The following is a 282,280-nucleotide window of genomic DNA, read 5'->3' on the forward strand; positions in this document are numbered from 1 at the left end:
GGGCCCCGCGCGGCTCCTCCCGCCCGCCCCAGCTTCCTGCGCGCGGCCCCGCCGCTCGCGTGCCCGCCCGGCCGCGCGCCCGGCCGCGCGCCGCCCCCCGCCGAGCCCCGCGCGCCGGCCGGCCGGGCGGGGGAGGGGAGGCGGCAGGGAGCGGGAGGGGAGTGTGTGTGTAAAGAGGGGGGTGTGTGTGTGGGAGGGGGGGCGCCGCACACCGGCCGAGTCCCCCGCCCCTCATGATTCTCTCTCTCCGTTCTTCGATCCGTGCCCACCCACACGACCACCCGCCCCAGTCCGGTGGCGGCGGTGGCGGTGAGGCGCGGGCGCCCAGGGTCCCCCGCCGCCGCGGCCGGCGGCGCCGCTCCGGCAGAGTTTGGTGCCCTACTTCACTCTACTTTAGTTTCACTCACTTTACATCCGGGCTTTTTCCCTAGGCAATGGGGGCCGCAGCACAGCCCGTTCCTTAGGCAAAGGGAAATAAATTCGCCGCACCGACACGTCAAGTAGTCCCCCTCAGGAGAAGCCGCCGAGCCCGCCCTCCTGGCTCCCCCCGCCTCTCTCTTCCCTGGCCCCGGCCTGGCTGGCGGTGCCCCTCTGCCGTCCCCCGTTGGAGGAGGGGCGTGGGTCCCTCGGTCCGGGTTCCCGCCCTTCCCCCGCGGGTCTCCGGCGGCGGGCCGGGCCGGGCCGGGGCGGACGGGGGCGCGCGCGGCGGCGTGTCGGGAGCGCGCCGCAGGCAGGCAGGCAGGGAGGCCGGCGGCGGAGGGATCCCGGCGAGCGGTGCTGCGGCCGGGCCGGGTGAATGGGATTGAAGAAGAGTTCAGCTTCTCGGCTTGTTTTTGTGTCACAGTTTCTCTCCTCCTGCGCCTCTCCGGCTTCGTGCCTCCCTCCCCGCCCGCCCCCTCCTCCCAGCCGCAGGAGGAGCCCCCCGCGGAGAGGGGGAAGGAAAAGGACCCCACAGAGGCGAGAGCGAGCGAAGAGGAGGAGGAGAAGGGAGCAACCTACCATCTTCCACTCCCCGCTTAGCTTAAAGAAAGTGAGAGGAGGAGAGAGAGAGAGGCGCCCAGAAGAGGGGGACAGGGAGGCCCGGAGAAGCGGCGGCGCCGGCACCCTCCCCCTATGAAGAAGAGTCCTCCCCCTCACAGAGAGGTCCTGCCAGGGGGACCCCGGCCGGCCCGCAGCACCACCGCCGCCGCCAGCAGGGTGTAGTATCCCACCTTTCGGATTCGCCTCCTCCTCCTCCTCCTCCCTGCCCCCCCACCCCCCCCTGCCCCCCCGGGCGCCGTCCCCCCTCCTCTCCTCTCGCGCCTCCCGCCGCCGCGGGGCTGGGGGCGGCCAGGATGGCGGCGGTTCGCTCCGCACTCTCCGGCCAACTTGGCGATGAGGAGCAGCAACTTCGCCGCGGCCCCCGGCCCCTCCCTCGGGGGGTGGGGGGGTGGGGGGGAAGAAGAGTGGAGCGTCCCGGGGCGCCGCCACGGCCCCCCCGGTCCTCCCCGGCGGGCGCCGGCAGAAGTTTGCGAGCGGGAGCGGGAGAGGTGGAGGAGGGTGACACTTGGGGTAAAAGGAGGAGGTGACACATTGGGGTTGGGGGGAGGAGCAGGGGAAGGAGATGACACATTGCACTGGGGATGGGGTGGGGGAGGGAGGCTTATCCCCTCCCCTCCGGTTTCCTTCAGGATGATTATTTCCAGGCCCTTTTCTCTCGGTCGGGTCCTTCGCCGCGATGCTGTCGGGGAAGTTTTGTTATTATCTGGGAAATGATGCTGCTTTCGGTGATGGATAATTCGTAGTAAAGCCGCTGCTGCGGTTTTGTTTTTTGTTTTGTTTTGGGGTTTTTTCCCCCCCTTTTTCCCTCCCTCTCTTTTTTTTTTTCTTTCTTTCTTTTTTTTTTTTTTTTTTTTTTCTCTTTCTCCCCTCCTTCCTTTCATTCGTCTTTGTGGCCCGAGCAGCGCCGGGAAAATTCCGTTTTTTCTGCAACTTGTTATTCTGGAGCCGGGCCTGCCCCCCCTCGCCCTGGGGCTGCCCTTCCCGCACAGGTACGGAGCTCGGGGCCGGGGCACCGCCGGGGGTTCCCCCTCCTGCTCCAATACGGTGCCGGGCATCGGGGACGGATACTTATTTTTGTTTTTTCCCTCCCTCCTGCGTCTTTGTAGGTGGAGTGGGGCTCTATGTGGGACTCTGCCATTTGGTCTAGTCCTCTTGTGTATGCTCCTTTCTTCACTTGCTTTCCTGCGGATTATATTTTTTTTTTCTGGTGTGAGGTGGTGGTGTGTTGTGGTTTTTTTTTTTTTTCCTTCTTTCTATTTTTTTTTCTTTCTTTATTATTTCGAGACTCGTTGTGGGTAGAGCTTTTCACCCAGCCACCTCTGCAGTTTGGATGCTGGCAGGATTGAACGCCGAGGTTTTTTAGGTGAATGCTAACTGGATTGATGCATGGAGCTCTTCATTCAACTTCTTCTCAAGTGTCAAAAAATAAGGCTATGAACAGATGTGTTTCAATATGGAGAGATTTCCAAGTTCCTAATTCTTGGGGGTGGAGGAAAGAGTGCCATTGGAGAGTGGCTTTTGTTTTCGATTGGTGAACAAATGTCATCACATTTCAGTCACGTGCTGTAATATTCTTTGTTCAGCTATCAAAGTATGGTATCTGCTACACCTGTTCCCACTTTTTAATTGTAAGTAACGGTGATTGCCTGCAAATCTTGTATTTGTGGATAGGAGAGCTTCCCCTCTTTTTTATCCCTTCCTACCCCTCTGGCTGTTTGTTTGGGCCCAAGTGCTAAGCTTGACAATGAACTTTTGTTCACTGTGGAGACTGCATGTGAAAAGGTCCCACTGGGGGGAATAACTTGCGTGTCACGAGAGAAAGTTGTGTGCTGTGGTGCATGGTGGGTCTGAGCGGGGAGAAATCGGGTGGGAACGTGCGCTCAGGAATGGCATGGCTCTAGTAAGGGGTGGGCTCCTTTGGGCCAGTGAAGTTTCCTTAACTAGGCGTGCCATTGCTTGTTATCAGGTTAAAGGACAGATGCTCCTGTGCACCCAGAGGGATAGATCTTTTTTGCTTAGCTGTGATTTTTTTTTTTTCTGGTATCAGAAGTGAAAAGGATTTGAGCTGTTCTACCTTTTTTTTTTTCCCCCCCTCCTTCTTTTTTTCCCCCATTGTGCTCACTTCTAACAATGAAGACACCTGCTTAGTTTCAGTTTTGTAAGGCAGCTTCCTTTAGGGTTTGTTTTTTTTTTTTGTGCTTGCCCGGAGTTAGCTGGTGAGGCTGGATATGCTCCCTAGCAGGGGAGTGTTTAACTTGGATGGAAAGAGGCTTATTTGGGGGGCTGAATTGGTGAAGAAAATAAAGTGCTTTTCAGAGCCTCAGGGAAAAGACAACCCAAATCAACCTCCTCAAAAAAAAAACCCCAAAATTCATGACTTCTACCCAGTTAATGGGGAATGCTGAAACTTATATATTGAGCTTACTAGTGATTATGTGTAATATAACTTTATAGTTTAAATAGTGGCATTAGATTACTAGTAAGAATGGGATCTTAAAAGGGAGGAAGAAGCATAAAAATGTGCAAAACGATCCATGATAGTTGGAGAAGTTAATTACCACACTTCAGTAGAAAGATCAGAGGCTTTGGGAATTTTATTTATATCTAGGCATGTTTCATGACAGCTGAGTGAAGCTGTTTCTTTGGGGGGATTTTTTGTGATTGTTTTCTATAAGGGAATTCTGTAGCCCAGTAAGTAAAACTTTAAAACTGTATTTAAAAGAAAGGGATGATGCTGTTCTTGCGTGTTTTTAAACCCTTCAACCTTCCTGTGGTAGAGAAATTGGATCATTTGGGGATAGTTACATCAGAAGTTTGAGCTGATAGAGAGGGAAGATGAAGCAACATCTTTATCCATTGATTTCATGTAGTGTAGTAGCATATCTAGACTGTCACTTGAAGGTCTTAAGAGACCCTGTTGACCAGCAGAAGGTAGGTGCATGCTCACCAAGTACTTGCCACCAGCTGGATGTCAGCTGTGTCACCCTCCCCATCCCAAGTCTTTAGCCATACTGAACCTTGGAAAGGATCCTGTTAACTTTTCAGTTAACCTACCATGCTAACATGATGTAGATTTCAAAATGCTGCATTAAGGAATATTTCGTTATTAATAATAAAAACTTTACTATTAGTCATTGTAGTATTTCTACCTGAAAGCTTTTCATCTTTGCTCCTCCGTGTGCATCCTCAACTGGATTTGTTGTGAGGCAGAAGAAGGCATTTGAAAGTGGTTTTCTTCCTTTAGGGGGAATGAAAATACAAAACTTTCCTTCAAAGAGTAGAGCAAAAGCAGGAAACTGAAACTGATGCTGCTCAGAGAAAAATGCTGTTGTGTTTTGCAGCTTCATCACTAAGATCACTGCTTTCAGTTTAGGTTTTGCAAAGATCTCTCATCACCTTAGGCTATTCTGCCACAGCTCCGTTTCAACTATTTGGCCTAAGTGGTTCCTACTCCAACTTTACTTCTCTTGTTTGGAGATGAGGTTTTGTGTGTCTCTGTTCAACTTCACTGTAGAAATTCTAATTGAAAAGAAATAAAAATCACTGGATTGGATCTGTATTAAAGGAGACCACTTTCATGCCTTTTTTTTTTTCCTTTAGGAAAAGTAAAATGTGTTTCAGTGACTGTGTAGAAAGTTGTGGGATTCTACGTGCAGTTGGAAAGCTTTTACATTGAGCCTGGTTAGCAGTTGGGTTGTTCATGCAGTTTGTTTGTATTTGGTCATGGCTGCACATGAGCACACAGTGGTTGTTCTGTTGCTTTATACTTGTTCTTGGAGCCACGATGAACTTTATTCAGTCAGATTGGTACTACTGGAATTAGTTTACAGCAGGTATTTCTCTTTCATTTCAACACCAGTTTGTCGGAACCTTGATGGGACTGTCTCATGGTCGTTTTACTTGGGTACCAAAAACTCAAGATGAATGTCATGTGAGAAGCATGTGTTGGTGATTTAACCTTTGGACTATTGTTTTGGGCTTGTTGTTTTGGTTTTGCTTGTTTAAAATATTGCAGAGAGAACTTTGTAGTGCGATAGGGCTTTGCTTTTCGGAGGGCCGTTGCATGATGATGTGAGCTGTAAAGCAGACCAGCCTTCCAGAGAGGCTCCTTGTGTAGAAGGGACAGTGCTAAAAACCTATTATTAAGCTTCTAATAGTATTTCTTCACTGTCCCCTTCACCCTTTATGCTTACAACTGTGCAGTCACATGCGTAGCTATATACTAGAAGTGTAAGACTTCACAAAAGGCCTGGCTCCTCCACGTTCATGAATTGCCCTTGTTCAATTACTCTGTGCCAGAAAGCAGCTCACATCCTGTTTCTGATGTATTTTAACTGCACAAAGGTTATTTAGGAACAAACCATGTACTGGAAAGGTGGGGCAGTGTGCAGAAAGGTTTTGATATGTCTGCAGGATGCAGGGGGCAAGATATTTACTTCTGTACCCTGTAAATAGAGGGTGAACTGAAGGATAGTTTTTATAGGTTTCTTACATTAATATTTCATGTTCAGTATAGCACAGAGCTAGTGTCTGGCTTGTGTTGATGGTAGAGATATGCATTATGCAGGCAAAAAAAGAAGTTTATTTACATTTGGCAGGGGGGAACTTAATATTTTCTTATTTTCTGTTCTTTTTTTTTTTTCATATTGCAAATACAGGTGGTGTTTTGTTGTTGTTTTTTTTAAAAGGCCCTTACATTTATTTTATAAATTTTAAATAATTTATGACTCCTGCACCTTACAAAGTTCCTCACTGGATTAAAAAAGGTAAAGTATGATTTTAAGTTTGTTTGACTCTGCTTTTGCTAAGTCAAAACCTCACGAAAGCACAGTGGCGAGTGGAGCTATAGAATGGCTATAAAATGTGCAAGATTCAGGAGTTTTTAAAAGGCTCACTGGTGACAATGGGACTTCACAATTGGAGTCACCCTTCCTGAAGATAATTTTTAAAGCTGTGGGAAGTTCTGAAAGGTCCCTTCCTGTAGCCTGAGAGGTTTGCCATGCCTGTTACCCTAACAAAGCCCCAACTTTATCACAGAATCTTTTGTTTTAATACTTGTAACATCTCAGGCATTTGAGGAAAGAATGCACTTCTCTGCAGCATTTATTTTCTGTTTTGCTGCTGACATCATTTTAATATCTCTGTTGGAACTGTCAAGTACCCTCTGCCCTGAAAGCCTTTGCCTAGATAGTTTGACCTATTATTTGTACCCTCTTACCTGAGATTTCTTGTTCACTGTCATTGCAAACACTCGCTCTTTGATGAGAGTTTGTATGCTCAAAGCAAGCTTTAAAAAACCCATACCAAAACCCAAACACCCCCCTGCCCTGCCATCCCCATACTGCTGCCTCCCCAGCCCTAAACTAATGTTTGTTGTTACTGGTGGGAAGGCATTTACAGGCAGCACATAAGGATTGAGGCTCTGCTTAATGTGAGCTCTGTTGTAGGCCATGTTCACACAGCTGCTATGCTGCCTTTTTTTTTTTTTTTTTTATGTTGGGTATCTTAAAATGTGTGTTTTCCAGGTTCTGCCCTTCTACCCGAGGGTACCATGCTTATAGGACAAGAGGGAATGTTTCCAAGTGTGCTTGCTAGGGCAGCTGTGTTGGGTACCTCTGAAGAGAGGAACTTAACCATTGCACGTGCAATTAGAAGTGTGTTTTGAACATGTAGTCGGTGTGTGTCTAGAGTGTGGGAGCACAGATACATGAATGGTTAGCATGAAGGAGGGCAGATTTGAGTCTGTGGCTCTAACATGGCCTGTGCTTGGACTTAGTCTCCAGGCCTGTGAGAGGAGAACTCGAGCAGAGCAGCTGAGCTTATGGGCGGTTTGGTGTCGTTGTTTCTGCCTGTGAAATACAAGCTGTCAGTACGAACAGGAGAAGGAACATTGATTCCTTCCCTTGTTCCCCTCCAACCCTGCAGACCCAAGCGTTGTTAACTGTGTGGATCCCAAAGGCAGCATACTTGCAGTTAATTGAAGAGATCAAGTGGTATCCTATTGAAGCTTTAAATTGTTTTAACAAAACTTCTGAGTAATCACAATAATTATTTTCTGATAAGCTGGCTGATAGTAACTATGGCAACAGCTGTCTTTGGCCTATGGACAGTATTGCTGTATTGACAGAACCTTTAGATGCTCCTGAGGCCTCTTGCCTCTATAGGGAACTGCATCAGGATGACTTTCAGGTGACTGAAAAGCACCACTGTTTGTCTTTCTGCTGCAGCGGGACGCTGTTTTTCTCTTGGGTCCTTTCTCTTTCACGTGTTTTTGCGGGTGCTGTTTGCTAGCCTGGAAATGCTGCAAAGACTGTCTTGCTCTAAAAGGGCTAGTGGAACGTATAAGTACTTAGATGGAATTACATATGCATATTGGTTTTGTTAATAATAATCCAGAGCTTGGGGAAAAGGGAGGGAAAAGAAGGGAGGACTTACTCATTTTGATCCCTGGTTGTTTCCTTCCTCGATGAAAACCTTCCTAGAACAGACTGGTAGGGGGAGCTGCCCTTCCCTTTACTGAAGTACAGCATATTCTTCTCTGAGGCCTACGCTGAGATACAGCTATTTGATTTCCAGCTAAGCTCTGCTTCTTTTTGGAAGTGAAGCAAGCTCCTGCTTCAGTTCATTGTAGATATGGAGGAAGAGAGTAATTTGTTTCCAGATTACTAAATTCTGGACAGGGAAACTATGTGCCTCACCGAACATGACTTTCCCTATTGATCTTCTGAAGAGCACACTTTAATAAATGTAGCAGTCTCGAAGCCGGGGGGGAAGTAAATTCTTCCTTGCACTTCAGTATAAAGGTGATCAAAAGCTATGGCCCATTCTGCATGTTTGAAAGTAGTTAAGCTGCTGATTGTTCTTGGAGCATTATTGGTTAGCTGATGTTTCTGTTTACTGAAATTTTTGTCCTCTTATCTTCGACGTATGAGAAATGGATATTGACTCAGCTTACTTGATGACTACTAGCAGCGGTCTCCCCATCCAGCCTGTGTGTGGTGTTGTCTGCCCTGTGGAAGTGTACAATATGGCCTACATCTGGTCTCTTCTTCACTAGGAATGTAGCTCGTGGAAACTGCAGGCCCCAGTGTGCAGTGCTGTGCGTCTAGCTGAATAGTCTGCCAGGACTGCAGCCTGCTAATGCATCCTGGGACCTGTAGTTTTCACGAGCAAAAGCTGGAGATTTGGGATTATGAGTGAAAGACGCTGTAGTGTTCTGGTAACAGCGTTGCTGATACCTTACGCAGTTCTTAGCTGCTTGGCCTACACCTGTGCAGCAGATTTCTTTCGCTAGTCAAAGACAGTTTATAGTTGGGTAGGATGTTTAGGGAAAAGCAGGGCCTAAGAGAAGTCTTCCAACTGCCTGTGTGTTTTCATACAAAGGATATATCAATAATTGCATTAACACCTTGTTTTATCTGTGATTGGAAGTATCCTACTTGAAATTCTGGAAGTTTTTAGCCTCTCAAGACTGTGCTACGGATGGAAGCCTTTGGCAGAAGGAGGCTTCCATGGGTGGCAATATGGTGGCCATGTTCTCCTTTCAAACTGCAACCCAGCTGTCACTGTGGGTTTCTGTCAAAGCCAAAGGGCGCTTGAGCAGCGTTTTACCTGCCTAGATCTCACTTCTCTGCTATTTCTTGGGGTCAGGCTATGATGTAGGCACCTTATGCAACAGATCAGGGGTGTTCCTGCTGGGGGTTAGCGGCAGTTGCTGGTTGCCAAGGAGATGCAGGGTCTCAAACACAGGTACTGGCAGGTGCAGCCAGAAGCAGAGTACGTGGGGCAGTTTCTGTCCAGTGTGTTTGAGCCCTGAACGCTACTCTTGGACTCACATCCAACTCACAGAGAAGGAGGTGAGGTGAAGCTTTTCTGGAGTTAGTGGTACAGAAATGGTAACTTTCAGAATGCCCTATATTTTTTTAATATATATGTCCATAAGAACTGTGTGTTTTCATGCAAGTTCAGTGGGATTTGCTGAAGTTAATATGAATGTTAATTTCATGTCAGTTGTTAGGCCAGAAGCAAATTGAGTGTTCATTGTAGCCTCATGTGCCATGTTTTGGATGCTGCACTTGTCTTAATTTTTACATGAGCAAAAACTTAACTTTCATCCTAGTCAATTTCTTTGCTCTTCAGTTTGTGAGATAATGAAAAAGGTTTATATCCAAGTGCCAAACAATAAGAAATAAACATTTGTGATGTTTTTTTGAGAGATGAATGAGAGCTGTGGTCTTGCAAAAAGTGGCGTGTATTATACTTAGTTCCACAGAGGTAAGAGAGAGTATCTGACTGCCTGAAATTGGAACCCTTGTAAATAGTAGTAGGATCAAGACCTCCAGAGTTCTAATATTGGAAAGTAGCTTCATGCTATTCACCATAATTAGCTTATGTCTGTGTGGCAAAACTATTTTAGTAAGTGTCTGAAAATTCCACTCAATGTAAATTTAGAGTTCATATTTGCTTCATAGTCATGCAGAAAAAAACACAACCCAGCCCAAACAAAAAGTTACTCTCTCCTTCACCTGTACAGATTTCAAATATGACAGATAGTTAGGTGGTAATAGCTTCTTTGAGGCAGGGAATGAATTTTGTCATACTGATGCATTGTATACACTGTACATTGATGACACTTCTATTTAAAACTGATACAAAAAAGTAAATCTATACGGAGATTCATCTAAAATCTTACATATACTGTGACTGTAATAGAGTTTGTAAACAGTTAGTAATAGAGTTTTCTTTAAGTGTTCCCAGCCCCTTCAGAGCTGATATGGAACAAACAGCTGACAGGACACAGGGCTGGCTGAAATAGTTGCTATTAGTATATTGACATGATTAGAAAGGCTGTCCTTGTTGCTGTGAAGGGATGAAATTCCCTTTCATTGGCTGATTGGGCCTACACAACAGGCAGGAGAAGAAACCAAGATAAATCTCTATGTAGTGGAATGATGATGTATCTTGTCCTTCAAGGACGCTTTACCCTCTGTAGAGAGCCTGTGACAGTGCCCTTTGTGACGCTGCTGTAGCAGGGTATTCTAGATAAGGAGCATGGGTAATAGGGATGTACAAAAGGGTTTGATGCATAGTTGTAAAGAAAAACTCCTCTATAAGTACTTCTTATCTCCTAAGAGCAAACGTGTCCTGATCTGGGAGGAAATCCTGGCTCTGCTTAAATCGATGGGAAGCTTCCCAGCTGAATTAAGAGTGCAAGGATTTCATACTTTTGCCCCCCAAAAAGGTGAATTTAAGTGAATTTTGCAGGGCTGAGGCGCTTGACAAAGTTTGAAGAATCTGGCATCTGTTTAAGATGCTGCTGGTGGCCCTTGGGAGATCTCGCACCACGTACTTCGTCTCCTAGTGTCTTTGCTGTTCCTTTAAAAGTGGATAATACTGAGCTCCTGTAATGCTTCGTAAGAACTTGGAATCTATTTATTCAGGGCTTTTGCCCGACTTGCTAACACGACAAAATTTCACCTGAAAGCCAGAAATTAGTCCTTGATGTACCCAAGGAATACTTTTTGTTTCTCCCCTCTTAACCGTGTGACAAACCTGCTGTGCTCGAGAGGTTCAGTCTGAAATTTGAATAACCTGGCTTGTGATGGATTTAAAAAAATCCACAACAACAAAACCCCAACCAAAACCCAGCCCTGCCTCTGCAACTAACAAACCTCCTTCAGAACTTTATCAAAGGACTACAGTGGCCTATATTACTAACAACGAAGCTTGCTGCTAATTTGCATCGAGCTGGAGCTCCAGATTCCATACTTGCACTGCTGCTTAGCTTGCAGTAATTGTCCCTGATAAGCATCTTTATCATGTAAATCTATTGTTGTGTGTAGTATGAATTTGCTGTTTTAAGGATGCTCTTGTCAGTGACCCCCAAATGGAAAGGATGTGGCTACCTGAGCTTCCCTTATTACCCTTTCAGAGAGTACATTCTGGTCAGGAATAAATTGGGAAGCACTAGCAAGGTTTATGCTGTTTCTGAGCGCCTGGTCGCTGTCCTTGAGTCAACTGCAGTTCTCCTCCCAAGGAGGAATCCCACCATACCATGCTCCTTATTTTGTGTTCTCAGAGAATCCTGCTGAAATCAGTGGACTTGTCACCAAGAAACCTGTTTCAGAATAAGGGACAATTTTCATTTACCACCTGCATTTTGCCATATTTCACCAGCTTTACTTTACCCTTGAATTTCATACTGTAAAGTAAACACAAAAGTCTCCCCCCTTCACATGATTCTCATCCCTCTATGGCAATTTCTTATTGCCTTAAAACTCAGTGTCTTCTCCCACCTTACTTTCTTGCAGGAATTATATTTGGCTGCCTGGATGTTGATGTAGAACTCTTAATAGATTGTGCAGTGTTTAATTTAAATCAGACCATTTTTTTTTCTGTGATGATGAGCTGCAGTTTTTGCAGCTCATCATAACCCCATGGTTTTGGCCTATTAAGTGTATGCTCCAGGTTAGTTCCTCACTGTAGTAACAGCATCTTCCTAACTGCAGAGTTGGTTAGTTCAGCCCAGGTCTGTGGCTATGTGAATGCCAGTACCTGGAGCTGTTTTGCGCAGACACGCTGCTACAAAATGCTGGTCTTTAGGGTTGAGCCTTCCTGATGTAAGATGAACATCTGTGATTCCTCAAAACGTGTGACCTTTCTTATTCTTTAAGCAACATGATTAGTTTTGTCCAAAATGCCGATTTGCCATGCATGGCAATGTAGTAGGTGATTTCCTCATCATGTATATAAGGCTTTGGAAAACAGAAACTATGGAATGTCACAAGCTCATGTTAAATCCCTGTTTGTTTGTGTGTAGGAAGCACTACATATCAGACTTGCTTATATTTTTCTCTTGGGTATGTCAGAAACTCCTGCAGCCTCTTCAGAAACTGTTGCATAGTGCAACAAAGGTGGTAAATACTCCCTGTGTATTTGTTCCATATATTTTTCCACTTCCCCACAAATGCAGAATGTGTTTTAAGTCTTCAGCTATGAAACCTCCATTGTGTTATGATTAGATTTAGTTTTCTCTACGTAGGTTTCCATGCTGTGGTCTTTAATAGTCCAGTAGGTAGTAAGACTCCTATGGGCATCTTGAGAATCAGAAGTTGTGTTAGAAGGGACTTAAAAAATCATGCAGTAAACTTTCATATACGTCGGTGGTCCTCATATGGCATTCCGCCCCCCCCCCCCACACCTTTACTGTGTAATAAGCAGAGCCTAAATCAAGAGGAGCTGAGATTTCTCTCAAAGGCATTTTAAAAGAAAAAGAAAAGCCATATTTGAAACACCTAGGAGAGGAATATGTGAAGACAATGCAATGAGAGGAGTGCATGAGAATTTCTCTGTGTGTGTGGAGAGAGATATGTTGAAATATCCTTTCTAACACAGCAATAGAACCATTAAAAATCTGGGCATTAACTTTTAGATACTAGAATTTGTTTGAAGAGTACCTTTGCAAGGAAGTTAGCAGAATGATGGCTGCTACACTGATACCACAGTAGTAAACAAGTTAATGCAAGTGTTGGTCTTGATATTTCAGTGGCATGTGCAGTACTAATTTGTTGCCCTGTACTGTTCTGTCTCATCTCTGTCACTGTTGTTATGGTGGGTCTTCTTGCCACACAGTGGCTGTCTCCATCTCCTAGGATGATGTTGGTGGGGGCTGTTGCTTGCATAGGATTAGTAGGTCCCAAGCAGTCACCTGAAGGTTGTGGTGGTTGATGTGAGGGTATGTGAAAGAGACATGTCTCTCAGCAGCATTGTACTGCCTTCTCTGGGGAAGGAATCGTGGGGATACATCCTGGCTGCTCGGGAATAAAAATAATTTGAGGCAGAGGGAAAATAGTCTGCCACAAGCAGCCTCCTTCAAACTGCTGACCCTTTTGTTTAGACAGTAAGTGTAATCATACCATGCTCCACGATACCCTTTCACTGTCAGCATTGTGAGAGCTGAAAATGATATTGCCTTCAGTTGGTTGTAGTAGCCACAAAACCTGAATATATCTACAGCTTGGCCTTCGTAGTTGAAGTAAACAACCAGTTAAAAATCCACGGCAGTCAGTGGAAGTAAAAATGTTTTGGACACTTTGTTTTTCTTGTAGCTGAAATCTCCTTTCATTTTACAGCAGTCTTGCACTCAGCTTTTCTTCCTTTAAACACAAATTGTATAGTTAATGTGATTCCATGTTAGATTGGCACAGTGATTCAGTGTTATGTTTATGTGATAACAGCGTGTAAATCTTTTTACTTATATTGAATAATCATGGCTTTGAGAAGAAAGGAACTTCTATTAAGTGTGTGGTTACTTGAATTCTTCCTTTCAGATTAGTGACTACCATCAGTACTCCCACACTGAGTGTGACTACCCCAGCTACAAATACCATTCTCCAGATGCTACAGTTCCCATTTGTGTGCTTTTGAAGAGAAGGAAGGGGGGAAAAAAAAAAAGCTTTTAAGGGGTAAGGAGGGAGAATATAATAAAAGGGGAAGGGAAGGCAGAATCTGAGGTTGATAACTGTGCCTATATATTTACAGGGAGCAGCGAGAGTGCCAGCTGACTGGAATGTAGGGGAAGGAAGATCAGAGCACAGCAGTGTAATAATTTTGGAGTGCTTCCTGTTGACTTGTTAATACTGCAAGGAATTTGGCCCAGGCGATCTGCTGTTGTGAATCAGCATAGTTTATTCACTTGAGTATAGGTGTGCCTGTTATTATTTGAGAATCTGCTCCACTTGAAAGATAACAGGTCAGTCTGGTAAGTAGTATTATTCCCATGTTTCAGATTAGAAACTGAGGCAGAGAGAAATTGATTTATTCTGCATTGTGGTACATTTGTTGAAACCTTAAGCTAGGAGTGGAGGCCCTCACTTGTGTGTTTAATCCAGTAAATTGCCTGCATCCTTCAGGTCCTGAGTGTTGATACGTTGTAAACAAAACAAAAAGCCTGAAAGTGATTCACTGATTAAGTTTGTGTGATGCACAAGTAAGTAGTGCTTGCTCCAGAGGAGGTGAGATTCTTATAAAACAGGAAATAAACAGAGTACTTTGGTTTTGAAGTTTTGGATCTGTATTATTTTCCTTTCTTTTTAATTAGGTTATCTTGGGTTGAAGGAAAAGTAGAGGTTTAAATGGGGATGGGGGAGAGAGTGATTAAGAAGTGTGAATCTGAAATCAGTGAAATCTGAGTTATGTGGGTAAGCACTGGTGCCCAGAAACAGTCCTGAGTTATATTCTGCAGAACCTTAAAGAAAAGATAGAAGGAAGATGGTGGTTGTTGTTACTGCTGTTGAATGTTTTTGCTCACCTTTTTATCTCCTGTGCATTATCCTGCAACTAAAACTCTGTGGGCATGATTATGTTTTTAGAGATACTGTTAGGTGAGCACATACTCTAAATGTACCCAGAGGGTGAGATTTAAGGTTAGTGCTTTTATTTACCAAATTGAAATATCTCCAGAATGCACTTTGTCTACGACCAGGGTGTGAATGAGGTTCCAGTAACTTCACTGCACAACACCACTCTTTTTTGTATCATACTTTCTGAGCCTGGTACAAAGGACCTGACAGACCCAGTTGCATGGGATAGTTCAGTGCACAGCAGAAGTAGTGCTGAGAGGTTAGTGTCATCAGTGATGAGGCTTTAACCACTTGTTAAAACTAGTTTGTGTACAGCTTATGTGAGCATAATTCTCCAGTCCTCTGAAGTGAGGACCAATACCTTCTGTCAACCTGGACAAATGCCTTTTCTAAGTGGAGAATCGGCAATACCCCAGTTTCAGCATCTGTCCCAGCTGGCTGCGTCAATCCTTGCTTCCACTAACTCTTGTAGTGGTTTTGATTGAGGGTGCTATACCCCAGTGCAAGCATTGAAAGTGTGGCTCCCCTTTTGTTACATGCCTTGTTGTCTGCTCCGAATAGCTCACTTAAAGGTCTGACCCATGCTTGGAACTCCGTGTGATCGATTCTGAGCATTAGGCTCTTGGGCTCTGGTGAACTATGGAATCATGGTCTCTTGGCCTGCAGTATCTCCAGTTACAACCCTTAGAGGCACTGTTTGTGATGTATGCTGGGGTCCTGGAGCATTTGCAGAGCTCAGAAACTTTGGTGTGTGCCCCCCTAAGGTTTCATTAGAGTTGTTCATGTTTTGAGACTCTGGTTCTGCATAAAGCTGGGGTTGACTTTCAGCAGTAAGCTGGTTTAGTACAGTCTTTACTGAAGTGTTTTTATGTTGTGACATCTCAGCTCCGTAACTGTGGTGACAGCTTCAAGGCCATATACAAGGCAACTTCGGTAACTACCGCCTCTCTGCTCTGCGATGTGACTTCTGTGAAGTAGGATTCTGGGTTTGGTAATCTCTCGATTCATAGATGGGTGTAATGAAACTTCCTGGAATATCATCTTGTGTTAATTTGGTGCTTGGCATGCTTCTACTGTTCCTGTGTGGTTAGTCCTGCTTACAACACCCCTGCTTAATGGAGTGATGGTACTAAAATAATTCTCAGGTATTCCTTGGCATTAAAGACCAGAGGTCCAAAGAGATAGCGTTGGCTGGTGCTGTGTTTTTCAGAGAGAAGACCTTAAATTCTTGTTCTCCACATGGTCAAAGGAAGCAGCACTGCTTTGACAGGTTGGACTTCATGATCTTTGAGGTCTCTTCCAACCTTGGTGATACTGTATGCAGGTATCATGGAAATGTGAAGTAAACCAGGAGGAGAACTGTATTGCGCCATCAAGGTCAGCTTGCATTGTCACTTAACACCAGTGGCTTGAAATTGCAGGCAAATGGGCATAAATCTGGAGACATCCCTACAGTTGTCCTGTTCTTCTTCCATCACCACTCAGCCTACTGTGTGATAAGGGAAGATAATGCATTGAAATTGTCTGTAACTGAGTTTTCCTGTGTAATAGTTGAAGTATCACTAGATATGGGGGAGCACAGAAACTCCTCTTGAATTTATAAGGGGAGCAAGAGGATGAGTCCTTGGTTTTTTGTTGTAAGCAAAAGATATGAATGAGATTTAAGAGTTTCTTGGTAGTGCTTGGAGCTCTTTCACTCCTTGCTTAGTACTAGAATTTGCTCTTTGTGAGAGATGGGCCACTTCAGAAGAAAACTTTTCAAGTTATCTATCTAGAAAACAAATTATGCATCTATGATGGGCTTTTCTAGTGGGATGGAGAAGAGAGAACTGTTGCCCCATGGATGATCATCAGAAGCACTGAAGCATGAATAAACTTAGTACACACACTTATGTTATGATTAAATCTTCTTGAGATTCTCCTGAGGATACCAACAAATTCCATCTGAAACCTATGGCAGCACGGAGTGAGGAAAAACATCTAGTAAATCTGAAGTTCCCAACTACAAATAAGAGTTCCAATTTCTTTGAATTGTTAGTTTCTAGGGCTATTCATTGCCAGTGTAGTTTGCACAAATGATCTTTAGGATGACATGGGTGTTATGTTGCTACTTTCTTTCAGCAGAAGCGATTTCCATGCCTAGATAACACACATCACTCCCTCCAAAACAAAACAAAAAAAGGAAAACCAACCCACACCAACTTGTGTGATGCCATAAGCAGGAGGTTATTTAAATAACAAAATGATATTACCCCGCCCCCTGTGAAATGAAAACAAAATGTAGTACAGCCTGGAATTCTTTTGTTGTCTCTCGTGTGACTTAAGAGATGTCTCATGTGGTCAGCTTTCTCACCGGTGTATCTGAGCAATAATTCTATTAAGGCAATGTCTGTGTCTTGGTGAAACTGATCACAAAGCTTCTGCTCTTTTTTATTTTTTTTTTTAATTGTTTTTATCCTTGATACTAGTTGGTTCCTGATAAGGGTGATAAGCTTATTGTGCACATCCATCTTCATCTTACTACCTACAGCGGTAGTGAAAGGTGGTGTATACTGGACAATTGCTTTGTTTTCCAGACCCATTGTAATTTGGGCTCTAGAAAATGAAACTTGTGTGTTTGTCACAGATTGAGACCTGCTTGTTTATCCTACATGGCTTTCAGCTTGGCTATCTTCAAAAGCTCATCTGTCAGAAGAGAAAGAAGCTGACAGTGATGAGAAAACAGACATTCACCAAATTGTTTAGGCAATGCTTTCTAGCAAGCTTAGTGCTTCCTAGCGGAATTCTGTTCGATGTTTGCCCTGGGCCTTAGCTTGAGGTTGTGTGTCTTTGGCCACAGTAGTACTTCCTCAGCAAGACTGCCTTTTTAAAAGGAGAGCATCCAGTACCACTTCAGGGTGAGACGGGATCTGATGACTTCGGCTAGTTCAGTTTTCTTGGAGAGGAATCAGGCATTCATCTGTGCACTCCTGTTGAATCCATTGCTTCAGGAGATCTTTCCTCTGGTCAGCTGGAAGGAAGCCAAATTGTTGCCAGTCTTAAATGGGTCTTGGCAATTTTTCCAGCAAACAGCCATGGCTTGTGTTTAGTGCTGCTTTCCAGTTTTTGGGGCCTTTCCTGGTTAGGAGGGACTAACTGCCCAAGTCTCCTTGGCTTAACAGCCTGAGTAGTGAGGGGCTTATAGGAGTGTTTTCCAGCAGTCTGATGGGTTATGTAAAAACAAAAAACCCCCAAACCCTTTAATATTTGATCATGCCTTTCAGTGTTGCATTGTGTTGCACAATAAGCATAAACCAATTTGATTTCTGCTTGAGAAGTTACAATTTTTGCTTTTACCGTTACATGCATGAATTATAGTCTAGTTTATTTACCAGAAGAACCAGCCTTCAAAACAACCCAAGACATACTCTGGTATGGCTGCTCAATGTGATTAAATGTAAGAACTAACATAGTGTGCTGGACCAAATGTCCATCTAATCCAGCATCTTGCCTTTATCAGTGGCCAGCAGCAGCAGCTGACTGAACAGCATAGGAAATGGGTGAATTCTGTCAGCTGCTGAAATATTAACAGTAAATTTCTGACAGACACTTCTTTAGCTGCTGCCCGAGATGGAAGCTACATTTGGGCTATTGCACTGCGAATAGCAACATCAACCTATTTATAGGTGAATTTGTTTGCTGCTTTTTTGGACTCATCGTTATCCGTGGCTTGCGTTGTGCTTCCTCGGCAGCAGGTTCCATGCAGTTTAACTGCATTTTCTGTGCATGTAATGGGTTAATGCCAGCGAAAGAGTTTTGCTTGTCTCAAACCTGCTCCCTACTTGTCTTTCCCCTCTGTACCATTTCTAGCTCTCCCCTTCCTGAGGTGGAGCAGCCAGGATTACATGCAGTGCGCAGCACAGCCAAACATTCTCTGATGGTTCTCCCTTCAGTTTCTGATACCTTCCAAGATTTTCTCTGACTTTGTTGCTGGGAGTTGAGCTGTTTGCTTGCAGTAATCTCAACCTTTTTAGTAAGTAGCATGCCTAGTATAGACTCATCCTCGTGTATTTATAGCTGGGGTTATTTTTTTCCTCTGTTACTTTGCACTGGTCGACACAGGACAATATAATGACAAAATCAATCACTCAGTGTTATCAGATCCCCTGTAACTCTTTGAAGTTTGCTTTAATTCTAACTATCTGGAATAAAGGAAAGCATCATAATGTCTGCAAACTCCCTTTTGCCAGATCTGTTAAAAGTACTTTCACAGACTCAACCCTGATTGTTGTTAGGGTAAGTTTCCTGCTTTTTGACTGTAGGGTGTTTCTTTTCAGTCTTTTAATACATTGTTAAGAAGAAGATCCACTCATGGAATTTTGTCTGAGGTGATCTGAGGTATACAAATGAGTCCACCTTCCTTTTGGTTTTGATGCAACACAGTGTATGAACCTTCTGTTGTTCAAAATGTGTATATTCCAGTGTCCCTTTGCTTTTACTTTGAAGTTTGATGTCCAAAAGCTTCACTTCATTAAGATTGCAATCTTCCATGTGAATGCTTAGAAAAGAATGGTCCTGAGAGATGTGATTTGTTGTTTTTCTTTTCCTTTAAATTTTTTTAATGGCCAGTGCTTTGTAAGCTTAGTACCATGAATTCTATCACCTCAGGTAAGCAGTGACATTTCCCTGCCTCTTTTTTTCAGTTCTTTCCCTTTCTAATTTGTGGAAGTCCCTGTCTTGCCTTTTAACCAAGTTTGTCATTATTTTGTTATGACAAGCTGCAAGTTAAATTTTCAATAAATATCAAGGACCCCCTGCTTATCACTTTTTGTCATCTCTGGTAGGATTTTCATCGTTTTTGTTTGAAACTAGTTCCAAAGCCAAACTTCTCACTCAACCAGCATTAATCTCAATGAGGGTTGTTATGATTTGGTTTAAGGCAGTTTGGCTGTCAGGCAAAGGGCAGACGTTAACTCTCAGAGGTTTAATCCTTGTTCAACTAGAACATTGGGGGTTTTTAATTTGATTTTTGAGGGAGTTTGTATTAACCAGTTGAATTTTTAGGAAAGTAGGAATGGGCACTTTTTTTTTCAGGGAGGAAATATTGCTAGAAAATAATGCTGCTTTTGATTATTATGCTGCTACATGTGAAATTACCTTTCCCTTGCTGCTCTAAGTATTGATTTGGGATTAAATAATTATACTGACAGAGCAGTACATGTGTTCTTTCTTATCATATCTGAGGGGTAGGAAGAAGGGCTGTGACAGACACTTCTGTCCAGCAGACTTGTAGCCTGGAGGACAAGAAGACTTAATGCTTCATGTATGAACATACAGATGTGACATCCAGACTGTAACAATTTACCCACTGTAGGAATTTTATCCCAGCTTTGCTCAGTGTGTACAGATTGTACAAATGTTCAGCTATCTAGGTGGTTTAGATTGTTAGGGGGAATCAACCCCCCTTCCACTTCCTTGCTATTTGTGCAGTTGGTAATTTGAATTACAATTTTATGTTATTATATTCAGAAGCTCTTAGCAGCTTGTGCTCCTGTGTGGGTGCATACTTGTGATGCTTCACAAGTTGTGGAAAAAGCTTTTTTTTTTTTTTTTGTAGGTTAGTATTAATCTGTTGTGAAGTTTGAACAAGTCTCTAGTGTACTGTGTGACTGCTGCAGGAACCTAATAACAGCAAAAAGTTTAATTCATAAAAGTTCCTGTTCCTTTGACTGCTTGTGTATGAGCTTTTGAGCAAGTAAGACTGACACCTCTGCACGTTCATGAATGAGAAGTCTGAATGATGAGTTTTAGGTTTGTAGCACATGTGCCCTAAGCTGAAGCTTGCTTTGATTCTCTGTCTCTACCTGGACAGACAAGCGTTTTGTGTATTAGTTACCTTTATTCAGAGATGTCTAAACCCATGCAAAGTCAAGAAATCAATAACTTGCATTGTTACAAACCAAGTACCAATATTGTCTTTGTATTTGGAAGATCAAATACTTTAAGTGACTTCACAGATGCTGTGAAAATGAACTGGTTCTGAAATTGGTGACAGATCTACTGCTGATCCCAAGGTCTTGTGTCCTGTCCATTAAACAACCACCCTGCACTCCTTAGCCTTCTGCCTTCTTCCAGGATCGGAGCCTGTAGTGTGTATGAAAGGATGATATACAAGCCACTTCCCCCACAGAACCTCTGCCAGATATTATGTGCTTGTTAATGCAACTTGAGAAAATAGAAAGGGCTGAAATAATTGAAATTCTTAATGTTTCTCCAATAGTTGATTTGAAAATATGCCATTTAGCACAGGTTAAAATGACAATGGGGACTATTATTCACTGGGAGTGATTTCCAAGGCATTAAATGCCTCATTTTAGAATTCTTCAAGTGTTTGTGTTTGTTTTGGGAACTTGAATCTCTCCTGCCTGCTACAAGGGTATAGGTTTTCCTGCAGCAGAGGGGGCTGAAAAACGTGTGGAGAGTACTGTTCTGCTTTTCCTTCTAGGGCAGATGTTTCTTGGAAGACAAGGGACTGAAATAAACCTTGTAATTTAGTTCAGGTACATTGTGCAGAACAGAGAGGGGGAAATACCTGCTCAGATACTGAGATCACAAAGCAAATTTGTAGAGGGGAAGAGAAAACAAGGCTTTCCAAGGTGCATATATAAACTTGTTCTCACTTGTCCATCCTTTTTGTGTTAGTTGATGTTGAACAGTGAGCTCTCTAGAACCCTGTCATAAATGTTTTACGTACCAAGTGTCAAAGTTTCCATTGCAATGAGCTAGTTAAATCACTGTTGAAATAATTATTTATATTGGGGGGGGAAAAAAGGAAAAAGTTGCATGAAGTCTTTAATTGTTTAATTGCTGTGGCTTATTCTAAGGGATAAAATGTAGTAACTTTATTTTTTTCTTCCACAAGCATTTTTGCTTCTAGTATTCCAGTAAGGGCTGTATTTGTGGCCTTTAAGTCTTAGTGTTCTTGAAAACTTGTTTGGGTTGGTTTTGTTTTGGTTGGGTTTTGTTATTTATAATGCAGTACTCTGATATGTTTGACCCCCAGCATGTTACACCTTTTTGTTTCGGCCTGGTGAAGATGAGGTTGGAGACTTCACCTGTACCTTAGTTACACTATTGTGTCTCCCCAGCAGCTTTTTGTTGGTTTCATAAGACCGTGTTGCATCAAGTAATTCACCCAAAATGTCATTCAGGGTAAAGCTATTAGAAAATGTGGAGTTTCTCAGTGTTGTTCCATCTTGCCTAGATGAGAAAATTCATGCTATACAGAGACAAAACTTTGGGGTGTGCGGTTGGTTGGTTGTTTTGTTCCTCCTTCCTGAACCTCAATGTTGCAAAGCTGCAAGGTAGATTAGGAACCCTAAGAGCAGAAAAATGCTGAATTAGATAAAATAAAAGGCTTAAAGTAGTTGTCAGAATGGGATTAACCTGGCAGAGGAATCAAGAGAACACTTGCAGTGCTTGGGCCACCACTTAATTGCACTTTTAATAAATAGTTTTCTGTGAAAATAAACAGAGGGGTAAGGAATGGGTGTTGAAAGAGGGAGAAATGTGTGAATATTGAGCCAGAGTTGGACTTGTTTATCTGTTGAGAGAATGGGGAAATCTAAATGTTCACAGAGCCCAGCAGGAAGCATGATAGAAGACAGGAATCTTTTTTTACTTTATTTTTTTTTTTTTCCCCTTAGAGGTATGCTGTGAGAACAGTGATGCAGCCTGGCAGACTAAGTCCTGTTGCATTCAAGGAACAAAAAAAAACACCCAACAGCCAGCGATGGCTGAGAAGCTGCAGGGTAGCTGGTGTAGTAAAGAAGAGAATAATCAGGGCCAAATCTTGCACGGTACATTGTAATTCCCTCGTCTTTTAAAATACAAACACTACAGCTAAAAGAGGCAGAGCAAAAAAAGGAGGAGAGGGGGGGAAAAAAAAAAAAAGCCAAACCCAAAGCTGATGATGGAATGATCTGTTAGTTGAAATCTGAAGGGAAACGGGGAAGCAGGGGTGGACTCCTGCTAGGCCTAAATCAGGTAGGCTCTGTGTGCATCGCTGCTGCAGCCGAACGGCAGTTGCGTTGGAGGCCTTGGGAAAGCAGATAGCTCAGCAAGTGTGTTTTCTCGGTGTGACGTACTTGGGAGTGTGTACAGCCTGCATGCTAAGTGCGAGGGGCTGGCTTTGACTTCACTTATAACAGTTCTAAGAATGTCATGAAATCCCTTCTCACTCACGCTTTTATTTTGGGATGGAGAGGGAGAGAAAGGAGCTTTCAATATTCTGTTTAGCTCAGAGTTCGAAACAAGCTTTTTTTTTTTATTTTACCTAATTCTGTTTGCTGCCTTTTTATTTAGACTACTTCTGAAGCATGTGATGCCTTTAAGTGTGCTCTCATAATTTATTAGTACACAAAACTAGAAACTTAGGAACACCCTCATGCTGTTTATTTTCTTTATTTAAGCTATACACGAACCACACTGTACTTAGTGTGTCTTAAGCTGGTCTTCCCCCCCCCCCCTCCCCTCTTGTTTTTTAAAGAGGTCTCTGTGCTGAGGAGATGAGGAATGTGAAAGTGATGACATAGTGTAATGAAATAATAACTGGTGAAATATTGTATTTCACCAGTTATTATTTCATTACACTAAGTTTGACTAAAAAAAGCAAATAGATTTAAATGTGGAAGGAGAATGTGGTTTTGTGAATGTTAGCAGGGCTGTCCTTGAACAGGTGTTACATTTGTTCAAGAGGAGAGGAAAAATGTGATACCTTCCCGGTAGCAGCAGAAGGGTCCCAGCCGCCTGTTACAGGGTTCAGAGCACCCAACAGAAGTCTGAGACTTCTTTTTTTTTGCACAGAACTGTGTGCAATTAAGTTGCCAGTGTTCTTTTTCTAGGGGGGAAAAAAAAACCACCACAACCAACACAACACCAAAAAAAAAATCACATCTAACAAGTGAGAAGCATTAGCTTTTTCATCATCTTCTTAAATCCAAAGACAAATTAAGAAACAAACGGTTGTTCTTTGATACTTTTGTCATGTGAACATCTGTTCACTAGCAAATAGTTTTCGTATTGTCTTCTGACAATTACTCAGAAGCCTGTGACATATTAGAGCTAGTGATCTGTAGTGCTGTAGGGTTTATGTATAGTTCCTCATTTCGAGCCCTCCTGCTTTGTGTTAAAACAGAAAGTTCTACAGAAGATTAAAGGAGCTCCTCCATTCTTTTTAAGTATTTTTCACTGTTGTAAAATTCAGAACAGAGGAGTGTACCTTAGCAGCTAATTATCAGGTTTATGCTGCTGTACTTTATATACATGAAATGGCTTCTTCTTAATGCATGTGCTAAAATAAAGTGCAGGGGCCAGTTTTCTTGCAAGAACTGTTCCAGACAGGAAGTGTGGACCGGTATTTGTTCCCAGTATATTGACATGAAAGTTGACCCATAGCAAAACCAGCACAGGTTGGTTTAATTTTAGTGTTTAAAGTACATCTTTAATGACAGTATTTCTTCTTGACCTTTTTTAACAGTCTTTTACTGGATGATAGGGTAAACAAGTAAAGAACTGTTACCCTGTGCCATAATGAGGACAAGCAGAAAATGATAGTGATTTCTATTCTGCCTGAGTAGCAAGCAGAATGTACAGAATTCAGATGCCTAGCAAACTCAGACACTTCTTTATTCCCAGTCACCCTCTAGGTCTTCCACTCTCAAAAGGAGAAGGCTACAGTCCATGTGACTGTATCATACATAACTAACAAGCCAAACTTCTGACCAGGTGGGGAAAAGTGAAAGATGACTCCTTGGTGGTTGCTTTAGTTAAAAAGAAAACCAGTGAGGTACTCAGTCTCTTGCCTGCTATAGTGCCCTGGAACTTGATGACTGCTCAAAGAAGGAAGGAAGTCTTCCTTCTGCTGCTTGCCCAGTGCTCCTGCTGCTTAAGCAGTGCTCCCCAGACCTATTTGTGAATCACTTCAGCTTTCTGCAATGCTCCCTCACCTCCCACACCCACCAGAAAAAGAGAGGACTGCTGGTGGCCGGACTTAACAGCTGGAAAAGAGCGTAAAGGAGACAACCTTGGTTAGATAGATTAGCTGCCTGTGGGCATGTTCTGAATGCAGGATAAATTTAAGTGCAGAAACTAGAGGCAGAGCTATATAAACTCTGAGCAGAACTGGGGTTTACTTAAATGTCTTGATGTCCTGTTAGTGTGGTCTTGCCATGTGCATGCTTGAAGAATTATTGTTAGGAGGTTTCATGGACACACTGAGAAGAGCTTTACAGCCTCTGATTTTGAAAGAGCTTTATAAATACAGAAGTATAAAAGATTACCTGTTGTTATAAGGTGCCCTGCCATATAATCACTAATCACAGTTCATCTGCATGTATTAACATTTGCTTCTTATTACACATGTCCCCTAGCTTCTGTCTGATACTTGTGGGAAGATAACATCAGTAGAAGCTTCTGTAGCTCATCTCCACAAGTCTGTCACTGAAAATCTGCCTTGTGGTTCTGAGCCTGCGATACTTTCAGCTAACAGTCTTGTGATTGCAGGGCTTTTCTTTTTGGCTTTGTAAATGCATGTTCTATTTATTTATTTCCCCCCCTGACCCCCCAAAAAAGTTCTCACATTTTGGTTTCCTATTTCTTAGTTTTTAAAAATGCATTGTGTAATTGTGGCTGTTTCCTCTCTGTTGCCACACAAGTTAGCCTTCACCAAAATGTCTTTTAACAGGGATTTATTCCTTTAACTGATAGTCCCTTTAAGTAGTTTTCACTATACTTTGTAACCATGGAAATGGTGTACAGATAATATTTATAAGGTAGAAGGAAAAACAGGGTGTCTAATGGGACCCCTGCTGTTCTGAAATCACTTCAGAAGGGGAGAAAAAAAGGCCAGACTCTTGGGATTCTGTATAAATGTAATAGGAAGTCTTCTGTAATGCACAGTGATTTTCTAAAATACATATCTTCACTTTAAATAAATTAGTCCAACCATTCGCCCTGGATAGTCCTTTGAAAAATTCATGTGCCTTCACCTCGCTTCTCCCCGTTGTGTAATCACAAAACTTTGCTGTTCATTGAGATGCTGGGGTTTGAAAAAAAAAACACGTTAATTGATTTGCAGTCCCTCTGCGCTAACTGTGCAGAAACTGAAAGCTTGCTTTTGCTCGCTGGTGCCGTTCTTGAATGCTTGTGTTTTGGACTAGCACTTTCACTCTTTCCTCTCTAAAGCCTGGAAGAATGAGCAGAATACTTGGAGGAGTACTATGCGTTTCCTTTATCCTGCCTCCCCTTTCCAGGAGCAGAACCTTTCCGTTCCTTAACTGCTGAGGCTATGTGCGCGTGTGATTGGTTTGTTTCGTTTCATTTTAGTCCTCATTTTACTGTTTTGCTCTTTTAACTTTTTTTTTTTTTCCCCCCTCACTTGTTTGGCATTTCCCCCTGCTGGCAGCTCGAGTTAATCGCACTTCTTTCTGCTGTGGAAATGGAGGGCCGTGCTTGTCCTTGAATGTCACTGTTTCGTGGTTGAGGCATCGGCTGGTTTTCTGCCTCTTATTTTCACCCCCCACCTTCCAACGCCTCTGCCAGATAGATAAAAATTGAAGAGTGGCTTGTACAAGCAGGGGATCGACGCATACCTGGAGCTCTCTCCATCGGAAGTGCAGTGGCACTTGCAGCAATAGGCAGAGATGCCTCTAGTATTGCATTTCATGCAGCACTCCCCAGATCATCTCCTTTTGTACCCTGGACCTTTTCCCAAAACTCCTAAGGCACTTCTGCCTCGCTAACGCATCGTTCCCGCAAGCCAGGTTTTTTTCCAAGATGGAAGTGGATTGCTAGAAGGGGAAAAATAGTTTGGCACTCAATATGAGATTTCTCCTCGTGTTTAAAAGACTAAACCAGGAAATCAGAGATCCCTCTGTTGTAATGGAGTTTGAGGAGGAAAAAATACTACTTCTTTAATCAGTGTACTGGAGTAGAGCTTTCTTTAATGTGCAAAATGGTGTTTTGTGTTGTTCCTTGTGCTTTTTAGTTGCTAAATGAATTGCTAGGATTATACTCAGTGTTATTCTAGAAAGCTGTCTTCTGTCTTTCTCTCAACTTCTCTATTTACTTTTCCCCAAATACTCCTCTGTCTCCAAAGTAGGAAAGGAAGGCAGAAACTTTTCAGTGATTGGAATGAGAAACTTACACCTTAAGAACAGTGGAAGTCAATGAAGTGATTTTTCTAGGCATGTTACTAAAAAGGGACCCAGCCTTACCCCCCCACACCCCCCAAACGAACACCACAACATAAAAAGGCCCCCCAAATCCCTCAAACAATCCCAAAACAAAAACAAACAAAACTCCCAGCCCTTCCCCCTCACCCCCAAATAACCAAAAACCCCAATAGCCCCAACCCACCGAACTCCACATAACTTCCTTTTGGATGTGTTAGAGAACTGGAGACAAAACAGAAGGCTAGTACAGCTAGAAAGGCACAACTCCTTCCGTTCTCTACTGACCTTTCATCTTCTTTTCCCTTCCAGCTCTGTGTACACTTTGTGAGTAAGTTGAAAAGGATTTAAAAAAGAAAAATGCCAATTTTAAGACTTAAGAGATTAGCCAACATTTTGCTTTGATGTCTAATTGATAAACTTTTATTTTCTATTACAAAATAAATAACAGCAGCTTTATGGAATGAGGCAGAATGCAGCAAAAATGTTTGGGGGAAAAAATGTCCAACTCTGTCTTCCACTGATGTACATCATGTAAATCTTGTTAAAGAAATTCTTAGCTCTCTGCTTCAAGTGAAACTTTGCTGTTTGCACTGGTAGTAAAGTATAAACTTAGGCTTAATTAGAACTGGGGGCTCCTCTTATATGTGCCTTCTTAATAACCAAGCAGTACACAGAAATAAGTTCAGGTCATCCAGTTATTTCAGTTTAGCCATGCTGCTCAGGGGGTGGTTTTGTGTTTTCTGTGTTTCTCAAAAAAACTGGAAGGCAATAAAGCAGGGAATTGAACTTGCTTGAATTAGTTGTGTGGTTGGTTTGTTGTTATTGTTGTTGTTTTGTTTGTTCATTTGACCTTTTTTGTTGTTTATTTTTTTGTTAGTTTGTTTTTAATAGCTCTGTATTTGTCTTCTTTTTTTTTTTCCCTTTACAAAGAGGAAAGGTCTGTGTTATGTGAGAAGTAGAAGGATAAGTGCTCTGTTTTAAAGCTAGCTTAAATGGTTAATCTTTGGTGAGTGAAATTATGCAAACTTTTTCCCTTTCAAGTGTAAGTGGCTTTAGGATGTGCTTCTCTGAGTCAAGAAATGCGCTAAGACTGTTCAAAAAGAGGCATTTGTGCATGGGTAAAAAGGGTAAAGCCGCACACCTTAAACCTGCTCAGGGTAGACAGGCAGTCCTGAGATATTTAAAACATACTTGCGCTAACTTTCCTCTAGGCCAAGTGCGGTTTTTCAGTTTGCTAGAATGTGATCTCACTGCCTTCCCCCAGCTCCCCTGAGGATGCCAGGAAAGACTTTGCTCAGGAAGAGTTACTAATTCTTGTCAGAGCTGTAGTCATTTTGTAGTCACAGGCAGAACTAAGAGGGTCAGCTTCAGCTTCTTCCATGTGTTTGCCTGCCATGGCAAGCGACTGTCTTGCACCATGGTATTTTAAAAATCAGTTTGTAAAGTGCTTTTGCCTTTCCAACAGGGACAGCCTTTTTAGCTGCAATTACTCTCTTAGCTCATTTTCTATATGTTAAATATAGTCCTGCTTCTACAAGGATGCATGATGGTGTCATGCTTCCATTTAAACTTAGTTTGACGTTTGTATAAACTGCTTTTAAGAAGGTGATGCGATCTCTCCCTAAATGTAATCATCTTCTGGTGACTTGAACTCCAGATTGCATCTGTTCCATGGCTAATCATAGCCTCAGAAGGAACTCCAAGCTCTGACCATTTTAGTGGGAGTTGCCCACCTGCATTGTGTGGACGTAGGGAGGAAGAAGAGAAAGAAGTTTTAAGATTGTGCAGATGGACAAACTGGAAAGCATGGCTGAGTACACATCAGTGCAACCTTGGTTATCATGGGCAATCCTGTTTGTCCCTTTGCCACCTGCCTGGCACATGTTTCTGGGACTGGCTGGGAGTTCTCTCAGCTGCAGTACCACAGCAAGATCAGATTCCCTGCACTGGCACACAGGAGGCTTGTTTTTAATCACAGAAGCAACAGCACTGGCACTATTAATGATGCTCCCTGAAATGTGAGCCTTAATGTAATTTGAAATAGTTTGGATAGCTCCTGTCTGGGCTGTTTTGGTCTCTTCTGAGACTGCAGAAATCCTGTCCTGTGAAGGAATACGAGTTGATGCATTTCTCACTTGAAAATCACAGTAACAGAACTGTTACCATTTGTTTTCCTAGAACATGCTGATAGAGTGGTCTGTACATTCCGGATGCCTTTCAAATATGGGAAGGAGAGTTGTTCCTTTGAGGAGTTTACATCTAAAGACACAAGTCCAGAAAAAACTCTTAATCCCTTCTGTGTGCAGTATATTTTGCACCCAAAAATTTAATTACTTTTCCAATTTTTTTAATTAATGCTTTATCCTTGATACTGTCAAGCAGTGCTCTGCACTGTGACAGTGTCAGGCTCACAGTAGTCAGTCCTTTTTCATCTGACTCCATCCTGTGCACTGAACAAGGCAGAGGTCCTATTGACAGAAAGTTAAAATGATATAATTGAATATTGCAATGTGATATGTGCATAGAAAGCTCCTAATCAAAGTTAGATGGTCTAAGAGGAAACATCTGCCGGCTTCTAGAGTTAGGAAAAGTGCTAACAAAAAGGAGCTAAAAGTGGCTTTCTTTCAGTGTTTTCTGAATGGATCTGGTTACAGCAGCCTGAGCTTTATTGTATAACTTAAAGGTGATAGTAAGTACCTGACTGATGTAACCAAACATCTTTATATACAGATACTTAGAATTTAATTAGCCCACAGCACCTGAAGGTTTAGGACTAAGAAGTGTGACATCCATGTGTACTTCCGATGTCTTCAGGGGGATATGAAGGTTTTAAACATATCAGGGTTTTTTCTTTTTGAGATGTTAGTTTTTGTAACAGGCTCATGACTTGATTAACTCTTCTTCTGACTGACAAGCTTCACCAAAAAAGTTTGAGGTTGACCTGCAGAACATGAATTTTTTGGTAATGGGGTGTCTGTTTTCTTACAGGTGTTGTGTAGTATTGTGGAAAAGGTTAAGAGCCTTCTTTTGGTGGGGGGAGGAGTATAATTTTTTTAAGTTTATGCATGTGTAAAGCTCTACCCCTCCTGTTTCTAACACTGAGATTCTCAACAGTCAATCTTGCTAAGAAAAACACTTCTACACCATCAGTGTTTTATTTGGTTAATGCTACTTTTAATTACTTTGTCTTTTACTAAGTCTTTTAATTGCTTTGTCTTTAAGTAAGCATTGCTCAGTCTTTTCTGCTGATCATATGTATGTTTTGGGAAGAAGACAGTGTTCTTAATAGAAAGCAGAGGTGGTTATAGAAATAATGACTTCCACAGCTGGGGTTTTAAAACTCCCCAAATACTGCGGAGTATATTGTAATAATCCAAGAGCTGGCCGTGCAGACTCGTACCTCAGTTTGCAGCACATGTTTCTAGAGCCTTCAATAGGCAACCTCACTAAAATAAATACTTGAGATTTCATGATACATTTTTACTTGTTGAAGTTCTTGTTAAGGAACTCTGCAAAATGCTAAACTCTTCAGACTTCTCTATTGATACGAGTGATTGTGAGCTGTCTAGTCGTAGCTTTGTGTTTTGTAGCAGGAGAGAGAGGCATCGTGAGATTGTGAATGTACTCTTACAGGAAGCAAGAAATAATCTAATTTCTTCTATAGAGCAGATTTTATCTGGTACCTATTTCATAAATACCGTTCCAAGTTGGTTCCCAGTAGCCACAAATGCAGAGAATTCTCAAGAACCAAAGCCAGAGTTTTAGTTTTCTACTACAAAAATATAAGAGCAATGGAAATTAAGTCTGCTTAAGGTGCTTGAAGTTACCAGTCTTGGATGTTTGTTCTTCATTACTCTGTCTCAATTATCTGTCTAAGAAAATTTGCTTGTGCCTGGCACAAGGTTTTCTGTGGCTCTTGTTAATGTGCTGCTTATGAGGATACCACTTCTTATTTGTTACAGAGCTTAGATGGCGAGTTAAAAAGGAAAACATTTGAACTGCAAACTCAGAATGAAAAGAAATGATTCAACTGATACTTGATTTTTTAAGCTTGTCCTCTCTGCTAAATGAGGCAGAGGTGCCAGTGAAAGTACTGTAATTGCATGAGGGCAGAGTGAAAGTATTTTGTATTTCCAAAGGCTTGACTTTCAAACATTGACTTGTTCTAAACAGTTAAGAAAGTCTGTAGTAAATTACGTACAGAGGAGGATGCAAATGTATTTCCATTCCCTGTCTAGGTCTTCTCTAAGTGACTTCTCCAAGGCAACACAGCAAATCACTTGGAGGGTCACAATTAAACTCCTGGCTTTCCTAACTTTGTCCTCGGGAGCCCTTGGGTTCTCAGCCTGGGGTTGTCCTTCAGGGTGGTTAAATGAAGTCTGAGGGTTTGTAGCGGTGTAGCGCTTTTTTTCCTCACAGTTCAGTGCTGACGAGTTTAGGGTCCTGCTATGGAGGTGAGCCTTCGTGTAGGGGAGGGGATAAAAAAGGAAGGCACAACTAAACATGCTGTTATTTTTAAGAGAATTTTCAGTTTGTGTGCACTTTTGCTACAAGGAAATGGATTTTTTGGTGGGGTTTTAGTTTAATAAAAATGATGCTCTCTTACTCTGTGTGCAGATCTATAGCAGTGACTGCTTTGTTTAGCTTTCCAGAGTCAGTCATCTACAGCAGCAAGACTTTAATTTAATTTTATTTTTTTTAATTAATAGCATGGTGATATAATTGTATTTCTTCATTGAAGAGGGGTGGTTAGTGCTTGTATGATGAAAAAGCTTCCTTTTTGGACCACTTAAATAACTGATTTATAATGGGAGGTGGAGGTGACAACTAAGACTTCTAATATCAAAGCAGCAGCAGCAACTAGAGTTTGAGAATCACACCTGTGTCTTCAGCACCCTCAACCATGAGGGCTTTTCACATTCTGTATCATCCACAGCAGATGCACTTAATTGGAATACAGCCTTAAAACAGTCTGTACACTCCAGTTCATAAACTGCCATGATTGCAGTTGGATGTTATTAAAACTAACCTGAAATTGCTCTGAAATTAATTTGACAACTTCTGTAATATTTTGCTGTTCAAAATGCACAGTAAAACTGGGGACTTGTAGTGTGACAATACTTGCAGGCACTGCCAGCAGTAGGCTTCCTGTTTTCTGCTCTTGGTGTTCATCTGCACTCTGGTTCTGCTGGTTAGCTCATGTCAGCTTCTCCACTGGTGCTGGTCTCCACTGAGGAAGAGATGATTTTGTGGCTTGCTTCTCCTCCATCTGTTCATAAGGTTGGGGCTTAAACTTCAGCTCATTGTCAATGACTTGTGTGTGGATAGAAACATAGATCTTCTTAGCTGTGGAGCTTAAAATATGCTAGTATTTTACTAGAAAATTGGAGTATTTTGGAGGCTTTTTTTAGCATCAGGCAAAGTAATTGAGCAAATGAGTTATCATTTATACTTCAGCTATCTTTTTAGGACTCTGACTCAACGAGGTTTTTTTATGATTCATATGAGGATGATTTAAGAGGTACTACCTTGCTCCACTGCTAAATGTCCTTCCCATGACAGAGGCAGTCTAATGGGCAGTGTGTCTTCTTGGCCTCCACAGTTCATGACCTAGCACATTAGCTTAAACTGCCATTGATTGCAGTTTGCATGAGTACTCTGGGATTTGAACTCTAGTGACTGTGCTGACACACCACCTGCTCTACCATCTTTGTTGTATTGGTGTAACCTCTGGTAGAGGTGGTGGGCAAAGGTCTGGGGTGGGTAACCTTGTCATTTTTAGCTGTGCCGACTGACAGGGCTTGTGATTTAGGCGTTAATAAACGTGATGGAGAGGAGGTATTTCCCCCAGGGAGTGGGACATAGGCTTTGCACAGAACTAGGAAAGCTTGTACCTGTAATCTCTTCTTCCCCTAGTGACAGTAATAGTCTGTGTTTTAATCCAGATTACAATTGTAAGGTCTCTTTGGCTGCCATGTGAAACAGATTTTCTTTCCAAGTGGTATTTCATAGTTAGCTTGAGCATTTAAAACCGAAGTCAAAACTCAGATGTCCAAAAACTGGGGGGAAAAGACCCCAAACACGACCTCCCTCCTTAAAACCTAAACACCTTCCCCCCACCAACTTTCCAATTTTTTTTTTTTTCTTTCTTTTTCTGTTTTAAACTGTAGTTAAGCTGCTTGTTTGTAATTAGCTTTCTTTGTTGTTGTTTTTCTTTTGTAGGAGGGGGTAGAGAGCTGAAGGGGAGAACTTTTCTCGAAACCGGTAAGTGCATCTTTCCAGGTCTAAGATGGTTTACCTAAGAATGGATGATACAAAGAGCTGGCATCCATTCCTGGAAAAGTTTGATGTTTACTGAAACTGAAATCCTATCTATTCTTATATTCAGAAATTAAATCTCAAAAAGTAAACGTTACTGATGGAAGCCATAGTGCTATAAATAAAACCACTGCAGGGCAGAGATTTGGGCCGAAGAGCCTGTAACAGCAGTGGACACGTAAAATTCATCTGCTCAAAACAAAAAACAGTTAGGTTTTTGTTTGTTTGTTTTCTTTTCTGTGTCATGTGAACCCCAAATTTCTCTGAAGGGATTTTTGGTGCAGAAAAACTTCTGTCTAAGCTCCTAAGTCACTTCGAGTCTTTCCGTACACAGAGGCTTTTGTGTGGGTTGTACCTTTTATATAGATCTACTTTGTCAGTTGTGTTTCTGGTGTAGCTTCCAAAATAGCTGCAGTTTAAATAGCTTTGTGATATTTTAGAGGTTCTGATGTGGATTATATTTAATGGAGGTAATAATAAAGAAGTGCTAATGACTTGCATGTTTATCATAGAGTTTAAGGTTTCATTCAGGCTCTGGGGTATTTATACAGCATATAAACATCTACTGCCTTAGCTGCGGTGCTTTGGGGTATTTATCCGAGGATAAGACTTTAAGTCTTGAAGCAACCACCTAAGAAATAAGGAATTATTTACAATAAATGTGTGCCAGCAAGAAACTGAATGAAGATCTGCTGCTTCTAGTAGCTGAAATCTGTCCAAGGAATGGCAAATTTTTCTCTTGTTCTCAGTGTTCTTTCTGGCTGAGGCTTGGAAGTATATCTGGATGTACGAGAAAAGCATTTACTCCCCAACCCTCTGTTTTCCTTTTAGAAATCACTGATTCTAGCACTGAACAAGGCATTTGCATGTTTTTCCTTAAAAACCAATGGGATGAAGGATGTTTGCAGACCAATTCATCCATGCAGTTTCAATCATCTACAGTATTTTTAATTAAAATGATTCCACTGTCGTAAAAGTGAAGTGGAAAATGGAATGTGTTTTATGAGTAATCCAGAGATGGTTTTATAGATCTTTGGATGTGTTACTCGAGGTATTTTGCAATGCCACTGGGCTTAAGTTTTTGTCTTTTTGTTTGTTGGTTGTTTTTCTTTTTTGGTCTAAAAGAATAAAAATTAAAGAAATATTAAGGGTGTTTGCACTCACAAAATGTGTGACCACTTGATGATGGCAGTTCCATACCTGTTTTCAAAGGAAATCCTAGCAATATTTAACCAGCTGCCCTTGTAGGTATTCCTAGGCTTGATTCTACATAAACTAGAACAATACTGGTTAGGCCACACCTTGAGTACTGTGTCCAGTTCTGGGCCCCTCAGTTTAGGAAGGAGGTTGACTTGCTGGAGCGTGTCCAAAGAAGGGCAACGAAGTTGGTGAGGGGTTTGGAGCACAGCCCTGTGAGGAGAGGCTGAGGGAGCTGGGGGTTGCTTAGCCTGGAGAAGAGGAGACTCAGGGGTGACCTTTTTGCTCTCTACAACTACCTTAAGGGAGGTTGTAGCCAGGTGAGGGTTGGTCTCTTCTCCCAGGCAACCAGCACCAGAACAAGAGGACACAGTCTCAAGCTGTGCCAGGGGAGGTTTATGCTGCATGTTAGGAAGAAGTTCTATACAGAGGGAGTGATTGCCCATTGGAATGTGCTGCCCAGGGAGGTGGTGGAGTCCCCATCATTGGAGGTGTTCAGGAGGAGACTTGATGGGGTGCTTGGTGCCATGGTTTTGTTGATTAGGTAGGTTGGATTGGTTGATAGATTGGACTCGCTGATCTTGAAGGTCTCTTCCAACCTGGTTTATTCTATGAGAATTCTATGAGAAATACACTCAAGGATTTGCTGGATGTAAGGAATGTTCACTGTTTCTTGGGGGGGGGGGGGGGGAGGGTGGTTAATAAGTGTTGAAGAGTACTTCAGGGATAACTTTGGGCAGCTTGGGAGGAAGTCACAAGTCCATCTTTTATAGTGTTTTGGTTCTAGAGGGGTACAACAAAATGACAGCTAGATATATTTCATATGCAGAAATTAGCAACTTGACCACAAGTTAAAAAAAGAGCCCTATTTAGGGTTAAATAGGGTTTACCCTATTTGATGGGGTAGCTTCTCCCCTTCTTCTCCAGTTACCTGGATGCTTAGAACATTTCAGAACAGGGTAATAGTCTTCACTGTCCTTTTCCTGCTTCCCTGTCTTTAAAGTGGTGGTAATGTATGCCACAGCTGGGATGGTGTGCCAAATATGTGGCATCTTATTTGTAATTTAACAAAGTTCTCAGAATTCCTTATCCTGATCCTTTGAGTCTTTTTTTTCTTCTTTTCCCTAAGGAGAACACTGGTGCTGTTAGCTGACAAATTCAGCAGCTAAGCAGAGGTGATTGCGAAGGATCTTTCTTTGTGTGTGGCCTTTGCTGATGAAGCAGTGTTAGTTTGCCTCTCCTCACATAACAGGTCCTAGTTTTTGGAGAGGAGAGTGTTTCCTATCTTTAAAGTGTGCTTCAGTGTAACTTTGCTGGCAGAAGGCAACTGGAAGTAGATGGTGCTTGCAAATTGAGTTGCTCTGAGGCTATTATGGGAATGCTGGAGGAGGGGAAGTAGGAAGAAGTCGTCAAAAGTTGGAAAACACACCAAATAAAACACAGAAATAATCAAAAGCTTTTTCTTGGGAAGCTTCAGTCTTGTAAATTGAAATTAATTCTTCAGGATGTTAGGGCATGGCCCCTCTTTCAAATTTATATGTATACTGAGAAAATAAATATTAAGGGATGTTAAAATCTGCTACCTTTTTAAATTACAAAGAAAGAAAAGTCTGAAGCTGTCACAAATATTTTGGGATGGAATGACTGGTTTGTTACTAGAATTGTTTTGGTTTTTTTTCCCTTACTTGTCACAATATGTTCTTCAATATGACATTGAGTTGCATTTGCTCATGTCTACACCCCTGTAAACATGGCCAGGCTGAGCAGCCTCTGTGTTCTGCATAGCACTTTTTTTTCCTGAAACATCTTAGACATTTGTTTTGAAAAACCTTTCTAGCTGTTTAAGGAGTCTATGAAATTGGGTTGGGTTAGGGTTTTTGTGAACCACCAATACTACAATTTCTGTCTGTCAAATTAAGTTGTGTTTTAATAGTAGTTAGTCAGTCTTTGGTGGTTTTTTTTTCCTCCACAGAGGTACTGTGTCATGTGTTTAAAATTATGGGCATTGTTTACATTCTCAGTTGTCTCTTCTGCTGTTTTGCACTTAGCTTTAAAGTTAGTATGGAGCTGTAGAGTGATACTAGCTGTTCATCATGACTGCCTTCTGATTCACTGAAGACATACTGAGGGGAGCTATGCCTGTATTTGCCTGTACCTTAACCCCATAATCAAGGCTTGTGACAGGCAGTGGGCTCCAATTTGCCTTAGCTACTCTCCCACGTGGTGTTCTGAAGCATGGTTTCTTTTGAAGCTGCACTGGTAGGGCCTTAATGCAGGCTATAGTTGTGCTTGTCAGTGAGTGGAACTAATAATGCAGGATACTGTTTTCTCATTACTGTTTGTGGCAATAGAACAGGGAACTGTATGTAATTTCCATGTATCCCTTGATACAAATTAGAATTTTATAGAGAGGAGTGCTGCAAAGGCAGCTGTTTTCACTGGTTTGTGTCACATGTGAGAAGAGGCCTTTGCAGAAGGTCATTTCATGTGTTTGCTGGAAAGTCTGATCAGGCTTTTTGTTATTTAAATAAGTAACTTTAACTGCAGACAGTGCTGACAAAGAATGAGTTTCAATAGAAGGCTTTTAAAACCCCCTTTATAGTCTATTCTTTGCAACATATTTCTGTTTGGAAAGAGAAACAATTAATTTACATAAAACACATGCATCCCCCTCCCACCTTTTAGTTTCAGGAGTTCACCAACTTGTCCAGCGCTTGAGTTTACTGTAGTGAGGCAATGTTAAAATAAGACTCTCTAACTTAAGGGAATTACTCTCTTTTTTACAGACTGCATGTCTCATCTAAGATGTCAATATCATTTTAAAAACCATGAAGTCCTGTTATGAAGGCCTCTGAGTTGGCTACACTACCTGTGCAGTAACTGTGAGCAATTTAAAACCCATAAAACCAAAGAAGCAACAAAAACAAACAGCAACAAACAAAACCCAAACCACCACCACCAAACAACAAACGAGAACCTCCCCCCCCCCACCAAAGAACCAAAAAGGAACTCTTTTAACACTTCAGTAATTCTTTAATGTGTCTGTGTCTAGATGGAAAAGTGACTGGAAAAATTGCTGTATGATGTTTTCTGATGGCTTTTATCTGTGTGTATTTATAGATGTTTTTACACAGGTCCCTTTGTGATTTGAGGGTATGGGACAGGGACAGGAATCTCGATCTTCTTTCAGAAGCTGATACTTGTAACTTATTTCTGAACAAAAATTCTTTGTTCAACATTCAAAGCTTGTGGAAGCGTGGCTGATAATGCTCTTCTGTGTCAGAGGTTGGGGGGGGGATTAATTTATTTGCAGTCCAAGTGAAGATGGTATACTCATTCTACAAGCAGAATTTCAGGATTAAAAAGGATTTGGAAATTAATGGTTTTGCAAAAGTCTTCTGCTGCTTTGTGTCAGCCCTGTGTTCCTTCAAAACAGGTCTCAGCTGGAATGACTAACTCAGCACAAACTTCAGGCTGGGGGCTAATCATGTATTAATGTTGTTCTGTCAAACTGCATGCAGGCCATCCCATCTAAGAATAGCTCTATAGTATCATGGAAGTATGTTAATGCACACCATTCTGTTTAACAACTTATTGCTGTTTGGGTTGCAGAATTTGAGTCTTCAGAATATATTTCTCATCCACACAGATTTTTTTATTTAGTAGTTACATTTTCTAATTTAATATGCAACAGCAATAGGATGTTGGTGGGAAATAGCTGCCTGCAAACTAAGATAAGGGACGAGTGTGTCAACTTTGGGGTATGTGGGAAGTAACAAATTCGTCTCAACGACTCCGAGGCAGGCATTTTGTGCAGCCTGTGGATTTCTTGTGTTGGGAAGATTGTTTGTGTTTGGTCTAGAAAGCTGCACTTGACTAACTATAGTTCAGGTCTGCATTCCTGCTCTGTTATATTCTGCTTTTTTTCAAATTGATTTTTGTTGGTTTTTTTAACCTCCTTCACTAACCAAAACAAAACCTTGATTTGTTTTCTGTAGCGCTGTCCTTAAAGAGGAAACCAGAGACTAAAGGCACTAGAATCAGCAAAGACACTTTTAGAGAAAGTGGAGAAGGTAGAGGATGGAGCTGCAGACTCTACAGGAGGCTCTGAAAGTGGAAATTCAGGTTCACCAGGTAATTTGTATTCACTCTCGCTCTGACTCTGCAAGCAGCAGGAGCATTAGTATTGCTGATGACGTTACAACCAATGGTAGCAGTAAGTAATAGCACTACAACTAGAGTAACAATTGTTGTGTAAGCTTGGAACTACTTTAGAATTTCAGACTCTGCATTTTGACCCCACCACCTGTTGTTTTTCAGCAAATGTGAAAAATCCACATAATCAGGCCGTGGGTGGGGATTTATTTATTTTATTTTTAATTTTTTCCTTTTTTTTTTTAAATATTTTGTAGCAGTGATAAAAACATTCTGAAAACTCTGCATTCAGCAACTTGTCTGGAAGGCTTTTCTAACGTTCTGTAGCCAAATTCAGTATTCAGTTGGCGTTGGAAGAAGATGGCAGAGAGGAAGCTTTCAGGCTAAATGTGCATTGCACTGCGTAGTCTCATCTGGTGCTTCTCTTCTGGGGTCTCTTGTACCTTCTAGTCTTGTAGTTGGGTGTCTCAGTTTTAAGAGTGGAGAGAAATTATATTTTTACCCCCCCTAGGAAGTAAAATAAAAATGCTCTCACATGGGATTGGAAAGAGTTAGTAAGTTTAAGTGGAAGTGCTATTCACACCTATATACAGAAATTACAAACTGCCCAAATTCACATTCAGTCTCAGCCCAGTCTTTCCACCTGGGCTAACAACAAGCTTCTTAAGCCAAAAAAACCTTTTCTAAACCTCCCATAGTTTGGCCAAAACCTCTGTTTCCCCCCACACAGCTCTCTACCCCTGCCATGCCTGTGCTGGACCCAAATGGCATCGAAGAAATTAGCTTTGCCCAGGCAAACCGGGGCACTCAAGGCTGAAACCCTTCCCTGAAATAGCAAACAAGAGAGATGATCTGTCTGGGAGAAGAGAGAGTTAAATGCTCAGAAGACAGTAATGTCCATTTATATAGAGGAATAGATGCAGGCATGATGGGGTGAAATAACAAAAGATTACAATTTCCTGAATCCCCTCTGGAACTCCTGGAAGACCTCTCTGTGGTAGGACAGCTAGGCTAGTCCTTAACCCACAACAAATAGAATAGGATAGGATAGAACAAACCAGGTTGGAAAAGACCTCTGAGATCATCGAGTCCAACCTATCGCCCACCATCTTTCCAACTAAACCATGGCACCAAGCACCCCATCCAGTCTCTTCTTAAAGACCTCCAGTGATGGTGACTCCACCACCTCCCTGGGCAGTCCATTCCAATGGCTAATGCTGTGTAATTTTGTGAACTGAAAGGTTGTAGTGCTTGGACTACAGTTTTACATGTTGGGTCATTTTTGCTGGTAGCCTGTCCAGTACTCTGGCAGTAGAGTTGCAGGTTGTCATTCCATTAGACTATAAATGAGAAATATTAAAAATAATGGTATAAACCTAATTTAGCAAATGTAAGAGTACATATGCATATTAATTCTTGGAACAAAATTGTTACAGCCATGAACACAGAGTAGCTGCCAACTTGAAATGTTAAATTTATCAATGAGACCTTTTCTGAAGACAGTTCTCCAAGTATTTCCTTTGGGTGTCTGCAACTTGCAACTGTTACACAGTGGATAAAAGAAATGCATGGTAGGGCACACTGATCTCTCTATCCCATCATACACAACTTGTTCAGACAACCCACCAGGTAAGCTGGAAATATTTTACAAGTGTTCTAGGTGACTTGCTCAGGAGTTGCCACAGTGATGAGCACAGTGCAAGAACTTAATGGGTGGATTAGTGAAAAGAAGCTTTAGCAAAAGACAACTTTCAGCTGGGAAGGAAAACTTGAAAAAGGTGAAGATGGGTTTCCAGCACCTGCAAATATATATTTTGCTCTCCTCAGAAATTCCCTTGCATGCAGAACTTCAGTGAAGTTTTGGCAGGGCAATAAGGAAATTCAGAAATTACCCATGGTGTTTTGCCACAGGTGTTAAAAAGGTTTAAGGCCAGTAAGTATTTTTTTTTCCCCCTGAAGTATTAACCTGCTGTGTGGTGATCAGAACACACCAGTCATACTTGTGTTTGTGTAACAGCATTTACTTTGTGTGTGTATCCACCTTCCCCTGTATGCCTAAGCTGATCAAAACCAACCTGGTTTTTATTACTAAAAATTGTGAGACTGAATTTTGAATGATCTTTAGAATAGAATAGAATAAACCAGGTTGGAAGAGACCTTCAAGATCATCATGTCCAACCTATCAACCAATCCAACCCACCTAATCAACTAAACCATGGCACCAAGCACCCCATCAAGTCTCCTCCTAAATACCTCCAATGATGGCGACTCCACCACCTCCCCAGGCAGCACATTCCAATGGGCAATCACTCTCTCGGTATAAAACTTCGTCCTAACATCCAGCCTAAACCTCTCCTGGCACAGCCTGAGACTGTGTCCTCTTGTTCTGGTGCTGGTTGCCTGGGAGAAGAGAGCAACATCTTCCTGTCTGCAACCTCTCTTCAGGTAGTTGTAGAGAGCAATAAGGTCACCCCTGAGTCTCCTCCAGGCTAAGCAACCCCAGCTCCCTCAGCCTCTCCTCATAGGGCTTGTGTTCCAAACCCCTCATCACCTTCGTTGCCCTTCTCTGGACATGTTCCTTTAGCCTCTCTTCATAACAGTGATGATAACAGGGATAAAGACTGCAAAATGTCCAGAAATATACTGTTTTTTAACAACTTTTCTTGACCCTGTTCACCTTAGCTTTGCCCAATCCTCATTTAAAACTGAGCTCTGCACTGAAATCAACTTTAATTAAATTTGGGTTTAGTTGGGGAAACTAGACAAGCCCTTAGATCAGAAGAATGTGGGGTTTTTCTTTCAATATACTCTATATTCCCATAATTCAGGCTAAGAACAGCCCTGAATCTTTACCATGGAAAAATAAGTCTTGCAACAACATATTGAGCACTTCAGTAAACTTTTCTTTAACTGTGCCTGAGTGGTTACTGTTGTGATCGTCAGGTGGCTGCTAATAGAAATGAAACTGGTTTTGACATGCACATAAAAAAGATCTTCAGATGAAATGTTTGAAATGTATTGTGTATCTTTGAATTTTATGTCTTAAGAGATAGAATATGTCCCTTCTTATGACAGGGCTGAGGATTTGTGCAGAAGTGGCTCACCTGTCGTCATCTCCTTATCTAACACTTCTTTATCTGAGGGCTCTCTGAAAAAGCTTGCCATAGACATAGTTTGTTGTCCCTTTGTTAAGTGGTGTACAGATGTCTGATGAGCATGCAGAGCTCAGCTCTGTGCTGAGCAAAGCCTTCTGGCTTTCTGATGCAGTGTGTTAACCTGTGACTGCTTCCAGAGCTGCAGAACCGATGAAGTGATGCTCAGTGTCACTGTATTTTTGTTTGTAGAATGGCTTCTTGTGTCCTGCCTATTCCAGTTCACCTCCACAACTTTGTCTGAAGCTTTGATGCTGCTGCTTTGCAAAGTGTGTCTTAGGCTATGGGTGAGGGCCTAAAGAAGGTGTTCAGTTGTTTAGGAAAAGCTGCTTTGTTTTGTTTTGTTTCATTTTGATGATTGAAGAGTTCTCCATAATGATGTCTGACCAGGTCACCTGCTGTGTCAGAGTACAACTTGAACATTCAGGTATCTTCCATGTCAAAGCTGTATTGCTTGTCCTGAGAAAAGATGCATCACATCTAAGTGTTTCATTCTGCTACTGTGTTGACTTAATTAAGTTTATTTTGAAACAGTCTGCTCTTCATAGTTTTGATCACAAGAGGTGTTAAAGGAGTTATATTTAGCTATTCTCACAGAAGGGTTGGGTTTTGTGGATGACTCCTTAAGCTGATGTGTGGAAAGAACCTAAAACATCCTTTCCCTTCTCGCATTTCATGGCAAAAATATCAATAGGTTTTAAAACAGCTTGAATAGAGCCTGCACTTGGGGTCAGTGCAGAAGTGGGTTTGTGTTTTGTTTTGGTTTTTCTTATGATTGGATGATGCAGTATTGTGATCCATAAATCTAGCAGTTCCTTAGGAGCACTTCACAGTCAGTGTATTGTCTTATGACTGGGTCTGTACAAGCACTTTGTATAAAAACTAGCAGAGCTGTTGCTTGTCAAACTGATGTGGCAGGAAGCATGGAGGAAATAAGCTAAGCATCTAAGCACAAGGGTCAGATAGCAGCATAGCTCCTGTGACACTGAGTGGCAGCATGATGACACAGTGACAGTCAGCCCAGGTAAATGCCAAGTGATGCACTCTGGAAAAAGTCCCAGGTTTACATCTGCAGTACCAGACTGCGAAGGAGTTCTTGCAGCAGAGAGTTCTTGAACCTTGCATGCAGTTTTAAACTTTGCCTCCAGATGATAGAGACAAACTACAAGAGTACAGGAAGAGTGCTAAGAGTGAGCAAAACAACAGAATGATTTGTGCACAAGGATGCTTTCAGTCTCAAGAAGCAGTGACTGATGGAAGAATGTGTGTAGAAAAAAATGTAGGAAGAAGTCAAATAGAGAAAATCATAAAATTATAGAGTATATCTGAAGTTGGAAGGGACTTCTAAGGATCACTGAGTCCAATTTCCAACTCCTTCTGGCTCAGGTCAAGACTGGTTTTCCATAACCTTATGTGCCTCTCATGCTTGCATTATCAAAAGAAAAAGGAGCTCTTTTTACGTAAGAGCCCTGTGGTTATACTTTGGAACTTACTGCCACAATCTTGAGTGTTTTCCTTAGCTGAAAAAGTAATTAAGGCAGATTAATGGAAGACAAGTGTATTACCAGCTATTAAACCTAAGACATAATCTTGGAAGACAGCAGAGATGTAAACTGCTGAAAGGTGGGAGATAACAGACTATGCTTGTCCGGCACAGACATCATGCTGATGCCTCTGTTTGCTGTTATCTAGTACTGGAATGAAAACGAAGCAGGTGAACGTGGGGTCTGCCACAGAATTACCTGTGTTGTGCCTTTTGCTTGGTTGTTTGCTAATAACAGTTTTTAGCATCTGAAATTAAATGAACAGAACTAGTTGACAAAGTCTGAGCTATGTGGGCAATATCAATGCAGGCAAAATGAAATGTATTTTTTTTTCCCTTCTTGTTTGCTTTGTCCTTCTGTTTCTCACTCCTTTTCCTGATTCTGATGAGCAAATGGGGAGGAAAGTACAGACTTCACACTGATCTTATCATATGTGAAAGGGACGTGGCAAAGCGATGAATAAATGTGGCTGTAACCAAAAAAGAAATTGATAATTTGTGGTTTACATTTTCTCTCCATCCTGAGCTCTGCTTTGGTGGCAGCCTGGTCACTTTTTGCTTGCTTAGCAGTAGCATTCTCCTGCAGCTGCCTGAGGGAAGTGAAGGAGGAAGAATAGTGAATGGTAACCATCTGTCTGCTTTCCCTTGGATGTGGAGGGCATCTCTTCTACAATGATCTCAATCTCTCTCTGAGGGAGGAAAGTGGCAAAGATACTTCTGAACATGGGTCTTCCATGTGGTACCAGCCAAGCCAACACACAGGCAGACCCTTAGCACTTGAAACATTCTGCTCTTGAATACACAAACAGCTTTTGTGCCCGCAGCAGTTATCTGTGATTTGTGTTTCTTGTGACTGCAAGCAAAGAAAGCAGCAGTTCTAGAGGAGACACAGCTATTAGATTATCTTACCCAGCTGGCTGAAACTGTTCTTAAAAGGCATCACTTGTTCAAGAGCTGCTTAGGAGAAGGAGCAAAAGTGGTTGCTTAGTGTGGCAGCTTTGCTGTATTAATAGGAGTAGGTTTGGAAGTTGCATAATGCTGGATTGCAGGCCTTGCTATTGAAATGCTGTAAGCTGCATCATTTTGCTTTTACAAAGGGTCTTTGAAAATGTTGAGTTCTAAACTGTTTAACAATATCTGTAATGAAAATCTTCATTGTATCGCATCTCTTTCTTCTTTTTTTTTTTTCTCTTTCTAGAAATTGGTTGCCCAAATGAAGCAAGATCCACAGGTAAATATCTATTTTTATATGGCATTGTTTACCCTTAAAAGTACAGGAAATGAGAGTGTATGAAGCTTGAGAATTTTAGACATTTCTTGATCACATTTTTTTCCTTGCTAGCACAGTGTTTAGAAGAAAACTGTTATGAACAAGTCTTTTAAACAATGACTGGAAGATAGTTGAAAACAAAACCTTTTTTCTTCTTCCCCCCCCCTTTATGGAACCTTTTGCCTCCTATTCTCAATAGTTTAAATCATGTTGATGGTTGGACTCAATGCTCTTAGAGGCCTTGTCCAACCAAAACAATTCTAAGTGATGCTTGCATGCTGTGGTGCACTTCCAACATCCACTAAGTTTCTGATTGTATTGGAATCTCTCTTTATCAAATGTGCCAATACTAGAATTTGATTATTTATTTTTTTTTAAATTCTCTGAGTATCAAAAGGTTTAGAGTTGTACAAGAAAAGATAGGATATTCTGTCCACAAAATTGTGTCCAGTTAAAGAATGCACCTTAAGTTGAGGCCCCGTCCCTGGAGGTGTTTAAGACCAGGCTGGATGAGGCTCTGGCCAGCCTGATCTAGTGTGGGGTGTCCCTGCCCATGGCAGGGGGGTTGGAACTAGATGATCCTTGTGGTCCCTTCCAACCCTGACTGATACTATGATACTAAGGCTGTGTTCAGGGTGCCTGTCTTGGCTATCTAACCTCAGCACTGTAGTATCCAGAGAGGGCACTTAGCCTTGGGATGCTTTAACTGCTGAAGTTAGGTACCTGCAGACTCCTTGCATAGACAGCAGAAGTCTTCACTTTCCTAAGGACTGTGTAAGGAGGCTGGGCTGTCTTGTACAGCAATTAAACTCTCCAGTGTGCTGAATGAGGAGTTCTGTGGAGGTCTCTAACCAGCCTCAAATGTTGAGTACAGGGATAAAGGCAGCTCACTTGAGGCTCGCCTTAAGTGCTCCATTCCCATACTATACTAAATGCCCTGTAATTTTCTGAGCATATATTTTTCTGAGCTCAGTGGAGTAGGAAGGCAGCTTTTTGTAACAGACAGATAGCTAGACTCCTGACAGAAAGGGATGAACAGAGAGTAGGATGCTGCTGGAAAAATGTTTGTTCTAGAACTTCTTTATTCTGATGGGATTTGGGTAAGGTCTGCTGCACTTAACTTGCTGGGCAAGTCTGCTAACAATTAGCCTGTGGAGCAGCTTGCTCTGAGTTCTTATCTGCTGAAAGCCAGGTCATGCTGAAAGCAGCCATGCAAAGTTCTTGGAGCCAGGAAGAATAAATCTGGTCCCTGCTTCCTGTGCTCTTAATACATTTTTATCCCAGATTATTAAGTGGAATCTACAAGGGAGGATGACTGCTCAATATCGGGTTTTGCTAGAGTTGTGTGTACATTGGAGAAGTCTTATCTACAAGCTGAGCTTGTAATCCATTTCAAAATTGTGTGGAGGAATAGAAAAAGTTCCTCTAAGGATCTCAGTCCTGTGTTTTAATATTTCTGTGTAGTATAGGAAACCTACATAACCTAGTGGAAGGAGTTGACGACATAAATGAGAACTGAAAACAAAAAAAATGGGGGGAAGAAAAATGGAGGGAAGCTTACTTCCCTGTCACTTTTCTGCAGAGCTTCACAGACTTTAAGGAAATAATGCTTTTAATTTCTTTACTTTGAGTAGGAAAGAAATAGTCCTGGTAAAATACAGTTTTCTGGCTGTATCTTTATAGGGATACTTAGAGCTTTCAAATCTTAAAACATTGTAAGTGAAGTACTGATATGAATGATGTGCTAAGGCAAGTGTAATTCTCTTAGATGCTGTCTAGGGCATAAATGCACTTGGAAATGAAGACATAGATACACTTGTCAAATGAAGGCAAACATATGAATTAAGCTTTAATAGATATGCTTGCTACATCACCCTACACAGAGATACATATGACACTGTTGCCTAAGTAGCATAGGTGAGAATGCTTTAGGTGACATACCCTAGCGTGCTCTTGTATACCATATGATACTGTTGTGCTGCATATTAACAGGCATTTCTTGTTTAACTTGTAAGCTTGATGAAATGTACAAACGTGCTTTTTAATGCAGTAGGCACTAATGGATGTTTTAATGAAACCTTCATTCCAAACTGGATTGTCTTTCTGAGTGCAACAAAGGTCCTCTGATTATCGTTGCGCTCAGTGACTTAAAGCGAGGCTTTGTTGAGCCTCTTAAATTTGTTGTCTGTACATCCTGAGGTGCTGTATTTGTACTACACTATTTAAAAACAAAAAAGGGGGTGGGGGTGGGGGTGGGGAAGAGAAAAACACACCCTTAAAAAAAAAAAAAAGTATCAACAAACAACAACAAAAAAGAAACACCTTCCTGCTACTACTCCATGTTAACAAATGGAATATCTTTCTCACAGATATTTTTTCTTTCTAATCAGAACGCTGATTTGAAGAAACAGCTTCATGAACTTCAAGCTAAAATCACAGCTCTGAGTGAGAAACAGGTAGGGAAACAGAGATTTATTTTTAACACCTTCTTCTAAAGATGTCTGTTTTCCCAGCTTTCAAGAGAGCTGCCAAATTTTTTAAGTTCAAAAAATAAGTGTGGGCAAGCAGACGTTTTGAATTTTTATTTATGGATTTTTCTTTCCACAAAGGAGAAGATGAGTTATTGCAAGCCTATCAAACAAACAACTGGTATAATCAGTGGAAGCTACAGCAATTTTTCTTGTGCTGAAACTAGTGCTTTATATTAAGGGAGCTGGGAAAATGAATGAATTTTGTCATTTCCTTTATTATTACCTTGAAACTTGTTCTGTACCAGACCGGTCTGGTTTGGGCAGATCTTGAGATTTTGTGTTAGTTGATCCACACTGTGCATCTGGGATGAGTATGCTGGAATTTTTCTTTGTGTCTGGACCAACTAATTTCGTGACAGTTATGAATACCCATGGACAATTTGGGAATTAGTTGTGGTGTAATTTATCATGTACTTCAGTACACAATTGTCTAATGTTTGCCATTTGGTAGGAATTCTCTTTGACAGGTCTAAAGTTCTGAGTAATAATCACGTGTGAATGCTTAATAGAAAGATAGTGGAACTCGAAGATGCATCTTGTGGGTGACTAGGAGAAAAATAAATAGCATTGTGAGATCTACAAAACCTGTTATCATGTGGTGGTGAATGGTGCCACATCCAGCTGGCGGCCAGTCACCAGTGGCATCCCCCAGGGATCAATGCTGGGCCCCATCGTCTTTAATATCTTCATTGATGATCTGGATGAGGGGATTGAGTCAGTCAGCAGCAAATTTGCAGATGACACCAAGTTTAGGAGCAGGTGTTGGTCAGTTAGAGGGTAGAAGGGCTCTGCAGAGGGACCTCAACTGACTGGACAGGTGGGCGGAGTCCAATGGGATGGCATTCAACAAATCCAAGTGCCAGGTGCTGCACTTTGGCTACAGCAACCCCGGGCAGAGCTATAGGCTGGGGTCAGAGTGGCTGGAGAGCTCCCAGGCAGAGAAGGACCTGGGGGTGCTGATTGACAGCTGCCTAAACATGAGCCAGCAGTGTGCCCAGGTGGCCAAGAGGGCCAAGGCATCCTGGCCTGCATTAGGAATAGTGTAGCCAGCAGGAGCAGGGAAGTCATTGTGCCCCTGTACTCTGCATTGGTTAGGCTGCACCTTGAGTACTGTGTCCAGTTCTGGGACCCTCAGTTTAAGGAGGCCATCGAGACACTTGAACGTGTCCAGAAAGGGCAACGAGGCTGGGGAGAGGCCTTGAGCACAGCCCTATGAGGAGAGGCTGAGGGAGCTGGGATTGTTTAGCCTGGAGAGGAGGAGGCTCAGGGGTGACCTCATTGCTCTCTACAACTACCTGAAAGGTGGTTGTAGCCAGGAAGGGGTTGGTCTCTTCTCCCAGGCAACCAGCACCAGAAGAAGAAGACACAGTCTCAAGCTGTGGCAGGGGAGGTTTAGGCTTGAGGTGAGGAGAAAGTTCTTCACTGAGAGTGTGATTCATCATTGGAATGTGCTGCTCAGGGATGTGGTGGAGTCCCCATCCCTGGAGGTGTTCGAGAGGGGACTGGATGTGGCACTTGGTGCCATGGTGTAGTCATGAGGTTGGTGGTGACAGGTTGGACTCGATGATCTTTGAGGTCTCCTCCAACCTTGGTGATACTGTGAAATTGTGATGTTTTTAAGACAAAACAAACCCCCCAAAACAACCAAGCACCACAGCAGCACACACAAAAAACTCATACCCAACCTACATACGAAAGCTAAATTGACTTAAGCAGTTCCTTCACTGTACTGCTTATGTGTCAATAATGGAACCACATTAGGTCATCAGGCGATGCCTTTGAAGAGGGAAAACATTTTAGGCAAGAATATAGCTATGCATGAGTGTCAGATACCTGCAGTCCTCTGCTATTATCTGCATGTGTTCTGTATTGAGAATTATCTTTCCTAAGGACTTAGGCAGACAGTGATTGATATTTATCTAGACATTTGGTTTGCTAAAAATTTATAGTACGTTTTAGTGGCAGAACAGTGAGTCTAGGAAGGAACACGTAAGGATAATCAAGAATATTCTTTTTTAATGAGAATACTAATTCAACAAAACCAGAGGTCTTGCTGATGTGATGGCATGCCTCTCTTCAAGATGATTTATTCTCTGAAACCAGCGTGAGCCTCTGCATGTGGCTGTGTCTCACAGCAAGCAGCTTCAGGATTCTCTGGTAAACTCTGGGGTCCCTGGCTACGTTCAAAATTAGCTTGCCTTCATGCCAGGAAGGCAGTCATGTTGACTTCCAGTTCACATGATCAGCAGGGACAGGCAGCGAGGTAGCCAGTGGAAGGTAAGAAGTAAGTATATCTCGCTGTAACTTTTAAACTTGGATTTGTAATGCTTTAAAATCACGTTAGAGTGGCCTGTACTGACATATAGTCTAAATTGCCCCTCATCAGAAATGCAGCTCTGTCTCTTCTGCTGGATATTACAGCTCAGAGTACTAAAATGCACTTGTTCATGAGATGAACATGGGCTAAGTTTCCAGGGGCTTTGAAAAACAAATTTCTGACTTCACTTTCACCACACAACAAATACAGTCAATATGAAGTCCCAATCCAGTTGCCTTCTTTGTGTATTTATGGCTTTGATTATCAGTAGAACAGTGAACTTACCTATGACTGAAGCTTAAATACTATATCTACCACTAGGCCACAGAGCTGCCTGTTGTCCCAGGTGATAGTGTTGTTCAAGTAGAATGGCTGTGGTCATGGGAAGTGTGAGTTCTTAGCAGGGGGGAACCCCAAAACTTCCCAGTGCAGTGAAATACTCAACCCTTCTTCATCACAGGAATATGTTGTCTAGACATCTGTGGCTTAGCAGTGCAGTTGAGCAGCGTTTTAGACACTACAACAAAGCTCTTGATTGGTTTTGGTTGGTGTTTTTTTTTTTCATTTTCTTCTGTCTTTGCTTTCTCTTTAAGACAAATAACAATTATCAATTGTTTTATGGGGAGAATATTATCCAACAATTCAATTTTCACACGGCGTGGAGCAATGTGCCAGTTTTGCATAGTAAGTAAATGCTTTCTTACCGTGCAGTGCATGTCCTAAGGACAACTGCAGCATGCACTATCTGTGCTCTTGTTTAGAGCCAAGTAAGTAGTGCTGATGCCTGTTGTTCAATGAATAAGCTGACAGCCTAACTCTACCTTGGACAGTTACAGGAGGCACAGCTCTCGCCATATGATTAGCTTTTAATGAAGTGTGAAAAACCAAAGTTCCAGCTTTTGTGGGATCCCTGCTCAGACAGTGGTGTGGAGCTGAGACCCTGTTGTTAGGCAGAAAAATGAAATCTTTCTGGCTTCTGAAATACTGTGTCAGCCTAATGTAACCTTTTCCTTTGCTCTCTTATTTAATGAAGTTGCATGAAGACTTGAGCAAGAACCAAGTCAGTGGTAGGTTAGCTAAAAGCTTTTAGTTGCTTTAGGACTTCTCTCCATTTCTGAAGCATTGTGAGAGCAGTGCCGACACTCGCTGCCAGTCGCTGTGGTGATTCATAGTGGCTTAGGTTTCTTGCTGAGAATAACGACAGCTCTGTTCAGAAGTTTGTGAAATTGAAGAGATCTGGCAAAGTACAAAAAGAAAGCAAGTAGGCTGTGCAGCGTGTGGGCTTAAACCTAAAGAAATTTGTTAGCTGAATCAGGGTTAAACTGCTACAGCACGAGGTGTGTTGTGTAGTCTTAGGGTGTTGGGGTTTTTTTGCCTTTTGAAAATGGGGAAAGAGGTGGAGGTAAATGCTTTGATTTGTTTCACCTGCGAGATGATGGAGCGATGTATGCTGGTGGTATTATCACACAGAAGAAAAGCTTCAAATAGAGAGGGGGGGGGGAAAGGTATTTAAAGATAATTTAGATTTAAAGGGCAGTAAACATGAATCCTTCAGATGACTATTTTCCTCTGCCAGTCTCTTTATGTTATTAGCTTGGAACTCTAAACTGTGCTTACCTTATTTTTGTAATCTGTGGGCAGTAAGGTGAATTCAGTTTAACAGACTCTTTCCTCCCCTGTAACTGTGAGTGCTGCAGTTTGGAAATCCTGAATGTGCTGGCTTTAAAACTGATTTCCCCTTTCTTCCCCCATCTCTCTCTTCAATAAAGAGAAATCAAACTGCAAAACAGTTTTCACTGCCAAATCTAAGTTTAAGTTGTAAACATGAATTAAGTCAGTTGCAATATAACACTGGTTTTTATTGGCTTTCACATCTTTGTAAGAAAGCCGTAGTCTTATCACTCTTGCCTTTGCTTTGTGTTCTACAATGGTGTCTTCCTTTGGCACTCAATTTTGTAGACATTTACCCATAATTACCTATCACTATTCAGCTTCTGTCTGAGTGAAATATGCTCCTTACAATTAAACACATAACGAATGTACTCGTGGATTTTTCTAGTGTGCACTGTTGTTCACTTTGGGGAGGCTGGGTGGAGGCTGATACCAGTGGCACTAGTGAAAAGACTTGAGTTTTGAAGCAGGGCTAACATAAAGGAGCAGGAGGGATGTAATCTTGAAATAGCACCTTTTTTTTTTTAATGCTTCTTTCCCTCCATAGCTAATTAAAAATTTGTAAGATGATCCTGCAGATGTATGATTATGTAATGTACCTTTTTCCAGCACAAGGAAGAGGGTTTATTTATTTGACTAAAGAGAAGTAAGGAAAGAATTGGGTAGCAAGCATTCTTTTCAGCAATGTCATGTCAAATACAGAGGAATTTCTGCATCTGTCCTTACTACAATTTCTTGGAAAGGTTGGAGCCATATTCTGTCTTAAATGTGGAAGAAAGCTTATAGGAGCAGTCTTTTGACCTTATGGTAGAAAGGTGATGGTGTATACACCAGAAAAGGTGCATACACTAAAGAAACCACATGGGGGGTTTTGGTCCATCTGAAAGTAGAACAAAAATGTCTCTTAGTGTAGCTGCAGTGAATTTCACTGAATCTTCAAGAAAACAGTTTTTGGAAGCTAGGCTTGTGTTCTGATGTGCGTGCTCTTGACATGGAAAGCGTAAAGTGGATCCTGTTTGATTTCTGAAGAGCTGTATACACTTGTAGGAAAAAGTACTCAAAAATAGTTGTCGTCATAGAGATCCTCGTGGGTTTATTTTTCACAGGGGGAAAAGTTTAACGTACTTTACTGCCAAGAGTATTTGAAAGTGTAGAATATCATCAGAAAAAAATGCACCTAGGAGAGCAAGCTTACCTCTGCTGTTATAAATGGGCAAATCTAGTGACTTTTGCTTGTCTTGGAAGTTTACAGCACATTGAGGTAGTAGTGGAGGTTATTCTAAATCCTGCGTGTTCAGGGTAAGACTCCTTTTCACCTTGCCCCTGAGCAGCGGGAAAGGGGATTGGTGTAACTTACCCATGGGTTTGTGTAGTAGAATAAACGTAAATGTTGCTTAGACTGACAAAAGGAGCTTGTTATTTAAGTCTTCAAAAGCTGTCAGGAATAGCTTTAAGCATCAGTGTTGCTATATTTATTACAGGTACCATAACTGAGTAATGAAAAGATTGGTAATGTGCATAAATTCATCCTGTGAGACTGTTCTTCTTGAACGCTTGTCAGTCATAGTAAAGGTGAATTTTTATGGAGGCTTTTTGAACACATTATCAGAAAATTGTACCCAAAATGTGTTCCATCATGTTCTGTAAAGACGAAAGGTGGTGGTTTGGTGGGAGGAAAGTAAATGCAAGAAAGCTGGAGAGCAGTAAAACTGGTGGGAAAGAGCACTCTGAAATGCTTCTGCGTGAGAAGGTAGCCTAGATATGCTTGTATGTTTATAGATATTCCCAGTGAACATCATGAGAGCATTAGGTCTGAAAATCTGGAAACAGATCATGAAGTCACTGACTTCTCACTCCTGCTAGTTTTGTCTGGAGATTTGAATCCCTCCTTTCCCCAAGGCCCAGGAAGGACATACCAAAATGCCCATAATTCTGTTGGTAATGGAGGAAGTGTGGAAATATGCCATCTGAACGTGTAGCAACTAATAATTCGAGGCAGGTGATGCTTGATTTCAGTTCCAGTTGTTTATCTGGAGCTGTGCGTGTTACAGAACACTTATCTTTAAGTAAATGGCATGAATGACAAAGATATGCTAATTTCCATGTAACTGCAAGCATCCATTTATGCCAGCTGTTTATAAAGTAGTCTTAAAATATATGAAAAACAACTTTGTGCCTGCCCAGAGTTCAGTTTTAATAATAAAACCCTGTAGTCATACACTTAGCTCTGGCTCCTCCCATAATTGACTGTTTGTCAGCTCCTTTCGCAGTTTGCAGTAGTCACTCATTTTTCTTGTCACAAAGACACTCTCTGGATGTAAGGAGTAAGTATCTGCCTCTGTGAATCGTCAGACTCTCTTGGGCCCTCTGATCAGTGTGAACAGCACCTGCTTAGAAGGTGAATGTTTGTTTGAGAAATCTGCATGAGCTTACTGGTTTAATCTTTGGTATTTATTTAATTTGCATCCAAGTACTGTGTGTGTGGAAAATGTGAATATAATGACTTCTCATTAAGTTATCATCTGCCATATTCTCAGGATATATTGGCTGAAGCAAGTTTGGAATGTTGTGCAGATGACGGTAGATAGGCAGAGTGCACACATCTCTCCCTGCTGCCTCTTTTGCCCCAAACTCTTCTGCAAAACTGATGTTACAATCATTTGTATGTGACTGAAATACTGCTAAGCGTTCTCAGACCTTCTGTAATGCTTAAATCGTGATTAAACCCATACTGGCACCTAAATTTGGATTTCCCATTCTTCTCTTAACATAACTCCACCTGGACTTCCCACTCTTGGTTGGTGAACCTAAATTTTGCATATCTAATGTACTTTACTGCCAGAGTAACTTAAGGAACACAGGTGACTGTTTCATAATATCATTAAAAAAGAAAAAACCCTCCACATGCAACTATTCCTTTAGTACTGATTTCACAGAATTGTCAGGATTGGAAGGGACCCAAGGATCATCCAGTTCCAACCCCCCTGCCATGGGCAGGGACACCTCACGCTAGATCAGGTTACCCAGAGCCACATCCAGCCAGGCCTTAAAAACATCCAGGGATGAGGCTTGTACCACCTCCCTGGGCAACCTGTTCCACTGTCTCACCACTCTTACAGTGAAGAACTTTTTCCTGATGTCTAATCTAATTCTACCCTCCTCTAGCTTGGATTCATTCCCCCTAATTCTATCACTACCTTACACCCTAAAAAGTCCCTCCCCAGCTTTCTTGTAGGCCCCCTTCAGATATTGGAAGGCCACAATAAGATCTGCTTGGAGCCTTCTCTTCTCCAGACTGAACAATCCCAGCTCCCTCAGCCTGTCCTCATAGGAGAGGTGCTTCTGCTTCACTCATTTTTGAGCTCATGCTGTATTTAAGCCACATTTGGATGCAACTGGAAAACTTCTTTTTATTTTTAATTGAGCCTGTTAAATACATCTTTGACCTTCATGTGAGCAGGGGCATAATTCCAAAATAGCCTGCTCTGCTTGAAAATCGACATTGTTGATAGAAACCAGTCAGTTAGACTAGAGTGTTTCCTTGAAAATCCCCTACTGATGGTGAGAGCTGGTTATTAGGTGCTTCTGCATGTTCTGGCTTGTTGGATAACCTCACACATCAGTAGTTATTTCAAGGTCTGCTATTCCCTGTCTCCGTTTTATACTTGGAGGAAAAGACAGGCAAAACATCCGATTGCAGCGACTGGGATATAGGATGTGTTGTGTAGCACCCTTAAAGGTGTCTTAGTTGGATACTGGGAAAAAGGCTTAAATGTACTAATGAATTTTTATCAGTGAAAACAGATTTAAATAGCCCGTTCTGCACTGTTCTGCATGCCTCAGTGGAACAAATTCACAGCCACAGAAGCAGTATATTGATGTGTTCAAAGTGAACCCGAGTTAGAGGGAATGAAATCCAGGGACCTACTTTGCAGAGCCATATGGATCCTTAGTGCCTTTTGGAGTTGTTTGGTCCCCAGCTCTTCTGAAAACTGTATTGAATTTTGGAAGAGAGAAGGGAGAAAGACAATGTGTCTAATGCTTAGAATACAGGCAACTTGTCTTTGCTGTTTGATCTCTGCTGCCTGGTTCTTGATTGGAATATCAAACACTTCCTGAGTCTTTCTTGCACCAAGACTAGTTTTATTCCACAGCTGTACTAAACTGCTTTCACTAGTTAAGATTGTTGTCTTTAATGATTCTATGCCCAAGGACAAGACTGACAAGGGTAGTCAACTGTTAGGTGGTGTAATGTGGAACAACTTAGCTCAACTCTTCCATTTGAAAAGGACCAAGATGAATCTGATACTACACTGCTTGCATAGTGCCAGTTTGGGATTGGTTTCTGTTAGTTGCACTGGCCTTTACAGCTAGACTGGAGGTCCTTTGTGGTGGACACTGCACAAATAAAGAGGAAGTAGCCTTTCTGGAAGCCATGCAGAGAGAAGCGATACACTAAGGAATCATGGGAGGGCTGAATGTGTCTGGGTTGCTTTGGTTTTGTCTGGGTTTTTTTTAATATATATATAAAAGTTTATTGCAGAGTTTGACTTTTTGAATAAATGTTATCTGCTCCTATTGCTTTAGCCACTATGAAGTGTTTTGCTCAGTTTGTTGTGATAGACTTGGGGCTTGAAAGGCTTAAAGCGAGAACAAACCGGAAGGATTAAAAGGTAAGAATGCCCTTGATGGGGTTTCACTAAATCTCTGTGCTTTTTTTTCCCCCCTATGTTGACATTATTGTAGGGAGCAAATGCAATTTTTTCACTCTTAGGAAATGCCAGTGAAATTACAACCTGGGGTACATCTTCTGTCCATAGAAATAATTAAAAGTGGTTTATTTTCTTCAAATGTGGGTCAAGTCAATGTGAATTCTACTATTTGTGGGCATTGCATATAGTAATTCTTTCTTCAGTGTTGTACTTGTTTCTGGGTTAACTTATAAAATACTTGTTCTGGCTTGTAGAAACTCCAAGAAGTGTGTAATTACTTTAGAGCAACTTTTCCCCTGCTGTTGCATTTCAGTAACTGGTCAGCAGAGACACCTAATGAGGTGTCAGGGAGAAATAGGTGGTGGTGGAAGCCAGATAGCATATGGGTTTTCTTGGTGTGTTGTTTTGTGGGGTTTCTTTTGGTTGGTTTGGTGTGTTGTTTTTTTCCAGTCAGATTTGCTATTCTCTGAACTTTTCTTATTTCCTGCTTCATGCTGTCAAACCCAGTATGGATGTGCAAACTCTCTCTCAACTTTCCCCCCTTGCCGTAATGTGACAGGTAGGTTTAGGCAGTGGCATGTGCAGAGTTCTGCCAAAAATTCTGCTGGAATGAGTTTTGAATTACCATGGGGATTAATAGGGAGATGGAGAGAGTACTTCCCAAGAGGCAGTTCAGACAAGGGAACCTAATTCCTACCATTCTGTGTTGCCTTTGTGAGGGTGCACCCCTCACTCCACTGACTACAGAAAACTTGTATGAAGATCAGGCTGCAGTTAACTCCTCTGGGTTCATTACTTGTTTTTCCTGCACCATCTGATGTATTCTATGGAAAAGAATTATTGTTCTCTTCTTCCCCCCCCCCCCCCCCCTTTTGTTTTGTTTTTTTAATAGCAGGATGATCTTTGAGGTCTTTTCCAACCTTACTGATTCTATGATTCTGTGAAATTTTAAGTGCCTTCTTACAGGAGACTTTTGAAAGCTAGCAGGGAGGGAATCCTTGAGTTGTGATCAGCATTTCTTCTTTGTCCTGTGAACTCCCTTCAGGGTTAGGTGAGGTGAGTTAGAAACAGTTCAGTAGCTGTGGTTCCCTTCCCCTGCCCCCCTCCCCCTCCACCCCTTCTTTCTCAAGATTTCCTCAGTAAAATATTGGCAGTGTGTCACAGTAAATGGACACTACTGTGTAAAAGAGTTGGAGCCAGGCTGCCCTATGTAGCAAGGAGAAATAAGCCAGGTTTTTCCTTAGCCAGTAAGTAAAACCTCAGTGATGGTGTTTGTACTGTTTATAGAAGGCAGAACCTGTTTACCTTAATTTCCCTTGAAAAATAAACAGGGAAAAATTGCACAGGAACTCTGAATACGTGAGGTGAATTTTTGAGACATATGCATTAGAGCTGCTTAATGTCCTGCAGAGCAGCGAGTGGCTATCCTTTTATTTTAGGCTTCTGAAAATGTGAATACCTGGCAGTGTTTCAGCCTGTGGAGTCATGTCCATAGCCATGCCCTCTCGCTATAAATTGCTGCTTTTTCATTATAACGTGGCAGCTTTTCAGAGCAGCGCTTTCTTCTGCAGTCCTGTGTCCAGCCCAGGGTGGTGTGGAAGAGTCTGATTGTCAGCAGCTTTCTAACATCAAAAGCTCCACACGCACCTTTGGACTGGTAACAAGTGCTTCAGCAATCACCTTGGACAAAGCTGTGTTCTTGAGTTCCCCAACTCATTCTAAATTTGTCATATATCTCAAGAGACAGAAGTGTCCAGTTCTCCAAGTAAATCATCTGGGGAAAACAGTTTTACAGCAACCCAGAACAGTTAAGTTCCTAACATTTGACCTCTGGGCAATTAAAACTGTGTGGCCTAAAAGTACTATGTACTTTGTCTGAAACTTGCAAACATCAGAAGCTTTCCAATCTCTTAAGTTTTGTTTCTTTTCCACATGAGCATCATTTAAGAGTTGTCCAAGATCCAGTTGTGCCTGCCATTGTAAGAACTACTTTCTCAACATCTTGTCTTCTGTAATATACTGGAATCCTGCGCTTGAAGGCTGGTTTGATAGATGTTCCTTCCATACAGTGAGGCTCTTCAGAAATCACAGTGTCACCAAGGTTGGAAGAGACCTCAAAGATCATCAAGTCCAACCTGTCACCACAGACCTCATGACTAAACCATGGCACCAAGTGCCACGTCCAATCCCCTCTTGAACACCTCCAGGGATGGTGACTCCACCACCTCTCTGGGCAGCACATTCCAATGGCCAATCACTCTTTCTGTGAAAAACTTTCTCCTCACCTTGAGCCTAAACTTCCCCTGGCACAGATTGAGACTGTGTCCTCTCATTCTGGTGCTGGTTGCTTGAGAGAAGAGACCAACTCCCTCCTGGCTACAGCCACCTTTCCGGTAGTAGAGAGCAATGAGGTCTCCCCTGAGCCTCCTCTTCTCCAGGCTAAACAATCCCAGCTCCCTCAGCCTCTCCTCACAGGGCTGTGCTTGAGGCCTCTCCCCAGCCTCATTGCCCTTCTCTGGACACGTTCAAGTGTCTTGATGTCCTTCTTAAACTGAGGGGCCCAGAACTGGACACAAGACTCAAGGTGTGGCCTAACCAATGTAGAGCACAGGGGCCCAATGAATTCCCTGCTCCTGCTGGCCACACTATTCTTGATGCAGGCCAGGATGCCATTGGCCTTCTTGGCCACCTGGGCACATTGCTGCCTGGGATATTTTAGTGCTCAAAACCTGTCCACTTTAAATAGATAAAAAGCAGCAAAATCTTGCTCTAAATATTATGAATATATATGAAGGGCAACAAGGCTGGTGAGAGGCCTTGAGCACAAGCCCTATGAGGAGAGGCTGAGGGAGCTGGGGTTGTTTAGCCTAGAGAAGAGGAGGCTCAGGGGTGACCTCATTGCTCTCTACAACTACCTGAAAGGTGGTTGTAGCCAGGAAGGGATTGGTCTCTTCTCTCTAGCAACCAGCACCAGACCAAGAGGACACAGTCTCAAGCTGCGACAGGGGAAGTTTAGGCTCAAGGTGAGGAGAAAGGTCTTCACCGAGAGAGTCGTTCGTCATTGGAATGTGCTGCTCAGGGAGGTGGTGGAGTCACCATCCCTGGAGGTGTTCAAGAGGGGATTGGATGCGGCACTTGGAGCCATGGTGTAGTCATGAGGTCTGTGGTGCCAGGTTGGACTCGATGATCTTTGAGGTCTCTTCCAACCTTAGCGATACTGTGATTAGAAATCCTTCTATTACCAGACCTGGGCTAGTACTTGAATAGCTTAGGAAAAAGTTAGCCCTCATGTAAATGTCAAATGATTATGCTGTTGTTCAGAGAACTGAGTATTATTTCCTGCTTTTGAACTTGTCCCTTTTTTTTTTGTTGGTTACCTATCAAAGTGCTGTCATTTGGGACGAAAAACAATAAATCATTGTAGATCTGTTTTTAACATAGCTCTGAGAACCTCGGATGGTATTGTGGAAAGGATTTTGGTGTACAGCACGGTGCTGATGTGGAGAAGATTTATTCTAATCAGATACTAGGCTGCTTTTTCCAAAGGAAATGAGACTAATTTATATTTATAGATACAGAGGGAAATTATTTGAAAGATTTTGTCTTTAAATGTAACTTAGTGTATGTTAATTCCCTTTAAATTTTCACTTAGCTATGACTATCACAGAATAGATTTGGAGTTTATAACAGTTTTCTTTATGGAGAACTGGCGAGAGACTTGATAATTTCTCCCAAATTACTTTTAAATGCAGTCAAGTCATTGTGCAGCTTTTGTCTGACAGTTTCAGCAGTCAAGGATGAAATTTCTGCAGAGGTCTTGATTTTTATTTTTTTTTTTAGCAAAACACAATGCAGTCAGATGAAAAATGCAGATACTACAAATGCAAGTTTGATCTGTTAATGGGGAATTATTTCTAAAGAGGATTTTTACTTATGAAGTTGTGTCTTTAGGAGCAGTTAGGAATTTTTGTAGGTCACTTTGGATAGTTGAATACTGACTACACCTTGGAGTTCAGACCCATGTGCCTCTCTTGTTGACAGTAGCGCTGAGTCAGGCCCTCAGTGAGTGTCAGTATAGATCTTAAAATCCAAGGAAACCTATGGCTAAAGTCCACTTAAACTATGAAGCCATTTTAATTTTTAGCCTTGCTTCTATTTTTATTGTTAAAGTAATTTAAAGGCCTTTTAAACCCACTTACATGAACTATGAAGAGAAAACCCTTCAAGAATCCCTAGAAATCAGCACTTAGAATGTAAACATCTCTGGGCACTGCAAGGAGTCGTGCAGACATGCCAACTGTAGGCAAGCAGAATGTTCTGCTGGGCACAAGCTAGCCTGTGAGCTGGGCAGATTTGCAAACAGTTTTTTTTTTCTGAGGTCATCAAAGTGCTAGATATGCTGTCACTCACAAAGCTGAAGTACTTTAAAGGGAGGAAACAAATACTCAGACTCTGCTGCTTGGGTTTCCCTTACTGATGCTCTGCAATGCATTTTTTCCCTGGATAAAATGCGGCTCGTAGTTTTTGCGTGTGTGCCTGTTTGCTGTTGTAGTAAATGCCAAATGCACTGCTTTTATCCTGTGCATCAGGAGGGTACATTATGGTAATACAAAAATGTGTCAGGCTCTGAATCTTCTTAAACCTTAAAATTTCCTGACAGGAACAAAAGGCAATAATCAAAGCAAGCAGGACAGCCCTGCAGCAGCAGGGGTGCAAGCGCTCCGTGGAACGCTACCACAAAGTACTTGATTATTTTGGTGTGGTAGCAATGCCTTGGACTGCACTGTGGCAGTGCTAGCTTTAACTCCATCTATAGTGTGCTAGGTTTATATTTGAGCAGTAAGAGAAAATTATTTTCCTCATGTTCAAGAAGAAAGTTTCAAACTTGAAACATTTCATTGCTTTTATTGTGTATTTAGTTTTGAGTATAAATGCTACTTGTAAACTAAATTCCTTCAGAACAAGAGGTAGTATTTCTTGGGCTTGTGTGTATCCTGTGGGATCATAAGGTGTGCTGCCAAAGCGCTGCTGCCATTCTGCAGTGCATATTAGGTCACTGGTGTAGCCCTTTTTTAGGTGGTAAAGGGTAAATAAGCAAACAGGTTTTGCCCTTTCCTCTTCCTTCATCCTGCTTCTTTCTTTCTGCTCTATTAAGCGATGTAAACACGTTGTGTTCCATCATTTCCTAATGGGCTTTACACCATTTGGATTTAGCTATGCAGAATTAAACTTGATATACATCCCAGAAAAAAAATTAATCTCTGTAGGTTCCAAATTATTCCAGAGTTGCTTGAATGAAAATTGCTGATCATTCAAATCCTTACAGGTGATAGAATCTCCTTCACATTCACAATTCTGTATTTGAATGGTGGCTGTTTTGCTAGCTTTTCATTTAATTTCTCTATACAGGATTGCAGGTTTTAAACAGTATGTGTGTTATGGCATTTAGCAGATAGTTAGCTTCCCTTCTGACCTCTCCTGAGTTAGCAAGAGACCAACTTAACTGACACACAGAGAGTCATTTTGAGCCTTAGCTCTCGAAAATGTTTTAGTGGGTCAGGTGTCTCTAAAATTTCATTACATCCTTTATTTGCCTTTAAAATATTAATGATCTGCTCATGCAATATGCTGATTAAGCCTAGAAAATGCTGAGACAAAAAGTTCATTTTACCACTTAGGGTACCTGGGGTTTCTCCATGTTTAGTTACATGTCTCAAACCGTATTAAATATTCTAAGACCTCCTGAGTTTGGGTCTGTTGTGTGAAAAGACAGGGAGGGTTTAGCTAATTGGTCACATAATCTCTCTTAACCTCCTGTATAAGAGAGAAATGATTGTGGACTTAAATGTGACCCCAGTCTGAGGCATGCAGGGGGTGGTAATTTCTTGTTTGCTTGCTTGTTGTATTACAATTGTACCTACAACCCACAGGATGATAGAGTGTCTGTGCCCACATGGATGGGCTGTGGCAGCTGAGCTCTTGCTCCCTCCCTGCCCACCTAATTGTTTGCAAATTAACTGTATACATTTTTATGAAGTTAAATTTCTTCTAATAGTATCTAATTACAGCATCACATTCTAAAACCCTGTGGAAATGCTGTGTGTTGCAATAGTTTTGGGCTTACTTGGTAAAGCTCTTAAGACTTGTTCTTCTTGCAGTAATGATACCACAATTAACTCAGACCAGAAAGAGAGGACTGCAGAGGCCTGGGGGAAGCCCTGTTAGTCCCCAGTTCTGAGAAGAAAGCTTGCACTAGGCTTAACAGTCCAGTAACACAGTATTTCCCTTTATCAGTGGGTTTGGGGTGTGTGTACTTCTCTCTGAAGGTTTGACAGGAGTGCAGCCCTGCTCTTTGCCTGCCTTGCTGGGCCTGTAGGGGCAAGAGGCAGTGTTTCTATTTCTGCCTATTGCTTACTCTCTCATATTGAAGAAGCTGTGATAGGAGATGATTATTGATGCCAAGAGAAGAGTTTGCCTCTGGTACGTGGATTTGGATTGCAAGAGCAGTTGCACCCAAAAGCACTTTAAACTCTTTCAGAGCAGTTGCAGTCCTGTTTGCTGCTCTAATCTCAATTTGCTCAGTGTTTCCCAGCATCCATTACTGCTTTCATACCTGCTTTTAAGAGAAGCCGTCCAACTGTGCTATGCGTTTCCCTCATCCCTACTCAGGCTATTCTTGTTCCTGGGAGATGAAACCCTTTTTGCAGCCCACTAGTTGTTTCTGGAGGTCAGCAAAGAGGAGAAGCTGCCAAGAGAGGAGTGGGATGCATCACCTGAAAGGATGATACAGCTTGTGCACATAGTCTGTTTGCGCTGACGTGTGCTGTGGTGGCTTGCAGCTCTGTAATGCCTCCAGAGTGGGTCTGTGCTGTTGGTGTGCTGGGAGCTCTGCAAAGCCAGGAGACATTGAGAACAGTGCCACAAGAAATAAAAATTACCTATTATAAGGCTTTAGGTAATTTAATTTGGTAATCTGTATTTAAACTGCTTTGGTAAGGAGTCAAATTAAGTTCTATAGGAAACAAGGTAATGAGACAGTATCTTTAAAAGTAATCTTTTTATTTCCCTCCTCACTGCTGCATTCTGTTATTTTGCCTGTCTTAAAAATGCAGGTTGCTTTGAAATCTTTTATTTATTTTTTTTTAAGGGCTGAGTGCATTTCAGTGAATCATTTAATCAATTGATGTGTGGCATATAATTTATAGCAAGAGTTAATCTCTATGTTGCCCATTAGAAAAGATAAACATTTCTTTAAGAAGCTTTTGTGCTTTTATTTTCGACACAGGCCATTTGTAACTCAGACTAGAGAAATATCAGCTTTTTTTAACAAATGTTTGTCTTCTACTAAAAATCCACCACACCCCCCCCCCAACCTGCTTAAAAAAACCACCACAACAAAACCCTGCTATTTTCTTTGTCTTTTCCTAATGGTCCTTGAAAGACCATAAGCAGGTTGCTGAAGAAATATGTATTTAAGAACATCCTGTGGTCGGGCTGATGATAACGCTTTGTAGTGTCATTATCTGGAGTCACTGAAGCACTGCACAGGAGTGAGGAGAGTCAGATTGCACTTCTTCACTTTGTCTTCCTCTGGAACCGGTGCTGTGCTTCCAAGGCACCAAATCCACCGTGTTGCAGTGGCAAAACTGAGTTAGGATCCCATACTTTGTGGTTTTGTAGGTTGCAATTAGAGGGCAGCTTTGATTAAGCTTCAGATTAGGCTGCTGCTGTGGAAGTAGTGACCTGCCTGGTCTAACTGCTTGCTTCTGCCTCACTGTTGTGCCAGAATTAGTGCTCATGTTGCTGTGCAGACAACAAAAAAGTTGTTTGGCTGAAGACTAACTCTGAGATGCACCAGTTTTTGAGCATGATCCACTTTGCTCGCTTGGCTTGCGCGCAGCTGAGCGAATGCTGCTTTTGGCATGAGGAGAGTGGCAGAAAGGAAGGGCTGAAACAAAGGGAGGGTTGAAATGGCTTTCATTTGACAGCTGCCTGAGTTCATCCTGCACTAACCAGCTATGTTAACCAAAGTTTTGAACCCAGTCTGTGGCTTGGTAGCCTCCTTCTGCAGGGATGGAGTCCTGGTACATGTACCTGCAGCTGTTGAATGGCAGAAAGGAAGGCAGCCTATCTGTCTTGCTTCTCCCACTGGAATATCTAATCCACACAGTGGCCCTGTGCATGAAGCAGACACAACACGTATGGTGGCACACCTGAATGACTGGGATCTGAGTACAGAGGATGGAGATTGTTACAGTTGCCCATGGAAAATTTCTGTTAAAGCTTTGCATCTTGTTTGTCACCATTCATGCACTTTTCAGCATAACCTAACACGAGGAGGTGCAAAGATGAAGCACAGAAAGAAATCTACAGTGGTTCTTGAGTGTTCGTTGAAGAACTGAATTCATACAGCTGGAGTCGTACATAGGAAGAACAGCAGAGAAGGGTTTTGGGAAGCTGTGTGATAGTGGAGAACAGCCAGGAGTCTAAGGCATTGTGATTTTTTTTTTGTTGTTGTTGTTTTGCAAATTTAAAATTGAATTAGTTGGAGACAGAACTTACACTGCAAGTCCTGAGTGTTTCAATGCAGATAATGTACACTGGGGCCAAGCAGAGAGCAAGGACACGTCTTTGAAATCTCATACAGTCAGAGCCTTTGTTTATGTGTTAGTCTCTGGCTTTGAATAAAACTATTCATGGGCAACAGGAGAATTAGACCCAAATGATAGTGCACTGTGGGTATCCTCAGTCCTGCTGCCCAGTTATGAAAAGGGAGGAAGCCCCTAAATTCTACCAAAAAGGATGTGAAATTTCCACAGCTGCTTTTGTTTTGCGTGGTCTTACACAGGCATAACTACAGTGACAGTTGATCCTGTGCTTGGAGCTCCCTTTCAAAAGTCTTATGCTGTGTTCTATGCAAGAATTGGAACAGAAACAATGTTGGTTTTTTTTCCTTTCCCCCCCTCCCCTCCAAGTTCTACAAAGTTGATTCAACATAAACTCTTGTATTATTTTCCTGGGTTTTATTTGTGTGCTGGTTTGGGGTTTTTTTTTTTGGGGGGGGGTTGTTGTGGGGTTTGTTCCTGTTTGGGGTTTTATTTTAAATAGATGAGCTACTAAGTTTTCTGCACCTATGATTCTCAGGGTAGCTGAGTCTGTAACAAAACTAGCAGTATGACTTACACAAAATTGCTTTCAGGATCAGGAAAACTCCCCATTTCAGTGCTGTAGAGCATCTTTTTAATTTTGGACCAATATATAGCAGTTACTGTAGATAAAGACATTTATCACTTGATCACTAAAAACTGCTAAGGAAACTCAACTATGCTAAAGCATAAGAATAGAGACTTTCTGATTTAGTCAGTCACAGCTGTGGATTTGGGGCAGGTACTTGTAAGAGGTTTTCTGCTTTTTCCAAGCAGGGCAGCCTCTGAATTTTCTGCTCTTCTGCCTCTGCAAATCCTTCATCATAAGTGCTTTATTATGCTACCAGGGTGATGGTTAAGGATGTTTGAGATGAAAGTCATCTCTGAAACTTCTAACACGCCGTTCAGTATGTTTTCTGGTGTGCTGATGAAGTCAAGTTGTTTCTGGACAAACCAGCAGCTAGGTCAGCCAGAAAAGAATTGTAAACGACAGAGACTAACAGAAAGGAGCTTAAAAACAAGCAAACCCACTCCAAGAAAATTATCTCCTCCGATCATCAACCTAGATCCTCACAGTGTAAAGAGTGAGAAACTCCCAGAGACACCCACTGGCAGTAGGCAGAGGCAGACTTCTTTACATGGAGAAGCAGGAGCCATCCTTTGTCCCTAGCTAACATTTGTTCTATCTTTGAAGTGCACGATTCATAGAGCACATAGTGCAGCTCTAGAAGCACACACACCTACAGGATGCTTCTCAGAAGTGAGTTATTTCTTAGTGGTAAGAAAGAAGACTGTTATGACACAGGAAGGTGAAAAAGAGAGGAAAAGTTCATGTCTGGGGTACACTGAAGAGCGTGTAATACAAGTTATACTTTTTTTGTAATGTATTTGGGACTGATACCATAATTGGGCTTTGGATGTGGTATGGTAAATGGAAAACTAGAGGTACAAAGGGAGCTCCAAAGGTCGCCCACTCCAGCCTCCCGCTCAAAGCACACACGTACTTCATGAATACAGAGCGCTACCAAGCTCCCAAAAGGGACTGATGGTCTGGACTTGCATTATGTGAGCAGAGGTATAACAGTTGTTTTCCCATTTGTATTACTTAGCATCCCTGTCTGAACAAAATGCATGTGCCGTCACTCTTAATATGTTCACTCATATATTTGACAGTTTATTTTCCTGGGCTGGAAAACTCCCTCTCTTGAAGCATTTTAGGAAGGTGGTTTGCAAACACTGATTTAACTTCCCCCCCACCTTTTATTTTAATTTATTTTTATTTTCTAACATTCCTCCAGGACATTCCCATTGCTTCAGCTCTGCTGGCACCAAGAGGAGTGGTGCTGTATGCAGGCGCTTTCTGTTACTGTGTTGTCTGCTAACTCTTAATGTGGAAGTAAGCAACCAGTGCTTTTCTCTGGTGCATCCAACCATTATTAACTGCAGTTGATCTGAGCAGGCGCTGTGACAAGGAGATAAATGTTTTCATTTGTCCATCTGCAAGATTTTTATTCCAGTCTGAAAAGAGTCTTAAACTGAGTGTTCCAGTGTCAGTATTTGAGATGAGCTCTTTCTTGGTCCTGTCTGCGGCTGCTGCTAAACTGGTTTTGTTTTGTTTAAAATTAGTGCCTTTTTTATGAAGAAGCAAGGAGAGCAAAACTTAACTGCATTTTCTCTTTGAGTGTCAGCTCTGTTTATTCTCTGTGTACATGTAAAAGAAAACGCTAGAGCTAGCTCTGTCCCTTGTACAGTTAATTAACCCCCCTGCTGTGGGCCTAGATATGTGCTCTTGCTGTTCAGTGATGTGTGTGAATTGACTGAAGAAAATACTCTCTTGTGCAGGCGTATGCAGTGAGAGAGAAAGCCTCCCAGAAACAGAGAGAAAGATGATGGGGTAGCATGCAGCTTCATAATCTGTCGTGCTGGATGCTAGCTAAAGCTTGCAGAAATGGGGGATTTCAGTTACAACTACAGAAAGGCACAGCTCACCAGTGTATGGAAACAGCTCGTCAGTTTTTAAGGTGTTACTTCAAGAACAAACAGTAATAGATGATGACATCACTCACCTGGAAATGTTCTTCAGTTTTCAAGCATCTGAAAGCTCTTGAGTAACTACATGAGCTCATACAAGTAACTGCTCAAGGACTGACTTGTGCTTTTAAAACACAGCTACATGCAATCCTAAAAAGAGGACGAGATGGAAACTCTGGGAAATCAGCAAGATTTCACACGGAAAAAGCTGCCTGGGAAGTTAAAAGAAAGAGCAATGAATTTGTTCCTTTGGTGTGTATTTTTCTTGCAGAATTTGGGAATTTTCACACACTCATTTCTGTGCAAACTTCTATACAAATGCACACACCCAGCTGTCACTGAATTTGGCATAGTTTTGAAGCTCACCTTTGATGGTGCAGCTAGGAGTCTGTGTTAAGCATGGACAGTGTCGTTTTGCACTTAACCTTTAAGCACCCCCTTCTGAATAACTGTGTAGTCATTGCATTGTGATAGTTTATTGACAGCTTTGTGTAGTTTACCTCCCTGGTGCAACTGAAAGGGTAGGAAGGTTCTGGACTGGGAAAGACACACCACTTAACACATAAAACTCAAAGGTGACCTGTGCTAGGGCCTGAAATCTTAACAGCAAATAGTAGGCAGCTTGTTACCTATGAGAAGACAGCAATTGGGATGCAGCAAGTGTCCCTGCTCACAGATGAGCTTGAATCTGGATGCCAGTCATTCTAACAAACTACAGTGATAACATGCAAGGTGCTCAGCTCACCTTCAGGGGTGTAGTGGTGTGGAAGTTAAAGTCCATCTTAAGTCCAGTGTGAGGTGTAGGTTTTGGCCGTGCTTCAAATTCTACCCCAAAACTTTCCTGTTGGTCTCTGCTGTGTTCTTGGTGGGACTACCTCAGCATTCATGCTGGGCAGCTGTGTCTGCTGGTTGTTGCTGGTTCCTTTGTGTGCTTTTGGCTGTAGGGATTGTCCTGATAGAAGGTGGCTTGTGAACTAGATGTAGGCTGGCTCTTGAACTTAAAAGTTTATACTGAGTCCTATTGCAGTCCCTGTATGTCATCTTACGTGACATAACTTAATTCTTGACCTGGTTGCACACTAGAGATGTGGATTCAGATGTGAGTGTTGCTTACCTGTGAGCTGGCAGATGTCTGGCTGTAGTTAAAGATGCACACAAAATAATGTAAGATCTGCAAGTGATTTCCTGTACCTTACATCCTTCTTGACCCCATCTGCAAATGCTTCCACATTTTGCACAGTTGATTGAGAAGTCAGAAGTTTCAGTAAAAACAGTCAGGAGAGATTCCCCCAGACCCTGTAGAAAAGGGCATATGGGCAGGCAATAGCTGTGTAAGGAGGGCACATAGATGCTCTGTCATGTAGACAGCCATCAGTATCACAGTATCACAGTATCACCAAGGTTGGAAGAGACCTCAAAGATCGAGTCCAACCTGGCACCACAGACCTCATGACTAGACCATGGCACCAAGTGCCACATCCAGTCCCCTCTTGAACAACTCCAGGGATGGTGACTCCACCACTTCCCTGGGCAGCACATTCCAATGACGAATGACTCTCTCAGTGAAGAACTTTCTCTTCACCTCGAGCCTAAACTTCCCCTGGCGCAGCTTGAGACTGTGTCCCCTTGTTCTGGTGCTGGTTACTAGAGAGAAGAGACCAACCCCCACCTGGCTACAACCACCTTTCAGGTAGTTGTAGAGAGCAATGAGGTCACCCCTGAGCCTCCTCTTCTCCAGGCTAAACAATTACAGCTCCCTCAGCCTCTCCTCATAGGGCTTGTGCTCAAGGCCTCTCCCCAGCCTTGTTGCTCTTCTCTGGACACATGCAGGGATATGCAGACTGGAAAGTTTGATTTCTGGTGCTGCTGAAATTATAAAGATACAAGGGGAAATAGTGAGCTTTCTGTACACCTAGAGCCCCCAAAAGGCTGGTTTAAAATGTAATCACCCTTACAATACACCGATCTCTGTTGTTCACCTTAAAGCATCCCAGCTGCTTACAGGATGATTTTGAGTTGTTTGGGAGGAGGAAGGAGGAGCTGAGAGGGTTACTGATAGGAGGAAGGAGGGGTGCCAGTTTTGGTCATCTTCATTGTGATTTTTTTATAAAAGAAGGGTCAAAAGATGTTTACTGTCTGTATTTCCCCCTTAGTATTTCACCATATTTTATTGTCACAGAACACTATTGCAGCATGCTTTGTCCAGTGTGCAGGTGAAAAAATAAATCATAATCTGGAAGTCAGGAACCGCTCTGCATTCTAATTCCTGTTTCCCTGTCGTTCCCTGGATGTACTTAGAAAAGCCTTTCGCTTCTGCCACATCCAGCTGGCAGCCAGTCACCAGTGGTGTGCCCCAGGGATCAGTGCTGGGCCCCAGGCTCTTTAACATCTTTATTGATGATCTGGATGAGGGCATTGAATCCATCATCAGTAAATTTGCAGATGACACCAAGCTGGGGGCAGGAGTTGATCTGCTGGAGGGTAGAGAGGCTCTGCAGAGGGACCTCGACAGGCTGGACAGATGGGCAGAGTCCAAGGGCATGAGATTGAACACATCCAAGTGCCGGGTTCTGCACATTGGCCACGGCAACCCCATGCAGTGCTACAGGCTGGAGTCAGAGTGGCTGGAGAGCAGTCAGGCAGAGAGGGACCTGGGGGTGCTGGTTGATGGTAGGCTGAACATGAGCCAGCAGTGTGCCCAGGCAGCCAATGGCATCCTGGCCTGCATCAGGAACATTCTGCCCCTGTACACTGCACTGGTTAGGCCACACCTTGAGTCCTGTGTCCAGTTCTGGGCCCCTCAGTTTAGGAAGGATGTTGACTTGCTGGAATGTGTCCAGAGGAGGGTAACAAAGTTGGTGAGGGGTTTGGAACATGAGCTCTATGAGGAGAGGCTGAGGGAGCTGGGGTTGCTTAGCCTGGAGAAGAGGAGGCTCAGGGGAGACCTTATTGCTCTCTACAGCTACCTGAAGGGAGGTTGTAGGCAGGTGGAGGTTGGTCTCTTCTCCCAGGCAAGCAGCACCAGAATGAGAGGACACAGTCTCAAGCTGTGCCAGTAAAGGTTTCGGCTGGATGTTAGGAAGAAATTCTACACAGAGAGAGTGATTGCCCATTGGAATGGGCTGCCTGGGGAGGTGGTGGAGGCACCATCACTGGAGGTGTTCAGGAGGAGACTTGATAGGGCGCTTGGTGGCATGGTTTAGTTGATTATGTGGTATTGGATGATAGGTCGGACGCGATGATCTCGAAGGTCTCTTCCAACCTGGTTCGATTCTATTCGATTCTATTCCTGATGAATTAAGTGTGGCTCAGAGCACTTAAGTGACAAAATAACTGAAGGTATATTAATTTCTGTTTACAGACAGCTTAGGTTAGGCAAAGAGCTCTGTTACTATTAAAATAAGTGATCTGATGCTCTGCACATGGGCATGGACACAGAAGCACTCTGCTATCTATCCAGACTACAGCTGTGTCTGAACATTACCCCAGCAGCCCTTCTAATTTTGCAAAATATTTCTTTTTTTAGGGTGTTGTTTTTAAATTCTTCCTGTATGTGGGAGAAAAAAAAAACCCAAACTTTTCATATATGTTTTGGTCTTCCAAAGGAAAATATGCACAAGGCATTAAAAGCTTTTTCATTAAGCAGTGATGTTTGTGCAAGTGCTGTGGAGTCACATTGCTTAGATAGCGTGTTTAAGGAAGGGAAGGAACAATTTCTGCAGGACCCAAGCTCCTCTCCCTGCAAAAGCAGTTAAAACCAATTCTAAGCTAATGGTTAATGTAAACATTGTAAGATGCAACGTTTTAACAGTATATACTTTGCAAACAAACCTGCCTTGGTATTAAACAGGGGCTTTGAAGCTTGGTCGAAGCTCCTTGCAGCGGGATGATCTGTTCAAAGAAAGCTGGCCAAAGACTGGCAAACAGTTTTACTTTCTGTTTAATTTAAGGAAGGCATAGGCTAGGTAGGAAGAGGGGGGTTTGTTCAGATTTGAGTGGGTTGTAATAGTTCTTGGCATATTTGCTTCAAGTATGCTGTGTTATGAGTTTTCAGAATCGCTGTCCTTGAACAGCTGATCTCAGGTTTGATCTGGATTTCAGTGTCATCGTGGTAAATTTATGCTGACCTGAACCATAGCACCTAGTGAGAAAGCAGTGCTAGTGTATGGCAAAGTCAGAAACAGGTTTAAATCTCTTAACCACAAACCCAAACTTGCCTAGTTCCCTTAATTTACTGCGACGCAGTTATTAAATGGCCTTACATAAATCGTTAAATGCACGTTTTAAGGTTCTAAAAGAGATGCATTTTTTCATTGTTTTCCTCACACATAGCCACCAGACCTACAATTTATAGTTCTGAGGGCTAGGAAAATTATTGGAGGATTGTCCTTCAGGATGCCAAGGTAAAACGCTCACATCAGTAATCCTGTTTGGACTGTTTGCTTCTGGCATCATCACTTTTAGATATAAATATTCATATTTCACCTGGAACAAAAAACTGCTGATTTTTGAAAGTGGGTCATTTTCTTTTAAAAAGTGACTCTTTAGGCAGTTTTCATTGTGTGTATGGTAATGCTACATCAGGACTGGGGAATTGCATGGCAGTGTTTGTCTGTAGATGTATTCAGCTGAAACTTAGATACCTTGACAGCACCCAGCGTGGTGAGAAGAGAGCTTGTTCACAGCCATGTGAAGAAAGCTGCAAATGGGGAGAGGGGGGAAGGCAGTGTATTGTGGTATGGACATTATTTGTCTTGTTCTGCTGTTTTCTTGTTCACTTTAACTAATTCATTCAGAAGTAATTATGCTGGAGGTCACATAAATGAAGATTTTATTCCCCAGTGCATGAAATGAAAGCACAAAAATCGTTCCAACATGTACAGTTGTAGAATGCAGAATTTCCACTTTGTAGAATTTACTTCTGTAGATTAACTTATAAAAGACTCTCCAGATCAATTTGTTAATGTTTGTGTGGTGCTTTGAAGTATTAAATTGCCTCATAAGCAATAGGGACAAAATAGTGTTCTGTGTGAGCAACCAAAGTAGCTTATAAGGAAGGGCACATTCTGTTATAATGCCATTGGTTTGGTATAATGCCACAGTGTCTGGACACCATCTAAATGTGTGTAGGTGTAGAACCATCTGTGTAGACGAGCCTACAAATATAAACACCTATTTAGGACAAGGTCTTAGTGTTCAGTAATTTCACATGTGATTCTGGAACATACTTTCATGCTTCATTTTGCCATGAAATGAGGTGTGGAAGGGAAGAAAATAGACTCAGGTCTGCTCCTGGTGATCTGCACTCTGACATATTTACTCACTCCTGTTTAGGACGTTTTGAGCTTCTTCAGGAAAAAAAAAACCAAAAATATTAAAAAATCCAGGTTGCTTTGTTTTGTTTTTTATCCTCCAGTGGTTCTTTATTATCATTACAAAGTTGGTGAGGGGTTTGGAACACAGGCCCTATAAGGAGAGGCTGAGGGAGCAGGGGTTACTTAGCCTGGAGAAGAGGAGACTCAGGGGTGACCTTATTGCTCTTTACAGCTACCTGAAGGGAGGTTGTGGACAGGCAGAGGTTGGTCTCTTCTCCCAGGCAAGCAGCACCAGAACAAGAGGACACAGTCTCAAGCTGCACCAGGGGAGGTTTAGGTTGGAGGTGAGCAGAAAGTTCTTCACAGAAAGAGAGATTGGCCATTGGAATGGGCTGCCCGGGGAGGTGGTGGAGTCACCATCACTGGAGGTGTTTACGAGGAGACTTGATGGGGTGCTTGGTTTAGTTGATTAGGGGGTGTTGGATGATAGGTTGGACGTGATGATCTTGAAGGTCTCTTCCAACCTGGTATATTCTACTCTATCTCTTTAATGATAGTTTTCCTTTGCTTTCAGAGAAATTCTTAGGAACAGTGGACATTTAGTAATAGTTTTTAGTTATTTGCTAGTGAGTGCTTTCATCATTTTGTGTCAGCACAGGCACAGAAAGAAGAGTGAATGGCAGCCCTGCAGGTAGGGCTCTGGCTGAAGGTAGCCAATGAATTTCCTGACAGTAGAGGGAAGTTAATCATTGCATGCTTAGGCACCACCAGTTCAGCCCTGTCTCGTCACTCATACTAATAGGTCACTTTTTACAGCAAGATGTGAACAGATGTGGCTGAGGAACAGTTATCTTCAGTTCTGTTGACTGGTTTTACTTTTCCTAGACTGTATTGGGAAAAACAAAGCAAATAGTTGGAGTGCCTCGAATGGCTCACTTGCATATCCATTTACACTCTTCATTCAGGAAATTTCAGCCTACTCCAGACCACTCATGAACATCTGAATAGCCATGGCACAGAAAATGATACTCTGAGTTGTTGGGGTTTTTTTATTAAAAGCCTGACCTATTTACCTGTTGATGTATATGATCAGAGAGCTAGATACACTATGCAAGTGGCACAGCACGGGAAGGGGGGAAGCTAATTGCAACAGGCACAGTTGTATTGCCCTCTCTAATGTCCTTCTGTCGTTGGTAACTATGGAACACTCAATTCTGATCAATTGTAAGAATGTCTTTCTGCACAGCTACTGAAAAAAAAAAATAGGCTGAGCTAATTTTGCAAAAGGACAGGGTAATTTTTAATTTCAATTTGGGAGGATAAATTATGGTCTTAAAAAGTCTTGACAAATACTTACCTGCTTTTTAAAGCGGGTTGAGTGTGGTGGTTTGGCACTGGCTGGGGGCCAGATGCCCACTGAAGCTGCTCTGTCACTCCCCTTCTTAGATGGATAGGGGAGAGGGAAAATACAACAAAAGGGTTGTGATTCAAGGTATAAGCACTTTAATAGGATGCAAAGGCTGCAAACAGAGGCAGAGCAAAGATTTTGTTCTCTGCTCCTCAGGAGCAGATGATGTTTGGTCACTCCAGGGAGGCAGGGCTTTGATACGCGTAGCGATTGTTCCGGAGGACAGACTCCACCAACAAACATCCCCACGCTGCCTTCTTTCTCTTAGCTTACAGATGTGGTGTCATATGGCATGGAATACCCCTTTGGTCAGTTTGGGTCAGCTGGCCTGGCTGTGTCCCCTCCCGATTTTGCCTATCCCTCAGCCTACTGTTGGGGGTGGGGGAGAATGCTGGAAAAGCAGAGCCTTAGTGCTTGGCTCAGCAGTAGCCAAAACACTGATGTGTTATCAACACCCAGCTACAGCGCTTCAAAACACAGCACTAGAGAGATGCTCTGGGGAGAATTAACTCCAGCTCAGCCAAACCCAAAATGACAAAAGACTTCAAACAAGTAGATCAAAATTATTAGACAGTGTCTTTCAAAGTTAGTGTGAATTTGGCTTGGTATGAAGTAGAAATACACAATTTTTATCAAATACCTTTTTGCATGGATGGATTCAGCAGTATTTAACAACAACTTTAATTTCTGTAACTTTTAAAAAGATTCAGACTTGCTAAATATAGCAGAAGCTTTCAGGCCCCATCCCTGGAGGTAATCAAGGTCAGACATGACAAAGCTCTGGTCTACCTGATCCAGCGGAGGATGTCCTTGCTGACTGCAGGGGGGTTGAACTAGATGACTTTTGGAGATCCCTCCCAGCCAAAACCATTCTGTGGTTTTACTTGCCTTATGTAAGTAATATATCAAAAGGTTTATCTGTGGAGGTGGCTAATTTTTTAGTTATAATGTTTAAGATTGCTTCTCATCAGTTAAAATCAATACCTTTTTTTGTTCACTTAAATTGGTGCAGAATCAAGCCTCCTATGGAAAACTTGTGTTTTCTGAATATCACTAAGAAAGAAAATAATTGAACCTGAAGTCTCCCTTCATGTTCTAAACAGTAAATTTACCTCCATTGTCAGAGAAAATGAAACCATAGATCTTGAAATGGAAACAAGCCAGAAGAGAAGCCAGATACGTGCTGCAGCTGGGGACAGCCTGTGCAAAGCAGCCTTCAGAGCAGCATTCCCAGCAGTCATCATGAACAGTATTGGTAAAGATACCAAATAGTAGAAACGTGTTGGTCTCTTCTCCCAGGCAAGCAGCACCAGAACAAGAGGACACAGTCTCAGGCTGCGCCAGGGGAGGTTTAGGCTGGAGGTTAGAAGGAAGTTCTACCCAGAGAGAGTGATCGCCCATTGGAATGGGCTGCCCGAGGAGGTGGTGGAGTCACCATCATTGGAGGTGTTCAGGAGGAGACTTGATAGGGTGCTTGGTGCCATGGTTTGGTTGATTAGGCGGTGTTGGATGATAGGTTGGACACGATGATCTTGAAGGTCTCTTCCAACCTGGTCTGGTCTATTCTATTCTATTCTAGTGACAGCACTCAGAGCACTTAGAGTCACTACACCAACCGCAGAACTTTGAGTATTTAACAATTATTGTTAATGACCTGGCTTAAGATACATGCTTAAGGCAGGAATTTACTGTGTAGTGTATTTCTTTCATTCATGTAAAACTGCTGACTCTTAGTGGAAGTGGGTGTGTTCTTAAGCTGCTTTATTTGTCCTGCTATCAGTTTTCACCTCTTAAAAACTTAAATTTGCAACTGCATTTGGAAGGGTGTCAGTTAGAGAACAGAGTCAGTTCTTGAAGTGCTCTTTGGGGTGACTACCCGTTGAGATTGGTGAGAAATTCATAGAATGGTTTGAGTTGGAAGGGAACTTGAAGATCATCTAAGTTCCAACTCTCCTGGCATTGGCAGGATCACCCTTCGCTAGACTGGATTGCTCAAGGCCTCATCCATCCTGGCCTTGAGCACCTACAGGGAGGGGGCATCCACAACGGCCCTGGGCAACCACCATCCTTACTGTAAACTGATTTAGAATATTGGGAATGAGGAACAAGTGAGTAGCTCAAGGATTTATTCCATGGGCACATCAGAAAGTAAAAGAAAAACCCTTGAAACATCCTATTCATGACAGCTCTAAGAGTAGTTAAACCAGGGAATTTATGAAATAACAGTCCTGGGTATGGGGTTTTTTTGCCAATTTTTGCATTACATCTTAGGTGTGTGAAGCTAATTTATGTTTCTGATCAGCTTTACTGATGCCTTGAAAACACAGGAATGGCTGTCCAGACAAAACAGCTTTTAACAGTGGATTTTTTTTGATTGTGGAATGACTTTTAATCCTTTTTTAGGTCCTAGTTCTTTTCAAACTATAATTTATTTGTAGTCAGCCTGGTTTTGTCCATTTAACATTTGAAAGGAACCAGGGCATAAATCTAACATTAGGACTTGTTGACTTCCATGACAGTGCAGAATTTGAGGTGCCTGCTCACCTTCTGCAGACGGAAAACAAACTTTAGAATAGAATTAACCAGGTTGGAAGAGACCTTTGAAATCATCGAGTCCAACCTATTGCCCAGCACCATCTCATCAACTAAACCATGGCACCAAGCACCCCATCCAGGCTCTTCCTAAACACCTCCAGTGATGGTGACTCCACCACCTCCCTGGGCAGCACATTCCAATGGGCAATCACTCTATGAAGAACTTCTTCATAACATCCAGCCTAAACCTCCCCTGGCACAGCTTGAGACTGTGTCCTCTTGTTCTGGTGCTGGTTGACTGGGAGAAGAGACCAACCCCCTCCTGGCTACAACCTCCCTTCAGGTAGTTGTAGACTGCAATAAGGTCTGCCCTGAGCCTCCTCTTCTCCAGGCTAAGCAACCCCAGCTCCCTCAGCCTCTCCTCATAAGGCTTGTGCTCCAAAGCCCTCCCCAGCCTTGTTGCCCTTCTCTGGACATGTTACAGCATCTCAACATCTTTTCTAAACTGAGAGGCCCAGAACTGGACACAGGACTCAAGGTGCGGCCTAACCAGTGCTGAGTACAGGGCAGAATGACCTCCCTGCTCCTGCTGGCCACACTGTTCCTGATAGAGGCCAGGATGCCATTGGCCTTCTTGGCTAGCTGGGCACACTGCTGGCTCATGCTTAGGCCTTGTAGTCATTTTGACCACTGTGAAAAAATTGTCCTTATTTCTAACTTCCAAATTATTTTTTAAAGATTGCAGGAGGTGTAGTGGAGTGTAGAAACTAAAGCAAATCTGCAGAGTTCATTGGAATAGGATACAGAGCAGACCTGTTGCAAACTTTTTCATGTTTGTGCTAGTTTAACGTAGCCTTTTCCCTGCAACACCGAAGTGAGGGGGAAGTAACACACAAAAACCCTCTGAGTTGAGATAAAGAATTGAGATAAGAGTTTACTAAATAAATGATCTAATGACAATAAGCACAATTACCTGAGCCTATTTGCAGAAGCAGCACAGCAGAAAGCAGCAGCAGGCAGAAGCAAGTGAGCTAAAAGTCCAAGCCAGGGGCTACTCCTCCATCCCTCCCTGTCCTGTTGCCATCTCAGCAGAAGAGAGGCAACGTCCAAATCCAGAACCCCAAAACCAGCAATAGGAACAGGAAACCTCCCATGTTACAATCTGAACCTCAAGCCCCATAATAATTTGCTTCAGCCAGCACTTTCATTTTTCAATCTGGCATGAGGCAGGCTGGTTTTGAATAACAGCAGCAGGAGCAGATTAAAACTCAACCTATGATGTGGTTTTATTCTTTTTATTAGAGTGCTACAAATGCAGTTCTGTTTGTTTCTAAACATTGGTAACATGGGTTAATTAAAACTGAATAATCCTCCTTTAAATTAGAATGTTTGAGGCATGGCCCTCAGCTGATGGAAAGCAGGGGGGGAGAAAAAAATTAACTCCTTTCATAACCTCTCAGATATCCCCCAGTTATTTAATGAACTCTTACCAATAGGAATACATTCAGAAACTCTGTTATGTTGTGCTCCTCCATGATATCTCCAGATCCATTGTGCAGGATTAGGCCATCATTGCTACAGTGTCTGTCAGCTATCACCCCATCAGCTGAAAAACAGCCCAAAATGATCAGATACCAGTGAAGCTGATGTACATTTTGCTATCTATTTTCAGGGGGCCAAAGTTTAATCTCTTGTCCTCTTTCTGTCCCAGATTCTTAGTTTTCTGTCTTTTTCTGCTACAGTCAATAGTCCTCCATTTCTGTATTATTCAGGTGTGCAATTTTTAGATTCGATTTTGTGTGTGTGTGTTCGTTCCACTGGTTGTAGTCATCTAGGTCAGCTATAAATCTGGTGCTTTCTTAGCATCTTTAGACATGTTGGGTTGGGTTTTTTTTAATACCCTTATGGACAAGACTCATTTCATGCCATGTCTTAACCACTGCACTATCTTCAGCTCTGTTCTAGACATGTCTATTATGACAGAAGGAATAGAGTCTTCTTTCACTTCCGAACATGGAGCTGTTAAAATAATCCTTCCTGCTTGCTGATTTAATTGTCACTCTTATTTTTGTATTCCCCCTACTGTTCACCACCCATATTTGCATCAGATTTGAGCTCCTTTCAGTGCTTTCAAAGTTCTGTATAATTCTGCCCTTCCTTACTTATGTTCCCTTGTTGAGTTTCCTGTCTCTCCCCCACTCGCTCCACTTCTTTAATGTTCCCACACATCCATCTGTCGCTTCTTGAGCAGTTGCTTCCATGTCATCTTCCGTGTTACCATCTATACATCCTGTGACCTCCCAGGACTCAGATGTGTAAGTGCTTAGCTTGGCTGCATGTGAGTCCCATTAAAGAGCATACTTTGCATTTGTGGAGCTGAGTTGGATTTAGTTTTTCAACAACAACCTTCCCTGTGTATTATTCCTCCTTCAGTAACTTCTGCACTATAAACTGTACACTGCTCATGTTACCAACTAAGTGCCTAGACAGATACCCTTTACAAAAAGGTCTAGAATTATTTAAGATGTTACCAGCAGCAGTTCCATGTTGTGCACCCCAGCTAATCAACTACTTTAAATGCTTAACAAGGTGATAGTGACAAAACGTGGGGCAAAGTGGCATCAAGTTTTCATCTGCAGAAGATTAGAATATAAGAGTGGGGAAAAGTAGCTTCTAAAAGCTTGTAGACAGGCTCACAAGATGGTATCTACTGGAGCCCAAGCTGTCTGGAAAACTGCAAGTGTGTTGTCTGTGTGTCAGTGCTACACAGCGGGTTTAAGCAGGCATAACTTCAGAACACGCATCACACCTGCAAAGGTTACTCATGAATTTCTCTGTGATGTGTGGCATCAGTAAAAGCTTGGGCAGGAAGTATCTCTAGTGACAAAACTTGAAGGACAAGTGAAAAGCTCTGTGTTTTACTCTTTCACATGCCTGTGTGCTCTGTACTGATTCTGCAGTCATGGTAAAATCCATGCATCTGCTGAGGTAGTTGGGGTTTGTTGGCCTGGGTTTTGTTTGTTTGTTCTGTTTGTCTGCATTTTTCTTTGTTGTCTGTTTTACTTGTTGGTTTGTTGTTTGTTTGTTGTTTTCTGTTTGTTTGGTTGTTTGTTTTTTTTTACCACTACGTCACTCGAGGTGTAGGATCCTGTCTGGAAAAAACCAAAGCAAACAGATCTGACTTGTTTTGCTCTAAAAGAAGGAAGACGTAAGATTAACCGTGATGAGAGTCAGTGTTCTATAGCTTTTGCTGGGAGCATCTGCCTCCAGCTTCTTGAACTTTAGTAACTGGTAGGTGCATTGTACATGTTGATTGCACTACTTGAGAGGAAGTATGCAGCAGCAAAGGTAGTCTTTAATTGATCCCACTGAACATTCTCACAAACTCTGTAAAAACATGTCTGTGTATTGAAATCAAACTCTGTGCCTTGGCTAGAAACAGGAACGAAACCACCTTGATGGCCTGATACAGTGGCATCTAAACATTCAGTTTTGCCAGCAGGTTGAGATAACGCTAGCACTTACTTGACCAAGTAATTTTTCTGTAGTCAAGAGAATATACTTTAAGGACAGAAAGTAAAAGTGTTCCAATGGGAGCAGTGTCAAGACTCTGTATTCCAAATACAAAACCAGACCTCATTTCTTACCATTTTTTCTGTTAAAATTGTACTTAGAGTCATCCTTTATATATCACTCCAGAATGAATAAATAAATATATATATTTATATATATATATATATGGAATCAATAAGGTTGAAAAAGACCTCCAAAATTATCAAATCCAACCTGTCATCCAAGACCTCATGACTACTAGACCATGGCTTCAAATGCCATGTCCAATCCCTTTTTGAACACCTCCAGGGATGGTGACTCCACCACCTCCCTGGGCAGCACATTCCAATGGCTAACAACTCTCTCTGTGAAGAACTTTCTCCTCACCTCCAGCCTAAACTTCCCCTGGTGAAGTCTGAGACTGTGTCCTCTTGTTCTGGTGCTGGTTAGCTGGGAGAAGAGACCAAGCCCCACCTGGCTACAACCTCCCTTCAGGTAGTTGTAGAGAGCATATATGTGTGTGTGTGTGTGTATACATACATACACACATATATATATATATGTATATGACATTTCAATACATAACACAGAAGTAAGTTTGGTTTAATTTGAAGTTTTGATTTCCAGTCTGTATGTAGTTTGCAAGTGAGCTGGCAGACTTCTGAGTGTGCTTTTCATTACGTTGCTATCTAAGTACTACCTCACCGAGCTGGATAGTTTGTGTTGCTTGCATAATAGAGGCACAGATTGGACTGTGTCTTGTGGTTGTTGCTGCAGCTTCACTGTTCAGGTATGTATTTTGTTTTCCAGTGTCTGCTCGGACAGGCAGCTTAGCTGTTTTTCTAGAGGCAGCTCGATTGTAATACTAAACACTTAATTTATAACAGACAATGCAAATGTGCAGGCCAGTTAGTCTGTGCACATACATAAATCAGGTAAACAGGAACAGGTCAGTATAGAATTGTGTTCATTGTGAATAGTCTTAAATTATCTGTGCTTGTGCCTGTCACACCTATTACAGAGCATGGAGAAAATATGCAGAAATCACTATATCGTGTTAGAAATCTAATAGGAATGGAGGGAGAAAGCAGAATGATGAGAGACAGCTGCTGCAGCCACTGCTGCCTCGATTGGCAGCCTATTTATAATGGGGCAGGCTGATAGCTAGATTACTCTGCTTGCCTCTAACACATCAGATACCAGGCATGATTGTTGGTATATATACATTGAGCATTTTATTTTTTAAAGCAATGCATTTCTTGCATTCTAAAGAAATGAAATAAATGGACCAGACCAAATTTTCAGTGGTTTAAGTACTTTTGAATGGTGCAGTACGTTGACACTACAAAACTCTGTGTAAACAGAGTCTGTTGCTGATGGTTTTTCATGAATCAAACGAGTGGTGTGGCTTGCCTACATGTTCTGAGTGCCATCTAAAATGATAGGTGAGATTGAGCATCACACAAATCTTGGCTGTGTGAGAAGAGAAGTCTGTAACTGTTACCAGTTTATTTCAAGGTGTTTTTTTCTTGTCCTTATTTTTTAATTGACATTTTAAACAGACAGTGAAATTGCCTTAAAATTACCTTGGTGAATATTAGGGCAATTCCATTCATAAGTCACGGGGAGAATTACAAAGGCAGGCCTTCATTCCACTTGGAGGTGATTTCTGGCGAGGTGTCTGTGTAGCATGCAAGGGCATCGAGCCTAAGTGAAGCGACTTGTTTGGCTGCTCAGATGCCGGAGTTGGTTACCAATTGATTTGATTTCATGTAAAGGTCAGTTCCTTCCAGCTTCTCATTTTCCCAGTACTCCCTGGTTCCTTTACTCTCTTAAGTCTGGCAAACTGCAGAAATCTTTAAAAAGACCTGAAATTTGCACGTTGGGAATTGTTTTGTGGTAAGATCATTTGAACCAGGCTGATGGACAGCTAAGCATAAGCAGCATAGAGCATTGCATTACAGTATCACAGTATCACTAAGGTTGGAAGAAACCTCGAAGATCATCGAGTCCAACCTGTCACCACAGACCTCATGACTAGACCATGGCACCAAGTGCCACGTCCAGTCCCCTCTTGAACACCTCCAGGGATGGTGACTCCACCACCTCCCTGAGCAGCACATTCCAATGGCCAACAACTCTCTCAGGGAAGAACTTTCTCCTCACCTTGAGCCTAAACTTCCCCTGGCACAGCTTGAGACTGTGTCCTCTTCTTCTGGTGCTGGTTGCTAGAGAGAAGAGACCAACCCCCTCCTGGCCACAACCACCTTTCAGGTAGCTGTAGAGAGCAATGAGGTCTCCCCTGAGCCTCCTCTTCTCCAGGCTAAACAATCCCAGCTCCCTCAGCCTCTCCTCACAGGGCTGTGCTCAAGGCTTCTCCCCAGCCTCGTTGCCCTTCTCTGGACATATCCAAGTGTCTCGATGTCCTTCTTAAATTGAGGGGCCCAGAACTGGACACAGGACTCAAGGTGTGGCCTTACCAATGCAGAGTACAAGGGCACAATGACTTCCCTGCTCCTGCTGGCCACACTATTCCTAATGCAGGCCAGGATGCCGTTGGCCTTCTTGGCCACCTGGGCACACTGCTGGCTCATGTTTAGGCGGCTGTCAATCAGCTTGACCTGATCTGCTGTTTGGAGTATTCCTTGCAGGGAGATAAGTAAAATATTTTAACACACTGAGATGATGTAGTTGACTGTCCTTCTTTATCAAAAAGTGCCATGAGATTGTAACTGATGTGGTGCCTTAACCTTTGAGAAAAAATAGGTTTTCTATCTTTGGGGGAGAAAAGGGGAAACACAGGCAAAGGAGGAGGCTTGTCTTTACCTAATGTTGTCCTTAACCTAAATGCACTTGGTGCCATGGTTTAGTCATGAGGTCTGTGGTGACAGGTAGGACTTGATGATCTTTGAGGTCTCTTCCAACCTTGGTGATTCTGTAAATAAATACCAACTTAAGATCTTTGCCATTCTACCTTGTGAGTTCTAGAAGTTATTAAAGAGTTTATTTAACTATTATTAATTTTTTTACTATTCCTTTGCTCTTTAATTTTTAAAAGGCCTGAGAGGTTTTTGTTTTTTTTTCCTGTGTTCACTCACTTCATCTGAATCAATTATATATGCCTAATTATTATTATTTTTTAATTATTATTCCCTGAAACCTCTTCTATTTATTTGTTTATCCATACCCAAATTAATTATATTCTGGTTGTGTCTGAGAACAGAGTCAGGGAAAATACACATTGAGGATCCTAGGCCCGCTGCTAATTTATATACTGCCTTATCATTTATGCATTGCATCTTCTTTGACTTTTTTTTTTAATAGGAGTTTTTCCACATTGTGTAAACTTGAGATTCCAAAAGGAACTTTCCAGTTTTGGTTGGTTGTTTTTTTTTACTTTGAACATATTTATTGATTGTTTTTTCTCCATCATTGCTGGGTTGGCTGCGGTAAGCATTCAGAGTGCCTTGCATTGAGGTAAAGCTGGTTCAGCTGTAATTTCTAGGACTTCTTTTTGCCTCTTTTTGCCTCAGTGTTTGCATTTTAATGTGCTGGTGTGTAGAAAATACCTGTTTCTGCCCTTCATGTTAAATTCCTTCATACCTTTGATATATTTCAAATATATTCTCAGTGACTCTTTCTCCTGTGGTCTTGTCATCTCGATTCCAGTGTCATGTGTGGCATCTCAGATGTCATATCAAGATACATGAGCAGCAAAGTATGTTCATCTTCTGTGGAGAAGACCTGGTACAAAGATATAATTCTGGATGCTCTGTAAATTGTTGACCTTAGCTGTCCATTGATTCTTCAGCAGACTGGCTTACTACTCTGATGCATTTCAAGAATACCTTGGCATTGCTGCTGCAGTTCTATTACTTGCTGTTCACTTTTCCTCTGGAGGCTCCTTATTTCCATCTTTCGTTTCTCCTGTCATAACTGATACTTCCTGCTATTGGTTTGAGAGGGGCAAGTTGCCCTCTTGTGAAGGATATGTGTTTGCCTCTAACAACCTCTTTGATCACACCATTAACGAAATTGGTTTATTTCTCCTCTTTGGTTTTTTGCTTTCTATTCTGTATGGGTTGGTTGGTTTGTTTCTTTCCAAGATTTATGATTTCTAGGAGTCTTTTTGCTTGGAAGAAGAAGGCTTTCTGGTAAGCATGGAGTTTGTAGTTTCCCTGCTTTTATTTGCAAATCCTGTTGACTCCATTTTTCATATGTTCTGAAGTGTTTGGAATTCCATGTGTGCAACACCTGCCCTTTCCCAAAGGGACCTGCTGTGGGCAGTGTTTGCACACCCTTGTGTGTGTGTGTGTGTCCAGTTAGCTATTACGTGTGTCTGTAGGAGTTTCTAAGCATAATCAGAGAAACTGGAGGAGCTTGTGAACTGAGCCAGGGGTTAGTTATGGATTATTTCCCCCTCCACCACCATCACCCCCCAACCCCCTGCCTTTTGAAACCTAAAGTAACGCAATACAGGCAGCTGTGGCAATGCTTTTAAGTTGTTGGCTTAGTTTCAAAGGGAGTGCTTTCCATTAGAGCAGCCCCTGCCCGACATGGAGCCAACGTTCCCATTTCATGGCCTTCCCCAGCCAGGCTTTCTGCTCCCTTTCCTCTGTGCTTCAGTGACCACCACCTTGTGTCGTCTTTCTGCTACTGCACCGCCTTTTCTCCTTGGATTGTGTGTCCCTGGCAGGAATCTGTTCCAGCCCAGGAACAAAGACCAGACCAGTTTTGGCTAGAACATGTATTTTTCATTTTCATGTGCTCTCATATGTCAGCTTCATGTTGGAATATTATTTCCTTTCACTTCTTCATGGGTGCTGACTGGGGAGCAGTGTTTCTTTTGTAATTATTGTCACAACCTTTTTGTTTGCAGGGAATGGAATAAACAACAGTCTCGGTGAGAGTGCTGACCCAAAGCAATACCATATTTTGTTTTGAAAAGTCAAAATGTAAGATAGAAGCTGAGAGAAAGTTTCTTCACTGGTTAAGAATAGCAGTGAGGAGAAATATGCTGTGCCTTGAGGGGGTGTGAAAAGACATTAAGTGTTGCAGTGCCCTGCTAGCAAGTTCTTTACCTTGGATGGACAGAGCACAGTATATACATTCTATTTTCCTGCAGTGAATAATTGCAATAGCCAAAAGAGACAATGGAAGTCTGGCTACTTCTGTAGATTAGCTAGAAATCCATGCAGGGAGGTGTCCACTCCATGGAAGTTTGGAACCATCTTTGTCCTGCTTTGTGTTAAAACATTTGTGTTCTGAACATGAGCCAGCAGTGTGCCCAGGTGGCCGAGAAGGCCAATGGCATCCTGGCCCGCATTAGAAATAGTGTGGCCAGCAGGAGCAAGGAAGTCATTCTGCCCCTGTTCTCAGCACTGGTTAGGCCACACCTTGAGTCCTGTGTCCAGTTCTGGGCACCTCAATTTAAGAAGGATATTGAGACTCTTGAATGTGTCCAGAGAAGGGCAACAAGGCTGGGGAGAGATCTGGAGCAGAGCCCTGTGAGGAGAGGCTGAGGGAGCTGGGATTGTTTAGCCTGGAGGAGAGGAGGTTCAGGGGAGACCTGCTCTCTACAACTACCTGAAGGGTGTTTGTAGCCATGTTGGGGTTGGTCTCTTCTCTCAAGCAACCAGCACCAGAACAAGTGGACACAGTCTCAAGCTGTGCCAGGGGAGGTTTAGGTTGGAGGTGAGGAGAAAGTTCTTCCCAGAAAAAGTGATTTGCCATTGGAATGTGCTGCCCAGGGAGGTGGTGGAGGTGTTCAAAACCAGATTGGATGTGGCACTTGAAGCCATGGTTTAGTAATCATGAGGTGTTGGGTGACAGGCTGGACTTGATGATCTCTGAGGTCTTTTCTAACCTTACTGATTCTATGATTCTGTGATAACTAAAGCAAAAGTGGGCCCAGGCTGGCTCTTGGTTGCCCTAATTCTAGTGAAGGTGGCATGGACTCGGTATATGATTCTTCACAGGATGCTTAATTCCATGGTTTAGTTGATTAGGTGGTGTTGGGTGATAAGCTGGACACGATGATCTTGAAGGTCTCTTCCAACCTGGTTTATTCTATTCTATTCATTGATCATAGCATGAGAAGCAGGCCTCTCTGTGTTTAGATGCCCAAAGAACTAACATGCACTCTTAAATTAGTTATTATAAAAGGGTAGGTAGGATCAGGAGCTAGAAGCTGCACCGGGGCCTGGCTAATCTCACTGGAGAACTGGACACCTGCTTCCTTAATTATGGAGAATAATGTAAATATAATAAAAATATTAGCCCAGACTGTCAAATGTCTGATGTTATACTCCTGGAGAAAACTTGTTTTCACAGGCTCAAGGTCCCATCTGCTTTTATTGATTTTAGTGCCTTTAAAATTAGTCTTCTTTTTTCTTTTTTTTCTTGCTTAAGGTCTTGATTTTACATTTGGGGGGGGACCTACACATGCATTTTTGTGTTTAAATTAATCTCTCTGTTTCAATTTTCCCATATGTGAAGTTAAAGAATAATGAATACTTTACTCCCTACCAGCATTACAAGGTTATTGTGAAGATTAATTATGCTTGTAAACATTCTATAAAGGCCTGAATATTGCCAGCAGTATTACTGTGCTTTATTAGGTATTTGCATGGTTCAGCCTATAAATAAATGTGTAATGTTCAATGATGAGTAATTAGCAGTTGATAGTTTAAAAAAGAAGAACTCCAACCAAAAAAAAAAAAAAAAAAAAAGAAGAGAGGATTCTTCATTTAAATTCCTCCTTTTATTTTAAAATGTACCTACCTAAAATTGTTGCAAATCAATGTCATGCCCTGCTTCAATTTGAATAAATCTGATTTTAATAAAGATAACGTTAAACAATACAAGGTTGTTTCTGAGGCTTTAAGGAACTCAAGTGAACCGCCTCACGGCAATCACTCGGGACACTGCTGGCATTGGGGGGTGTGTTAAGTTGGAGTATGGCAGTAGTAGTCCCTCCTGCAAGTAAAGAGCAGATTCCCTCATTCTTGCAGATTCAGTTACTTTACTTTTCTAATTCCTTCATAAAGAGCAGGAAAACAACAGTGGAGAAACTGTTTTCCATCTTAATCTGTAACTAGGCTGAGGGAGCTGGGATTGTTTAGCCTGGAGAAGAGGAGGCTCAGGGGCGACCTTATTGCTCTCTACAGCTACCTGAAGGGAGGCTGTAGCCAGGTGGGGGTTGGTCTCTTCTCCCAGGCAACCATCACCAGAACAAGAGGACACAGACTCAAGCTGTGCCAGGCGAGGTTTAGGCTTGAGGTGAGGAGAAAGTTCTTCACAGAGAGTTGTTAGCTGTTGGATTGGGCTGCCGAGGGAGGTGATGGAGTCACCATCCCTGATGGTGTTCGAGAGGGGATTTGACATGTCACTTGGTGCCATGGTTTAGTAGTCCTGAGGTCTTGGACTTGATGATCTTTGAGGTCTCTTCCAACCTTGTTGATTCTATGATTCTATAAAGCAGCTGAAGAAAGGTGAGATTTGCTAATTCTGGAATCCTGAAGGACATATTCACTAAACCCAGTTCTGTTTAGTCTTAGGAGATGGCCCTTCTCTATTGAATACCTCTATTTTAAATGCAAAGCATGTCCTTGATAAAATTCTGTCCTCCTCAGTAGACTTGCACTGCTCTTCTTTAAAATGTGTAGGGATCTGGTGCAATATTGATATTCTTCTTGCCAAAAACTGTAGGAGAAGATGAAAAGTGTAAAATCTAGTAACATGAAATAAACATTTTTGAACATGGTAACCTGTATGTGAATTATGTGAATGGAAGTATGTTAAGCTTTATTGTTACTTGCAAGTCACATTGATCTGGGCTACTTTCTGGGTAGCAAAAAAAAACCCAGTTAAAAATGGTAGAGACTGTTTCTGCTTTTGGTTTTGAGAGATTCACTGCCAGTGAGAACAGCTTTTGTCTAAAAAGTTACAGGAAGACAAATTCAGGAAAGACTAAAACCCCAGCTGCTTAAATGGTGATTTTTGTTCTGTTGAAAGGAGAACTCAAAATGCAAGTTCAGTAACTTCCCTGGGCAACCTAGGTTAATAGGTACCCTTAGATTTGAATTGCTTTAACTCACCTGATGATGTAGGGGCTCCTGTAGATTCTCTGTCTAGGAAGGACAGAGGGTGACAGCATGGTTGAGTCTTTCTCTTTGTGTCCTATGATCTCCTTTGTTTATAATGTTGCTGGTGGATGCTCACTGTTTTATCTGAATGCCTGGAGAGAGAGCTATGCTGGAAACAAAGGTCAGCGGTGTTGTGCTTTTGCTGCAATGTCGTGGGTAGCAATTTCTTGTTACTGTTCTGTTGGTTGTTAGATTACCTCTTTCCCTTCCCAGCACCACCTGTGCTTTTCTCCAGCCACAGCTGAACCAGCAGGGCTGAAGAAACAGGTAGCCTCCAGAAAGGCTGAAGTGTATAACAGTAGCCTGTAAACCACAGCCTTGCCATCAGCATCCAGAAGGCAATGTGTAACTCTTTGTATCTGAATTACACTAACCTGATAGTCTGCATCTGGCTGCTTGAGATTTCTCAAAAGCATGGTTCTGCAGTGCAAGACACTTTTAGTGAACAATTCTGTCATTTCAGTATGTTTGGTAGGTTTTTGCATCTTTTTGTAAAGGGTGGACTGAAATGAAGACTCTTCTGGGTTCTTGATATGAATCAGACTTTCACATTTCAGTCACAGCATGGTGTTGTCACACCTGTTTGTGCATGCTACCCTGATTAATATTCAGCTGATGTCATTTTGATGTAACTTAATTTGAAGCTGAAGTCCTGAGCTCATCAGAAAGAGCTTCTAGTGGCAAATGAGAATGCTGACACCCCAGAAATGCTTTAGCAGGCTTTAAAAAACATGAGAAGTAGCTTTTCTCTATACATTCAAGAAGTTAAAGCAAAAGCTAACTATTTAGAATGAGAAGTTGCAGGCCCTCAGACAAGGATGTCTATCTCAATAATGTACACACAAAAGAATTCTGTTTTTTTTTAATCATCAAGGATGTAGCTGACACCACGTGGAGAACTTTGAAGAGAGGTGTTGTAGACAAGGACTGCTGTGTTGATGTATCCCAGGTCAAACAAAGTTGGTGAGGGGTTTGGAACACAAGCCTTATGAGGAGAGGCTGAGGGAGCTGGGGTTGCTTAGCCTGGAGAAGAGGACACTCAGGGGTGACCTTATTGCTCTCTACAACTACCTGAAGGGAGGTTGTAGACAGGCAGAGGTTGGTCTCTTCTCCCAGGCAACCAGTACCAGAACAAGAGGACACAGTCAGGGGAGGTTTAGGTTGGAGGTGAGGAGGAAGTTTTACACAGAGAGAGTGATTGCCCATTGGAATGGGCTGCCTGAGGCAGTGGTGGAGTCACCATCACTGGAGGTGTTCAGGAGGAGACTTGATAGGATGCTTTGTGCCATGGTTTAGTCGATTAGGTGGTGTTGGATGATAGGTTGGACACAATGATCTTGAAGGTCTCTTCCAACCTGGTCTGGTCTGGTCTATTCTATTCTATTCTATTCTAAACTTCAGAAAATGTGCCAATACCCTTTGACAGACCCAGACTTTCAAAATGTGATTATTTCCTTCTAGAAGCTGACTTTCAAATGGGTAATACTGGCCTCTCTGTGTACCTTAAAGTCTAGTTTTGAGTTACTGCTCAGCCTCACTGTTCTTGGGTAGCTTTCAGGTGCCACCCTGTCGCAGTGAAGATGTGCTTTTGCTGCAGATGCATGTGGTATGTGTTAGTTTTGCATCTGTGGCAACAAGCCTTGTAACTTTTGCTCGTGGCCTGCACTGAGCTGTTACTGTAGTTTGGCATCTCTGTAAGAAGCAGGTGTGGAAGGCTGCAGGTCATTAGAGATGGAGAAGAGGAAAGTGTTGCGCTATGCTGCAGTCACACATCCATTACAGTGCCTGTCGCTGTCTCATTGTCTACCCAAAGTTACACAGAACATCTACATAAGTACACAAACATTCATTACTGTTGTCTGGGGAAGTGTAGCTATTCCTGCTGCAACTGAAACCACTGATAACAGTTTTCACTCTTTCTAGCCTCTGCTGGCAGCACTGAAACTCAGGTTCGTTCGAGCTGGTGACAGCATTGGTCTAACTGACCATACGGTTGCGTCCTCGAGCTTTCAGTTTTGTCTGGCATTGCAGTGTGGTTTGGAATCCAAAGCATGCAGTCAGTGTGTTATAAATTACCAGAAGGCAGCATTTACAGTTTTCCGAGTCCACATAAGTGTTTGGGAATTTTGAGGCTGATTTAAATGGATTCTGTGTCGTGCTGTATGGATCTGATACTATAGTTCACTCTAATGTGAAATTTATCTTGACAAGCTACATTCAGAAGAGGTTTGAAAAATTATTAATGAAGATGATAGACATTTATGAGGAAGTTATGTACAGACTGAGAAAGGACACCAGCTGCTGCTCCTCAGGCTGAATGGACCACCCCGTACAGACTGGCCTCACCATTTTATCATTGGCTTCTCCTTAAAGACCTACTGCTTACACCTTGGCTTTCTGCATTTGGAAATAAGGCTTTTGAATGGGGGTGGGGGGGAACAGCCATCAGTCAGTGGTGTGTGTTAGGGTGAGAGTGCTCAGTGACTCTATTGCAGGCAAAATGCAAATGAGAAAGCCCATTGGACTCTGACTGTGCTTATTTGCTGGAAGCTGTCATCTCTTCCAGGATTTTCTTCCTCTCCTTAAGAAATGGGGGGAAACAGTCGTGGAATTAGGGCATAGTTACACCTAAACAGCAGCTTCTGTTTTATTTTTCTGAGGCAGCTGAGGGTAGAAAACGTTTTTAAGGGAAAAGGCCGTGAGACTTATTGAACAGCTTTAAACAATTTAATGTTGCACATATTGCAAGACAATCATCTTCTGCTTGTAGTTTGTAGGGAGTGGGTTTTGCAGACCAGAAGTTCTGAGTTGTAACGGAATCACAGAATCACCAAGGTTGGAAGAGACCTCAAAGGTCATCAAGTCCAACCTGTCACCACAGACCCCATGATTAAACCATGGAAACTGAGACACTTGAACATTAACAGTAACATTATAGAAGGACCCAGTTCTCTTCAGTACACTCTGTGTGCACCTTTTTTTTTCCATCACTTTGTAGACATTTCAAAAAGAAAGTAAAATAAATACACCAGAAATATTTGGTGCAGAACTTACTAAATGAATTCACCCAAGAGCTAGGAATAATATTGGTCATATTGGTCCTTCTAATGGAGCAGATAGAACCCATAGGTAACATGTAGCTTTTCCAGGTAGAGCCTCAAGATACAGTTTCTCACTGCATCAGAAGGTGATAGACTGTCTTGCCTGTGCTTTTTGGTGGCATCTGGGTAACAGTGCACCCCCAGGATGTCTTGCAAGCTCTTTTTCAGAGGGAGGAGATGTGGCAGTCTCTGAATGATTATGGAAGCTGGAATTGTAGAAATGATGTGCAGTAGAATGGAAGTGAGGAGGGTCCTGATACAGGGGACTCTGTGACGTAGTTGTGGTGTCTGTGGTTTCAAATGCCGAGTTAAAATAAACAGATGCTGCTGTGGGGACTTGCATTCTGCCTTGGGGGAGAAATCCCTCCTCTTTATTGTCCCTCTTCCATTCTCAACCCCTGGGAATCTTGAGTTCTTCTCTACATTTTTGGCTAAGGAGGGGAGATAAGGAGTGTCTCTGGCCCAACTTCACATTCTAGTGGGTGCTTATAAAATTCTTGAGGAAAGAGAGATGTACTTTTGTATTATCTCAAGCTGAAAGGGGAAATGAATATCATCTGTCACTTTTTGGGCAAGTATTCCAACCACAAGGACATGTGCAGCCAAGCACTGCCGGAGTAATGTGGGTAGATGCTTAAGTGTACAGAAGAGATGGGATTTCAAGCATTCTGTCTGTTCAGTTTTCCTTTAGGCAGAACTGGACTAATGGAACTCTAGGTGTTGTAAATCCTTCTTTTGCGTTAACTCTCCCCAAGCACTGCATAAGGTACAGAGGTGCCCCAGCATGGTCATCTGAGTCTGCCGGTATGTAGCCAGAATAGAATAGACCAGGTTGGAAGAGACCTTTGAGATCATCACATCCAACCTATCATCCAACACCATCTAATCAACTAAACCATGACACCAAGCACCCCATCAAGTCTCCTCCTAAACACCTCCAGTGATGGTGACTCCACCACCTCCCTGGGTCCAGCCCATTCCAATGGGCAATCTCTCCCTCTATGAAGAACTTCTTCCTAACATCCAGCCTAAACCTCCCCTGGCACAGCTTGAGACTGTGTCCTCTTGTTCTGGTGCTGGTTGCCTGGGAGAAGAGACCAGGCCCCTCCTGGCCACAACCACCCTTCAGGTAGTTGTAGACAGCAATAAGTTCTCCCCTGAGCCTCCTCTTCTCCAGGCTAAGCAACCCCAGCTCCCTCAGCCTCTCCTCGTAGGGCTGATGCATTCAGCTCCGCAATGTGGAGTTGTGCTGCTCTATTCAGTAAGAAAAAAAAAGGTTTAAAAAAGTAAGAATTAAGTCACTTGGAACTCAATAGCTCTGGGAGCTAGAGAAGTGGCTTTTCTTGTAAAACCACTCGTTTGGATCCAGTTCAGGATCCAGTTCAGTACTAATGGTTATTCCTCACATGTCACATGCAAGCAGTGTCAAACAGACTTTGTCAGCCAGTCGGTTTCTGAGGCTGGTGTAGGTTGTTTCACCTGCATTGTTTTACTTTCTTATCTTTTGAGTTCCATTAGTTTAGAGGACTCAAAAGCAAAGAAGGAGATTGGGTGGGCAAATGGCCATTGCTTTGCAGTGTCTCATAGGTGTAAAAAGTGAAGGCTGCAAGTACCTTCAGGACATCATTACTGTATTGCAGAGCATGACTCGTGGGAAGTGAATTTACAAGAAGTAACTTCTTTCTCAAATGAAATACTTACTTAACTGTTGTGGTTAGTGTGTTTTTACAGGTTTACTTCCTTTAAAAGTATTAGCTTCCAGGAAGATTTCAGACAAAGTTAATATTAATGAATAATTCTAAAAGAAAAGCTTAATTATTAATCACACCTCAGAAAGTAAGTACTGCACTGGAACAGAACCGGTAGCTTCCTGCAACAGGACTGTTGGAGTAAGGCTCTTCAAGCAGTGAATTCCAGCAGTATCCAGGAAAACAATGTAGCAGGGTGTTACGTTCAACATCTGGTGCTCTCATTTTTAAAACCTCTGGGTTTTCTTCTGTTGCTATGCTTTTGTTTTAAAAGGGCTTCTGTTTTAAGCAGGGAGAGATGTTCTTGACGGGAGGAGGTGAGGCGGAAAAGTTCTTACATTCCTATTTGATTCCACATGTTCTGATACATTTTTTAATTACTATGTTGTTATTCTTAGCAAAGTTCATCCTTGCACTTTCCTTATTTAAACTTCCTTTTCACATGACTCTGCCTTTACTTAGAATTTTTTTTGGTAGCATACTCGTTCTTAAGTGTTCAACTTGACAGGGTAGAAAAAGTTTGTTTTCAATCTCTCTGCATTCACCGATAGCAGTTTAGCTCAGCTCTTCCAGCTGTTAAAGGCTTGCAGAATCACCAAGGTTGGAAGAGACCTCAAAGATCATCAAGTCCAACCTGTCACCACACACCTCATGACTAGACCATGGCACCAAGTGCCACATCCAATCCCCTCTTGAACACCTCCAGGGATGGCGACTCCACCACCTCCCTGGGCAGCACATTCCAATGGCTAACAACTCTCTCAGTGAAGAACTTTCTCCTCACCTCCAGCCTAAACTTCCCTTGGCGCAGCTTGAGACTGTGTCCTCTTGTTCTGGTGCTGGGTGCCTGGGAGAAGAGACCAACCCCCTCTTGGCCACAACCACCCTTCAGGTAGTTGTAGACAGCAGTAAGTTCTCCCCTGAGCCTCCTCTTCTCCAGCCTGAACAATCCCAGCTCCCTCAGCCTCTCCTCACAGGGCTGTGCTCAAGGCCTCTCCCCATCCTCGTTGCCCTTCTCTGGACACATTCAAGTGTCTCCATGTCCTTCTTAAACTGAGGGGCCCAGAACTTACTTTTGCTTATGAATGCAAACAGCCAGAAAACCTAGTTAAGATCCAAGTTTTAGTGTTGAAGAGTGATGCTGAGAATTGTTGTAATTTTTTTTTTCTTCTTCCTGAAAACAGTGCAAAAAAGTCAGGAGAGAGGGGAAGGGAGGAGTTCTCTCAAAGTGTTTTGATACATTTAACTGTTGGGTTTGGATTTTAAAAATACAGTTTGGGAGCAGCAGTTTAATCTCAGCACTATGAAGTTAAGAAAACCCAGTTCTTCTTGTCTGCCACGCTGGAGTTTCTGCTGACCCATCAGCCCCTTGGGCTCCCAGAGGGCTGCTGGGACAGCGGAGGGTGGCGCGCCTCAGCCTCCACATGCAGCGACATACGGTGTGTGGGACATCATCAAAATACATGAGGAGAGACTGAAATTTCCAACACCTGTCTTCTGTTGTAGGTCCTTGTAATTGCTGGGATGGTATTTTTGTCACCGATGATACTTCGAAGAAATTCTTCATGTGGATTACATCAGAAGGGTTTTTTATGAAAGAAAACTAGAAACCCTAACCAAAACCCTAAAGCCCAACAGGTTTTGCTATTGGCTGCCATAAATACAGAATCATAGAATCAATAAGGTTGGAAAAGACCTCAAAGATCATCAGGTCCAACCTATCACCCAAGACCTCATGACTACTAGACCATGGCTTCAAGTGCCATGTCCAATCCCTTTTTGAACACCTCCAGGGATGGGGATTCCACCACCTCCCTGGGCAGCACATTCCAATGGCTAACGACTCTCTCAGTGAAGAACTTTCTCCTCACCTCCAGCTTAAACTTCCCCTGGTGAAGTTTGAGACTGTGTCCTCTTGTTCTGGTGCTGGTTGGCTGGGAGAAGAGCCCAACCCCCTCCTGGCTACACCCCCCCTTCAGGTAGTTGTAGACAGCAATAAGGTCTCCCCTGAGCCTCCTCTTATCCTGCTTCCCATCCTCATGTGAGCGGATTACAGGAGGGTTTGAAGCAAGGACCTAGCATTAGCTCTCAGCACAGCTCTGCCTTGGGTTTAATGGGGTAGTGGGAGAAATAACAAAAGAATTTGCCAAAACACAGCTATTTTTAAAGTAGTGTTTGAATGTGCATTGGATTTCCCAGAATCTCTTCCTGTTTTGAGGAAAGGCACTGATTAGGGCTGTGGTTTCATGCAGGAGAATCAAATATATGAATTTATCACCTCTTCTTAAAGGCTGGCTAGGGTGAGTCTTTCTTTTGTTGTATCAGGATTGTGTTTCAGGTCTGGCAGCGTGGTGGTGATACCTTGTGCAATCTATGTCAATTCATTTATAAGGCAAAAGAACAAGCTTGTCACCCTCACAGGGTGAACTGTTTGTGGCCAGGTTCAGTAGTGAAATGTAACAGAACAAAACCGTAAGTTGCAGTTGGGTGTACCTTGCCTTGTAGTTCACTGCACCTTTCTGAAGGCTGTATGTGTTTGTAGATCACCTTTTTTTCCTCAACTGCTGCTTAGCAGAGATGTGAGTCAAGGAGATTGACTCAGGCTCTGAAACACTGAAATCTACGATGCTCGAGAGGTCTGGAGCAGCTGTCGGACAGCTGGTAGTGGTACAAGTCTCTGAGCACTGCTTGCTAGAGGCCCGGTTGTCAGCTAGCAGTGGAGGTGTCTGCTGGTCTTGACCCTGAAAACCCTTGGGTATGAGCGGATTGCTGCTATGGGCATGTGGAAGTTAGTGTTTGTTTTGAGGGGTCTTGGAATTTGTGTAGAACACATCTAAATCGTCCATAACTCACAGAGATGCAAAGCAGACTTCTTGTGACATTAGTTTACTCACGGTTGATTTACATACCTATTTGTATCTATATGTATGTATGCGTGTGTTGGTTACAGTCCCCTCAGTTGAGGATGGATGGAACTAGGCTTGGTGAAAGTTAGAGGAGCCCCAGAACCTTTAGCCTGTAGCTTCATCAGCCATGAGGACAGTGAAATCTTGAGAGTAGGTGTAAAGTTCCAGTGTAGTTGTGCTTGGCAGCAAGTAGTGCCCAAGCTCATGTACCAGCTGTGCCGCATCTGGGAGGACCCCCTCTGCCTTGGTGGAGTGCCTGGGTTTCTGTTCCTGCTGGCTGAGGTTCTGGAGCAGTGCATAGCAGCTGATGTGGGATCAGCCATGGGAGTCTCTGAAGTCTTGTTCAGCCTTCAGCTGGAGCCTTCACAAACACCATGGAGTGAGTGATGTCCCACGGGAGGGGTCCACTGCCAGCTGTGGGGTGCAGTCTGGACACAGCTTGGTCAGGAGCCTGGCATGGATAGGAGCCTGGCATGGATGGGAACTTCATGGCAGGGCTGCAGTTCCTGTTCCAGCTGCGCTGCAGACAGTACCAGCCGGGTCTGAGATCGGGAAGCCCCTAGGAGGTGAAGTTGACCGGCGGTAGGGTTTGTCACATCTCTGACAAGTGTCACCTCCGCTGCTGAGAGCCCACGGAGGGAACGAGGCGCGGTGCCCGCCTCCCGCCGGCCCCGCTAGGTGGCGGCCGTTCCCTCCCGGCGCGGCGGGCGGCGCTCGGGGCCGGCTGCCGGCGCCACGCGGGAGTTGGGGCCACGCCGGGCACTGCTCCCTGCCCCTGCTCTGGGTAACGCCCGAGGGGCAGCGGCGAGGTGGGGGCGCCCCAGGTGCTGCGTACGGGCACCTATAGCCGGGCAGCATCAGCTGCGGTGTCCGACTGCTGAGCTTTGCGTCGACCTGGCCGGTCACCGGCTCAGAAAGTGAAGGCGGCATGGAGCCGCTTTCTGCTCAAACGGGACCTTTCGCTTTACCTTCCAAGGAAAAAAGAATGTTTTATAGTAACTGAATTGACAACTAGTGATTTGCTAGCCATTCCGCTGCTTAGGCCCCTAGAAAAGTGAAATGGAAAAGAGGCTTCTTGTTTATCTGGGGTTTATTTTACCCTGCTTACTACTTTTAATCCAGAGAACAATCTGGGAGGCTTTGTTTTGTAGCGGCTTCAACTAATTTTAAAGAGTGCAAAACTTGTGCAAAGTTTTTGGTTTCTTTTGGATTTCTCTCTTTCTTTTTTTTTGCTTTTGTTGCTGTTTTGAGTTTTTTTTCTGTGTCTCTGTGTTTTTCTTTGGTTGGTTGCATTTTGGTTTGTTGTTTGAGCTTTTTGTTTGGGGGATTTTTTTTTCTTATTGTTCTTTTGGGCTTGGGGTGTTTTTGTTGGTTTGGGTCTGGGGCTTTTTTGGGAGGAGGTCAATGCAAAACACCTATTTTTGTGCATTAAGTAGGTCATTTCTGGGAAATCCAGTTCTCGAGGATGTCAGAGTTCCTGCTATTAAAACAACTTCCATGCCCTGTTAAAGCAATTTTTAGTCCAATTGTGCAAACACGCTTGATGAGCGTCAGTTCTTCCAGATGCATGGAACAGCCAGTACTTTGAGCAGCGTGAGCTTTAGTGCTTGTTTTGCACTGACAGATTGTTAGTGTTCAGCTATCTTTTAAAGACCATTCCTACCCTAATTAATTGAAAATTAATACAGAAACATTTGTGGAGGGAAGTTTTGGAGAACATATGTTTTTTTTTCCCCCCGTGTGCACATAGTGTAATTGAGAAGAGTATGTGTGAGATCAGAAAATAATGGGCAGAAGTGTTTGGTACTGTTACTGGGGTTTGAACACAATACAGCAGCAAAAGTATTTAGCTGTCCTCAATTTATTGGCTCAATGTTGGTAACATTTTATGTAGCCGAAAACAAGAACGTCAGTCTGGTATCAACATTGGTAATGCTTCGCACAACCGAAAACATGAACAGGGGTTTGATACCTCTGAAAAAAGTTCAGCCTAAAGGAAGGATGCTTTTTATGCATGCAGCCACTCAAATGTCTGGGTGTACAAAAGCTCACTTTGAACCACTTCTGGTTTTATGAATGTTAATATCTTTTAGTTTTAATCTGTTTATAAAAAGCCTGTTAGAAGCGTGTAACTCACCTGCTTTTCATCTGCTTCATCCTATTCTCTTCAGCAAACTTTGATGTATTTTGTATGTTTTTACTGGATGCAAATTTAAAAGGAGGCCTTCTTATTTACTTCATTGTTTGTGCATCTTCAAGATTGACAATATTGGCTCAGTTCTAAAATTATCATTTACCAGCTGCTAAAAACCATGCTGCTTTAGTTTCTTGTGCAGGTGATTTCTCTGTCTTTCGGTATAGTCACAAAGTCAAGACAATGGGGAAGCTTTAAGTGTAGTAGTCCTTGGTAATTCTCTAGTCTCCTGTACTTTAATACTCCAGGAAAGATTATGAACCTTTTTGATTCTTCCCCTCAAAAGTGCATCAGTTCTGGCTGAAACTGTTAGGATAAATGTATTGAAAATATGAACAGTGCTAGCAACATTAACACAGGTTTCTTGTTTATCTTGTGCTCTTGCAGGTTAAGTTCCTCAAATCTCAAGTGTTTGGGCTCCTTTGATGCTGGAGTTAGTCTGTAGGAATAATTTGCATACTAAAATATTAGCCTGAAGTCAGTCAAAACACTGTTCACAGTTTAAAATATTTAGCTGGATCATATGGCAGAGGAGTTTTAAGACCACTTCCTAGATGCTTTATGAGCTAACCCCTTTGTTTCTCCGTCGTGTTGGTAACCAACCAAGCAAGATGCATGTACAGCCAGGGAGATCTGCTGTGCATCAAAGTTTGTAGGAAGTGGTAAAATCTTTGATTCAAAGAAATGACACCCAGTCAGGAACAGAAGCCTTTTATATTTGCGAAGTGGAAAAAGCACATTGCAAGCTACCAACGTGCTGGGAACAGTCACTCAGAGTTTTAATTGAAAACTGTCAGTCAGGGGGGGAAGAGGTGGGTGGTGTTTGTGAAGCACAGCAAATGTCAGGGAGGGCAGAGGTGCTCTGTCGTGTTGCCTGCGTTTGCATCAGGAGACACACCTGTAAGTGACTGCTGCTTGTCAGCAGCAAAGTGGAGGGTGAGTGGGGTTGCTGCTCTTAATGACGGACAGGTTAAGTTATAATATCAAATGGTGATATGTGCATATAGGTGATGGGGCAGTAAAAGAAGGGGCCGTGGAGTTAAAGAGATGTTCTCTCTAGGGAGTCTGCTCAGGGTTTCTAATTTCAGCTGTGTAAAAAGTAGCCTAAACCGTGTCTGGAATTTGCAAAGACAAGGCACATGCCAAGCTTTACTTATTCAACCATCCATCTGTCTGTTCCTATTGACTGTACATGGAGGCAAAGGATGATTTATTTCTTAATTGCAGTATTAGAGAAGATGAATACCATCCTAGGTACACAGTCTACGTGGCTTTTCTGAGCATATCTGTGCTGTGGTCACCTAAGGTACTGGAAGACTGCAAAGACATTCCCTGCTATTTCTAGAGATGAAATGGAAAATGTATCGTGCATTTAGTATTGATGATATCCAGAACACGAGAATCCCTAGAGGACAAAATTAATATACATGGGTACATACCCTGAACACTTCCTTAGTTTCAGACACTTGAATTTCACTGAGTTCAGTACTCAGCAAGAGCACCAGGCAGCTGGAACTTCTTGTTAATATTTTCATTGCTGAATTTCTTTAAAACTTTGTCAGTGTTCTTCTTGTTACAAATGAATTCCTTGTGGGGTCAGCAATCAGTGTTGCTGTTGTGATTGCATGAAAAACTGACAGCTGAAGGACTTGGTGGAATATTGGATCTGTGCAGCTTGCGAGTACAACTTTCTTCTGAGCCGTACCGCTGCAGAGTGGAAGTGCATACTTTGAAATGTCTGGGGTATGTGATTGGCAGGAGGGTCAGTGAGAGGAATCCACTGGCCCAGCTATTTGTCCCAGTTTCTTGATACTTGTACCAAACTGTGATTAGAGTAACTTGAACCATGTGACATCAGGCAGCTTCTTCATCTGCACGCCACCATCCTTTGCAACTGAACAGCTCCTTCCTGCTGTTATTTCCAGTTCATTCTGTTCTGCCCATTATACCGTGAGCATTCCGGTCAGCTTTAGCACTTTGCATGTTCCCTCTTTCATTACAGCGTTCCTTGTCTTCTGCTTTACCTGTGAAACACAGGTAGTGGTTATATGATGTGACTGCACGGCCCCGGTTGTATAGCTGAAGTTGAAGCACTGTATTCCAAGTTTAAAGCCGATCATGCCCAGCTGTGTCCTTAGTCACGCTCCTCCATCCTGATTTGTCACTTCCAGTTAATTCCCACTAGCAGAGCAGAGCCGTCAGGTATTTAAATTTTTATTACAGATGTGTAATTTCAGCCTTCAGCTCTTCGCCCTGGGTACTGAGGCAGTCTGGTCGTTCTGCAGGAGCTCCTTGCAAATCCCTGGAGCACGCTGCCTGAGGTGCTGGTTCCATCACCACAGCGTGTCTCCCCAGCTCCGCTTGCTGTCACACAGGGCAAGGGAATGTGGCAGAGCAGGCAGCTTTTGTTCAGCCTCAACCTGCTGTGCCAAGCACCAGCAGTGCTCCTGCCAGCAACGTCGAGAGCCCTCGCAGCGTCTGCTGTGATGTTGGCAGGGGAGATGGCTTTGAACAGGAGGAAGGAGGACTGCTGGGGAACGTGTGACAGGCAGGTGCTAACCAGAATGTCACAGTGCCACTGTTCACCCGCCTCAGGCACATTTTCTAAACCCATGGCTGCCAGGTTCCAGCTTTGTGCTAAGTAGAAGGAGAGGCTGAGGCACCGGGAGGAGGCACAGCCGACTGGTGCAAGGAGTTGTTGTTCTCAGCTGGCAGCACCGGGTGCTCCTGGGTGCTGAGGTGGCACTTCAAGCCGGGCTGACAAGTCCTTGTGTAAATAGTTCTGGTTAGTGGTGCTGCAAAGGGGAATGATTTATGAAGAGTGAGTGTCTGCAGCTTTTAATAAAGTATTTAAAGATATCTGCACAGACCCAGATTTTAAGACTCTCTGTTCCAATTTTAAATGTTACAGTCCCTCTAATTTTGGATTATTTTGACTAGGCACAGCTGTTAAGCCTTTCTCTCCTCTCCCCGAAGAACATAAGCCTCTAAAAGTCCACAGTTATCTGTCTTACTGTGAGCCTTGCTGGCTATCACATATTTAATAAAGTCTGTTAACTACCTGGTGATTAAGTTGAAAGAAAGAAGAGTGATGTGAAATAGAACAGTGGCTAAAAAGAAAGACAATGCCTAGCCTCTATCAAAAGATTTTAAGACCCTGTTTTTAAAATAACACACCTTAAGACACCCATTTATGAAGAAGTTCTTTAACCTGATGTGTTTGAGAAACACAGCTGCGTATGTCACACCTGAAAAGCTCACAAAAAGCTTTTACCAAAGCTTCAGAAGGCATTTTACTCATGTTGCCTAGCCTGGTTCGCCTGTCAGCAGTTCCCTACCTTCTCAGCACACTGAGTCAGTGCCTGTAAGAAGTAAACTCATCTCAGCTTTTCAGCAAGTGACCAGGGAAGTTACTAAGAACACGCATGAAATGTTCCTGTGGTGTGGTGGTGTTACTGAAATATCTCACTTTCACTGATTTCACTTCTTCAGCTGGGATAGGGGAGTATTTTCTACATCTTGAGTGCCTTTTGCAAAATGTCATCGAGACCACATCGGGGTAAACAACACAAACCCAAACCACCTCACAAAATGAGGGCTGTGGGCACTGAGGAAGCCATACAGAACAGCTGGATGACAAATTTGCCAGTTGATAATGAGTTAAGTAAATAACATCATCTTATTTTGGGGGGACCTGTTGGGGATTTTTTTTTTTTTATGCTTTCAATAGCTGATGATAATTTTCCAGTAGTCTAGTCTAGTGAAAACATTTACTCATGTAAATGAGGGCTTGGGTTTGTTTGTGTTGACATTATTATTTATTTTTGTCGTGAAAAATCCCTGCTTTCTTTATCAACTACTTTCAGAAATCTTTTGGAATGTGCTTAGGAAATGTCATCCTTCCTTTGACATTCATGTTTTGTTTGGGTTTTTTCTTTCATTTTAGTTTCTATGAAGTAGTGTAAACTCTAGCTTAATTTGATCTGGCATCCCCGCAGATGAACATTTGTAAGTATCTTGTATTGTGGCCCATCTGGGTTGTCATAGAAACCGGAGACCTCCATCCTCCTCCTTGTTGTTGGAAATGGAATGCAAACAGGGCATCAAAGTGACGTTTTTCTAGTACAAGCGAGAGCCCTGTGAAGAGCCAAACAAAGGTTTCTTACTGGTTTTATGCTCTTGTGGCCCGTTGTAACAGTTGTTATAGTACACCCTCTTTTCTCTTGAATATCTAGCAGCTGGGTAATAGCAAAAAATGTGAGCATCATGAAAAAGCCAACCTTGTGTGGTTAATCTTGTCCGCAGCTTTTCCCTCTCTATCTTTTCTTGATGTATTTCCCTTGGATTGGGCTGCTAACTAGTAAGGAGGTGCAGAGCGTGTTACTGCAAATCACTTGCGCCGCAAGGGGCTGAAAGAACCAATTATGCAGCACGTACATGTGGTTTAACGTTTCTCTGCGCTGATCCGCCGTCCTCTTGCAAGGAAAACCGGCCAAATAATTCTGGCAAACGCGTTAAAAGTTTTCGCTTGCAACACAGTAGAAATGCCAAGTGATCATTCTTCAGGACCGTATGGATTTAACAGATAAAACTGCAAAATCATACCCCGCTTCCCTTCCCCCACACGTAGGCTCCAGCTGTGTACTCAGCAGTTCTGCAGGCACGCTGGTGAATGGTCGTATCTCCTCCCCAGGACAAAGAACCTTTGAAATCACCGCTGAATGCTACCCAGCGCGGCCAATTGTACGTGATTGTGGATTTCCAAAATAGGTTGAGAAATTATTTTCTCAATAGCGCCTTGCTCATCAACCGAGAGACAGGCTCCGTCAGCACAAAGGGGGCACAGGAACAGTTTGGTTTTGTGTGTGGGAGAAAAATCTTAGTACAGTCTGTTCATGCTGAGCATGCTGTTGCCGGCCTAAAAGCAGCTGCCTCTGGTAGCCTCTGCTGCTGGTGCGGTTTCTCCAGCAACGTGGGTCTCTGGGCAGGCTCCTGCTCTTCTTTGAACTGGTTAAGGGAATCCGTTTCGGCCCCCTTGCAAAGGACGGGTCCTGCAGTCGGGAAAGCCGCTCTGTGTGAGGAGCTGTGCTGAAAGTGTTAAGAGCTCGGAGCAAAAACTCTTCTTTCATCAGTGCTCTGGTAAACTGGAAGAGGAAGACGAGGAATGCGAAGGCAGAGCGCTTACAATCCTGCATTGTTTGTCTAGCTCGTAATAAATACGTTTGAAATGCAGAGCAGGAAAAGGCCACTGAATTATTATTGCTATTTACATAGTAATCATATGTGCTAAATATTTCAAAGGAATTTTGCAGATGAGGTTTTTTGGGCCTGCAGAGCTTACAAGGGAATTGTGCAAGCTACCAGCAGGAGAACCAAAGGGGAAAAAAACAATTAAGAACGTGGGTTTGCAGGGTTAAACTGAGCACGGTTTACAGGTCAGTCTGTGTGTGTGTGTGAAGTATGGACTTTCTTCCAGGAGGGAGATGTTTCTAATACCTTGGGGGGAAAAAAAAATGTCTCAAAAGTATATGCTGTGGTGCTTGTGTCACCTCAGACATCCCTCTGGCACAGACCTGACTTTAAAAGGCGTTTGTGTGACCAGAATCGTGCTCTGTCTTCCAAGTCAGTCTGATAAAATAGAAGTGTTTTTTTCCTGCAAGCCTTGCCTGCCAGTGAGAGCAGAGTAATTTCTGCTTGTAAGACATCACTGCGCTTTGGTTCTGCTTTACATTGTTCAAACCTGTTTCTTCTTACTCCTCTACACATTTCATGTTTTGTTTGTTTGTTTGGTTTGGTTTTGGTTTTTGCCTGAGCTTCCTCACGATCAGTGAGAGCTTGACTGTCTTCCTATGCAAACTAACAAATGTGCTCTGGATTAAGTGTGCTTTAGGTGCTAACATATTTATATGATCCTCCAAAGAAAGAAAATTCTACTCTGCTTGTAATGAGCAGCACTTACCCAGTGCAAAAATCAAGTACTTCTGTTTGCACATTTAAATCTTGTCATGGTTTTTCGTTTATTTTCTGCAACATCTATCTCACACACACATTTTTACTCCAGTTGGTTGATGCTTTCTCAGCCTTTGGTCGTGGTGTTTCTTTTATACAAGTGTGGTTAGATCGCTAGTTACTCACATGTCCTTGCAGGTATTTACTGATACAAGTGTGTGGGTGTGAAGTACAGAGCTTTTAAAAGCCCTTCATTCTCTGCTTACATCCTGTCCCAACTCCAGATGGAATACAACAGAGGATAGTTTTATCAAAACAAATATGACCTATTTTCTTGAGTATGTGCCCTGATGTATGTGTTAGAAAGCCGAAAGAAATCCTGAAGCTTGATTTTACCCCAAAGCACCCCTGCATTTCAGAGTCGCTTTGGTTTCTTCAGAGGTGATAGGAGGGAAAATGTTCTCTCAGCTGCTTTCTTTCCTGTAATGGACCCCACGCCTCAGAGCCCACAGAACCCACTCCCTAGTGTTGAAGCTCCCCTTCTGCTTTTCATTTTTGTGGAGGTCATCTGAGAAGGAGGGTTATGTGAGGGCTTATTTTTATGGACTGGGATTTAAAAGGGTACGCATTATGTGTATGAAACTTTGATTAGAGCCTGCTTTCAAAGACACTGCAGCTTTAAGGTTCTGTCTGTTAGGAAGAGAGCTTGAGATCCCAGCGTGAGTAAAGTTACCAGACCTGAGGACACAAAGCAAGATGGCTTGCTGTAGCAGCCTATGTTCCAGTTGCTAGGTTTCTGTAATCTTTCAGCCTTTCTTGACAGTGCAACGTGTTCTTCCTTTAAAAAAAAAGAGAAAAATCCCATCAGTGCGAGACCATGGGGAGGAAACCTACTGTGCTGTGATCTGCAGCTCTTAGAGCCAGGTGTGAAAGGTATCTTCAGAGAGACCCACTAGAGAGCTGCTGATGCCAGTTTTAGAAGTCTCTGTGTTCTGAGCTAATGATTCCAAACATATTCACAGCTGAACTGTCAGGCAAGAAATGCTGAGTGAGGGACAATGAAAATAACGCTTCTGAGCTTTGCTAAGGCTGGCTGATACCTCTGAGTGCAGGTTTAGCTGGTCAGACCAGTTTGTAGCATGAAACATGTCTGTCCATCTAGCAATGTGCTGCGTGTTCCCTGCAGTAAGTAGCAGGTCAAACGTGTGGCCTGAAAAAGATCTTGCCCTTCATTCTGGGATGAAAATAGGCAGTAGGTTTTTGTTTAATCCCTTAAAAAAATAGTTGATTTGTCTTTTAACTCTAGTATGAGCCTGCAGAGGCCAAGAAGGAGCTTTGATCTCCCCTAAGAACACACCTGTTGTATAAATATATTTATAAATAAACATATGTACATATAAATATGTATTTGCATATAACATATTTGTAAAGCTATTTTAATAGAAATATATTTAATATAAATATATTTTAATGTAAATATATTTAGTATTGCATAAAGAAGAATTGCCAAAGAGCTTGTTTCTATTTCTTACCTCTTTCTGACAGGGAACTCCTTGGAGAATTACAGAACTTCGCCAGAGTTCATTTTACATCTCTCTAGCATTTGCAGCCTGTTTTGAAAAGTTTCAACACAAAACTCTAGACAAAAATACTCCCCCCAGAAAAACTAAAATGCAGAGAGTTTTAGCCAGCTGCACTAAGACTCTTTTCCCATCTTTTAAAATGAGACTCTCACGTTTGTGTTTGTGGTAGCAACAATCTCATAGTGCTCAGGGGTTATTACCACAGCAGTGTAAGAAGTCTTAGCAATTCTATTGTGGCAGTCCTTCCAACAGGCTGCATACTTCTGTAGGTGCTAGCTTAAAAGATCTGTTCACCACCTCATGGCCTTCCAAAACCTTCCAAGGATCTTCTTTCTTGACATAATTATTAAAACAAAAAAAGAAGGTACCTGGATTATTTTTGACAGCTCTTCTGTAAAAAGAGGATGATGACTCAGTGTAGAGCAAAACACTTCCTTCTGAAATCATTGCTAAGAGGTGTTGGGAAAAGAAAAGAAACAGTAGCAGAAAGTTGTAAAGAGGCACGTTTCTGCAGTGATCCCATCAGCTGCAGTGTTGTGTTCTTCAGAGGTGATCTTGGCCCAGTAGTCAGGAAACAGTCCCCCAAAAATGGTGTGAGCAGCAATGGCTGACTGCTCAGGCAAGGGGAAGCACCTCTGGGATGCTTTATTCTGAAAGCAGTTTCAGCCCTGGCCGCTGCTTGCAGCCAGGAATTTTGGAGCTTGCAGTCATGATTCTAGCACATGCTCCAAAACCAATGAGAGAGCAAGTTGAAGAGGTATTGTGTACAATTCATGTGTACATGAATTCAAAAGTCTTTTCTGCAGAAGTAAGAGCTAACTGTGGCAGGAAAATGTGGTTCTGCTTTCCTCTACAGTGCAATCCTGACTGTCCTGCCAAATTTTAATCCCAGCTCAAACATGATTTCCTTGTCTTCCAGCACTGGAGCATTGAAGATCCAGTTTTAAAAAACAAGAGATGCAGATGCTTTAGATTATTCAATGTCCTAATTATGTTTGTTTTACTTTTATTAGGTTTGAGGGTGAACATCATCTTTAGTGGAGAAATTACATCTGACAAAGTTCATCTTGCATCTTAGCTGATATCAAATACATCCCAACAATGGTGCTGATTGCTCAGCCAAGAAACAGTTCTTACTTGGAGCAAGCCTTTCTTGGAGGGGAGAACTAGCTGTCCTCTGACTATTCAACTTTCCTCAGGCAACCTCAGCAGCTTGACAGTTTTGGAATCTGTCCAAACTGCATTAGGCCACATCCACAAATTCTGAGTTTGTCATATTAGAGGCCTAGGCAGCACAGGTTAAATTGCATTAAAGATTGAATTGGCATCTTCAGATTAAACTTCAGAAAGTTCAGGAAAGAAGGTCCAAAATAAAAGTGGGGTTTATATTAAGGGTCTTCTCTTAAGGGTCTTTAATGGTGACTCTGAAAACCAAGTTTCTTCAGGTGGGTTTAGTAGCAGTATTTACCTTTCTGTTATTGGAGAAGGGCCATCTCCCTTATCAACCTTCACCAGAACTCTGACATAAAATTCCTGTGCTATTCCGAGCGAGGATTTGTGGCTTGGGTTTGTGGCACAAACAGATTTTGTTTGAGACACTTGGAAGGTTCTGTCTGTTGACCGACTGGACAGATGGGAAGATTCCAACATGATGACATTCAACAAGTCCAAGTGCTGGGTGCTGCACTTTGGCCATGGCAACCCCATGCAGAGCTACAGGCTGGGGTCAGAGTGGCTGGAGAGCTCCCAAACAGAGAGGGACCTGGGGGTGCTGATTGACAGCTGCCTAAACATGAGCCAGCAGTGTGCCCAGGTGGCCAAGAAGGCCAATGGCATCCTGGCCTGCATTAGGAATAGTGTGGCCAGCAGGAGCAGGGAAGTCATTGTGCCCCTGTACTCAGCACTGGTTAGGCCACACCTTGAGTCCTGTGTCCAGTTCTGGGCCCCTTAGTTTAAGAAGGACATTGAGACACTTGAACGTGTCCAGAGAAGGGCAACAAGGCTGGGGAGAGGCCTTGAGCACAGCCCTGTGAGGAGAGGCTGAGGGAGCTGGGATTGTTTAGCCTGGAGAAGAGGAGGCTCAGGGGTGACCTCATTGCTCTCTACAACTACCTGAAAGGTGGTTGTAGCCAGGAAGGGGCTGGTCTCTTCACTGTAGCAACCAGCACCAGAACAAGGGGACACAGTCTCAAGCTGCGCCAGGGGAAGTTTAGGCTAGAGGTGAGGAGTAAGTTCTTCACCGAGAGAGTCATTATTCATTGGAATGGGTTGCCCAGGGATGTGGTGGAGTCACTATCCCTGGAGGTGTTCAAGAGGAGATTGGACATGGCACTTGGAGCCATGGTCTAGTCATGAGGTCTGTGGTGACAGGTTGGACTCGATGATCCTCGAGGTCTCTTCCAACCTTGGTGATACTGTGATTAGAAATCCTTCTATTACCAGACCTGGGCTAGTACTTGGTGCCGTGGTCTAGTCATGAGGTCTGTGGTGACAGGTTGGACTGGATGATATTTGAGGTCTCTTCCAACCTTAGTGATACTGTGAAGTTCCTGAGAATTAGAAAACAGCAGATCATTTCAAAATATTAGCTTATAGAGGGGAAAACAGTTACATTTATTTATGGAGATGCATGCAGATGTGAGCATCACAGTACATTAAACAGCAGGAGAGGGACGGGAAAGGGTAATGGAGGTAATAGCAAGAAGAGTATCGCCCTCACTCACTTCTGTAGACCAGTTCTGCGTATAACTTTATGTTCTTAGTCATTTGAAGCAGTTAAAAATTCAAGCAGGTAGTATAAAATGTCATTTGAAAGTGCAGATTTGTTAATGTTTCATTTAGTATTTTTTTTTTTTAATAATTTGGATTCTGTTCCAGATTATTTACAGTCCCTCCTTCCAAATTTGTTTCCCTTTTATCCCTGTGAGCTTGTGCCCACACCGTTGCTCAGTACACACAAACGCTAATCTACCTTTGTGCACATGGAAAAGAGCTTTCCTGGCACTGAGTTGGAAACTCCTGTAGAATGCATTATTAATGGAAGAAGTCTCTCCCTTTAGAAAAGCCTATCATTTATGTGGTCGCCAGTGAGAAGGTTAGAGACAAACACAACGCTGTTTGGTAACAGTGTGGTCTTCAGAACACACAACAAACAACCTCAGATAGTGGAAGTGCATTAAAAAAAACAACCCCCAAACCCAACAACAAAACCCTTAAATTTTAGAAGCAATTTTCCTTCTCTGCACTCTGGTTGCATACACTAACATGATCTAATTATAATGTAACGGCAACTTCTTTTCTATTGCCCTGCTTGCTTTAATGCTCTAAATGCATTTCACTTGGCAGGTCTCTGCAGTGAGGTGAAAGCACGGTAACTATTCAGCTCCCTGTAGTGAATAATTCCCTACTTCTGCATTTGGCTTTCAAATGCTAGATCATGTACCTATGAAGTTCAGGGAGTGGAGCTGCGAGGAGAGTGGGTAGGGTGAGGCTGGTGTCCGTCTGTGTGTGCTTCAGCTGAATCTGACTGTGGCTCAGTAACAGAGCTTCAGCCCGGCTTCTGCTAAGTCTGCAGTGCTAAAATGTGCCTTTCGTTACACGTGCTGGTCTTGCAGACTCTGCTGAGCCTTATCAAACACAGCCAGTTGGTGCTGCTGGTATGAAAGCGCAGGGGAGCTCTCATGTGGAAGGTTAATGGAGTGTAATTAGAAAGAAGAATGAACTGCTCAACCACTCTATCTCACTCTACCTGCACTGAGAGTGACAAGTGCTCTGATCTTTTATAAACCCTAGAGCAGAGGTTTAACAGTCTAAAATTATGGCAGTATAACTGTCAAACAAGCAAGCACACTGTGAAGAAGTATTATGAACTTATGGGTAGGAATGTTTACATTCCCTTATGTGGTCTCAAGTACTTTTTATCATCCTGGTTGTTGTCCATATTGATGTAGTAGGTCTCAAATGCTTTTTCTTGTGAGGTGTCTCATCAGAGCCAGAAATATTTTTGTGTTTCATGTGTGGCTTTTTGGTGTCTGTGCCTCACACAGCTGTTACTTTGCAGGATGAAGTGATGGCACCATCCTAAGGCATTTTGAGACCGAGGAATTAAGCTTTCATAGAGAAGAGTTCTGGTGGGAGCAACAACAGCTTCTGGGGTTTACATTCTGGGAACGAACCAAAATCTGAGATTAGATATGAATGTCTGATCCTGTTAATTAAGTTAGTTGCTGTGTACAACTGTTGAAAACCATCCTGTTCATAAAATGTTGGGGGTTTTTTTGGTCTTTCATCTAGTGTGGTGTTTTGGTTGGGGTTTTTTGTTTGTTGGCTTTGGTTTTGTTTGTTTGCTTTGTTTTGATTGTGCTTTGGTTTGGCTTTTTTACTTTCAGCAAAATACTGATAAACTTTACTTGTGAGACTATACCTGGGAAGCAGAGGGAAAACACCACATGACAGATCCAAAAGGTGCAGAGGTTAACCAGGTTATTTTCCTGCATCTTAGAGGTCATTATATTCTACCTCAGTACTCCCACGTGGCATCTTCTGACTTCAGGGAGACTAGGACGGTTTGGTTATCAGGGCACTAAGTTTTTTTACTTCCCCACCATAGTGTTCCAGAAGACAGGTGGTGGATTAGGTTGCCAGTTATTCTGAAGGCCCTTGCAATGTCAGCAGGCTGATTAGGGGAAATTTGCCCAGCTAATCCTAGCAGGCAGTCCACATTCTGCATTGCAGTGAGAGGGGAAAAAACAGCATCCCAGCATGTCTGACCTGGGGAAAGTTTTTCCTGTTCCACGTCTAAAATCATCAAGAATCTGAATATGTAGACAAGACATACAATAAAAAGCAACAAATGAAGAAGAGAGACTTCCTTTGCTTAGCTTTTGGTTTTTTGAGCTGTGGCTTGTGTTGTGTGTTTTAGAGGAAGTTGAAAAAACAAGCTTGGGTACATCTGATTGTGTTTCTGGACTTACTTTGAAGAGCAAGGCTGTCTTTGTGCTGAGTGTCAGTGCTGGAGAAGCACGCTGGAACAGTGCTGGTAAGGGATCCCTGGTAAGGGATGTGAATGAGTGGAGGCTTCCCAGGTCCCATATCTCTCTTCCCCTCACATGTACTGTACAGTCTTCTCCAAAACTTAGATTAAGCATCTCCTTTAGAAAGCTGTATCACTTTGTCCTAAAGACTTTGAACCATGCTAGGCCATTACCTCTCGTATTAGGCTGTTCCAGCGTTTGACCATCTCTGCATCTTATTTCAAGGTTTTTTTATGCTAAGGTAGGTAGAAGGACAAAGACCCCCCTCCTTATGCCATTTAAATCAGGAGGCTAAGGAAGAACCATTGCTTTGTTTTTGAAGTGAGTCACTGTTGACTGATCCACAAACCTTGATACAACTGAAGACCAGCAATTTGGGTCTTGTGTGGTGATTTGATTTGATGTCTCGTCCATGAAGCAGGCATTTGTCTTTGTTTTGATCACGCTTGGCTGATGAAAGACAATAGTACAGCAGGTATATTTAGCTGGACAGAATGTCTGTGTCTGATACACTGTTCAAGTGACTGAGGAAAGGAAAAAATCTCTCATTCAAGCAAGGTGAAGCTATGACTTTTTGCTTTGATAACACACTCTGTCTATGGAGATCAACAGTGGATTGTGATGTGATGATATTAGTGGTGGGTTTTAACTGAGCTGGCACTAAACAGCATTTGTTTGGCAGTACAGGGAAAAAGCCTGTCTGCTGCTGTTAGTTTGTGAAGTTTGTAAAGCAGCCATGGAATTGAAGGGTGCTGTTAAGAACATCAGGGTAATCAACAGGTGATTGTGGAGTCTAGTTTTGAGCATCCAGATCTTTCTGCTCACGAAAGGAACAGGCTTGTGTTCTGTGGTGGAATGAAACCAGTCATCTTGCTTGATCCTTCTGCTCATGCATGAGGCGCCTGAGCCTGAACTCTTGTGTGTTTCCTTTCATGTGGAGGAGAGGAGGTGTGATTCAGTTGTGAGAATAGCTGTAGGATGCACAAGAATCCTGCTGAAGCTGATGCATTTTTAGTCAAGGGGACTGTGTTACTGTGCAGTAGTACACTATAGAATTACTTGAGGACTACCTTTTCTGCTTAGGTTATTAGAAAATATGAGGAGTGATCAGGTAAGAAAGTGGACTTCTATTTAGATTGATCGCTTCTGAAACATGAAGCAAGTTCACTAATTTAAATCCCTGCATTTGCTTAATTTAGATAAATTCACTTTAAAGGTTGTCACATTAGAAGGTAAATGAGAGTAGGAGAAGAGAAGCAGCAGGACTTCCCTGGCAGAGGTGTTTAGCTTAGGCGACTGGCTACTCTATATAGATGCAAATGGCTTTCCCATGGGAGTGGTTATTCCTGGGTGTTCTGCTGCACAGGAATAATAATCCACAGTGCTTTTTGCGATGGGATTTTACATCCCAAACTTCCATCCCTGGCAGCTTTTACAAGACCACGTTACACACTTCTGCAAAACAAAGTTCAGTCAGAGATCATCAAATCATGCTTTACACTGAAGTGCAAAAGAACCCTTGTTTCATTTCTGCACAATCCTGGTGTTTTGGTTTGGTTTGGTTTTGTGGTTTTATTTCCCTGAAACAGACAAATGGGGTTAGAAGAGTACAGGGAAAATGGGGTTAGAATCATACAGGGATAGGCAGGATAAAATTCAAATGAGCACCTTTTCCATGGATGTCAGCAGTTTCATTCTTCTTTTCATTTCTTCAGCCTTTTCATGTGGAGGTGATCCCCACGTCCTCTCACCAGTTTGTGTTTGCACTCAGAAGTCTTTCTGGGAAGCAGAAAAATCTAACCTAAACCAAAGCTCATGGAACTTTGAAAAAATTAATTTAGCTCCTTTCATTCTGTTCTTCCTTAATTACATTCAAAGTACTGCACTTAATTGTTTTTCCTGTTCTGTTTCGCCTGTTGTCATAACACTTAATTCCCCATTCATTAATTGCTTCATTGTTTAATTATTGTAGCTGTTCTCGCCAGTTTCTTTCTGTTAATGCAAGGGCTGGGGTAAGAAGGTAGGCATTGGATTTGTTTAATATGTAATCTACAGGAAAGCCTTGTATGTGTGCTGCTCCTACTGATTCAGTCTCTGTTCCCTGCTTCTTGCAAGAGTCACAATTCTAAACCAGGAAGAGAGTGGTGCAGAAGGCGTTTGGCAGTACAGCATCCCCTTCCAAAAATTAATTGGTCTTGTGGTGCAGCAACTGGTAAAAGACACAGCACTGAAAATAAAGCAGCCAAGCACAACGGCACAGCAGCTATTTTTGGATGTTTTCATTGATAAGTTTTGCTATATTTTTGAATAAATAATAATAATAATAATAATAATTTAAAAAATCAGCATTCTCCCCTGTAAAGAGTAAATGAATGAAGGTTCAGGACTTCCATAATTCACTTCTGAACGATTTCTAGCCATTTCAAGGAGTGTTTATCGTAAAAGAAAGATCCCATGCTTATTGAGATGTTTGTATTCATATGTAAACTGTGTGTCTGTTTCAGAATCACACCTGGAATCAGTCATAGAATCGATAATGTTGGAAAAGACCTCAGAGATCGTCAAGTCCAACCTATCACCCGACACCTCACGACTAACTAAACCAGGGCTTCAAGTGCCACGTCCAGGCCCTTTTTAAACACCTCCCAGGGATGGTGACTCCACCACCCCTCTGGGCAGCCCATTCCAATGGCCATATAGTCCAATGACCTGTAGTAACTATCTTTAGTAGTCTAAAATGTAGTGAAGCATAGTACGTTTAATAGCGTTTAATGGTGGCCAGTCACCAGTGGCGTGCCCCAGGGATCAGTGCTGGGCCCCATCCTCTTTAATATCTTCATTGATGATCTGGATGAGGGAATTGAGACAGTCATCAGCAAATTTGCAGATGACACCAAGTTAGGAGCAGATGTTGGTCAGTTAGAGGGCAGAAGGGCTCTGCAGAGGGACCTCAACCAACTGGACAGATGGGCAGAGTCCAACAGGATGGCATTCAACAAGTCCAAGTGCCAGGTGCTGCACTTTGGCCACGGCAACCCCATGCAGAGCTACAGGCTGGGGTCAGAGTGGCTGGAGAGCTCCCAAACAGAAAGGAACCTGGGAGTGCTGATTGACAGCCGCCTAAACATGAGCCAGCAGTGTGCCCAGGTGGCCAAGAAGGCCAATGGCATCCTGGCCTGCATTAGGAATAGTGTGGCCAGCAGGAGCAGGGAAGTCATTGTGCCCCTGTACTCTGCATTGGTTAGGCCACACCTTGAGTCCTGTGTCCAGTTCTGGGCCCTTCAGTTTAAGAAGGACATTGAGACACTTGAACGTGTCCAGAGAAGGGCAATGAGGCTGGGGAGAGGCCTTGAGCACAAGCCCTGTGAGGAGAGGCTGAGGGAGCTGGGGTTGTTTAGCCTGGAGAAGAGGAGGCTCAGGGGTGACCTCATTGCTCTCTATGACTACCTGAAAGGTGGTTGTAGCCAGGAAGGGGTTGGTCTCTTCTCCCAGGGAACCAGCACCAGAACAAGAGGACACAGTCTCAAGCTGCACCAGGGGAAGTTTAGGCTGGAGGTGAGGAGAAAGTTCTTCACTGAGTCATTCATCATTGGAATGTGCTGCCCAGGGAGGTGGTGGAGTCACCATCCCTGGAGGTGTTCAAGAGGGGATTGGATGTGGCACTTGGTGCCATGGTGTAGTCATAAGGTCTGGTGACAGGTTGGACTCGATGATCCTCGAGGTCTCTTCCAACCTTGGTGATACTGTGATACTCTTTTTAATGTCAAAAAAGCTCTCTGCACCATAGCAATGCTATGTAACAATATTTGCCTGACCAAACAGCATAGTAGATTTTTTTACTGAATGAAAAATTAATATATTCATAAAATACCAGGTTGGAAGGGACCTCAAGGATCAGCCAGTCCAACCTTTCAGGGTAAGAATATAGTTGAAATGAGATGGCCCAGCTCCCTGTCAAGCTGGGCCTTGAAAATGTCTAATGTAGGGGAATCCACCACCTCCCTTGAGAGTTTATTCCAATGTTTAATAGTTCAAATAATTACTGAATTCTGTTTTACACAAGGTGCCCTGTGTCACATTCAGTAATTACATTAAACATACTAAGGCTGCAAAGCAAGCTCATGAGTTTAGGCTGTACCAGAATTAACTGTTCTGCCTTGGTGCCATCTCTAGTGCTCATTGGTATCTTCACAGAATCACACAGAGTGACAGAATGTTAGGGATTGGAAGGGAACTCAAAGGATCATCCAGTCCAAACCCTCTGTCAGAGCAGGATCACCTATACCAGATCACACAGGACTGCATCCAGATGGGGCTTGAATATCTCCAGAGAGGGAGACTCCACAACCTCCCTGGGCAGCCTGTTCCAGTGTTCTGTCACCCTCATAGTGAAAATTTTTTCTTCATGTTTCCATGTTTCTGTGCCTCAACTTTCACCCATTGCCCCTTGTCCTGTCAATAGGGAATCACCAAGAAGAGCCTGACTCCATCCTCTTGGCACTCACCCTTTACATATTTATAAACATGAATGAGATCACCCCCTAGTCTCCCCCAAACTAAAGAGCTCCAGATCCTTCAATCTCTACTTGTAAGGATGATGTTCTACTCCCTTAATCATTTTTGTGCCTCTGTGCTGGAGTCTTTCAAGCAGCTCCCTAAGGTCCTTCTTGAAATGAGGGGCTCAGAACTGGACACAATATTCCAGATGCACCATCACTGGAGGTGTTTAAGAAGAGACTGGATGAGGTACTTGGTGCCATGGTTGAGTTGATTAGATAGCTTTGGGTGATAGGTTGGACTCAATGATCTTGAGGGTTTTTCCCAACCTGGTTAATTCTGTTCTGTTCTATTCTGTGTGCTCACCAGGGCAGAGTAGAGGGGAAGGAGAACCTTTCTCGACCACAGCCCTTCTAATACATCCCAGAATGGCATTGGCCTTCTTGGCTACATTGCACATCTTCCCCTCTTGAACACCTCCAGGGATGGTGACTCCACCACCCCCCTGGGCAGCACATTCCAATGACGAACGACTCACTCGGTGAAGAACTTTCTCCTCACCTCCAGCCTAAACTTCCCCTGACACAGCTTGAGACTGTGTCCCCTTGTTCTGGTGCTGGTTGCCTGGGAGAAAAAACCAACCCCTTCCTGGCTACAACCACCTTTCAGGTAGTTGTAGAGAGCAATGTGGTCTCCCCTGAGCCTCCTCTTCTCCAGGCTAAGCAACCCCAGCTCCCTCAGCCTCTCCTCACAGGGCTGTGCTCAAGGCCTCTCCCCAGCCTCATTGCCCTTCTCTGGACACCTTCAAGTGTCTCGATGTCCTTCTTAAACTGAGGGGCCCAGAACTGGACACAGGACTCAAGGTGCGGCCTAACCAGTGCTGAGTACAGGGGCACAATGACTTCCCTGCTCCTGCTGGCCACACTATTCCTAATGCAGGCCAGGATGCCATTGGCCTTCTTGGGCACCTGGGCACACTTCTGGCTCATGTTTAGGCAGCTGTCAATCAGCACCTCCAGGTCCCTCTCTGTTTGGGAGCTCTCCAGCCGCTCTGACCCCAGCCTGTAGCTCTGCATGGGGTTGCCGTGGCCAAATTCAACCCCCGTCAGTGTTGGTTTTGTGGTATCAAACATCTGCACTGCAAGGCTGTTTCATACTTTTCTGTCTCATTTTTAGAAGTTTTTTATATTTTTGAAGACTTTGGAAGGTTACAAGGAGACCCTGCATTAGCTGTGCAGGCTTTTCTGAGTGTGTTTCCTGGCTGAAGAAGACAATGTGTCACCCAATATAACAGAGGATCTGGTACTGTAGAAACCGTTGTACTCAGGGAACCACTTTTGTTATTGATCGATCGATTAACGTGGCAATAACGCTTACCTGATAATGTTATACTGAAACCTTGCTAAGCTTTAAGTTTGCTCCAAGGACTTTCCTTATCTTCCAGCAACATATTCTTGATAGTTTTTAATAGGAGTGCAGAGAGGACACCTTTTGGCACAGATACATGGCCAACAAGTCGTAGAGGCAGGTTTTCTGCTTAATCAAACCAAAATAATCTTCTAATGCTGTGTTAAGATCTGGCCTGTGGCATGAATGAGAAAGTGGTATCACTGAATGTCACAGTATTGATTACAATTATTGCCTTTAAGAAAGGGTCATATAAGATGTCTAGGGCTCGGTGAACGGCTCGTGATGAGATTAGCGATAAAGATGTCAAGCCAGCAAGAGCTATGAGATTATGTAGTATCCTCACAGGGCACCACTCAACAAATGCAGTTTGAAGTAGCCTGATAGTAAGTATTGCAGAGGGCTAGCAGTTACTTTTTGGGTAGAATAGAGTTTGGAGGAAGGGATGTGATCATTAATCTCTTTCACATTCTGGATGCAAAGAAGATTGGCACTTGGCTCTGAGGAGAGTTTGGTAAACTTGAAAGACAAATGCCTTTCCCGTATCTGTAGCTGGAAAGGCAACTATTTTAGGAATGTGGGGAGAATTAGAGCTTTGGGATGTGCAGGAAGCCATTCTATTGTGTTTGTGATGATGTGTTTATGACTGAGTTAATGCCAATTTAGGATTTTGAAGTTGTCAGTAAGATTTTAATAAAATATTCTTAAATAAGAGTGGGAAGGGGAAATGGCAGTGATTACATTTAAAATGAGGAATAGTTCTTAAGGCTTCTGTGGTAATTTTAGGTAACCTCAGTCTCACTGGCAGTCAGTCTCTAAGGCACGTAGGACTTCATACCAGCCTTGGCAAATGTCAATCATGCAGACTGTACTTTCTGCAGCACAAACCGCCTTCGAAGTTGATTAAGAACAGTCAAATAACTGAAGAACAATTCTAAAATAGGCTTTTAATGAAGTATCAAGTCTGACAAGTGTTTCTTTCACACTGCCCTCCTGTTTAATCCCCTGCAAGTCAAGGCTCTGCCAGCCTTGCTGCAAACAGACCTGTGTCAGGGCTCTTATGCAGTTGCAGAGCAGTGGTTCCAGCGGGACGCCGTGCAGGAGCCATTCAGTGTCAGACCAACGGCGTGGGTTGAGACCACGCAGAGGAGGATGCAGCAGCAGCGGGTAGTGCTGAAAAGGGGTGTCGATCTGCTCTTGGTTCCTGTGTAGGTGCAACCCTGAGAACCTCCCCTGGGTTTTGCTAATTAGGCTCACTCACTTTGGACTGTGTTGTTCCGGCTCCCTTTTAATAGCTGCTAACAAATGGAGAATCTCACCAGCCTTGCAGGTAGTAAAATGATCTCCGTAGTTTGATTGTGGTACTTTCACTGACAGTTGGTAGAAGCAGCTTCATAAACCACGTAAGCAATTGGCATGCACGGCAAACTTCAGTTTTACTCTCTGAATCTTAAAAGCATTAGATGTTTCTTCCAATTTAATATCTGCATAATGGATATGGATGGCAGGATGTGCTGCTGCCAGGCAGCTCTCAGCAGCCTCTAGCAGGCTAGCGTAGACTTCCAGAGCAACGGCATTTTTCCACTCACGTTATCCATCTTGTGCCAAATATGCTGAGCCTCACTTTTTGCACAAGGCACTAATAAAAGTTGTGCTTCAGACCTGTTCTTCCCCAACTCTGCACGCCGTGTTTCGGGCCCGGGGGTGGAACAGGCGGCATGTGAATGCAATGTGACTCACCTCGCTCCTGCTCCTCTGCTCCCGTCCTCGCTGGCTCTCGCCCTGCCGTAGCAGGATAGCAGAGGAGTCTTCCAGCCTGCCTCTCCCTCACCTCTCTCTCCTTTTAGTTTATTTTATTGTTTTTTTTAAATCCTTTCACTATTGTTCTTCCCATTGTAAAGGGCAAGATGGAAATTAATTCTTGGGCCATTGCAGCTGATTTCCTCCAGTTAGGGAATCAATAGAAGAGCGCTGTTCTCACTGAATTCATACAGGCAGCTGTGGAAGACAAAATCTCCCTTCCCCTTCATGCCGGGTACAGTAATTCATTAGCCTCCTGTGCAGTGCTTGCAGTCCATTTTTTGGCAGGTATTCCATAGGCATGTTCCATTATTTCCTCTCTTACTTTGCTTCACTCCCCTCTCCTCTGCCTCGGGTTACTCTCTGGAAATGCTTTTTTCCCATCTCTTGTTTCTGCTTGCTGACATGGCACTTTGGTTTGCATGTTAATGTGGCTGATGTTTTCAGAAAGCAATTTTAAATGATGGTTCAGTTATTGCATATATGAATGAGCTGATAGACACAGGCCGTTTAAAACTATGTATAATACTTGCATTGGAGAAATGCCTTCTACACTCCTGTTATTTTCTCCTCGTTGTAGAAGGGAACAAACAATTTGCAGCTCTTAGGCTTTGAAAGCTTTTAGCACTTTTCTAGCTGCACTGTAAGATAGTTCCTTCACGCTGCCATCCGTTACCAATTCCCTGAATTTTCCGTGAGCTGGGGCCTGTGTTTCCCTTGTTGTCAGAGCTGAGGGTGCATCCCCAGCTAGGGTTGTGGCTTTTGCAGAAGCCAGGCAGACCTCCTTCTGTGCACCTCTTGAGTTGCTGAATGCAGGCTTGTGCAAAAAGGTCAGTCATGTGAGCTCACACATTTCAGGCTTAGGAAACAAGGGTGATTTTTCTGTCGTTGCTTGTATGTTTTCTGTGGTTTTATTCAAGTTCCAGTTCTCAATTCCAGCAGATTGGAACCCTGTGCCTTTTGTTAGCTTCAGCTGGGCTAGAGGTACGCTTTCCGTGCGTGGGGCACTGTGCAGTTTTCACTCATCATAAGCAAGGTACTTGGAATCAAGAGCCTACAGTGTGTCCATATGAACTATGCAGAGAACAGATATTTTCTGAGCTGAAACTTCCGTAATCCTGTGTGAAAGATACATGAGGGGAAAAAACTCTTTCAGTTGGTTGTAAATGGTTGAATTCTTCTTTTTGTTTGGTTGGGGTTTTTTTTTGCTGTTGTGGGTTTGTTCTTTGTTCACTCTGTTTTGTGTACTGTGTCTTAATACTAATGTGTCAAAACAAAAATCCAAACCTACAGTATTGTTAGAATGACTATTTTTGACTTTTCCTTACCATGTAAATGGAACTGCTTGGGTCAGCCCATGGTCAGCCCCTAGCTCTCTGGTGGAGGCTTCCTGACCATTTATTTTTCCATTAGAGCTTTCTGAGTCAACCCCCTGTCATGTCTGTTGACTTCATTGTCCTTTTCCAAAGCCAGCCTTATCACATAACTTTTTGGACTGTGTGTATGTTTGTGATCAAGGGGGATTATGTGTATGTCTGAACTGTTTTAAACCTGTCCTACTTTGGGAGTTGTTGAGTTACTAAGTATACATAATGGCCACCAGGAGAAAAAACGTCTCTTTTAAAATAATTTCAAACTTCACAGAGGCTATAATGTAATAAGAAGCCTTCAAGCTGTGAGAATTAAGTGTTTCCTTCCCATATAGGTAGCCCTATCATATTTTCTTCCAGGGGACACTAATATTGAACAGAATGACCATACATCCATGCCCTTCCTGTGCCCCATATTCACTCGAGCTGGCTGTCTCTCCACCCATTTTCAATGCCTGGTGAAAACTGGTGCCCCCATTGCCTTGAGGTCGGCTCTGGGGCTTCAACCTAAAGTTCTTTTTGGTCACTGTTTAGGAATGTTGCACGTTTGAAGGAGTCAGAAACTGGAATCTGAGTGCTAGCTAACATGTCTCGAGTGAACGCCGCTTAATGAGGTCTTGCAGTGGTTTGTGAATAGGCTGAATTTTGGTGGGTGAGTTTCTGCAAGGACAGCAGTGTCACCCTGCTGGGCAGCAGTCCTCTGTGGCCTATTTTGACCCTGTGCCTGTTAGATAACACCGCTACGTAAAACTCCAACCAGAGAAATCCCACTCAGCTTTGGGAGCAGTTCTTTCTTCAGTTCTTTTTAGCTGTTCTTATCCTCTCTAACGTGTGCAGCGAAATAACTGTCCTCAATTCTGTTTCTGTTTGTCCGGTAGAAAAGAGTGGTGGAGCAGCTTCGAAAGAATTTGATAGTCAAGCAGGAACAGCCAGACAGTAAGTTTCAAATACAGCCCTTGGCACAGTCAGAAAACAAACTGCAGACACCGCAGCCGCAACCACTACAACAGCTCCAGCAGCATCACCATCAGCAGCAGCAGCAGTCTACTGCACCCTCTCCAAACGTCATTGGATCACAGGTAAAAATCTCCACGATACATCTTGTCCTTGCTAAAGGTGATGTGCACTTAAAAAAAAAAGATACCACAGTGCAAGGAGAAAATCAACAAACTTTTACTGACTCCTGTTAGTGAACTAATACGAATTTCACCTCCTATGCATACGCAGGTATGGGTCTTGTGGGGGTTTTTGGCAATAACCTCCTGCCTGAGTCAAAAAACCCCACAACTTTTATGTGGTGTTTAAAAGTCAAATCGTAACTTCATGGAAAATAAGGGTGCCAATATCACCTTTCTTAAAGTCCTTTCTTAAAACAGATGAAAGATTAAAACCTTTCTTAAAAACAGGTGAAAGTTTAGCACGTTAATCTGTCTTTTCCAAAGGGGCATGAATGATGTCTGTCCATACCCAGTCTCAGGAAGCAGTAAAGACTTAGCACACCCTGCAGATGTATGATTAAAAGACTTTATTTCTAAAGGACTATCAGAGTTCTCACTGTATCTGTGAACAGAATTAAAAAAACTCAATTCCTTCTTCTTCCTTGGTTCTTTCTAAGCAGGTATGGTATCAAATAATAGCTGAGTTTGCAAGGATTTGTTTGTAAGTGTACAATGCTAATTGCAAAGTTTGAGTTTTAGGAAGTAGTGCCTTTGCTGGGAGGGTATACTGAATTTCAGTGCAGTGTAGACTTAGAGAGACATAATCCCAGATCTCACCAGGGAAAGTGGTCTGCTTCTACTGTGAGCAATAACCCAAGTTTCTCCTGTTCAAATATGTAGAATCCTAGCAGCTAGACCATGCAGGGAGGTGTTTCATAAAAGGAAGTGTACATGAGATCTTTTTTTTTCCCTGTTGATGGAGTTGCAGCAACTCATGCATACCTGGACAGGCAGGTGGCAGAATTCACCCACAGAGTTTGCTTTATGCACTTTGCATCAGAGCTGTAGCTTTGACCTGTTGTGAGTCTTGTTTGCCCTCTCTCCTGGTCAAAATGGTTGGGCTGTCAGGTCTCTCATTACCTGGAGCACAAGCCCTATGACGAGAGGCTGAGGGAGCTGGGGTTGCTTAGCCTGGAGAAGAGGAGGCTCAGAAGATACTTTATTGCTGTCTACAACTACCTGAGGGGAGGTTGTAGTCAGGTGGGGCTTGGTCTCTGCTCCCAGGCAACCAGCACCAGAACAAGAGGACACAGTCTCAAGCTGTGCCAGGGGAGGTTTAGGCTGGATGTTAGGAAGTACTTCATAGAAAGAGTGATTGGCCTTTGGAATGTGCTGCCCGGGGAGGTGGTGGAGTCACCATTGCTGGAGGTGTTTAGGAGGAGACTTGATAGGGTGCTTGGTTGCATGGTTTAGTTGGTTAGGTGGTGTTGGATGATAGGTTGGATGCAATGATCTTGAAGGTCTCTTCCAACCTGGTTAATTCTATTCTACCTCAGCAAGCTGTTTTGTATGCAGTCTACCAATGTGTTTGTGAGTCTTAAGGTAGTTGTGTTTTTGAGAAAAGAGCACCAAAGAAATGAAGCAAATTTACTAAGGAAAAGACATTTCTGAACAACAAGATCAACATCAGAGCTAAAACAGAACACAGAACTAAATACGACTGTGGCTAAAAAATTTATGGGCAAACAAGTGGATCACTCTTTGCTGTGTCACTGATCTCTGTTTTTCAGTCAGGGAGCATAACTGCAGAAGCAGTTTCTTGTGTTTCTTCGTATCCCACACTTGGCATTCGTGCTTTAACTTCCAGGTCATTTCCTGGGTTGTAAAAATTGAGGTTTTGTTCAAAGTTAAAGAGCCCTCTAGTGAAACAGTAAAAAACTGCTACAGCCTTCCGGCTCTCATCAATACAGTTGTGCTTGGAAAGCAGTGACACACTGAAAGGCAGCTCAGCCTCCTGTTCAAGTAAATAGACCAGCTTTTCTCCTTAACACTTTGCTGGTTTTGTTGATGTTGGTTGAATGGTGAAGTAGCCTCACTCTGTGCACATTTTGCATGTAAGGTTGCGCTTCTGTCCTGTTGTCCTTCAATTCTCTTGTCAGCAAAGTCAAACCTTTTGACTTTCCAGACTAGAACGCTTTTTTGCTGCCTACTTTTGTAAACAACACATCTTTCAGAGGTGTGTCACCAAAGAGAGTGCTTTTAATGGTTCCTCAGCTTTTCAGAGTTTAGGAATCAAGGTATATATGCTGCCTTAATAATGTCATTTTGTTACTGTAGTTCAGTAAGGAGGGCTTTTAAATAAGGCACCAAAGCCTGCTGAAAGGTGATATTATTGCAGTGGTGTTGTTTGAAATAATGCAGAGGTACTGTGAATGCCACTTCAGCGTGAATGCATGCACTGAAAACTTCTTTAGTTTTAATTACCAAGGTAATTAATGCTTAGCAAAGCAAGAGGAATATTCAGGCCTTGTGATCTACTGACCGAAACTCTACTCTTGGTGCTTACAGACTTACTAGAACCCTTTGAACGAGTCACAGTCTTGTGTTACATGATGGATTACTCTTTTCTTTAAGCTGTTTATGGATGAATGTAGTGCTTGTGAAACTGATCCCATGTTACATCTCATTGAAAAGCATGAATGGTGTTACTGCATTGGGGAAATGGAGCCTCTTGCTTTGGAGAAGACGCAGCAGAGGTCGATAAGCTGCTGAATCTCAGCTAAAAAGTTAAGGGAATTGTTCATTTTGATACAAGGGAAAGTTAATTATGTCTGGATTTTGTATAACTGTATAAAATTGAAGCAGGAATTTTCCTTGGCTTTATCCAGTGTTTGAATACTGTTTTCACACTTGCGTGTAATGAACAGTTAGGGGATATAGTTTAAGCATTGTGAAATTAGAGGCATGAAGGTAAACTGCATTTTTGCTTAAGGAAATAATATTGGTGAAAATACAGAAGAATCCAACTGGAAATATATTTGCATTACTTTATTAGAAGGAGGAGAAAGGTCTTGTGTGATTAAAGTCAAGCAGTCTAAATCAGGCATGTTCAGAACGTGAAAAAGACCACTCGATCCCTGGTTCTCCATTTTTTCCTGTTGTGAGCCCAGCACTGACATCAGGAAGGGGAATGGTGGTTATCTCATACTGAGAGCATTTGCTCATGCCACAAATTGCTTGGAAGAGGCAGTGCTGTTTGTAGAAGGAATTTTTTACACCAAAGAGGAAAGAAATAAGCTCACTTGTGAGTTTTCTGTGCACGTTGTGTTCTGGTTTTCTACGGAGGCTCTCCTGCCTTGTTGCTTTTTGAATGAGATTCAGAATTGCCTGTTTTCCTTAACCCCTTAGAAGACAATACTTTTTACAACACAACTATGAAATTAGAGTTGTTTTCACTTTGGAATTTATGGGCATGGAGTGTTCAGGCATTTCAGATAAATGCTGGCATTAACTGATTGAAAATCACTCTCTTAAAAACAGACCAAGGGCAATCACAGTGTCAAACATGCGTTCCAAACCCAGCTCATTCCACAGAAGTCACACTTAATTACTTGCATCAGGACAGACTGACAGCCAACTCTCACAACTTCAGGCTGATCCTGCCGATGGTGCTTGTAGGAAAGAAAGTTAAGGGCTAAATAACTATGCATGGGGAAACCTGAAAGGTGGATCCCCCCAAATCAAAATGCATTTCTCTTCTTAAAGGAACCAGTTTATGGATGTGTTTTCCCTGCTTCCTCTGGTTGTGAGGATCTCTGGAAATACAGTCTCTATTTGAAAACTCGAGGTTTAATTGGTGAGAAGCTGGCTTGCTGGTATGCTTCATAAACCTCCACCTTGTAGGTTTGATACTGATAGTACATGTCTGTAAGCAATACAAAACTGGAAGATCCAAAAATTCATTTGCTGGAACTAACACTTGTCCTTTTCTCAAGAATTTGTTTTGAATCAGTCTGTAATGCTGCAGGTGATTAAAAAAGACCCAGCCAGTGCCTCAGATGACAGTCCTTTCTAGCTACTCAGTTTTCAGAGGCATGAGCTAATGTGCTTGCCTGAACAGTAGCTGGATAGACTCAGTGCTGCCTTTTCTTTCTCTTGCTCTCTATTGTTTCTGACTAACCAACCCACGTCCTGTCTGATAACGGAGTGTCTCTGTCTCTTACAGTGTATTTTCTGTTTCCCTTAGAAAACTGTAACTACAGCTTCTATGATCACCACTAAGACACTACCTCTCGTCTTGAAAGCAGCAACTGCGACCATGCCTGCCTCTGTTGTGGGTCAGAGACCTACCATTGCCATGGTTACTGCTATCAACAACAATCAGAAAGCAGTCCTCAGCACTGATGCGCAGAATGCACCAGTCAACCTCCAGACAACAAATAAGGTCACTGGGCCAGGAGCTGAGGCAGTCCAAATAGTGACAAAAAACACAGTAACTTTGGTAAGCGTTTCGTCTGTTTGCCCTGCAGATAGAGTGTGGTCTGTTGGAAAAAAAGTAGAGTCAGTAGAATAGTAGGGACATGTGGTGAGTCTCCACCAGTTGGCATTGTTAAAATGATAGTCTAAAAGCAAAGTGTTTACTGTCTACATGGGTTGTTACTGTTTTGCTCTAAGGAATGACTGCTACCCATCACCTCTGTCTAAAGTTTCCCCTGCTAGTGATTGTTAGTGACAGGGAAGTAACAATCGTTTCACCCCTACCTCATCTGTGTGGCTGTGTTCTGCAGAATTCCTACTTGTTTCTTTGGTGAGGGAGATGTCAGGCTTCCTTCATGTGATCAGTTGGAGCTTTCATCTTAGATTTTTTTGAGTCACTCTCTCTTGTTCCCTTTGCATGATAAAGCCTCTGGTATTAGACACGTTACTGAATTCTGCCCGCTGCCGTGTCTTCACTCGCCACTTTCTCGTGCACGTACACAGATCATGTTTCTCCAATCATTTATTTTGGAAAGTGCCTTGATTACATCACACAGTCCTTCCCAGAATAGTTTGCCACCTAGACACAAAAGAAGCAATGTTGTCGAATTGGGTTATAAAGGCTTCTTGGCCTGGGGACCAGGCGTAGTGTAGCAACACGACAGGGAAAATTTACTTCTGGAGTAAAGGCTGCAGCTTCACTAAACATAAATTAAATGCATCGTTGTTTAAAACTGCAGTTTAGTAATGCAAAAGGAAGTAATTTTGCTTCCTAATGAGGCATATGTTTGCTGTCAGAATAGAGAAGGCTGTTTGAGTGGAGCTTTTTCTACTGTTCTCTTTTCCCATGTCATCCCTTGCACCACTCTCACCTGTCCTTTGTGCCTGTGCTTTATTTCTCTGCTGAATAACTTCGGTTTGAGGAGAGGATTGTATTTTAATAATAGCCCATGATTTATGTTTCTGTAGCAAATTGCATCAAAAATCTCAAGACTATTTTCCCAAGCATTAATTAATCAGTGCAAGGCCTTTTTGAAGTAAATTGCAATTGTATGTGGGTGGACAGAAGTAAGGAAGAGTGGAAACTAACGTGGACATTAATTTCAGAGAATCTCGCTGGGTACTCAACTCAGGGTAGCTAATAGTGCTCTTCAGAGGTTAATCATGTGGCAGCTTCGTCCAACTGCTTTCACTTAGGGAAGTACTTAGGATGCTTTAAAATCAGATCTTAATTGTTTCAAATCAATGGCCTCCTCTAGAACATTTCAGGTTGTGTTTTTAGAGCTCCTCACAGTGTCATGACTCTTGCTGAAGGAGTTGCCTCTTCCCTATCTTCTCCGTCCGTGCGAGGCGTTCTTTCACTCTATATGCCATTTAGTGTGAAAGGACTGTGGTTCATGTAGCTGAGCATCAAAAGCCTGTTACTATTCTTAACTGTTAAAACAAATAGGTTATTTCATTATCTCAAAGTGCAGTGGTTTTAGATTGCAGAGCACAGTAGTTAGTAGAGTTGCACTGAAAGGCAAGGTACCTTCAATTTAGGAAGCAAGGTGTGTAGGGACTGAAAAGTGAGATTAGCTCTGTCTGTAATACATTTCTAATGAGGAACCTATTACTGTGAAAAAAATTATTTACAGAGTGGAAAACTGGGGGGATCAGGGCTGCAAATACATTCAGGATGTTGATTTTGGTGAGCAACTTCAAAGCTCTTCTCCTCTCACTGCCATTCCTTATGTTCTCCTAGCAGGTTCAGGCTACGCCACAGCCCATAAAAGTGCCGCAGTTCATCCCTCCTCCCAGACTTACTCCTCGTCCTAATTTTCTTCCACAGGTGAGTGCTCAGAAAACAAGCACTAGAAGAAAGAGCTCAGTTATTAGCATAGGTAGGAGATGCTTCCTAGGAACACCATTTTGTCAGTCTTTGTTGGTGACCTGGTGGGGGAGGCAATACATTCTCCACATGTTCGCAGGTGATGCTGAACCTGAGGGTGCTGTCAATACTCCTGAGGGAAGTGCTGACATTCGGGTGGCCCTGGACAGGGCAGAGGAATCCCAGCAGAAATCCCAGCAGAAATCCCTCGAGCTTCAGCACAGGAAAAGGCAAAATCTTGCATCTGAAGTGGACTAACCCCCTGTGTAGGAACAGGCTAGGAAATGGCTGGCTGGGGAGCAGCACTGCTTAAAAGGTCTTGGTTGATGGTAGCTAAAACTAGTGGTGTGCTCTGGCAGCAACAAATCCTAGCAGCATACTGGGCTGTACCAGCAGGACCACAGCCAGCAGGTTAAGGGAAGAGATTATCCACCTCTCCTAAGCAATCATGAAATTGAATCTGGTACACAGAATGCAGTTTTGTATCCCCTGGTTGACAAACCTGAATGAATCCAGGGAAGGAAGGCCACTAAGATAGCTGGCAGCTGGAATATATGACCTACAAGGGCAGGTTGAGGGATCCGGGCTTGTTCAGTTTGAAGAAAAGGGTTTGGGGTCACCCCACAAGGAAATTAACAAGAAGATAAAGATGTAGGTGCTTGACAGGAGAATCACAGACTGTGATCTGTAACAGAGAAAGGTTAGACTGCATATAAGGAAACAATTATCTCTTTGAGAACAATTAAGAGTGGAAGAAGCTTCCCAGAAACATTGTGGAAGCTCTGTCAGTGAAGTTTTACAGGACATATCTGGACAAAGTACTGAGCAACCCAGTCTAAATTTAGTGGTGGCCTTGCTCTGAGCAGGAGATTGAATTAGAGACCTCCTGGGCTGCCTCTCAACCTGCATGAGTAGGTAATTATGAATTTCTCATATGCTGATCATCTGAGAAATCAGATTAAATGGAACAGGTGTCAGCAAAATCAAAGTGTCACCCAAGGCCTTAAATTGCTCTAATTGTTGTTTGCTGCTCATGAGCAAAGAAATGAAAAACGAGATGTCTCTGGAGACAGTTCCCAAGTATTTCTGTATTGCAGCAATGAATGACCTCTGGTGAGCAGTAAAACTTGTGGTTTACTTGATTATTTTTTTTCTTCATGGTTTGGGAAAGACACAGACTGCTTCTTCATTTAAAAAAACATCTTAGCAGAACCTGATGCTCTTTAATATCTTTATCGACGATCTGGATGAGGGCATTGAGTCTGTCATCAGTAAATTTGCAGACAATGCCAAGCTGGGGGCAGGAGTTGGTCTGCTGGAGGGTAGAGAGGCTTTGCAGAGGGACCTCGACAGGCTGGACAGATGGGCAGAGTCCAAGGGCATGAGATTGAACACATCCAAGTGCCAGGTTCTGCACATTGGCCACAGCAACCCCATGCAGTGCTACAGGCTGGGGTCAGAGTGGCTGGAGAGCAGCTAGGCAGAGAGGGACTGGGGGTGCTGGTCAATGGTAGGCTGAACATGAGCCTGCAGTGTGCCCAGGTGGCCAAGAAGGCCAATGGCATCCTGGCCTGTATCAGGAACAGTGTGGCCAGCAGGAGCAGGGAGGTCATTCTGCCCCTATACACTGCACTGGTTAGGCCACGCCTTGAGTCCTGTCTCCAGTTCTGGGGCCCTCAGCTTAGGAAAGATGTTGACTTGCTGGAATGTGTCCAGAGAAGGGCAACAAAGTTGGTGAGGGGTTTGGAACACAAGCTCTGTGAGGAGAGGCTGAGGGAGCTGGGGTTGCTTAGCCTGGAGAAGAAGAGGCTCAGGGGTGACCTTATTGTTCTCTACAACTACCTGAAGGGAGGTTGTAGACAGGTGGGGGCTGGTCTCTTCTCTTCCAGGGGAGGTTCAGACTGGATGTTAGGAAGAAATTCTGCAGAGAGAGAGTGATTGGCCATTGGAATGTGCTGCCCGGGGAGGTGGTGGAGTCACCATCGCTGGAGGTGTTTAGGAAGAGACTTGATAGGGTGCTTGGTTGCATGGTTTAGTTGATTAGGTGGTGTTGGATGATAGGTTGGACGCAATGATCTTGAAGGTCTCTTCCAACCTGGTTTATTCTATTCTATTCTATTCTATTCTATTCTATTCTATTCTATTCTATTCTATTCTATTCTATTCTATTCTATTCTATTCTATTCTATTCTATTTCATCTGTAAGAATTACGTCATGCTGTGACTAAAAGTCTAACTCTTTTACAAAAGGAAAAAGGAAGGCTAGGCAGGTACCTGATTAAGATTTGGGGATGGTGAGCTCTATTGGAATGTGACTTAGTTTTCCATGATAAAATGCATTATGAGGTATTAAAGGTAGATAGGACAATAGGAGTCAAATAATACAGTAATGTATTCTCTGCTGCTGTGCTCTGTAATGATGTGATAAGTACAAACTTAACAATGGGCAAGAAATAAGCAAGTAGTGGTGGTGAAGTGTTGGAAGATACTTGTGGCTCTTTTCCTGTGAGAGAAGAGTAATGAGTGCATTCACCTCTAGAATTTAGCACTTCCAATGAGGTATTAATATGTAATCTTGAGAATTTCTTTACTTAGCAGGATTGGTTGTGGGGGGAATCTAAACAACATGCAGAGCTGACAGAGGTAACAGGGACTTGCTGCAAACTTTAATTATTTTTTTTTTCACCATGATTTCTTGGAGGCTCACTGTAAAGCCCCAAAACACTTCCAGTGCGAGAGCCCCAGCTGTGCCTGTAAATATTGCACTCATTTTCTTGGCTTGCAAACCCAAGCCATTGATTTAGACACAGATAAAGCAGTTGGCAATAAACATACCATCTCTGTGTCTGTGCATCCAGATTCCATTTCAGGGACAATCACTGCATATGCAAATGCTACGGACGGGGTTTATGCAAGCAGGTTTGAAACTGTGGCTTTTCCTTCTCATAGCATACTTAGGACGCTATGCTAAAAATTGCCTTCTATAAAAAAATCAAGCAGCCTTCTGCAGACTATACAGCCTGAGTTGAAAGACTTCTTTTTTACTTGTTGGGTTTTTTTTTTCCCTCCCCTCTTTTGTAGGTTCGACCTAAACCAGTTGCCCAAAATAACATTCCTATTGCCCCAGCACCTCCTCCTATGCTTGCAGCTCCGCAGCTTATTCAGAGGCCTGTGATGTTGACAACAAAGTTCACACCCACCTCTTTACCCAACTCTCAGAACTCCATACATCCGGTCCGTGTAGTTAACGGGCAGACAGCAACCATAGCCAAAACGTTCCCCATGGCACAGCTCACCAGCATCGTGATAGCAGCGCCGGGTACCAGGCTGGCTGGACCTCAGACTGTACAGATCAGCAAACCAAACGTTGAAAAACAGGTATGGGTGTATAGAAAGCGTCTGCTAACGCAGCCTGCTGGGTTTATTGCTTTGCTGTACCAGTTTGGAGAGGATGACAACCATGGAGAAGTTTCCAGTGGATATTGAAGATACCCCTGTTCCAACAGCAGTACAGATTATGGAACGACTTGTAGAAGTTGCCATTTTTCTTTCACGTGGACCACTGGAATCTCTTCCTCATGCTTCAGTGTTTTTATGCTCCCTCTACTGTCCTAACTTCAGTAGCTTACAAGCTGCATTGCCGGCCCTCCTAGTGCCTTGGAAACCAAGTACCAGCTGAAATCCATGTTCATGGCAGGCCTTTAAGCAACACTGGGAAAATATTTCCTGGGTTTCTGGTTTGTTTTTTCTTTTTTCAAAGGGTGGCTAATTGAAAGGCAAAAAAAATATACAAAATCACAAGGGTATTTAATTCAATAAATGTTGTCATTTCGTCCTTGATCTGCAGTCTTGTGAATGGAAGCAAAAATAGTCTCGCTCAGCTTCTGAAGGCTGGTAGTGCCCTGTGACTAAATTGGATTGCTTGGGTGGAAGGGAGCCCCTCAGACTCAGAAACAGAGAATTCTTAGGTGTTCAGTTTTAAAAATCTCTTTGCAGGAAAGACTTCTATAAACCAAAACATTGCTTTAGTTGCTGTGGATTGCAACTGAGAGTCCTTGCCATTCAGTTCAAGTAAAGCAGTCTCCTGTTTCACTTCTCTGATATATGTTAGTATAATGCTGTGTACTACATAATGCATTACCTGTAACATCTAATATTCATGTGATTTATCTAAATAATAGTAGTATCTATTTTGCTTAGAACTCTTTTATAGACTGATGTGCCTTGAAGTTACCTTCTGCTTTTTCAGTCACCTGTGGAGGCTGTGAAAATCATGTGCATGAAAGATACGCTCATGCTCAGTTCTGCTTGTGAATTCTCAGGAGCAGGTTCTTGCATAGCTCAAGGCTGTTCCACAAGTTACTCAGCAATACTTGCCCTTTTCCTGCGATTTGAAGTTGTGCTTTTACAGTGCTGTGCTTTTGATGCTCACTCCTTCTGATGTCAGCAATATTTGTTTGCCCTTTGAATAATTGCTAGCAATGCAACTGTTGAAAAACACAGAACGCTGGTGGATTAATACACATGAATATTGCTCTTTATTTCCCCCATGTCATAAAGGGGGAAAGTCTGTCTCTCTGTAGCTTACCTCAATTTGTAGCCTTAACAGCAATGGGATGAGGGTTGTCGTGCAGGGTTTACGATACCATAGCAGGAGATTTATGACTTCAGGAAAGAAAAAAGCTTGAGCAATATCTGAGATCTTAGGAATCAAAGAGGCAGTTTTTGAGACATTCAGAAGTCTGTGAAATAGGAAGACTGAGGAGTGAGAAGCACGACGTGCCATACGGAATGGTTTCTACCTGGGAGTCTTCCTTGGGATGATGCTTCTTAAAGTGTCTGTCTGTTTAGTGATTAACTCTTAAGATGACTTTAATTGCTTGCATGGCTGCGTGGGTTAATGGATTGGCGGTGAGGCTGTTTCATCCTTTGTTAAAGGAAAGCACTTTACTTAACATTCCTCTCACATCAGATTCCTCATTTAAGTCTTTGTTAGTGCACTGGCAGCTTCAAACTGCTTTTCTCCAGTATCTGCAAAAGTATTTGTTTTGCTTTATTAGTCAAAGTAAAAAGAAGCCATTCTTATCACTGAATGAGAGAAACTGTTTCTTTTCAGACTATTAAACCACACGTGGAAGCAGAAGAGAAGCAAACAGAAAGTCGTACAGTTACTCCACCTGCTGTACCCAAGCCAAAACGGGAAGAAAATCCACAGGTATCAGAACACACCCAGAGCTTTCTTTTAAGAAAGAAAGGGAGCACTCTGCCCTTTGGAAAACATTTTTTCCCTTCTCTGTTCCCTCGGGACTCCTTAACTTTAGCATTCCATACGTTCCTATTGGACAGCAGTAGCTGATAAGGCTACAGAATAAGAAATCTAAGCAAATACAGTGCATTGCATTTTTCAGTCCTGGAATGCACTTCACCTCTGAGTCTTCTGTAGGTTAGAAGATAGTAATTTCCCTCTGACACTTTCTTCAACCAAGTGGCTTAGGTTACAGAGTTGATTTCCATTCCTTTGAGGTTTTAGACTCCTGGAGCTATTTTTAATACTGTTTAAATGTCTTTATTTTGCATTATAAAATATTTCTCTGCTCCGGTGAGCAGGGTGGAAAGAATCAATTCACACTCTCCCCAGGTTTTAGTCTCGTTTAGGTACAATTGGTATTTTGAGGGAAAAGAGTTGCCAGAATGGATATTTCTTAAAGCCTTCCTGCCATGCAGAGTTTTGGAACTGGTTACAGCTGTGTTTGTTTCTGTAGATGGATTCAAACTGACTACTGTGTGAGCATTAACTGTTGCAGTACACATTCTGATTTTTACATCTCTCTGCACTTCCTGCAATAAAATTAGAAGCCTTTAAGAAAGCCATAGCCCTTATCAAACTGCAAATGTAAACCAGACTTCTTCCTTGTGGTTCACAGTGTGTGCAGAATGATCTTCAACCAGCAGTACTTGCTGGCAGCTGAACTGTATTGGTATTTACTAAGAAGCAATCACATAGTCGGTTTGGTGCTGGGCTGGAAGTAAAGAAACTCCTTTCTTGTTCCCAGCTGTGCCAACTTTAGATCTAGAAAATGGCACTGTTGTCTGTCCTCTGTAAGGCAGTTTGACTTAGATGAATGAAAAATGGTTTATAGAAGCCAAGTATTGCTAATAACATTTTTGTTGCTTAGTTGCCTGTCAACTGACTTTAAAGAGCCTCAGTGACATAGCTCATCCTAACAGCTGGACTTGTCATGATCTTGTGTTTCTCCCCCCTCACAGAAACTTGCCTTCATGGTGTCTCTGGGACTAGTTACTCATGACCACCTGGAAGGTAGGAAAAATGTCTTAAGTTGGTTCTTGAGCTCTAGTTTCAGGGCCATTCTGAAATGGCAGTACAGATCCAAAATATTTCTGCATTAAGTGCATTGTTTTCTTGCACAAAAAATACATCGGGGTTGCCTGGATTCTTGATCTAACTTAGGTTTTGCATACTTCATTCCTCCTGTTGCACTGAAACAAAGCAATTGCTTATGCAACAGAGATCAGCAGTAGGGGGGAAAGTGTATGTCTGCTGGTGGGAAAGGAACTTGTGACAGTCCTGTGGCTTTCTGGACACCCCCTGCACCTGCAAAGTTACACCATGGATGGATGATTTTATTGCACAATTTCATGGAACTGTTTCCTGTAGTGAACAAGTTAATAGATTACAACTGGGTTTATACTTCAAACTCCTTAATCCTGTGTAGTGGAATACAACCTGATGTTTCAGTGGCTTCTACATTTCTGTATTACATTTACTTTTAAGTGTCAACAAGGTTCCCAGAGGCTTTTCATTTTAGATCTCAGTTACACTGACCATGAATTTAGAATCTCTTGGTCATGGAGCACTGGGCAAGAAGATGGCAATCGTTTCATTTGCTAGTTGAGCAGGGTGTTTGTAGTCCTTGCCAGCTTAGTTTCCACACCTTCAGAAATCAGAAGTGCTCGGTGTGATTGGTATTCTGTAGAAATCTTCACAGCTCTCCTCACGTGCAGCCAGTTCTGAGAGCTGTCTGTGATTTCCAAGACCCATTGTTTCCTAACCTGAATGCTTTGTTTTACAAGAAATCCAAAGTAAACGACAAGAGAGGAAAAGAAGAACAACAGCAAATCCAGTGTACAGTGGAGCTGTTTTTGAGCCCGAGGTATTCATTTTTTGCTGGGGGAAGCGGGAATTTTCATTCTGAGCTTGTGTGTTTCTGCCATGTTGCTGTCTCCTAAGCTATCTCAGTCCTAACTAGACGGGCAAGCTATCATTTATCATTCAAAAGGCCATTGCAATAATGTGACCCTCAAGGCTTTTAAGGAGTAAATACATTGGGATGCTCTTATAAAGTTAGAGTCTTTTATTGCCTTCTCCTATGTAAAGCCGATGTCAAATGGCAGTGTGTGTTAAGTCTTACCAGTAGGTCAGCTTGCCTCTCTGCCTGCAGCAGTCCAGGTCTCAGGAGCAGCGTGAAAAAAGCTAACTTCAGAAAAGAGAAGAGCCAGTAATCTCACTTAGCACTACTGTGCTAAGTGCTAATGCATGGAGCTTTTGTGGCCAAAGCTGTTAGCCAACAAAAATTGTTCTGTTCTTCCCTGCAGCGCAAGAAGAGTACAGTCACGTACCTGAACAGCACAATGCATCCCGGGACACGTAAAAGAGGTGAGGTGGACTTAGACCTGCTCCCTGCTCTGTGCCTGCTTCCTCCATCTTGCTTTTGCAAACCCCTTCAGCAAAGGACGTTACAGTGCTTGATTTGTCCAGTAATTTTCCATGGTTGGCAAAGGTCATGACTTCTAGGAATGAGCATAGCAGATTTATTAGGCAGCTCAATGTTTCATCACAATTTGACTCTCAAACCCTTCCCCCCTCCCCCCCACCCCCAAAACCCAGAGCAAAGTGAAAGGTGGAAATGTTTGAACATCATTTAGTGGTATAAAGCTGCTGTCAAGATCCTCTTGTTAATGACTGAATGGTATTGGTACTGTCAAGAAGAAGGTGGCTCTGGAAAAGAAGTGTCTTCACCTCGAATAGGAGAGGAAACTTAGTGCGACAAAAGCCTTGTTCCCCACTGGGAGTAGAGATGAGTCCTTCAGAAGAATTTCATGAGCAACAAAGGCTATCATGCTCATACTGAGCACTTTTTTGCAACCAGAGTGCCAGTTGCCACTTGTCTTAAAATGAGAGACAGTCTTTCATACAGGTATGTGGTGTTATTCAGTTGAAACCCTTCTGCAGAGCAGGTGAAGTTTTAAGGCTTAGATTATGGTGAATCAGATGAGTCAGAGCAGCGCAGGAGACAGCGTGGTGCTGGGTTTTGTGAACAGCATCAATCACAAGTGCATGACAATCTTTCCCTGATTTTTGATGATTTTCTGCAGTCCTTAAAGACTCTTAATACCTTCTCTACTCCTGAGTTTGCTGCCTAAAAAAAGTCATCAGATTAAGAACCCCACAGTCCTGCCTAGCACTGACCAGTACCCTTATCTTTAGGGGTTGGCTACAAGGTCAAATAATCATTTGACTCGTGCTGTCCTTGATACAGCTCTTCAGTCCAGCAGACAACGTGGCAGAGCTGACACTTGAGTAGCTATGCTGTTTCTAAATAAAAGCTGTTGGTCTCTGCTGCCATCCTCTAACAACATTAAATGTGGGTTTGCAGTGATACGATGTAGATTTTAGAGAGAGTTTTGCAGTTGCTCTGTGGATAAGTCAGTGTTCCTTCTTCTAGCAACGGTTTCTTAATTCTCCTTTGTAACTCATTGTGAACAGTTACTGTATCAATGAAAACAACTGCATGCTTTTGTACTTGACACTCTCTCAGCCTGTTTTTGCACGCTGCCTGCTATTACACTTTCTGTTTTTTTTCCCTCACGCTGTTGTGAGCCTGTACCTTGCATCAGCACCTCGCCGGTAGCGCACGTTTTCAGTTGGCAAAAGATGGGGATGTATACATTTGGGTCGTGATTTAGTATAGCTGTGTGTTAGGTGAAAACCTTATGCAAGCATGTGCCCTTGAGAGCTTTAGTTTAATTCTAGGTGGTGCTGAGCATGTCAGAAATTTCAGCCGTGGACATCACGAGCAGGAATCCGTTTCCAAGGGCACGCTGAATTCTGGAACCTATCCAGACCTTAAATGCAAGGTTTAGCATGTTAATAGGTATAGACTGACAATCTGTAAACAGAAGATCTGGGGAATTGTTCCTAGATCCTAAGTCCTTTATGTTTACATATCCATAAATTACCCTGGAGAAGAGAGGCAGAAATGATGGTTGCATACTGGGTTTTGCTCTCTTGCTTTGCATAGAGAATTTAATGAAAATTGTTAGGAACACATCTTGCACGGCTGCTAGTTTAAAGGAGTTGTGCATAATCAAACATACCTGACTGGGAAGATCTGGGAAAGGATACAGAAATTTGGGGAGGGGTTACAGTGGAGTACCAGTGCTAGGTTACAGCATGCCGGTGCTGTTGTTATGGGTCAGGCAACAGGACCTGTTCTTGAGGCAGCCTTAATCTATAAAAGGTACCAGGAGGGTAGAAAGTGCTGATCTGTGAGTGAGGAGGCTTGAAAAAGGGGAAGAAAAGGAGGGGGTTGGTGAGTGCTGGCCTCTGATAAAGGACTTAACCTTTGTGTAGATTTATGTTGACGCAGGAAAGATGGGGAGGTGTGGGATACCAGCAGAAAGGATTTAACAGTAGTTATTGTAGCTTCTCTCTGTCTTTGGTGCCAGCATGTTTTCCCTGAAAACAGAGTAGCCTAATTCCTAGGAGGGGCAAGTGTCCCCAAGCTGCTTTTGTAGGAGCAATTCTTTGACCTTCTACAGAGCTTATCTCTATTTCCTTCTGAAATACACCTTTCAATTGTTCTTTCCTTGCAAAATTCCACTTTAAAAGATTTCTAAAACAATGTTTTGAATCTTTTGCTTCTGTCCTTCCACTTGTAACTTTTATATTAACTTCCTCTCTGTGCTACATCATTTCCTTTTTCACGCTAGCCAATGAGGACCACTGGCCAAAGGTATGTAAGATCATTTTTTCCTTTTGTTTTTTTTGTGTTTTTTCTTTTTTTCTTTTTTTTTTCCTACCCCCCCCTTCCCCCCTCCTCCCCCCCCCCCCTTTTTTTTTTCCCCCCTGTGTGTGTGTTCCCTGTTGTTACCATGTAGGTCGTCCACCTAAATACAACACGGTGCTGGGGTTCGGGGCTTTGACCCCCACGTCCCCCCTGTCCGGTTATCCTGACTCCCCCGAAAATGAAAAGACAGAGACCACATTCACTTTCCCCGCAGCCGTGCAGCCCGTGTCCCTGCCTAGCCCCGGCTCCACAGACGTAAGTAACTCCTGGGGAGGGGGTCACTTGTAGAGAGAGAAGCAGGAACAGCCACAAGAAGAATCCACGCAGATTCTGTTTCTCTAGCCTGGCTCCCGACATGCCCTGATTCACGCAGAGGAGCAGCCCAGCGTTCTCTGAACACCCTTCCCTTTTTTCCCCACCCCTCCTGCACCTATGTTCTTCTCCTGTGGAGATGTTATTTATAACTCCTTCAGTGGATTGAAACATTGGGAGGCACCAGGCATGCTAGATGAGCTCATTTCCTTTGTGCAGTGTCTGAGATCTTGTCTGACTGAATTGAATCTGTCATCCATGAAAAAGGGGGAAGGGGAGAATGGAAAGTATTACTTACAGAACATAATAACAAAAAGTTGTGGTGTTTCTGTAATGAAAGGAGGAGGGAGACTGCTTAGGTCATGCTGAACAGCCAGGAGGAGCAGAGTATGCAGCACCAGTTTGGCACTCCTGTTGTACTGGCGTGGCTGAACACATCTCCCCTGTGGTCACCTTGCAAAATCTGTCTTGAATGAAATCTGCCCCTGTTGTTAAAAAGAAGGAAGTGTCCTTATTTTAAGTTAATTCAAAGATAAGATTTTTGCTACTCGAAGCACAACCTTTCTTAAGTTGCTGAGAACTATTCAGTTATTTCATTGCTTCCATTTCTTGCAAACACAGGAAGGTAAAAAAAGAAATCAAAGGTCATGCATAAATTTCAGGAGATAAAAAGAGTGTGAGAAGAATTGGCCTGAGTCACTGTGTAGGTCCAAAATGGCATAATGAAGGGACTGGACACTATGGCTTGCTTGCTTGAAAGTGCACTGTGGGTGATAAGTAGAGGTGGAACAATTCATTGCACAAAAGTCCTCAGGAGCTGGAGCATGCTTCCAGTAAAGTGCTTATGTTTTAATGACTGGTGCTTAACTGGACACAGCTTAAAAATAAAAAGGTGCTTGCTTGTTTCTTCATAGCAGTGCTGCAAACTCCTTCTGCAGTCTGAGTCAGAGCAGCCTCTTTATTCTTTTTTTTTTTGCCTTTGCCTTCCTCCCTCCTTTCTCTTTTTTTTTTTTTAAACCACGTTACCACATATAATTGAGGCACAATGATTTGAAATGAGCTTTAAGGAGGAACTGAGCCACTTTATTTTCACCTATGCAGTTGCATCATTGTAACTGCATAGGCTGAGAGGCCAACTCTACTGGGCACATACAATAGCGGGTAGAAGCCAGGGCTTCTTGCCTCTGAACTGTGTTTGTTCTGCAGAGGTAACAGGAATAGAAATGGTACAAGTGTGTCTGAGTCACTGAAATAAATAAATGCAATTCTGATACCCAGGGATTATGTATGTGAAATTAAAAGGTTCTCTTTTATAGAGTCTCTTTCTGAGAGCAGAATAGCACTTGAGTGTAAAAACCCTTTCCTGACAGTCAGATGAATAGGGCTGCGGAACAGCCCCTCAGGGAGAAGGTGGGGCAGCTCCATCTCTGAGGACTTTTAAAAGTAAGCAGTACAAACAACTGGCAAACATGCTAGGGAGTACAGGTTTTTTTTTACACTAGCCCCAAGAGAATCATATGGTGGGAGGGTCTTTCCCATCTCTGACCTTTGTGTGCAGACTGCCAACTCTCTTCCCACTGTGTAAGAGCTCTCAAAGCTGTGTAATGAGGTTTTGCCCTGTTCTTTGCAGTCCCTGGTGGCAGCAAGCTAAATCCAGAACGGGAATTTCTATAGCATTCAAATCTAGTTCTGAATGCCCTGAATTCTCCAGATTTGGATGTATTTAGGCTTAGGTTGCTTTAATGTTCATTAATTAATGAAATAGAAGTATTTTAAAGGAGACAATGAAAGATCACACAGCAGGTAATTAATGTTCTCTCTTACCTGAGCATATTACAATGTAGCACTGTAGCACTCTTTTCCCTTTACAATCACATATAAATCTCCTTCAGTGTGTTCCCAGACAAGGCTTTTAGTTTATACAGCACTGACATTTTTGTGGGTTTAGGTTTTTTTGAAAGGATTTTACCCCAAAATTCCATTCAATGCCTATTCACCTTCAGTTGGGCTAATACTTTTCAGAAGTGTTTGGCATTGAATTCCATCTAAAGTAAAATCCAGATAACAGTAAAAAACAACATTTCAAAGTGCTCATTTTTTGTTTTCTTTTAATTAAAAATAGACTGTTAACCAAAATTTGAACAGTGAGCCCTTGAGAGACAGCAACATCTTGGCAAGGAAGTACATTGTGAGATCTGTTCTTCTGTCGTTACATGTTTTAATTCTTACTTGCTCATCACAAAGAGAGGACTGGCTTCTCACTGCCATCATGAGCTGGTTAATATGTTCTTACCAAACTGTTGAGTAAGCTTGGGGCGGGGTGTTTTTGTGATTTGGTTTTCCCCATTTCTGCATTTGGCATGGTTCTTCCTTTTCCCATCTGAGTTTTGAGAACTTAGCAATACTTGTGAAAAAACCTTTAGCATCCTTGGCTGGAAAAGTGCCATATAATGCTGGGGAAGTACTGTGTGTTTAAATACCAACACTACCAGCCGTGCTGGAGGTGAAGGCAAAGAGGAAAATCAGGTCTTTGGAGCTTGCATGTTTAAATAGATAAAGTTTATATATATATTTTATATATATGTGTGTGTGTGTGTGTGTGTGTGTGTACATATGTGTGTTACACACACACACAGACCCATATAGAATCAATAAGGTTGGAAGAGACCTCAAAGATCATGAAGTCCAACCTGTCACCCAACACCTCATGACTACTAAACCGTGGCACCAAGTGCCACGTCCAATTCCCACCTCCAGGGATGGTGACTCCACCACCTCCCTGGGCAGCACATTCCAATGGCTAACAACTCTCTCTGGGAAGAACTTTCTCCTCACCTCCAGCCTAAACTTCCCCTGGCACAGCTTGAGACTGTGTCCTCTTGTTCTGGTGCTGGTTGCCTGGGAGAAGAGACCAACCCCCACCTGGCTACAACCTCCCTTCAGGTAATTGCAGAGAGAAATAAGGTCTCCCCTGAGCCTCCTCTTCTCCAGGCTAAGCAACCCCAGCTCCCTCAGCCTCTCCTCATAGGGTTTGGGCTCGAGGCCTCTCCCCAGCCTCATTGCCCTTCTCTGGACACATTCAAGAGTCTCAATGTCCTTCTTAAACTGAGGGGCAAAGAACTGGACACAGGACTCAAGGTGTGGCCTAACCAGTACTGAGTACAGGGGCACAATGACTTCCCTGCTCCTGCTGGCCACACTATTCCTAATGCAGGCCAGGATGCCATTGGCCTTCTTGGCCACCTGGGCACACTGCTGGCTCATGTTTAGGCAGCTGTCAACCAGTACCACCAGGTCCCTTTTATGTCTGGCTGCTCTTCAGCCACTCTGACCCCAGCCTGTAGCTCTGCATGGGGTTGTTGCAGCCAAAGTGCAGCACCTGGCACTTGGACTTGTTGAATGCCATCCTGTTGGACTCTGCCCATCTGTCCAGCCTGTTGAGGTCCCTCTGCAGAGCCCTTCTGCCCTCTAACACCTGCTCCCAGCTTTGTGTCATCTGCAAATTTACTGATGACTGACTCAATCCCCTCATCCAGATCCTCAGTAAAGATATTGAACAGGATGGGGCCCAGAACTGCTCTGTGGGGGACACCACTGGTGACTGGCCTCCAGCTGATGTGGCACCATTCACCACCACTTTCTGGGCTCGGCCCTCCAGCCAGGTCCTAATCCAGCACATTCAATACACTATACACTGAAATGCTCATGCCATGGTTTGACTGGTGCCATCACTGAAAAGAACTGTCCTGCCTGTCACCAGCAGTCTTCTCTCATCTCTTAAAGGCCTCCTGTGTTGTTCCAGCACAGCTATATCTGAGGACACGTTGTGATCTGCATAATGGAACTGGTGTAGCTTAAAACTGTTAATCTTAGCCAAGATCATGCCCTAATCCAGTTAATTTTATAGACACACATGTTCTTGTGCCAGGCTCATGCAGGGGACAGAAATGAGTGTCTGGGCATTCAGAGCAGGGAGGATCACTTCTTTTGGCAGTGAAGCCAGTCCATGTCATGTTGAAGAGGATCTACACTGCCAGCAGATGATGTGAATATAGAAAGGCCTCTTTATTCTAGATAGGACAGAAAATGATGTCTGCAGTTACAGCCTCCAGCATTTGGGCACTTGAAAACAGGGCATGCCTTAGTAACAGGCTGTTGCAGAAGTCTCAGTTAAAACTATTGAGTAGTTCCTCAAACAGATGTAGAAGAAAACTGCAGTTTTGCCAGTATTTAAAATATTTTGTCATTAATTTGCTGAGATTTGAGTCCTGTAGGCTTTAGAACAGGAATTTGGTATTTAGCACTTGAGTAATCTTTGTCTTTAGCCAGCCTCTGAAAACTGCAAATCAGACCATGTGCTTGGCATAAGGCACCGTGGTCCAGAACAGCCTTCTTGCCTTTCTCCTGATGTGGCATTCTCTGAAGGACAGGGATACGTTTTGAAGGGAGGATGAAGCAAGATGGGATTAGTGGAAAGGATGGCAGGGTAGAAAGTAGGAATGGAAGCTGGAAAAAAGAAAGTAATGCAGCAGGTAGTACTGAGTGAAGCTTCCCCACCACCACCACCCCATATTGTCTTTTCTCTCTTTCTTCATTTTTTCCTTATGGGGCAATTGGCTGTGAACCACTGTGGATATTGTGCATGTGTGCTGCTGTCTCAACTCACTCAACCACACTGCTCGCTGCCCAGGTGTGTCACTTCAGGTTTGGAAGCATTCAGTTAATTTAGAAGATTCTGAGTCTACATTTCTAAATGTCTCTCCCTCTAGAAGCAACTGCTTGTGTCTCCTGTGTAGGTCTCTTTCTGCAAGGTATTAGACAAAGCAGGTTTGGTTTTCAACAGCACACTAGTAAATTTGCACCTGAGCCATGGGTGCAGTCTGTGGCAACTAAGGCACCTTGACACATGTCATTCTTTAGAAGGAGAATTTTCTTCTCAAACCTGAGAATTTCCTCTTAAATTTTTCCTTAGGTGGCAGAGGATTTTGGTATAGTTTATGTGACATCTTCTGCCTGCATTCTTTTCCTTGTAGACACAGAACACATGAGAGAGGAAAAGAAGTTCTTCCCAGCCTGGTTCCATAGATCACTTCACAAGAGGCATGAAATGTCCTTTATTTCATCCTTCCTTTAACACTGAACAACTCTTTGGTGTTAAAGAATGAAGCGATGCCATAACCCAGCTCTCCACGATCCCTGGCAGTTACAGAGCCAAAACATGGCACTGAAAATTCGCTACAGACTGATCCTTTACAAAACATGACATCAGTGCTAACCTTGGGAATTAAGAGAAGAATAGCCTTCCCTTCAAAGAAAGGCCTCATCAGCAATAAAGCTGGGAACTGGAAACCTGAGCAGATTGCCTGTGTGTCATTCTTCTAATACGTTTAATATTTTATCCATGGTAGAGATTAGCACCATTTTTCTTGCCTGGCAACTTAATGTTGTGCACAGCCAAATCTGCTATCCCTCCACATTGATAGAACTTCTTCAGGCAGGTGATGGGTCAGCCTCTTCCTACATGAAACGTTGCACGCGTTGGTATTTCATGCAGGGCAAGTGTGTGCACGCAGTTTCACTCAATGCAGACGTGCTGAGGTTGTGATCTCTCAGATCCAGGGGGGGGTGTGTGTGAAACTTCAACCAAAGTCAGTGGGAAGTAAGTGTGTGTTTGTGCCAGTTTGAAGGCAGATCCTCTCTTGCCTCCCACCGGGGCAGAAAAAAAGCGAGACTCAGACAAATGGATTGCAGAAGTGATGGCAAGTTTAAATGGAAAAGCAGTGAGTGCTTTACAGAAGCTACAAGCATAGTGACCAAAAGGATCCCAAAGCATACAGAGTCCCTTACATCATACCTAGAAGCCTCTCAGCATTTCCCTTCTCTCTACCTGAGGGTACACCTCTTTCTTCACCCCCCTCCACTGTTAGGCTAATCTCAGCTGGCCAGATCTGAGATTGCCCTTCCCCCTTCTCCTCCTGGCATTAGGCCTAGCCATGCCTAAGAGGCCTTGAGATAACTCCCCTTGCATTACCAGATAGGGAGCCTCCCCCATGGGAGCAGCGAGGGAAGAAAGAAGAAGTGTGAGACCTTGCAGATGGATTTATAGGGATCAGGACATAATGGGTATGAAATACACAGCTTCCTGTGTCCACCCACTGGGCTGGACACCCGGGGCACCAGAGGTGCACCCCGTGTGGCAGCAGCAAGAGGCACCCAGCCCAAACTGCCACAGTGTTTTAGACTCCAGGTGAGGTCTTGAATATGTCAAGTGATTCTGTGATGTTGCCAGGACAGCAGCCCACAGGCATGAGAGGAGAGGGCTGGGGGGCCCTTCTGCTCTGTGGATGCTGAGACATCTTTCTTTCATGACTCCTTGTTCAACTGGCTGGAAAACAAAGAAGAACAAATAGAAACACTGCTCCAAGCATGGGATGGGAGAAACAGGAGGAAAGAGAGGGAGAAGTAAAAGTAACAAATATAAGACCTACCTTTCTGGGAATCTAATGGCTGTAGAAAAAAATTCACTCTTCTGGTAAAGCAATAGTAACAAAGCCTAGGTTGGGTGGGGTTTTTTTTGAGAGACACTGCCAGTAATTTTTCTTCTCATTTTTTTTTCCTCTTACAAATCCCTTAGTTAGAAAATCTCATTTGGTGTTCATTCATCCTGGCTCTCAGCCTATGTTAGTGATGAACCATAAAGGACTCTCAAGAACAAGAAAATTTTGAGTCATAGCTTTCCTGGTGCAACAAAGTGTAGTAGGGAGAATTGTCTCAGAACATAATTCATCCTGCTCTTCCTCATTTACAAGCACAACCCCTTTGCCTTCCAGTTTCATTTTTAAAGGTGACCTAAATATTTGACAGTGTTCTTTTAAGTCACTCAAATGGGGTTTTTTACATGCTATTACTGGCAAGAGACAGCCTCATCAGCATTCCTGAGGGGGAGTTGTGTTTGCATCCAGAAATGAGAGGGGTTAAGAAAGTGAGTAGCTCATCACTTTAGGCAGGGTGAAGGGGGGATCTTAAAGAAGACAGGCTAGGGGGGTAGTGGTGGTTAAGAGACGCTGTGGTGACAAGTGTTTGCTGTAACATTCTGCTTTAGGAGGGCAGATGTTCCGGATGTCCTGCCTGGTTTTCCTGTTTCACAACCCAAAAAGGGCTTGACCATTCGGAGTCCCCTTAGAAATAGTTTGTGCTGTAAACTTCCCTGACAAGGAAGATGTAGCTGGCAAAGGTCAAAGTTCACTGTTTGCCTTTTCTCTCTCTCGCCCACACCCGTTCCCCTCCGTTTTACAGGGTGACATCCACGAGGACTTCTGCAGCGTGTGCAGGAAAAGCGGGCAGCTGCTGATGTGTGACACGTGTTCACGTGTTTATCACCTGGACTGTCTGGACCCACCTCTGAAAACCATTCCCAAGGGCATGTGGATCTGTCCCAAATGTCAAGACCAGGTATTGTTCGGCAAGCAGAGTTGTATACAATGCACCACGAGGGCTTTTCACTGTTGAAGAAAATAACCAGATCACATGGCTTGCTTTTCAGGTCAAAACAGCCTGACACTGAGCAAATCTGTTTGACCTGTGGTTAGGGTTGTGTGAATTTGATGGAATTACTGCTGCTGGAATGCATGCCAGGGCAAAACTGTTAGGGGTCTGGCTCCCAGATTTGGGGTCTTTATTTGTGGCCTTTGTGTTTTCCCTCTTTTTCTGGGCAAACTTTTGGGAAAGGTTCTGTGTGACCATTAGAAATGTTGCTGTTCATCTTAAGCTTGTTGTTTCTTCAGAAGTTATTAGTGTATTCTTCTGGACAGATACATGAAACATTTGCACAAGCTTACCTCAATAGAGAGAGCAGATAGAAGCCTCTGTTTGCTCATACAAATCAAATCATTGTCTCCAATGATCTCTTTAATAATACCATCCCACATCAGTATAATGAGGGCACGCGAAGAGTTTGGTGGTTTGTCCTTCCAGATCCCTCTCTGAAAGAACACAACTGGGCAGATGATGATTTAATAGTTTGCTTATAATTGCACTGAGGTTACAAGACAAAGTAGTAAACTGTGGTGTCCCTAACCTTTCTGTGGAACTCCAGGAGTTGCAAGGAATTGCTGCTGATCAGCAGCCTGGAGCTGTTAGCATTCTGTGTTATGTAGCATATTGCTTGGTTGCCCCCATGACCTTTGCTTAGCCAGATGGTAGCAGCATAAGCAAACAGCCTGATGTACTGTGGGGCTCTTCAGAAGAATGAGCATGCAAAACTGAAGTGACTTGGTCCATCATTACAAGAGAGGAGGGAGTGTTAACACTTCACTGTTTGTGCTTTTGCCTACTCTCACCTTACCCCTCCTCTTGGTGTTTCTGTGCTAGCTTCCCACAAAATTAGGCTGGGGAAGATCTTGAATGATTTCACTGTCTTCTTAGACCCACCTTGGATTCACTTACCAAAAATGCCTGTCTTTCCTCTCAATGAAAGTTTGGTAAGAAGGATCTAAAAGACATCAATGGTGCTTACCCTTATAAAGAGGCTTTGACTGCTCCATCAAGATGATTCTAATAAGAAGAGGGGATAGGAGAGTTTCCTGTTTTACTATCCAGGAAGTGTGATGTTTCAGTGTATGGTGTGGAGACTGCTCTGTGCCATGAAAACTTTTCTCCCAGAACAACTAAGGTCAGCAGTTTGTCTGAACCACAAAATAATGTTTATGTCTCCTGGCAAGTTTGCATTCAGATATATTATCCTTTCATTCCTCTTTTAAGTTGTTCAGTTTCATTAGCAGACTTTATTTGTGACTATGGAGGGAATTTGAGGAAATGCTGACATCTGTAAGAAGCAGGTCTGCTTTGTGGGAGCCACAATGCAGTTGTGAATAATTCCCTCTGTTAAATCTCAGAACAGGCCTGTGAAGCTTCATGTGAACAGGGCTGAGGCTAATCACAGCCATAAAAGAAAATCTTCACACTTTTTCTCCTTTTTTCTTTCTTTGGAGGTAGATTTTGCACCAGCTAAATCTCTATAAACACTTTTCTTTCAGATGCTAAAGAAGGAAGAAGCAATCCCATGGCCAGGAACTTTAGCAATTGTTCATTCATATATTGCATATAAAGCAGGTAGGAACATGGAGAACACCACGTTTGGTTCACCTTTAATAATGGAAGGGGTTATTTTGGGAATGAGATAGAATGGTACTGCCTTTACAAAAAGAGAATAAAAGGGAAGAACCTTATTCACTAGTGAAGTGAAAATAGCAGTCTAAAGTTTTGTTGAGGTGTCTGTGATGCTTATGTATGAGGGTGAAATTTTGGGGGGTGATACAAGTGCACAAGTTGTGAAACGGACTTGAAACACAGTTCCCCTCTTCATGTGAAGCAATTTAGAGCCTCTTTCTACTGTTGTGGCAGGAACATTTTAGATACTTCTGATTAATGTTTTCTTGTTGCAGCAAAAGAAGAGGAAAAACAGAAACTACTTAAATGGAGTTCGGATTTAAAACAGGAAAGAGAACAACTAGAGCAGAAGGTCAAACAACTCAGCAATTCTATAACGGTGAGTATTGCCCTCCCAAATGCCTCTGCACCTGTGTCCTGGTGCCAGAATGCAGAGAGCAAACCAGGGTGGCTTCATGTACAGGACTGTCTTCCACTGAATTTAGTGAAGATTGAGTGAGCACATTCCTTTGCTTTTAGGACTTTGGGGAGCAGGAATGTAAGCGCAGGCAACATTGAGTCACATGTACGTGAACCATGCTGACCATATATTGCAGATGTATAATCTCAGCAGGTGAAAAACATGACCCAAAGCATTATTATCTGTAGGAAGTAGATTGTCTAGCTCCCCAGTGGCTCACTTGGTTAAGAAGGTTTGGCCTTTGTGTCTTGCTGTGTTTTCCAGACCTTGCTAACACAAAAGTAAGCATTTACTCCTGACTGACTCTCAGACTCTTGACATGTTGCCAGGGCAGTCAGCAGCTGGACACAGTGCACACCACTGCATAGTAATAATTAGACAGTGCTGTAGCTCTCCCCTGTAGTTTATTGCAGTTAACAGAGCATCTGTATTAATTTGCCCCCTCTTCTCATTTTAATATTTAAATCAAAGTCTTGAGTTTCAAGTGTAAAGTTTGAGCCCCTCAGCGTAGTCAGTATCACGGAATGAGAAACACTGAGTGTGGCAGCATCTGTAAGGCTGCATACAGATGTGCAGACTTTACTGTTTAAATACAGAGGCACCTTCCTGCCTGCCTGTCTTTACCCATTAGAACAAGTAAGTGTCCCACCTTTATAGACCCCTAAAAGCCACCAATACAGATCAAATGACTGTGAGCAAACAGATGTTGAGAGGTGCTGGCTAGCAGTTCTGGAGACTGTCCATCTTCTGGTTAGCAGTAGCTGGGCATAACCTGAGCAGCACTAACACTGATTTTCAGTGAGGTACCCAGCCAGGTGCAAGCCTTTAATTTGAGGGATTGACAGTAGGTAAGGAGAATGGTTTGGTTTATATGGTCAAGTCATTGCTTCGAGTTCCATTGGAGCTGTCCAAGAAAGGCATAGTAGATGTAAATGTTTTGGTGCTTTTACGAGCACACATGTGAGCTGTGTGTGAAAACAGTAACACTGAAATCAACAGTGACTGGAGAGCAGCGTGGATAGAAGGTTTAAAAACTGTAGGAAGGCTGCCACCTTTATTAAGAGCCTGGATGTTCCAGACACAGCTACCATCTCCTCCTTTCTGAGAGTTCCATGTATAGACAGAAGCAGTTTTTCACCCTTGAAACATCATTTGTGGGCCTGTTTCTTTCCCTGACTCGCAGCTGACAAGCTTGCTAGGTTGCTGCCTCTTCGAAGAGAAAAGTGGCCACAAGGTTTTCAAGTGAAGAAGGAAGGGCTTCCTTTTCTTCTCAAGTGCCCTTTTATTTGCTGAGAGGAGGAAGTGATGATGTTCCCGCTCGGATGTGTGAAAGCAAAGGCTGTATCCCATTAGAGGTGTGTGCACCCGATGCCAGCATTCACCTGCAGTGGGATGCCTGAGTTTGCAGATCTGAGCTAGAGACGTTTCAGCAGTGCAATACCAACAGACAAAAATAAGAACAACGTAGACTTGGAAGTTTCCCTTTAAAAAGAACCCAAGGATGGAGCTGTCTGTGTTCCTTTGCAAAAGAAAGGGGGCTGTACCAGGTGACAGCCACATCCTGGCAATTACATTTCTCAGCCTGCAAATAGGGATTCTCCTGTGAACACAGCCCTGAGACTTTTCTTCTGCTGGCTGCAGATTTTTCTGAGCACTTGCATTTAGATCCCTGAACGTCATAGTCCGTTTGGAGCCCTCAATAAAGGAAGGACAAGGACCTGATGGAACAGGTCCAGAGGAGGCAAGCAGCACCAGAACGAGAGGACACAGTCTCAAGCTGTGCCAGGGGAGGTTTAGGCTGGATGTTAGGAAGAAGTTCTTCAAAGAAAGAGAGATTGGCCATTGGAATGTGCTGCCCGGGGAGGTGGTGGAGTCACCATCACTAGAGGTGTTTAGGAAGAGACTGGATGGGGTGCTTGGTGCCATGGTTGAGTTGATTAGATAGTGTTGGATGATAGGTTGGACTCGATGATCTCAAAGGTCTCTTCCAACCTGGTCTATTCTATTCTATTCTATTCTATTCTATTCTATTCTATTCTATTCTATTCTATTCTATTCTATTCTGTTCTATTCTGTTCTATTCTATTCTATTCTGTTCTGTAATGTTCAAAGGGCTGGAACACCTCTGCTGTGAAGACAGGCTGAGGGAGCTGGGGTTGTTCAGCCTGGAGAAGGCTCCAGGGAGACCTAATAGCAGCCTTACAGTACCTGAAGGGGGCCTACAAGAAGGACTGTTTACAAAGGCTTAAATGGTGTGCAGTGATAGAACAAGTGGCAATAGTTTCAAACTGGGGAAGAGTAGATTTAGATTGGCTGTTAGGAACAAGCTCTTTACCTTGAGAGAGGTGAAGGAAAAAACAGGAAAGTGGTTGAGGTCCTAACCATGGAGATACTCAAGATGAGGCTCAACAGGGCTCTGGGCAACCTGATCTAGTCGAGGATGTCCCTGCTGACTGCAGCGGGGGTTGGACTAGCTGACCTTTAGAGGTCCCTTCCAACCCACACCATTCTATGATTCTCTTTCCTTCACAAGCTTGAACTGACTCCTGCTTTCCTGTTCTGCTGCAGAAATGCATGGAAATGAAGAACACCAACCTTGCAAAACAGAAGGAGATGCACAGCTCCTTGGAGAAGGTAAAACAGCTGATCCGCCTCATCCAAGGCATCGACCTTTCAAAACCCATAAACTCTGAGGTCAATTCAGTAGCCATCTCCAACGGCATGGACTCCACTAACAACACTAATGCTGCCACCTCCACCTTAGCCCCCTCCCCTTCCCAGAGCTGCATGGTGAACTGTAACAAGGGCGATGAGACTAAATAACGCCGCGGAGTTCCGCCGGAGCCAGGGGAGGTGGCGGCGAGGAGGAAGAGCGAAATAACGAAACTCTAGAACAGCAAAACCGGATTTCTTCTGGAAAGTGCAGAATTCTTTAGTTCTTTGGTTCCAGAGAGAGCGTGAAGATGCTTGTGCCAGGCGGCACCGGAGTTTGCCAATTGATCCTTCTTATTCTGTGTGTACATGCGAAGTTTGGATCATGTTACATGAATAGTGCCAGCTGGGGGTTCTTTGCCAGCACCATGCCAAGTGAAATAATATATTTACTCTCTCTATATTTTACACCAGTGTGTGCCTGCAGCAGCCTCCACAGCCACTATAGGTTCGTTTTCTTTTTCGTTCGGGGTGAGGAGCAGGGACGAGGGAGGAGAGCAGGTTTCAAATCCTTATTTGCAGAACAGTTTGTTTAGCTAGGGGAAAACAAAACAAAATAAAAAAAAAAAAACCACAAAAAAAAAATAAAAAAAAAAAAAAGATAAAATTTAAAAAAAAAAAAAAAAAAGACAAAAAGAAAAAAAAAAGAAAGACAACAGACAAAACAAAACACACAAAAAAAAAACCCCACCCCAACCCCAAGTCCAAAGAGCCTGTGGGCTTTTCCTGTTTCTAAACTCTCAGTTCTATTAAACCAAAAAAAACAAACCCAACCCAAACACAAACCCACACCCCAAAACAGAACACACACAAATAAAAACCCCCAACCAGAAATGCAGATTATCAACTCCCAGTGCCCAGGAGGGGACAAGTCTTACCAAACAAGCAGTATTGACTATTGTTTAGACAGGAGATGTACAAAAGGAAAGGAGATGGGACTTTTCCACGGAGCAACCAGCACATGCACAGGCTGAGGAGCTACTGTCCCAACAGCTGTGGGTTCATCCTATTGCTTCACCTTAAACAGCAGACGTGCTTTGCAGAATTCGTTTGGGTCCTCACACTCATCCAGGAAAAAAACACACACATATATATATATATATACATACACACCCCTATGTTGGGAATGGGAAACTAGAGGGCCAGAATCCCAGGGCCAGCTTGGAGCATTGGACGGAGGTGTCCCGAGAGGGGGAGGAAAAAACCAAGTGTGCGTCGATTACTTGAAAACGAGATTCCAACCCTTTTTCTATATTTATAAACAACAGAGGTATCCTGAACAAAGTAGCACATGACCCAGATGTGTGAACTGAACAGAGAAATGTCCTTTTGCTTTCACTTCCTTTCTCTTCTTCTTTTTTTTTTTTTATTTTATTTTTATTGGTAACAAGAACTAAATATGGAATAGAGAAAAACAAAACAAAACAGAAAAGCTGTTTTTCAGGCTGACAGTCTAATTAAAGAGGTAGATGGGACCTTGCATGGTATAGATTAGAAGTACTAGTGTCAAGTGAGATCCAGTGAGTCTTTGTGAGTCCTTGTGTCATCGTTTTGGGCACTGTTTTTTTTAAATGCAAGGGCGAAATCTTTGTATCTGGGGGAAAAAGGAAAAAAAAAACAAACAAACAGACAAAAAAAAAACCACAAAAAAAAAAGGGGGAGAAAAAAAAAACAAAAACAAAAAAGGGAAAAAAAAAGAAAACCAACTTTTTTAAATTAAAAAGGAAAATAATAAAATAATAAATAAAAAAAAAAAGATATTGAGGTCTTCCTAGTGTTACTTATTAAAAAAAAAAAAAAATAAGATCAAGGTAAGAAAACGTTGTAAAAAAAAAAAAAAAAGAAAAAAACACACAAAAAAAAAAACAAAAAAAAAAAAAAGAAAAGAAAAAGAAAAGAAAAAAAAATAATAATTACAAAAAAGTGCTATTTGTTTCCTAAACAAGTGATTTCTATTAAAAAGGTGTCAGAACTGGAGAAAACGCTGTGTACTTAGAATTTTTTAACACAGACTTTGCTTATTTATGATGCCATCCTGCTGTGTTGGTGTTTTAAACCCCGCCCCCCCCCCCCCCCCCCCTCCCCCCAACCCCCTCCCCCAACCCCGCGACGGGACAGCTTCCATAGGTTACGCCATCCGCGTTAACCGCCTGAGCTCTGAGGAGAAGCGGATCCTGGCAGTGCTGGATCGCAGCCCGCCCGCAGGCGCTGCCAGGCTTGTCTCTGCCGTTGCCATGTCTCTCCCGTCCTTGCCTGTGTTTGTCACCCGGAGGAAAGCAGTTGGCAGCGTGCTGGTTGCAGGCTTTTAGAGCTTTGTGATGCAGGCTGATGAGAGCTTGAGAATGACAGCCAGTGAGTTGGTTGGGCTGAGATTGTCTCCTCTTACATCCTCTTGTTTAAGAAGTTCATCTCTTACGTATACTCTTTTCATGCTAGAGAGCCAAGCTTGCCTTGCTGCCTGTTATTTTGGGGTCTGTCTCAGTTTGGAGCGCTGATTCTGGTCACTTTAGGCTTGTGTCCCAGAGCTGCCTAGTTTCACTAGTGCATGCAAGCCTTTGGGCAAACCCCATTTCCACTGGAAGCGCAGAGAAAACTCCCTGTACTTCCAGCGGGAGCAGAGTTGAGCCACTACAGGCACGGTGCAAGGCAGAGTCCCTGGTGTGGTGCCCTTGAGAGCATGTGTTGGGTGGTGAGGCAGACCTGCTCAGCTCTTTCTAGAGGAAGACAGAGAAGTTTGGGGTTGCAAAAATGCATTTCTGAGCGAGAAGCAAACACTCCAGACACTGCCTCGTCCGAGAGTCTCTTTGCTGCACAGCCAAGTATGCTTCTGTGGGATTCTTGGGGATGTTTTCTTCCCTCTCCTGTATGTTGCCCTTCTGCCCTTTAAGAACTTTTATTCCTTCTGTAGGAGTGTGCACTATTTTCAGCTCTGAGCTCAGAAACGATAGCCTGAGTTCTCACATTTGTCTGCAGTCGGGAAAGTGGCTCTTAAGTGCACTCCTCAGCTGAACCTGTGATAACCTCAACTCTGCCTTTTGATATTTGAGTTCTGTTCTGGAACTAGGAGAGCTGGAAGGATAGGTAGGGAGATAGCTGGGCAGACGACATCAAAAGTGCTCTAACTCAAAATGTCCTTACATCAACCCAGTACCAGTAGCAGGGGCCATAACCATAGGGCAGCACTGGGCCAGCAACCCATAGCATTTAAACAAAGGGCTGTGTATTTCAAGGTGTGAAGGGGAGAAACAAGCTGAACATAAGCCTTCTTTCTTTAGAGTATGAACCAGCAGCTAACAGCCTGATTCTCAGGAGAAACTGCCCTTTTGGCCAGGTGGCCACTTGGGTGACATCACCTTCTGAAGCACTGATACATTCCTGGTGAGAGCGTCTCTAGAGATAGGTGTGCTGAGTCTTCGTGGTTCTAGCATTTTATTTCTGATGTTACCTTCTGAGCTCTCTTGGAAGCACTGCACTATCTGGAGGTAGTGCAGTGAAGACTTGATCATCCTCCTGTTTTCCTTGGCAGTTCAGGAGGGGAGGGGAGGGAGGTTCACTGGTAGCTGTACTTGAATGTGAGCGCAGTTAACCAGCCAGGAGATGTTAAACCAGCTGCTGCTGCTTCTCCCAGGCATCCACAATCTGAGTAGATGACTACAGACTTTTATGTCCCTGTGGTTGCAGCCTTTGTGTGCCAGACTGTGAAAGGCCAACTTTAGTTAATCATTACCTGGCAGGAAAATGATCTTAACTTAGACTTTCTGGTGCTGCTGGGTAGTTTTCTCTCTCTTGCTCACTGATCCTGCTTGGGTGCTTTCCCTCCTGGCTCAGCAGCACTGTTGGGTCAGTAGGCAAGGAGCATTCCCAAGGCTGCCCTCACACTAGCAATGCTGCTGCTACACAGACACAAGTAAAAGGGGGTTACATCTGCCCAGTTAGCAATAAGAGGCTGGAAGGGGAATCAGCATTTGCTGAATATGGAGGGAAATGGGACTGGTTTTCTTTTAGCTGCTTTAAGAGCTTCCCATCAAAGGGGGAGAAATTTAAACTCTTTTGACAGCTGAAAGACCAAGTGCATCTTCTGGGTTTGGATTGGTTTGGGGGTTTTTCTCAGGTAATATTTGAGATTGTGTTTGTATTTAAACTTCTGCTCTTTGGGAAGTGTCATAATGACTGGCATTCTGCATTCCCAAACCACCCATCAAGCTATTAACTAATTCTTATGTCATTGCTTCTCATTGATGGGAAACAAGTGGCTTTTAAATCTCTGTTGTAACGGAGGAGATGAGACCAGAGAGGAAGTTCCTATCAGAGATGGTCCTGGCTCTCAGCCCAGAGCTAAGGGCTTTAAGAAGTCACCCCACTTCTTTGCTCAGAAACAGCGTAAGCTTTGCAGAAGCAGGGTTTTTTTTTTCCCCCCTTCTCCTTGCAATCTGTTGTTCTTTAAACAGCTGGAAAGGTGTGAGTGTATGACCTGGCCAGAAGACTCAGCATTCTCATTATCTGTGCGTGGAGCCAGCAGTGGTTGTAGTGCTGTAGAGAGCACAGTGAGCTCCTAGGGGTGACTGGCCGGTAGAGCGAGCAGCGTGGCTGATTCTTTGAGGACATCATTAGCCAGGAGTTGCCAGGTTGTTAGGATGCACTAATGGTTTGCAGGGGCAAAACAAGGACTTTGTTCTTTGTTGCAAGCAAGTTTCTGCCAGAGGGGCTATGAATTAAAAGCTGCTCACCTGGTCAGTTAAAGGGGTGATAATTTTATGGGCAGATCTGTTGATTTTTGTTACTGGTAGGAAAAACGATACTGTGTTCTATCCTTCCTAGCTGCCCAGGCTTAAGAGAGCAAATCTGTATTCCAGCTGTCTAAAAATGTGAACCCCAATTCTGACCTCCTTGGCTTCAAATCATCTTCTTCCCTGTCCTGTTGCAGAGGCAGCCCTGAAAAGCAGCATGATCAGCATTCAGGGCAACCCAGAGTGAAGCCTCCCTCTTAGCCTCACCGTGCTCTGGCAGCCCACAGTCCAAGGCAGTCAACTCTGCCATGTCCTTCCCGTGTGGGTGCAGTGGAATATATGTGTGAATTTGCAGTGCACATGTTTCTCTTCCTTTTTTTGTTCTCCCCAGCTGGGTTGCACCCTGCCCTCTTGGCTTCTGAAGCACTAATGGTGAATACATGTTTTTTTAATGGTTTTAACATATCATACTCAGATGTCAAACCAAAATTCACTCTTTCACTGAGGGCCTCTCCCAGTTTGCTGCTCAGATAACCACTGAAATACCAATACTCACTTCCCTGTGGACCATGCCCCTCTGGGCAGAACTTCTTGTGTCTTCTCACAACTGTTTTGACCCTTCTTCACCTCCACTTGTCCTCTTTTGGGATTCTGAAGATCCAGAGCAAGTTCAACCTTGCTGGGTTACTGCTGAGAGCTTTCTGACGAGGATGTAGAAGAGGAGTCAGGAACCTGGAGAAAGAGGAAGATGTTTTGTGGTGCAGCTAACTCATTTGGCGCTTAGGCTTGCCTGGCCAACAAAAACTACCTCAGCAAAGGCCATTCTCAAGCACTCTGTGGATTCTGTAGTTCCTGGCATTCAGAAAGCAAAAGCTCTCCAAAGAACCCTTGCAACAAGCCAGCAAGACACTGGGCTCTGAGGGCTTGCGAGTGAGCCTCGCAGTGACACGCTGTTGGCACCTTGATCTCAGTGGGCAGCCCTGAGCCGGGGAATGCCCTAAAAATCAGGTGGGATCAGGAAAACACAAGAGCTGCAGACATCCTGTCTCCAGGTTATTGCTGTCTTACTGGGATCCTTCTTTAAGCCTCAGTCCTGTTTGTAACACCTACAGAATGGAATGTAATACTTGAAGAAAACAAAGACTCTTTATCCTTTAGCTCCCATTTCCCCCATGTTTATATATTTTTTTTCTCCCCTTTCTTTTCTTTTTTTTTTCCCTTTTTTTAATTTTCTCTCTCTTTTTTTTTTTTCCTTTTTTATTTTTGTCTGGGACAAGAACTTTCTGCATCGTTGTGTCTTGTATAGGCTGAGCACATAGTTGAAACTTGCCAATAAAGACAATTATTTATACCGTGCACTGATAAGCTTGGTAATTACAGACCCCATGGGAAAAGACAAAACACCTCCCCTAGAGGTGAGCTGGCAGCGTGGGCTTGGTTCAGAAAAACCAAGGCCTTGCCTGGCTGAGGAGGCTCTGTCTGTATCCCTTGTCAGTGCTACTGAACTAGGTACCTGAGTCTGGAGAGGAGAAGGCTCCGAGGTGACCTCAGTGTGGCCTTCCAGTATCTGAAGGGGGCCTACAGGGAGGCTGGGGAGGGACGTCTCAGGATGTCAGGGAGTGAGAGGACTAGGGGGAATGGAATGAAGCTGGAGGTGGGGAGGAAGTTCTTCACCATGAGAGTGGTGAAGCCCTGGAATGGGTTGTCCAGGGAGGTGGTTGGGGCCCCGTCCCTGGAGGTGTTTAAGCCCAGGCTGGATGAGGCTCTGGCCAGCCTGATGTAGTGTGGGGTGTCCCTGCCCATGGCAGGGGGGTTGGAACTAGATGATCCTTGTGGTCCCTTCCAACCCTGACTGATACTATGATACTATGAATGGAGAAGAGGTTTGCTGAGGGCATGGGTGCTGTGCAAATCCCTGTGCTGTGCAAGTCCCTGGAGTGAATTGCCCTGGCAACAGCCAGGCCAGGGCTCCTCATCTCCCTGGGCTCCTGAGGTGGGTGCTGCAGGGCCAAGGGAAAAGGCAGAAGCCTCTTTTGAGAACCTAGAGCAGGGAGAAAGGGCTGGAGGCAGGGGAAAAGAAGAGAGGAAGCAAGAGGAGCAAAGGAGATGAAAATTGCGTGGGGTGAAGTGGAGCAGAGAGAAGAACTGGAAAGAGATGAGAAGGGGAGAAAGGGAGGGTAGGGAAAATCCAGGAGTGAAATAAGGCTCCATTGTGAAGAGACAGGTGTTGCTGCAGTTTCAGGATGTGAAAGCTCAGTGGACAGGCTAGAACAACAAAACAGCTCTTTCTCCTGCCTCAGTTTCCGATGTGGCTCGGGCTGTTTTCTGCAAGGACCAAGTGCAGTGAGAGACAAGAGCTGCTCAGCTGCAGATGGGGGTGGAAGCAGGCACTACGAAGTCATCCTTAGCTCTGCTTCTGCTGCAGAGTGACCCCATCCTGGTGAGAGTCTGATTTGACTTCTGTTGCTACATTGTGGGCTAAGGCAGATCAAGCAGACCTTAAGGCAGCCACAGACCTGCTTTAATCTGGACCTTAGTGATTAGAAGTTTCTTGCACAGAAATAAGCCTGAGGCTAGCCCTGCCAGTGTGGTTTGCACCTTCCTAATTCTAGTGTCACCATCAGCGTAGTGTCAGTTTCCAGAGGTCCCCAGTGAGTGAAGGAGATGCTGCCAGGCAGGACCTGTGATTTGGATACTTCTCTCAGCCATTTCTTGGAGTATCTGTGCGAGATTCCTGCAGTCTGGGCTGTCACTTCTGACAGCTCTGTGCCAAAACCCCTCTGTGCAGCAATGCCTCCCTGTTTTCTTAGGATCTGGTTCCTTCAGGGGTGCATGCAAAGGGGCACTTCACCAGTTCAGCTAGTCAGGGGCATGTGGTAGGTTTGATGGAGCCCTTGAGGAGCTGATTAAGTAGCAGCCCATGGGGCACTCCCCTGGGAGAAAAGCCGTCCCAGCGCTCGCGTGTCAGCAGGGAGTACGCGCTGTGTCTGGTCTTCTTCACTCTGCTATCCAAGCAGGTGTCAAATGCTCTGGAGAAACTCATCCCAGCCCCATCTAGGAAGGAAGAAGCACTTAAGGGCATGTTTACTATGAGGAGTGCCTGGGGAACTCAAATGCCTTCTAAGCTTGGCTCTGTCTGTCCTGAGTGGAGAGGTGGCACGGAAAGGCCACAGCAGCAAGCAGTATCGCTCTGCTGGTGCTCAGCAGAGTTCTACCACCTGGGGAATTTGCATCTTTTCCCTCAATTTCCTCTGGCAGATGCAGACCTCAGCCAATTCCTGCCCCTTTGTGTTCTGCTGCCTTTTACCTGTGCCAACGGGAGAGAAGTGGAGGATTGTTGCTTCTGAGCCTCGAGAAAGCCCTTTGCTTAGTGAGCAGCCAGCATGGCCTTGGGGGTGTAGTTCAAGTGGGTAAGGGAAGCAGTGGCTTAAGCAGGTGGCATGGGCCAGCTCCCAGGGCTGTGTTCAGTGGCCACCCTTGATTTTGGATTCCTGGAGCCGAGGGTTGGGAGTGCAGCAGCACTGGGCTGTGCGTGTGCAAGCACAGGCAGGGGCTCCCCTCATCCAGATCTTGGCCTCTCAAGTGGGGCATGCCAAAATTGAGGGGAGGAGGGCACTTATTTAAAAACAAAACAAATCCCTCCATGCCTTGCATCCCTCTCCCTAAAGCGGGTCCTGGCAGTTCTGACAGTGCCAGAGCTGGTTTCCAGGGGCTGCAGGCACTGAGAGAGGAGGTTCAGCTGTGCTCCGTGCTGGGTGCGGCAGGAGGCTGCCTGTTTCTGCTTGTTCTGGGCTAAGGTGCAAGTTCTAAGCGTGGTCTCCTGTTTCTCTAATGATCACTGGCATCAACCATCTAGAGTCAGGAGTAGCATCTTGGCTGTCAGCTCCCATTCCAGAAGCTGTGTTGTCTCTGAGTCAGTCCTGATGCCATGTGTGACAGGCAGCCAAGACCCTCCTTAAAGAGGAGTTTGGTTACTGCATAAGCCCCTGAGCTTTGGCAGCTTCCCAGCAGCTCTGTGCAAGCAGATCCAACAGGCAGCTGTGTCCCCTGGGCTGCTCCGCTCCAGTTACAGCTGCAGGGCCCCCACAAGCACCCTCTTCCACTGACAGAGGTGTCTTGCCTGCCTCTCCTACAGCCACGGCAGCAAAGCATGGGTTGCAAACTCCACTAAGCAGGGATGAACCTGTTCAGGCTCCTGCAGAGAAAGGAACCACCTTTGCTGCAACCAGAGCAGTGGAACCTGTGGTGCAGGGAAGTGGTGGTGAGCTGCTGCTTGCCTGGGAGCTCTGGTGCAGCAGTGAGGTGGCTTCCATGTTCGGTCTTTTGGGGGCTTTCTGGCTCTAATCTGCAAGCAGCCAAGGTCGGTGTCAGCTGCTGAGGGCAGGCAGGCTGTGAAGGCCCTGCTAGTACAGAGAACAGACTCAGGCCTCAATCATGGCCTGCCATTCCTGTGATGGTGGTGGCACCATCTCAGCAGCCTTGCTGGTACCACCCCTGCTACATGCCATGCTTCATCCCATCCTCCCACCCCCCCACTGCTTTACCAGAAACCCGTGCACAGAAAGCTGTACCGCTGGACTCCTGCCTTGGGGGCCAACCAGGAGCTGACTCTGAAGGGTGCTGAGGCTGAGCCCCAGCTCTTCCCCAGCTCACCCAACTTCTCCAGCTGCTTTTGGTGAACAGCCTCCAGTTCTGGTGGTGCAGCCCTGTCCCTGCTGCAGGCCTGGAGCTGCACGAGGATGGTGGCAGCTTCTCTCCTGGCCAGTCTTCCACACAGAGAAGGCATGGCTCTGCCCTTCATGAGCTGGTGGCACCTGTGTTGCCCTTCTCCCCACCAGTCTCCCACCCTTGCAGGCCCTGGTGTAAAATGCCCTTTCTGACTGGCACTGCTCTGTTGTCACAGACTCACCTCCTGAGAACAGCAACCCCTGGGCTGCTTTGGTTTGGGTATTTTTTTTACCATATCTCTTATTTTTTTTAGGCTGATACTCAGAGTGATTTGCAGTCTCTTTGCTGCCTTCCAGTCCCTTGTGATTCCAGTTTTGGTACAAATGTGTTTAGATTTTAGCAAATTAAAGTTGGGGGGGAGGGAGGGAGGGGAGAAGGAGGTTACAGAGCATCTGATCAATTTGTATTTATTTATTTTAACATTTTACTAAATAAAACACAGTAAAATCTCTTGGCTCCCTAACTGTATGTACCAGGTGGGGACAGCAAGTCCCCCAGGCAGAGGGGTTGTCATGGTGCCTGCAGAAAGCTCCCAGCCTAGGAGGGGTTTCTGGTTGAGGCTTGCTTGCTTGGCAGGGAAAAAGGCTGCTGCCTCAGCAGAAATGAATTTGAGCTCTGGAGGGGGCTGTGCTCAGTCAAGAAAACCTTCAAGCTCTGAGTGGTTGCCTCCAGCTGATGCTGCCCGGCAGAGGGCACAAGGAGACCAAAACTGAGCTGCCTAAGCCCCAGTAGGCACATTTTGGGCTAAGGACTGGCTAGGCTGGGAAGGATTAACCTGACAGTGATTGGCAGAGGGTCCTCCTGCTATAGGCACAGCAGTAGACCTTCCCAAAACACTGCAGAGCCAGTATTTCTCGAGCCACATAGCTATCAAAGAAACATCCAGAAGGGGCCTGCTTGCTGCAGGCAGTGCTTCACTGCCATGTCCCTAGCCAGAAGCAGGCTGAGCTGCTATCTAGAGTTGATCTAATCCTGTCTTGTTGCTTGGTGCAGCAGCAGAGCCCTATCAGAGCACTTTGGCTGCATTAAACAAAGGCTGGCTGCCAGGGCCTGGTTGGGTGGAGCTGCGTCTGGCTTCATGGTCATTACCAATGTCTTCCCAAGTCTTTCCCAAATAAAGCCTCAACAACTCGCTGCTGGCAAACCTCCCTCCTCCTCCGTCCCTGCAGAGGCAAGGTTGGCAACTCCTGCGGCCTGAGAGCCAATTTTTATTCCCAGCAGTCTCATAAACCCGAGGCCCTTCAGCGGAGGAGCCCTGGTCAGTCCCACTGCCTGCATCGTGGCTGGAGCTGGGTGCCTGTCCTCCTCAGTGGGCAAAGCGATGGTCCTGCAGGCCACAGCACCACCAGAAATAGAAATCTCATCCCTTCTACCCCATCCCAACCTGTGAAGCCCCAGGCTCCATTTAAAGGGTGCTGCCCAGCTGCCAGCCCCATTGCACTGCTGGGAGACAGCAGACTCGATCCCAGCGCAGTCAATGACCACCAGTGGTTTCAGAGCTGGCAGGGGCCTGGCACACTTGCCACTTGGTGACATGGGCATTTCTTCTCCCTGCTATTGGTCTCTGCTCCCCAGGCCTCCCCCTCTGCCAGCCAGAAGGGAAAAGGCTCCAGCTGCGCCAGGTGAAGCCAGCCCAGGGAGGCTTTTTCCGCAGCTAAGGCTCAGGCCAGCCTGCACTGCTCCTGCTGCCTTCCCTCCAGGGGACAGCTGCAGGCACACAGCAGGGTGGGGGGAAATAATTAAGAATAATAATCAGGCAGTTCTAAACAAGGATGTGAAAAAGAATAAAAAAGCTTTAATTTAAAAATTAAATTAAACAGAGAGAGTAAGCAAGAGGTGCCTGTGCCCTTTCCATACCCCACCTTCCTATGGCTCCTGCCAGCCACTCCCACCATGGACGGAATCCTCCCAGCAGCACAGAGATGGCACTGGCAGCCCAGAGCAAGGCTAAGGAGAGGACAGCAGAGACTGCAGCAGCAGCTGGCCTGGAGAGCCTCCAGGGCCATCAGCAAAATCATCCAGGAGGAAGAAAGGATTTGAAAAAAGAAAAGAATAAAAAGAGCAAAACCCCTGCACAACCCCCAGCCCAGCCCCCAGCCACCCCACTCAGGCAACCCTCAGGAGAAAAGTATTCAATAATTTAAACAGCATGAGGAAAGCAAAGCATCCTCTGTGCTCCAGTGTGTGACAGCAGTGGGACAGTGCCTGGCCAAGCTGCTCCCGGCACGGGGATCCTGCCACAGTGCTCTGCTGCAGCCTTGTCCAGCCTCAGCCACATCCCTGATTGTCGGCGGCAACATCTGTGCCGCCGAAGAGCTGGGGAGGAGCAGGGTGGTCCCTGCTGGGGATTTCTCGAAGCAGCTGCTGGCCCATGAAGCTGCTGTTGTGGCCATCCCTGCAGGGCACTGCCAGCCCCGGGACAGGACCTGGCACCTGAGCTTCCAGCTGAGAGGTGCAGGCCTGTCCTGGGAGCCCACTGCTGGGGACATCAAACAGCCTATCCTACTCTGGAAGCTCATCCTGCTCTGGGTGACACCCACACTAGTACTAGGCCAACCCCACTCGAGACTTTGCATCCATATGGATGGGGCTTAGCAATATTTTTCCCTGTCACCTAGCCAGCCTTGACCCAGCCTTCAACCATGTTCTCCTCAACTCCTGGAACTCCCCAGCCCCTCCTCCCAGGGTGCTGGGAGACTTTCTCTGAGTCTGCTCCCCAAAAGATGCAAAAGGATGCTCTGCATCCTCGTCTCTCACTCACCAAAGCTCTGGAGAGGTGTGTGCAGGACTGGGACCTGAGACCACAGAGCAGAGGCACAGCAGGGTAAGGTACAGCTGCCAGGCTCTCAGTGAGGTGAGATAATGAAGGCAAAGAATCTACAGCTGCTAAAACAGGGGAGGGAGGAGACCCATTCCCCTGGCCCCTGGCACAGGGAGGCTCCCCTGTAACACAGAAATGCTGCTACTGCTCAAAAAAACCCCTTGGCCACAGCGCAGCAGCTTGACCTGCAGGCACTGCCATTCTTGCAGCTGGCATCTTCCACCTTACGTAGAGGCATCCGTCCCTTTGCTGTGCCGGAGAGACTCTGCCGCCAGCTGCGTTCCCTTGGGCCAGGCTGCAGCAGGGAGCCGGGGCAGGAGGGAGGCCCCGTGCCCTCCCTTCTCCACCGTCCCGCTAGCACCCCACAGCCTCTGTCCCCAGGCGTCACAGGCTCCTGTCGGCGGTGAGGTATTTGAGGGCGGCAGCGCCGTAGCGCCGCGACAGGTCCTGGTGGAACTCCTCGCGCAGGGTCTGCAGGCAGCCGCGGTACCCTGCACTCAGGCGGAACTTGGAGATGTCGAAGCTGGGGGCGTGGGGCATGTGGATCATGAAGGCGTTGGGCAGCACCAGCAGCTCGTACTCCTGGGGGCAAAGCAGCAGCCTTTACTGTCAGCCCTGGCCTGCCGGTGCCAGCCCAGCCCAGACTGCAGCACCCAGCTGCAGCACCCAGCACCTCCGAGGTGCTGCCCACCTGCGCATCCAGCTCCATGATGTGGGACACCTTGTTCCAGCCGAAGCCCACAAACCTCTGGTCGTACTTGGGGCAGTCTCGCCTCACTACAACGTAAGGCTCGAAGTCTGGCTGCCAGGCCACGCGGTATGGCACGGTGGCCGTCCGCCACTTGGCGTAGTCGGTTGGGGCATGGCCTTTTGGCCACACGTGGTACCTAGAGGGAGAGATGGGCAGGAGAGACTGAGGAGAGCTGGCAGTTCCCTGGGACAGAGGAGGCAGGTGATCCTCTGGGCCAGCTGCCCCGCAGCCCCGAGGTACAAAACTGCCTTCTGCTGGGTGTGGCAGCCCTGCTGGACGGCAGGGCAGCTCCAGTCCCTACCTGAAGGTGTAGAGGGAGCCCATGTCCAGCATGGAGAGCAGCTCTGCTTTGGATTTAGGGAAGGTCAAGCGGTAGTGCAGGGTCTCAAACGCTGGCACGATGAGAGCTGCCTTCCTCTGGGGCAGCTCGAGCTGCTGGATGGAGGTCCTGTGGTGATAGGAAGGGTGTGAGGTCTCCCTGGCTGTGAGCCATGGCCACAGCCTCCTTCCTCAGCCCCTCCAGCTTGCCCAGAAGGGTATTAATGGGTTTAGACACTTTGTAGTGGTGTCATTCAGGGGCAGGAGGCACAGGGCAGCCCTCACAGCCAGGGCTGCTTCCTCATCTGCTGGTTGGTGTGCAACAAAACCGAGGGCAGGATCCCGAGGCTGAACACAAAGCTGCTCATGCCTGTTGAGAACTGCTGCCCAGGGCAGTTTCCTGCAAACCCCAGCGCCGGGGGAGCCTGGCAGGCTGTGGTGGGTTGAAATTTCCCCCTCTAGCATTAACTTTGCCAGCCCAGCCCAGCCCAGCTGGAAGCAAATGAAAGCTGTATTTACAGGTGAAACTACATTCTACAATGGAATGCAATGAACATGTACAAAATACACAGTATTTACAAGTATTTGCAATTAATAAACAGCACAAGAACCCCCCTGGTCAAAGACCAGGGGAAGCTACTAGCTTCTCCTTTTCTGCCTCCCCTTACCCACCCTGTGCAAAAGGCAGAAAAGAAAGGAGCAGAGAAAACTGCTGTTAGGCTTAACCAAAACAACGCAGCCAAGGTCAAGCAGAAGCAGGTTAGTATCTCTCCAGGGTGGGTGAAGAAGCAAGAAGAGGAGGACTGGTTTGGTGCACCCAGCCTTATGGTGGATCTCTCTCCACTGGAATTGTTTAGAATTGTCTTTGTTTTCCTTATTTATTTTTTTCTTTACACCCAACAGTGATTTGTTTACATTTTGCTACTTTTCTGTGTGAAAAAAAATTCTGAAGGCGTAGCCTAAAACTAGCCCCGAGGTGGAGCGAGCGCTGGCCGGGGCAGAGCCTCACCTGAGGTAATCATAGAGGCCATACATAGGCAGGAAGTCGATGTCCGTCAGAAAGACGTAGGGCGTCTGGGTGTTGGCCAGGGCCACGTTGCGCAGGAGGTTGATGGGGTAGAACTGCCCCTCCTTGTAGACGATGTGGTAGGCCACGTTGCGGCGAGCGCTCAGCACCTCCGACGCCTGGGCGTAGCGCAGGAACTGCTGAGCCTCCGCGTCCGACATGTACAGCGCCAGGCTGATGGGGCCCGCCCAGTGCTTGCAGATGGCCTCCAACATCTGCAGCCTGCCGAGCAGAGGGGCACCGCCTCAGCAGGGCTGCCCCACGGCAGCGCGGCCAAACCCAGGACTGGGTGCCCCAGGCGGGGCTGAGCCCACTTCAGCGGGGGGGATGCGGTGGGTGGAAAATCCGCCCCCCCCCCCCCCAACATTAAATTTGCCAGCCCAGCCCAGCTGGAAGCAAATGAAGCTGTATTTACAAGCAGGACTACAATCTGCTACCAGCATGTACATAATACACAGTATTTACACTATATAAACAGCACAAGAGCCCCCCTGGCCATAAACCAGGGGAGCTGCTGACAGCTTCCCACTCCCTGCTCCACTCCTTACGCCCCTGGACACACAGGGACAAGTGAAGGTTGTTAGAACTCAGCCAAAACATTGCAGCCAAGGTCAGCAGAAGCCAGCAGAGCACAAAGTTAGTACCTCCCAGAGCAAGGGAGCCAAAAAAGAGAGAGAGAGTTCTCATTACTACCTTGGGTTTGTTATCTGCCCAATGGATTGTTTAGAACTTATCATTATTTTCCTTTTTACACCCAACAGTGATTTGTTTACATTTTACCACTTTCTGTTCAAGATCTGTGGAAAATGTTAAAGGCAGAGCCTGAAACTAACAAAGGGGAGTAAGAGGAAACGCTCCTCCCAGCCTGGGGTGTTGCTCCTCACTGCAAAGAGCTGGCGTGAGGGGGAGGAACCTGTGTGTCAAGATTCCTGACAGCTCCCAAGCCGTGCAGCCACCCCAGAGGAGCGGAGGCAGGATCCAACCTCCCACCAGCAGGTACCTGTCCATGGAAAGCTGGGCCACCAGGGTGACATCACTGGGGCCGGGAAGGGCCAGGAACTCGTACTGCAGGAAGAACAGGTGGATGCGGTGCTGCGTGAGGTGCTGCCGGCGGAAATCGTAGCAGGGATCGTCCTCGTCCAGCTCCTCCAGCGCCTGCTGCAGCTGCAATGCCGCGAGGGTGAGGGAGAGCAGCAGCCCCAGGCTGAGCTGGGGGCGCTGCCTGAGGTCTCCACCCGCCCCACGCTCCGAGGCAGAGCTCCAGCCGCCCTCACCTGGTTGCTGGGTGGGCTGGGGAGGCTGGCACAGCCAAAGAGCTCCCTGCGCAGCAGGTTCCCATCGTACTCCAGGAAGGTCAGGTAGAGGTTGCGGAAGAACTCCACGTGCTTGTTCTTCACCCTCAGCTTCTTGGGCGAGTTCCAGTGGATCACCTGAGGACAGCACTGTGTCACTCCACAGAGGGGAAGCCAACAGCATCCAGTGCAGCCCAAGCCCAGGCTGACTCCTCTGGGCCTCCAGTGCATGTGCTGTCCTGTGGGCTCTCCCCGGTCTCAAAGCCACCCACCTTGAGATCCGAGACCTCGGTGTAGCACTGCTCTGAGCGGGTGTGATCGGACAGCTGCACGTTCCAGAAGCAGGGGAGCCGGTACACCAGGGCTGGGTCCTGCTTGATCACTGCATTAAAGATGTCCTAGGGAAGAGACAGATGAGTGCACAGGTGGATGAGGAAGATAGGATGTCCCTCTCCATGCCACCGGTACTACAGGAACACAGCAGGGCCAGCAGGGTGACTGCAGGATGACTGAAGGACTGGAGCTCTGCCCTGTGAGGACAGGCTGAGAGCCCTGAGGTTTTTCAGTCTGGAGAAGAGATGACTGAAGGGGGTTTAATCAATGTTTATAAATATCTGAGGGCTGGGTGTCAAGAGGGAGGGTCAGGCTCTGCTCTGTTGCACCCTGTGATAGGACAAGGGGTAATGAATATCAACTACAGCACAGGAGGTTCCACCTCAACATCAGGAGGAGCTTCTTCACTGGGAGGGTCACAGAGCACTGGAACAGGCTCCCCAGAGAGGTTGTGGAGTCTCCTTCTCCGGAGACTTTCAAGCTCCATCTGGATGTGCTCCTGTGCGACCTGTGCTAGATCCTATGGTCCTGCTCTGGCAGGGGGGTTGGACTCAATGATCTTCAGAGGTCCCTTCCAACCTCTAACATTCTGTGATCCTATGAACCACCCTGGAGCAGGACCTTTACCTGGTCAGCCAGTGAGGTGGACAGCATGCTCATGAGCTCCCGCTCCGCCGTCAGCCGCCACATCTGCTCCCAGCCCAGGCGACGCAGGCGGTCCAGCAGGAGCAGGATCACCCCTGCGTGCCAGGGAGGAGGACACTGTCACCGGGCGAGCACCCAGCCATTGCAGAGCTGGAGCAAGGCAGCCTGTCTGCTTTCAGCCCCTGGGACTTCTTTCGGCTCACCCGCAAGACCCCAGGACAGCGTAGCAGCCCCTGCATGCCCAGCACCTCCTGCCTCACCTCAGCCTTCCCCAGGCGCTTTGTGCCAAGTGCTGCCCCAGCTCAATGCATCACGAGGCTACAGAGCCCACCTCAGGGGCCCACACTCACCAGTGTTGAAGCCACGGCCCAGGGCCGGCCACGGTTTGTGGTTCTTCCACAGGTTGCCCAAATACCAGTCGCTTTGGTTCTCCACCAGCCCAATCACCTGCTTGTCTGAGGAAACAGAGGGACAGGGATGCAGCATCTCTTGCTGCAGGTCCACAGGGCCCAAGCAACTCCACCGTGCTGGTTGGGAATTGCCACCCTGAGCCCATCACCCAGGGCCCTGCCAGGGTCCCACAGGCACCTCGTCCTCACCGGAAAACTTCCCAAAGACAGCCCACAGCTCAGCAATGTCAGTGGCAAAGGTGATGTCAGTATCCAAAACGATGACCTTGGAGAGGTTGGAGGGCAGTGCCTTGGTCAGTGTCAGCTTCATCAACCCATAGATGCCAGAGTAGTGCTTGTTGGGAATCCAGGACACCTCTGGCTGCAAGGAGACATGGCCTCAGGGCTGGGCATGGCACCCCATGAGGAAGAGGCCAGCAGACAGGCACAACAAAGCTGTGGAGCAGCATCTCCAGCTGCACCATCAGCAGGCACATGTCTCTCCCCAGGCCCTTCAGTCACACACTGGCTGCATCTCCCCCTTTGCCCTCACCCTGGTTTGTGTCTTCCTCCAGCCACCAGAACCCCCACCTGAACCCCAGGGGAGGACCCAGCTCTGCTACTCAGGCAGCGCTACCCTAAAGGGCCTTCCTACCCCTCCAGCAGCAGCCCTATGCCCCGCTTCTCAGCCAGATCACCAAGTCCAGAAAGGGGAGCAGGGGAGCAAGGGACCAGCAGGGAAAGAGTTAATAAAGCCCCTTCCACTCCCCTCTGGGCTGCTTGCCCTCAGATCACCCGGCCGGAACAAAGCAAAGGAGGGACAAGTGCCTGCCTTCAAGTCATCGGCGTTATAGAAGCTGATGTGGACAGAAGGCACCATCCAGGACTCGAAGAGGGTCTGGAGGATCTGGTGAGCCACTGAGTCCGTGATGAAATGAAAGTGGAGGGGATTTTTCCTGCCAAGGGCAAGCACAGCAGCACTCAGCATCACAGCAGGAAGAAGAGGACATGGTCCCCAGCCCTCCCAGTGGAGAGACATCAGCTTGGGCGGGGGGCAAACTGATCAAAATCACCCATCTGGGAGAACCAAATCCCCTTCTGGCCCTCTAAGCAATGGCATAACAGGTGGAGAAAGGCTTAGAGTCTTCCCTCCACATTGCAGCAGCTTATCTGGGAACCCCAAACTAGTGGGCCTCTGGCAAGCAGCTCCCCATTACCTGTGGAAGAGGATGGATTTCACCAGCGTGACCACATCCCGGCTCGCGTTGTGCCCGGCACACACAATGGCAACGTGCAGGAGCTGCCCAGAGACAAAAAACACCTTTCTGAGACTGGACACCCCCGCTTCAGGGCCCTGCCAGCTCTCCCCTGGGGTCGTGCTACGGGAAGAGACCCCAGACCCCAGCCCTTCCCATAGGGAAGGAGCCCCAGAGACAGGTGGGATTCCTCTGCCTCAGAAGCAGGAGCCAGGAGTCTGGCTGCCACTCCTCCTGTCTGGTATCCCTCTCTGGAGAAGCAAGAGACCCTCATTCACCCATCAGCTGCGGCACATTGAGAACCACAGAGAACCAGGACGAGGCTTCTGCATGGGCCAGGGCACAGAGTGAGCAGTGCCAGGCCGGTGGCACATACACCCATGCTTGGGCAGGGTCCCAGCCTCCCATCCGACACCCCCCACACACACCCCTGGTGCCGTCACCCACCTCGCACTTGTGCACCAGGCGCTGCTTAAGGCAGGCCGTGCGGTTCCTCCTCTGGCTGCCGGCGGGGTCGGGCCGGGCGGAGCTGCCCCACCGCAGGCTGCCGTCGCCACCCTCCACCTGCGCCCGGCCCAGCTGGCGGCGGAGCTGCAGGTTCTCCTCCTCCACCCTGCGCACCCGCGAGGCCAGCGCCTCCCGCTCCACGTCCCGGCTCGCCTGCTCGCCCAGGCAGGGCGGCAGCAGCAGGAAGCGGCCATCTGCGGGCAAGGCACAGGGCAAGAGCCGTAGCCTTAGGCTATGCTTTTAAAGTACTTTCACAGATCTTGAGCAGAAAAGCAGTAAAACATAAAGAAATCACTACCGGGTGTCAAAAAAAAAGGAAAATAAAGGTCATTCTGGACAATCCCATTGGAAGAGATAAGGGACTGAAACTGGCTGTACCAAAACAATCCTTCTCTTCTCACTTCTTCACTCTGGGAGAGAGACTAACTCGCTCCTGCCTGACCTTGGCTGCATTGTTTTGGTATTAACCTCTCTGCTTCTGTCTCTTCTCCCTTTTGTACAGGGGGGGCAGGGGGAGGCAAGAAGGGAGCAGCTAGTAGCTTCCCCTGGTCTTTGGCCACAGGGGTTCTTGTGCTGTTTATGAATTGCAAGCACCTGTAAATACTGTAAGTACTGTGCATTTTGTACATGTTCATCACCTTTCATGGGAGTTTTGCCTGTAAATACAGCTTTCATTTGCTTCCAGCTGGGCTGGTGAATTTAATGCTGGGGGCGGGGGGGGGGGAGAAATTTCAACCCACCACAGCCTGCCATGGGCACGGCAAGGCAGAGTTTGGCTGGGAAAGGCTGGGTGTGGATGGTGGGGCAGAGCCCCAGCTGAGGGATCCCAGCAAGCCTGATGTGTGCCCAGCCCACCTCACAGCTCTGCTCCCCTACCCCCTGGGACGCTCCTGGAAACGCAGAGCTCGTACACCCTGCAGTGACTCAGCGTGGTCACAGAGCAGCTGCTCCAAGGTATCAGCCTCCCCTGCCCACACTCTCTTGTCCCTTGATCCAAAGAGGAAGATCCACTCACATTCGAGGCTGCCCACGAAGAGGTAGAGCCAGGAAAGGAGGATAGCCAGGGTCACCGTGGCGAGCAGCAGCTTCAGCTTCACGCGCCAGGAGCGCAGCATGGTGTGCCAGTGGGACACGGGCACCGAGGATCAGGTGGGCAGCCCAAGCCCAGCTGTCCCCGGCATCCTAGAGCCTGTGTGGGGCAGCAGAGTGGTGTCACCAACAGTCCTGGAGCCCCTACCCAGGTGCCTTGACGGCTCCCAGCAGGATGTCCTTCCTCTCCTGTTCCCTCCAGGACACTGCCTGGGCAAGTACAGCAGCAAGACAGGTGCCCTTTACCACTCCAGTAAGAGTCACTCCCAACCAGTACCCTCCTGCCCATGCTGGGCCATTTGGACCTCTGCACGGTCTGCCCCACCTCCATGCCATGGCCTCATGACTCTCAAGAGGGCTCTCAAATATGAAAGGAAGGAAGGAGACCTCCAAGAGATTTCAGTCCAGCTCTGTTCCTTGCTCCTTGCCATTCTACAGGCCAAGGGGAGAGAACCAAGATCCCGAGATGTTGGAGACCGGGTGGTTGTTCATGGGGTGGTTAATGGAGCCTGTCCTTGAAGAGGGAGCACAGGTCCCTCCCCCACCGCCTCTGCGGGCTGAAGGGGCCAGGACTGCTCTTGAGACAGGGGCCTCAAGGACACAGCAGGCTGGGTGGGAGCGCAGCCCACGGAGCCAGGCAAGGAACCTTGCCGGGCATGCTGGCTCCTTCCCAGCCTGCGGGCTGGGGGAGAATTCCCAGACCCAGGTCTGCCACGAGCCAAACGCCTCCACCTCTGCTCACAGCGACCTGCCCCAACAAAGTTAGGTGGAAAAATCCCGAACGCTCCAGTGAAACTCACTTCCCAGCCGGGCTGGTTCAGCGAGGCGTGCCAGGGGATCCCCTCGCCCTGCCACCTCGGCTCTGGCCACACGTGCTGTGCCGCCCTCATTCCTCGGCACTGGTGACACTGGGCAGAGCAACCATGCCCCCCACCCTGCCCCTGCACTCAGTCTGGAGACATAAAGCCCATCTCGAAGGAGCCCTGCCCCGGGACCCCAGCGACCCAGGTGCCCTGAGCAGAGAGAGAGCCCCACAAAGCAAGGGAACACCAACCTCTCCCCGGCAGGCTGGCTCACTCCGCACTCCTGCCTGCCTGCTGCAGCTCAAGGTTGAGCCCCTGCCCTCAGCACAACATCTGGAGGCTCAACAAAAGCTGTTGCAGGGATGAATGAGGCGGATTAGGGTCTGCTCCCCCCTGCGCAGACCCTGCTGGAGCACAGACTCCGCTGCAGCCCATTGATGTGCAGATGCCTGTGGGGCCACCGGGCCAGCGCTTGGGGGCTGAAGCAGACAGCCTGAGAGGACACCACCCTGACAGCCTCCGGGGCAAGAGTGCAAACACCTGCCCCACGGCAGGAATTGCCTGCTGAGGGTGGGCCGGGAGCAAGGGATCTGCAGCAACAGGCTCAGGCTCTGCAAGAGATGGGGCATGGTCACCTTAACCCCACCAGGGGTATGCAGCTAGGACCTCGTGGCAGCAGGCATGGCCCTTGGAGGCTGCACCCCTTTTCTGCTAGAGAAGGGGTCCTGCTGGCACCACAGCTCCCTGCAAGCACGGTCTGGCATCGCTCTGCTTTCCCACTCTACAGAGTGGCCAAGAATGGGCATGGCAAGGAAGAGGGAGCTGAGACATGGAGCATGCCGGGCCCAGGCACTTCTTCTCCCTGCCATGCTGGACCTGGCAGGGTCTCTGCACACTGCTGCCAGCCTGTTTCCTGTCCCACAAGCCAATCTCCACCTCCTCCTGCCTGGCCTGTGCATTCCCCAAAATTTGTGTTGAGCTCTAGGCAGGGCTGAGGCAAGACGCGGGAGGTCAGCCGGCACTGAGGGGCTTTGGCACAAAGGAAGGCGAGAAGGTGGTAGCACACAGCAGCACCCCTCCTGCTGCTGCCTCCCATCATGGCCCCTCTGGGGGGGCCCTCACTGCAGAGAATGGCAGCCTGCCCCTCGCCTGCATGCGAGGACGCTACTGGGAGGGCAATTTTGGAGGACAGAATGGGACCGACAGCAGGCCACTTGTCAAAAAGTCATCCTGGAGGAATCCAAGGACTGCATCTACCCCCACCCCGAAGCACCCTCACCCCTCCTGCCACCTTTTCCCCCCTCCTCACCTAGCCACTCGCCTGCCTCCCAGGAGACCATTTCCTTACCTGCCTTTCGTCTCCTCCTCCCCGGCCGACTGGCAGCCCACTGCTGCTGCTCCCTCCGGGGCTGCCGTTCCCCGGCCTCTCTTTACTCCTCCCTTTCAGATCTGACTCGTCCCCCCCCTCCTTCCCGCTCTCAAACCCGAGCTCCCCCCACACCGGCCGCCCTTTCGGAGGAAGAAAGAACAAACAAAACAAGAGATTAAACTCGCTTTCTGCTCAAGAGCCCCCCCGCGCCAGGGGCACGGAGTTGCCCAAAGTAAATCGGAAGCAACCCACCTTCCCTCCAGCCCCCTTCCCGCTCCCAGACCTCAAAAATCCCTCTTTCGCCAAGATAAAGCATGGGGATTATTTACCCCCGAACCAGCGCCTGCCTCCTCCTTTCCCGGGGCAGGTGCAGGAATTTTCTTCCGCACGGAGAGACATTGGGGAGGGCTTTGGAAGGCAGCAGAACCCAACTCACCTCCCCCTAGCCGGCACAGAGGGGCCGCACGTCCTGCAAGGGTGAGGTGCACGCCGTGCCACCCCGAGAGAAGGGATACCAGCTGCCATCCGCCTGAGCGCTGGTCTCATTGGACAGGATGTAAGCCCCGCCGTAGGTTTGCCAAAGGAAAGAAGAGCTGGCCCCCGATTCCCCGGGCTTGCCCCAGCAGCCCAGGAGAGCAGAGCTCCCTGAAGGAGACAGCGTCCCGCAGCCCTGCCCAGCGCAGCGGCAGCGAGCGGCACGGGGTGGCCGCAGGAGTGAGGAGCGGGAGGCCAAGGCTGGGAATGCTAACTATGCCGAGATGCGATCTACCTGCAGCTCCCCCCGAGCCTGGCCCCAGGGCTGGGGAAAGGCAGCAAGCTCCTGCCCCGGGCTAGAGCCAAAGAGGAGCCCCTGCCCTCCTGCCCGCCTGGGTGGGAGCCTGCTGAAAGGTGCCTGGAGAAGACTGGGTGTGGAGGGAGGAGGCCACCACCGGCAGCAGCAGAGGGATTGGGATGCAATCTGCCTGCACAGCAATTTAGATGAAACACAAATTGCCCCCCACCGTGTAACCCAAGGGCGAGCTGCGACACAAGCCCCGGCCTGTCTCCTAGAGACAGAGCAGTGCCTGCAAAGGCAGCCGCCGGCCTGCAGGGCAGGGGTAGGCTGGGTCTCCACCCAGGCAGCACTGAAATCACTGCCCCAGGAGACACATTTAGCATCCACTCAGGAAGCTCTTGCTTGCCCTTGCAGAGCCCTGGTTACAACAGGCAGTTGCTCCTCAGGAGTGCCTTTATGCCCGGCCCAGCTCTGGCAGGGAGGAGAAACCCCCCACCCCGGGGTACCCTGCCTCGGCTCCCTTGCTGGACCCAGGGGCACATGGGGAGCAGGCTCTGGGACTGTCCTGTCCCTGCCCTGTGGGATCCATGACAAAACAAGTGCTCCAGTTGAGGCATCAGATGCAGCAGCCAAGCAGGGCTTACCCATGCTCCTGGCAGAAGCACTGCCAACAGCACTGCTCCAGGGCAGGAAACCACCTCCAGCTCTGGCTGACCACTGGTGCCTCTCCACAGCTTTTCCTGGCCTCCCTATCTTGCTCACTCCAGCAAGTGAGGACCCAGCACCAGGGTCTCATCAGCTGGGGTAGGAGCAGGCAGGCTGCTGGGAAGCATGGGCAAGACAGAGGCATTTTAGGATGTTTATGGTGCTGGGGAGGAGATGGTAAGCAGAAAAGCAGCTACAAAGCCTCTCCTCCCCCACAGAATGTTAAAGGCACAGCAAGCAGAGGGCACAGCTGGAAGCAGCTTCTACACAAGGGGCACAGAGGGTTCCAGCAGCCTGGGCACAGCACAGGCACCCCAGGTGCAGCCATCCCTGCAGCCATGGGGCTCGGCCTCTCTGCCCTCCCTCCTCAGTCTCCTTGCTTGCACCAGACAAGTGCAGCCAGCAGTAAGATGAGAGGTTTCCAATACTGCCGGCTTCCGAACCTGGCATGAGGGTGCGGGGCAGAAGTGCTGCTCACAGCAGCTTATCCTCACCTTCTCTCCCCGGGAACAGGATGGCTCCTGCTTTGGCAGGGATCAGGAATGCAGGAACACAGCAAACTCAACAGAAAGAGGCACCCAGCTGCCCTCTCTTGCTGGGAGAGGCTGGCAGCAGGCACCAAGGAAGGGGCAGGCAGAACCCCGGTGTCATCTCATGCCTGGACATTCCTGCTGCCAGTAGCGACAGGGCAATAGCCAGGGCACAAGGAGTGCCAAGCCAGCAGAGCCAGGCAGCTGCACAAACACCAGATGCATGCTCACACTGACCTCTGAGGTGTGGACAGGACCCCAAGGCTGTCTGCCCACCAGCCACCCTTTCACGCACAAGCAGCCTTCACTCCCAGGCCAGTGCACCCACCTGGCTTGCCCCAGGCCCCTTCCCAGAGCTGCCCATGTGCTGGCACCCTGCCCCTCCAAGATGCCCTCTCTCTGTAGGAGAGTGATTCAGACCAGCTGGCCTTTGCTCTCCGTGGCTTGGTGACTGTCAGGTGAGCAGTTAATGTTTAGGGAGAGCTGGCAGTGGCAGCTTTCCCACCACATCAGCATGTTTTCCCCAGACCCACGGGCACAGATGTGAGCAGCCCTGTTTTCCCACAACACCGCAGCTGGCAGCAAGGCCCATGGAAGGCTGGGCATCTTAGCCTGTTGTCTCTCCTAGAGCTAATGTGCACCTGCAGGGGGGATGCTGAGACACTGTCTGCAGGTCTGAGGGGCATATGGAGAGCCACAGGCTTGCTGCACTCCCTGTGTACCCAGAGGCATTACAAGTGAAGAGATGTTGCCAGTAAAGAGATGCAGAGCAGCCAGCAGTGACTTCACAGACTCTCGCTGCCTGTTGTCCTACCTAGCCATAATCAACAGAAACTGCAAATCCTTCTCCCAGGTCTCACATTTGGAGCTGGGAGAGCAGCAGCAGTTTAAGCTGACCTGCTTAGGCTGCCTCACGAGAGAGCAGCTTCGCAGGAGGCAAGCAAAGGGCCTGGCAGCCAGGGCGAGAGCTGCGCAGCAAGGCTGGCAGCGGAGCAAAGGCACCCACCGCGCTTTGAAGAGAGGGGACTGGGGACGATCTCTCTTGCTCTTACAAAGGGATGGGAGGGGACAGGCCGGTTCCTCACTCAGCAGGTCACCTTTCAAGCACGTCCCACAGCACCCCCGTCTGACAAAGCACCTTGCGGCTGGAGGTCACCTCCCGGTCCCGGCTCCCCGTGGCTGAAACGCTGCGAGTGGAGGGGGGGCTGTGCCAGCCGGCGGATGCCACACAGGCAGCACTGAGCGGGGCAGCTGCAGGAATTTACAGAGGCGGAATGGAATTTGGCCAGGGGAGCAGGATTAAAACCCCATGCTCCGGATTACCATGCTCCCCCTCCCTCCCTCCCTCCCTCCCTCCCTCCCCAGTCTTATGATAAGCAAAACGTAAGTGAGAAGCTTTGTATTTCCCCAGGAAGGGCAACCTATGGCAAAACAGCCCCCCCCATTCGAGAGATGGGATGGGGCAGCAGCCACAGAGCTGGGAAACAGAACCTCAGACTTACAGAAACTTTCAGGTTGGAAGAGAGCCTCAGGGATCACCAAGTCCAACCCAGAACCCTACTCTACAAGGGTCACCCCTAAACCATGTCCCCAGGCACCACATCCAAACCACCTTTAAACACATCCAGGCTCGGTGACTCAACCACCTCCCTGGGCAGCTCACTCCAATCCCTGACCACTCTTGCTGTGAAGAGATTTTAATGTCCAGTCTAAACCTACCCAGCCACAGCCTGAGGCCATTCCCTCCTGTTCTGTCACTAACTACCTGTGAGAAGAGACCAGCACCAGCCTCTCCACAATGTCCTTTCAGGTAGCTGTAGAGAGCAATGAGGTCTCCCCTCAGCCTCCTCTTTTCCAAGCTAAACAGCCTCAGCTCCCTCAGTTGCTCCTCATAAGATTCATTCTCCAAACAGCACATGAGCTTTAAAGGAGGAAAGGATCCCTGTCTTCCTACTGCCCCAAACACCACCAAACTGCAGAGAAAATCCCAGAAAGGTGAAGCTCTTCCTGGGGCAGCAGTCAGCTGCACCTCAGTTGGGCTCATTGTCCTGCACCTAGCTCTCCCCAGGCCCATAACATTCTCACCACACACAATGCTGCTGCTCTGAGAGTTCAGCTTTTTGTTCTGCAAAGGTCACACACTGAAAAGCCATCTTCTCCTGCAGAAGCACAGCACGTGGGGAAGAGAAGCTAGCAGTCTCTGAAGGGTGTTAGCTGAAGCTCCAAGCTTGGCTGAAACAGACTTCCGTCGCCAGGCTGCTTCCTTCTCTCCAGAGGAAACAAGCAAGTTCAGGCTGGGTTTGACACTGGAACACGCCTCACTGCTTACCTCTCCACGTCTACAACCTCAGGAATGCATTAGGGAGCAACTCTTCTTGGCAGGGACTCCTGATCACAAGGCTCTGATAGACACAGTCTGCCACTACAGCCAGGCTCCCTGTCCACCACCAGGCACGGGATTCAGCTGCCCAGCAGAGCCCCAGCTGGAGACAGGGCTGTGGAGGGCAGACGTGGGAAGTCCAGTGCCAGGGCAGAGCATGCAAGAGTTGTGTGGGAGGCTAAACTCTGCCAAATAGCCTGCAACACTTGCAAGTTGGACAGCTGCATTTAGCCACAACTCTCAGGCAAGTCAAAAGGTGGCCACCCAGCTAGGGACATGGCCCCTAAGCGTTCTCACTCCTGTTAGACCCAAGATGAAGCTGGAAGGTTCCATCTGGCAATAACCTTCAGCCATGTGTGCTGGAACACCACGTCAGCAGAGGGCAGCTGCTGGCTTGCACTCCTCTGCATGTGTTGCATTTGTCCCTCACTGCAGCAGGGGACCAGCAAAGGGACCTGAAAGCTTGTGTGTGAGCAGAGCTGCAGCACACCAGGCAGGCTGCCCAGGACACTCACCCAGACCTGCCAACATCACTTGGGTTAGAAGTAAGGATCACCCCTCAGGGACCAAGTCACTCCCTGCCAGCAGGAAACCTCTCACCCATGAGCTGCATAAGCCTCCAGCACGGCTCTGGAGCAGACCACCTTCCCCCAGTGCTCAGCCAGCTCTCTGCCCACAGTGCCAAGCTCAGGGCAAGGGAGGACCTTGCATGTCCTATGCTGGTCATGGTTTTTCCTGCACTTCCTGGTGGGGTGCACCAGCCTCGCTCCAATATGGCACCTGGAGGTGACCCCAGTGCCTCCTTCCACCCTGAGACCCTGCCAATGTGCTGCTGAGACTCCCAGCAAGTTCACAGAGGAGATACCTGTTTAACACTGCTCCAAGGTCCCTTGACTGCAAGTTGTTCAGTGGCAGGGGATACCTGGCAGGTGAAGCATCGACACTGACTGCCCTTTTTCTGAGCCTGATGGAGCACGAGCTGCTCTGACACCAACATGGAGGCCACAGAGTCCTGGAGCAAATCCCTTCCACATGCCCCATGGTCAGCACAGATAGGCAAAAGAGGGACCCAATCTGTGCACTGTGCAGGAGCACTGCGAGGGGCAGGAGGACCCTGCCTGCCTCTTGAAACAGAAGAGGAGCAGCATTTGGGCTGTTCTCCAGGTCCCTTCCCTCCCTCTGCTGGGATTAGGTTTCTAGTATCTGCATTTCTGCTGACTGCAGCTCATGGCCAGCTCTGAATCCATTAGGTTCACCGTGTCCTGCTCGCCGGATCTGCTCCGGGCATCAATACCTGACCATTCCCGACGCTTCCCCACGCTTCCACTGCCGCAGCCTTGCTGCAGATGGCAGGGCCTGGGCTCAGAGCTGAGCAGGGTCAGCAGCCAGGAGCTCCTGCTTCTCCCCAAGGCAGTCTGCAGCAAGCTCTCTGCCAGCTCCAGCTCTGCCATCAGTGCACCCAGCAGGCATCATGCCCCACGCAGCAAAGTGGTGAGAATGTCAGCCTGTGAACTCCTGATGCCTCAAGTTTCCAGCTAGCAGTGCCTACAGCAGTGACTGACAGGAGACCTAGGCACACCTGACCCCCCCAGACCTCTCTGCTCCCTTGAAAGGCTCTTCACCTGCACCGGGAGCTGCTCCCCAACGGGACAACAGGGGAGACCATATCCCAGGGCAGACAGAACACTGGAACAGGCTGCACAGGGGGCTTGTGGAGTCTTCCTCTCTGGAGATACTCAAGGCCCAGCTGGATGCATTCCTGTACGACCTGGTAGTGGTGATCCTGCTTTGACAGGGGGGTTGAACTGGATGATCTCTCGAGGTCCCTTCCAGCCCTTAACATTCTGTGATTCTGTGACCAGATCTGACTCCCTACACATCACAGAATCACCAAGGTTGGAAGAGACCTCAAAGATCATCAAGTCCAACCTGTCCACAGACCTCATGACTAAACCATGGCACCAAGTGCCACGTCCAATCCCCTCTTGAACACCTCCAGGGGTGGTGACTCCACCACCTCCCTGGGCAGCACATTCCAATGGCTAACAACTCTCTCTGGGAAGAACTTTCTCCTCAAACATGTGGAGTCTGCATTCTCTTGTGCAAAATTAATTAGGTTAATTACAGCAAAAAAGGGAGTCAAAGGGACTCCCCATGACCCCAAACCAGCATTCTGCCTGGCAAAGTCCTCAAGAGGCATGACACCATCCTCCCTGCCACCTCTGAGAAGGTGCCAGGGGCATGGCTATGAGCCAGGCCCTCAGGTGCCTGCCATGTGCTGTCACTGGCAGAGCTGGGGAAGTGTTCTCAGCTGAATAGTTATTGATTGGAAACTGCAGTGTCCAGAATGCTCAGAGCTACTTGCTACCTCATGAGAAGTTTTGGACAGGAACAAAATGCTTTGTTTTCCAAGCAAAAAGGGGGGGAGGTGGAAGGTGTCATTTTGCATTGTTTAGCTTGAAACTGAGCTGTGCTACATTTAAAAGAAAAGATAAAGAGTCTCTCAAACTCAGCTGTGTTGGTTGTTCTTTTTTATCTCCAGCTTTTCATTTTGGGCACTAAATCAAGCAATTAATTATTTGTTAGGCTCTGCTCTCCAGACTAGCAGCAACCATCACAGAAGCATTCAGGTTGGAAAAGAGCCTCAGGATCACCAAGTCCAACCCAGAACCCTACTCTACAAGGGTCACCCCTAAACCATGTCCCCAGGCACCACAGCCAAACCACCTTTAAACACATCCAGGCTTGGTGACTCAACCACCTCCCTGGGCAGCTCACTCCAACCCCTGACCACTCTTGCTGGGAAAGTTTTCTTCCTAATGTCCAGTCTAAACCCACCCAGTCTCAGCTTGAGGCCATTCCCTCTTGTTCCATCACTAACTACCTGTGAGAAGAGACCAGCACCAGCCTTTCTGCAGGTAGCTGTAGAGAGCAATGAGGTCTCCCCTCAGCCTCCTCTTCTCTAAACTAAACAGCCCCAGCTCCTTAAGTCACTCCTCATGAGGCAAAGGGCCGGAGCAGCTCTGCTGGAGCAGATACACTGAGGAGGGTGTTGGCGCTTGCTGTGCTGCAGGCTCCTTTCCAACCTCAGCTCAAGCTCCCTCAAGGCCAACAGGTGCAGGGCCCTGTGCAAGGGAGGGCAGGTGCCTCACCATAAAGGCAACCCCCTGCCCTAGTGGGCAGCAGTTCAGGATAGACAACCAAGAGGTCAGAGTCACTGTTTGGAGGGCATGCCAAGGGGCAGGGCTTGCCATGCCAACTGCCCTTCAGAGCGCAAGCAGCTCACACCAAGGGTCCTCGCGAGCCCCACCGGTACCTGGCCGTGGAGTAACTCTTCCAGATGCCATCTCTCGCAGTGCTGAGCTCTTCCCCAGCAGCCACAGCAGCACCAGGGAGCCAGGCACACACAAGGGGCAAGGAAGAGAAACCCTTCACCTCCCCTGTGTGAAAAGCAGGAGAGGCTGAGGCTCACCGAGAGACGGCGCTCACAGATGCAGCCTGGTGCCCCTTCCATCAGGGACTAGCCCAAACCTGGAGCTGTGCTCAGGCAGCCTCTCCCATGTCTTCCCTTGCCCAGAGCTATTCCTGGCACTGGTGCCTCCAGTGCCCAAGCAAGGCTGAAAGCAGAGCTCGGGGACAGAGGAATGGAACAACTGCACTATAAATAGCAAGCCAGGATGGCTTAAAGCAGGCTCTAAAAAACCCAAGCAGCAATAGTGCCATCCACTCAGGGTGCCCTGGGCATTTTGTAAGGCCTGAAGCAATACCTGAGCTATAGAGAGGCTTACAGATTGCCCACAGGCTCTGGCAGCAGTGTGGAGAAAGTGATGCTGGTGAGGCTAAGAGACTACAAACTTACCTGCAAAAAAAAAGGCATATGGGGCATTCTGCAAACTGGAAATGAGGTAGCTCCTGATGGGGGTAAAATCAATGAGGTAAGGTAGATCCCAGAAGGGAGGCAGTTGCCAAGGTCAGGCAGTGGAAAGGAGAATGCCCCCTAGGTCCTTGCTGACCATTCCCAGCACTCCTCCTCTCCTGCTGCACCTTCTATTCCCATCCTTGGAACTGCTCACACTGCTGAGCTAAACCTGAACTCACACTCCAAAGGGCAAAGGCAGGGATACCACAGCTCAACCAAGCAGCAGATGAGTGGCTTAGGACAAAAGCTCACATTTCTGCAACCCACAGCAACCTCTGTGCAGTGTCCAGCTTGCCCCAGGAGTGGGACAGAGGCATAAGTGCTCAGCTGATGAGCTATGACCCTGAGGGACAAGTTCCCTTCCTGTCTCCAGAAAGTCTTATCCTTCCCACCACACTTGTCCTCCCCACTCCTCCTTCCAGGCTCAGTGCCTCCATCTGGGACAGCAAACACTCTGCCTTTCCCCTCACCCTGACAGCATGTGTCCTACAAATGGATCTCACCCTCCACAGATCGCAGGATGTTAGGGGTTGGAAGGGACCTCCAACCCCCCTGCCAGAGCAGGGCCACAGGATCTAGCACAGGTCACACAGGAATGCATCCAGATGGGGCTTGGAAGTCTCCAGAGAAGGAGACTCCACAACCTCTCTGGGCAGCCTGTTCCAGTGCTCTGTGACCCTCCCAGTGAAGAAGTTCCTCCTCATGTTAAGGTGTAACCTCCTGTGCTGTAGTTTATATCCATTACCCCTTGTCCTATCACAGGGTGCAATACAGCAGAGCCTGACCCTCCCTCTTGACACCCAGCCCTCAGATATTTATAAACATTGATTAAATTCCCTCTCAGTCTTCTCTTCTCCAGGGCTCTCAGTCTCTCCTCACAGGGCAGTGCTCCAGTCCCTCAGTCATCCTGGTAGCTCTCCATTGGACTCTCTCCAGCAGATCCCTGTCCCGCTTGAACTGAGGAGCCCAAAACTGGATGCACTATTCCAGGTGAGGGCTCACCAGGGCAGAGTAGAGGGGGAGGAGAACCTCCCTGGGTCTGCTGGACACAATGAGGGTAGGACTGGCCTCACACAGCAGTGCCAGGCACCAGCCTCCCACTCTCAGCAGGGTCCTGAGCTCCCAGCCATGCTGCAGCGTGGCTCAGTTGGGCAGATGCTGGGAATAAGGGTAGAGGGGAGAGAAGCTGGAACCATGGCACAAAACCTGCATGGAATCACCCAGCACACAGACACAGGGAATACAAGGAAGCTGTGGCTTCCTCTGACAGAAATAATGTTTTTGTCACAACAGGAAGGCAGAGCTCAACACAGCCCAAGCCCAAAATGCTTTACTGCTCCTGAAGCACCAGAACCAGCCAGGGTGTGTGAGAAGGAAAGACAGCCAGTGCTGACTACAAACCCACCCTGAGAATTGCAGAAGCCCACAGCTCACTGCCCTCCTCCCCCAGCAGTTCTCCTATCATCCCTACATCCTCTGCACAGCAAGCAAGAGGAGAGGTAGAGGTCCTGAGTTTGGCTGAGTTTCCACAGCCAAACTTCTGGGGACAGAAGCTCGATAACAGACTGAGCAGGATGTGAGCACCCATTGAAGAAGAGGATTAGTAACCCCCTAATCTGCACATTTTGGAGGCTAAGGACTTTACTGCACTCTCTAATTAAACCACAGAGCACAGAGATTGCCAGAAGGAGGAGGACAAGGAGGAAGAAGGAAAGGAAGCGGCAGCTGTGCCTTAAAGGCTGTTCCTTGTGGCTTAAATGCAACACAAGGGTCACTGGAAGGGATGCATTTCCACCTCAAGTGCTTTATGCCAGGGCTGCTGAGCACCCTCTTGCCTCCCCTGATACAATTCATAGCAGGGCTGAGGGGAGGATGGAGGGAAACCTGCATGATGTCCTGGGGGTGGCAGAGGAGGGAGCAAGGGGCTGACAATGCATTACCTGTGGCAGCCTCACCTGGCTGGCCATATGTCACCTCCCAAGCCCCTGACTCCTGGGAAACAATACAAGTGCCAGACCAGGTCTGTCTCCACTTCACAGACCTGTCTGCACAGAAGGCCCTTGTTCAAGTGCTTATCTGGCTCCAGGCTGGGGAGGGGCAGGTGCCTTGCTGCCCTGGCACCCAGGCAGGCTGCTCAGCTCTGTGCTGGGCTCTTTTGAGGCTGCCAGGTGAAGGAAACTTTCTTGGCACAGGTAAAGAGGGAAGCCTTTTACTGCAGCCCATGACAAACAAAGCAGGTCAAAGAATGGCTCCTTTGCCTTGAGCTGTGTTCAGGCTCGTGTGCCTCTGCTGAGAGGAGGCAGTAAGCAAACCCCAGCTCCATTCTTCTCTGCTGGCACTTCAGCACACAGTGGGAAAACCTCACCAGGGCAGCTACCTACACAGTGGTGACAGGAGCTCTCTGGGCTGCAGCACCCCATTGCCTCCACAGCACAGGGAGCAAGGCAGCTGGTGGCACAGCTGGGAGCAGGGTGGTGGGGAAGGGCCTCCCTGCCCAAAATGCTCTTGCCTCCGGCTCTGCCCCCGCCAGACAGAGGCAGGGGGTGTGCATGTGCAGGGGCAGCCTGTCACTCCAGCCTCCCTCTCTTCCCTTGCTCCCATTCTTTGGAATTCCTCTCTTCTGATTCCTTTGTTTCAGCCCTCAATGAACAGGAAGAAAAGGGAAGGAGCCTTGACAAATCCGATCAAGGCGCAGACACGCTGAGGCTCCCTCCTGCTGGCATGCCAAGCCCTGCACTAATGAGGGGCAGGGGAGAAAGCTGTGACCACTGAAAACAGTGGCCCCACAGAAACACTTGCTGCAGGGGATAGAGGGAAAAGCAGCTGCCAGGGCAGGACAACGCCTGCCAGCTTGTTCTGGTTTGTTCTAGCTCCTCAGCCCCGGCCCCACTCGCTTACTGCCCACTACACTAGAAAGAAGCAATAGACCATAGCAGCGTTTGGGGAGAAGGATCCAGGTGTGCACATTCAAGGGAAGTCCATCTGGAACAGCCATGGAGGTGAGACCACACTTTGTTCCAAGCTTCCATGCAGGGAATCTGGTCTTTCCCTCCAGTGAACTGGGCCAGTGTTGTCTTCCCACAGGTCCCAAACACTTACGTGTCTAGAAGAGAGGAAACCCACAGAGGCAAGACCTTCTGCCATGCAATTACCAGTTTGGGTAGAGAAGCAGTAAGACAGGAAGGGTTTGAGTACATGTAAACCATCTACTTCACAAGCAAGATAACTAACCTTTGGAGGCTGCCAATGTTGCAGGGGTACAGCTGGAGAAGCTGGCAGGGCCCGGTGGTGGCTGTGAGGACCACCCTTTAACCAGGGATTTTCAGCTCCAAGGGCAGATAACACATTTCAGCATACCTGAAGTTTTTGGAGCTTGCTGTCACCTGAAACTCAAAAGACAAACAGTCATGTGAATTGCTGTTGCATAAGAGAGCTCTGGGGACAGCCCAGAGTGTCAAAGGCCAGCAGCACCCAACACCTTGGTCCTGTCCCTTTCCTCCAGCCTGCTGCAAAGCACAGTTCAGTGTCACCTTTGGCTACCCAGACAGCCCCTGGGAGAATATCTGTGTGCTGCATGTCCCTGGTCTCAGAGCACTGCACTGTCCACCCACACTGGAAGGGCTGTACACGTGTCCCCAGAAGTGCTGGCAAAGCCACAGCCATCGTGTTCCACCTTAACACATGTGAGTCCTCACACTGATCTTCAGCAGGACAAGGGGCTGAGGGAGGGGTGCGAGGTTCCTGGCCCCCTCCCAGATATGACAGCAGCAGGGCTCAGCTTGTGAAGCAGTGAAGGGATTAACGATCATGTCCAGTAACCTGAGCCTCTGTGACATACCCTGGGCACTCCCAGGAGGGGAGTCAGGATGAATCTATCCAGAGAGATGCACAACAAGGATAAAGGCAGAGTAGAGAAGGCAGGCCAAAACCACCACACAACTTGGGCTGCAGAGAGCAGAGCAGCCTGCACGTCTCAGCTCCTCAGAGGAAGAGGAGATGGTCCCCCTCTGTTGGGATCCTACCAGCACACCCCTTTCCTCCAGCTCCCATGCCACACAACTGCAGGCTGGAAGGGATGAGCCCTCCTCCCAAGGAGGCTACAGGGGTTATCACCTCCTGACTGGCAAAAAGTACAGACCAGAAGCAGAGAGCCATGCAAGCAAGCTGGGGCAAAGGAATCAGAGAGGAGTCAGGAGTTTAGATGTAAGTCTCCTCTATCCACACATCATTGTTCCGAGACACAGGAGGAAGAGGACCTTCAAAGCAAGTAAACCCTACCAAAAACCATCTTTCTGGCAGGTCCCACCTGATTTAAAACCCCAGAGAAGAGTGCAGAGTGCTGGGTACCAGCCCTGCTGCACCCCTCTGCGAACCCTGGGTCAGCACAATATGAAACAAGCCAAACAACATCAACCCCAACAAGGGTTGGAAAGAAGTCCTTTACAACAGCTGCTACCTGCACAGTGAAGCTCAGCAACTCCACCGAAGAAGTACAGCACCACAGCTGCTCAGCAAAAGCCTCCTCCACCACCAAAGCCAGGCACTCCCTGGGCTTTGTGAGTCTCCCGACAAGGCGGCAGGCAGCCAGTGAGAGGACACACATGGGCAGTGAACAGGCATCATCCCTACTCTGCTTGTCTCCCACATCAGCCAAAGGGGTCTAAAGGGAGAATCTCAGATACTTCTGGAGCAGAAGGAATAGGATATGAAGCAAATCTGCCTTCTGCAGTCACAACCCCCTCCCTTCGGTGTTACTAGGGCCCTGCACTTCCAGGGAGCAGTTCAGCAGGTAAAAGCCAAGCCCCCCGAGACCCACCTGAGAGAGGAAACGAGCTGCCAGCAACAAGACCAAGTAGCTTCCACAGCCAAGAGCTGGAAAAGCAAAGGCACCTCCAGCAGGGCTAACACTGCATGTGCCTGCTACCACTCGGGGAGGCACTTGCCAGCGGGCACGGCCAGCGGCGGCACCCGGAAAGCAGCCTGCCCCTGCGCACATGGCCAGAGCCTCACCTCCAGGGTGGAGCCCACGGCCCACGGCCGCAACCCGGCACCACCTCTATCACCAGCCTGCAGCCAGCCCTGCAGCCAGCCCTGCAGCCCGGCGAGACCCACCTCCAGACCTACTGCCTTCTCCAGGTGGGGCCAGGGGAGCTCGGGTGAGGCAGGTCAGGATCACAGACTCACAGGCTGCTAGGGGCTGGAAGGGACCTCGTGGGATCATCCAGTCCAACCCCCCTGCCAGAGCTGGATCACCTATACCAGGTAACACAGAGCTCATCCAGGCAGGTCTTGAATATCTCCAGAGAAGGAGACTCCACAACCTCCCTGGGCAGCCTGTTCCAGTGTTCTGTCATTTTCACAGTGAAATAACTCTTCCTCCGGTTTCCATGGAACTTCCTATGCCTCAGCTTCCACCCACTGCCCCTTGTCCTGTCATTGGGCACTGCTGAGCAGAGCCTGGCTCCATCCTCTGGGCACTCACCCTTTATGTATTTATAAACATTAATGAGGTCAATTAATGAGAATCCACAAGCAGTTGCCCATCTCACCCCACAGCATTTGCATCACTCTCCCCCTCAGCTGCATCTCTGCTTTGGAGCTGTTTCCATTAACCCAGGCCACCAGAGTACTGCATGTCCAGAAGTTTTTTCCAGCTGCATCACATGGTTATTAAAAGATAAAGCCTCTCCTGCCTAGCCCTTAGATTCGGGACATTACAGAAGAGACTGCACATTGCTAATGAATCAGAGAAGGGAGTCATCCAAGGAACAGGCTGGGGCTCTAAATGGCTTTCTGGAAAAGGCATCTGGAGGCAGGAGGCAGTCACTGCCTCGCAGCAGGGCTCTGCACACATTGCCAGGCGTGTTGTTCCTCCTGAAAAGCCAAAAAGAGACTCTCTCCTGAGATGCCAGGCTTTGGCTAAGCTGAGGGCAGTGGCACCCTGATGGAGAACAGCAACAAAATGCCTCCAAGTCAAAACATGCACTAAAAGGCCCTTAATCTTGTTTGACCTGGGTTTCCCTTCCCCTCAGACTACCACTTCAAGCAATGGACCTATCAGCAACACTTCAGGAATTCAAGGACTACACCACCAACATCCCCTGCCAGCTGCTGCCTTTCTAGGCCTCAGGAGGGCTGTCAGAGATCAGAGGTGCAAGCTGCCACCACCAGTGATGACATGCTTGGAGCCTGGAGCACTTCATTGCCTTTGCATCCTCATTTGGACAGAGACTTGGAGCTATCTTGAAAGGTGCTGGTCTCTAGTGTGGTATTGTGAGTGAATCAAGCCTTCCATTCTAGGCAGGGCTCATGTGTCAGGGACTAAAATACTCCCTGGCCGTGCCTCTGTCTACAGGTTATTTGAAGCAAGTGACAATTTATCCCCAGCTCTCCCAAAGTATTGCCTGAGCTCATCCAGAAGCAAAGACAAGTCAGCCACAGCACAGTGCAAGAGCTGAGCAGAGCAGGAAGGGAAGCCCTGAGGAGACAGGGACAGAAAGACCATCTCATCCCACACCAGCACAGCCAAAAAGATCCACATCCCTGACCTCACACAGCCAGGCTCCTTCCATGTTGGTGGTGGGAGGACAGCAGGAAAACATGTTTGGGGAGAATACCCACTTCCCCCCCACTAGCAACCTCCCAGGACACCATGAAGCATCTGTATACTGAAACTGTTCTCCCATATTCTGCTCACCAGCTCCAATGCTGGTAGGTGCTGCTAAGAAGACACCCTCACCCACCTCAGCACTCTGCAAGGAACGTTTTGGGCAAGGCTTACTTAGGATGAGCTTCCTCCCAGGCATGGCAGTGCTCCGCCAGGTGTCAAGCTCCCCAGAAACGGCGTGGTCTCAGCAGAGTGAGCTGCTGGCAGCCAAGCAAGCTGCACTTCAACACTGTACCCACTCCTGGGCTGGCAGAGCCTTTGATTTTTTGGGTTTGCTTCTTTGCCTACCATTAGTGCTGAGGCTGCACCTCTCATCACCAGAGCACAGGAACTATTTGGCCTCAGTTACAGCCAGTGGATTTCCAGTAAGCAGGAGCCCTCAGCACCCCGCACTGACAGTAAGTGCTAAGAAAGGACCTGCTCAGAGATCTTTCCCGGTACAGTCATGAGATAAAACAGCTCCTCAAAACCAGCCTTCCACCTCCCACCCAACCCCACCACGGGCACCATAAGCCAAGCCTTGCCCAGTCTCGTGGGCTAGCTGCTGCTCTGACAAGCCACCCTTCCTCCAGTGCTCCCTTGCAGCGCTTATTTACCATAAAAAGGCAGCATGATGCTGTTCAAACTGTACTCCAAACTCACTTACTGCTGGAATAAGATGAAGAGCAAGGGAGACAGGACAGTGGGTGGGACGAAGAGGAAGTGCCTACCAAAGAGCTTCTCACTCAGGGGCAGAACCACATGCTGTGCTGTTCAGAGTAGCCCAAGGACTTTGTGCATCAGGCTTCACCTCTGGCTGAAGACAAGGTGTCTTTGGCAGTCTCCGAGGCAGCCAGCTCTCAGATTGCTGTCTGGCAGAGTGAGAGCTTCTCCTTCAAGGAGAGCAGCTCCAGCAGTCTGCACTGGATATGCCCCTAGAGTCATACCAACAGCACACAGCTACCCCCAGCAAGCTGTGCTCCAGATCTCTGTCACCAGCTTCAAGTGCTATCTCACCCACCTTGATGCTTACACTAGCAGCTCAGCCACCGTGAAAAGCAGTGGAGCTCACAGGTAGCACTGCATGTGAATGGAAAGTTGGGTCTAATCCATGTGATTCTGATTAAAAAGGTTTGTTTAGTGCCAGACTTCTTGCCAGCCATATCTCGTGCCCCTTTTGAACTCAGCCTGCTGGAAAACAAACCCTCAGGGGAAGGGGGGAGAAGAGGGGAGATCAGAAAGAATAAAGTGCCTGCCCATGCAACTGTAATTCTTGCAGAGGAAGCTGCAGGCACACACTGCGTCCATTGTCTGGAGGTAACTGGACAGGAGGAAGGAGGGGCAGCTTGGCAGAGCTCTATTGGCACTCGAGAAACCTGTGCGAGGCCACGAAACACCCTCCTCACCCACCGCAAAGGTTCAGCAGGGAGCCACGCAGCCCTGTCCATGCGAACCGCTGCCGATCTTTGCACCGCAAGGTGTGCCGAGGGCCAGGCCCAGCTCAGGGGACACCGGGCAGGGTGGCACTGGCCAGGCAACCTCAGCGCAGGGTAACTGTCCCGGCAGAGCAGGAGGCGTGCTCCGTGCAGCCCAGTACCACTCGGCACGACTTGGGGGCCGGGGGGGGTCGGCAGTGCTGACAGCGGGTTTGAGTCTTTCCTGCAACAGGCGGCAGCCGGACGAGTCCCGCGCCGCTGCCTCCCGCCCCCGGAACGGGGATTCGTGCCTAAGAGCAGCGAAGACCGGACCGTGACTGTGGCTCCGGGGGCAGGAGCCGGGAACTACGGACAGCACGGCCCTGACCACCTTCCTTCGGCACCTCTGCTCCCCCCTCAGCGGTCCGTCCTTCCTTCCTTCCTCTGAACAGACACGTGGACAGACACGGCCACGCAGGGCAGCACACGAGGTTGGCAGGGCCCCGTTCCCACGACCCCCGTCCCCAACATCTTCCAGTCGTGCCCCCATAGTATGCTCGGTCACACCTTGCGCTTCCCCAGATGAAGCCCTGGGTCAGTTTCAAAGCGCCGGCTCCTCAGTGCCTGCCACGGAGCCACCCACACGCGATCCCTGGGTGCTTATCACGGCCACCCCCGTCCTGGGGGGAGACACAGGCCCCCCTGGCTGGGACAGGAGCTCCTGCACTTCGGTCCTCGCTGTGTGACGATGCGCCAGACACCGCTCCAGACACCCACGCTCACTCCCCAACACCACCGAGAACTTTTTACCGGTGCCGCCAGCAGACACAGTCGCTTCCCGGAGCGACCCCACGCCAGCTCCCCGGGGGGCGGCCAGCGCTCGCCACACCGCCCAGGAACAGCGCTGCCCCCCGGCTCCCAGGCCTATAGAGCGCCAGATCCACGCGTGGGCCGACCCTTACCCCGCTGCAGCGCCCGAGGAACGGATCCCTCTCGGCGCTCCCCCAGACTGACCCACACCCCGGCTTCTCACCCTGCGGCAACCACATTCCCCACCTCGGGACATCCGCAGCCCCACGCAGGTACCCCCAGCCCCACGCAGACTCCCCTGCACCCACACAGAAGCCAGATACCCCCAGCTCTCCTGCCAGCCTCCGTTCCCCCATCCGCCCCGTACCTGCCCGGCCGCCGCTGCCGCTCCTTTAATCCCCCGCCCCGTCGCCCATCGGCCGTTCGGCGCTCGACTGCGCCGCCTGCTCCGCTCTGCTCCGCTCGGCTGGGCTGGGCTGGGCGGGGCGGGGCGCGCAGGCGCAGAGGCGGCTGCCGGAAGTGCGCTGCCGTGGGAGCCATGGCGGCGGCACCGGCTTCGGCGGCGGCCTCGGCACTTGCCCGCGGCGGTGGCCCGGTGGCGCGGCTGCGCCTGCTGTGTCAGCGCTACCAGGAATACGTGAGGCGGCACCCGGCTGCTACGGCCCAGCTGGAGGGCACCGTGCGCGGCCTCTCCTATCTGCTGCCAGGTGCGGGATGGGGGCGGCCGGGCCCTCGGTCCTCCAGCCGGGGCCTGGGTAGGGTCCCGCTCTGGCCCTTACCCGGGGAGGTGCAGGGGACTGGAGCCCAGCGGGGTGCCAGCTGGTAGCCGCTCTCCTTTCTTCCCAGGTCGCTTCTCGGACTCCCACACGCTCTCGGAGCTGGGTAGGTGGGCAATGGGGAGCCGGGGGAGAGCCTGCGGCTGCGGGTGTGCCTTCGTGCGGGTGAATGCGGGGCTGCTCCCCAGACCTCTTGGTGGTTTTGTTTCTTTTTTTTTTTCCATGGCTGCATTCTCCGTCAGCCTACGGGAGGAGGGATCTGCAGCTCTTGCTGCCTTTCTTCCTTTATCCCTTCCCGCGGGAAGAGGCAGCAGCCCCAGTTTGGTTTGCTTGCTGTGCATCCCTATCTGCGGTGTTCTTTTCTTTTTCTAGTGTACTCTGCCTCCAACCTCCTAGTACTATTAAATGACTGGATCCTACGAAAGGAGCTGCAGCAGAGCCTGCCTGTGGTAAGGCTTGAGTGTGTGGGAGCAGGATTTGGGACACATGCTTTTTTCTTTGCAGAAGCTTTCAGGGTGTGTATACAGAAACTAGCAGGTCTTTGCTGTGGCCTCACTTTGCTGGCAGGTATGTGGAAGCCAGAGGCAACGTCTGAGTGTGGGTAAACAGCAGGCCTGCCCCATAGCCCCTGGCTTGGGGGAGTGGCTAGATCATTCCCTGGACCACAGAAATCAGGCCCTGGCTTGCACCAGGAGCTCCACTGTTTTTTTGCAAAGCTCAGAGGCAAGAGTGTTGCTGCATAATCATCACTGTTTCAGCTGAAGCTCTTATTTAGCTAAAGCTCTTATCCCATCCCTCAGACTCTTCCTTTTGAGCAAAGCCAACAAGCACCTTGCTTCTGTGTCTTTCATGCAAGAGCCCCAGGCTGGCTCACAGCCTTTGGGGGATGAGGAGGAGGGTGCTTTTTCCAGCCAGACCTCATCTGTTGCAAGCCTGCCCGCTGTGTGGGCTTGGATGTAGGCAGCTCGCTGGCTGGAGAGTCAGGTGTGTAACAAACAGAGACTTGCTCCCCTGGCTGGTAAAGGTCAAAGTGAATTTCAGCTGTATTGTCTTTTGTGATTCTTTTCATTGGGTCAAAGCCTGTGGCTGACAGCATCAGCAAGTTCCCACCTCCCCCAGCAAGGGGCCTGGGCTGTCTTGGGGTTCGTGTCAGCAATCTAGGCTGATGCTGAGCCATTCACTCTGGTGTGACTGTGGACTCTGGGTCTCCTTCCCTCTACTGCAAGCATTCTCCTTTATCAACTTTAACTGGGGAGGAGCTTTGTCATGTCCTCCAGCTCTGGGACAAGGAGGAGGAGAGGGTTTTCTTGTGGAGTTCAGGCACAGTGCCCCAATCCTGGAGACTGACCTGCAGTGTCAGTTGGGGTAGAAGGCAATCCAAGACAGAACTGTGGTGTTCTCCCTGTTTCTTGGGTGGTATCTCTGTGGTGCTGTGATGTCTCACTCTGCCCCTGCTTGGAGATAAAGAAGTGGGCTTGTGCACAGACTCTGGCCACAGCAGAGGCACCACTTTTGTATTGCTGGGGCTGTGACTTCCACGGCCATCCGGTGCTTTTTTCAGATGAGTCCCACCAGACTGGGCTGTGCTTCTGCCCTGTTCAGCTCCCAAGCAGAGCCTGCATCCTGTCCTCCTCCTCCCTCTGTGTTTTGCAGTCGCTGCCCCAGCAGAAGCTGTTGACCTGGCTGAGTGTGCTAGAATGCGTGGAGGTCTTTGCCGAGATGGGGACAGCCAGGGTGTGGGGGGAGATAGGCCGGTGGACCATCATTGTGCTCATCCAGCTGGCTAAGTAAGTGCTGTGGGCCGAGGGGAAGGGCCAGTGTGTGCTTGGAAATGGGATCTGGAGGGGAGTTGGCCTTAGCCCAGGGGAAAGGCTGAGCAGGACAGCTGCTTGTCCCTGCGGCTGGGGGAGTTTGGAGCCCCAGGGTGTGCTGGATACTGTGCCACGAAAGGGCACGCTTGCTCCTCCTGCCAGTTGCCCTGAGCAGGCCTGAGTGTTTCCCTCTTCTGTGGAAGCCACGTTTCCAGCACAGCTGGAGCCCATCTCCGTAGCCTGGTACTGAAGGCTTGCATGTGTCTGCTCACAGAGCCATCCTTCGGCTCCTGCTCCTGCTCTGGTACAAAACTGGCATCCAGACATCGCCTCCCATCGTGCCCCTGAAGAGGGAGCAGCAGCAGCCTCTCCACCCCCAAGGTGAGCCCACGGTGCTGTCGTGGTTGGCTTGGCCACATGTCTTGTCCTGCTAGGAATTACTCACCAGAGCAGTGGCTTGGCACAAAGAAACGTAAGGCTTTATCAGTACACAAAGCTGAGCTGTGCTGAACTTCCCGTCCTCTGCAGAGCACAAGTTAGCTTAGTGGCAGCCAGGGTTGTCCTGCAGTCTGGAAGGAGTGTGTGGAGGAGTCTAAGCCTGAAATCATTGGCTGAAGTGCATGCTCCCTGGCCAAGCTGTGTGTGCCCTTGTCTGTTCTGATGGTGAGGAGAGAGATCCTAGGTGTAGGCCATTGCAGATGCCGGGTGTCAACCTCTGCGTGGTCTTAACCCCTTCAGGATGGTCTGGTTTGCATTAGATCAAACTTTCAGTCTGGTCTTTGGGATGCAGTGTGGGGAAGGGTGCTGCCAGCTCCTTTGGAGCCTGACTGCTGTGGCTGTTTTCTCCAGCAGACGTGGAAGGCAGCTCCTCAGGGAAGGATCAGACCTACGTTGGGAAGCGTTCCAGCCGCGTGGTGCGCTCTCTCCAGAGCAGTGAGTAGCTGAGCCTGTGCTCTGTCCTTGCCTGAGCTGTTTCTACTCCGTGCCCCTTATGTGCTACTGGGAGTGGGCAGCACAGGGCAGAACCTTGTGCTGGGGCATGTCTTGCCAGTCGTTGGGTGCTGTGAGTGGGAGGATATCCAAGCAGCAGGGGTTCAGGCACATGCTGCAAGGTGTTTTCCCACGCGAGCTGCGTGACGGAGACGATCTGTCAGCGTGGTCATGCTTCGAGGAACATGGGTCTTACAAGAACCTCTCCCTGCTGTCCTCCCTCTGGTGGGGGCAAGCTCTGAGGGCACTGGTCAGCCACAGCCGCCGCTGTGCGTGCAGCTCTTCCAGCTTTGCCGTTTCACACCTTGGGAGGCAGCGGGGAGGGGAGCAGGGAGGAGCCGTAGCGTTCTTCGTGTTTGTGACCTGATCTGCTTGTTTCAGCCCCATCCCTGCATTCCCGGCACTGGGGGTCGCCGCAGCAGAGGGAGGAGTCACACAGCCGAAGAGCAGAGGAGATGAACCAGCTTCCCACCCCTCTGGGTCTCCAAGAAACCATCGCAGAATCCCTCTACATCACCCGCCCTCTGCTCCACCGTATCCTGCGCTGGCTGCCCGCGGGCTCAAGCCGCAGCTGGGTGCCGGCAGAGGGGGCTGCGGGCTCGGCCCTACTGCCGGGCAGTGCGGCGCAGGGCTGCTCTCTGCTGCTGCTCCTCTGCTTAGACGGGGCCTCGGCACTCCTCCCTCCTTCCTTCTCATAGCCTCTCCCCCCCTCCCCAGCCTCAGCCGCTGGAGTTGTGGGCACAAGTCCTCCAGCCCCTTCTTTGGACCTCCCCAGCACTACCTTAGAGTGTATTCTCCTGCAGCCAGCAGAGCTATGCTGGTACCTAGCAGACCACTTGTCTACATGCCTCTTGTTACATATCTCTCTTTCCCTTCCTTGACTGTGTACTCCTAGTATTGAGTTTAGGAGTGTGGGGCCAGAGATCCTGGAAACCCTGGCTCCTCTCAGCAGTCCTGGACATCTCGAGGTCAGTCAGAGGAAGAGTCTTTGCGGGTGTTTGAGGTTGGTGGTGGCTGTGAGCTTCACAGTTCTCCCTGTTCCCCAATTCTGGGCAGGCCCAGCTGAGAGAAACAAGCACAGGGGCTGGCCTTTAGGTGCAAGCTGCACACATGCAGGTGTCTTCTACAGCACTTGCAGCGCTCCCCGTTATGAGCCGGCGCAGCCTGCGCTGCGTGCAGCTTGGAACAGAGGGCATTTCGAAACCTGCTCTCTTTTCCCTGCTGGCTGCTGTTGCTGTGGGTTAGCTCTCTGCCCTTCTCCTTCCAGCCTGAGCTTGCTGAGCGACCTGAAGGACCTGAACCGGCGCGAGCGGGCGGAGCTGAGGCGAAGAACCATCCTCCTGCTGTACTACCTGCTGAGATCTCCTTTCTATGATCGATACTCAGAGTAAGGGGCCCTTGATGGGCTTTAGCTCAACGTTTCCCTTGTAACAGAAACGGTGGCAGGGGACTGGGTGAGTGGATGCAAAGAGGTCTGGGTGCCTGAGACCAGGTTAATCTGAGCCTTTGTGTAAGAGCTGCCATTGCTGTTTGTGCAGCTGGGGCAGGAGCTGTCCTGCTTGACTCCTTCCTGCTCTCTCCCTTCCTAGGGGCAGGATCCTCCTCCTGCTGCGCCTGTTGGCTGATTATGTGCCTGGAGTTGGCTTTGTCACACGTAAGTGGGCCCCACTGTTTGATACATCCCCATCTCTGCTGGGTGGAGAAAAGTCGGGGGGGGGGGCATGGGCAGAATGTTTTGTCAGTTGGTTTCCAACTCGGGGAAGGTATTGGGAAGTCCCTGGAACGGTTAGCACTGCTTCACCCTTCTGTTGATGCTTGGGTTGTTTGAAACTGGAATGGGAAAAGATCAATTGCTTCCTGCTTCCCCCACAGGTAAACCTCTGTGTCCCCTCCCAGGCTGCAGAGCTGCCACCTAAGCCTGGGCTCCTGGGCTCTCTTTGCACCTCTGCTGGCACAGCAGAGCTCTGCCTTGCAGCCCTATTTCTGAGCTCTTTTTCCCTGATCCTCAATCTGCAAGGGGTACAAGGTGCCTAAAGGTACTGACCCTGGCAGGAACTGATTGTAAATCAAAGACCCAAACCAGGTCTGTCTTCTAGTCCTTCACCAGAGGATCTCTTTGTTAAAGGCCAGAATTCCACCTCCCCCTTTTCTTTGCTGATGTGCAGCCTTTTGTGGAGTGATTCACAGCAGTGATGTGGCATTAAATCAGCCTGGCATCAGGGGATTGTCCTCTCTTTGGGGAGGTCACAAGGCTGGCTAGCTCAGGAGCTGCTTCCTCCAGTTAGTGATTTCAGAGAAGCTTTGGAGCCTGCATTAAGCCATGTGCTACATAAGCATTTTCACTCTACAGCAGTTGCTTCTGTGTCTGCACCTGCTCATTATTGCTGAGTTGTCTCTCCTCTTCCACGTGCCACAGCAGTGTCCTCCTGACTCACTACATGCACTGTGGACCTCCCTCCCCACTGGAGCTTGGACATGTCAGCTCTGAGGGAGCAGTGTCCCACACCATGGCTGTGCTGGGCTTGTTTCACACACTGCTTGGTCCCACGCTAAGCTCTGGCACCACACCCCAAAGCTGTCTCCCATCTTGGCAGAAGCAGTTGGTTCTGTTCTTGGGTTCACCTGAGTTGAGTGCCTGGAGATCTGGGGTTGTTGGATACCCTAATGAGGAGGAGGGGGGATGTACCCTCTACATACACAGCTTCAGATTCTTGCCTTTTGACATGTGTGATCCCTTTCTTCTCTTGTTCCAGGGCCACTGATGGATTACTTGCCTGCTTGGCAGAAAATCTATTTCTATAACTGGGGCTGATGAGGAGAAGATGATTATTCTCTGCTAAGATCATGGGTGGACACTTCTAAGGAGGGCACCCAGGCTGGGGGAAGGGATGTTGATAATGTCTAATTTTCAGTTAAACTACCAATGAGAAGCTCCTGTTCTGCAGGGCATGGGGAGGGGGTGTGTGGAACTTTTTTAACTGATCTAGCTGTGAATGATGGACACTACATGTGTGAAGAGACCCTGGCCACCTCTCTCTCTCTCTCTGGACTGTTTGGTGGCTGCAGTGATGGTGGTGGGATGGCCTCTTTCTGTTTTTTTAAGCACTTGATTTTTTTTCCTCCTTTTGTACAGCTGCACTATAATAAAGCCAGGCAGGGGAGTGGATTTTTGGAGAGCATTGTCTCCCACCTCGTGGCACTGAGGCTGACCTGCAGCCTGCTTGTGTTGGCCAGTCCTGGCCTATCTGCTTGGAGCGGGCTTGTCTGTCAAATAAACTGACTGAAGGGAAAGAACTGAGCTGAAGGACCTCTCCCTCTTTGCCTGGGATCTTTGTAGCTGGTTGCCAGCAGCTCTCCCCCTGGCAGAAGGCACAGCTTCTGCAGGTATGCTGCCCTTCAGAAGCCTTTTGCTCTGGCCTGTCAGGCAGGGCCCCCACATTGCTCAGCTCATGCCTCTGTAGCCTCTGATTCCAGGTGCCTGGTTCACTCCCCAGTTTCCTGGGGTTCCCCTGGGGGTACAGAGAGCTGCACTTTGCAGGCTGCTCTCCTAGCACCTAAAGCCTGTTGAAAGGGTTTGCAGAATGGCTGCCAGCCAGAGGCTGTGGGCTTGGCCAAAGGCAGAAGAGAAATAGAGGCTAATTCGCAAGCAGTGCTGTGCCACAGTTCATAAAGGGCCCAGGAGAAGCCTGGACAGCCATGGCCATCTTTTGGTACCTGCTATACTCAACTCAATGACAGTTGAGGCATCAGTCTGCTCACTGAGCTGCTGTGGAGGCTTCCTTGGCCAGAAGAAAGGAGCAGCAAGCTGGTGGCACTGGATTTCCCCACAGGCTGCTGCAAGCTCTCTGCAGAGCTTGGAAGCTGGGAACTGCCAGCTGCATTGGCCTCAGGTAAGCAGCAGGAGCTCTGGGGCTGCAGGGGTCACAGCCTGCTTGCCTCAGCACCTGAAATAGGGTAGTATTTAGCCCCTACAATGGGCTGTCACATCAGGGGGAAGTTTGGACTTGATCTTAGAAGCTCTTCACAGAAAAAGACATTGGGCATTGGAATGTGCTGCCCAGGGAGGTGGTGGGGTCAGTGTCCCTGGAGGTGTTTAAGAAAAGGCTGGATGAGGCACTTAGTGCCATGGTCTAGTTGATTAGATAGGGTTGGGTGGTCAGTTGGACTTGATCTTGGAGGTCTCTTCCAACCTCAATCAACCAGGTTGATTCTGTGATCACAGCTGGGGACCACAAGGCTTAGGCAGTGCCTGGGGTCTCTGTTGCCACCTCAGCTGGCAGCAGTGCCCTGTAATGAGGTGGCAGCATGGAAAAGCCATGAGCAAGGGACTGCTCCCTTCATTTGGGCTTTCAGCAGAGGAAACTGAAAGGCTCTGAAGTGCTGGGGAGATTCACTCCTGGAGACTGAGAGGAAGGAGGTTACTTTCGGAGGGGTTGAGAGGGGAGGCAAAGGGTGCTGGTGAGGGACAGAAATAGCTCTGGAGCTGTGGCAGGAGGGCTGTGCACCAGTGCAGGAGGACTGCAAGCAGCTGGTGGCACCTGGGCAGCCCAGGACCAGAAGCTTCTGTACCAGGAGGTGGGAAGCAGAAGGGTCCTACCTCCCACCTCACCAGGCTGGTGTCCCAGGGTTACTGGTGGGATGACGACTCTGTGACCTCACTGTGGAACTGGTGTCAGGGTGCACCATGTTGTGCAGGCTCTTGCTGCTCTCCCTGCTGCTGGGGGCTGTCCTTGCACGGCCCTTACCAGACAGGTAATGATTTGTCCCTCCTCCTCCTCTGTGCCCCAGCACCTGCAGAGGTACTGCAGGGCTCCCGGCCTGGGCTGGCACTTGTGGAACCAAGCCCTCATGAGCTGGCTGGGCTGGGTGAAGTGGTGCAGGGGAGCTCTAGTGCCAGTGTGGCCAAGTGCCCCAGGGTCTCATCTCACTCCTGCCCCTGGTTTTGCCTCTGCAGTGACAGCTACTCGGTCCCTGAGGACTTCTCCGCTCCCCTGGAGCTTCCACAGGAACACTTTGGCCTGGTGGATGGTATGGCGCTCTCTTTGTCCCTCTGAGCACCCTTTCCATGAAGTCACCTCTCCAAGTGGTTGGTTGTCCCCAGCCTTGGGAGCAGCCCGGGGCTGAGCCCAACATCTCTGCTCCGTCCACAGATTACGGCATCAAACCCAAGCAGCCTCACCTCAGGCCCCCAGGGGGCCGGCGGCGGCCGGCAGGGCTGGGCGGAGCTGCCAAGAGCAAGCGCGGCGAGCTCCAGTTGCTGGAGTACTACGACGATGCCCACCTGTGAGCCACCCTGTCCTTGTGCCCACCGCAGCCCAGCCTCAGGGACACCCCGCTGCTGCAGGACTGTGTAGGTGCTGGGGTGTAGGGAATGGAGGGGGATGATAATGGTAAACCCTGCTTCGGGTGGGCACCGGAGCAGTCCCTTCCCATCAGCACATGATGGTGCCAGGGGAGGTTTAGCCTGGAGAAGAGGCTCAGGGGAGACTTTATTGCTCTCTACAACTACCTGAAAGGAGGTAGTAGACAGGCAGGGGTTGGTCTCTTCTCCCAGGAAACCATTGGCAGAACAAGAGGTCACAGTCTCAAGCTGTGCAAGGGGAAGTTTAGGCTGGAGGTGAGGAGAAAGTTCTTCCCAGAAAGAGTGATTGGCCATTGGAATGTGCTGCCCAGGGAGGTGGTGGAGTCACCATCCCTGGAGGTGTTCCAAAAGGACTGGATGTAGCACTTAGAGCCATGGTTTAGTTGTTATGAGGTGTTAGGTAACAGGTTGGACTTGATGATCTCTGAGGTCTTTTCCCACCTGGTTCATTCTGCGATACTAGGAACTATTTCTTTACTGAAAGGGTTCTCAAATGTTGGAATGGTCTGCCCAGGGCAGTGGTGGAGTCACCATCCCTGGAGGTGTCCAAGCAGCATGTGGACCTGGTGCTTATGGACATGGTTTAGTGTTGTCCCTTCAGGGCTGGGCTGAAGGTTGGACTGGATGATCTTGAGGGTCTCTTCCAACCAAGTATATTCTGTGATCTACCACAGCCTGGAAGGAGAGTGTAGTGAAGTGGGTGGTGGTCTCTTCTCTCAAGGCACAAGTGCTGGAAGAAGAGGAAATGGCCTCACCTGGCACCAAGGGAAGTTTAGGTTGGACATCAGAAAAAACTCTACACTGGAATAGGCTCCTCAGGGAGGCAGTTGAATCCCCATCCCTGGAGGTGTTTAGAAGACTCAGAGATGTGGTGCTAAGGGACACAGTTAAGCACCAGACCCGGCAGAGTGAGGCAATGGTTGGACTGGATGATCTGAAAGGTCTTTTCCAACCAAAATGATTCTGTGAGTCTATTCTATCTTTGGCCTCTAGGGACTGTAGGCAGGGCTCTCCTACCAAACCTCAGCGGCTTCAGCTCCTTGAGTCCCAAGAGAAGAAGGGAGACTTAGTGGGACACAAACAGCACAGCACTCCTGCTCCATGAACCATCATATTTAATAGTTGTTGCCATCACAGCAGACCCAGCTGAAGCATAGAGACCGCTGGCTGCAGGGACCAGGAGAGCTCTTCAGGCTCCCCAGTGCTTTGCACAGCTCCCTGCAGGCTTTAGCCCTTCCCTGCCCTGCTGCTGTCAGGCACCCAGCTCTGCACAGGGGTGAGCCCTGAGGGGGCCCAGCTCTGCCCCTGACCCCTGCAGCCGGTAGGGAAGGGAAAGGGTCCCCTCTCAGGGGTGTAGTTACTGCAGGGAGGTAGGGGTGGTATTTTTTTCCTCTCTCACCAGGGCACAGATACAAGAGGACAGGGATGGAGACAGAGGCAGGGGTGAGCTGTCTTAGCTCATCCTGACTCTGGCAGGGGAAATAGTGGGGCTCCCTCTGTCATCCCTGCCCAGCAGCTTTGTCCCCAGGGCCTGGCCAGGAGGTGATGCCCACCCAGGGCAAGCTCATCTCCTAGGTGAGCCAACAAGTGCTTCTTGTTTGCTGTAGCTGCTGTGTCTTCATCCTGTGAGAGTCCGACTCTGCCACTGCATTAAAAGTCACCCCAGAGGGATGTGACGGGAAGCTGGGCCACGGTCACAAGGAAGAGGAGATGTCACCCCCGCCTGCAGCAGGAAAGGGCCCGAGCACCCTGCTGCCCACCTCTCCACCACTCACAGGCAGGGCAGCCAGCAGCTGCCTCTCCAATAGAATAAACTAAGAGTATTTTGTACAATAAACACAATTTGTCCAGCCCTCCCCCCTCCCGTCCCCCCAGCCCCAGCCCGAGGAAGGGGAGTCACAAAAAGAGGTGGTGCTCCGTGCCCTGGGGAGCCCTGCCCCAGGCCCACTCCTCCTCCAGGCTCAAAGCAGCTCCTGTCCATGCACGTCACGGGGAAGGGGCGAGACTGCAGCCCTGGCTGTGCAGGAGGTGCCTAGGCCAGCCCCTACTCCAGGTAGATGTCCTCTGTGGGGCACGTGTACTCCACATACTCCTTGTAGAACTGCTGGAAAGCCCTCCTGCAACACAGCACCAGGCAAAGCTGAGCAGCATCCTCCCTGGGCAGCAGTTGTAGAGCCCTGCTTCCCTTCTCACCCTCACTCCCTACCCCTGTGGCTAGTTCAGCCCCTGGCTCCTCCTGCATTAGCACCCAGAGCTGCCCTCAGAACCACAGGGTCTCCATCCTTACTCCAAGCCCCTGCTCAGTGCCTGACTTTCAGCCATCTGCCTGCAAAGCCCTGTGCTGGGACTTGTTCCAGTGCTGTCAAGAGTATGCTGCCTGGAGCCCTGTCAGCCCTGGCTCTTGAGCCAAGCCTCTCACTTGAGGGAAGATGTGCCAGCCTGCAGCCAGGGCCAAACCCCACACCTATGGGGAGATGGCAGGGCTCAGGCTGGCTGCCTCATCCCTCCTGCCCTGCAAGAGCAAATCTTCCCTGCCCAGCCAGCACTCACCCTACAGACTCTGCCAGTGGCTTTGTGGACTCCTCTGAGACGAAGACATGACAGGCAAATCTGTGGTCAGCAGGGTGCTTGGTAATGAACCCAAAATACCTGAGGACAGAGAGTGGGTGTGACTGGAGCAGCAGACAAAGCAGGCACAGCATCCCTGAAGTATACCCACCCCTGAGCACTGGGGTTTGAGACCTACACACACATTCCCAAACTGTAGTGGTCCAGTGCCCAGAGCTGGGATTTGATTCCCATCTAAAGGCTGCTTTTGCATGAAGCTGCAGCTCTGGGCCCACAGGAGAAAGGGAGCCCGCAGGACCAGGGCACTAGGAAGACCTCCCCTTCCTCTTTCCAGCTCCAGTCATGCTGCCCCCAGGGAGCAGGAAGGCAGCAAAGCCTCTGTGCTGAGCTGCTGCTATTGAGAGCTGTCCCACACCACCTTCCTACTCACTTGTTGTTCTTTGGATGGTACCCACAAAAGGAAATGTTCTTCAGCTGGAAAAAATGGCTACACTTGTTTACCTGGGGAGAGACAGAGACAGACAAACTGGTAAGGCTTTCCTCCCCACCACCTTGCAGGGCAACCAGTCTCTGACCCTTGGACATAAGCACTTTGAGCAATGAAATGAACTTGAGCCTCACCCTGGGCTGCTACCAGCAGTAGTTTTGGGACAGCCCCAAGCACCTGCACACAAGGTGCTCTTTCAGGCAGCCCTGCTGACTGCCACCTTGACTGCCTCTACCTCCAGCAGCTCCTGTAGAGTTTCCTTGGAAGCCTTGGGTTAGAGTCAGTGCCTCTGCTGACCCAGGACACACAGCCCTTCTGCTTCACTAAAAAGGCTCTTGGAAGTACCAACAGGTAGAAGGTGAGTGGGTAACCTCGAACCAAGTCAGTCATTGAAGCCTGGGTGTTCAAATGATCACAGCCAGAAATGAGAACTGCTTTATACAAGTTTAAAGAGCAACCTCTAGATACTGGCAAGATTTGTAGGAACTCCAGCCCAGTCAGGTCACAGCACTCAGAGCCATCAGCTACAACTAACCCCCAGCTGCAGAAGAGGTTTCCCCAGCAGCTTGCTCAAAGCCCTCACTTGCCTCTGCCCATGCCAAGTGCTAATCAGCAGCCTTCCAGAGCCAGCTAAAGAGATTACAGGGCAGATCTGGAGGACACCTCTCAAAATAGTAGCAGAAAGGTTTAGGAGCAGCTGAGAGATTACTGGTGTGGCTCAGCTTGCAGCATCCCAACTCAGGGACGTGCCTGGCAAGGGCATCCGCTGGTGTTACAGTCCAAAGCTGGGAGCCCATGGGGTACAAGGCACCCCAAGGCCCTACGACCCCACCGATGCCATGTCTCACACCCTCAAGAGACAGGGAGGAGACCAAATCCTTTCTACCTGCAAACAACCTGCAGCACGAGCTGGGGAAGGGGCAAGACAGACGAGGGGTGGGCCACTACCTTGCTGTGCTCCTTGGAGTCGTCAGCTTTCACAGCAATCTTGAGGCCGCGCACGCTGATCTCCAGGACGCAGCTGGAGGGCGGGTTAAAGTGCACAGTCAGGCGGCGCGTGGTGGCGATCTGCGGAGGGGAACGGAGGCACACAGCTGTGAGGCTCAGGAGCAGCTCCACCCTTCCCCTTGCCTGCCCCACTGAGGCTCTGCCCCGCTGCCAGGAGGAGCAGGAGGCGCTCCGGTTTCCAGGGACGGGCCAGGACGCTACCTTCTGCATGGCCGCACACAGCACGTCGTTGCCCTTGTGGTAGGGAACCTGCACCGAGCCCAGGAACTTCACCCGAAATTGGTCCACCCAGTCACTGCTCTTGGCCAGAGCTGGAAGAGAGAGAGCAGTGGTCAGGGACATGGGCTGGGATTCACATTCCATCTTCATATTCTCACCCTTGCACATCTCCCTGTCCAGAGGAGGCTTCCTGCAGCACCAGATACCAGCTCCCTGAATCACGGAACGTTAGGGGTTAGAAGGGACCTGGAAAGATCATCTGCCAGAGCAGGATCACCTAGAGTAGGTCACACAGGAGTGCATCCAGGTGGGTTTTGAATGTCTCTAGAGAAGGAGACTCCACAACCTCTCTGGGCAGCCTGCTCCAGTGCTCTGTGACCCTCACAGTGGAAAAATTTTTCCTTCTGTTTGTGTGGAACCTCCTATGCTCCAGCTTGCACCCATTGCCCCTTGTCCTATGATTGGTCATTGCTTAGAAGAGCCTGGCTCCATCCTCCTGACACTCACCCTTCACATCTTCACAGACATTCATAAGGCCACCTCTCAGTCTCCTCCAAGCTCAAGATACCCAATTCCCTCAGCCTTTCCTCATCAAGCAGATGTTCCACTCATGCCAGAAAGTGTCTATCCCTCCCCTGTAGCATGCCCAGCTTGGTCCTCCCTCCACCCCCCTGCTCAGTGAAGACAAGGTGGACACAGGATGGGTGGGAGAGCATCAAGAGGCTGCACACCCCAGCTTGGTACCTGTTAAATGGTCGGGGTCCTTGGTGACTTCGATAGCATAGTAGGCAGGGAAGATGCCTCGGTCACCTGTCCGCATGTTGTAGGCCTCGTACCAGTAATCTTCTGCCTGCACCTCCACCAGCAGAGGATCATCCACCTCCAGCTCCAGCTCATCCGCATGGCGAGGCACAAACCTGGCCAAGGCAGACACTAGCACCTGGGCCAGCCAGCACGGATGGCGGCCTCGCTGGCACGCTGCTGCGGCAGGGGACAAGGCAGAACATGCTGCTGGCCTAGGCAGGCACTGCCCTGGCAGGTGGAAGTTGCTATGGGGACCTGAGATGCTGAACAAAGCATCTGAGCAGGTTTAGGCTCAAAGGGCACGAGCACCCTGGCACCTAAGGCAAGGGTATCTCTGTGGCATCACCTATGCTGTCCTCCAGAGGTCCCGGATGCCCTCAGAGGTCTTGCCCCTGCAGCAGCCTTGGCAGAACATGAGCTATGAGCAGTGGTTTGGTTCCCAGGGCTTCCCAAAAGCTGGAAACACTGGGGTTTGGGTTGGCCCCACTGTGGTGGAAGGGCAGCATCAGCTTTCTGCTGTGAGAGGCTGGGGCACCTGCAAACTCACCTAAAGACAGCACGGTGGGTCTGCTCCTGCTCCTCCCCGTTGATCATGCAGGAGAACAAGCCAAAGGACTCAGCACCTGGGGACAAGGACAGAAGGGAACATCTCAGTGTTGAGGAGTCAGCACCACAGCCAAAGGATGCGATGCACACGAAGCCAAACAGGCTGCTGATGCTCCTAGGGGATGACTTGGCTCAGATAAAGCCACACAGTGCCACTCAAGAGGAAGGCACAGCAGGACCCACCACACTGGGGCCCAGTGGTCCCACCACACCGGGGCCATCAGGTCCCTATGCCGCCCTGCACAGCTGTGACATCTGATATCACCAGCACTGTGGGACCAGCCCCGCCACAGGAGGCCCTGCCTGCTGAGGCACGCCACCAGCCTCAGCACTCTGGGCTCAGGGAGGAAGGAGACACACCAGGAGGGATGCTGCTCCCCTTGCAAGACCACCCAGCCTTCCCAACACTGCCACACCTTGGGGTAGCCAAAAAAACCATCTTGAAACACTTCTGGCCACCCCCACCTGCAGGTTGCTAGGCTTTGCCAAGTCCCACACACAACTTCCCAGCCACCAGAGACAAAGCCACAGGCTGCAGCAAGGAGAGCTGGGGCTGGTGCCTGCTGGCAGCTCTCCACCTCGCTGAGGGGCCCCCGAGTTTGCCCTCAGCCTTCTACCAGGAACAGGCAGGGCTGCCCAGGCAGGCAGCCAGCAGCCCACCTCCTCCCCAGCCCCCAGCACTCACTGGAGGAGCGTGCCCGGCCGCTCATGAAGACATTGAGGAACTTCTTGGAGAAGTGGATGTCCGCCTCGGGGGTGGAGTCCTCGGACAGGCAGACGGAGTCGCGCTTCAGCGCATCCTCCTCGTACTCCTCGCCGATGGCCGACTCGTAGGGCGAGGAGACGCAGTTGTCGTAGACAGTGGCCGAGTCGCTCTCATCGCTGTAGCCCGAGTAGCACTGCTTGAGGCTGACCAGCTCCAGCTGCATGTTCTCGTCCACCACCAGCGTGTACTTGACCGAGTCGTAAGAGAGGGCGCTGGTGTCTGAACTCACCGAGGCTCTCTGAAGGTTGTGCCCTGGCCGGAGGCCACCACTAGGGCCACCGCAGGCGGCCCTGGGCGGGTTCGTCTTGTCAGGGGAGGACATGTAGTCCAGCACCTCGTCCTCCTCACTGATGGAGGGGTTGGTTTTCCCTGCCAGGGCCGAATAGCCGGAGGTGTCGACGTCAGAGCTGATGGACATGCGATTCTCGCTGGACTGAGACAGGAACGGCTTCTCGGTCTCCAGGGGGTCCGAGTTCTTCTGCACGGGCGTCAGGTAGATCTCCTCCGTGGCCTCCAGCCTCACGTCTGTCTGGTAGCGGATGCGGTCCCGGTGGGCCTCTGGGCCCCGTGCCGTCACCACCACCACGCTGGCGCCGTGCGGCGGGGGCCGGCTGGCGGCCTGGTGCTTCTCGGGCGGCCGAGAGGAGGTGACGCAGGCGGGTGCCATCTGCGTGGCGGCCGTGCGCCGGCACGGGCTCTCCGTGGACGTGCCCCGGTCTTTGGTGGAGGTTGTGCTGTTTTGGTGATTGACCTCATCACTCAGGCAAACGTGGTCGTGGGGAGGGGTCTGCTCACCTGGAGGGGAAGGAGAGGGACACTGACGTGTCTGCGGAGGGGGATCCTGCCAGCTGCGGAAGGTGGCCGGGGATGCCACCGGACTCAAGCTGGGCGTGCCTGGAATCCATTCAGGTGTTTTCCCCAACCACTTGCTCAGGCACCACTTGTCCCAGGACCTAGGCAGGGGATTTTACTCCCAAGATCCAGGAAAGGGCGGAGGGAGCTGCCCCTGGGTGACAGCCTGAGCACTCACCCGTTTTCAGAGGGGACGACGACCGGGACACCCGCTCCTGCCAACTGTGCTTTTTCCCCAGAGAGTTGTTATTCAGAGTGTCCTGAGGAGAACAACAAAGCCGCCTTGTAGCTCAAGCAGTAAACAGCGCGTGGCACAGTGGCAGCACCCATCCCTCCCTGGGGCCATGGCACCCTGTTCAGTTCAAGGGAGGGCACCTCCCCGCCAGCCCCACACCTTGCCACGCTGCCGCTGCGAGAGCTGGCAGGGTGGCCGAAGCAGCACGGGCAAGGAGCCAGCCAGGAGACAGACAGCCTGCCTGACCTGGATGTACTTATCCACTCTCAGGAGACCTGAGTACATGAGCCAACAGCTGGATGGTCCCAAGCCAAAAATTCCAGAGTGGAGCCTGCTATGGCTGGACAGGTGTGATTTGCTCCCATCCCACCTTCAAAGGACCTGATGCTGTTCAATGGAGAAGTCACAGAATCATTCAGGTTGGAAAAGAGCCTCAGGATCACCAAGTCCAACCCAGAACCCTACTCTACAAGGGTCACCCCTAAACCATATCTCCAGGCACCACATCCAAACCACCTTTAAACACATCCAGGCTTGGTGACTCAGCCACCTCCCTGGGCAGCTCACTCCAATCCCTGACCACTCCTGCTGTGAAAAGATCGTGTCCAGTCTAAACCTCCAGTCTAATCCTCATGTCCAGCCTAAACCTACCCAGCCACAGCCTGAGGCCATTCCCTCTTGTTCTGTCACTAACTACCTGTGAGAAGAGACCAGCACCAGCCTCTCCACAATGTCCTTTCAGGTAGTTGTAGACAGCAATGAGGTCTCTCCTCAGCCTCCTCTTTTCCAAACCAAACAGCCTCAGCTCCCTCAGTCACTCTTCATCAGATTTATTCTCCAGGCCCTCCCCCAGCTTCCTTGCCCTCCTCTGCACTGGCTCCAGCACCTCCACAGCTCTCCTGTAGTGAGGTGTCCAAAACTGGACACAATACTCAAGGTGTGGTCTCACCAGAGCAAGGCCCAGGGGATGTGCTTCTAGGAGGCAGCTGCTGGACAGGGTACCAGCTGCTGCTGGAGTCACCCACAGCAGGTTCATATGGGGGTACACACACACGTACGTGTGGGTACACACCTACACGTGCACACACACACACACATACAGAATCCACTAGCAGACACCAGCTCTGATCAGCTAGAGAGGCACAGCCATGCTGCCCATGCTTGGGCAAGTTTCTGTGGGTGCTGTGCCCTACCTGCCTCGTCCTGTGCGGCTGGCAACGCGTGTGCACGTGCGTGTGTGTGCGCAGAGGGGAGCATGCACTTAGCCTCACCGTGAGACCCAGCAACCAAAGGCCACCAGGTCCCTTCTAATAAGGATCCCCCTGCAGACAACTTCCACCTTCCTGCCTCAGTGGGGCACATCAGCCCACCTGCTGCAGCCCCAGCCCTGGTCCCTGTCCTGTCCTCCACCCCTAAGTTCTGCATGGCCTTTCCCTGCAGGGCACTGAGTGTTTCTCCTCCAGCTGCAGCAGTGACATTTTCCACACCGTTAGTTTTTGCTCAAGTACTGAGCCCTGCTGGGACTCCCTGGATTTTCTCAAGGCCTTATTGCCAGCCTGTAGTTATTACCAGCAGCTCAGGAGCTGCCCTGTCCTTGCGCTGCTTCTCCACCAACACCGAGCAAGCCTTGGCCCTAGAGGTCCACAGAGTCGCAGGCTGTGGAACCACAACTCTCAGATTCCTGCCTCCACACCAGGGAGAGACCCCCACCACAGGGCTTTGGTGACCTCCCAGCACAGCCCTTGAGAGGTCCTCTTGCACCAAGGCAAATAGCAGCACATCCCTGCTCGCCTCTCCCAGGGACACAAGGGGCTGGGACACGGGCCAGGCAAGCTGCCGCAGTGACAGCCTCTGCGTGCACAGTGCCACGGGGCCAGCACATGAGCCAGCCCGGGACAAGAGGCAGCAATGCAGCAGGCAAAGCCCACCCATCCTGCAGGGCCAGGGCACTTCAGGGCCTGCAACGCCCAGCTGAGGTGCAGAGGCATTCACAAGGTCTTACAGGATGAGCTCAGCCAGTTCCAGCAGCTGTTTCTTCCTCTCCTGGAAAGTTAAGAATGTTCCTCTCACTGTCCCCAGGCCACCTGCCTGGGATGATGGTCATGGAGAGATGAGCAGCAACCAAGGTATCACCCAGCCAGCTCCTGGCCCCATGCAAAGAAGCTGAAGCAGAGAGTGGGATAATGCCCTGCCCCTGAGCACCCTGTCCCTAAGCATCCTGCCCAGCACAAGGAGTCTACAGGAGCAGGAAGGCAGCTGGGCCTTCAAGACAGCACACATGGACACGGTCCCTCTTGTAACCTACCACAGGAGGCAGGAGCTGGACAGGCTAGGAGCATCCAGGAGAATCTCCCAGGCTGATCACCAAAGGATGTCCTGCACCCTGCCCTCTTCGTGGGGCAGCAGACACGGGCAGGGTAAGACTGCCTTTGGCCATAGGTAGACATCTAGACCAGGTATTCCAAGCACCTCACAGCCAGCCTACCTCCAGCACTTCTGCCTCTCACTAGATGCCACCAACAGCACTGCCCTACCAGCCAGCCATGCCCCAGCCCTGTGCACCCGTGCCCACTGGCTCTGGGCTCCTGCTGACAGCTGTAGTGAAGCCCCCATCTCCCATGGGGAAGACCCAATCTCCATGTCATTGCTTTGGGCCACAAGTGTGGCTACCAGTGCAGCCTCACAGCCTTGACCATGCCCTTGTGAAGGGACCATCATCTCCTCCTCCACAGCCCACAGTCTATGCACCTATCTCCTCCCCAAATCCCCTTCAACAGGCTTGCTGCCACCTCTGGGCACTGGTTGGGACCAGCTGCCCAAGATGGAGACCACGCTGTCCTCTGTCCCCCTAGCTGGACGCGGCTGCCGGGTGCCACTTGCTCCTCCGGGTGCCTGCACAGGATGGGACAACGCTGTCACTGTCCCCTTGTCTATTATGCTCGCTGGGGCTCCCCCCACCCCCCCAGCCCTGCTGCCTTTGTCCCTGGTGCCAGCTGCCCCGCGGGTGCCCATCCTGGCTTGGTGCCTTCCTCCTCCTCCTCCCAGCCCGTGGCCTCAGGCAAAGAGCTGGCATCAGCTGCTGGCGCTGGGCTGGTGACACCCAGCTCCAACTACTCCCCATCTGTCACACACAGGGACACCTGCCTCTTGCTTCATGCTCCTCGGCTGAACGTCACCACGACGAAAATCCTCCTACTTGGCAGAAGGCATGGCTGCATGCAGGAGGCTGGCAAAAATAGCCCTGTGCATCGTGCATCTCGCAGGGATGTGGGAAGTTTGCAGGGAGAAGGGGCAAAGAGGCTCCGGCCACCACTCGGAGGGTCAGCGTGCAGGGCACCGAAACGTCGCCTGCCCCGGGGCTGGTGGCAACCCCAGAGCTGCATGGGGTGGGCAGTCCTGGGGAAAACCATCCAAGGCCTTGTACACATTCCGAGCACAAGCGAGACAACAGAACCCCCTCGGCCTCCCGGCCACCATCTTGGGCGTTGCCATTCTGTCTCTCAAATTTTGCACGGGGCGCTGACGTTAATGCTGCTTTTGCTCCGGAGCAGGGGCCACCAAGTTCCCACTGCCAGGCACGGGGCACTTTGTGTCACTGTCCTGCCCCAGGGCTGGCACCGCCCCAGCCAGCTGCTGGCCAGTGGTGCCAGCCTTGGGCTCACCAGCCCCATGGCACGATGCCCTGTCCCGCAGAGGCTCGATGGTGCGTTGGGTACGCCATGCCTCCCTTGCCCTCCATTCCCAGGGGCTCCTTTCCCTGCTCCCAGCCTGCCCTTGCCCCTCAGCTCTCTGCCAGGCCCCACGGGCTCTGCTGGTGGCATAGCTCGGTACAGCCACACCAATGCCCCTTTCTGGCCTGTGCGCTCCCTAGCTCAGCAGCAGGGATGAAAGATGCCCCCCGCCCCTAAGCCCCCGCAGCCACCCTGGTCGAGCTGGGGACACAGCTTGTGGGGGCTCGGCGGTGCGAGGGGGTGGCTTGGCAGACACTGATCGCATCCTTCCGTCCCTTCCCGCTGTCCCCCGGGCCTGCAGACTGCTCCTGCGGCTCCCGAGGCTCCCGCAGCCGGGGCCGAGCCTGCGCTGCTCCCGGCCAAGGCATGCGGGGGACGGCAGGCACCGACCCTCGGCGGGGCGGGCGGTCACCCCGCCGGTCATCGCGGGGCCTCCTCGACACCCACCCTCTCTCCATCCATCCCTCCGAGACAAAGGCTCCGGGCGGAGAGCGCATCCCCGGTACCCCCCGCCCCGCTCGCCCCCACGCCCCTCAGCCCCGGCCTCACCTGGCTGCGAGGCACCTGCGGGAAGAGGTTGAGAGTTGTGGGTCGCTTCGGCCTGTAGACATCGGTGGTGACGGCCGGGGGCTCTTTCTGCAGCGGCTCCGGGGCCGTCTGCTCCTCGGCTGGCGCATCCCCCGCCGCGTCGATGAGGTCGAGCTGGAGCATCTCGGCCTGCAGCCGGCTGGTCTCCCCGCCGCCCGCCGCCCGGGCCCCGCCGCCCTGCCGGCTCACATGGCCCTGCGGGATTAGCGGCAGTGATCAGGCCACCGGGAGGGACGGGGGGTTGGGAGGGAGGGAGGGAGGGAGGCAGGGCGGGCCAGCAGCCACCGCGCCTCCCGCCGGGGCCGGGGAAAGGAGGGGAACGGCGCCGGTGCACCCGGCGGCCTCTGCCTTTTAAAGGGCCAGGGGTGTTATTCCCAAGGCTGGGGAGCCCCGCACCCCCTCTCCGCCTCCAGCCCCTGGCCTTGCACCGAGACGCCCCTGTCACTTCTGTCACCCCGCCGCCAGCAGGTGCCGGCAGGTGCGTGCGAGCATCGTCGTCACCGCCCGGTACACAAACGAGCACGCCCAGGCTTCCTCTCGGCATAACAAGCGCATTCCTTACAGCGAGAACAACCATTCAGCAGAACAACCTCCCCAGGGACGTGGTAGAGCCCCCGTCGCGGGAGGTTTGCAAGATATGACCGGACAGCATGCTAGATAATCTCATCCAGGATCCTTTTCCCACAAAAGGTTAGACCAGGTCCCTTCCAACCTCGGCTGCCCTATGACAGACTCGATTATATCAGTGGTTGGACTCAATGATCTTAAAGGTCTTTCCAGCCTGAACAACTCTGTGATTCTTCCTCCCCAGGCAGACTGTGTCCTTTCTTGGTTCCTATCCAGGCAACCAGGTCTCATACAAGCACACAATCATTGTGTTGGAGGCTTGGTCTAACCCCCTGCCTGGAGCAGGTCACTTGGAGCCTTGCCCATCACACCTGAATACCCTCATGGGTGGAGAGCCCACCACTGCGTGCAGTACTGGCACTAGTGCTGCACTACTACCACTTTTTCTGTCTGTGCTGAGAGGAGTCAGGCTGCTCCCTCCCTGTTACACCCATTAGGCAGCCAGGACAGCAGTTACAGCCTTCTCAGCCTCCTCATCCTGGACAAGCCTTTTCTCTTACACCCTACACAGATCAGGACCTGAAGCCATACTGAAGGGATGCCTGACAAGCAGGAGCTCTCCAGTCACCCACTGGTTGTGGCTGTTCTCTGGCCAGGGGCAGTCCCACTTCTTCCCCCTTGCACCCTTCACTCTTGGGGCAGAGTGGCCACCAGGGCCCTCAAAGGGCTGTGGGGAGCAGATGCCCCATGGCACCAGCTGGCTGGGCCCCAGCGTTGAGCCACCGCACTCCTTGTGGCTGTGCTGCTGGGCAAAGGGGCACTGATGTCCCCCACGGCTGCAGGTGTTTAAAGGCCAGCCCTTTCCTTCCTGAGCTGCCTTCCTCACAGCAGCTGCAGCTTGCACATGCATGGTTGCTGCAGCCAGCAGCAAAGGCTGTGGCTGGCATTAGCTGGTTGAACTCCCCTTGTTATCAGCTGCTTGTGGTGGCTGGGAAGCGCGTCAGCAGGCAGAGGAGGAGGAGGAGGAGGAGCAAGGGGGTTTGCAGCTGAAGATCTCTCCAGCTGCACAGAGGAGGCTCCTTGAGCTGTGGGAAAAGAAACAGCCCCAGCAGCTCTGGCAGCCCCTCCAAGAGCTCCTGCTGGTACCAGCTCCTAAACTGTGGGACTAAAGCCAGCACAGGCAGGGCTCTGTCTGTGGCAAGCACAGGAAGACCCCTCTTACAGAGGCCATTTTGCTCCAGGCCAGGGTCCCTGCTGACTCCCCAGTGAATATCTGGGGGAGCACTGCCACCAAAACTCATCCTCTTGAGGCTTTCAACATTTAACTCTTGTGTTTGCCTTTGCCCAAGCTCTGTGTTTCTGTGGCACCTGCAGCCTGTAAACTAAGGCACAGGAAAAGAACCAGGGGAAAGCCAAACAGATTATACCCAGGCATATTTGAGTCAGCTGGTGGTGTTCAACCTAGTCTGCTAACAATGTTGCCTCAGTAGAATAGAGTAGAATAGAATAGAATAGAATAGACAAAACCAGGCTGGAAGAGACCTTCAAGATCATTGCATCCAACCTATTATCCAGCACCACCTAATCAACTAACCCATGGCACCAAGCACCCCATCCAGTCTCTTCCTCAACACCTCCAAAGATGGAGACTCCACCACCTCCCTGGGCAGCCCATTCCAGTGGCCAATCACTCTCTCTATGAAGAACTTCTTCCTAACATCCAGCCTAAACCTCCCCTGGTGCAGCTTGAGACTATGTCCTCTTGTTCCCTTAGCTGTGGCAATCGGAAAACTCACAGAGGAGGAAAAGTCCCAGAAGGATGCAGAAAAGCAAAAGAGAAGAGAAGAATGCCCTAGGAGGGAGGCACCATCCCAGGTTCAATAGGCAGGAGGAAACTACAACCACTGGAGGTATTTATGAACGGCCTGTAGCACAACAAAGTGGTTTTGAGACGGCACAGCAACGGATCCCCTTACCACCCGAGGGGGACCTGCAAAGCGAGGGCAGGGACTAGATGCTGGGATGCCTTTCTAACTGGAAAGACACTGCCCCACCAGAACAGGCTGCCTTGGGAGCCCTCTGGGATCAAGTTAAAGTCATCTAAGGCCAGCTTGAGAATATGCTCATGCCTCGGCACAGATGTGCCAGGGAGGTGACTTCCAAAGCTGTGTCAGCCTGTGGGAAAGACTTGGGCATGCTGATGAGCACTACCACTGTGACAGATGCACATCTGGACCCCAGTGCAGTTGCAGAGAAGCTCACACCTCCATTACAGAGCTGTTCCTGGAACAGCTGTGATGCTGGTGTGCTCCTGCTGGCAGTACCCCTAATCCACACGGTACTGCCCCAATAGCAGAGTGTCCTGGGGTCCAGCAACTGGTCTCTGGTGGTCCTCAGGTGGGGTAGAGCAGCAAGGTACCTGTGGGAGCACTGGTCTAGCCAGAACAGCCTGCACAGGGGCTGATGCTGACCCCCAGGGAGGAGTGGATGCTGCTTGAGTCACCCTGGTCCCTACCTTCTGTGGTCAAGTAGGCAAAAGGCTCTTCTCTGCTCCCTTCCCTGCCAGGGGAGGAGTGACAAAATCTTCAGCTGGGGAAAGCACTTTATGAGCATGGGGAAGCAAGGGGACTTTTTGAGCAGATGGCTGTGTCCCCTCTCCTTACCACCCAGCTGGGTCTGCTTTGCTCCCAGCTTCTGCTTAATTCTATTCTATTCTAGTCTAGTCTAGTCTAGTCTAGGTGCCAGGAGAAGCCTCTCTGCCCCCAGCCTTGGGCAGCTGCAGCTGGTGATGGATCACAGAGGAAGCTTCACAGGACAGGCTTGGAAAAGCCACTGGGAGGAAGCAGCCACCTCGCTGCTTCATCCTTTGCTCCCAGCCTGTGCAGCCAGCTCCTTACTGGTCTCTGGACCAGCAGGTTGGCTGGCTCCTGGCAGCTGCTCCCTACTTTGCAGTGGGTCCTGCTGGCGTTCTGGGGGACAGCTGCTGCCAGTGGCACTTCGGATCGATGATGCTGAATAGCAAGAGGAAGCCCAGCATCTCCAGCAGTCTTATGCTGCAGAAACAAAGTGGTGGGGTTTTGGTGGGTTGGTTTTTTCCCTTCCACCTATTTGTATCCTCCTGTCTGGTGTAGGCCTTTTCATACAGACCACAAAGGCTCAGCACTGCCCAGTATCAGCTCTTCTCCTTTGGGCACTCGTTCTGGTGCCCTCAGCTATTTCCAAGGAGGGTATTTCTTATTTTTCTGCAGTAACCAGTTTCTGCAGCTCCTGGAATACATAGGAGGCACCAAGCCTGTATTAGCTGCAGCCTGGGATCCATCTTGCTGAAACCATGGATTGTCACCAAAGCCACCAAACCCAGGCCAAACCCAAAGCAAAGGACTGCAGGGTTTTTTTTTTTCCCCTCTTGCAAACATCCTAACTGCTGCCACTCGTGAGGCAGGAGTGGCATCCTTTGCTCTGGTGGTCTCCACTCCTCCCCAGCTGGCCCCTCCTGCTCTGCTGTTCAACAGACCTACAGGCAGCTCTGCTCCTCTGCTGAGCCCTGTCCTCAGCACACCCCTCACTTTGCTCTCCGTTTTCCTTCATGTTGAAATGATGTTGTTTGGGTGGTGTTTTTTCAGCCATGCTTGGGATTATTCCTCACCATTAGCACATGGTCTCCCATCCATGAGGTGCTGTCCTCATCAGTGGATAGTCCCCTCTTGCACAAGCATCAGTCTACGCCTCCTTGCAGCTTTTGTGTGTCTAAGCCACTATTTCTGGAAAGCTGCTAAAATAGCCCACGATGAAGTCATCTTTGTTTTTACAGGACCAAAGAGAGCCCAAAGCCCCAAGCCCCACCTCCCTTTGGGTGGTGACCTCCACACTGGCCACCCATTCCTGCCCTGGGGTTTTGCCACTGAGCAGCTCTGCCTCGTCAAGGTCAGCAGATGTCCCCATCCAGCGGCTGCCTTCCCAGTCCTCCAGCGGGATTTGTCTCCTTGCTCCTTCCTGGTGCTTTCCTGCTCACTGTGCCTGCCCATCTCTTGGGAGACTCACCACGAGGTTGAGCAGCTGGGAGAGGCTGGATACCCCCAGCTCCACAGCTCTCCACACTCTCCAGAGCCTGTATTTCTCCCTTCCCCAGTGCTCTCTACTCCAGTGTGATCCAGCGAGCCAGCAGCTAACTCTCACCCCACATCCCTCGCTCCATCACTGGGCTTTCACCAGCTGCCTTTCACCCAGCTGTGGGTGCCCACCCTGCATCCCATGTGCCATGGGTGCTCTGCAGCACCAGCCACTGGGAGCTAGCCACAAGCAGGGGATCAGCATGGCCCTGGCCTCACATGGGACTGCCTTGCCAAGCCAGCCCCCAGTGAGGTGATGCAGGCAGCTGGCTGATAGCAGCCACAGGTCAGGACTGACTTATTGCCCCCCACCCCGCACGCAGACCCGGCCAAGCTGCTCCCTCTGGGCCTGGCTGCTTCCATCAGGAACATCCTGCAGCCTCCTTGCCTGGAGCTCTCTCTGGATGGCAATTGGGTTGGAAAGCTCCCTGGCTCTCGCCTTTGACGCTGGGGATTGAAGAGCCCCTCTCGCCACCGCTGCTGTCACCACTCTCCGCTCTGCTCCTCGGGCAATCCTCTGCGCCCCACATAAGCCACTCAGACGTCTGTATTTTTAGCAGGCAGCTTTCCTGAGCGTGGTAGGCTGCTTCCTTTGCTGCGTTTATGAATAGCTCATTGCCTTCCCAGGGGCAGCTTCGCTTCCCCCTTCCACCCCAGCAGACGCTGAGTGCATCCAGGCCTCGGTGCAAAGTGGCTCTGAGATGCCCCCCGGGGAAGGCGTGGGGCTCGCTGCTGGAGCCCGAGCAAACCCTCTGGCGAGGGCCAGCTCTCTGCAGCACAGCAGAAGGATACTGAAACCCCTCAGTAAACAGCTTTAAATGGGTGAAAGCAGTCTGGTTTTCATCACCCTCCAGGAAAGGCTGCAGTAATTGAGCGCCCCCTCCAACCCCTTACCCTCCCTGCCAAGGGCTGGCCGTCCATGAAGGGAACAAATAAATCTGCCCAAGAGCCTGGTGGTGCCAGCAGCAGAGAGCTGGGGCAACTAATGGGAAGCATCCAACAATACAACCAGAGTCCCTGCCTGCATCACCTACTGATGCCCTGTCCTTGCTTCAGCGGTGCCCTCATGGCCATACAGCACCGAGTGCCTTTGGTTCTGCCTGCAGCATTATCCCTCCTTCCTTCAGCATACGAAGCCCAGGCTCTCCCCTTCCTTCCCCTGCCGTAACATCCTGGAGCAGGAGCAGGCTGCTGCCAGAGCAGAGATGTGGAGCAGCAAGCCCATCTCTGGGAGTGGCCAAATTTCTGCTGGGAAGGTCCCAAATTAGACCACAGGGCACAACAGGACACCTTCACCTCCCAGGGATGAGGTCTGCTTGTACCCTCCTGCCTGCAACCAGGGATTCTGAACACCACAAATCCACTTTCTAATTTTAAACCTGCGACAAATTCCTTCTGCCTTTCCCTTCCTGGCTGGGCCTTTATCACTCTTGCAGAGGAAATACTTCTCCTGAGGGACAAAAACGATTCTTGGAGTATTTTGTTGCTCTGCCAGCATTTGCATTCCTTCAGCACGAAACACCCCCCCTGCATATTTCCACATCCATGATAATTCTCCCTTTATCTGCATGTTTCTGCTCCTGTGGTCTTCTCAGGCAGATCAGACAGTGGTGTGAGCCCTGCTGGGGTCTCCACAGTGTGCTCCAGAGTGGTTAAGGTGAAGACACACCTGCAGCATCTGCACAGGTTTCACAGCTCCCCAGTTTGTTTTACTTCACCTGCTGCCTGCTGGGGTCAGAGCCACCTCCTCCATCCTTGGTTCACTAGACTCCAGGTCTCCTGCCTCCTAGTCACCTGAGGGCTGCCCTTGCTAAAGGCAGCTGGCAAGCCTGAAGGAAGTGCTCAGGTGAGCAGAGAAGTGGCACTTCCAGGTCCAGAGATGCCAGTAAGGGCAGGAGGCACAGCTTATACAGGAACTTTGGTGGCAACTCACTCATGTCCCTGCAGGTACTCATGGGGTGCCTGAGGCTTGCTGCTGTCCTACTCCCATGTGGAGAATGCCCCCAGTCACACCCAAACCCTTAGGCTCATCCCTGACAAGCAAAGTCTTGGCACCTGGAGGAAGCATCCCTGGTCTGGAGAGCTGGTGGTCCTGGATGGGAGCTGATGGTCCCAGGAGCAGGCTCTGCCTGTCCCCATCCCCATAGTCCTTACCCGGGTGGCCAGGCTCTCCTTGCAGTGCAGGCTGATTCCACACTCATCGGTGATCTCGGAGAGGTCTTCGTCCTCAAACTCCTCAAGGCTGATGTCGTGGGTGAGCCTGGAGGGAGTGGAGATGGCACAGTCACCCACTGTGGGCAATGGGGCACAGGGCAGCATGCTGCCCACAGGCAGGGAGCGGCAGCATCTGCCCCAGGAGAGGCTTTGCCAGTCTTTACTGCAATGAAAGACTGGGAAGGAAGCTTCTTTGGAAGAGGATAGGCCTGTCCCCACTGGGCTTGGCATGGCCTGGAGCTCTGGAGAGGCAGGAGTGTGCCCCAAACCTGCCCCTGCCTGACCAAAGGCAGCAGTGATGTGCAGGCTGGGAAAGCATGGGACAACCAGCACAGCCATCCCTGTCCCAGGAGGTTCAGCTCCCACCATCCCAGGGAGGCTCTGGAGCTGGGCACAGACACCCAGAGCAGCAAAAGCCCTGGTTCCAAGGAGGGGAAAGGCTGGGGGTCCTGGCAGGACACAGCTGGAGGATGAGCCTGCTGGGACAGGTGACCACATCAAGACCCACAGACTTTGCAAGCACCGTAAACCTGCCAGCTAGGAGCTGCATGAGCAATCTCCAAGCTGCACCTGGGAGGGATGTCTCAGCTCAGGTGCCTGCAGTAAGAGAGAGGGCAGCAATTTCCCTATGCACCAAAATCACTCCCCGAGGTGACTGAGGGCATCCCCATGACCATCAGTGCTGCTGAGCCCACCTGCATGGCCTTGGGCTGAGCTCTCAGCCCCACAAGCTCATTGCAGCCCTTAAAGTTTACAGAGCTATCCTTCTAGCAGCTGGAAACGTGCTGATGAGAGGGCTCCTTGTGTGCTTGCTTGTGTCCCCAGAGGGGATGGTGAGGTGCTCCTGGTGGTGGTACTGCAGCGCTCCTCTGGCTTATTCATTACCACAGGGATAAATAAAAGAGACCAGCTCAAAACTCCTCTACCAACCATCTCATCCCTCCAAATCTTCTCTGGAGGGGCACAGGCACTGCTTTTTGTGCCACCATTTCCATTTGCTCCCAGCTCCTCAGGCTCAGAGATGCTTGGGTGAAAGAACCATATCAAGCCTGTCACTTCTCTTGGCTCGGCCCTCACCAGCAGGGATGGAGGGAGGAGGGTATTTTATGTCCTGCAGAGCCCACACTCTCACTTTAAGCACCACTCTCACACCATGGGGCTCCTGTCCCACAGTGGCACCAAGCCAGTGGGTAGCACCTCCCTTGTCCTGACCCCCGGAGCAGAGAAGGTACAGGAGAAGCAGCATCTGCTCTGCTTCTGAAGAACCCCAGCAGTGGTGACCTCCTGGGTTAAAGATGTCTAGGAATGACTGTAGCCATGGGAACAGCCCCTGCAAGATGTATTGGGGTGGGGGTCAGAGACACTGCCCTCAGAACAGGGTGGGGTGTCCTGCTCCACCTCTCCTCCCCTGTCTCCTGGTGCCGTCTGCAGGAAGGAGAGAACATGGAGCGGGAGGCTCATGACGAACGTTCTAAGCACCAATCGATTTCTTCTCCGGTTACACAGGTCACCAGGGTGGGACATCATCAACCACTAACGCTCAGGACTTCTGCCTGCCATGGCTTGGGAGCATGGCAGGGGCTGGGGGGACCCAGCAAGAGGCACAACGTTGCCAAGAGACTGGCAGGGGCTCCCCTGCTCTGCGGGAGCAGCTGGGATGGGTGGCAGCGTCCCCCGCTCGAGGATGGGGACACCCAGCCCGGGCTGTGCTCTCGGGGATGGGGAGATGCTGTGCCCCAGCCCTGCCTGCAGCTGCCGGTGCTTGCAGAATGCGGAGATGCCTTTTCCCCTCCGGTGCCCGGCTGCCATGCAGCTCCCTGTGCCGCCTGCAAAACTTTGAGCTCGACTGGTTGCCAAGTTTGCTCCCGTCCTGTGGCCATCTCTTGCAAAGAAGAGCGATGTGCCCAGGGGTGAGGGGCTGCCCCTCATCCCCCCCTCCCCCCCGCAACACACACACACTAAAAGCAGGAGAGCCCCCTCCCTCCCCAAGGCCCGGACGGTCCCCTACCATTTCTCCCACTGATCTTCCAGCCAGCTCTCCTCCTCGGTGCTTGACTCCATTTTCAAGGGCAGCTGCATTGAGGAGGACCCCCCTTCCCTGGAGGACACGCTCTCAACCCAAAAAAGTCCCCGGGGCCCAGGGCGAGGAGGAGTGATGGAGATGACAGCCGAGCCCCGGGCGCCCACTGCCCCTCTGCCTGCCCCGTCGCAGTCTGTGGCTGCCGGCGCTGCTCTGTCTCCTCACTGCGCAACCTGGGGAAGCTCATTAAAAATAGATGGAATCAGCTGTCCTGGAGGGGAGGAAAAAAAAAATCACCTCCCCAGCTGAGCCAGTGCCAAGTCCCTGCTCTCTGCCGGGGATGCTGACTGCCTCCGCCTGCCAGCCAGCCAGCCCGGCTCCTGGTCCTGCTCCAGCGCCCGCTCCCCAGCGCCCGCAGCGGGCACAGGGCATTTGCTGACCCTGGCCCCCTCCTTCTCCTCCTGCTGCTCTTCAGCTCTGAGCCAGAGCTGAGGGGTTCTCTCTGCCCCACCACAGCGGCGGGATCCCTGTCTGCAGGAGGCGAGAGCATCCATCCCGCTTCCGGCAGGTAGAGTGGGGCTGCTCACCAGCAGGGGCCGGAACGCTTCCAGCACAGCGGGATCGGCACCACGGCATTCCCGGGCAGAGGGAAGTGAGAGGAGTGCCTTTGCTAAGAGGCAAGCCCAGTGCTACAGAGCAGCGCCAGGAGTGCTGCCCCTTCCTCCACCTAACCCCCAACCTCACTCCCACATCAGGTAGGGCCATCCCTCAGCTTCCCCAGCATCTAACCCCCGTTAAAGGTCAGAGGAGTACCTGGTGAGGAGCTCTGCCAGTTCCCTGCTGCTGAAGGAAAGAAGGGCCTTCCCCAGGAGAGGCTGCCAGGTGTTGCTGACAAACTGTTGGCACAGTGGCCTCAGACAATCGTCCATCACCCCCGATGCCACCCACGGGCACGCCTCAGACTCTGAGCCTCTGTGGAGCTGTTCACCCCTTGTCCCATTGGGATGGAGCCAAAGCAGCTGGGAAGCCTGGGAATGAGGTGCCCAACACGATTTACCGATGGGGACAGGGAATTCCCCTCCCTAGCACCACCTGCACACACCACTCTGGCATCCAGTGTGTCCATCACAGCACTGCTTTCCTGCTCCATGCTGGCACCCACTCTCCACCAGCTCCCCTTGGTCCCCCAGGCCAGCAGCTGTGAGTGATGGGTGCACCTCCCACTGCTGGGGACACAGCTTCACCCCTGGTGAAGCTCTGCAGGGTGACATTTGCAGGAGTCCAGCTCACCAAGGTGGCCTGGAGCGTTCTGCTGACCTGACCTGTGGCTGGCTCTCACCCCACCAGAGCCATGCCAGCAGCAAATGTCACTCATGATGCTGTGTTCATTGTCCCTCAGATCCCTGATAAGAGTATCCAGGGCTCCATCTTCTCTATCAGCTGTGCCTGGAGGCTCCTTGTCTGCTCAGAACCTCCTCACTTAGCACCACGAATAGAGAAATCTCTATCTCCATATTACTCCTGCTCTTTTCTCCTCTCACATGGATGCTCCAGGACTTCCTAGGAGATACAAGGAAGGCTCTCTGTTATCCCCCCACCCCCCTGTGCTGGCAACACCCCTGCCTTTCTCTCTTGCTTCTCAAAGACACTAAAAATAGCAGCAGAATGAAACATCCCCCACTCCATTCAGCTACATCATTGGTAGTAAAAGTCTGAGTAGGACCCAGACAGGTAGCTACATCATTGACAGTAAAAGTCTGAGTAGGAGCCACACAGGTAGCTACATCATTGACAGTAAAAGTCTGAGTAGGAGCCACACAGGCATTTTGGCCAACTTCTCTCACCAGCAGCAGAGGCATGGGTGCCACCTGCATGCCACTGCAGCTGGGCACCGCAATGCCTTGGATATGTGGGAGGTTGCCCCTGGCTGTGGGGGTGAGTGAGCCCTGCATCTGCAGAGGTTACAGGAGTTCTCCTGAAAGGCATGCTAAGAGGCACCAAGAGCTTGGCAGCCCTGCTGGATGCATGAGAACTGATAAACTCAGGACAGCTGGAAACCATGAGCTAGGGGGGGGCACACCTGAGTGAAGGCAGCTGGTAGCTGCCCACAGCAGGAGCAGCTCGATCAGAATCCTCCCAACAGCCCTCTGGTCCAGCCTAGCTGCTGTGCCTCCCTCCAACCCATCCCTTGCCAGGGAAACAAGGGGCCTTAAGGCACCCTAAGGGGATTGTGGGATTTCCCACGTGGGCATTGGCCAGCAGAACACTACACAATGGAGCTGGGGATTCCAACAAGCCCAGCTGCCTCCAGTGCTCTGCTCTCCGGCAGCACTCTGTGGAAGTCCTCTAACTAGTATCAGCGGTGGAAATAGTATGTTTAGCTGGCCCTGAGTGGTCTTCTTCCATTGCAAGAGCCACAGACAGTCTGTTACTGGGGCCAGGGAGAGGGTGCCCCTCTCTCTCCATCCAAAGCAGGCAGCCCTTTTGCCTCCCCTCACAAGAGGACAGGTAGCCCCACTCCAACGCCCGGCTCCTCGCCTCCAAACAGACTCTTCCAACAGCTCCAGATGAGCACAGCAGACACATAATCAATTCATAGAGCAGGAATTGATTTTTGCCTCAGCCTGAAGGTGCTTCTTTGAACTTCCTGAGGAGATAGAGGGGTCTCCTTCACCCAGAGACCTTCTCCCCTCCCAAGGCCCTGGCAGGGGCATGGGAAGGGGCTGTGATTTCCCCTAGGGCTCCTTGAGAAGCAGAGTAGTTCTCCATCTCTCCTGATCCCTGCATGTAACTCCCCAAGGTTTTCCTTCCCTAGGAGCTTTCCTGCCCCAGCAGCTAAATGGATGCTTTTTGATTTTATTAGGGAAACCAAGAGGAGATAGAGAAGATCAGTCTCTGACCCCCACCTCCAGATCCCAGCTACCCTCAGAGCCACACTCATGAGGGCATCAGGGCAGGCTACACACTGAGTGATAGGGGGCTTTGTACCCAGCTGCACTCTAGTTGTGCCAGCCTTCCCCTTACACTGGACAGATGGACCCCCAGCCCCAGAGAGGTCCCACAGAGCCCCTCACAGGAAAGCTTGGCCCAAAGCATTGGCAAAGCTTAGTGGCAGGGTGAGGAGCTGCAACACAGTGTCCTAGAGAAAGATGCTAAGGAGCCCAGTGGGGTGCAGCCCCCACCATGAAGCTCTGGGAGGCTTAAGGACAACAGGGAGGCCAGATGAGAACAACTCTTTTATTGCTGTCTCCTGAAAAGCTGCTGGTTTTGTCTTGGTCAGCAGCCACCTCTGGAGGTCCTCCTACCTAAAGAGAACTCACTTCTCCTCCCATCTCTTCTCAGACAACAGCAAACCAGCATCAGCAATGAGGTCCTGCCAGACCACCACCCCTGGCCTCTTCAGAGACCCAGACTCTATCCCCCTGGCTTGCTGGCCAGGATGAAGTCCTCTCTCCATTCAAGCCAACCCAACATCTAACACTTGTGCTGGTGCGAACTGATCACCTGACTCAGGGAGCTGGAGGAGCAGGTGAATGTCCCAGAGGACAGAAGAGCTGAAACACCTCATCCTGCAGGCAGTGAGCCAGGGCAGAGGGCAGGGCTCTCCCAGGACCTCACTGCCAGCTGTGGGCTGAGCCCTCGCCCTGATCCGCGCTCAGCATTGCCAGCTCCAGCTCGGCCACGGGGGACGGCCCCTTGCTGAGCCCCCAGGGCAGGGACACAGGAGTGGGGACAGGCACAACCCAGGCTGTGCCCCATAACCCAGCTCACAAACATTTCACAGGCAGGGCTGCCTCCTCGCACACCACTCCCCACCACAACATTGCACCTGGTCTGCCAGACCCTGCCCCGGGCTCGGGGACGTCACCAGCATCTCCTTCCACTTCAGGGCTCACACCTCGAGCTGAGTGCCTGGGAAGATCTCCCACCCCTGCCTTGACTCTCCAGCTTTCTGCCTGGCTGCACAGCCTCCCCACCCCCAGAGGTCGGTTTGTCCCTGGGGGCAGGCTGCCGGTTCACTGGGTTCCATTTCCAAAGGTCTGAGGCACAGCAAGGAGCAGCACCTGATTCTCCCTCCTGGAACACTGCTGTTTGCTGGGGAGCAGAGAGCGCCCAGAGGACAACTGCTGCATCAAGGGCAGTGCCAGGTGGTGAGCTGGACCCTCTCCTGGGCCTGGAGATGATTGGCAGCTCAGCCTCTGACCCTCAGCTTGCTGCCATGGTGGAAATACACGGAGGCAGCATTTACCCACTCGATTGCAGGGTTTGCCCAGCCATGTTGCAGCAGCTCCCAGCAGCTCTGGCAGGCAGTGCTGCAATAGGAGGCGGCTGCTAAAGCCCTGGAGCTGCCTGGCAAAGAGGCTGCGGGAGCAGAGGAGCCCCTCGAGGGTATTTTGCCTGACCACCACCTTAGTTCAATTGCATCTGCCCATTTCCTAGCAGGGGCAGGCTGACACCCCCCCAGCTTCAGGGCCTGACAGAGGCGGGCACCAGCTTAGCTGTGGCCCCAGGTGTGCGCCCAGCCACTCCTCTCCCCTCTCCAAAATCTCACCGCACAAAGCAGCTGGTACTGATCCCCGCTGCTCAGCCAGCTCCCCCGCAGCACCCCTGGGTGCCAGAGGCAGGCAAACAGCAATGGCTGACGATGGCACAGCTTGCCAGAGGCAGCCAGCCTCCCCCGGCTGGCAGATGAATGACACCAGACCCACGGGCAGCGGCAGAGCTCCCTTGCCAGAGCATCCCCGTCTCAGAGCCGCCCTCGGGAGGCGCTGGAAGCTCCAGATCCCCCCCGGCATCCCCGGCCTGGCCCTGCCCGCGCCGGCAGAAGTGCCCGTGAGCAGCCTGGCTGGGTGTCGGAGGTGAGACAGCCCCCCGTGTCCCAGATCGATGAGAGCGCTGGGGACTGCCGGGAGCATCAGTCCTGGCACCCTCCCATCGGCTCACCTGGGGCTCCTGTTTCACGGGGCTGGGAAGGGAAGAGGAGCACTCGGGATTTCTAGGAAAGGGCTAGAAAAAGGCTCTCCTGGGGACGGGGAAGGAGATGAAGCCTTATTTTTTCCCTGGTGAGGAAGAGGTGTTTGAGGAGGAGGCAAGACAAGTAAGCAGGCCGGGGGTGGGGGTTGGAGGGGGCATGAGGCCAAGCAGGGGGCTGGTGGAAGCTGCACTGCTATATGGGGTGAGGGCAAATATGGTGGGGGGGGAAGCAACATATGGGGTGGGCGGGCTGAGCAGCGATGGGTGGGTGGGCGGAGGGGGGGCTGGAGTGATGGATGCGGTGGGGTTCATCGGTGCCTGAGGAGGGGTGCAGAAGGGATGGGATGGGGTGGGCTGGGGAGCCGAAGAGATGCTGGGGGAGGAAGAGAGAAGGAGAAGGGCTGGAGGGGCCGGGGCCCGGCGGGGCGGCTGCAGCAGACGGGGAGCGCTGCCCGGGGCGGGGGAAGCGGGGGGGAGGGGGAAGGGGAGAGAGCAGGGGCAGCACCGCGGGGGTCGCAGGGGGAAGGTGGCAGCCAGTACCTGAAATTGGGGGGAGAGGCGAGGTGCAGCCCCAGGAAGGGGGAGGAGGCGGGCGGGGATGCGGCTCCTTTCTCTCGCTCCGCCATTCTGTGGCTCTCTCCATGCAGGCGGAGGGCGGGCGGGAGGGAGGGAGGTAGGGAAGGAGGGATGAAGGGAGGGGGATGCTGGCGGGGAGGGACATACCTGCCACGGGAACGGGGCGGGAAGTGGGGGGCGCGGCTCCTTCCCGCGGCCCCCGGCGGCACCTGCAGGACAGATGTGGCCGCAGCTGGAGGCGACAACCTGCACCCCTTCCCCAGCCCGCGCCCTGGGAAACGCCGGCCCTGGAGGGGCAGATGTGTCCACAGCTGGACCGACATCTCTCCCCCACCCCCCAAGATGTGCCCGAAGCTGGACCGATCCCCCGAGCTGTGCCCACAGCTGCAGGTGTCCTGCCTGGAACTCGTCCCCCCAGGCCCAAGGGAGCAGGCAACATGCACACCCGGGCACTTGCGAGGGGTCTCCTCGGCAGTGGGTACTTGCCTGGGGGCAGCAGCCCAAGCCAGGCTGTTCTTTCCCACCCATGACAGGTTGGCAGCACCTGGCTGGCAACAGGTCTGGCAGCCCCAGCACAAGCCTTGGCCCCAGGGGAGCTTGCCAGGGCTGCAAGCACCACAGGTGGAATCTGCAAACCAGCTTACACGGAGGTTCTGTGGGAACAGGGAGGGGGGAATTGCATCTTGAGAGTGTAGGTGTCTCCCAGGAGCAGGCAGACCCATTCTTACCTCCAGCTGTGTCCCAGTGAGCATCATGGCTTGGGTGAGTATCACTCACTGCCACCCTTCCCCACCAGCCCCAGGAACAGGTCTCTGTCCCCTGCCTCTCTCCTCTCTGTGCTTTTCAAGACATTTTGAAGACCATGCAGGTTGTGCTGCATGCAGAAGAGGACATCAGTAATTTTAGGTCCCAAGGCCACTTCCCTGCTGGCACTGGAGAACATTCTGTATTTTCTGCCTGCCCTCTGTGTTTCCTGTGAGTGCCTGTGACAGCCCTGGATGGGGTGGGTGCCACTGCTTCAGCAGTTCAAACTTTAAGATAGAGCAGGTCCCAGCAGTGTTTCTCAAACCACAGAGCTGGCTGTCACTGAGGCAATGGTATTAGCTCTTGGCCAAGACCCAGGACGTCAGCTGCTCCTCCAGAGAAGAGCAAGCAGAGCCCTTCAAGGCACACAGCCCTGCTCTCTCTTGGGAGTCTTGGTTTCCTGCCAGACAGACTCAAAAGAGATGTTATGCCTGGGCCAGCATGGAAACAAGAACACACATGCACAGGTCACCAAACACAGGTACCCCCAGGGCAGCCTCCTGAAGGGGCCTAGGTGTCCTCTCCACACTACAGGTGCACAGATTGAGCTGTCTTGCATGCAGGACACCAGAGACTCACCAGCATCCATCTGGGGACTGGGGGAGCTTTGAATAGAATAGAATGGAATAGACCAGGTTGGAAGAGACCTTCGAGATCATCCTGTCCAACCCATCATCCAGCACCATCTAATCAACTGAACCATGGCACCAAGCACCCCATCCAGTCTCTTCCTGAACACCTCCAGTGGTGGTGACTCCACCACCTCCCCAGGCAGCCCATTCCAATGGCCAATCACTCTTTCTGTGAAGAATTTCTTCCTAACATCCAGCCTAAACCTCCCCTGGTGCAGCCTGAGACTGTGTCCTCTTGTTCTGGTGCTGGCTGCCTGGGAGACCAGCCCCCACCTGGCTACAACTTCCTTCAGGTAGTTGTAGAGAGCAATAAGGTCTCCCCTGAGCCTCCTCTTCTCCAGGCTAAGCAACCCCAGCTCCCTCAGCCTCTCCTCACAGGGCTGTGCTCCAGACCCCTCCCCAGCTTTGTTGCCCTTCTCTGGACTCGTTCCAGCAACTCAACATCTTTCCTAAACTGAGGGGGCCCCGAACTGGACACAGGACTCAAGGTTTGCTACAGCTCCATCTCAAAGCATAAGCCCCAGCTACCAGAACATGATTCCTCTGCAGTGTGGCTGTGGTTTGGCCTCTGACCTAGGGCAGGTGAGGCTGCCCTCTCCTGAAGCCCCCCCACCCCCCAGCACTCTATCTCACTTTCTGCTGGGATGCCTCACACTGGGTCTGGTCAAGTCTGGCTCATGCCAGCCTTTGGCCTTCCTGGCTGCACTACTGCATGTCACATCTATCTCCTTCCATGCATGGTAGTGCCCATGGCCTCTGGAGAGGGCATCTACATCTCCTGCAAGACAGAGGCCACGCTTCTGTCCTAGCCAGTGTCTGCTCACAAGGCAGCTGCTGCCTTTTTAACTTTCAAATTGTCCAACTGACCATCAGGTTCACTTCAGAGCAATTGTGCTCAGCCTCACGTTAAACCTGAGGGAAGGTTTTGTGCCCAGAGAGGTTTTCCTGCTCCTCTCCCTGAGCTGAGCCACCTGATCTCCTGTTGGATGCATCTGTGATACCAGACCTGCACTCTGCTTTCTTTTCATCAGCCACCCAGCTCGTTTCTTCTCTGCCCCAAGGGCCTTCTCTTCACATCCAGAGGTGTTTTCTAACAGAAGGGGGGAAGGAATCTCCCCACCCACCAGCCAGTCATCCTCTGCAAGAAATCCAAGGTTAGCCAGCTTCTATCCTCAGCCATATCACTGTCATTCCTTTGACAGGGGAGCAGATGTTCTGGCCAGCACAGAGGAGCCTCAGACCCGACCTCTCCAGTTTTCATTTACATTATTACACTCCTGGGGAGAGAAAGCTGGCCTCAGCTTGCTGTCACCCTGGCTCTCCATCTTCCAAGGCACTGGCTGCTATCCTCAAAAGGTTTTTGTCACGTAGGAGCCACTTCAAGCACTGAAGTGTTACTGCTTCAAGCTCATGAGGTCCTTGATGGAGACAAGAGAGCAACCCAGCAACAGCATGAGCCTCAGTTAACCAGTGCACCAGACATGGTGCTGTCCTTGTAGACCAGACATGCCCTTTTATCCCCAGCACCCTGGTTTGCTTCTTCAGAAGCTGCCTTTTGTGCCTCAGCCTTGCTGAGCAGACTAGGCTCCAAATTCCAAATGCTTAGGTACACAAAATATGTTCAAGTGGAGTCCTGGGTTTCTTGGATTATTTGTAACAAACACTTAGCTGCTGTGTGGACTGGTGGTGTCTGAACAAACCCCACTGAGGCTCAGGCTCTAGCAGGCTCTGTTCTAGTTCAGCCCCACTGGCAAACCTGGACAAGAAATGCCATGGCTGCCTGTGACTGCTAAAGTCCTGCTGGTTAGCACACAAATGATGTGCCTCATGTAATTCTCCAAGTATACATGAAAAAAAAATAGGTTCCAGCAACTGGAAGCACCAGGGATGGCACAACACATAAGCACAACCTTACTCCATGTCCTAGCTAATTACTAGGCTGTTAAGCATTGGTGTAATTAATATCAGTGCATGGCTTAGCTGAAGACTCACTAACAGGGGAGCTGTGTGGAACACTGCTCACAGCTCTGTAGCACTTCCCTGCCCCAGTGCCCAGCCTTTCAGTCTGAAGGAGCCTCCACACCACCCTGGGAAGCATCCTGAAAGCCCCTGCTCTCACAGCATCAAAGCCAAACTGCTCTCTCTTCCCAGGAAAAGCTCACCCTGTACCTCCTTGGATGATGCCTGTATCAGGTCAGGTATTGGCCCCCAGCCCTGAGACACAGAATGCCAACAGCCATCACCCCAGGAAATGGAAAGCCCCAAACTGACACCCACTGCATGGTGCTGCTTCTGTGGCAGCCTCCCTAAAACAAAGATGGCATCTTCACTTATGGTTACAGGATACAGCATTAACCAGGTTGGAAAAGACCTTTGAGATCACCGAGTCCAACCCATCATCCAACACCATCTCATCAACTAAACCATGGCACCAAGCACCCCATCCAGTCTCTTCTTAAACACCTCCAGTGATGGTGACTCCACCACCTCCCTGGGCAGCCCATTCCAATGGCCACTCTCTTCTCCTGTGAAGAACTTCTTCCTAACTTCCAGCCTGGAGCAGCTTGAGACTGTGTCTTGTTCTGTCACAGGTTACTGATGGCTTTTTCTTTCCCCATGAACTGCCCAAGCCTTTTTGAACACAAACTGCTGAGCACCCACAGCTAAGGAAGAGCTTACCACAAAACCCAAGGCAGGCACAGCCTTCTTCAACCTGCCATCTTGCAGTTTAATCCATCACAGGGAACAGTGAATGATGATCCCTTGCTTGTTGTCACACAGTTTTACCCACCTTTAGTTGATTCAAGTGGGAAAAGACACAAGTGGATGAATCCCAGCCTACTTCAGAGGTCTCTTGCAGAAGTTTAGCCCTTATGCTTGGCTGGCCAAGGGCTGGAGCACCTCTCTTTATGGAGACAGACTGAGAGAGTTGGGGGTGTTCTCAGACAGCAGAAGAGAAGGCTCTGAGAACCTTATTGTGGCCTTCCAGGATCTGAAGGGGGCTACAAGAAAGCTGGGGAGGGACTTTTTAGGGTGTCAGGTAGTGATAGGACTGGGGGGAATGAAGCAAAACTAGAAGTGGGTGGATTCAGATTGCATGTTAGGAAGTTCTTCCCCATGAGGGTGGTGAGACACTGGCACAGGTTGCCCAGGTGGAAGCCTCATCCCTGGAGGCTTTTAAGGCTGGGCTGGATGTGGCTCTGAGCAACCTGATGTAGTGTGAGGTGTCCCTGCCCATGGCAGCGGGGTTGGAACTGGCTGATCCTCGAGGTCCCTTCCAACCCTGACAATTCTATGATTCTCTTTGTTCTACTACCCAAACTGCAGCTATCCCAGGTGCCACCATCCACATCAGATGGTGACAGAACTTGCCAATGTGCTTTCTTCCTTGCACACAAAGCCTTCTGAGAGACCACTTGGGCGATTTTGCCTCCCCTTGGCTCCTTCTCCCTGCCATGGATCCAGCCCCCCCAAATGCCACTCATCAAACACAATAATCCAGATGACAGCAAGGAAGAGGGTTAAAGACATTTATAAAAAAAGGGGGGAAAAAACCCAGTAGTATTTACAGACCATTGTCTAGCATGAAACTTGCCCAAGGACAGAAGTCACAAGTTCTGTAACCTAAGTGTACAAAGTGCATGTCTTTCCCCTTTCTTCTCTCTGCAGCAGAAGATGTGGGAGGGGTGTGTCTCTTACTGATACTTTTCTACCCTCAAGACAGTGGGACTGAAGGAGACAAAGCCTGTGGAGTACTGGGTTGTCCACCAGGCAGACTCTACGAACACCAGTTTAGAAGTAAGGGCAAGAAAAGTGACTCTTGTTTCCTTGGTCAGTCTGCCCAGTGGATTCCCTGGGGGAAAAAGAACCTAGGGTCAACGCCCCAGGGAGACAAGTGGGAAGGGAAGGTTATTCAGCTACTCAATAAATTAACTCACAGACTCAGTTCAACCACTTCAAGGCTTCCCAAATGCGTTTGAGTCAAGTTTCTGCTCGCAGCCTCACTGCTCTGGATTCAAACACGGGCTCCAAACCGGAGTCTGACTATCCCAGTCAGAGCGGCAGACAACTCTTTGTGCTCCCCAAGCTGTTAGTTGCATAAGCTCACACATAGCCACACACTGTCTGTGCCAGGCAGGAATGAAAGGTTTTGGACAGCAAATGAAAACAGTGCCAACAGCAGCCCATTGCAGAGGATTAGCTACTCTGAATCTAATCCCTCTTCAAAATAGGCAAAAAAGAGGCTTTTCTACCCTCCCTTGCCCTCTTAGGTGGGAAGGCAAGCAGAGGCGCTCTGCCAGCACCGAATTGAAATGACATGTAACAGGAATGGGCCAAGAAGGGGATGGATAAGAGCCAGGGAAAGCTACACAATCATCCTGCTGGACTACAAAGCACCGTGGGGAATGCAAATGGCAGGAAGGAGCAGTGTGCACGGTACGGGGGTAGGCTGTGTGGAAACTCAACACACAGATGCCAGTACAGGGCAGAGCAAACATCCAAACAGAACAGACAACAGAACGGGCCCAAGGAAGCCTCACTTCAAGGAGCTGATGAGTAATGCAACCCCTGTCAGTATGAGGCACTCCACAGGCTACACACCAGACACCACTCACTCCATTTCAGAGAGCTCTCACTTGAGGAAGGAAATGCTGTAGAGCGCAGGGCCCAGGTGTAGTTCTCTTACTATTTGGACCAGCAAGCTTCTGGGAGACTGCTTAACTCTTATCAAGGCATGGTCTTATCCTCTGAAGAATTCCTCCTCTTGGAGTACCTCCCTCCCAGTGTCAAACTGCCCTGAAGCTGCCTGTTCCACCTTGCAGCAGTGATTCTTCTGCAGGGAAACTTTCAAGTGCCTTTTGAGTGTCCAGTTTGTATCTCTCTGTTCTTGTGCTGCAGTTCTCCTTTATTTTGTTTCCATCCCTCATAAGTACCTCCTCACTCAGAAAGCATTTACATCCTGTCAGCCTAGCTTAAGGAACGAAATGCTGAGACTTTCCTCTTCTCCTGTAGGATGGGTACTCCATGTCTGACGTTGTAGCAGCTTCCTTCTCAACCCTCACTACGATTTGAAGCAACCAGCACACCTCACTGCCTAGCACTAGTCGTGAGAAAGAACCTTTGCTGTTTCTGAGATGTGCAGATGCTGCTCCCTACATCGTTGCATCAAATCAACCTGCACTGAGCCACTGTCAGAAAGGAGAGGTACACCTGGGAGTGAACAAGTTGGTAGAAGGCTCTTGCCCCCTTGAATGTGGGCAGATTTGGGGCATGGCTGAGAAGAAACATCTTTGGCTCTCCAGCGACCAGAAAGCCAAACGTCCCCAGCACAAGTGTGCAGTGCCCCCTTGTGGCAGCTACTGGAATTACACATTTAGATGAGAGCCCAGATTTGCTGGTGCGGATCACGGTTCCAGTCCCTCTGCGGCAGCAGTCCCTCCTCCTTTGGTCACCTCCTCAGCACTCTCACTCTTCACTTGCAAGGTGCTTGTCACTAGCTGTAGGAGAAAGCAAGAGAGAGAATGTGCCTTGACCACCCCCTCGTACGGAAAGGTGGCAGCAGATGCGACCAGCTCCTTCCCTCCCGAGACCTGGAGCACTTCAGGCAAACCACTGGACCTGCTTGCTCCCCTCCCTGAGCCTGTACCCTCACCACACCGGCCAGCCTGGCCTCTGTGGAAGGAGAAGCAGCCTCACTGCAGCAAACCCATGAACAACCACGCTCTGGGGTTGCTCTGTTGGTTGGGCTTGGTGTTTCCAACCTGAATGATTCTGTGATTCTATCAACCAGGTACTGCTCTCTGCTGGACAACCGAGTTAACAGCTTGCCAAGCAAAAGCAGTGACCAGAGGGCAGACCACTGCCAAGTTAATGCCAAGTTACAGCTATGGAATTACAGCTTGGAGCCACCTCCACCAGCAAGTCCATTTTGCTCATTAAAATACAGGGAGAGAGTCAGACAGAGCTCTGCCAGCTGCCAAAACAAGGCTGCTTAAGGCAGAGCACAGCAGGGAGTACTCACAGTCATAGACTCTTGCCAGGCAGCTCTGCAGCAGGGAGCTCTGTCACCTTGGCACGTTTGTACAGCTCCTCTGTGCACAGCTCCTCCGCTCCTTCGTGCTTGCGCTTCGGAGACGCCTGCTCTGCTTGTGACAGCCTCAGCGCTGTAGGGGAAGAGGAGATGCTGCAACCTTGCTCCCTTCTTTAGAGCTCAGCAGCACACCCTCAGCTTAACCTGCTACAGAGCTGGGAGAAGGAAGAACATGCAGTGCAGGAGCACAGGGGGATGTCGCCACAGCCTCCTCGAAAACTTCAGAGAAAACTCTGTTAGAAGTGGAGTAATTAAGTCTTCCAGAAAACCCACAAAAGCACCCTCTGGCAAGAGGGCAGCTTAGTGACACCTGATTGGCCCTGCAGTGATCTGCACTTCTCCCTGAAGTGGCTGCCTCTGATCCCATGCAGGCCATAAAAACTCACTTTACCGAACTCCTATTTTTCAGCCCCTTTAGGGATGAAGGCTCACTGGGGACTGCTGAAGAAAGCCTAAAGGAAGGAGAATGGGATCTCTCTTTTTCTAGCTACACATCCTCCTCTTATTAGAAAAGGGAGTTAAAAAAGAAAAGAAAGCCTCTAAGTTGACATGAAATTATGTCAGAAGCACACAAACTGCTCCAGCTCACCTGTACTGGTGCTGCAGCCCTGCCCTGAAGCTGAGTCTGTGACTGGGCCACTGAGATCTTCCACACATGAAGGGACTGATGCCAGTAAGCCTAGAGAAAAGCAAGAAGATCATGGTTAAGAAACAAAACCCACCAGAGTGGGAGCAGCCTTTCACATGGCTGTGATCATGTTAGTGATCACTAACCAGCAGATCCATGTCCCAAAGGATGAGTCCACAGCTGCCCTCACCAGTGCTGGACACAGACACTGTGATCCAGCAGAGTATTTGGGATGCCCTGCCTGTTTTTTTTCCCCCAAAGGGAAGAATGGACCATTAGTGGCATGTGGATGGGGTTATGCCACCACCAGCTCTCACAACTAACCAAACTGAGCCTGGAGAAGAGGAGGCCTTATTACTGTCTACAACTACCTGATGGGTGGCTGTAGCCAGGTGGGGGTTGGTCTCTTCTCCCAGGCAAGCAGCACCAGAACAAGAGAACACAGTCTCAAGCTGCACCAGGAGAGGTTTAGGCTTGATCTTAGAAAGAAGTTCTTCACAGGAAGAGTAATTGCCCATTGGAATGGGCTACCCAGGGAGGTGGTGGGGTCAAGGTCCCTGGAGGTGTTTAAGGAAAGCCTGGACGAGGCACTCAGTGCCATGGTCTGGTTGATTAGACAGGGTTGGGTGATCGGTTGGACTTGATGATCATGGAGGGCTCTTCCAACCTGGTTGATTCTGTGATTCTAAACTTGACCCTTAGCTGTCCAAGAGCTCAATGGAAACCAACTGAGCAGCTTTAGCAGGGACCTACCCTTGTGGAAGGTGTGGCCACAGAGAAGTGCTACCTGTGTGAAACCATGGCCCCTTCCCCTGCCACTCTGCCCCCTGGCGAAGGCAGCGCCTTCTGCGGCCGTGGGTACTTACAGAGCCCCCGGTAGCGCGACAGCTGCTGGTAGATCTGCTTCATGCGCTCGATGTTCAGGCGGCTGGTCTCCGCGTGGTTCACCATGGGCTTGGGGTAGTCCACCCCAATGATGCACTTGGCTGCCTTCTGCACAGACTCTGGGGCGTTCCATGGCTCGTAGATATAGCGTGAGGGGAAACCCTTCAGTTTGGGCAGATACCTCCTGCAGCACAAGCAAAGAAAGAGGCTCAAACACCGCTCTGAATCGCTGAAGCATTTTGCTGAGGAAAGACCTCTAAGGTCATCGAGTCCAAACATCGACCTAACACCACCATGGCCATTAAACCACGTCCCAGGTGTCATGCCTGCATGTTTCTTGAACACCTCTAGGGACTGTGACTCCACCACCTCCCTGGGCAGCTTGTTCCAATGCCTGACCACTCCTGTGGGAAAGAAATTTCTCTTGACATCCAACCTGAACCTCCCCTGACACAGTTTCAGGCCATTGTCTCTTGTCTTATCACGAGATACTACAGAGAAGAGACCAACCCCCCACCTCACTGTAACCTCCTTTCAGGTAGTTATAGAGAGCAATAAGGTCTCCCTTCTGCCTCCTCTTCTGCAGACTGAACAACCCCAGTTCCTTCAGCTGTTCCTCCTGAGACCTGCTCTCTGGACTCTTCATGAGCTTTGTTGCCCTTCTCTGGACACACTCCAGCACCTCAATGTCCTCCTTGTAGTGAGGGGCCCAAAACTGAACACAGTATTTCAGGTGTGGCCTCACCAGTGCTGAGCACAGGGGCACAATCACTTCCCTACTCCTGCTGGCCACACTATTCCTGATACAGGCCAGGATGCTGTCGGCCTTCTTGGCCACCTGAGCACACTGCTGGCTCACGTTCAGACAGCTGTCAACCAACACTCCCAGGTCCCTTTCCAACTTTCCAGCCACTCTGCCCCAAAGCTGTAGTGTTGCATGAGGTTGTTGTGACCCAAATGCAATACCCAGCACTTGGCTTAAAGTGCAGCAATGCAGCAATCACAATGCACAGGAAGCATCCTGCTACTGAATGACTTAGGCTCACAGGTCGAGCAGGACATAAGCTTCAGTCCTTACATCACACAGGCCTGGAGTGATAGGATGAAGGGCAATGGTTTGAAATTAGACAAGAGTAGATTTAGATTGGATGTTAGAAACAAATTCTTTACTGTGAGGGCAGTGGAACACTGGAAGAGGTTGCCCAGGAAGGCAGTTGAGGCCCCATCCCTGGGGATACTCAATGTCAGGCTTGCTGGAGCTAGCTCAGGGGCAACCTGATGTAATGATGTCCCTGCTTACTGCAGGGAGGGTTGGACCAGGTGACCTTTGGGGGTCCCTTCCAACCCAAGCCAGTCTATGATTTTACTTACTTAACGTAGTCCCCGCTGGGGTCTGTGCGGCGCCCGAAGCCCACGGGGCAGTAACAGTGGAAGAACTGCTGGAAGAAGGCACTGCAGGAGAGCCACATCCAGCTGCCTGCATTGACACTGAAATCTGCATCCAGCAACAGCTCGTCAAATACCTGCAGCAATTGGAGGAGAAGGCAGTGAGAGCTTCCCCAGGTGGGACTTTGGGGCAGGAGGACCCAAGGTGCTATTCCAAATGACAGGCACTGAGCTGCAAGAAATGCTCCTAGGAGCTAGAGCAGCAGCAAAGCAGCAATCTGCCAGCTGAAGCCAGCTGGCTGGTCAATAGATCTCACTTCCTGGTGCTTTCACATAGGGAGGCACAGGCTGCTCATACTGATAAGTGCTGCCTTATCTCTCATGCAGCTACACACTAAATCACTGCCTAGTGCCGCAGCAAGCCTTGGCTATTGATCCTAACCTGGGAGGCATAACAAGTGCAAAGCACCAACCATGGGAAGCAGGCAGATGCTGCAGAGAAGAACAAGCACCAAAGCAAGAAGGATGAACCTCTCTGAAGGTCCCAGAGCACACTGAGAGGCAGACAGGGCTCAGCAGCAGCTCGTTCACACCTGTGCACAGACCCTGTGCTCTCAGCATCTGACCCTGTGACGCGCTTTCAGCTACGCTCTGCTTTGTCACAGCTCTGTCACAAGATGCCAATGCCCCACTTTTTGCATAGGGCAGTGTGTACACTGGATAGCTTCAAGCTGTTTGTCCCTTCAGGTGGCCCAAGAGGAGGGGCTTTTACCTCTTTCCTTGAGATTCTAGACTCAGATTTCACAGTCATGGAGCGTTCCCTGACCGGCACGGTGACGGATTATACAACGAGGAAAAAGCACCAGTTATGAAGTGACATTGAACTTGCAAAGAGAACAGATGGACTGAGAAAACTTCTACCAAAAAGAATTATAAATCAAGCAGACCCCAAAACCCCAGTCCTCATTTACCAGTGGGTTCCACTAGCCTTTAGCTACGGTTACTGGAAACTCTTGGTATTGTCAGAGCCTTACACCAGGAGCCCGCGAGCAAATCCTCTCTTCCATGCAACTTTTACATGTAAAGCAAAAGCCATACCTGTGTGCCCATCCTTGCAGCGAGTGCCAGGGAGACTTTGTTTTCTCTTATGGCCTCCTGCAAGCCTCTGGAAATGCCAGACTCACCCTGACTCCTGACTCCCAGCTGATCCAGAGGTCGCCCCTGGTCAGGAAGCAGGCCACCGCATGCCTGGCCAGATGGTGGATCCACCCTTCCTGTCTCAGTTGGGTCATGATTGCATCTATCCAAGGGAAGCCTGTCTTGCCCTCTGCCCACTTGGCCAAGGCTTCAGGGTTCCTGTCCCAGGGGATCTGGATGCAGATGGGGTTCCCCTCCATCCGGTCAAACTTTGGGTTGTTTGTGGCTGCTGTGTAGAAAAACTCCCTCCACAGAAGCTGTCCATAGAGAGAGAGGGGAGGGGTGCTGTTCCGCTTCACCTGTGGAGGAGGGCAGAAGAGTATTCACAAGCAAGAGGGGACTGAGCTGCAGGCCACCCACCCCATGCCTCTACACACAGTTCCCATGATGGTTACCCACAGCTGCCAGAAAGGAGACCAATTCCAGATCATCCTTTACCAGAACCCCAGGTGGTGAAGTTAGTGTTCTAACTGTGACCACACAGAGAAGAGACTTGAACAGCCTGAAACTAAGAGGCAAAAGCTCTACACAGCTCATGACACAAGAGTCCAGGCTGATCAGCAGGCTTAAGGTCTGCTCCACTGCCCGCAGGAAAATCACTTCTCCTCACCCAAAAACCTCTTCTGCAGAAGAGCAACAAGCTCATCCTGATGGTCAGTAACTTTTGCAGCTCTTCTGGCACACTGCCTGGGAACCAGCACCACGCTCCCTGTGCTCAAACCCAGCCTGCTCCCCCAGCTGACCCTTTTGTCTTACCTTCTTATACAGCTCCCAGAGACGGTAGTAAAACAAGCGGCAGGACAGGCAGCCGAATCGCAGGTAAGGGCTGAGTCCTGTAGGGCTGGCCAGCAAGGAATTGGCATTCATCCTTGGTCTTTCATAATTTGCAACCCATGCCTAGACAGAGTCAGGAGAGATGAGCCAAAACTCCCTCCAGACTTGCTGGACACTGCTAACGGCATAGCTCTGTGCAGGTGGTGAGGCCTCTCAGGTATGACAGCAGAGTTTCTTCTATTCACTCCCAGCCATTGCTGGGAGGGATCTCAAGTGGGCAATTCCAACCCTCACACCCCCAGTTCAAGAAATGCAAAAACCTTTGCTGGAGGATTTACACATTTGGGCCAAGAGAAGGATTAAATTTGCTTTGCATGCAGGAGCTGATACCTCTGAGAGCTCCCACAGGCACATGCCAAGGTCGTTGTTTATGCCCAGGTATATCACGCACTGAACAAAGAATCTGGCGAAATCCAGCCCATTTTGTGGAGTACTACACTGACATTTTACTCCCCCTTCAGCACAAGAATTTATGCTTTGATTTCTACTACTTCACTGAGCCACCTAGCATTAAAAAAAAACCCACAAAGTGTTTAAAGTTGAGTCATGCCTCTGCAGCTGGGTTGCTTTCCATCGGCTTTGAAGCTGTTTGCCTTGCGCACTAGAATGAAGAACAAATGCCTCATAGGAAAAAATGTGGGTATTTCAGCAAGGGCCTCAAGGAATGCCAGGCAATGAGATAACATTAACATGCTGATATTGCAGGGGAAGGCATTTTTTTGTGGGCAGAGACTCACACCAATACCTCTGCTAAAGAGAAAACAAGATGGTGTGCAGCGTGCAGCAAGGCCCTGAGCAACTCACGGAAGAGTTCCCAAATCTGCACTCCTCTGAAGGAAAAGGAGGGGCAGAAACAAGGAAAAGAATCCTATATGCTTCAAACAGCTGCATAACTAATATACAGCTCTATTTCTTTGTGTCTGAGGAAGTCCAGGAGCTCCTGGCTCCAACACAACCCAAGATCAAATGACTCTTGCAGGAAGTGAAAGCTGCGACCGAGGCTGGGAAGAGCAAGGGAACAGAGCGATGGCCAATGCTTCATTTTTTGTTTGGAGCCACAGCCTGCAGGAATTGCCACTTCATTTTGGGTGTTACCTTTCTTTCCAAGTGCTTATCCAGCCGTGCCAAGGCTTCTGTCTCTCCACCTTGCCACACTGCAGGGGCAAGACCATCCGTAGGGAAGCCTAAGGGAAAGAACTTTGTAAGATACAAAGCCACCATGCCTAGACAAAGGGTGTAGATGGGATCAGGCATTAATAACAGCAAGACACTACTCACTACAGCTGCCTAACACGGCTTGTTTGCTGCTCTAACCCTTCTACAGCAGGAAAACCATGAGGAAAATAAGGAGAGCATGCTCCACATTGCACTACAAAGGCCTCTCCTGCAATGCTTCAGGCAGCTTTCTGGGGACTTTCCCCATTGCTCACCTGCCAGCACTCTCTCTGTGCTGTCAGCACTACCCACAGGGCTCTGCTCCAAAGAGCAGAGCAGCTGGCAAAGGAACATATGCTCCACGGCTCTACCTTATAAAATACCTTGCCATGGACACCAGCAGCTTGCTAGAAAGCCTGGCTGCTCCTGGTGAGGCTCCTATTCTGCTGAAAGCTGGCGCTGGGGAAAGCACTGGATTAGTTCTGAAGCACTGGTGCAAAGGGGGAAGCAATAATGTCATTCCCCTGCACTGCTCTGGGCTGGCAGAGGAGCCAGTGTAAGTTTGGAGGCAGTCTCACATTAGTCCAGACACTAAAGGAAGCACTCCCACCTAGGACTGCAACCCTTAGGATATTCCTGTTCTGAAGCCCCTTGCTATTACAAGGCTGCTGAAACTGTGCCTTAAGGTACAAGTGATACTTCTGTAAAGTTGGTTTGGAGCCTCCAGACACACACAGACAGTATTCTGCATTAATCCTTGGACTTAATTCCCTTGCACTTAAATTAATTTCCCTGATGCAGACCTTGCATTCCTCATGCCGCAACTCTCTTAATTACCCTCCCTCTCAAAGCAAAATACAGGGCCAAAAGGTGTAGTGGGATGAGTTAAGGAAGTTTCTGTAGTACCTTTTGACTTGATAAGCTCCCAAATTGGTGCTATTTTACAACAAAATGAAACGAGTTAAGCCTTGCACACAACAAGTTTACCTCTTCAGGTCTGTTACACAACATGCCAGAGACAGCAGCAGGAGGAAAGCAGCTGGCAAGATGACACTGATGCAGTAGTTACATGCTCAGTACAGCAAAGAACACAGGGAGAGATGCAGAGTGTTCCAGAGCAATGCTAAAGGGCATGCTGTGCATCAACAGTAATGCAAGGGACAGCAGTCTGCTTTCACAAGGTTCAGCACTGGCTGAAAACATGAAGCTCCTTCTATGGCTAGAGGCAGCCAGATCACATGAGAACACTGAATCCTCCCGGCACATGCCAGCCACCAGAAACAGTTTCACTAGACCCATTTCAGCTGGCAGTTAACCCTTGCCTTCACTCTTGACACATACCCAGCTCTTCCAGGGATGGGACACCATACACATCATCGTGGTTCTCCTGGATGTCCACTTTACACGTCTCCATCTGTTGGCTTATTACAGTGCTCACTGGCTTCTTCGGGAGCTCCATACGGCTGATGATGGCCTGGAAGCGCTTGTAGGTGAGGGGTGGCTTGTGGCCATTCAGCTCAATTATTCTGGAGACAAAACAAGCCAGGTGAAACAGCACAGCCTGACTGCCACTGGAGAAAAGAACGTGACAGCCAAACTGCAGCCTGCTGTCTCTGCTCAGGATAACCTGTCACTTTGGATACAGCAAGTGATGCTGATCTAGCTTCCACTTCAGGTATCCCTCAAAGGGTTATTACAAAAAAAGCCCCCAAAATTCTCAAAACACACCACAAATCAAAACTAATTCATCTCCACAGGAAAACCAAGAAACAGCTCCAGATTAACCAGGCATAGCATCACATCTCCCTCCCAGAGGTCCTCATCAAGCCCCCATATGAACCCTCAATCTTTTTCCCCTTCTGTCTCTGCAAGACAGCAAATCCCAGACCTGCACCAGCTCCCCTGACACCCTGAGACACCCTAACCTGATTCTGAATCACAGAATCACCAAGGTTGGAAGAGGCCTCAAAGATCATCAAGTCCAACCTGTCACCACAGACCTCATGACTAAACCATGGCACCAAGTGCCACGTCCAGTCCCCTCTTGAACACCTCCAGGGATGGTGACTCCACCACCTCCCTGGGCAGCCCATTCCAAAGGCTAACAACTCTCTCTGTGAAGAACTTTCTCCTCACCTCGAGCCTAAACTTCACCTGATGCAGCTTGAGACTGTGTCCTCTTGTTCTGGTGCTGGTTGCTTGAGAGAAGAGACCAACCCCCACCTGGCTACAACCACCCTTTACGTAGTTGTAGACAGCAATAAGGTCTCCCCTGAGCCTCCTCTTCTCCAGGCTAAACAACCCCAGCTCCCTCAGCCTCTCCTCTCCTCTTCTGACCTTATTTCCTCCCCTGACACAAAAAAAATCCCAGCCTCTGCAGTGGAGGAGGGTCGCTATCTCACATGAGACAAATCCCCATTTGTATCATTCCTTTCTCCCGTGATTAGAGGAATCCCAATCCTTCCCCATGCCATAGGGTCTTCAAGGAGGCCTGTATCATGCTATTCACCGGTGCCAGATCGTGCTACAGACAAGGCAGCCATAGTTCCCCATTGCCCTACTCTACTACGCATCCACAGCCTGCCAGGGCCATTCAGTCTTATTTTTCCGGGTGCCGAGAGCTTAAAGGAGCCTCCTGGGCATGGTAAACTTTCCCAGGGAGAAAGGTGCCTGCCGGCATGGAGAATGAGGAGTTAACAGCCTAGCGACAGCACCCGGATCGCCGGCATTACATAAAGCTAAGGCAGCCCAGCGGCCTTCCCCACCCCTCAGTCAACAGCTTATGCAAGGGGCCGGGCTATCAGCCGAGCGTTCCAGCGGCCGCCATGTGCCTTGCCTTCCCCCGGAGCCGCACGTGTAGCGAGGCGGAGCGACACGACCGCCGGCCCGGCGCGGCCTCACGTGTGCTCCGCGCTGCCCCGGGCACGCCGTGCGCCCCGGGCACGCTGTCCGCCCCGGCCGGCAACGGCGCGCTGCCCCGGGCACGCTGTCCGCCCCGGCCGGCAACGGCGCGCTGCCCCGGGCACGCCGTGCGCCCCGGCCGGCAACGGCGCGGCGGCCCCGGGCGGCTGCTACCCGGCGGCGCGGCTGCAACCCGGCAGCGCGGCTGCTGAGGCTCTGAAGGTGAAGCCGCCTGCACTTGCCGCTGGTTGTGCCCGTCGGGCCCAAAGGGCAGTAACGGGAGCGCACGGCGGGCAGCGGGGCCGGCCACAGAGCGCAGGGCACCGCACGTATTCAGTGCCACCCCTCCACGCTGGTGCCCTGAGGGGACCCGGTGCCTTGCAGGCAGTACGCCTGCCCTCCCACCCAGCATCTCCTCTGCTTTCAGGCACCGCTTTCGGCCAGCTGCCTCCGTGCACCCCCCCAGAGCGGGCAGAGATCACTACCTCTTATGAATACTGCTCAGTATAATCTTATCTGCGTTCTGCTTTGAGCACTGGGGCCCCCAAAACAGCCTGACCAGAGATGCTCAGAAAGCCAGCAGCGCCGCTGGAGCTAAAGCCAGGCAGTCTCTGCTAACAGCAGTCTAGAGGGGACCACAGTTTCCAGAGCCGTCCTGAGCTTGGCAGAGAAAACGTGAGGAGGCTGCACCGTGTTCACCCCGAGGCGCTTGGGCTGGGGGCAGGGAAGCCGCTTCCTGAACACTGCCGGGGTTTTTTTCAGCCCTCTTCCATAGCGCTGCTGAGGCTGCAGCTCTGAGACCCACACCATTAAACCCCAGCCCAGATCTTCTGTAACCAGAAAGCACCTGGAGCAAATCGCTGCGACTTGCAAGTGGATGCCAGGCATTTGACATCCTCAAGAACATGACTAGGAGTGAAGTTACCTAGTGCAGCTCTACACAGACAGTTGTGGGATCTGGGACACAACTCTTTAATAAAGAGACAGGAGCAGGACAAGCTGCACATTTCACGGCACCTGACACTGGCATTATGCAATAATAAGATGTGATCCTTTCACAATATCACCACAAAAAGGAGTATCATGTACTGGGCATTGTACAACACTGGATATTGTACCACATGCACTGGGTACTGTTCAGCCTTCTGTACAAAGATGTGTATAGAATGTCCCTCAAGCAGAAGTCCCTTCCTTCCTTCCTCCTAATGTCCTTCCAACTCAGGCAGTAGACTCTCACAGCACTTTCCCCAGGAGGTCCTTCCCCAGGATTGAACACTCCCATTTCATCCCCCCTCCCTCAGCACAACCCAAGACTCTCCTAATTTTCCTGAAGCAGAACAGAGAGAAGTAGAATCCCTGTCATACAACATCCAGCCTTTTACTGGTGCTGGTGAGCACACAGGAAAACGGCTGTGCTGTCAGACCAGCGATATACTGCCCAGCACCAGCTGACAGAAGTACCTTGATGGCAGAAGTTCTGAGGGTCTTTTTGCACGTTAGTCAGTACAGTCAGTCACACTTTACCTCAAGAAAGCAGGCAACCAAAACGTGAAGGCAGCTCTGGAGCTGCTATCAGGTATCCTACAGTCAGAGTGCCTGCAGGCTTCAGATGCACACCCTTACAGGTGTCAGCTTCTGACTCACATCTCCACAGCAGTGCCCCAGCGGGACGGCTACCGGGCTAGGGAAAGCTGCTTGCCTCAAAAACCTGACATCTCAGCTTGCTTGCAAATGGTGGCCTGGTTCTGGCAAGGGACTGAATGTGCTCCCCCCTGCTTCCTTGTGTGAGGAAGAGCTGGCTGCCAGCACTCTGCAAGCAGGCTGCTCAGCAACGCACCCCACCACCAATTCACACAGACCAGTGAGTTACTTGCCAGCTTATGCAATTGCTCTGATCTGAATCCTCCCTTGAGAGAACTCGTGTTGGGCTACGTGTACATAAGACAAGGCACACTTCTACAGATTCAAAGAGGAGGGGGAGAGACAGGTAAAAGATCTTCCACACAACAGACTCTGGACAAGCAATTTGACTTCTGCATGAGCAGATGAAAGATAAAGTGACTTGATGGCAGATGAAAGGTGAAGAAGTGACTTGATGACAGGCTAAGTATCAGCACAGGGGAAAACAACCAAACACTTGATACCAGAGCACCATGCAAATCAGATAAGGGTAATAAGATCTGGCAGGCAGAAGTCTGACTTAACCTTCTTAGATGGAAATAAACCACTTTTCTGGCATAGTGTAATGGTGAAGTGCAGCAAGGCATGGCATGCTTCCCCAGTGCGTGGTTCCTTTAAGTTACTGTGTGCTCCCACTGAAACACATTTAATTATCATTTCAGCCTTAGGCTAGGATATCTGAGGTAAAGCTGCTCCTGATGCATGCTCCAAACATACAAGCTCACCATGTTCTTTCCTCCTGCATAATGTAGACCTGCCTTTGATTATGGAAACCACAATGCTGACCATCAGCAAACAGACTACAGAGGATTTAGATCCTAAGGAGGAGAAAACAGGCAGATCCGGAGAAGGGACAAAACAACTTGTCAGCTGGAAGTTGTCAGACAGCATAATTGTCAAGTAAAGGCTTTGAGCAGGCTAAGCTGATACCCAAGAGATTACCTTTCCTACAATCTGAACATTGCTAATCTTAACTGGGAGCTCCTTGACTTTCTCAGGAGTATTTTTCAGCACTGAGGTTGACTTTCTAAAGCCCTCTCCTTGTTTTGGGAGAGGGGAGGCAAAAGATGCTCTGATAATCACAGGGCTATGCTGGCAGTGCCAACAAGGAGCATATTGTAATCCTCCTTATGGGTGAAACTGGTCACATTCACAAGTTAACTGAACAGGCTCTTTGCAAATGTTTAAAGGGAGCTAGTGGAGGTGGTACCAGGAACACACTGAAGGGGACAAGAGGATTGCTGGAATAATTAAAGTAAAAGTGGAAGATCAGTCTAAATTGTTTGAAACCAAGCCTGACAATCTTGCCAGAAACTTGATTAAAGAAAGATGAGAAGTAGGATGCTACCACCAGGTTACTAATTATGTAGGGAAAAAAAAGCCCACAGAGTGAGCAGAGGGACAACACATACCACGAGTTAAAAGGCTGGCTAACAGGACTGGAGGGAAATACACTGAGAGAGGCTTCCAGGAGAAAACACAGTATTAGAACTGTATTACCACCTGCTGAGAAATCTCAGAGATGCCAAGAACCAGGAAATGTCAGAGTAACTGGAGCCTTCAGCTGCCTCCACACAGACTGGGTAGCTGTCACACCCTGCTGCTTGCCAAAACCCAATTTTCTAGCTGCCATAAATGACTGCTCCACGGAATAATTAATCAAGAGCCCACAAAGGAAAAGCAGCTCAGGATTTGGTCTTAGGCAGTGCCGAGTTACAGCTGAAAATGTTATCACTTGCCTGCCCTGTGACTTCAGCACATACCAGTTTAACATCCTTCCAGGACCAGAAATGCTTTACAGTATCACCAAGGTTGGAAGAGACCTCAAGGATCATCGAGTCCAACCTGTCACCACAGAGCTCATGACTAGACCATGGCACCAAGTGCCACATCCAATCCCCTCTTGAACACCTCCAGGGATGGTGACTCCACCACCTCCCTGGGCAGCACATTCCAATGGCTAACAACTCTCTCAGTGAAGAATGTTCTCCTCACCTCCAGCCTAAACTTCCCCTGGTGCAGCTTGGGATGGTGTTCTGGTGCTGGTTGCCTGAGAGAAGAGACCAACCCCTTCCTGGCTACAACCTCCCTTCAGGGAGTTGGAGAGAGCAATGAGGTCACCCCTGAGCCTCCTCTTCTCCAGGCTAAACAACCCCAGCTCCCTCAGCCTCTCCTCACAGGGCTGTGCTCAAGGCCTCTCCCCAGCCTTGTTGCTCTTCTCTGGACACATTCAAGTGTCTCAATGTCCTTCCTAAACTGAGGGGCCCAGAACTGGACACAGTACTCACGGTGTGGCCTAACCAATGCAGAGTCCAGGGGCACAATGACTTCCCTGCTCCTGCTGGCCACACTATTCCTAATGCAGGCCAGGATGCCATTGGCCTTCTTGGCCACCTGGGCACACTGCTGGCTCATGAATAAAAATAAGGATTCATGCTAGGCAAAAAGAACAATCTGAGACACAAGACCCTGACAGGCAACTCAGAAATGATGTGAAGATTAGGTTGGGGAGAAAAAAAGCAATTCAAGCACTGCACATAAACCATCAAAAAAAAGATTTCAGAAGGATCACAAGAGTCAAAACAATTAAGGAGCAGTAAAGATAACAGAAGGCAAAATCCTTCAGAAAAATGGAAGCCAAATGAAGATACACCCCCCCCCCCCAAACTTTGGCAGGTTAAACTGCAAACCACAAAAGCAGCCTCCTTGCACCTCCCAACCCAAATCAAACATTGTGAAATCTTAAATTAAAAAAAAATAAAAAAGATATATATAAAAAAGTGTTGGGTAGTATGAAAGGATAAAAATAAATCTCCTCACAGACATTCCAGGATATTTAGAGGGCCAAAGAGGTGATCAAGTCACTAAAAAAACACCCAACCAACCAGACTGTAACAGCACAGCAACACCCCCCCCCCTGCATTTATCTTTATACAAATGCATTCACTGTGGAGGTATCTGGACAGGGCACAGCTCTGAATCTTTGTAAAGAAATCTATCCTTGGATGTCACAGACTGGAAGGTCAGGAAGAAATGCCATAAAACACAGCTATGCTTGAACAGCAACAGCTTGGCAGGACCAGCAAGCATTCACGCAGGAGTTCTAAAGGACATCAAGGAACACCCAAACTAATGGCTGCTGCACGTAATGCTTGCCTCAAAACCATCTGCATACTGTTGAGGGGGAAAAGGCAAATAGTACTCCAGATGTAAAAAGCCTTTCAAGAGCATGAGAGGGATGGCAGAATAGAGTCTGGTACGTGCCTTACACAGACAGACAGAAAACAGGAATGGAATCAGTGCATGCCGGAGCATATGCAACATGCTGCAGGGTTAATTTGGCCTTGCTAAAGAGAAGTTGAGCCTCAAACTCTATTAGTGACATTTGAGCCTGGGGCAGGGGAGATTCATTTGATGTACTCTACCTGGATTTCAGAATCCATCTGACTGAAAATTTTTAAAGAAACCATGACAAACCGGGATACAGGGAAAGGACCCTGCAGACAGAAAAATCTGTGGAGATGCAGGACTGAGCAGGAATCCATTTTTCCTGAGGTAGGAGAGATCCTACACAGAGCTGAGCTAGGGCTTGTGCTGCTAAAAATTATTCATAAAATATCTGAGAAGGGGAGGGGGGGCGAAAAAAAGAGAACATGATGATTAAGTTCACTGACGCAGTAAGCTATCTTGGATCACTAAAGATGAAAGGCAACTTTACAATTTCCCTACACACCACAAGGCCAGCTGACAAAAATATCAAATGAAATGCAGTGTTGGTCATGTTGTTTCTCTGTATGCATGGCTATGCAGTCTTCTACTTATACAGTAGCAGCCTCTTGAAGAGCTATGACCATTCTGGAAGGAAGCCCTGAGACACCGGTTTAGAAAAAGCAAAAAGAATGCCAGTGACTGTTAGGAGGAGACAGGAAACAGCACAGCACTACAAATATCCACCTTGCTCCTACATTTTGAACACTAGCTACAGTCTTCACCACTGCTCTCCATCTCCAGAATTACCCAGAAGCATAAAGAAGGATGACAAAAAGAGATAGGGAACAGATTCCACCTGAAAACTGATGCAAACTAGGCTTCTTCACCTTGGAGGAGACAAAGATGACACAAGGAAGGATGTGAGAGGGGCACCAACAGTGAAGAGGTGAGGATGTAAGAAGCAGTCACAGTCTCTTCTAATGTAGAAATCAGAAAGCAGTATCTGCTCACCAGACAAAGTTCAAGCAGAATCCCCTTCACTCCAGAAACAAACATTTCCACGCAGCACGTGCTAACTGCAAAGCTCCCTCTCACAGCAAATTATGGATGCCAAAGATTTATAGGAGGAAATCCACATTCAGCATTACTGGCACAAGTCAACCAAACTAAAAAGGCAGCAAGCAACTTTTAAGAATAGCACTGAAACGTGGATGAAAGTCAAGCAAGCACACCTTAAGAGTCTTAGCTGAAAGACTTGTCTCCACTGTTTAAGGAGATCATATATGTATTTGGAGATCATACATAAATGAACTCAACATAAAAGCAAGGCTCCCCCATAGCAAACACACAACAAAGACAAAGCATTAAGTTAGCCCCAGTCTACCTGTTCTACTTCTTCCAGCTGTCCTGGGACATCCATCAATTAAAAGCCCTGTCTTCATAACCTGTTCGAGATAACAGCTCAACCACCTTTATTACAACGAGGCAAAGAAAGCAGTCCATGCAGTGAGGACATGCTCAAGGAGAGCAATCAATAGGACACAGCTGAGTAACTTAGATGACTGTCAAGTAGAGGGTTTAATAAGCTTGAGGCAGCCCCTTTCTTTCTGTACATCCACGTCACTGTTGGCACTGTGACGCTCTCTGATCAAAAATGTGACCACGCAGAGTAATCCTCTTGACACCTTCCAGGCTCAGATGGGATCACAGCAATCAACATACAGTGAACAGCGTCACAGGCCAGACTGAAGTCCTCCCAGACAGGACAATAATCCCAGCCTAGCCCAGGCAGCACCTCTGCCCTTGCTCTCCCCGTACCTGTCCAGGTCATAGAGGGTGTGGGAGTTCTCTATCACCACCTCCACACCAGCCTCCTTGGCCAGTTTGACGATAGCTGCATCTCTCTCCTTACCGAAGGGCTCCGAGTCGTATTCGAAGGTGAGACGAGTGACTCCCCATTCCTGCAAGAAACACAACACACACAGAGCTGTCAAACAGAAGGCTTTCTAACCAGCACCATTATGAACCCAGGTTTCTGAATTCCCAGCAGTGCTAAGCCCTGGAAGCTAAGAGAGGGTTCCTGTGAGGAACAGCAGGTTGGAGCCGAGATAACCCAACCCAAGATATCAGCTCTAGCAAACACCACATCTTGATGCAAATACCAAATGTCAGGTTTCAAACACAAGAGAAGAGATTTGAGTTCTTCTCTATTGATGTCCTTAGGTTACAGCTCAGCCCCCAAGGCTAACATTACCTTGTTTTGTTGCACATGCTGGCCAAATGTAACCCTGCCATCCTGTGCCAGCTTTTCAGAGAACTCCTTCAACACAAGTTCTGCTCGAAATTCTCTATTTTTGCATCAAGACTATCATGAAGTAAAACTAACACACTCTCCACTTTTCCCAGTATCTCTTTAAAGCCATCCCATAATAGAGAACCTATGTCCAACCCAAGCAGGAAGGAAATGCAGCACAAAGGATGGCAACAGAGTGAACCCTTCTGGTCAGCACAGCAGAGTGTGATACTGCAAGGCAGATTTAAATTAAAGGCCCTGCTTTTGAGGAGTTATTTTACCCTACTACAGCCATGCACCTATTCTAGATCTTCACACCTTTAATAGACCCTCCACAGATTACATGCAATAGGCCTTATAAAATAGCATTCAGCCTCTTCCAGGCTTTTCCTGAGCACAGTTTGCTCTCAGACTATGGCCTAGTTTTCCTCAGGAAACGAATCTTATAAGAAGAGGTTTAATGGTTTCCACAGCGACCCTCCTGAGACATCCATCAAGCAGAGCAGCAGCCCACAGATTTGTTTAGCAAACACTTTAGTCAAACACTGCCAGAAACCTATGAAGACACTTAAAAACTCCCTCACACAACCAAGATATGAACCACATTCTCCAAGTAAGAGAGCCTGAGTCACCTCTATATACAGAGGACTGTCTTTCACCTCAGCAACAGTAATGAAGGTCAAAGAACTGATGCAATTAGTTTGCTAAAGGCCATTAAAACATAGTGGGGGAAGGGAATTCAGAAGCAGAAAACTCCTGTACAAGTCCCTTTGTTTTCTAAGCTTTCAGATTTTACCCTAAAATTAATATTGGAAAGGAGAGAGAATTGAAGCAGTTATGTACCACTGAATGTGCATCTCTGAGTGGTCCTCCACCCCTTTTTCAAACTAGAATAGAATAGAATAAACCAGATTGGAAGAGACCTTCAAGATCATCTCATCCAACCCCTCAACCACCTAACCACCACCTAAACAACTAACCCATGGCACCAAGCACCCCATCAAGTCTCCTCCTGAACACCTCCAATGATGGTGACTCCACCACCTCCCAGGGCAGCCCATTGTAATGGGCAATCACTCTCTCTGTATAGAACTTCTTCCTCACATCCAACCTAAACCTCCCCTGGCGCAGCCTGAGACTGTGTCCTCTTGTTCTGGTGCTGGCTGCCTGGGAGAAGAGACCATCATCTGTCTGTCTACAACCTCCCTTCAGGTAGCTGTAGAGAGCAATAAGGTCACCCCTGAGACTCCTTCTCTCCAGGCTAAGCAACCCCAGCTCCCTCAGCCTCTCCTCACAGGGCTGTGTTCCAAACCCCTCACCAACTTTGTTGCCCTTCTCTGGACACATTCCAGCAAGTCAACCTCCTTCCTAAACTGAGGGGCCCAGAACTGGACACAGGACTCAAGGTGTGGCCTAACCAGTGCAGTGTACAGGGGCAGAATGAGCTCCCTGCTCCTGCTGGCCACACTGTTCCTGATGCAGGCCAGGATGCCATTGGCCCTCTTGGCCGCCTGGGCACACTGCAGGCTCATGTTCAGCCTACCATCGACCAGTACCCCCAGGTCCCACTCTGCCTGGCTGCTCTCCAGCCACTCTGACCCCAGCCTGTAGCACTGCATAGGTTTGCTGTGGCCAATATGCAGAACCTGGCACTTGGATGTGTTCAATCTCGTGCCCTTGGACTCTGCCCATCTGTCCAGCCTGTCGAGGTCCCTCTGCAGAGCCTCTCTACCCTCCAGCAGATCAACTCCTGCCCCCAGCTTGGTGTTGTCAGCAAATTTACTGATGATGGACTCAATGCCCTCATCCAGATCATCAATAAAGATGTTAAAGAGCACAAGAACACGACAGCATCCACAACTCAGAGCAGGGGTCAGACAGACATGTTCCAGTCCTGCTCCTATGTGATTTAGGATGAGGCTCTGGCCAGCCTGATCTACTGTGGGGTGTCCCTGCCCATGGTAGGGGGGTTGGAACTAGATGATCCTCGTGGTCCCTTCCAACCCTGACTGACACCATGATAAACTTTTATTTCTTTTATAAGGCAGTTATCAGCTGGAAGTCTTGGAGAAGGTGGCTTTGGTCTTGAAGAAACATGTCTTGAAATGAAAGAATGGAATAAAACCCCCAGAGATTTTAATAAGAGTATTAAACTTCTAAATCAGGCATTTCCTAAAGTTTTAAGAAGCCAAACACTCCATGTGCTACAGCAGCACAGGGGAAGCAGAGTATAACCAACCACAAAACAGATGACTAACTTGTCTCTTAGCATCTAACCTACAGCAAAGAAAAACCCTAGGGGTTAAAAAACAACCCACCCCAAAGGGATTGTGAACAAATGACACACTTTTCTTTGATTGAAGAGGTAAAATTACAGATGTTTGTCCAGAGTAAGGGAGGCAAAAACCTCGGCTAAAGGTTCACACAGAGCTAACAAGCACACTTCTTTCTCAGGGTGCTCATGCATTAATAGTGTCTTTGCTCAGCTACTGGAAGCAAGAACAGAAATTCCATTAGGTCTGAGCATGGCATTACCACATCTGATATAACTCTGCTCTCCACAACAGCTGAGAGCAAGGCATGTGCTGCTGCTAACGCACTGCTCAGTGCAGCAGCTCCAGAGGAACCCGAGTTCCCATGAAAGCCACACATTTACCATGTGACAGCATAAATCCCCATAGATATTCTTCTCAGCTCTGCTACAGCACATCTAAGACATTCATCAACTCACCTGGCCAGGCAAAAAAGCAGGTCTGGCCGATTCCAGAACCAGCTCTTCAAACCTCAGACTCTGCCAACTACTTCTTGTTCTTTGAGCAAAGTGAGCGTTTTTCTCCTACAAAGTTTTAATTGGCCTGTGAACACCTTGAACTAAAATAAGAAGGGCATGAACTAGCCACAACTTATTTGCAGATCAAAAGATAAAAATAACCCAGACTCTGAAAAGGCTAAAAGCAGCACATAGTTTGTGTCACGTGTTAAGGTAACAGAAGCCAAAATAACCATCAGTGTCCTGTCTGACCTGCACAGTTCAATTCCCCTCCCCAGTACTCCTTCAGCAAACACTCCTCAGAACCATTTACAGCAGGAGGGGATAGAGTCAAGCTTACCTCTCCTTCCCAGCACCTTTGGGGACACTAGTTCTGTTGACCATATGTAAGGTACCATCCACCTGACAAAACTTCTTCACCATGAGAGTGGTGAAGCCCTGGAATGGGTTGTCTAGGGAGGTGGTTGGGGTGCCGTCCCTGGAGGTGTTTAAGACCAGGCTGGACGAGGCTCTGGCCAGCCTGATCTAGTGTGGGGTGTCCCTGCCCATGGCAGGGGGGTTGGAACTAGATGATCCTTGTGGTCCCTTCCAACCCTGACTGATACTATGAAACCAACTTGTAAGGCTACTGTGACCTGTATTTTCTTTCCTTTAGCTTTGTCACTCCAGCAAGCACACTACTAAAAAGCTTCAAAGACAAAAGGAAATGCAATCTTAGAGCAGGACAGAGAAGAATGATACTGCTTGAGGAACCCTGATATTCAAGGAGATGCTCTTGCCAGCTCTGTCTCTCTCACAGTCTGCAGCACTGGCATGTCAGTGTGGAAAAGTATCCCACTAATCCATCATCGATCACCGAGGTCACTGCCTGTTCCACCATCCTAAATAGTACATCAGCAGGAAGCTTGGACCCAAGCTGTATTCTGCTGCTGGGCTAGCTGAACTGCAGCCTTCAGCAGAAGAAAAGGAAGGTCAGCTAACATAAAAGCTTCTGAATTTTGAAGTTTTAACACAAAGCCCTGTTTGCCATGCAGATAGAGATTAATATGCTTTTTCCAGAGGACTGGAAAGGTGGACAGACATAGCAGTCTTTACTTTCCAAGTAAAAGCTGCAGGAAGAAAAAGCCCAGTAGGGAAGAAGCTCTCAAATATAGAGGACTCAGTGTATTCCAGTGCAGCCCTGTAAGATGTGACTCAAGAGAAACAAAGGCAAAGACCACCCTCCAAAAAGAGAAGCTCAATCACCTTGGTATTAGGTTACACCCTACTACTGAATTTCTTTCCAAGTTTGAGTTCTGGCTCCCAAACTGTCCCTTAGAGGTAGCAGGTTGTTAGTTGTAATTAAAGAGGAGAGTTAGTTATTGTGAAGGATGGCCACGGGCTCAGGTCCAGCCAACATGGATTTAGGAAGGGCAGGTCCTGCCTCTCCAACCTGATCTCCTTCTATAATCAGGTGACCCGTCTGTTGAATGTGGGGCAGGCTGTGGATGTGGTCTACCTGGACTTCAGCAAGGCCTTTGACACTGTCCCCCACACCAAACTGCTGGCTAAGCTGTCAGCTCGTGGCTTGGACAGCAACACTCTGTGCTGGGTTAGGAACTGGCTGGAGGGCCGAGCCCAGAGAGTGGTGGTGAATGGTGCCACAGCCAGCTGGCAGCCAGGCACCAGTGGCGTGCCCCAGGGATCAGTGCTGGGCCCCATGCTCTTTAACATCTTCATTGATGATCTGGATGAGGGGATTGAGTCAGTCATCAGCAAATTTGCAGATGACACCAAGTTGGGAGCAGATGTTGGTCAGTTAGAGGGTAAAAGGGCTCTGCAGAGGGACCTCGACTGACTGGACAGATGGGCAGAGTCCAACAGGATGACATTCAACAAATCCAAGTGCCAGGTGCTGCACTTTGGCTGCAACAACCCCATGCAGAGCTACAGGCTGGGGTCAGAGTGGCTGGAGAGCGGCCAAACAGAGAGGGACCTGGGGATGCTGATTGACAGCTGCCTAAACATGAGCCAGCAGTGTGCCCAGGTGGCCAAGAAGGCCAATGGCATCCTGGCCTGCATTAGGAATAGTGTGGCCAGCAGGAGCAGGGAAGTCATTGTGCCTCTGTACTCTGCATTGGTTAGGCCACACCTTGAGTACTGTGTCCAGTTCTGGGCCCCTCAGTTTAGGAAGGACATCGAGGCACTTGAACGTGTCCAGAGAAGGGCAACAAGGCTGGGGAGAGGCCTTGAGCACAGCCCTGTGAGGAGAGGCTGAGGGAGCTGGGGTTGTTTAGCCTGGAGAAGAGGAGGCTCAGGGAAGACCTCATTGCTCTCTACAACTACCTGAAAGGTGGTTGTAGCCAGGTGGGGGTTGGTCTCTTCTCCCAGGCAACCAGCACCAGAACAAGAGGACACAGTCTCAAGCTGTGCTAGGGGAAGTTTAGGCTGGAGGTGAGGAGAAAGTTCTTCACAGAGAGAGTTGTTAGCCTTTGGAATGTGCTGCCCAGGGAGGTGGTAGAGTCACCATCCCTGGAGGTGTTCAAGAGGGGATTGGATGTGGCACTTGGAGCCATGGTCTAGTCATGAGGTCTGTGGTGACAGGTTGGACTTGATGATCTTTGAGGTCTCTTCCAACCTTAGTGATACTGTGATTAAAGAGAAGTCGAGGAGACCTCTGCCTAGCAAACCAGTAGTGAGTGAGAACAAGGACAGCAGCAGGGAATCAGTTTTTCTACACTAGGCTCCAGAAGATTATTCTCTTACTTTAAAGAGTCTTGGGAAGACATCTGTTGGCTGCCCTCGCACGACAAACAAGCGAGAGTTGAGTTTCCTTAGGCTGTTGTCCAGATCTTCCAGCGACTGGAGCAGGAATCTGCAGAGAAGAAACAGCAGCAGTTAGTGTCAGTCAGTCCAGCTGCAGCTAAAAGACAAACAGGGAGAATTTACATAGAACTCCAGCAACCCTGCATCACCAAATCAAACTGAAAGACAGGACAAGAAACAGAAAACAAGAGTTCATAGTCATGCCTGATCTGTCTACCAACTGCTGAGACTGCAACACCAGGCAGCTTCCAGCTATTCATGTGCATGGCTGCTTGTCCACATCCAAGGTTTCCAGGATATTCTTCTTCCTGCAACCTCTCAGATCTGGTAGGATTTCCCTGCCAGCTGTTCTCTCCAGATTACTACTTGGAGGAAAGCATAAACCTTCTAATTCCCTACAGTATATTCTTTCATGGGTTCTGAGGCAGGAGGGATTTAGCATGTGAAGTAGAAAGATGCTACTCCAAGGAAAGTAATGAATTACTACAAGAACCATGCAAGTTTTACAGTTCTGGCTACACACAGGCAATGTGACAGCAAAGGATTGTACACTCCCAGCTCATCAGCAGCACAAGACTGAGCACCCAGTTCTCCCAAGGCAAGAATTATCTGTACTCAGGAGAGCTGCAAACAGAACTGCAATTTATCTTCCACCATGAAGACACAAAGATGAGAGCATGCCAGGACATTTGCTTATTCTCTCTCACCCCAGAGCTGTAAAAAAAGCATGTAAGTGCTTTTTGTGTTTAATGGAGTGTCTTACTAATTACCCACTACGCTATAAAGCGTATCATCTTTGCTTTCCACGCATGCATGTCACCCCATCCACACTGTAACCCCACCTCCTCCTCTCTAGCTCTGCAGAAGGCACCAGCCTTAAAACTTTAATCTCTGTGGCAGCACATGGCACTGCCAGCAACCTTACAAGCCTTTGTGAGTGAACTTGCCAGGCTTCGCCTCGCCCTCCCTCCTGTGTGCCCACAGCAGCGTGACCTGCGAGACATGAGTATCTGCATCAGTTCCCTTAAGGCCACACACAGACTGTGACAGCTGAGCTGCCAGTGCCCTGCAAAGTGGTGGTAACTCCTCTCTCCCCAGCTGCACTGCTCACAAGCTCTGATAAAGCTCCCTCTGTGCTTTCTGAAGGAGAAAGGGACACCAGGTTTGTGGAAGGAAAGGCCCAACAGTAGAGTACAGAAGACCCAGAACCAGATCTGGGTAATCTAAGCAGACCACTCTCCTGCCCCCAGCCCGCTTTTCATCCATGAAACAGGAATATCAGCTTTGCAAAGAGTGACAAAAAATAAACAAAGGTTAGTCCTATGTGGCTCACATATGCTGTGGAATTAACTGATAATGGGATTTTCAGCATGATACACTCCTGAGAGCCAGGGAAAACACAAACTTTTGCTTTTGGAGCACAGAACTCTGAATAAAAGTAACTCCATGGGGGGGTTGGGGGGGAGGAATACTAGCAAAACAAAGCCAAGATTCCTCATGGGAACTAAGGGAGCTCTGGTAAATAGAAGCAACTTGCTAATACATTTTTGCCTACCAGCCAGCAGAGCTAATCTCTGACATCTGCAGCAGGAACACACCTCCAGGAAAATACTGGTTTTTCAAATTTCACTGGCTCATATATTCCATGACTACCACATAAATAAAACCACCACCTACTTCCCTCTCTCCATCATGTTGGTGGAAACAAACAAGGATTAAATGGATCAGGAATTAATCTTTTGGGGGCACTGCTTTGGTTCTTCCAAATGAGGACAGTTAGCAACAACAGCTGCACGTGAAAGGCATTTCAGTCTGCTGCTGCTGCTGCCTGTAGGAAGTCTGGTCTGTGGAAGGATCACTTCAGGCTAGGAAGATACTGAGCTGCAGCAGAATCCCCACACGTTTCTGCAATTTGAACAGCGTGGTCATTTCCTCACATTCACAATTTTTAAGCCATCCTCTGAGGGAGGTTCTAGAAATGCTTAGGAATCACCCACGCTATCCCCGAGATGAAGCTGAGGCACGCAGCTGAGGCAATCCTTCACAACTACAGGTCCTTAACACGGAGCCACGTGACATTTCAAAGAGCACTTAAAGGATTTTTAGCTAGTGGCTGTCCTATGCACTCCCCGTGATGGGGTGGTGCGAGGGCAGAGGAAGAGCCGTTCCGCAGGGGAGTCTCACAGAAGGGAATCCCTACCTGGATTGGGTTTCCAAACGTTGAGGCAGCTGAGACGTGACACAATAAGGTTATGTAATGTTAGTAGCTACTGGTACATAAGGTCTCGCTCTCTGTACAGACATGACTCATGTCATGTATTTTTCCCTTTGCAGATAGTGGAAAAAGCCCAAACAGCTTCATCTCCAGCTTCCTAGCAGCAGCCAAGGTGTATCCCTATGGCAATTTGAGGGATGGGAGGTAGGCACATGCCCAGGCGCACTCCGCAGCCAAAGGGCAGCGGGAAGGCGTGGTGCAGTCCCGCGGATCCGAGCGTTCTTGGCGCTGTTCTAAGTGCCGGGGGAAGCTAAACGTCCAGCGGCTGCTGCCCTCGCACGTCCGCCCTGCTTACGAGGAGACAGCCTAATGACATTACATAAAGTTGAAGACACCCTCCCACACGGTCGGGCAGCACCGCTGTGAAGCCCGTGGCGAGGCCGAGTGCGCGGAGCGGACCGGCGCAGCGATACGTGGACCGGGCCGGACCCGCAGCGCGTGCGGCTCCCGCCGCCGCGGCCTGCCCGCGCCGAAGGGCGCTCCGGTTGCTGCGGGAGCCCTCCCCGCTGCCGGGCCCGCCGGCCCTACCCACATCCGGCACCTCCCGACCCCCCAAAGGCCCACCGGCGGCCTGAGGGCCCGGCGCCCCCTCAGCCCAACTCACCGCCAGCGGTTGATGCCCACGGCGGAGGAAGCGGCGAACCAGGGATCCAGGATGTAGATGCAACGGAGGGACGCGGCGTCCCGCAGCGCTTCCTGCAGCGCCGGGTTGTCGTGGAGGCGCAGGCCACGGCGGAACCAATGCACCGAGCGGCAGAGCGCCGGGCCTGGAGCCCCGGGGCCCGCGGCGGCCGCCGCCATCGCCGCCGCCAACTGCAGCCGCGGCCCCCGCGCCCGCCCCACCCCGCCGCGGTGACTGGCGGACGCCACTGCTGCCAATCATCGCCAGTGGGCGACGGTGGGGCGGAGCTCTAGGGGGCCTCTGCCACCCCCTAGCGGCCGCAGCCAGAGCTGGCCGCAGAGGGGCGTGCCCGAGGTCGTGTTCCTCCCGCCCCGCCGTGGCGAGAACACGCTGCTACCCTTGCTTCCACCCTTCACTGGATCCAGACAGCGACCCCGACTTTATTCAGCAGGTTACAAGGCAGTATAGGCAACACTAAAAACCTCTGCCCGCATTAGAATAAAACCCCAAACAATTCAAAGGACCCCAAACGGCAGCCTGCACCCAGAGTTACAGAATGAGCTGGGTTGAAAGGGACCTTTAAAGCTCACCTAAAGCAGTGAGCAAGGATGTCTTCAGCTACATGAGATTGCTCAGAGTCCAGTCCAATCTGACCTGGAATGGTTTCAGCGATGGGGCTTCTACCACCTCTCCAGACAGCCTTGGTCTATGTTTCAATGCCCTCAGCATAAAAAAGTGTTTTCTTCCATCTAGCCTAAATCTCCCCTTCTAGTTTAAAACCATCACTCCTTGTCCTGTCCACTCCTGTCACAACAGGCCCTGCTAAAATAATCTCTAAATCTCTCCCCATCTTTCTTAAAGGCCCACTTTCAGTACTGAAAGGTCATGTCGCACTGGAGCCTACTCCAGGTTGAACAACCCCAACCCTCTCACCTTTTCTCATTAACAGAAGTGTTCCAGCCCTCTGATCATCCTTGTGGCTTTCCCCTGGCCTGCTCCAACAGGTCCATGTCTTCCCAGTGCTGAGGACTCCAGAGCTGCACACACTCTAGGTGGGGTTTACCAGAGTGAATGGAAGCAGAGCAGCAGAACCTTGACCTGCTGGCTGTGCTGCTTTTGGTATGGCCCACGACACAATTGGCCTTCTGGGCTGTGACCACACATTGCCAGCTCATGTCCAGCTTTTCATCCACCAGTACCACCAAATCCTTCTCCAAAGGGCTACTCCAAATAACTTCATCCTTCAGCCTTTATTCACACCAGGCACTGCCCCAACCCAAGAGCAGGATCTTGCATTTGGCCTTGTTGAACCACATGAGATTCGTGACAAGGTAACTGCAGTCATGAAACCTGAGGCAAGAGCACCCCTCACATTAGACAGGAACACATTCTGAACAGAAATGAAGTGTCCTTCTGTAGGACTGACCAGAAATCACACACCAGGCATGGTACATCATGTTGGATCCATGGGGCAGTCACACCAGCTGCCCAGAACTGCTCTACAAATAACCCTATAAATACAAAGGGCAACATCACAGCTGACTATAGGATGTTGCTGCTGAACCTTGGGATCAGAAGCTGCAGCAGAGTAACCTCAGGTGGCACTTGCATGTGACCAGAGTGTGGGGGGAAGGAAGGGGCAGAAGATTCTGCAGAGCTAACTGTTCAGCAGCAAGTTTCAAACAAGGGGATTGATGTAGCTGACCAAAACTAAGATTTGGGGGGACAGGGTGGGGGGCGTTAAGGATTCACTGAGCTGGCCATGGGTGTGTGTCTGTAAAGGAACAAGCCAGAAGGAAAACTGCAAACACCAAAGCAGATAGAACATAGGTATGGGGAAAAGGGCCCCAAAATGAGGCTAATTAGTGACAAACCCATTTTTAAACACAGGGTAAAGAGGACAAGTGTTGCAAACCTCATGAACTGGGATTTCCACCCTTCAGAAGGAAGTGCTTCAGAGTAACTTTTCCCCTCCTACCTGTCACTGACAGAGGCAGTGTCAAAGCTCACTCCCCCTCAATAAAGGTCCTTTGAGAGCAAGCTCTCTTTCATGGCACACAGTGCAGAGGGAATGAGATGTTTCACCTTTGATTCTTAGGATGATTTCCTGAACTAAGAAATCAGGTGGAGAAAAATACAGGAGAAACCTCAGCAGGATCAATCTGACTCACTGGAAAGAAGATTTGGAGGCACTGCTGCTGCTTAGACTTGTACAGAACCTGAAGGGAAGGACTTGCCCTTTCTTTGCCCCCCAACAGGGTAGCAGGAAGAACAGCTGTTGCCAGCCCTTTTACAGCAGAGCAGTTTCCTGGAGCCTGTCCTTGACAGCCTGGCTACCTGCCTCTTCCCTAGGTGGGGAGGGTTCAGCGTTTTGTGACTTCAGACCACATTCATTCAGTTAACCCTAGATCCCTAACTACACAAACCTCCCCTCCCAGCCTTTGTTCCCTGCGAGCACACACCCTCAAGAGATGCACACTGCCCAGATTAAGTCAACAGTGACATCCATTTAAAAAAATGTTCACAAAAACCCCCAAATGCCCTCTACAGCACATGTGCTCCCCAGCTCCAATACAGCGCGGGATCCCACGGGTAAAACATGACCCAGCCGGGTCTCTGGCTCTGGTTCCTGACACAGTTCCCCATACACTTTGCAGGTGAATCATTTTCCTGCTCCTTGCTCTTCTCACCAGGAGGAAAGGACCACCAAAGGTTAATCCCCTGGGCACAGAAAGAGAGGTGCAGGAGCCGCCTACACACCAGTTTCATTTCTTTCGCCGCTTTTGATGTTAGGATCCTCTTGCACCTTTCTCATCTCCAGCCCTTTCACCCACGTGTAGGCAAAGGAGCCTCCCAGAACCATCAAGTTACTCGTCCACCACAAGAAGCTCTTTGCCTCCTCAAAGTAGATAACAGCCAGCACTGTTTGGGCACAGGCCTTGGCTGTCCCTGAAACGTTGTGAGTGAGCGGGCTAGTGAACTTTATCTGAAGTCCAGTCACGTACCCAATGGCAAAGCCAAACACCCCCCCCAAGGTCATCATACCCCAAAACCCGAGGTTGCCCAGCTTGTCAAAGTGGTAGAGGGTGTGGAACTCGCCCAGCAGCAGCATCAGTGGAAAGAACAGGACACAAGCGTTGACGTTGTTGTAGAAAGTGAGGCGCCAGATGCTACCATCCACCACAGGCAGCACCTTCTTGGTGTAGATGGCATTGAGCGAGACACACAGGCTCGCCAAGATCCCGAAGAATATACCTGTCCATGACAGAGTGCCCTCCGCTCCTTCCTGGTCAACACCCAGCCAGAAGCCACCTGCAACCAAAGAAATCGGGCATCACATGAACAACTGCTGAAGGACTCAAAACCTAACAGTCAGCAATTCATCATCTGCCTTAAAACGAGCAACCACAACCACAAGCAGAGACAGGCTTAAGGGCTTCCCCTTCCGATTAAGTGAACCCACAAAGTGGCATGACTAGTGTCCTGGGAAGATTTATTTTGGGAGAGCAGGTAATTGACTGTGCTATCTTTCAATCTCAGGCTATTCCCACACTGAGCAGGCAGCACGAGTTTAGAAACTGTTATTCCACGGGGCCGTGAACTGAAGCTCAGGCTGCTCTGTGCATACATCATTTTCAGGAGATCATAGGATTTCTAATTTATTTTGTCTTTAATTGAAAAGGCAGCAGACTGACACACAGGTAGCAAGAAATATTCCTCAAGGTTAAAAGGAAAAAAAAAAAAAGCCTCCAAAGTTTTGCTGCACAGGAAGAGAAAGACAGGTCAGAGAAGAAGATGGAAAGACAGTAAACATATTGATGCAATATTGAGATGCTTGATCAGGAAAAAGAAACACACCAAAAGATCTCAAGACAGAAACTGAGTGGAGTATCTTCAATAGGTTAACCACCTCCAAAACAGGAGCTACAGGATTTTTGTCTCCAGGGCAGAAAGAGAGACCTCTCCCCATCCAACTCGTAAGCAAAACAAAAGGGGAAATGAGATGAGCTTTTGAAAGAGTACTACCTGCCTCTTCATTAGCTGCTTCATGTCGGAGGTTGTCTGGGAAGTTGCCTGCAAAAGCAGCTGAAGTGCTTTAAACTCAAGGAGATCAAGCCAGAGGGGCAATCTTAAGAGAAACACTGCAAGGCTGTCAGATACCATAGTACTGGGCAATACCAGAACACAAGACTAGGTGAAGGCAACTGCTTGCATCACTTGGGTGCCATGACTTCCATGAAGAGAGGATTCCCTAGTCTCATTTTAACCTAAGGGAACACATGTCCGCCTGGAACCGCACTGAAGCCAGCACTTCACCATTCTAAATGGCCCTCCGCTGGAAGGCAGCATTAACGCCGCCTTTGGAAGGAAAGGCCTGTAAGCAATTCCTGTTAAGCCACTCAATGCCCTGCCCTACATCCTAACCACACAACCAGATCTTCCAGTGGTGTTTTACTCTTGGCTTGATCGGCTAACCCTTCATCACACGAATTCAGCCTGTCTGAATTGGGTGGCTCCACTGTAAGGCCCCAACGGTACTGACAAATACCTTTATTGTTAATAAAGATAATGATCAGCACACAAACGAGAACAAGAAGAAAGACACCTGATGGTTTATGACTTTTTTTTGGGGGGGGAGGGGGGGAGGGAAACAACACAAAGGGGAAAAAAAAGGTAAATTAAGTCAAACTTCTTTGAAGAGTAGGGTTTTGTGCTCAAAGGGAAGAGGGAGCCATGGCCAAGTAAGAGCAACTTCCCTTCTTAACAACTTACCTACATGCTCCAGCCATGTGAAGCTGGTTTCAAGAAGCAGAGCAAGGCATGAACCCTGAGTGACCCCACCTCACCGGGAAGCTGCCATGCAAGGGGGAATGGCTTCCCAAGGGGATGCCAGTCCAGCTCCCTCTCTCTTGAGCTTGTTTGCCTGGCCGTGGGGTTGGGCGCACTCCCCTCCCGCTCCCCCTCACCTATGATGACTCCACAGGCCAGGAGGGCATAGAGGGAGGTGGTCTGCTTGAGGAGTACGTAGGAGAGCAGCACGTTGAAGACGGTGGTGAGGGAGCGCCCCACATTGTAGAAGGCCACGCCAACATGCTTGAGGCAGAGGTTGTTGGAGGTGACCATCCCGATGAAGACAACGGAGAGGGGCAGGACGCTGCGGGACACCTTGAGGTCGAGGCGCAGGGCGGGCAGGCTGGGACAGGGGGACCCGCAGGCCGCCCCCAGGCTGAGGCCCAGGCAGAGGGCGGCTGTCAGGGCACACTGGAAGAAGGTGACAAAAAGAGGGGCATCGAGGCGCAACGAAGGGCTGTCCAGGAGGTACTTGTTGAGGAAAACCATGGCGATGGAGATGAACCAGTAGAGACAGACCACCAGGGCGATGCGCAGGGCCCGCAGCAGGAAGGGCGCCTGCTGGTCCCCGCCGCCCTCCGCCGGCAGCAGCGGGTCGCCGGATCCGCCGCCCAGCGCCATCCGCAGGATCCCCGTCCGCGTCAGCTGCGCCCTGGTCATGGCAGGCGGCGGGGCCGTCAGCTGACGGCCATCGGCCCCCGTTCGGCCCGCTCCGGCCTCCCTCCTCCCGCTGCCAGCCCCGCTCACCAGCCGCCGGCCCCGCTCGCTCGCTCACCCGCCGCCGCCTCCGGCCCCGCGCTTCCCGGAGCGCCGCGGCCCCGCCCGCCGCCCTTTATTCACGCCCCGCGGGCGCCGCTCGGCGCCTCCCTGGCCGCCCGGCCGCGCCGCCATGTCGGGGGAGGGCCGGGCTCGGCCCCGCCGCCCCGCCCCGGGCCGGGGGAGCGGCGGGCAGCGCGGCCGGCTGGCGAGCGGGGCGCGTTGGGATGGACGGAGCCGGCGAAGGGCGTGCGGGGGCGCCGCTGTGCTGCGACGCGGCAAGGAGTGCGTGGTGGCAGCCCGGAGTGGAGACCGGCGGCTCTGGGCAGCAGCGCCGGGGCGTGGGGGAGGTAACTGGGAGCAGCCCCAGTGCTTGGGAGCAGCACCCGCGGCTCCATCTCGGATGGGTGTCCCGAGCGGGATCTGAGACCTGTGTAGTGCTTGATTTCCTTACCCGGATTTAGTCCACAGCCGGCCACAACGCACGGGTCTGAGCTGCGCTGCCTGAGCCTTGGTTACAGAATAAAGTTCACCTTTTTGTGGAGGCTTAATAAAAAACTTCCTGATCAACGACCTCAATGAGGTAGACGCCTACAAGCAGCCCATGAGGCCAGTACAGGGAGGTGGCAGCTGCCTTATTCCTCTTCCTGCGGTGTTAACTTTGACATCTACTCAGAATGCCAACACCATTAACGACTCCCTGACGTGCAGCCTGTGCCCCTCTCCGCATGCACGCCCTGTGACATGGCAAGCAGTGCAGGAACCAACTGCTGCCAAGGTAGCCTGGGTGCTGGTATAAAGCTGCACACACTCTCCTGCCAGAGCACTTTCAGTTACCCCGCATCCCAAATCATCCTTCCGGACATAAAAGACCCATCTGCCCGTGCTCGCATGCCAAAAGGTTCCACCTTTTCTTAATGATGCTTTATAACAAAAGAGCCTTTCCAACACCAAATTCTCTCATATTGTGAATTCAAGCTGCTGGGCAGGATGAAATAAAATCAATGCCAGCTTCTGTGTGGTGGAGGAGGCGGCTGTGAGCTCGGTGTCAAGCATTGGTCAGCACCATCCCCGGCTTCTCGTTTCAGCTGAAACTGCTGCATAATGTCTGGGCTGCAAGGTCCTGGGGCCCAGTAGTTGCAAGAGGGCACATCTCGGGGGTGGGTGTGGGTTGGTGGCAAGGGCAGTGCTGTTAGTTGCCCTCATAGCAGTTGTGAAGGACAGAAGCATAAGAGGGGTTGTGAGGGGGGAAATGATGTATTTAATCAGATCTGGTGTCACAGCTGGAAAACGTTTTAGGCATCATGTGCTTCTCTTGACTCTGAAATCACACTTGATCCACCAGTCCCAGCTGCATCATCTGGTTTAGTAAAAGATGTCACTTTTCCTCACAGCCCTTCCATTGTAACCAGCTCTTGGGCACTGGTGGGAGTCATATTCTCTCTGGACAGAGAGCTGGTGCCTGGGTGTTTGCTCTGGGCTGCCCAAGTGCCCCACAGGGTGACAGAGAGCTCTGGGTATGCCCTGAGCACCAGCTTGGTATAGCCCACGCAAGCTCAAGTGAATTTTGCTTCTTCACCTTACTGACATCCATGCTCTGTCTGCCTGCACAGGCAGCCAGGAGAGAGGCAGCAGTGCATGGTGTTTGCCTGAGCACACACAGGGCATGAGAGCTGGTGGATGCAGGACACCCATGGAAACAGCAGAGATCATGACTCTGCAGAGGGGCTGGATTCAGGGCGGGGAAAGCTACTATTGATACGCTGGGATTGACCAACTGGTGTCCCCTCTAGCGTAGCCATGCATTCATCCTGCTGCTAGAAGTGCACTTGTGCATTGCAAACTTCCTATCCTGCATCCCTTCCCATCCACATCCTTCCAGCACCTGTCCCAGCACTTCTCCCATAAACAGCATTGCTCAGGTAAGAAAACAAATAAAAGCAATCAGCCTGGGTGTGGGACATTGGGTTGGTTCTAGAGGTCCCTGTGGCCTGTAACACATACCTGTGGCATCAGCATCACACATTCATCTTGAGTTTCAAGGAAATGTTTAAGACCAGGTCATTCTGGAAGTCTTTAAGACCCAGCTGGATGAGGCTTTGAGCAACCTGATAGTGGGAAATGTCCCTACCCATGGCAGGGGGGTTGGAACTGGATGATCTTTAAGGTCCCTTCCAACTCAAGCCATTCTATAATTCTGAATGACCTCCTACTGCTATTGTTGCAAATACAACAGCACCTCTGGCAGAGTCAGAGCCAGATACAGATCTTCCCCTGCTGCTCCTCCACTTGCTAGTGCTGTTCAGAATGTCTTCTCTAAACTAAACACAGAAATTGGAGATGGCAAACCCCGCAGCCCCTCAGTTCTGTCTTGTCTGCTCTTGTCCACATGGAAGATTGCTTTGTCCTGCCCAAGTTTGAAACATCCCAATCAATAAAATGTTCATTGCTCCTCCTGGGGGATTATTCTCCAGCCTTATCACACATGGATGGCACGTCTGCATGGGAGAATTGACCAGAATAGCTCTCTCAGCTCTGTCAATATAACTCCCTGGTGTTGACAGTGTATGCCAAAATAAAAGTGATTTATTCTGGAATAATCAAGTGGTTCTGTGATAGTTGTGCTGGTCAATCTCCCTAGGCAGAGCTTGTCTACAGCATGGCAATGGTTCTGACAAGTGCTCTGAATAAAGGCTTGCCTAGGTGCAGAGTTACCAACCAGCAGATTTACTCTGCTATAGCTGTGCCTGCCTCCCTTCCTGACTGGGATGTTCTGACTGGGAAGGAAGGTGTGGTAGTGTGCTTTAAGTTGTGGAAATCTCAGAGTAAAGGTGGTAAGGAACAAGCTATCATGCTAGTTGAAGCTGCTGTGAAAATGTAGTGTGGCCTCCTGCACAGCACCAGCCCTTAGGCTTCCCTGAATCAATTCCTGCTTGAATTAAAGATTATCTCTTTTTTTTTGGGTGGGGGGGAGGGAAGTCAGTCTTGCTTAAAAATACTTCCATGGATATTCATATGCATGAGCAGCAATTCCAGTAGAGTGCCTCTCAGAGCTGGCTAATCCAACTAACTTGGAGAAATGGTCTTTTAATGCACTCTAGAAATCTGTGCAGTTTGTGCTCTGCTGTGCTGCCCTTTAAGAGCATGTCGTGGAGTCACCGTCCCTGGAGGTGTTCAGAAAGGGATTGGACGTGGCACTGGAAGCCATGGTTTAGTTAGTCATGAGGTGCTGGGTGACAGGTTGGACTTGATGATCTCTGAGCTCTTTTCCAACCTTATTGATTCTATGATTCTATGATACTGAATCCATCACCACACTAGCAGTGTTACTCTGATGGCTGGTTGCTTCACACTAAATATAAGATCACACAGAAGATTTCACCTCCAACATGTTAGGAAGAAATTCTTCACAGAGAGGGTGCTGCCTGAGGAGGTGGTGGAGTCACCATCATTGGAGGTGTTTAGGAGGAGACTTGTTGGGGTGCTTGGTTGCATGGTTTAGTTGATTAGGTGGTGTTGGATGATAGGTTGGACATGATGATCTTGAAGGTCTCTTCCAACCTGGTCTATTCTATTCTATTCTATTCTATTCTATTCTATTCTATTCTATTCTATTCTATTCTATTCTATTCTATTCAGAGAAACTTCTTTACAGTGAGGGTGATGGAGCACTGGAGCAGGCTGCCCAGAGAGGTTGTAGAGTCTCCTCCTCTGGAGACTTTCCAAGCCCACCTGGATGCATTCCTGTGCAGACTGCCCTAAGTGATGCTGCTTTGGCAGGGGGGTGGGACTCAGTGATCTCTGGAGGTCCCTTCCAGCCTCTAATGTACCGTGATGCTGTGAAATCATGCACACTCCTTTTCATGCTTGGAGTTGCCTGGTTCAAGATGCCAAGCCTCTGGATCTTGTTACAGCTTTGCTGATTATTTTTTTACAAGCAAACACCTGCAAGCCAGTGAAGTTACCTTTTAACCTAATTTCCCACCCCCCAGAAGATAAATACATTCGACTTCCTTACAGAGCACGTTTATTATGCTGCAGCAACAGCAATTCACTTCCTTGAGCAGACAATACCAAGACATTTGCCTGCCCTGCTGCCTGGTTGTACATTAACACGATAGCAGAGGTCATGAAGAACCAGCACAGCGCTATGGCTGGTTCAGGAAACGTTCACATTCCCTGAGTCCTTTCAGAATAAACAACTATCACAAGTGGAGTCCTGAGTAGCTTCAGTGCCTTCCTTGGTTGCATCTATGTTGCCATGGACTGCGAGGTGCCTGCGTGGCTGTAGGTGGCTGGCGCTCCTGCCTGCAGGCTGGCGCACACACACAGACACACAGACACACAGACACAGACACAGACACACACACACTCCTGCCTGCAGGCTGGCGCACACACACAGACACACAGACACACAGACACAGACACACACACACACACACACTCCTGCCTGCAGGCTGGCGCACACACACAGACACAGACACAGACACACACACACTCCTGCCTGCAGGCTGGCGCACACACACAGACACAGACACAGACACACACACACTCCTGCCTGCAGGCTGGCGCACACACACAGACACACAGACACAGACACACACACACTCCTGCCTGCAGGCTGGCGCACACACACAGACACACAGACACACAGACACAGACACACACAGACACACACACACTCCTGCCTGCAGGCTGGCGCACACACACAGACACACAGACACAGACACAGACACACACACACTCCTGCCTGCAGGCTGGCGCACACACACAGACACACAGACACAGACACACACACACTCCTGCCTGCAGGCTGGCGCACACACACAGACACACAGACACAGACACACACACACACACACACACTCCTGCCTGCAGGCTGGCACACACACACAGACACACAGACACACAGACACAGACACACACACACACACACACACTCCTGCCTGCAGGCTGGCGCACACACACAGACACACAGACACAGACACACACACACACACACACACTCCTGCCTGCAGGCTGGCGCACACACACAGACACACAGACACAGACACACACACACACACACACACTCCTGCCTGCAGGCTGGCGCACACACACAGACACACAGACACAGACACACACACACACACACACACTCCTGCCTGCAGGCTGGCGCACACACACAGACACACAGACACACACACACACACACACACACACACTCCTGCCTGCAGGCTGGCGCACACACACAGACACACAGACACAGACACACACACACACACACACACTCCTGCCTGCAGGCTGGCGCACACACACAGACACACAGACACAGACACACACACACACACACACACTCCTGCCTGCAGGCTGGCGCACACACACAGACACACAGACACAGACACAGACACACACACACTCCTGCCTGCAGGCTGGCACACACACACAGACACACAGACACAGACACAGACACACACACACTCCTGCCTGCAGGCTGGCGCACACACACAGACACACAGACACAGACACACACACACACACACACACTCCTGCCTGCAGGCTGGCGCACACACACAGACACACAGACACAGACACACACACACACACACACACTCCTGCCTGCAGGCTGGCGCACACACACAGACACACAGACACAGACACACACACACTCCTGCCTGCAGGCTGGCGCACACACACAGACACACAGACACAGACACACACACACACACACACACTCCTGCCTGCAGGCTGGCACACACACACAGACACACAGACACACAGACACAGACACACACACACACACACACACTCCTGCCTGCAGGCTGGCGCACACACACAGACACAGACACAGACACACACACACACACACTCCTGCCTGCAGGCTGGCGCACACACACAGACACAGACACAGACACACACAGACACACAGACACACAGACACACAGACACACACACACTCCTGCCTGCAGGCTGGCACACACACACAGACACACAGACACAGACACACACACACTCCTGCCTGCAGGCTGGCACACACACATACACACACACACCCCCCTGCCTGCAGGCTGGCACACACACATACACACACACACCCCCCTGCCTGCAGGCTGGCACACACACATACACACACACCCCTGCCTGCAGGCTGGCACACACACACACTCTCACACACACACACTCCTGCTTGCAGGCTGGCACATACACACACACACACACACACACACACACACACACACACACACACACACACTCCTGCTTGCAGGCTGTCATGCACACACACACACACACACACACACACACACACACACACACACACACACACACTCCTGCTTGCAGGCTGTCATGCACACACACATGCACACACACACACCGCCCCCAGCCTGCAGGCTGGCACACACACATACACACACACACACCCCTGTCTGCAGGCTGGCACACACACACAGTCCTGCTTGCAGGCTGGCACACACACACACACACACACACACACACACACACACACACTCCTGCTTGCAGGCTGTCATGCACACACACATGCACACACACACACACACCCCTGCCTGCAGGCTGGCACACACACACACACATACACACACACCCCCCCCCTGCCTGGAGGCTGGCACACACACACACACACACATACACACACACACACCCCTGCCTGCAGGCTGGCACACACACACACTCTTACACACACACACTCCTGCTTGCAGGCTGGCACATACACACACACACACACACACTCCTGCTTGCAGGCTGTCATGCACACACACATGCACACACACACACACCCCCCAGCCTGCAGGCTGGCACACACACATACACACACACACACCCCTGTCTGCAGGCTGGCACACACACACACTTTCACACACACACACTCCTGCTTGCAGGCTGGCACACACACACACACACACACACACACACACTCCTGCTTGCAGGCTGTCATGCACACACACATGCACACACACACACCGCCCCCAGCCTGCAGGCTGGCACACACACATACACACACACACACCCCTGTCTGCAGGCTGGCACACACACACACTTTCACACACACACACTCCTGCTTGCAGGCTGGCACACACACACACACACACACACACACACACACACACACACTCCTGCTTGCAGGCTGTCATGCACACACACATGCACACACACACACACTCCTGCCTGCAGGCTGGCACACACACAGACACACACAGACACACACACACACTCCTGCTTGCAGGCTGGCACACACACACACTCTCACACACACACACTCCTGCTTGCAGGCTGTCATGCACACACACACACACACACACACACACACACACACACACACACACACACACTCCTGCTTGCAGGCTGTCATGCACACACACATGCACACACACACACACTCCTGCCTGCAGGCTGGCACACACACAGACACACACAGACACACACACACACTCCTGCTTGCAGGCTGGCACACACACACACTCTCACACACACACACTCCTGCTTGCAGGCTGTCATGCACACACACACACACACACACACACACACACACACACACACACACACACACTCCTGCTTGCAGGCTGTCATGCACACACACATGCACACACACACACACCTCCCCGCCTGCAGGCTGGCACACACGCATACACACGCACACACACACACCCCTGCCTGCAGGCTGGCACGTACACACACTTGCACACACACACATGCACTCCTGCACTTTATTTAATCCTTTCCTGCGTGAAGAGAAAGCCTTTTAAAAGATGAGAGGCTGTGCTCCTTTGAGGGGAAAGCTCTCCCCTTCCCCCTTAAATTATGTGACCTACTTGAAAGCAAGCAAATCAGCTGATAACCAGCGGCCCAGCTGATAAAACAGCAACAGGCTTTGGGGCATAGATCAAAGTCTGTGGTGAGATGGCATAAATTGCATCTTCCAGCCACACAGGAGACCTGGGTGTATTGACCAGTGTGTTACTGTGAGAATAAGCAGCACATAAAGCAGCAGAAAGCACCACTAGTTTTAGATATTTCTGAGCCTTCAGGAAGAGCCCTTTAGGGTCAGAGATAGGACTCATTCCACTACCCAGGATGGGAAATGGGAAGAAACCAGCTCAGAAGTGAGGTCATTGCTGTGTATTTAAGGATTTACTGTTCCTTGTGTGCACGTGGATCTGATTTCCAGTTAGTACAAAGAACCCTGATGCTGGTCACAGGCTCACAGGAGGTTAGGGGTTGGAAGGGACCTCCGAAGGTCATCGAGTCCAACCCCCCTGCCAGACCATAGAATCTAGCATAGGTCACACAGGAGCACATCCAGATGGCTCTTGAGAATCTCCAGAGAAGGAGACTCCAACAACCTCTCTGGGCAGCCTGTTCCAGTGCTCTGTGACCCTCACAGTGAAGAAGTTCCTCCTCATGTTCAGGTGGAGCCTTCTGTGCTGTAGTTGACATCCATTACCCCTTGTCCTATCACAGAGTGCAAGTGAGCAGAGCCTGACCCTCCCTCTTGACACCCAGCCCTCAGATATTTATAAACATTGATTAAATCCCCTCTCAGTCTTCTCCAGACTACAAAGCCCCAAGGCTCTCAGCCTCTCCTCACAGGGCAGTGCTCCAGTCCCTCAGTCATCCTGGCAGCTCTCCCTTGGACTCTCTCCAGCAGATCCCTGTCCCTCCTGAACTGGGGAGCCCAAAACTGGATGCAATATTCCAGGTGTGTCCTCACCAGGGCAGAGTAGAGGGGGAGGAGAACCTTCCTCAATCTGCTGGACACACTCCTCTTAATGCACCCCAGGATCCCATTGGCCTTCTTGGCCACAAGGGCACATTGCTGACCCATGGATAACTTCTTATCCCCCAGGCCTCCCAGGTCCTTCTCCACCAGGCTGCTGTCCAGCAGATCACCTCCTAACCTGTACTGGTGCGGTTTATTCTTCCTTCCCAGGTGCAGGACTCTGCACTTATCCTTGTTGAACCTCATTAGGTTCCTCTCTGCCCAGCTCTCAGTCTGTCCAGGTCTTGCTGAATGGCTGCACAGCCTTCAGGTGTCTCAGCCAAGCCTCTCAGTGTGGTATCATCAGCAAACTTGCTGAGCAGACTACCTGGAATGGGAAATGGAAAGAAACTAGCTCAGAAGTTGGGGTCATTGCAGTATATTTAAGGATTTACTGTTCCTTGTGTGCACATGCATCTGATTTCCAATTAATACAAAGAACCCTGATGCAGATGATTATAAAGCATGTGGGAACAAGTCCAGACATAGGTATATGTACAGACATATGTACATAGGTACACACAAGCATATATGTTTGTGTACACACTGTGCTCTAGTGACTGTGGATTTATGTTGGACTAGAGAAATGTAAGCAAAGAAATACAGTGAAGAGCACACAGAAAAAAACCCAAACCCGACCTCAACCCCAAACAAACAACCTCCCCACCCCCCAAACAAACCAACAAACCACAAACAAGCAAAACCCAAACAACCAAACCAAACCAAACCAAACCAAACCAAACCCCAGACCACACCAAAACACAACCAACCAACCAAAAAAACCCAACCAAACAAGAAGAGCAAACATCTGAGAGGTACCATAACACACAAGGGCACTAGCGAGACTTTATCAGCTACACTCTATTTAATTCATGCTGATTTTCATAGAATCACAGAATCACCAAGGTTGGAAGAGACCTCAAAGATCATCGAGTCCAACCTGTCCAATCTGTCACCACAGACCATGGCACCAAGTGCCACATCCAATCCCCTCTTGAACACCTCCAGGGATGGTGACTCCACCACCTCCCTGGGCAGCACATTCCAATGGCTAACAACTCTCTCTGTGAAGAACTTTCTCCTCACCTCCAGCCTAAACTTCCCCTGGCACAGCCTGAGACTGTGTCCTCTTTTTCTGGTGCTGGTTGCCTGGAAGAAGAGACCAACTCCCTCCTGGCTACAACCTCCCTTCAGGTAGTTGTAGAGAACAATAAGGTCACCCCTGAGTCTCCTCTTCTCCAGGCTCAGCAGCCCCAGCTCCCTCAGCCTCTCCTCACAGGGCTGTGTTCCAAACCCCTCCCCAGCTTTGTTGCCCTTCTCTGGACACGCTCCAGCAAGTCAACCTCCTTCTAAACTGAGGGGCCCAGAACTGGACACAGGACTCAAGGTGTGGCCTAACCAGTGCAGTGTACAGGGCACAATGACTTCCCTGCTCCTGCTGGCCACACTGTTCCTGCTGCAGGCCAGGATGCCATTGGCCTTCTTGGCCACCTGGGCACACTGCAGGCTCATGTTCAACCTACCATCGACCAGTACCCGCAGGTCCCTTTCTGCCTGGCTGCTCTCCAGCCACTCTGACCCCAGCCTGTAGCACTGCATGGGGTTGCTGTGGCCAATGTGCAGAACCCGGCACTTGGATGTGTTCAATCTCATGTCCTTGGACTCTGCCCATCTGTGCAGCCTGTCAAGGTCCCTCTACAGAGCCCTTCTATCCCCTAACAAACCAACACCTGCCCCCAGCTTGGTGTCATCTGCAAACTTACTGATGATGGACTCAATGCCCTCATCCAGATCATCAGTAAAGATATTGAACAGGATGGGGCCCAGCATTGATCCCTGGGGGACACCACTGGCTGCCAGCTGGATGTGGCACCATTCATCACCACTCTCTGGGCTCAGCCTCCAGCCAGTTCCTAACTCAGCACAGAGTGCTGCTGTCCAAGCCACAGGCTGACAGCTTGGACAGGAGTGCGCTGTGGGGGACGGTGTCAAAGGCCTTGCTGAAGTCCAGGTCATCATGAATCAGGGTGAGAAACCAGAGAAATTTCTTAGTATTATCCCCAGACAGGACCCATTGCTAGCACCAGTAGTTTCCCACTACTACACAGTGTCTTTCCAGACTCTCCCCAGCTGGCAGGGGAAATTGGCTGTGGCAGGGCAGTGCTGCTGTAACTGTGCATTGTGCAGGACAACAGATGTCTCTGCAGTCACATTGAGGGGAAACCTGCAGCACCTGGAGAGTCCAGTGCAGAGATGGCCTGGTGTCACTGCAAAACAGGAACAGACATAGCCCTGGTGGAGTTATTAGCTGTGGTCCTGTGCCAGCCTTGTTGGCTCGGGCAGCTACTGCCTGATGCCTGTCCCACACACTGTCCTCCAGCAGCTCAATGGCACCAGCTGGAGGGTGTTTGAATCCAGCTGCACCCATCTCAGACACCTTCCTGGATCCCAGAATGCTGGGGACTCATGCAGAGTCTGCTGGAGCTCAGCCCAGCAGGGGCTAACTCCCAGCTGGATCCAGACCAGTTCTAAAACTGGATCAAGAAAAGCACTGCCTTGGCTCTTCAGCCTTTACATGCCTGGTGCCAGGGCCCTGGTGTAGTTATGCTGACTCAGCTCTTTGTGGAGGCAGTGGGTCCAACAGGATCTCTGCATGGGCTCTGTGCCATGCCAAAGTATCCCTAGGCTTTGCAGACTTGAGCTGTTTCTGGAAGCAGACCAGGTGCCCCATCAGCTAATAAACTCAGCCACATCTTCCCCCTCTACTCTGTCCTGATGAGACCTCATCTGGAGTACTGCATTCAGTTTTGGGCTCCCCAGTTCAAGAGGGACAGGGATCTGCTGGAGAGAGAAGAGAAGACTGAGAGGGGATTTAATCAATGTTTATAAATACCTGGGGGCTGGGTGTCAGGAAGGAGGGGACAGGCTCTGCTCACTTGCTCCCTGTGATAGGACAAGGAGCAATGGATGTAAGCTGCAGCACAGGAGGTTCCACCTCAACACTTCTTTACTGTAAGGGTCACAGAGCACTGGAATAGGCTCCTCAGAGAGGTTGTGGAGTCTCCTTCTCTGGGGATTTTCAAGGCCTGTCTGGATGTGTTCCTGTGTGACCTGAGCTATATTCTATGCTCCTGCTCTGGCAGGGGGGGTTGGCTCCCTTGCAACTGCTGTCATCTTGCGATCCTGTGACACCTCAGACTGTCAGGGGGCATGCTCAATCCCCAGCCTGGGCAATCTGACTGCACCTAAGTGGAAGGATAATGCAGAAAAAATAGTTAATGAGGGTTTCTGCTGGCTGCCTTGCTCTTGTTCTTTACTGGTTTCCACAGTACTCCTACCTTGCCTGGGGAAATGGGCAGAGACCAGAGCTGAAAGCAGCAGAAAGGTCCTTTCACCCCCAAGTTACAACATCACTATCCAGCACATCTCTGAGCCTGGATCCTTCCTCTGCCCTGCTTCTCTGGCCTGAAAGTCCAGGTCTGCCTGAAAGAGTCACACCTGAGACCCACCTGAACAGCTGCAGCAGAGGCACTGGGGAAACGATGTGTGATAAAGTATGGCTGTGGCAGAAGTGACACTAGAGGGCAGGGCTGGCACACGGTTGGAGCCTTCCCAGGCAGGGCTGGGACAAGCCTGAGGCTGGAAGGCTGGGGCACAGGTGGGCAAGTCGAGGGTGGGTCTGTGGCAGGACTGGGGCTGGGGTGGAGGGGAACCTTGGCCTTGCTGTCCCGCTCCACTTGCCTGCCTTTAGCCGTGGGAGGCAGAAGTGGGTGCGTGCCACGCAGTGAAGGCTCTGAGCTCTGCAGCTGCTTTTGGGGGTGTGTGGGGATACTACAGCACAGGGTGCACCTTTAGCTGCCTGTGCTGGACTTGGTCTCTGTCACCACCCAAGAACAGTATAACATCAGAGCCCAAGTGTCAGCTTAGAAATCACAGCACCACACAAATCAGCAGGGATTATATGCACAAGCACATTTCCTGTGCACCCTTCATGATCCACCTCATCCCTGCGGGCTGTGGCAGCCTCTGCTCCCCATGCTGGCTGGGACCTGTCCTCTTGCACCACAGAAATGACTCAAGAAGGCAGGGAAGGAAACTGGCAGCCCGTGGCAGAGAAGTTATCAGTGAGCTAGGTGTGAAGAAGCTGCTGCTTTGTCTCCTTGGCTCTGCAGAGAAGAGAATAACTTTGGGGGAAGGCATCCCTGTGCCCATCCCAGGATGGCCTCTGGTTCTGGGGTGGCTCTGTTTGCTGTGGATTGGGAACACCCAGGCTGCAGCCACGCTGAGGCTGCTTGGGACTGGAAATAGCCCTGCTGCCATGGCCAGGTCAGGGGAGGGAGCAGCAGTTCAGCTCCCCAGGAGCAGGGTGGGCAGGTAGCGGGGCTGTGATTTATGAGGCGAGCCCTTGGAAACTCTCCGAACCCAGTGCTTAAGTGCTTCTGAATGGCAGCATTAATTACTATTAAAAACACACATTTATATCTCTCTCAGCTGCTTTAAATCCTGTGAAATTAGATTCCCTACCCATCCCTTCCAGCCTCAGTGGCAGCTCAGGGTGTTTTATAGGCCTATAAAGCCCTGCAGTACCTGCTGTCTACATGGGCTCTTATTTACGAGGCCTTTAACAGGCTTCCTGGCTGCACCATCTGAGTCCCCATATCATTTTGTTTCGGTGTCCCTCAGAGGGAGAGGTCCCCTCTGCGGTCCTGCAGGCCGTTTGTGCCCAGGGGAAGCGGCTGATGAAGAGACTCAGCTACCCGAGATGGGAGGGAGACCGCACCAGGGGTGCTGATCATTCAGGCTAGGGGCTCCCATTTCCACCACTGGGCCCAGCCTCTCTGGTGGTGTGTAGGAAAGGGATGCAGCGAGGCAAGTGCCTCGTGACAGGGTTGCCAATGCCCTCGTTTGCTTGTCCTTTATAGCAGAGTCACGCCAGGCATCACCAAAAGTCACCCAGCCCCTCCCAGGGCTGAGAGGTGAGCAGCCTTAAATTCACCGAGCACAGGGACAGCAGTGTGTGTGTGTGTGTCCAGTGTAGGTCCTACACAACAAGCAAATACTGTTTCCATGGCTTAGCCTTTCTTTTTTTGGGGGTGTGTGTGTGGGGGGGTGAAGGCAGCCTGTGCAGATGTGTCTTAAAAGAGCCAGCTTTCCCCTAACGGTCTGCAGGCAGTCTGCAGCTCCTCACTGCATCTAAAAATAGAGTCTGCCTTTGGAACAAGGCATGAACCCCATTTTGCTGGGAGCCCTCTTGCCCTCACGTCATAGAGGACAGGGTGGGGGTGGAGGTGGATGCTCAGCTTTTCTCCAGGGCGCTCCCGTACTAAATCCACATTGATGGCTCTGCCCCTGCCTCCCCTCCCCCTCCCTCCCCCCAGCCCTTCTGGGTCCTCAGACCTGCTGGAGACTAGATGACTGCTCTGGGGAATTGGCTAAATTTGTGTGCCTGTTTTAGCCTGCTGAGAAGGAATTGATAGATATCTCTGCCTCCTGACTCCCAGGCTAAGCATGTTAATTTATAGATTGGATCTGTCGCTCCTGATAAAGGGGATCTTACTTCCCTAATGCTGCCTTCAAATTGAGTTTTTAAGGCTAGGTCATGTGGAGGAACCAAAGGGTGACTCTGATTTTGCTTTGCTTTGGCTTAAGTCTCTGTGGTTGGCCCGAGGCTGGCTTTTCAGGCGAGAGATGGACATGGGGTGGCAGGGACATCCCAGGGCCTCGATGGCCAACAGGCTGCAAATGAGGCTCCAAAGCTGCCTGCCCGGCTGCCCCAGCTGCTTGGTTTGCTGTGATGTGTTTTTGGAGAGGGTCAGCTGGGGCATCTCTGTCAGCATCCTTCATCCCTCCTCCTCTTCCTCCCTGCTGTCTCTTGTGAGTGCAAGAGCAGCTGGCTCCCCTGGGACAAGGCTGCCACCATAACAGGACCCCTCCACCCAGCACCCACTGCCCCTGTCACAGTGTCATGCTAGGCCATCCTGCCCTTTCTGCCTCTCCACACAAAACATAGGTGATTTATGGAGGAGGATCCAGTTATCCCTACCAGAAGAGCCATTTCCTACAGGGCCCAAGGCATATATTGGCTGCACTGGTGAGCTATAAAGGGTTCCCAATGCTGTGTGTTCTCCCTCCTGATGACGATGAAGGGTCCAAAACCTGTGTAGGATGCACCCAGATCTCTCAGAAGAGCAAGGAGTTATAACCTGCCCCCTGAGGGGATAACAAGAGGCAAGGAGGCAAACTCACTTGGGCTCAGAGAAAAGCAGAAGGGCTGCATTCCCTCCTCCCAAACAAATTGCTTCTCCCCAAACACTTTAAACGATGTCCAGGAAGAGGGGATTATGTTTGGAGCCATCTTTGGGCAGCTGGAAGTGCAGACTCCCCACCATGCATACTGAAGGGAGGTGTCCCAGCAGCCCAGAGTGGCTTTTGGTGTGGCTCTGCTCTTGAACATTTGGCTGGTGTGAGGCACTGGGCAGCAGAGCTGGAAGCTGCCTAAGGGGAACTGATGGCTTTGATTTTAAGCCAGTAGTGTGCAGGCACTGCTGCCAGGGGCTGGGGTGGCATGGCAAGGCAAGGGTGGTGGAGCAGGGGCAGTCTCTCCAGCCAGGAAGAGACATGTCCCAAAGGCTGAGTGGGAGGGTTGCAACGGGATAATGACAAGACACCTATGCTGAGGCCAAGCTCTGATCAGGCAATATGAGACCAGACATTCTCATCCTGCTCTATCCAGCTCCATTCCACGTCTCTTACAACACTGCTGAGTTGCCTGCTTGGGCATACAGTGAAGGTGGGCCTTAGACCTTGCTGAGGAGGGTGTCAGAGCCCAGGCTTGCCCAGGAGCACAAAGAAATACTAGAAGGCTTCCAGCCTTAGCTCCTGCCCACACCTGAAGCCGACAGCACACCCGTTGCTGCTCTCCAGGGAAAAGCGACATTTCCCTTTCTCTGCCTGTTTCAGGCGGTGCCTGCCAAGCATTAATCTCAGCACAGGAGAAGCTGTGGTGAGAATCCTTCTCTAGCATCAGAGAGGACTGTTTTCTGGAGCATATCCAATGGCTTAGAGCTGTACATACCTGAGCAGCTTTGTTCCTCCTCCAGGGAGCTGACTAACAAAGTTAAGAGTTGGCCGAAGAGCCAGGATTAACCATATCATTGCTCTAACCCTCCCGAGGCTACGGTGGGTAAAGGCACGCTCATGAGCCCTCCTTAGCTTGTCATTGTCATTGGGCCCTGTGCTCTTTAACAGCTTTATTGATGATCTGGATGAGGGCATTGAGTCCATCATCAGTAAATTTGCTGACAACACCAAGCTGGGGGCAGGAGTTGATCTGCTGGAGGGTAGAGAGGCTCTGCAGAGGGACCTCAACAGGCTGGGCAGATGGGCAGAGTCCAAGGGCAGGAGATTGAACACATCCAAGTGCCAGGTTCTGCACATTGGCCACAGCAACCCCATTCAGTGCTACAGGCTGGGGTCAGAGTGGCTGGAGAGCGGCCAGGCAGAAAGGGACCTGGGGGTGCTGGTCGATGGTAGGCTGAACATGAGCCTGCAGTGTGCCCAGGCAGCCAAGAAGACCAATGGCATCCTGGCCTGCATCAGGAACAGCGTGGCCAGCAGGAGCAGGGAGGACATTCTGCCCCTGTACACTGCACTGGTTAGGCCACACCTTGAGTCCTGTGTCCAGGTCTGGGCCCCTCAGTTTAGGAAAGATGTTGAGTTGTTGGAAGGTGTCCAGGGAAGGGCAATGAGGCTGGGGAGGGGTTTGGAGCACAGCCCTGTGAGGAGAGGCTGAGGGAGCTGGGGTTGCTTAGCCTGGAGAAGAGGAGAGTCAGGGGTGACCTTATTGCTGTCTACAACTACCTGAAGGGAGGTTGTAGCCAGGAGGGGGTTGGTCTCTTCTCCCAGGCAACCAGCACCAGAACAAGAGGACACAGTCTCAGGCTCCACCAGGGGAGGTTTAGGCTGGAGGTTAGGAGGAAGTTCTACCCAGAGAGAGTGATTGCCCATTGGGCTGCCCTGGGAGGTGGTGGAGTCACCATCATTGCAGGTGTTCAGGAGGAGACTTGATAGGGTGCTTGGTGCCATGGGTTAGTTGTTTAGGTGGTGTTGGATGATAGGTTGGACACGATGATCTTGAAGGTCTCTTCCAACCTATTCTATTCTATTCCATTCCATTCCCAAGCCCTGCCTGTTTCCTTGCTCCCCAAGAGCTGAGTTTGCTGAAGCTCCCTCTTTATGCCCTTTTATGCCTGAGCGTCACTTTAATAACACAAAATAAACCAGCGCGGCGAACACCTTCCACAGGTGATGAAAGAAGCCGGTAATGCCTCACAGAGGTGGGAACCTTCTGCTCAGGGCTAACTCTGAAAGCCAATAAATCATCATCCAAACTACACCACATTTGTTGCCCAATTTCTAGCAAGCACAGCAGTCAAAATTTCCCTGCACAACAATCGCAGCCGTTCACAAATCCTACAGCACGTCAGAAATGAAAAATGATGGAGCCGGGAACAATAGACTGAATTTCAACTTCCAGTTAAAGAAACACAGAGGAGGCTGCTGTGATTTGATTCACATTTAATTCAGTCCAAGCTTCCTCCTCTCAAGGTTTTGGTGGTGGTGGTGTTTCCACCCCCCCTCCACCCCCTCCATCCCCCTAGCTGCTGCAGACTCTCCCATCCGCTGCAGTGCAAGCCGCAGAGTAAACCTTGCTGCTGAATTTAGGTCAAGCTTGCCAGGGAATACATGAGGCCTTGGCTATTATTACATGAATATAGTTAATGTGAGGAGCACATTGCAAATGCAAGAGTGGATGCTTGCACCCAGCTCTGTTGCTCCTGAAGGACCCATGAGTGTTGGAGGGCAGATGGGAGCTGGAGCACAGGGGAACAAACATGCTTTTGAACCACGCCTCCTCAAACTAAGCAGATGAAACCCTCAGCCCTCCTGTGCCCTGGGATCTTGGTACTAAGGATGCATTACCCTGAGCAGAGAAGAAAAGAGTTGGTCAGAGACAGCCAGGGAAGAGTGGAAGCTGATGGCAAAGCCCTCTCCATCCTTCTCATCCCCTTGCCAATCCAACTGGCTGCACAGGACCATTATGACCATAATTGTATTTGTACATTTTAACCTCTGCCTCCTGTTGGCATGATGCTGTGCACTCTTGTGTCCAGAATGTTAACAAGGGGATTGAAGGACCCATGGGAGCCCATCAGCCATGAATGAGCAGGAGGAAATGTGGTGAGGAGCCCTCATTTCCCAAACTGCACAGAAGCAGGTGAGGGCTGCCCACAGCAGGAGCTGCTGCTGGGTGTCCCGCTGAGAGCCTGGGACAGCCAAGGAGAAGAGAGTAAGAGACTGAGAAGCAGTCTCAGGCTGGGCACGAGGCTGGGAAGGTGGCTTGCTGCTCCTGCTGTGGTGCAACCAAGGCAATCCCTTTCATCTTGCTGTGGTCACCAACAAAGCAGACTCCCAACAGCGAGAGGGCTGCTGGCAGCGCTCCAATGCACAGAGCAGGTTGTACCCTGCAAATTATCCATGGATTAAGGCAGGGAAGGACCTGTTTATGCCTCACAGAGGAGCTGTTGGCTGCTGTAACGTTACCCAAAGGCTGCAGGGCTCCTCAGAACAGTCTGTAATCTGGTGATGGCAAGGTGCATCTTAGGGCAGCACGTCCCCACTGCCCTGTTGTGTGTGGGTTACACAGGGTCCATGTATTCAGCACCCAGTGTTCTTTCTATTCTATAAAAAGGTGATATGCATGTCCTTTCTGGTAAAGATTCCCTCTCCTCAGCAGGCATCCTTTCCTTGCTTCCACTTATTCCTCACAAGCTAAGCTAGAAAGACCCTTCCCAGCAGCTCACTAGACAAAAGCACTCACATCACTTCTGCCCTGAGCCCAGGAGTTGCCTGCCTTAGCAGACAGGCTGAAGAAAAGCAAGTACCAAAGGCTGGAGGGGAATCATCTCGTGGGCATAGCCAGTCCTGCAAGAGCAGGTCCTGTCATACCTAGTTCTGCGGGAGGTGGCTGGAGGGCAAGAGGCAGAAGGGCAGTGCCTGTCAGTATGTGTCTTACCCCTGGTTCATCCCCTGCCTGTGCTCCCCAGTGCACTGGGAATGGCATCACCCCAATCCCCCCCGCACGGCCAGCCAGGCCCCTCCTTGTTACACACCCTGAACGGAGCTCCACCTTCTCCAGCAAGTGAGTCCCCAGTACTTGTTTCATGCTAACGGGGCTGCTGTGACTCCAATTGCTTGATAAATGTAATTGAAGGCTCTGGCTTACCCTGCTGTTACTACCTGGAGCAGCTGAGAGGTGTTAACAGTAGCTGAAGTGCAGCCTCCTACCCTTGCAGCAGTACACAGGACTCCTGGGCACTCGGGGCCATGCTCTGGGCGACTCCCATTGCTCCTGCCTCCGATCTAGGGAAGCAGAATCATAGCATGGTTTAGTTTGGAAAAGACCTTGAAGATGCTCTGCTGTGCAGCCCTGCTGTATCCACCTAGCTCACACAGTCCTTTAACCTGCACCTTTTAGGTCGGGCAGAACCTTTCCTTCGCTGGTACCCTTGAAGGAGGCCCTTTAATGTGCTTCTGCTCTATTACACATCTTTTTCACTTTGCCTCTAGCCAGTTACACTGTGTGGGGCCAAACTCTCCTGCAGCACTTGCCAACAGCCCTGTGTTGTTGCAGACAATTAGACAAACAAGCTACTCAAAGGATTCTCTAGGTAAGCTCACATCTCAAAGCCTATCGGTAGAACAGGGGACCGGAGCATCGCAGGCTTATTGCGCCAGGCATCAGTGAGTGGAGGTGATTGCAGAGCCCCTGGGTTTGGGAAAGTGCTTGTTCTCCAGCATCCCAAGTGCCTACCAGCAGGATTAGGAGCATTACTCTGCAGCAAGATCGTTTGAGCGTGTAGTTTGTTAGTCATCAAGCTGAGCAGCAGCCTTAAAATAAGGCATGGGAATCTAGAGCTCTGCAGAGAAGGGGCTGGGCTGAGGCTGGAGGAGCAGAGTGATCCCCTGCCCATGTGGAGCCAGGGTGGTGGATCAGCTCTCAAGGTAATACCATCACCTCTCAGGGAGTATTCTAGTAGAAAACCAGTGACAGTCACAGGGCCAGGGCTCTGGCAGCTAGCGTTGTCCCCCTGTTTAATTGCCAGCTCTTTTGTTTGAGGCAAAGAATGCCACAGATGAATCAGCTAAAATTCAGCTCATCCCTCACTGAAGGTATCCAGGGTGCATAGGCCATCTGGAACGAATCTTCTAATTTGTTTTATTGAACAACTGTTACAGATTTGGAGCCCCTGTGGTTTGCCACAGTCTCAAAATGCTCCTTCAGCCAAGAGCTGTTCAGCATCAGGGCACTTCTGCTACCTGCCACCCCTCTGCCTCCTATCCCAAAGTCAGTGCTTGCTATTTGCTGAGTGAGCAGAGAGGGGCTTCATTTTCAGGCCATAGTAGTGCCTGGAGTTCCTAGTAATGATCTTGTGGGGGCAATGGTTATAGCTCTGTACTGCATAAGAGCAAAGAAAGGGGCTGGAGCTCAGCACCCATTAGCAGGCTTTGTGACACTAAAGCCAGCCCCATGCAACACCCATTGAAGAAGCTCACAGTGGTGTGTGAGTGGCCTCATCCCTGCTGCAGACCAGACAGCATGCCTGGGAGTGAGAAGAGCAAGCCCAAGGTTCATCACTGCACAGAGGAGAAAGCTGGGGTGTCAGCTCTTGGGGAGAGGGAGAAAACAAGGCACAGCAGGCTGAAGCCCCCTGCTGAGAGCATTCACTGTAGGGTCTGGGGTCTGACTAGCCTATACCCCCAGCACACAATGCAGCTAGGGCTGGTGCTGATTATGGCCCTCAACATCAGATGCTGCCCTACCCTGCCTCTAGTCCAAAGACATGTGCTAAGAAAAAGTCTTTTGGACCATATCTGGGGCTAAACTATAGCAATTATTCTGTCCCTTGATCACCCCTCCCCAGCAGAGA

At 48.3% G+C, this 282,280-nt stretch overlaps 7 protein-coding genes across 20 annotated transcripts; 3 read left to right on the forward strand and 4 right to left on the reverse strand.

Moving 5' to 3' along the window:
* The first annotated feature begins 765 nt into the window (after window positions 1–765).
* PHF21A (PHD finger protein 21A) lies at window positions 766–149,770 on the forward strand. 9 transcript variants are annotated; one of them, XM_054161474.1, is made up of 18 exons: window positions 766–1,197; window positions 32,837–32,878; window positions 38,128–38,263; window positions 44,178–44,210; window positions 46,619–46,705; window positions 120,081–120,281; window positions 124,387–124,641; window positions 126,361–126,447; window positions 129,568–129,864; window positions 131,603–131,701; window positions 132,754–132,805; window positions 133,579–133,658; window positions 134,101–134,161; window positions 136,666–136,829; window positions 144,183–144,338; window positions 145,922–145,997; window positions 146,330–146,433; window positions 149,083–149,770. In XM_054161474.1, exons 3-18 carry the CDS (start codon window positions 38,210–38,212, stop codon window positions 149,335–149,337), a joined length of 2,061 nt encoding a protein of 686 aa, XP_054017449.1. In that variant the 5' UTR covers window positions 766–1,197; window positions 32,837–32,878; window positions 38,128–38,209; the 3' UTR covers window positions 149,338–149,770. The 9 variants fall into 9 exon arrangements, with proteins under 9 accessions (XP_054017449.1, XP_054017452.1, XP_054017456.1 ...); XM_054161477.1 differs by having other exon boundaries at window positions 126,364–126,447; XM_054161481.1 differs by lacking the exon at window positions 136,666–136,829 and adding an exon at window positions 136,498–136,520 and having other exon boundaries at window positions 767–1,197.
* An 11,017-nt stretch (window positions 149,771–160,787) lies between these two features.
* LARGE2 (LARGE xylosyl- and glucuronyltransferase 2) lies at window positions 160,788–169,383 on the reverse strand. The gene is made up of 14 exons (XM_054161484.1): window positions 169,075–169,383; window positions 168,000–168,253; window positions 167,514–167,596; window positions 167,129–167,252; window positions 166,507–166,678; window positions 166,258–166,362; window positions 165,890–166,002; window positions 165,202–165,327; window positions 164,912–165,067; window positions 164,638–164,801; window positions 163,581–163,859; window positions 162,555–162,701; window positions 162,194–162,389; window positions 160,788–162,084 (listed from the first exon to the last, which is right to left on the reverse strand). The coding sequence occupies exons 1-14, from the start codon at window positions 169,172–169,174 to the stop codon at window positions 161,887–161,889; spliced, it is 2,217 nt and encodes a 738-aa protein (XP_054017459.1). The 5' UTR covers window positions 169,175–169,383; the 3' UTR covers window positions 160,788–161,886.
* A 19,635-nt stretch (window positions 169,384–189,018) lies between these two features.
* On the forward strand, window positions 189,019–195,168 carry PEX16 (peroxisomal biogenesis factor 16). 2 transcript variants are annotated; one of them, XM_054161485.1, is made up of 11 exons: window positions 189,019–189,207; window positions 189,347–189,382; window positions 189,649–189,725; window positions 190,930–191,063; window positions 191,362–191,468; window positions 191,937–192,020; window positions 192,459–192,611; window positions 192,973–193,045; window positions 193,345–193,464; window positions 193,667–193,731; window positions 194,831–195,168. In XM_054161485.1, exons 1-11 carry the CDS (start codon window positions 189,039–189,041, stop codon window positions 194,887–194,889), a joined length of 1,077 nt encoding a protein of 358 aa, XP_054017460.1. In that variant the 5' UTR covers window positions 189,019–189,038; the 3' UTR covers window positions 194,890–195,168. The 2 variants fall into 2 exon arrangements, with proteins under 2 accessions (XP_054017460.1, XP_009899182.2); XM_009900880.2 differs by having other exon boundaries at window positions 191,940–192,020.
* A 1,563-nt stretch (window positions 195,169–196,731) lies between these two features.
* Window positions 196,732–197,364, forward strand: FREY1 (Frey regulator of sperm-oocyte fusion 1). Its single transcript, XM_054162238.1, has 3 exons — window positions 196,732–196,829; window positions 197,032–197,105; window positions 197,228–197,364. The coding sequence occupies exons 1-3, from the start codon at window positions 196,762–196,764 to the stop codon at window positions 197,362–197,364; spliced, it is 279 nt and encodes a 92-aa protein (XP_054018213.1). The 5' UTR covers window positions 196,732–196,761.
* Window positions 197,365–198,537: 1,173 nt separating this feature from the next.
* On the reverse strand, window positions 198,538–223,841 carry MAPK8IP1 (mitogen-activated protein kinase 8 interacting protein 1). 2 transcript variants are annotated; one of them, XM_054161486.1, is made up of 12 exons: window positions 223,728–223,841; window positions 216,134–216,239; window positions 209,265–209,498; window positions 204,928–205,009; window positions 203,817–204,692; window positions 203,073–203,148; window positions 202,466–202,638; window positions 201,704–201,813; window positions 201,443–201,562; window positions 200,438–200,508; window positions 199,990–200,088; window positions 198,538–199,556 (listed from the first exon to the last, which is right to left on the reverse strand). In XM_054161486.1, exons 1-12 carry the CDS (start codon window positions 223,811–223,813, stop codon window positions 199,484–199,486), a joined length of 2,106 nt encoding a protein of 701 aa, XP_054017461.1. In that variant the 5' UTR covers window positions 223,814–223,841; the 3' UTR covers window positions 198,538–199,483. The 2 variants fall into 2 exon arrangements, with proteins under 2 accessions (XP_054017461.1, XP_054017462.1); XM_054161487.1 differs by lacking the exon at window positions 223,728–223,841 and adding an exon at window positions 218,202–218,410.
* A 6,177-nt stretch (window positions 223,842–230,018) lies between these two features.
* Window positions 230,019–256,149, reverse strand: CRY2 (cryptochrome circadian regulator 2). 3 transcript variants are annotated; one of them, XM_054161489.1, is made up of 12 exons: window positions 255,914–256,149; window positions 252,975–253,083; window positions 246,985–247,127; window positions 238,717–238,901; window positions 237,316–237,404; window positions 236,143–236,283; window positions 235,374–235,685; window positions 234,175–234,326; window positions 232,785–232,987; window positions 231,880–231,969; window positions 231,222–231,363; window positions 230,019–230,697 (listed from the first exon to the last, which is right to left on the reverse strand). In XM_054161489.1, exons 1-11 carry the CDS (start codon window positions 256,108–256,110, stop codon window positions 231,224–231,226), a joined length of 1,761 nt encoding a protein of 586 aa, XP_054017464.1. In that variant the 5' UTR covers window positions 256,111–256,149; the 3' UTR covers window positions 230,019–230,697; window positions 231,222–231,223. The 3 variants fall into 3 exon arrangements, with proteins under 3 accessions (XP_054017464.1, XP_054017466.1, XP_054017465.1); XM_054161491.1 differs by lacking the exon at window positions 246,985–247,127 and having other exon boundaries at window positions 255,914–256,027; XM_054161490.1 differs by lacking the exon at window positions 230,019–230,697 and having other exon boundaries at window positions 231,334–231,445.
* A 1,520-nt stretch (window positions 256,150–257,669) lies between these two features.
* Window positions 257,670–261,652, reverse strand: SLC35C1 (solute carrier family 35 member C1). 2 transcript variants are annotated; one of them, XM_054161492.1, is made up of 3 exons: window positions 261,530–261,652; window positions 260,899–261,434; window positions 257,670–259,243 (listed from the first exon to the last, which is right to left on the reverse strand). In XM_054161492.1, exons 2-3 carry the CDS (start codon window positions 261,401–261,403, stop codon window positions 258,684–258,686), a joined length of 1,065 nt encoding a protein of 354 aa, XP_054017467.1. In that variant the 5' UTR covers window positions 261,404–261,434; window positions 261,530–261,652; the 3' UTR covers window positions 257,670–258,683. The 2 variants fall into 2 exon arrangements, with proteins under 2 accessions (XP_054017467.1, XP_009899174.2); XM_009900872.2 differs by having other exon boundaries at window positions 260,899–261,652.
* Between the last annotated feature and the right edge of the window lie 20,628 nt (window positions 261,653–282,280).

The sequence above is a fragment of the Dryobates pubescens genome, chromosome 5, assembly GCF_014839835.1.
Source record: "Dryobates pubescens isolate bDryPub1 chromosome 5, bDryPub1.pri, whole genome shotgun sequence".
Lineage (NCBI taxonomy): Eukaryota > Metazoa > Chordata > Aves > Piciformes > Picidae > Dryobates > Dryobates pubescens.

Bases quoted from the DNA above. Each gene is read 5' to 3' on its own strand.
- PHF21A (XM_054161474.1), top strand. From the start codon at position 38,210: ATGGAGCTGCAGACTCTACAGGAGGCTCTGAAAGTGGAAATTCAGGTT. The intron at 44,211-46,618 runs GTAAATATCTAT...TCTTTCTCACAG, and splicing joins AAATGAAGCAAGATCCACAG to ATATTTTTTCTTTCTAATCA. The intron at 126,448-129,567 runs GTGAGTGCTCAG...CCTCTTTTGTAG, and splicing joins GTCCTAATTTTCTTCCACAG to GTTCGACCTAAACCAGTTGC.
- LARGE2 (XM_054161484.1), bottom strand. From the start codon at position 169,174: ATGCTGCGCTCCTGGCGCGTGAAGCTGAAGCTGCTGCTCGCCACGGTG. The intron at 166,003-166,257 runs GTGAGTGTGGGC...CCTGGCACGCAG, and splicing joins GGGCCGTGGCTTCAACACTG to GGGTGATCCTGCTCCTGCTG. The intron at 162,085-162,193 runs GTGGGCAGCACC...CTTTGCCCCCAG, and splicing joins TCATGGAGCTGGATGCGCAG to GAGTACGAGCTGCTGGTGCT.
- PEX16 (XM_054161485.1), top strand. From the start codon at position 189,039: ATGGCGGCGGCACCGGCTTCGGCGGCGGCCTCGGCACTTGCCCGCGGC. The intron at 192,612-192,972 runs GTATCCTGCGCT...GTGTACTCCTAG, and splicing joins CACCCGCCCTCTGCTCCACC to TATTGAGTTTAGGAGTGTGG. The intron at 193,046-193,344 runs GTCAGTCAGAGG...TTCTCCTTCCAG, and splicing joins GCAGTCCTGGACATCTCGAG to CCTGAGCTTGCTGAGCGACC.
- FREY1 (XM_054162238.1), top strand. From the start codon at position 196,762: ATGTTGTGCAGGCTCTTGCTGCTCTCCCTGCTGCTGGGGGCTGTCCTT. The intron at 196,830-197,031 runs GTAATGATTTGT...TTGCCTCTGCAG, and splicing joins GCACGGCCCTTACCAGACAG to TGACAGCTACTCGGTCCCTG. The intron at 197,106-197,227 runs GTATGGCGCTCT...CTCCGTCCACAG, and splicing joins ACACTTTGGCCTGGTGGATG to ATTACGGCATCAAACCCAAG.
- MAPK8IP1 (XM_054161486.1), bottom strand. From the start codon at position 223,813: ATGGCGGAGCGAGAGAAAGGAGCCGCATCCCCGCCCGCCTCCTCCCCC. The intron at 204,693-204,927 runs GTGAGTGCTCAG...CTTCCCCTCCAG, and splicing joins GTCGTCCCCTCTGAAAACGG to GTGAGCAGACCCCTCCCCAC. The intron at 200,509-201,442 runs GTAGTGGCCCAC...GTCTCTCCCCAG, and splicing joins ACTCCAAGGAGCACAGCAAG to GTAAACAAGTGTAGCCATTT.
- CRY2 (XM_054161489.1), bottom strand. From the start codon at position 256,110: ATGGCGGCGGCCGCCGCGGGCCCCGGGGCTCCAGGCCCGGCGCTCTGC. The intron at 232,988-234,174 runs GTAAGTAAAATC...CTTGTGCTGCAG, and splicing joins CCCAGCGGGGACTACGTTAA to GAGGTATCTGCCCAAACTGA. The intron at 231,364-231,879 runs GTGAGCTGGAGC...CTTCCCCTACAG, and splicing joins GGGCTGCAGCACCAGTACAG to CGCTGAGGCTGTCACAAGCA.
- SLC35C1 (XM_009900872.2), bottom strand. From the start codon at position 261,442: ATGACCAGGGCGCAGCTGACGCGGACGGGGATCCTGCGGATGGCGCTG. The intron at 259,244-260,898 runs GTGAGGGGGAGC...CTTTGGTTGCAG, and splicing joins GGCCTGTGGAGTCATCATAG to GTGGCTTCTGGCTGGGTGTT.